This window comes from Hetaerina americana, unplaced genomic scaffold (genome assembly GCF_022747635.1).
Source record: "Hetaerina americana unplaced genomic scaffold, ioHetAmer1.1.p SCAF_98, whole genome shotgun sequence".
Taxonomy (NCBI): domain Eukaryota; kingdom Metazoa; phylum Arthropoda; class Insecta; order Odonata; family Calopterygidae; genus Hetaerina; species Hetaerina americana.
The window spans coordinates 594,247-882,604 of NW_027287627.1; the positions used below are offsets into that span (position 1 = coordinate 594,247).

Genomic DNA, 288,358 nt, shown 5'->3' on the forward strand with positions numbered 1-288,358 from the left:
TGACTGTACTAGATTTGCAATTGCCTAATGGTCTGCATCTCTTGGGATACGGCCTGAAATTGTGTCTGCAGGGCTAAAGCCCATGCAGGTGATCCTGCTCCTCCATGCTCAGCATTGGTGACATGTTCCTTGGTTCAGGAGATGGTGGAGACATGCTTGGCTGTGGATGGGATGTGTGTCCAACTTCTGGATGCTTTGCTTATTGTTGGGTGTGTCTCAGACTGAAGATGGGTGAGGTCAACTGGTTTGGCATGTACATGATGGGGTAACCACCACATACAATAGAGAGATCTGGAGGCACTCTCCCTCTCTGACCCTTTTCCACCAACTCAGGTCTTGTCTCACCTATATATCCACCTGGTTCCCAAATCTGATTCAGTAGCCCCCATCATAACCACTGAGCATTAGGGAGCAGGAGCCACCCACATGGGCTCTAGCCCTGCAGACACAATTTCAGGCCTTATCAGGGAATTATCAGGGTATGGGGGCCAGTTCCTTTCTCTGTTCCAGTTATGGTTTCCCTGGAAGACCTGTTACCCAAAAATGACTTAAGCTTTATCCGAGCTGCAGGTGCCCAGAGTGCCTTGCCTGGGATTGAAACCCAGGACCCTCCGTTCAGCAGTCCAATGCTTTATCCACTGGACTACAGCAACCCACTTATACATACACATATATATATATATATATATATATATATATATATACATACATATATATTAATGTGTATTTTCATATATATACATACTTATATAATTATCTTTGAAACACAATGCTCTTTGACCATGCATAAATGTATAAAAATATGGATCATGATATTTCAAGATCAAAGAAAAGACACTAGTGAGTAGATTTGATGGTCACTATCATAAAGTAGCTATTGGGAGAAGCATGAAGACAGTTTGGGTAGAGACATGGCGAGGGTAGACGATCTGTTTGTCAAATAGGAAATTGGCAAGGTGGTTGGAGGATATTTATGTGGTGACTAAAAATGGACATGATTCAATCTTGGAAGTTTAAATGACTGGACAACCCAAATATGTACCATCTCATGGGTGTAAGTTTTTGCATGTGTTTCTATGTCTGCATGAGTGTGCGTTATTGTATGTTTGTGCTAGTTAGACTGTTATTGTATGTTTTTCTGCGCTTAGGTCTATGTTTTGATAGTGTTCTGTTGTGCATATATATGTATATAATCGCATCTGTTACTGTATTTTTGATATTAATTGCATGTACGTGTTAGTATTTTCCATCTACCCTTAAATGTTTAAGCATGTGAACCTGTTGAAAATGTTTCTAACTCTTTGATAATTAAGAGAATTGAGAGAAAATGCTGATTTTCATTGAAAAATTTCCTTATATTGCAGCTATATTGTAACCATCAAATTTCTGAAATAAAATGTAGTCCATAATTTAATGACCGATTATGTTGAAACATTATAATAAGTAATACAATTCAAGTAATATCAGAATATAAAATTTCACTTGCCATTTTTGAAGACGGCAATTTTGCACAAAACTTGTCAATTTCTATTACTTCAATTTTAAATTTTATGTAGGCTTTCTTTAAGGATCCTATCCACACTTACCTCATTTAATCAAGACTTCACTGTTAATGAGAATAAGTATCCTAAATTCATGCCTGGCTGGTATTAAAGCTGATCTGAAACAATTACTTGCCAAAACAAACTTAAGTCCATATTTTAATGACTAATGGTGTTGACATAACATAAAAGGTAATACAATTCAAGTAAATTGAGCATATTAAATCACAATTGCCTTTTTTGAGAGTGAAATTGTGCACAAAATTCTTCATTTTCCTATTTATATAACATTAAAATTGTATGCATGCTCTCTTTAGGGCTCCTAAATCATGGTTGCCACGTTTGTTCAAGACTTTATCTTAGTGAGCATAATAATGGAAATGGGAGACCCCTATCATATAAATTTTATCAGTCGCATGGTTATCAAAAGAAATTTTGTTTAAAGCTGGTTTCAACTGTCAATTTGAATTATTCTATTAATCTATGAGGCAGCAATGCATTTAGAATGAGTTGGCCCTCAAGTAAATAATTTGAACAGTCCAAAAATAGTTATGACATATTTTAAGTACCCATTACTCCTGCAAAGATTTATTGTATCATAACTTGCCAACTGTAAATCTATTTAATGAGTCACATTTAAAAAAGTTTTTCTGCTCATCAGTTTCTCTAGGAAGCTATTTGATTCTGTTGAGATGTATGTGTAATTAGATAAAAAAGAGTAGGCTGATAACTAAGGCATATATACTTCTAGAACAAAAAAATTAATCTTCAAAAACACTCCAGGTGACATACCTCCTCATCATCCATTTGCAGGTTTGTGGACATTTAATTTATTCAGTATATTTTAAGAAATGGAAGTATGTGAGCCTGTTCAAATGCTTTAGCAACAGAAGTTAAAGAGGGTGCTGTTATGGAATTTAAGTGATGTATATGATTTCTTTATTAGGGATGAGTTGTTATTTCAATGAGGTTGTAGGAATACAGCTGCTTTAATGAGGAAAAACCTCATTATGAAAAAGAATTTCCTAAGAGTATTAAATGGAATGATATTAGTGGGTAAGGTGAAATGTTCTATACCTGTCCAATAGTTAATATTCCTAAACAAGAAAAATTTAGGATTTCTGCCTGGATATATGTCCTTAGACAAGTTTCAACTTGATGTCTCAAGTAGTTGGTTTACACATATTCTTGAAGTACATGGTTTATTTTTCTTGTTGAAATGAATAAACATTAATATATTGCAGCCCTAGAATTCCTCAATATGGATGCATTATTCTCTGAGGAAATTAATCCAAAGTTAACTAAATGCACAGGGACTCTAATTCTTCAATATCAACTATTAAACATTAAGAAGCATAATTAAAACATTATTTTATATCCCTTGGAAATGATCCACCTGAATGATGGCCATAAAGTGAAGTACACATTACACATCAAATGGCCATGAGTTTATTATATGAAAAGGTGCAAAATGACTTCTACAAGGAATTCAAGATGGGCAATCTCTGGACAAGGTGAGTGCTGCATTTGCTGAAGGCCATTTAACAGCAAATGTCCGAACAAATTTGCAGCAATGTTTCTACCAATTCAAAAGGAAACTGACCCATTTTTTGCTATGAATTATCACAATATATGAGACATGGCTCCTAACACTACAAGCAAGAAACGAAACATCCATCAAAGCATTGCATGGAAGCCAGTATTAGTGCCAAAGATACCCAAGTAGAAACATCTGGTTTGGCAGTGTCTTTATATCCGAACCCATCCAGAAACCAAGGTTTTAAATGTCTAGATAAGTGAACCTTCTAGGTAGTCCCCCCCATTGCCCCTTCTTCCATCAGGAGATGGTACTCCTGCATGAAATTCTTCAATGCCACTTTATCCTGAAGGCAGCTTCCACCAAAGGAAACAACGTTCCAATACCTATTTTGGTGCAGAGCCCGATCCTTTTAACTCTTTACATCCCAAACCCACTTTCTTTAAGATGAAGGCAGCAATACAATCCCCAGAGTTGTACAGAGAACCGAGCAATGCAATTGCAGTATTCTAAATGGTTCGTCCGGAAAATAAGTGTACTGAGCTCAGGAAAAAAAAATATATTACACTTTTACATATCTTAAGCTAATATTCCTCAAAATAGGACACTTGTGAGTTGATACACTTGTTCCAGCGGCGTTCCCATTCCTGGAACGCTCCCGCGAAGGCATCATCGGGAACCTCTCAAAGACAAGTCGTCATGGCTTCTTTGACGGCGTCCAAAGTCCCGTATCTCGTTCCTTTCAAACTCCTCTCAAAGATCCACGTCTCGTCACCCGAAACAACATTCTCTAAAAATTGTGGATCATTTTTGCAGTGATCCGCAAGTTGTGTTGCGATTTCCAAACGATTGAGTCTTTGATCATCACTGAGCAATTTCGGCACGAACTTTGCACAAATTTTTTGCATCTGTAATTGCTCCCTAATAATCTTGTGGACTATTGTTTTTGGCACATTACACTGCTCTGCTATCATCCGGACACTAAGACGATGATCAGAGTTCAGTACATTGCGAACTTTTTGCACATTTTCGTCGGTGAGTGTCGTTGATGGGCATCCAGGCCATGGTTCGTCGTCGACCTCTTCTCTGCCATCCACGAACATCTTGTGCCTCCAAAAGATCAGGTATCTGGACTTGGCTGACTCACCGTAAGCCTGGTTAATCATACTGACAGTTTTGGTAGACGATTTCCCAAGCTTTACCGCAAATTTGATGGAATAATGCTGCTCCTAAAACTTCGACATTGCGTTCCGTGACGTGGGTCGAGCGTGGACGTACGTGTTAACAGAGCTCCTCACTACACCACAGCCCAGAGCCGACTGCCTTTTTCAGCGTCGCTTGCCAACATACCCCCTATAATCGCAGCCCGCCAGAGTGGTGCTGGGCATGCCTGGAGCGGCAGTGAAAAATCGGTACACTTATTTTCCGGAAAAACCCTGTATTCTTGACATACAACATAACTTATGTGGATATACCTTAAGTTCTTCCAAACTAAATGCAGTGTGATTAAAGATGGATTCCAGCTAAGTGCAAAACATTTTTTTAGCAATATTTCAACTGATTCAAGAGGAAGCCAATCTATTTTGTGCTATAATTTAACATCATGAATGAGGTATTGGTCCACCACAAAATGCATTGAAACAGCAGATAAAGAGAAAACATATACAGGGTCATACCCAAAAGTGGTAGGGCTGATTTTTTTACAAGAATTTTAGAAGAATTTTTACAAGAATTGATGATATACTTACATTGACTGAATAATCTTCAAAATATGCTCCTTAAGCTGCTACACACTCAGTATATTGTTGCTCGCATTCCCTGTACACTTGCTGGAAATTTTCTTTCGGGATGCCATTGATGACCCTCGTCAAGGCCTCTTTAACGGCCTTTATTGAGTCAAAATGTTTTCACTTGAGCTGTCTTTCATCAGGAAGAAGTCCAGTGGTGCCAGATCAGGAGAATGGGGCGGGTGCAGCAACATGGCAATGCCGTATTTGGCCAGGAGCTGTCTGATGTGAAGCACACCATGGTATGGCGTGCTCAGAATATTTGGCACCATCTTGGCGCACACCTTGCACATGGCCAAATCCAGTGAAATAATGCATTGGATGTTGGATGCAGACAGACCCAACTGGTCTGCAATTTCTTCACTGGTTAAGCATTGGTCTGTGTTCAGCAATGTCCTCACTCTGTCCACATTCTTGATCATATCGAGGGCCTCAGTTGCCGTCCAACTGAGTTTTGCACAAAACTTCACAGAATTACGTTGCTCTAAATTCAGATTCATTTTGTTATTCGACGTGGACAAAAAACTTGCTTCACTAAAAATGGTGTCCTCACTCAACAACAGCCCACATGCAACTGATGTTGGTGTCAGTCTGTTGCTAAAGGAAATTGAAAGCAGGTAAATTTCCAGGCAAAAGGCATGAGACATGAATGTTTTGCCTTGTACAAACTGAACTTAGTAGATAGTACAGAAATGAACTTATTAATAACAATCCTAGCATGATTGATGGACATGGGTGATATTGTTTACTCATGGCCATGGAAGCCTTATAATTGATTAATTTCTAGGAGAACCAAAATTTCTAAAATTATAATAATAACAAAATATATAATAATATATTACAATATTATATAATAATATATATAATTATTATATATAAATAATAATCTTAAAAAAAGGTATCTTTGTTTAAGTTAATGCTGAAATAGAAGATTATGATGTAAAAAATTTTTAATTTTAATTCTTACAGGATGAAATTGTTTCTGTTTAGATTAATGTTATCATGATATACATAATTATGCAGAGATTTTACACTATCAATTATTTTTTATTTAAAGAAAATAAATAAAACAGGAAAATAATGTCACTTTGTTAAAAAGTTGTAATTAATGTTTTACAATGGTTTCTTAAGAGTGTAAGGGAATATTTGGGAAGAGTTAAGGAATAACAAATAATCTTCATCATTCTAATGCACTTCAATTCAATTTTTGTTGCCTTTGCACTCCTCTGTTAATAATGCTCCAGGTAATAAATGATATATCTTACATTTTTATCATCATGTTGCAGAGTGTCTTGTTATGTGCTTCTTTAATTGACCTCTCGTAGCAAATGCTTTCAAACAAAGGTCACACTTGTGTGGCTTTTCACCTGTGTGTGTCATTATGTGTGACTTTAGATTACTACTTTGATAGAATGCTTTTGAACAGATGTTGCACTTGTGCCGCTTTTCACCAGAGTGTGTCATCAAATGTGCCTTCAGATAACAACTCAGGCTGAATGCTTTTGAACAGATGTTGCACTTGTGAGGCCTTTCGTCAGTGTGTGTCACCAGGTGTGACATTAGATGACTGTGCCGTTTGAATGCTTTTGAACATACCCGGCACTTGTGTGGTGTTTCATCAGTGTGGGCAATCATGTGAGACTTTAGATTATTACTTTGAGAAAATGCTTTTGAACAGATGTTGCACTTGTATGGCTTTTCATCAGAGTGTGTCATCAAATGTGCCTTTAGATTACAACTAAGAGTGAATGCTTTAGAACAGATGTTGCACTTATGCGGCCTTTGATCAGTGTGTGTCATCAGATGTGCCTTTAGATTACACCTAAGAGTGAATGCTTTTGAACAGTTGTTGCACTTATGCGGCCTTTCACCAGTATGTGTCCTCAGGTGTGACCTTAGATGACTATGGCGTTTGAATGCTTTCGAACAAACCCGGCACTTGTGTGGTATTTCATCAGTGTGGGCAATCATGTGAGACTTTAGATTACTACTTTGAGTGAATGCTTTTGAACAGATGTCACACTTGTGCAACCTTTCACTAGTGTGTGTCAACAAATGATCCTTTAGAGCATTTTTATAAGCAAATGCCTTCAAACATAATGCACATTGAAATGGCCTTTCTGCAGTATGTGTTGACATATGAATTTTGAGTTTACTTAAATGTAGAAAGGTTTTGGAGCAGAATTCACATTTGTGCTTCATCTTAAGATCATGCACCAATTTGATATGGCTTGCAACGTCATTTTTTCTCTTAAACACCTCCAAACAAACATCACATCTGAATAGCATCACCTTGTTAAGGTGGACATGCATTACATGATCCTTGAGAAGGTCCCTTTGTTCAAATACCTTGTAGCATATTTCACACACATACTGTTGAGAGGCTGAAGCTTCTTCCTTTACACTATCTTGTGTTTGGTGATTATCTGAAAGATTTGAAGAATAAGGTAAAGTAGATATTTATGAAAAAGTTAATACCTCTAATGAAAGAATTATTTTCACCAGTTTGGATTAACTCATTGATGTAAATAAATAATTATTAGTATGCATGTTCACATTCAATAATGTGTGTACATGAATGTATACAATCACAAGGAACAAAGTATATGTCATCACCTAATGCTGACCTGAATTCAGCCTTCTTGCAGTTTTTGTTTAACCTTTATCAATGTATAAGTGCTTTTCTCTCAAGTCTTTTTGAGTCTTAGAAATCTAAAGAAGTTACAGGGGGCTAAATCCAGTGAGTGCAGGGGGGTGGACAATTGATGTCATGCTGTTATTTTTCAAAAAAACTGCATCACAAGGAGAAGGGTAGGAGCCTAATTTGGCTGCAATAAGGTATGCAAATCTTTCTTTTCATATGCAAATCCTCAGAAAAAATCCTCTGAAAAGAAATGCAAGGACACTCCAGACATCTCACAGAGTTACTTGTTTCTGTGATGATCTTCACCAATGAGTGCATTAATTTTGTCAACAGCTGTTGATGTTGAAGGGTGGCCTGAATGGGGTTGGTCTTTAATTGAATTGGTTTTCAAAAGTATAAACCACTCATAGACTCTGGTTTTCGTTAAAACAGATTTTGCATAACAGGTCTTGAGCATTACAAATTTTTCCGCTGCAAATTCAACTAAGAGGAAATAAAATTTTACTGCAGTGTGTTGCTCTGGAGAATCCACCATCATGTTTTGTTGCCAAAATGAAAAAAAAATGATCCATTGAAACAGCTTTTATTAACTACTGCAGCCCAATTTCTGTTACTTTCGTGTCCTCCTTTGTGTATCTGCAAAATTTTACCTCTTTTGTTATTATGTCAATTGGTTATTTCAACCAGCATGCTTAATCAATGAGCACCTTATCTTTTGTAAGTACATTAAGTATGTACCAAAAGTCACTCACAGCATCTTCAATATATGCCCAATAAACGAGGGATACAAACTATTTTATTTTGCTAGGTTTTATTCTATTGTTTGGATTAAAACTGCTTTTGTTGTGCAAACAAAAAGGAATATAACATAGACTTGCAGTAAAATGAACTCAGTTTTTTATTGCAAATAAACAAACGATAAAGGAAATTATCTAAAAAAAGGGTTTATAATTGTCTTACATGACTGTTCCACATGGGTTTATTTAGTGTTACCCTAGCAATACAAGTATTTTTAAATAATGACTTCAAGAAGGAACAAGAACATTTCTTAAGCATTTAAAATAAAATTAGCATTCAGGGAGGGATATATATCATTTAAGGAATGATATATTTTTTCCACGAAAAGATTGTTAATCATCAGGGAAATTTTATACTGCTGCTTTTAACATAATGCGTAGGATTGGGACTAGGAAAGTGAGAGTATACAGCAATAAACATTAAGTTGTGCAATTAATTTGTTATAATTTTTAGACATTTTTTTGGGTTTCCAGATGATTTTATTATTTCAATAATTGTGTTGATAACAAATTGTACATTTTTCTTGGCTAAATTATATGAATAACTGAATTATTTTATAGCAAATTATTTTTGCAGCTCATTTTAATGTATTATAATTTACTCTTTATGCATTTTTTAAAGAATTTTATAAATGAAAATTCTTTTTAGTTTCATTGAAGAAAATAATCAAATTTTAACACCAAATTTTTGCAGCATAAAAAGGTGCTGAATATGACTTAACTTATCTTGATAACTTATTGACAAGATCAATTGTGAGGCAGTGCTTTGAAATGACCTTGTTAAATTCAATTATTCCAAAAAATCCATTTTCTTTACTTTTGATTTGGTTACATTAAATGACTTTTTTACACTTTTAACGACTGAAAATAAAAAAAATATCAACTTTTTGCAAAATTTTATCAAGTTTACCAAGCCAATTAGGTATTTTGCCATACCAACATATCCCAGGAGAACCTTAGGGTAAATGTAAAATTAGAAGGCACTGACCTAACTCTCATCTTGGGACTAGGTTTTGGTGGCATTCAGATGGCAAACTTTCATTCTCAGGATGTCATCATGTATGTTATTTTTCTGACAACAGTTTAATCCGTGTCAACAAGGGTCTTCAGGTCGAAGTTAACCAGTTCAGGGCACTTACCATGTAGATGCTTGTTGAAACACAGGCAACCCTGTTCTCAGAAAACCACCTACATATGGCATCCCCAGAATGAAGGATGTAACTCTCATCTTAATGTTTCATTAAATCCATTGTGTAGATATCAAAATTAGTACATAATATTTGGCCTGTTAATTTGTCAAAAAGGTACATACATCTAACAAGTGCTTTGATAAGCAATTCGAGGTTTATTCCCACGGAAACTGAATGAATTAGTACAGCAGGAAACTAATATTAGGAACGAAAGTATGGGGAAATTAGAAAAAAACAAATAAATCCTTTCCTGTTGCTTCAAACAAAAGCAGTTAATACATAAATAAAAAATAATAAACATGGAAAATGAAAGAAAATAGTCTAACTGTAAATAATGGACATGTAAAAAAATAAATGAATGGCATTGATACTTTTCACATGATGTTTAGATCCTACTTTGGATAAAAAAAGATATTGAAAGGGAACATGGTTGTTTTTAGTAATTTCATTTATAGTTCGTCACTGATATAGCCTAAAATCAGCATAAAAAATCAGCATAATCGAGTAAAACAAAAGAAGAGACTTGAAAACACAGCATGATTAATATAAGATCTAGTCTGAGTAGCTAAATAAATAATATTAAATATATTAATAAATAATTGCAAAAAAGGATGATAATATTATCATATTTTTTGGCAATAAATCATACTATTTTAAATGGCCATTCAGTTATTTTTAAAACAATTTTAAAAAGTTAACTTAGTTTTTCAACAAAAAATTAGAAGTACTGCAAGGGTTAATCACCAATAGTTGTATTACACCAGAAAGTAGCAAAAGTGAAGTGTCAGCACAGCCATTAGCTGTCCTTACCTTGTTCCTGCAACACCTCCTCTTCCAGTCTTACTTGCATCTGAGGAATATCAGCATCACACTCTTCCTTAATGTCAACTTCTTCCTGACAGGGCATATTTATTTCTGCATCTTCCAAATTATCCTGCAAGATCAAAAAAAAAACAACAGATTTTTAGGATACCCATGAAAAATGTTTTTAAAACATGTTATTTTTAAATAAAGATAAAAAATTGTTAACTTGTACGCATTATATCAATATAATAAATAATATTTTAGCTGATAGCTCTTGAAAAAAAAAAATTTTTTTCTTCAAACAATTTACTTGCATTGGTTAGGATAAAAGGATTGATGTATGCAGAGAGTATGAAATACTTGTTGTGAAGTTGTCAGCCTGTTCAGTTGAGAAACACACTGCATATGACTACACAGTGAAAAACACTACAAACCTCTAGCTTTAAAAAAATAAAATGTGTTGAACAGAAATGCCTCTTGAGACTTGGCCTCAGCCATATTGAAGAGATATTAAGAACCCATCAACTAAGGCTGTACACTTTGCGAACTAGTGCTAACTTCATATGCATTATAATTATGTTTAGGTAATTACCAGTTAAGGTAGGTTATGGATGGACATAACTACCAAAAAAATCTTTTGTGACTGCTAAGAAAAAAAAAACCACCGGCACACTTCACATTAAGTCCCCGTTCATCTCTGAGTACTTCTTCTCATTTACCCAATCCAAAATTCTTTTCTTGTTCATGCCCTATCCTAATTTAACTAACATTCTCTCCTCTATTCGTTTAGCCTCCCACTGCCAGACAATATGACTTTCCTCCAATTTTTCCTGCCTTCATAGGATTTCTCGTACAAACCCATACCCTTGCCCAAAATGCCTAGCACTTCCTGATTTGTTTTCTTTCTGGTCAACTGCCTTTTCTCTATTCTTTTATATACCCTCATTTCAAAAGCCACCAATACTTTTCTGTTAATGTCCCATATCAATTTTAAACAAGTCTTTTCTCTATATCTTTACTCCATGTCCCTGTCATCAAATCCTACCTTTTTAATGCCTTATTTCTTAGTGCAGGTTTTCTTCTTACCTCACTGCTGCATTGACAGTATTGTTGCTGAACAACTTGATGTGAAAATGCTATAGTTTTTGCCCTCCTTTTCCAATGCCTTGCATTTACTTTTCTTGAAAATTGCACAATATATTTCATTATTATTGATTCTTATTCCATATTTATCACATAATGGACAACCCAGCCTTACATCTCATCTGAGCACTGCCCACCAGACCATCTGTCCTTAACTTACACCTTCCTAGTCTGAGATATGTACAGGTTAATGACTAGCCTCCTGTCCATCCTATCTATTCTTATATTTCACATTTAACTCACTAGTTCAACCCAATTCACTCTATCAAATGAGCTTTTGAAATCATCAAAACTGATAGGTACATAGTGATTGTAATCTAAATTCCTCTCGATTAATGTTCTGATTACTTCAGAAGCATTAGGCATGTCTCTCCCATTCCTGAACCCAGACTAAAAATACCCTAAGTAATTATTTGCTCGACACTATCTTTTTATCGACAATACAAAGAACCACTTCAGATGTGCAGTATTTCAAACTTATTGTTCTGTAGTTTTGACATAATGTGACCTTTACCTTATTTGGAAAGGAAATAAAACTTATCACATAACGTTTTCCTGCCAGATTCCTTCCGCAAAGCTTCTATGAATTAGTCCATATACTTTTCCTCCCATATTTTCCAAACCTTTTGGTAATACTGCGAACATATTCTTTACCCCTACTGCCTTATTTAACTTAATCTGCTTTAAAGCCCTTTCTATGTCATCATCGGATATACCTGGACCTAATCTTAATTCCTCACTCTAGTCTTACTTTTTTATGTTTAAACTTGTTTACCTAAGTTCTTAACTGTTCAGTTTTTTGATATTCTATCCATGTTTCTTGGATATTTTCTTTGTCTGATCTTTCTTTATCTGAGTCAAGTTCTAACACTGTGTTACCATGTTGGCCTAAGTGCTTTAACAGACAGTTTTTCACATTATTTCTTTCAATTGTCTTGGATCTGTCCTATGTCAGCTATAAACTTACTCAACATATCTATAATTGTTACAATAGATCTTTTCTACTTACTTTCTGATAATGATTTAACCTTGCTAAATCATACTCTAATTTTGCCCTTCTTCTACAGACTTACCATATCCTTAATCCTGAGAACCGTCATTTTATATGCTAACAAAAATTTAGAGAACCAATAACATCCAAATATAATGGAAAGAGTCAACCCCAGCCATACTCTTATTAATGGGCAAAGGATGGGTGAGGGAAATTGGGGAAGATATAAGCAAATATATCAATAAAAATTATAAAAATAAATAAATACCTGAAAATAAAACCAATCATAAAGATAATAAAAAAACTAAAATTAATTAAATACCACAAATGGTTAGAACGATGAAATGGAAGACTGCAAATAAATCATTTACTATCTAGCTTTGACAATAAAGCATTGACCTTTGCTAGTCTCAGGCACTCAAACATAAGTAATACAACTAAATTTAGTATAATAATAAATGAAAAAGGTTCACGCACTCTTTAACTTGGTTATACCATGCAGAATTGATCCTTGCTTCTCGCATGCAGTCAATTGCTATCAGGGCTTACAAGAGGTTTCCCTCTGTGCCAGGAGCTCACTAATCATACATAATGAATTAAAATTAAAAATTATAACAAATGAAAAATAATCATGCACCCTCTAGCTCAGAGGTACTATATAGGAGGATCCTTGTCAGTCTTAAGCACTCACATTCAATCAGGGCTTACAATCAGGGCTTACGGGCCTCTGCACCAGTGGCCCGTGAGGCACCCACAATATAAAAATAAAAACAAAATAATTATAAAATCTCCAGCTTCGATTACTTAAGCAGCTTTGATCCTTGCCTGTAACATGTAGGCACACTATAGCAGGGCTTACAAGAGGTTTCCCTCTGGGTCAGGGGCTCACTATTCACACAGAGTGAAATAAAATTGAAAATTATTACAAATGAAAAAATATCACCCATCCTCTAGATCGGATGTACTATATGGCATTGATTCTTGCTAGTCTCAACTTCCATACCATCCATCATCTCTCTTTTCACTATGACCTGCATATGTTTGTTAAAAACGTTCAATAATAATAAAAAATATGACTAGAAAAGAAAAACATAGCACTACATTCACCTATTTCAATACAAGACTCATATCATAAGCAAGAATGCAAAGCTTTTGCCTTTTTCATTGGAAAGGTATTACATATATGGATCATCGCAAAAAAACTATATAGCCAAAAATATAAGTCTTGCTCATAAAGACCTATGCCCTTAACTTGAGTAAATAGCATTATGTTTAAGGCATGAAACATAAAAATCTGTTCTTGTCATGGTAGTCATGATTTGAAAAATTAAGCATGTCATTATGCAACAATTGCTCTTATTTTTCCCTTACCTCTTCCTGAATTTGAATATTATGGTTCACTTCATCCTGGCTTGCTGGAATTTCAATATCCACCGGTTCTCCAACATCCATCTTCTCTCTTTTCACTCTGACCTGCATATGTTTGTTAAAAATGTTGAACAATAATAATAAATAAAGCATCAAAATCAACCAACATCAAAATAAAAGTTGAGTGCTAAATCAACAATTTCTATTGAATGAAAACGGTTGTGATAATTGCAATTCGAAATTAAACAGCAGGGCTTTTGTTCAAATATCTTATGCTTATGGAATAACATGTTTCCATTTAAATCTGTGGGAAGATCATTTATATCTACATATACTTGAGCTCCCTCCCCGGACTACAACCTTGATGTGGTGGAAGGGCTTGTGTGTTCCGATGACCCCTAGAGCTGTGCTGGCGGGAGTAATAATTATTGCTCCTGGTAGGGTCACCCATGCCAGATAGGTTGAAGGTTAGGAGCCAGATGACAGGTAGTCCACGCAGCGTCTGTTCCTCAGTGAGGCAGCTGCAATGGCATCTGACCCCAGTAGGGCGGCCAGTAAGTGATGGTGTCACGTTAAAAACACTATTGAGGAAGGCAACTGGAAACCACCTCAATTATCATTCCCAAGAAAAATATGATAGACAATAGAGATATTTTGTCCTGGCAACCACGGGGCTCGGCCCAATTGGCAATGTGTTATGCCCGGCAGAGGGAGGCAAGGCTTCCGCGGTCATCATCCCACGAAACCCTTGCAAGGGAAAACCACCAGCAGGAGGACAGAAGATGCAGGAGAAGAAGACCAAATTAGTTGAAATAGGAAGGTGGAATGTTAGGACAATGATGAGGACAGGGAAATTGGAGAATGATAAGCCAGAGATGGAAAGGGGAAATATAAATATTTTAGGTCTATGCGAGGTGAGATGAAAAGATAGCGGGGATTACTGGAGTGATAAGTATAGAATAATATACAGCAGTGGGGACGAGAGCCAACGAGGGGTTGCCATAGTATTAAATGAAGAGGTAGGAAGAAGCGTAGTCAACATAGAGCAGGTAACGGATAGAATACTACTAGTGGAGATAAAAGCAGAACCAATGAACTTAGTTATTATTCAGGTATACATGCCATTGAGCAACCATAAGGAAGGAGAGGTTGATAGGATATACAATCAGTTAGAGGACATGATCGCGTGTGTTCCTGCAGGGAAACATTTGAAAGTGATGGGGGATGGAATGTGACGGTAGGCAAAGGAAGAGATGGTGATGAGGTGGGGGCTATGGTTTAGGCACGAGGAATGACCTCGGGGAGAAAGCAGTTGAGTTCTGCAGGAGACAGGGGTTAGTCATCACCAACACTTTGTTTAGACACCACAAAAGATGCAGGTATACATGGAATATGCCAGGTGACTCAGAAATATATCAGCTAGATTATATCCTGGTTAGACACAGGTTTAGGAACAGTGTGGTAAATTCCCACAGCTTCCTGGGGGCGGATGCGGACTCAAACCACAATTTAGTTGTTATGAAATATAGCGTACGTTTCAAAAACATAAGGCAGGGGCGGCTAGTTAGAAAATGGAATGCATAAGCATTAAATGGGTTGAAAAGGAAGGAATACAAACAGGCGGTAGAGAAAATCATGGAGGATGGTAAAGAGCTAAGTACTATCGAAGAAAAATGGGAAAGTTTCAAGAAAGGGTTGTCTAAAGCCTCAAAAGACACTATTGGAACCGTTAACACTTAAAGGACTAGGAAACCATGGATCACGGATGAGATGATTACAAAGATGGATGAGCGGCGAAAATGGAAGAATATACATACAGAATTAGGCAAAATGAAGTACAAAGAATTGAACAATAAATTGAGGCGGGCAAAAAATAAAGCAAAAGAAGCATGGTGGAAGATGCATTGCAAGGATATGGAAAGTCTGAAGAGGAAGGGTGAAATCAATGCGCTATACAGCAAAGTTAAATTGTTATCGGGAAGTAAGACAGGAAGAGCTATGCTAACAGTTAGAGATAAGGCGGGTAAGGTAATAGTTGACTCAGGAAAGATCCAAGAGAACTGTATGGTAAAGACCTCAGACCAACAAAGTTAGACATTGAAAAAGAAAATGACATAGAGGCAGACAGCTTAGGTCCAAACATACTAGACAATGAGATAGAAAGGGCATTAAGGGAGATGAAACTAAATAAGGCCGTGGGGGTAGATAACATTCCCGTGGAACTTTTAAAATGCTTAGGAAAATGTGGGAGGAAGAGGCAAAAGGGGTGATTCGTAGTATTTATGAGCAGGGAATCTGGCCAGAAGACTTAGTGAGATCAGTTTTAGTTCCTATTCTAAAAAAGGTAAAATCTCACGCAGCTAAAGTTATTCTCAGGAACATAAACAAAAGAATAAAGAGTAGGGCAAATGATTACTTAGGGGATGATCAGTTTGGGTTTAGGAAGGGAAGAGGTACTCGTGATGCCATTGCGGTAATGAGATTATTAATCGAGAGGAATATAGAACAAAACCAGGAGATTATTGCCTGTTTTGTAGATTTTGAAATAGCATTTGATAGAGTGAATTGGGGAAAACTAATGAGTATATTGCAGAAAAAAGGAATAGATTGGAGGGAAAGGAGGCTAATCCGCAACCTCTACATGTCTCAGACTGCTCAGGTGCGGGTCGGAAACGGGGAGTTGGTGGGAAACGGGATAGGCAGTGTTAGGAAGGGGAGTAAGGCAGGGTTACCAACCTGTATGCAGAGGAAATAATCAAAGAGGCATGGGAAGAACTCGAGGTAGGAATGAAAGTGGGCTGTGAGTTTGTAAAGCAAAGGACTGGAATTACAATAATAAAATATAACTAAAATTTGTTTTCATTGGAGTAACTTTATGGAATTTGCATTATATAATGAAATTAAAAGTAATTATTCACCTTAATTTTTAACACTTTATTTAAAGACACAATCCAGATTTCTAAAGTGAATGTCATCATCAGATGGTCCTAATAGAATCAAACTCGGTATTTATTCATTCTGATCAATGGCAGGGGTTTGGTCAGAGATAAATGGTGGTGGGATGAAATGGTTTGAAGCTTTCATGCATTGATCTATTATTTAATACCTATCCCTATGCCAAAATTCAATGCAAAGAAGGAACTTAATGTAATTAAAACATTAGCAGTAAACAAAGGCTATTCAGAAGATTTAATTACTAAATTATAACAGAAGAAACTTACAGAAATTGCCAAGTCCCATTACATTAAGCCCTAATAATTTAAAATATCTCATTGCCAAATGGGACCAGGATTATATCTAGGGACCATGCCTCAAAATATAATTGAAATAGAACCAAAAAGGAAAAATCAAATGTCATTTTCCAGTGGTTAATGCCTTAAGATCCTGATCACTTATACTAAAGACAAAGTCCCCAAAAATGAGAGGAGAGAAATATGAGAGTTAAAGTGATCAACAAAGTGTATTGCGTGAACAGGATGGAAAATTTAAGGAAAGAATTAAAGAACATGAAACATGTGTTAAAAATAAGAGCTTAACATTCCTCTTTGCAAAGAAACTCATCAAAAGTGCCCACTGAAGTGATTTTTTCATCACAAAATAAGATAATTTGGGAAAATATAAGCTCTCCTCAATACACCAATACCACATTTGATGAATAAATTATGAGCAGAATCGTCATATATTGCCTGTTATGTAATATATAATATTATAAAAAAAATTACAAAAATATGTCTAGCCTATAAATTAGCATGGGTAGATAACATTCATATCTTTGGAAAATTATTATCCAATGTAATTAGAAGCTTATATTTTGTTGTAACAAAAACCGTTTAAAAAATTAAAAACAACTGCTTTCCGACTTTGCCAATAATTATTAGAGAAGATGGAAAATTACTAATCAATATGAATAAATAAAACAAAAAAAGGATTTATCATTTTTCCAACATCCACTTTACACCTATTTGGAACCTGCATTAATTTTTAATCCTTGCGCAACTATGACTAGATACTCTTAGGCTGCAAGATTGGTTAAAAGAACTATAGATGTAACCCAAATTCAAATTACAAATTCTGTTAATAGCACAGATTACAAACTACACACTTGCAAATTTTACTTAATAATTCTTGGAGTTTCTTCATGAGGAGGAAATTTCTTCAAGAAAATGGCTTTGAACAAGAAGTCATTACTACAATATAGTATTTTCCCACGAGATTATATTTCACATAGGTACATACGTAAATTCATAATCTTTCCCACTTTTTTACAATTTATGAAGCGTAATTACCTTTTTTTATGAACTAATTTCACTAATTTTTTAAAAGAAGGCAGTCTAAGTACTCTCATGCATGCTCTTCTCATAAGCATTCAAGTATTCAATTTTTTTCTCACGAACATTGTTAATGCAAACAATATTCACAAGGTTTAAGTAAATACCCGTATTTGCCATTTGGTTATTACCCATTTAGGCATTTTTACCCTTGGGAGGAAATCTATTTAATATAAACACGTTAATTAAACAATATGCCTAAATTCGTAACGAATATTGTAACCACGGACATTATGACATAAAAACATAACTTGAAGACAACTCACCTTTTCGGGGCTAATATTTCCCTCGTCCTGTTTGTATTCCGTTTGCCTCTCCAACATAAGATTGTTTTCGTAGCATTGCTGCTTGAACATATAGAAATCGGTCAGTATTTTAAAGCACTGATAGCAAATAAACCACGGGTTGATTCTATCCATCACTACCTACGAAAACAAGATTACCAAGGTATTAAATCCCACACATCTTCTCTCAGTAGGACTCTAATTATTGACATAGTAATGCAAGAGCTTTGTTTTGACATAAAACAGGGAACAAACAAAAACTTTGTGGCAAAATTACGATAACAGCGTCTTGATGGATAAGTAAACACGTAAATGATAGCTTACTTTCAATTCCAATAACTCTTCTATTGCTTCCCGGACCAACTGCTCGGCATCGTCGTTTTCACTAAAAATATATGTCAACCGACCACCACGGCCAAGACATAATCTACACTTTAAACTTTCTTGCCGAGACATCTTCGTAGCAATAACAACCGTCAACATTAAAAACACGTAACCAATGGATTCCAAAATGGCCGACTATGTATCGATGAGTCGTTCGTTCTGAATCGATCCCAAAGTGGGAGTTTGCTAATCGTTCTGCTTTTGTTTTGGCCCTAGGTGATCAACAAATTCAAATAATTTTCCACTTTTTTAAATTATTTAAACCCTCACTTAATTGAGTGTAATCATTCTTTTGAACAAATAAAACAGTCGGAATAGCAAGATTTTAAAATAGTACTTTCTTCTCTAAAAATGACACATTAAACATAATATTACATTGTTCGAGGCATAAGAGTATACTTTATTTATTATTTCTACGTTGACCAACAAGTTTAATCCTTTTAAAGTGATGTTGTAATAAGACAGCTGGGTTTCCAGGATGAAACATTTCCTTAAAAGTGGCATTATTCAGAGAGAGAAAATTATTCATGAATTCATTTATGGCAAATAGTACCTTTTAATGTGTTGATGCCTGAAGCACAAATTACTTAATACGGCATATTTAATTGCAGTCAATGAATTTTAATAAATAAAGTTGAAACAAATCCATGGCATGGATTCTTAAAAATACAACGACTGTTAGCCAAAGGTCAAATGATTTGAAATAATTATAAAAAGCGTAGTTTGAATTGCTGTGTTTTTTATGATTTTAATCAGACCATTTAATTTGATAGTTCTTTTCCTCAAAACAAAGTATTTGGTATTATCCTTTTGCCCAGTAGTATGCAAAATATATGGCGTTTGTAATGTGAATTAATTAAATCCGGGTTTTCGTTAACTATAAAGAGGCAAATCCAAAGTCATGTGTAAATTTATTGTCATTCCTTATTAGTAACAGCTAAAAATTAATATTTAGATTTTTCTTAACCTATTTACTTCAGTAAAAACTTGCTATAAATCCAAGTTTTAATGGCAGTTCTGTGTTAGTATAATAATGAATAATAAGTTTTTATGCATGTATTTTCATTGAATTAACGATTTCATGCATCATAAAAAGCGCATTAATTATGCATCCTGTGGATTTCTCCCAAACAATTCTTAAACCCCTCCCTTATTTGCGAATTTCTGTCCGTTTTCAATCCTGTCTGCTTAACCTGAATTTTTCTCCATACTCATATTAGATAAGGCTCCAATTAGCAGGACAGGTGACAATACAATGGACAGCATTTCATAGTCATACTTCTCAAACTGCTCATATTGACTCTTCTCTTGCACCTGATAGCAGCCTCAGACATGGACTATATGTTGAATAGCTTCGTTTACCATCTGTGATATAATCCTTAGATAATATTCTCACTCACATTCGTATAATTAAAGCTAGGTGTTCGTTGTTATGGCAGCTCAAACGATCAGATTTTTTCATAATCTCAAGATAATAATGGTATCATGGCTCTATGATATAATCTTAAGATACCCTACCGCCCAGATACTCCTATACCCATTACTAGTTTATAACTATGACAGCAGTTCATCAAGTGAGGCTGATTTCATAAATATGACAGTGTAATATTCACCTTAGAACGTACATACTTTACGTAAGTAAGTATGGTCATATCGGAATTAATTTAAATAAATTTACCAAGGGATAATGAAATAAATAATATTAGCATGAAGTCAATTATATATATTGAAATATAGTTCATAACATTTTTCGTATTTCAGAAAAGGGGACGTCAACTATCGAATAATTATTTTGGCGTGTATTTTTAAAGAAACCGAATGGAAAAACGGCACAGTAGGACTTATAATATACTTGCATTACTCTAGGATTACGTCGGCTGATAGATGCCTGTATTATTGGTTAATCTTGAATGTTTGCATCGTAAAAATCTTTGAAATGAAAGAACGGAACAGAATTGTTTTCATTCATTTATCATTTATTTCATGGATACTACAAAAGCTCATAAATATCTTAAGAAAGGCCAATTCCGATTTTCCATGACTCAGCCTTGAATTAAATCTGAGTAATCGCGAGAAAGGTTTTCATGTGTGATGTGGAATAAGATCCTCTCCTTCCAAACCAATCCATTCCTTTTCCATTCAAAACAACTTCGTACCAACTGAAGAACAAAATGCAAGTGGCCAGCTTAAGAGTCACGTATTTTGTGTGTTATTCCTATACTGAAAACTTTAAATTCTTCGTGAAGTAATGTGTGAAAAACGGCTTTGTACTTCTATAGTTAGTTTTTAGTTCAATTCTTCTGTATACTTGAAAACGATCAGAATTTCCGATTAAGCTGAATTTTAACTTAATTTTAATTTAATTGTTTAAACAACAATTGTTTAAACAATGTACAATTCATACTGGAAAAAAAATAAAGGATTTAATAAATTTTACAGTGAGTTCAGAAGTGTATTTCGCTCACTATTTTAATTATATGTTTAAGAAATTTCCCAGATCTGTCGATTGAATGTAATCTGTCGATTGATTGATCCTAACATTTACGAAGTAATTAATTTTTTTGTTTCCCACTTTAAATCAAAGAATGCCTGTCATTCTTCATCGCCTAATAAACATGTATAAAAGGGTTGATTATTTCCATTTACCTAATTAATAGATTACAATTAAATAGCCCCAAATGTTTGGGATTGGATTAAGATTATTTATTTCAATCCTTAATTTTCCTTCTCAAATGGGTGTAACAGATGAAATACGAAATGCAAATGCCCTGCTATAAAGTTGTATACTTAGTTTTTTCAGCGGTTTTAATAAATTTTAATTCAAGTTCAATAAATGTTGACATATTACATTATTTTTCTAACGTTAGATTGTCCAGTAAATCATTCTGCGTACTCTAAAACCTTCATAATGTGCGATAAACACGCATTTGAAGTCTGCAGATTATGTTTTAACACTCGCGGTCTGTTGATCAATGTTTTCGGCGAGAATAGTAAATTACAAATCATGCTGGAAAACACTATAGAGGATATAATAGATGCCTAAGTAAGTTCAGTTGTCGGCTTTAGGTGTTTAAAAAATTGTGTTTGTGAGATATCTTAAATGAATTGGTATTTGGTTAATATATTCTGTACATTGTTGTCTAAATGTATGTTGAAGTTTAGGCGAGAGGAGTTACGTGCATTCTATTGTTAATACATGGTTATGGCATATTCATTTAGGTTGTGGAGGATGAAAATTATCCCTGGTTGGTATGTTCTGCCTTCATGGAGAAGCTAAACGGAATTCTCTAATCACATCCAAGAGGGGAAGCTATCTTTCTAGGAGTTATGTAATAACCAATCGAGAAGAGGTCAGTTGTATCTAATAATATGAACAATATTAATAAGGAGGACAAATTTGGCTAAAAATTAATATTTCCTGTCATGTTCCTCGATTAAAATGTAAATATATCATTTTACCGTGTCTGCTATTTATAGCAGTCATTTGAATTTTATCGAAAATACCACTTTTTCAGGATAGAGTAATGTAAACATTGAAATTCGAATTTGATTTTATGTACAATTTATCTAGAAAGATGGTGTTGATTTTTTCAAAAGTGTTGAAAATTCAGTTTCATTGACTTTGGAACTTGAATGACAAAAAAACACTTGCACATTGAGCAAAAAATTGGCTTTTTGGGTGAAAAATAGTCAGCCCTTCTTAGTCTTTGAAGCAGTTTGCATCATTTATTTATTTAGTTCCATAATAGTATCAAGCCGATGACTTTGGACAAATAAAAAACATTGTGCCTTCCTGTATAGTGCACCAATGTCATCCCAACTCTTTAGACTTTTCATATCCTCACACCGTATCTTGTCAAAGGTTCCCTTTTCTAAAAGTGAATTCCTCTGTTTATTATTTAACTAATTACATATTCGGCTGTTGTATTTCTTTGGCAAGATTAATAAAATTGATATTTGAATAAATGAATAATGGCATTTTAATGCTTTGTAATGCATTCCTGGTGAAACTGAGAAGGAGTATTCTGACAGCTTGATTGGCAGTGATGCTATTGACAAGAGGGCTGTGGCATCCCAGATGACATGATCATTGTCAAAGAGGAGGTTGACATTGCCATTAGCTGATCTACTTCTCCAGTAGGGGATAATCATTCATCAATTTTTGCATCTATGCATGAGGATAGAAGTCATGGGTCAGACATGGTAACATTGCAACTGATCATACATATTCCAGTATTAAAATAATGTGCATTCTTGGGGAAAATAAATTTATAATTTAAATTACTTCATTCAATTCTTCGCCTACAAATTCATTCAATTCTTCACCTCCACTCCCTTCCTAGTTCTCTTCCCCTGAAAGTATGATAGGAGCAGCAAGCCATTGACATTGGACAAATGACAATCAGTCTGCATTACTGTATAGTGCACCAATTCCTTCCTTAATTTTTAGACTTTCCATAGCATCAGACAGCATTTTTACAATTCTTTTTACACTAGTTGTGTATACTTATTATTTAATGCTTAATTCTACTTAAATCTCAGTATTTATTATCTAACTTATACGTATCTGAGTCACCTGGCATTGTTCATGCATACCTGTCTTTTAGTGTCATAATAAAGAGAAACTAATGGCTAATCTTCATCTTTAACCTGCAGAACTAAATTCCTTTCTTCATGCAGTCAGTTCATTTCTTGTGAATAAACTCTCGTCTCCGAACTAAACACCATCTCTTCTTTGCCATTTATCTTATTACAATTTTAAATCACTATCATATGTTAGAAATGCTGCCCTATTTTCCCGAATGTACTCATGATTTATTGTCCTATAAAGGTGGAAAATCCTATCAATTTTTTTCTCATTATAATTGCATGGTAAGTAGACCAGAATGATGATCAAGGGTGTCGATTCCATATGCACTTATACCAATAATAATTTATCAGTTGATAGGTCTAAAATAACTTCACTTTTATCACCATTTTCATTTATTATTTTGTCCATCCTTAATATAATATCATGAATATAATATCATGAATATCAGAGTTACAGGGCGCGTTAATTTGTAATGCCAGGGTCCATCCAAGACAAAGCCACACAGGTTTTGAAATAAATGATTAGAAGTTTAATGACATGTTATTTAGATGGAATATTTATTCACCTTATGCATGTGATTCAAAGGAAGAAAAAGTAGCAAAAATTCACCAAGAAAAAAGGATTATTTACTGGGAAGCCTTGGTTTGAGGAAGGTAGAGGAAGGGGTGTGCGAAGATGATGGGATATACCTTGGGGAGGAAAATCATCCCCTCCATCTCTCTCTCCCCCTTGTCCTCTAAACACAATTTTGAAACTTCTTTGAATGGATGGTATGTCATTTTTTCTTCTCTTTGATATCACCCCTATTGTTTTAAGAATCCAACTTACCTGCAAAGGGTAGGACATACTTCTGCCTGTCTCTTTCACACCTCTGACTCTGAAGGCATTAGTTCAAGCTCCTCAGATCAGCTAAGCTCCATTATGGAGAAGTTCATATGGGCCAAGTGCCTTCCCATATGGAATGATTTTGAATACATGTTACATTATTATATGTTATCATTTTGAAGTGTGTTTTTTAACATAGTTAGACCTTAAATAACATATACGTGTGTATATATGTATGTGTGTGTATACATATATATGTGTATGCATATATGTATGTATATATATATATGTATATATATATATATATATATATATATATATATATATATATATATATATATATATATATATATATATATATATATATATATATATATATATATATATATATATATATATATATATATATAATGTAAGCATCTCATTTATGTGAATATTAATGTTGGTAAAGAAGGAACTAAATAAGTGTAGATTGAATAATTATCTCTTTTTTAAAAGAAATTTATATAACATAACAATTGTTGATTATGAAGCTTTAACATTATCATTCTTAAAAATATATTTCACATATATATATTGCCTGTCAACAGAATGTATAGAGGAATGATTTTGTATACATATTACATTATTATATGTTATATGTATGTTATTATTTTGAAGTGTGTCTTCATGTGTGACCTTAAATAACTACTCTTAATAAACCTTTTGGAACATATAATGCAATTGAATGGCTTTTCACTGGTGTATCAACTTGTGAGACTTAATCTGACTGTTGAAAGTGAATTCTGTATCACATATGTGACGCATATCTGGCTTTTCACCAGTATGTGTCAACATGTGAGTCTTTAAATTACACTTCTGGGTAAAAGTTTTTGGACATATCCTGCACTTGTGTGGCCTTTCACCAGTGTGTATTAACATGTGAGTCTTTAGACTACTACTCTGGGTAAAAGTTTTTTGACATATCCTGCACTTGTAAGGCTTTTCGCCAGTGTGTGTCAAGATGTGTGACTTTAGATTGCTCTTGACAGCAAATGCTTTTAGACACAACTGACACTTGTGTGGCTTGTCACCAGTGTGTGTCAACATGTGAGTCTTTAGAGTAGAATTCTTGGTAAAGGAATTGTGACATATCCTGCACTTGTAAGGCTTGTCACCAGTGTGTGTCAACATGTGAGTCTTTAAACTAGAATTTATGGTAAATGTTTTCTGACATATCCTACACTTGTATGGCCTATCACTAGTGTGTGTCAACATGTGCCTCTTTAAAGTACCAATACAAGTAAATACTTTAGAACAGATCTCACATGTGTGCCCTTCCTTCAGTATGTGTCAACACGTGCATCTGTAAATGTATCTTTCCAGCAAAACCTTTAAAACACAATGCACATTGGAAATGTTTTTTCCGAGTATGTGTCAACATGTGAATTTTGAGTTTACTTAAATATAGAAAGTTTTTGGAGCAGAATTCACATTGGTGCTTCTTCTTAAGAGCATGCACCAATTTGATATGACTTGCAAGGTCAATTTTTCTCTTAAATACCTCCAAACAAACATCACATCTGAATTGCATCATTTTCTTAAGGTGCTTATGCATTACATGATCTTTGAGAAGGCCCTTATGTTCAAATACCTTGTAGCAAATTTCACAAATATATCTTTGAGAGGCTGAGGCATCTTCCCCTACATTAACTTGTTTTCGGTGTTCATCTGAAAGATTTGAAGATAAGGTAAAGTATATACTCATTAAAAAATAAATACTTCTGATGAAAAAATTGTTTTCACCAGTTTGAATACACTAATTAATGCAAAATTATAATTATAGATATGCATGTTCACATTCAATCATATATGTGTACATGAATTTGCATACAATCGAATGTCTAGTCTTTTCCTGTAGAAATTCATCACTCTATGTATGCATTTTAGCAACATCAGCTGTGCTTAAATCCCAGGAACAAAGCATGTAATCAAATAATGCTGACCTGAATTGGGCTTTCTAGCAATTTTGGTTTTACCTTCCTCATTGTCAAGTGCTTTCCTTTCAAGGCTCTTTTGAGCCAGAGAAACCCAAAGAAGTTACAGGGAGCTAAACTCAGCCTTTCACGCTATGTTTAGATCTTACTTGGGGAAAAACATAACATATTGAAAGTGAAAATGGTTGTTTTGGGTTATTTCATTTATAATTCCTAACTGATTATATTTAAAATCAGAATAATCAAGCAAACAAAGAAATGGCTTGAAAACACAGCAAGATTATTAAAAGATCTAGTCTGAGTAGCTTAATAAATAATATTAAATATGTTCGTAAATAATTGCAAATAAGAGATGACAATATTATCATCTTTTTGCAATTTATCATACTGTTTTAAATGGCCTTTAAGTTATTTTAAATAAAATTCTATAAAGTTAACTCAGTCTTTCCAAAATGCATTAATGGTACTGCAAGGGTTAATCAACAATAGTTGTATTACACCAGAAAGTAGCAAAAGTGAAGTGACAGCAGAGTCCTTAGCTTTCCTTACCTTGTTCATGCAACACCTCCCCTTCCAGTCTTACTTCCATCTGAGGAATTTCAGTATCACAATCTTCCTTAATGTTTACTTCCTCCTCAGAGAGCATACTTATTTCTGCATCTTCCAAATTATCCTGCAAGATCAAAGAAAAAAAATTACAGATTTTCAGGATATCCATGAAAAATGTTTGAAAAACATGTTTTTTCTAAAATTAAGATGAAAAAAATGTTAACTCACATACATTAAATTGTTAAAACAAATAATATTTTAGCTGATAGATCTTGAAAAAATTTTTTCATCAAATAATTTACTTGCATTGGTTAGGATGATAGGATTAATGTATGCAGAGATAATCAGAGACTTGCTGTAAAGTTGTCACCCAGTTCTGTTGAGAAACACAAGACAAATAACTACATATGACTCTACAGGGTGAAAAACTCTTAATACCCCTTGTTTTAAAAAAATTGATAAACAGAAATGCCCCTTGAGACTTAATTATTCTAAGGCCTCTGTTTAATGGAACAGATAATAAGAATCCATCAAACAAGGCTGTACACTTTGTAAACATGTAATAACTTCATATGCATTGTAATATTGTTTAGGTAATTACCAGTTAAGATGGATTATGGATGGACATAAATACCAAATAAATATTTTGGGACTGCTAACAAAACAAAATCCAGTGACATACTTTACATTAAGCCCCCCTTCATCTCTGAGTACTTTTACCTCTACTTGGTAAATGATTAGCCTTCTGTTTATCCTATCCATTCCTATTTTCTGCATTTTACTCTAGTTCATCCCAATTTAACCTAACAAACGAGCTTTTGAAATCAAGTAGTAGTATTCAGGGAAAGCAACCAACAGCCAAGGTTATTTGCACCATAGGGGATGGATGGGAAAGGTTGAAGGGTGGAGAGAAACCCAGCATTGGCATTAGCCAACTCATTATGAAAGGTGCCAAGGGGTATGCAGCTTAACGTCCCATCTGACGGATGCATACTCACTCAATTGCCCTCCACAAATCTCCTCAAGCTGGGATTGAGATACCTCTAAAAATATTCTACACTGCCAGGATTTGAACGCGGGCCCTCTGGGTAGGAAGCCAGTACATTAGTCCCCAAACCATCTCGATCCTCTTTTGAAATCAACAAAACAGATAAGTACATACTGATTTTAATATAAATTCTTCTCAATTAATGTTCGCATTAGTGTTACTAAACTAGACTAAAAATCCTCTACATATTTTTTCCTTGACTATCCTTTTATCGACAAATCCAAAGAACCACTTTAGATGTGCAGTATTTCAAATTTATTGTTCCGTAGTCCTGATGACCTTTACCTTGTTTGGAAAGGAATTAAAACTTAAAACTCCAAAATTTCCCAAAACCTTTTAGTAATTCTGCAAACATATTGTCTACCCCTACTGCCTTATTTAACTTAATCTGCTTTATAACCCTTCTATGTCCTCATTGAGTATGGCTAGACCTAGGCTATCTTCTTCATAGTCATCTTACCTTTCTATGTATAAACTTTTTTTAAACAGTTTTACACAATATTCCTTTCAATTCTCTTAGATATTTTCTATGTCAGCTATAATCTTAGTCAACTCATCTCTAATTGCTAGCATACATCTTTCCTTCTTACTATCTGGTAGCGATTTAAACCTTGCTGAATAATACCCTAATTTTGTCCAGAATTATATATATCATATCCTTGTATAATCCTGAGAACCCTCATTCTATATGCTACCAAAAATTACCAGGAATTAATAGGCCACCACCTTCAACCCATAGCCAATTCAAACCCTTCTTTGATGCAAAATTTGTACAACTTTCTGGAACATTGACACTCAATCCGAATTCCTTAGAGCATGACAATTCTCAAAGCCACAGTATACATTGCATTCCCTAAAGAATGAAAGCTTAGAAGCCATGAACTTTAAGCCTACAAACCACAACAAACCTCATCCATTTATTTCCTCTTCCAACTGACCCAACCAGTCTTCATCCAAAATTCTTTCAAATTTAAGGACAAATTATGTCTGCAAAACAAGGGAGATTCGAAAAGTAGGGTCCCTTATTTTTTTCATGAAAAATGAAATTTATTCTCAATGTTGCAAACATCTTTGGAAAGGTTGAGCATTTAGCTATTTTTCTACATTGTCGTCTTGATAATCAATCACTTTTTGCATCCTTTTGGGCAGCTCTTAATACCAGAATCATACCTTTCTCCTGCTGCATCAGGAAGCCAACTGCTGACCGCTTCCCCAATATAAATTCATTGCCATTTAGTGAAAGAGTATGTTGAGAGTTGTAAAGACATCAAAAACATGCTAAAAAGTGCAGGTTGTTGTTAGATGCTAGGAAAATTTCCTAGATTAGAAGCCATCAGGGTGGCTGAAGTTGCCAGAATCAACGGTGGCCTTAACTGACAAGTTTGCCAACAATAGCCTGGAAATTATTCTTTATGCGATTGAAAAGGCCTTAATGAATACTTAATGAAAACTTTTCTGTGCAGAATATTGTGTCAAAGGTTCTTGGTTGCATCAACTTGTCTCATCAAAGGAGTGTGTTTACATCATGACAATACATGTGAACATGGCTTCACATCAAATGACCAGCCTACTTCAACTGGTCATTTGATGTGAAGATAGATGAATGAAGGTTTCATGAATGAATTTGGCAGGAATATCATCAAATAACCTCTTTAAAGCCTGGACATTGCCCCCAGTGATAACCTCTTGTTTTCTGTTTTCCAAACATGCCTTTGAGGACAGAAGTTCAAGGTAGACGAGGAAGTGCAAGAAGCAGATGTCAGTTAACTTAATGTTGCGGAATGAGAAAGGTATGACTCAAGTATTTAAAAGTGACTTACATAGATGAAAAATATGAGTGATTGTCAAGGTAACTCTAAATGCTTAGGCTTTCCTATGACATACAGAAATTTGAGAATAAATATGATATTCATTATAAAAAAATATAATATCTTACCTTCAAAATTTCCCTTGTAAAATGTGGTACAATAGACCCTTACAATAGAATTTTAAGCCTTCAGTCTGAATGAAACAGACCAACAATCACCAGTAAATTTATTTCAACTGGGGCCACCTATCACAAACAAAATTCTTCATCCCTTTCTCATTCAGTCTGTGGCTTCTGTTCCTACAAGAACACTACCCTCCAATAAAAATAATGGGACCAGCTACTTGATTGTCTCAGAAAAAATGGGTACCCTGAAAAACTGCTGAATAATTAAATTCTCAAACCTTAACCTAATAAACTCCTCTCCTTCATCCAAACTGCCTGAAAAGTCCCAACCTGATAAACAGTTCTTTATCCAAAAACCATAAAATTAAATAACCTATGAACTTTTCTCAATTACTCATAAGATTCAGTGCACTAAAGTTTTATTGCTACATTGTCCCTCTATTTTAAATGCCCATAAAACTGGTGGGACATTTGCATCTTCAAGTCCACCTGCAAGTAGCCCCATCACTTCTAAGCACAGTCAGCAAATGCAACTGCACGTACTGCATTTTTTCAGACCCTTTAACTTGCATCCTATCAAATTGCAACCCAACACCACCTGCAGCACAAAAAACATTATATTTGAATCTACAGTAACTTCTGTCTAGCCTATTACATCAGTCAATGAAACATAACCCTTTCCCTTTTCATCATATCCAATACTATTGGTTATGATTGGTTACAATGACCTTCCCAAATCCACCAACCAGGGCCCCTTTGAATAGTAGAATATCTACTTAGATGTTTTTCCATCCCATATTAATTGTATCAGAACATTGCATCCAGCCCTATTAGCTGCAGAATAACAGAACACCTAAACAGCATCTCTACAAATCTGATTCACCCTTATAGTCTTTACATGGCACAAACTGTATTTCCTACTTAAAAATTGACTAATCACTAGATTAATCTGTTTGAATACACCCCACCTTATTTGAATCACCTCCATGATCCTGACATCTCATTAAAGTCCTTACTTTGCAAAAGCTATGTATTTCCTGTTGTTGGAATTAAATCCTGCTTAAAAGGACACCATTAGAGGGATCTTTAAGTTTTATCAAAGAATTGTTCATTCAAATTCCTAATGACCTCCCCAAATCCACCTACCAGGGCACCTTCGAACCGTAGAACATCTGCTTAGAAGTTTTTTTCACCCCAAATAGAATTAAATCTATTTCAAGGCATTTTATCATGTATTACAAAAATTTAATTTTAAAAATTTAATTTTTAAAATTAATCCCAAGAATTTTTTCACAAACCTTGTACCTGACATGCTACACAATAGTCATTACCTATCCTAACAGTTTACTTTGCTTCATAATCCTGGGCTCATCTCATCTCATCCTAAGAAATAAATCTCTACATTCAGCTAATTGAATACATGATTCATATCATAAGTGGCATTTTCATGCTTTTGCCATTTTATTTTAAAGGAGTTACATATATGGACCATCGCAAAAATGCTATAAGGCTAAAAATATGTCTTGCTCATAAAGACCTATACCATTAACTTGGATAAATACCGTTACATTTATGGCATGATCAATAAACATCTGTTCTTCTCAAGGTAGTCATGATTTGAAAAATTAAGCTTTAGTCAATATGGCATAAATGCTTCAATTTACTCCACCTCAAGTAAAGTCCCTTCCTGAATATGAACATTGTGGTCCACTTCCTCCTTGCTCGCTGGAATTACAATAATCTCTGGTTCTTCAACATCCATCTTTTCCCTTTTCACTGTGATCTGTACATAATTGTTAAAAAGGTTGAAAAATATCAAAAAAATTAGACTAGCAGTGTAAAAATTGAAATTGAGTGCATGATCAACAATTTCTATTAAATGATAATGATTGCGATGCATGCAATTTTAAATTAAACAGCAAGGCTTTCATGCTAATACATTATGATTATGACATAACAGATTTCCAATTAAACATGTGGGCAGACACATACATACACATAGCTAGAAGAGCTAGATATCACAGCAAAAACAAATTAATAAGATAAATAATTGTAAAATCCAAAAACAGATTACCTGTTTGCCAATTTTAATATATAGGGAGTAGAATTATTTTAAGATGTGGATGAATAAAAATGAATTATATAATGTTATAATTGGACATACATGAAGAGAAACTTAAAATCTAAGACATTCCACAATGACTAAATGCAAATTCTTCTTTAATCAGGAATATTCAAAATTGTATGTTTTGACCATATGACCCTATAACTTATACGTTTTAAAAATTGAATGCTAGTCATTTTCTAGGCAAATTGTTTCCAAGGTTAAATAAAAAACTAACATTGAGTATATGTTTACATAAATGAAATATTTCTGTATACAAGTACATCTGTTAAAAACTAATACATTAATGAATCTGACAGAGTGGTAAACATACCAAAAACATAGGAATAACTTTGGCAATGCATTGTAAAAAACTGTATCGAAAATTAATTATTTTTAAAAAGTATACAAAATGAATGTTAAGATATGATGATGAAAACCACGAAAATTGTAATCAGAATTAAGCGCGTAATGGAAAATCAGACAAAGTAATCTTACCCATGCTCTTATAATAAAGTATAAGTGTAAGTATACAATTTTTTACCGTTCTGCATATCTAATGCATACAATATACGCAATTTTTTAGTCAATGCCCGTATTTGTCATTTTGTCATTAGACATTTAGGCATTTGTCTTTAGAGCGGAAATTCATTTAATAGAAACACGTTTATTAATGAATATACCTTACTTTCCCTAATGAATATTGTTATAACGAACATTGATCAGATTATTATACAATAAAAACATACGTTGAACAAAACTCACCTTGGAAGAACTAATATTTCTCTCTTCGTGTTTTTTTTCCGCTTGCCTCTCCAACATAAGACTGTTTTCATAGCATTGCTGCTTAAACATATAGAAATCGGTCAGTATTTTAAAGCACTGATAGCAAATAAACCACGGGTGGCTTCCATCCCTCACTACCTACGAAAACAAGATTATCAAGCTTTTAAACCCCACACATCTTCTCTCCAAAGGACTCTAATTATTAACATAGTAATGCAAAGGCATTTTTTGACATAAAACCGGGAACAACCAAAAACTTTGCGGTAAAATTGCGATAAAAGCGTCATGGTGAAAACGTAAACATGCCATTGATTGGCTTACTTTCAATTCCAATAACTCTTCTATTGCTTCCCGCACCAACTGCTCAGCATCGTCGTTTTCACTAAAAATATTTGTCAACCGACCACCACTGCCAAGACATAATCTACACTTTAAACTTTCTTGTCGAGCCATCTTCGTAGCACTTAAGACTATCAATAATAAAAACTCGTTAGCAATAGATTCCAAAATGGCCGACTATATATCGATGGGTCGTTCGTTCTGAATCGATAACTAAGCGCGAGGCGGAGAGTCGATCTGGTTATATTTTGGCTCCAAGTGATCACCAAATTCAAAATTAATTTCCGCATCTTAAAATTATTTAAACTCTTAGTTAATTCAGTACTTTACTTTCTTATATTCATCAACCGACCGCGAATTTTTAATTGTAATCTGCAGAGTTTAATTTCGGCTTTATCGCCCATCTTTATCGTTTGCAAGTTCTACCAATGATTTACGGAAGAACCTAATGCTAATTATACGACAACAACGTTCACAATTTACTTGAATTAGCCTAAAAAAATACTAAAACAACTCTAACAAACAACATAACAACATAACTTCCCAACATGGAACTTGCGTTTTGTTCTCAATCTGTCTATTTTATTTACGTTGCATCTTGTAAATCAATGGATTAATACGGGAAGAGTTGATTCGAATCTGGGTCAGAACATAGGAGCATATTTTGAGAATTATTAGACGTAACACGTAACAATGAGAGTGAAAATTGCATAAGCTTATTTTAAGATCTTAATTATCCGACTAACCATAACAAACAACGTTTTCTATTAACTTGACAACAATTCACATCGTTAGAATAAGATTAAGTTGGTCAAAGTCCCGTTCCAAAGGGGCGATGAATTATTTGGATGTTTATTCATGAAGCAACTGAATGAGAAATCGGGTACATGGAACTTGTAATATTTTGATTACACTCTATGTCTATTGCGCACAATAACTTTCGCTTGTATGGATGGTTATTCTTACATCAATAATCGCATGCAAAACCTATATGAATCTTTTGATCCGGATCTTCAAAATGATTCATCGGAACATATTAGAACTTTTTGGTTTTTTCGAATTGTATATGATATCAAAGAATGCCCGTCATCCCTCATTAACTAATGAAATTATATAAAACGGAATTATTTTTCCTCCCCTTAATGACTAGATTTCATGGAGATACCCCGACTTATTTGTAATCGGATTAAAATTCTTCACCTCCATATGAATTGAAACCATTGTAATTCAAGTGAACTTCTCAAATGAGTGTGACAGATGAAGAACGGAATGCAAGTGTCCAGCTGTTGAGTTGTTTACCTTGAGGTTTCGCCTGTTTTCATAAATTTTAGTTCTATTTCAAGTAAACTGTGACATATTGCCGAAATATTTTTGGTAAGATTGTCCAGTAAATCATTCAGAGTAGTCTAAAACTTTCATAATATTTGATAAAGCCGAATTTGAAGTGTGCAGATTGTGTTTAAACAGTCGTGGACTATAAATCAAAATTTTCGGCGAGAATAGTGAATTACAAATCATGCTGGAAAAGACTATAAAATATTTATAGATTTCAAAGTAAGTTAAGTTGTCTCGGTTCAGTGCTTAGATTATTATGTGTGTAAAAATCTTATGTGAAGTAGAAGGTCGTTTGTATGTCCCGTACACTGTTGTATAAAAGAATGGTGAAATTAAGGCCAGAGGATTTAGTGCGTTCTTTGGTGGATATCTGTTTATGAAATTTTATTGATTTCCAATCTGTGATATATTCCTTAGATACTATTCCCACCCACCTTCGTATAAACAAAGGTAGGTGTTCGTTATTATGGCAGTTCGATTAGATTTTTCCATTAGATCAAGATAATAATAGTATAATGGCTCTACGTAATAATCTTAAGATATTCTACCTCCCAGATTTTCCTATGCCCATTACTATTTTATAACTATTACAGCAGTTCATCAAGTGAGACTGATTTCATGAATATGACAAATATTCGCCTACGAACGCACGTATATTACATAAATATGTATGATCATAACCGAATATATTTAAATAAATTTACCTCAGGTTAATGAAATGAATAATATTAGCATGAAGTCATTAATCTATGTTGGAATATAGGTCAACATTTATCGAATTTCAGAAACGGGGACGTCAACTATCGAATAATTAATTTGACGTGCACTCAGAAAGAAACCGAATGAAAAAACGGCACAGTAGAATTTATAATATATTTGCATTACCCTAGGAATACGACGGCTAATAGATGCCTGTATTATTGGTTAATCCATGAATGTTTTCTTCGTAAACAATGCTTATTGTTAATCATTTGACACGGATCTTTGAAATGAAACAACGGAACAGCAATGATTTCTTTCATTTATTTTTATGTGTATTCAAATGATTTCATTTTACTACAAAAGCCCATAAATATCTAAAGAAAGGCGGATTCCGATTATACATGACTCAGCCTTGAATTAAATCTAAGTAATCGAGAGGAAGGTTTAAATATGTGTGATCTGGAATAAGATCCTCTCTTTCACACCAACCCATTCCTTTTCCATTCAAAATAAATAAGGAATTAAATGCAATTGACCAGCAGACGAGTTACGTATTTTGTGTGTTATTGCTATATTTAAAACTTTAAATGCTCTGTGAAGTAATGTGTGAAAAATTGCTGTTAACTTCTATAGTTGGTTTTTAGTTCAACTCTTCTGTAGACTTGAAAACGATCAGACTCTCCGATATAGCGGTACTTTAAGTCTGCAGGTTGTGTTGTAGTTGACGTTTTCATCGATGTTTTGGCGAGAAGACTAATTTACAATTCATGCTTGAAAAGAAAAAAGAGGATTTAGTAGATTATAAAGTAAGTTCAGAAGTCTATTTCGCTAGCTCTTTTAATTGTGTGTTTGCGAAATTTCCTAGATCTTTCGAATGAATGAACGGAACATTTACGAAGTAATTAATTTTTTTGTTTTACACTTCATATCAAAGAATGCCTGTCATACTTCATCGCCTAATAAACATGTATAAAAGGGTTGTTTTTTTCATTTACCTAATTACTAGATTACATTGAAATAGCCCCAAATATTTGGGATCGGACTAAGATCATTTATTTCAATCCATAACCATCTGCATTCTAATGTCTTCCATAAGTCTTCTCCCAAGGCATTGTTTGTCCCAGAAGGAATTGAATGTTTAATGTTGGCCATATGCTCATGAATAGATACTCACTTAATATCTATTTACAATTACATTTGCCTTCCAAAGTTGCATTAATTCGTTCCCCAGATAGAAGTTGAACAGAAGTTAAGATTGAGTTAATTAATAACTGATATTAACACCTGGGTATTTGAAAAATCAATTAGTCATTATATGTTTGAATTGATGGCATAAGGATGAGAGAGATATTAAAATGGAGATATTGTAGTATTTATGAAAGGAACTGGGGCTTTTTTAGGATCGGAAGTATCCCAATTGGAAGAATTTTAGAGTGAGTATTGAGGTAATAATTGATTCTAATATTAAGGGTTGTGGTAAGTTGTACAATTTAGAAGGCAAGGAATTATTGGCACTTCAGACAGTGTACCTCATCATATAACAAGCCTTTAATAATTTTAGTGACTGGATCATTCAGCTTTGATTTTATGTCGATCAGAAACATAATCTTTGGAATGTGGGTTTTGGGAAGGTAAAGTGGACAGAAAGGAAAACAAATGAGTAATTCGTACTGGTAGATTTAGATGAAACTGCTGCCAAACACCTTAAGGAGGAAGAAATGATGACGTCAGAGTTTTGGTCTATCTGATGGTTTCAGCCAAAAGCACCTATAAAATGGCATGGTTTGCAGACTAAACAAATACAAAGAAACTGCCTTTATACCAAAATTAACACTCAAAAAATTGAATAAAATATTAGACAAAGATATTGAAATGGCATTTATAAATTCCTAAATGAAACAATTTATTTGCATTTTGATTTTACATATACTTGGTACATCTCAACTGATGGTTCATATGAACTAAAAAGGAGACACTGAGGGCAGTGAAAAGGCTGTTCCTGATGAAAAAGTGTACCTACAACAGTGGTGAGACCATCTTATCTTGTTCCAGCAACTAATTCTTTTCCCAGGCACCCTTCCTCCCAAGGAATCTTAATTACACACTCATCCTTAATTTCCAATTCTTAATTTAAAGACAAACGGAATTCTCCATTATTTGAATGATCTTGCAAGATCAAAGAAAAGCATTACAGCTACATTGATGGTTTCATGATTCGATAATTATATTGACTGAGAGAATTGTTTATATTCTTCTAACCATTAATGCAAACAGGTATATAAACTGCCATCACAATAACTCAAGTGAGATGATTCAATAACAAAATAGAAAGTGCAAATACATTTTAAGAGGGAAGATAATAAAAATTCAAATTGCAAAGTTCAACTGTGAACAATACCAATTTCAAAGCACAGAGTGCGAAGTATGCAAACAACATGAATATGAACACTCACCAAATTCTCTGCTTTATCATCGCTGGACCTGTCACCTTGCATTGATTTGATTGGCAATTCTTCATCCTTTTCTGGAGCAACAGAGCAACCACTAGAAGTGTGAACCTTCTCTTTGACAAGGATCACATCATCATGGACATTCACAGCCTTACTCTCTTCAGCATCACTGGCATTGTCACCAATGTTTTTTCAATCTCACCAGAAAACTAAGTCAACATAATATTTGCAGACAGCATGCAATTTATGTAAAATTTCAATAAAGATATGACTTCATTGCAAATAATTTCTGGTGTTTTAGCATTGAGTAGTACTTCCTTTGCTAGGAGCACTGCTTCTTCTCTTGGGACACTTGTGAATAAGTTTACAACATCAAATGACACTAATATGGAATTCGTTGGTGGAGTTATATGTGTTAAGGAGTTTGTCAGTTCTATGGAGCTCTTTATGCTATATTTTCCATGAAATTGGGAATGTTCTACAAATTTGCACTTCAAAACCCTAGAATTATTTCTTGTTTAATGGAAACCTATATCAACCATTGGAAGGTCTAGCTATGGGCTCCCCCCTATCGCCTCTACTGGCTGAAATATTTCTGAATAACCTAGAAATGGAACTTTTCAAAAGTGAAAATCCTCTCCTCAAAAATGTGCACTACTGGTTCCGTTACGTAGATGATGTATTATGTTTGTGGACAGATACAAAGAGACAATTGGTAAATTTTTTAAAGCTCATCAATTCTTTAACCTCAAGGATTTAATTCACCAAGGACGTCCAAGAGGGTTTTAATTTGAATTTCCTGGATCTAGCTATTTCCATTAAAGAGGAAAAACACAAATTTTCTATTTTTCACAAGCCCACTTGTACAGACCAGGGCATCCATGCATCATCAAAACATGCATTTCACCCAAAAACTTGCAGCCTTTCAAAGCATGATACACAGGGCATTAGCTATCCCTTTAGATCCCTCAGCCTTCACATTGGAAATAACAAATTTCGCTTTGGAAAAAAAATGGCTTTGGCCAATAGGCACACAGAAAAATTGATTGACGACTTGAGATAACAAAAGGAAAAAACTTTTATTCAGAGAAATTTACTGTCCCCCACCTAGAGACCTTGAGTCATGGCGATGCATTAAATATGTAGGAAAACCCTCCTTTAAAATAGGCCCTGTACTCAGTGATGATGAACATAAAACCTGCCTTCTACAATAACAAAAACCTAAGGAGTTTGCTACCGGCAGTCAAACACCCCATGAAACCAACCCTCTAGAGTGGGGATTGAAATGTTGCGACTATGATGCTAAGTACATTGATCAGACAGGCAGGAGTTTAACGGTTTGAGCGGAAGAACACCGGACGGATTTTATAAAGCATACTGGGATGTCCCAATTTACACCTCATCTTACGAAGGAAGGCCTCCGAGCAGATTTCACCCCTGAACTACTGCACGGAGTGAGGAAAGGGATGCAGCTGGATATCTGGGAGCAGTTAGAATTTCTAAATATGGTTAAGAAGAAGGAAGAGATAACTAATGACCACCTCTTCCTTTTCTACTCATCCTTCCTGGACATTCCTATTCTACACCCCAAAAAATCCCCATGACACAAACCCATGCTCCCTTCCCAACCCTTACCCCTTCCCCTATTATACCTCTCCTTTCCTTAATTACACTCCCCCATCTCCCATCCCTTACCTCTACCTAACCAAGTATATAACTGAGATAAATCTATATTGTACCACTAGTCCTGAGGATGTTACAGTGTAACAAAACTAAACGACCAATAAAGTTTATTTTGTAGAAAGCAATGATAGTATTTTTCCTAAGTCAAAAGGCATCTTTTATATCCAATTTAATCAATTGGGTATTGATGGGATTTACCTCCGGCACCTGTGTGGCTGAGTGGAGGTTGAACTTTGGAGTTCAGATATACTTGATAGATGGTTACAAGTCTTAAATGATCCTCTTGCCACCTCCCACTTTCAAGATTGCTACAAAGGGAAAGGTGCACATCGTCTTTTTCATTGTCAGGATCCCACTGTTTACCAGCATCATCACATATGCATTGATCACCGGTGTCGACCACGTGGGCAGGAAGATATAGGGTGCTCCTTTCTGGTCTTAGTTTGTTGGCACCCCAACCAATGGTCTAACTGGGGGATGCAAATCTATATGGATATCTGCTTGTGCTAAGGAAGAAGAGCCTCCTTCTTCTTCTAGTCCTGGTGACAGTGGCTGCTCCCTTGGCTCCTGTTCCTTGTCTGGCTCTGAGAAACAAAGCCTTCGTCATTGTCATGCATTTCATGCATAGGGAGTCGCAGTGGCAATTGCTATACACTCATCTCTTGGTATGGGTCCATATCAAGTCCACTATCTCCCACTGTTTTGATTCACTTGTCACTAATTCCTGTTTCTCACTGTCATTTACCATTGATTCTCTTGAAGACAAGGAGTCTGTCCTCCACTCCTTGGTGTCTTGGGGCTCTGGAATTTGAGAAACTCAACAAGGACCCCAGGTTCATTAGCCATCTTGTTCAGATCGCTTGGTGCCACAGGGTGTGATGGCATGGGCATAGGCATTTGGCACAGGAATGCATGTCCCTACACCGTCCTCTGCCCTGAAAAGGCTGCCAGGATGGCTGAGTATAGGCATTCTTGGCTCCTGCTTGTCTGCTGGGCTATCTTGCTGGCTGGTATAGTTGTTGTGCTGGAGCTTGTACTATAACAGTGAGCTGCAGCTGGATTGTATTCCAAGGCAGCCCCTGCAGGGTGTTACCCATTGTTTCTTGCAATCGCGTGGCTGTTTCCCAGCCATGTGCCTGGAGGATAGCAAGTACCCAGATTCTTTTGTATACTACATGTTTTACCAGGCCCAGGAGCATCATTCAATTGGCCAAAGTGGCTACCATTACATGAAACTCGTGGAGGTCATGCCGGGCCAGCTTAGATGAATTCCTGCCATCCTTAACTTGATGGCACATGGTGAAGACCTCATTGTTGTCCTCTGGTGGGGTGATCCACGTCGCCGGGCTTGCGGAGCGTAGTGCCACAAACATCTTCTCCAGTGCCATCCTTGGTGCTGGTGGTAGCGGTGTTACTGGTCTTGCTGACTGACCAGGCTAGATTTGCGATTGCTTAATGGTCTGCATCTCTTAGGACAAGGAATCAAATTGTGTCTGCAGGGCTGGAGCCCATGCAGGTGGCTCCTTATATTGCTTCTGTTGAAATAAATTAACTTGAATTTCTTGCAGCCTCAGAATTCTTCATTATGGATGCATTATTCTCTGAGGAAATTAATCCAAAGTTAACTGAATATACAGTGACTCTAGTTCTTCAATATCAACCATTAAAAACTAGGAAGGTTAATTAAAACATGATCTTATATCCCTTGGAAATGATCCACCTGAAGAATGGCCATAAATTTAAGCAACACATTAAACATAGATTGGCCACAAGTTTATTATACGAATAAGGAGCAAAATTACTTTTACAAGGAATTAGGGATAGGAAATATCTGGGCAAGGTGAATCCTGCATTTGCTAAAAGCCATTTACCAGCAAGTGTTTAAACAAATTTTTAGCAATTTTTCAAATAATTAAAGAGGAAACTGATCCATTTTTTGCTATGAATTATCAGAATTAATGAGACATGGCTCCTAACACTACCAGCAAGAAACAAAATATCCATCAAAGCCTTCCTTGAAAGCCAGAATCTTAGTGCCAAAGATACCCAAGTAGAACCATCTAATTTGGCAAAGTGCCTTGATATGCAAACCCATCCGGAACCCGAAGTTGTAAATGTCTAGATAAGTGAACCTTCTGGGTAGTCTCCCCTATTTCCCTTTCTTCCATCAAGAGATGGTCCTCATGAATAAATTACTTCAATGCTAATTTATCCAGAAGGCTGCTTCCACAAGAGGTAACAGCAATCCAAACCTATTTTTCTGCAGAGCCTGATACTTCAAACTCCAAACATCCAAACCCACTTTCTTTAAGATGAAGTCAGCAATACAATCCCCAGAGTTGTACAGACTTTGTTGAGACGATAAAAATGAGAACACTGCTTTGTAATCATTTTTGTTTCTCTTGCCGTCCATCCTATCTAATCAATTGCACCCTGTGTAATGGATTACATTGTCAGCAGTTCTCTGTGAGTTAGAAATTGGATTTTTCTGCCTTTTATTGTAAGCACATTGCCACAGCCTCATGGAAGGGGAAAAGTCCCAATTTGAAACAGTGAGATCAGCCTTTTCATCAAAATCAAACTATGCAGAGGCTGACAAAAAAATTTGAAATTCAATGGTTTTTCTTTATTTATTTACAGTATTTTCTGCATGTTTTCTTGATTCTTTATTATTTTTAAATACTGTTGTTTAATTGAAAAATGTTTTTTAAAAAACATTAGTTTTGTGTCTAAAAATCGAAATATAATTACTAAAATAATATTTTTCAAATTTATGATACTTTAGTAATTACATTAATATTTCAGATGATGTAAATATATTACATCATTATTAACTATAATATTATATTTTAAATTAAAAAAACTGAACATGGATATCTAAACAAATAACTTCATATTTTTTTTCTAAGGTGATACATTTTCTTAAATTACCCTTCGCACTTTTTACTAGTACCCCTGAGATCCCCGCCGCACTAAGAGGATTAATTATTGTTATCATGATATACATAATAATGCTGAGATTTGTCATTTTATCAATTCTTTTTTATTTGAAGAAATTACATAAAACAGGATAATAATGTCACTTTGTTACAAAGTTTTAATGAAAGTTTTACAATCGTTTCTATAGAGTGAAATAAGCTCTAGGATCTTACATTTTTATGATCATTTTGCAGGGTGTGTCTTCATGTGTGTGATAAGGTGAGTACGCAGAATGAATTCTTTTGAACAGACATTGCACTTGTGAGGCCTTTCACCAGAGTGTGTCAGCATGTGTGAGATTAGATGACAACGCTGAATGAATGCTTTTGAACAGACATTGCACTTTTATGGCCTTTCACCAGTGTGTGTCTTCATGTGTCTCTTTAGAAGATTACCCACAGCAAAAGCTTTCAAACAAACGACACACTTGTGTGGCTTTTCACCAGTGTGTGTCAGCATATGTGCCTTTAGTTCACAGCTCTGGATAAAAGCTTTTGGGCAGATGTTGCACTTGTGTGGCCTTTCGCCAGTGTGTGTCATTATGTGTGTCTTTAAATGACTTCTCATAGCAAATGCTTTTGCACAAATGTCACACTTGTGCGGTTTTTCACCAGTGTGTGTCATAATGTGGCCTATTAAAGAAGCTTTTGTTGCAAATGGTTTAGAACAAATATGACACTTGTGTGGTGTTTCACCAGTGTGTGTAATCATGTGTGACTTCAGATGACTTCTCTGAGCGAATGCTTTTGAACAGATGTTGCACTTGTGTGGCCTTTGACCAGTATGTGTCAACATGTGATCCTTTAGAAAACATTTATAAGGAAATGCTTTTAAACACACATCACATTTGTACCTCTTTCCATCAGTATGTGTCAAGACGTGCCTCTTTAAGCTACTACTAAGAGCAAATCCTTTGCTACATATTTCACACCTGTGTGGCCTTTCTCCAGTGTGTGTTAACATATGCATCTGTAAATTTATATTTTTAGCGAAACCTTTTAAACATAATGCACATTGAAATGGCCTTTCCGCAGTATGTGTTGACATGTGCCTTTTGAGTTTACTTAAATTTAGAAAGTTTTTGGAGCAGAATTCACATTGGTGCTCCTTGTTAAGAGCATTCACCCATTTGATATGACTTTCAAGGTGTTTTTTTCTCTTAAATACCTCCAAACAAACATCACATTTGAATAGCATCACCTTGTTAAGATGCACATGAATTACATCATCTTTGAGAAGGTCCCTTTGTTCAAATACCTTGTTGCAAATTTTATTCACATTCAGTTGAGTGGCTGAAGCATTTTCTCCTGCATTATCTTGTTTTTGGTATTCATCTGAAACATTTGAAGGATAAGGTAAGGTTGATATTCATTTAAATATATATTCCTGCAATGAAAAAAATTGTTTAAACGAGTTTGGATAAACGTATTATTTTAAATAAATTATTATAGGTATGCATGTACACATCTTTTCCTGTAAAAAGTCATTTGTCAATGTATGTATGTATGTTAGCAAGTTCAGCTGTGCTGAAATCCCAGGAAGAAAGCATCTGTCATTAACTAAAGCTGACCTGAATTATGCCTGGGGATAAGGGCTTCTCTGGTTTCACACCAGGTCAGGTTGGGTAGCACCAACATTTCGACAGATAATTCCACCATTGTCTTCAGGGTGAAGTGACATTGCCGGGATTGTGCCCAGTATTTATATGTTTGGCTTGGAGTCCGCTGTTTTCTGATTGCCAGAGCCTACATCCTGTTTTTGTCCACCATATTGAAAAAGATTGGCAGGATTCTTAAGAAACATAAGGTGGAGACAACACATAAACCTCAGAGCAAGTTGAAATCCTTCTTATCCACCTTGAAGGACGACCAGAATCTAAAAAGAGCTGGGGTTTACGAAATACCCTGCGAGTGTGGGAGATCATACATTGGGGAAACGGGGAGAACAGTGGAAAAGCAACTCATTGAAAACAAGAGATGTATCCAACTCTGCTACACCAAGAAATTGGCGGTGGCAGAAAATTGCATCGAAAAGGAACATAGAATAGAATTCTCTAAGACAAAGGTCCTTTGTCCAGCCAATGGATACTGGGACCGGATTGTCAATGAAGGAGTCCACATAAGATTGAACAAGAACCAGGTAAATTGAGACAATGGATTCCAGATTAGTAATCACGAGTCGGCAGACTCAAGAGCAAACATAAATCCCGGGCACATTCCTGGCAATGCCAATTCACACTGAAGACGATGGCAAAGTTAGCTGTCGAAACGTTGGTGCTACTCTACATGACCTGGTGCAAAACCGGAGAAGCCTTCATCCACAGTATTTGCCAGGAAAGCCTCAGATCATTCTGAATTATGCTTTCTAGCACATTTTTTTTACCTTCGTCAGAGTCAATATGTTTTTCTCAGGGTAGGGGGAGTGGAGAAATGATGTCATGCTATTTTTTTTCAAAAATTGCATCACAAAGAGAAGGGTATGAGCCCAATTTGGCTGCAATAAGGTATGAAAATCTTTCTTTTCAAATGCAAATCTTCAGAAAAAATCAACCAAAAAGAAATGCAAGGAAATTCCAGAATCTTACAGAGTTGATTAATGGTTCTGTGATGATCTTCACCAATGAGTGCATTGATTTTGTCAATATTTTGATCAGTTGCTGATGTTGAAGGGTAGCCTGACTGTGATTGGTCTTTTGAATTGAATTGGTTCTCAAAAGTATAAATCACTCATAGACTCTGGGTTTCCTTAGAAGAGATTGGCATAACAAGTCTTGAGCATTACTAATGGTTGCACTGGTAATTCATCCAACAGGAAATAAAATTATACTGCAGTATTTTACTCTGAATAGTCCACCTTGTTTTCTTGCAAAATGAAAAAAAAATTGTTCCACTGAAACAGCTCTTATTGACTACTGCATCCAATTTTCTGATACCTTAGGGTCCTCGTTTGTGTATCTGCAAAATTTTACCTTTTCTGTTGTTATGTCAATTGCTTATTTCATCCATCATGCTTAATCAATAAGCACCTTATCCTTTGTAAGTATATAAAGTATGTACTAAAAGTCACTTACAATATCTTCAATATCTTCCCAATAAATGAGAGATACAAACTAGGTTATTTTGCTTGGTAATATTTTATTGATTAGATTTAAACTGATATTGCTGAGCAAAAAAAGGAATATAGCATGGCCTTGAAGTAAAATGTACGCAGGTTTTTTATTGCAAATAAACAACCAGTAAAGGAAAATAGCTAATAAAAAGGGGTCATAATTGTCTCACATCACTGTTCCACATGGGTTTACTTAGTGTTACCCTGATACCAAAACCATTATTTTTTATATGAGACCTTCAAAAAAGATCAAGAAGAATATTTCCGAAGTATTTAATAGCATACAGGAAAGGAAATATATCATTTAAAGTATGATATATTTTTCTCTGTGAAAAGAATTTTTAAAATCAGGGAAATTTCATATTGTTGCATTTAATATAATGAAGAAAATAAATCAATAACAATGGATATGAAATAATTATGAAAAAATTAAGATTAGGACTAGGAAAATGTGAGTATGCAGCAGGTAACATTAAATAGTGCAATTAATTAGTTTTAATTATCGTACATATCTTAGGGTTTCCAGATGATTTGAACTATTTAATGATTGCGTTGGGAACATAAATTGTATCTTTCTTGGCTAAAATATAATGAATTACTTAGTGGCAAATTATTTTTGCAACTTATTATGATGAATTATAATTAACTCTATATGCATTTTTCAGAAGATATTTCATTAAAATTATTTTTAGATTCATGAAAAAACTAATTAATCAAATTTTCACACTAAATTTTTGCAGCACTAAAGGTATCCTGTATATGTCTTAGCCTATCTTGATAACTTATTGACAAGATCAATGGCGAGGCAGTGCTGTGTACTGACCTTCTTAAATTTAATTAATTCAAAAAATTGATTTTCCTTACTTTTGATTTGATTTCATTGAATGAATTGTATATACTTTTAATGGCTAAAATAAAAAATATCAACTTTCGGCAAAATTTAATCAAGTTACCCAAGCAAATTGTCTATTTTGCCATACCAAAATATCCCATGAGGACCTTAGGGTAGAACTAGAAGGTACTAAACTAACTCACATCTTAGGATGATAGATTTTTGTGGCATTCAGATGAAAGACTTCCCATTCTCAGGATATCACCATGCAGGTTATTTCTCCGACAACAGTATAGCCTGTGTTTCAATGAGCAACTTCAGGTTTAAGTAAACCAGATCAGGTAACTTTGCCATGAAAATGCTCATTGAAACACAGGCAAAACTGTTGTCAAAAAAAACCTATAGGAGGAAATCCCAAGATGGAGTCTTAATCCCATCTTAATTTTTCATTAAAAGAATTGTGCAGACATTACAAATACATCAAAAAATTTTGCATGTCAATTTTTTAATAAGCTTAATATTTCTCACAAATGCTTTGGTGAAAGGTGAAAACCAGATATTGAAATGGGGAAATGGTTGTTTTGGGTTTCTTAAGATATCATTCTTTACTGATAAAATCTAAAATAATAATCTTTTATCAAAACAAAAGAAAAAAGCTTAAAAACAGAGCAAGATTAATAAAAGATCTTGTCTGAGTTGCTTAATAAATAATATAATATACATTTATAAATCATTCTAAAAGCAATGAATATCTTTTTTGCAAATTATCAAACTATTTTAAATGGCCTTTCTGTTATTTTAAAAACAATTTAAAAAAATTAACCCAGGTTTTCCAAAAAACCTTAGTAGTACTGCAAGAGTTAATCTCCAATGGTTATATTACACCAGACAGTAGAAAAAGTGAAGTGTCAGCACAGTCCTTAGCTCTCCTTACCTTGTTCCTGCAACACCTCCCCTCCCAGTCTTACTTCCATCTGAGGAATGTCAGCATCACAATCATCCTTAATATCAACTTCTTCTTCAGGAGGTATATTTATTTCTGCATTTTCCAAAGGATCCTGCAAGATCAAAGAAAAAACATCACAGATTTTCAGGAGATATCTAAATTAATTGGTATTAGGTTAATATACTCCGAACACTGTTGTCTAAATGTGAATTGAAGGTTAGGCGAGAGGAGTTACGCGCATTCTTTTGTTAATACATGGTTATGGCATATTCTATTAGGTTGTGGAGGATGCCAATTATCCCTGGTTGGTGTGTTCTCCTTGGGTGGAGAAGCTAACGGAATTCCGGCTGCTATAACGTCAATGTGCCAAGTGATTTGTTTGTTTTCTATAATAATATAGAAGGGAAGCTATCCTTCAAGGAAATACGTAATAACCAATCGAGAAGAGGTCAGTTGTATCGAATTGACAGTGACGCTATTGACAAGAGGGCTGTGGCATCCCAGATGACATCATCATTTTCAAAGAGGAGGCCGTTTAGATCCACTATTTCTCCAGCAGGTGATATTCATTCATCAATTGTTGCATCAACACAGGAAGGTAACAGTCATTGGTCAGACAATGAAGAGGCAGGTAATATGGTGACTAATCATACATATTCCAGCATAAAATAATGCAAATTTTTGTGGAAAATACATTTATTGTTTAATGCACTTGTAGAAATTGATTCAATTCTTCACCCCCTCTCCCTTCCGAGTACTCTCTCCCTGAAATATAATAGGAGCAGAAGGCCAATGACAATATAAAAATGACAATTAATCTGCATTACCCAATGGTATACCAATTTCACCCTTACTCTGTAGACTTACAATACCCTCTGACAGCTTTTCTACAATTCAATTTATACTAGTTTCATTTTTGTTAATTTATTATTTAATTCTTAATGCTTAGCTCTACTTAAATCTCAGTAATAATTATCTAACTAATGTCTATCTGAGTCACCTGGCATTTTGCTTGCATACATATGTCTTTTGGTGTCAACACAAGGAGAATGTATTGGCTGATCTATATCTTTAACCTGCAGAACACAATTCCTTTCTTCATGCAGTGATTTCTTGTGCATTAACTGTCCTCTCTGACCTAATCTCCATCTTTTCTTGCCTTTCATCTTTTTCTTACCTTAAATCACTATTGTATGTTACCGTTAACTGCTGCCCTTTCTTCCTGCAAGACCTCATGATATATTATGTCCTCTAAAGGTGGCAAATCCTATCAATTTCTTTCTGCTTGTATTTCCTTCATATGTAGACCAGAATGATGATCAAGGGTATTGATCCCATGAGCTTTCTACCCATAAGAATCTTTCAGTTGATAGATCTATGATAACTATTCTTTAATGGACATTTAATTCACTATTTTGTCTATCCTTAAATATAATATCATCAATATCAGAATTTCAGGGCACATTAATTTGTAATGCCAGGGTTCATCTAAGACAGCCACACAGGTTTTGAAATGAATGATTAGAAGTAAAATGACATGTCATTTATATGGAATATTTATTCACCTTAAGCATTTGATTCAAGGGAAGAAAAAGTAGCAAATATTGACCTAGAAAATAGGATTATTTACTGGAAAGCCTGGATTTGAAGAAGGTATAGGCAGAGGTGTGGGAAGATGCTGGGATATAATTTAAGGAGGAAAATCACCCCCTCGATCTCTCTCCCCCCCTTCTCCCCCACAAACTGTTTTGAGATACAACTTCTTTGAATGGATCATATTTCATTTCTTCTTTTCTTTGATTTCAGCCTTATCATTTAAAGAATCCATTCCACCAGCAAAGGGCAGGGAACAGTTCACCCTGTCTCCATCGCACCTCTGATGTTATGAGTTCAAGCTCCTCAGACCAGCTGAACTCCCTCATGGGGGAGTCCGTGTGGCTGGAGTCTGATGTAGACAAAGACAGGAACTGCTCCTGTCCCAACTTGAGCGAGTTGGTGCTGGTGGTCGGTTCGTCCAGGGGTGCCATCTCATTATTCCCTTGCACCTTGGCTCGTCAACACAAATGACCTCTGAGCTGACCGCCACCTCAGCAGATGATGCTGTTTGACTGCTGGGGATCCTGCCGGCATCTGGTATGGAATTGTCGAGATGATTCTCACCACCTCCATGCTGTCCTCGCTGTCCTCCAGCAACTTCCCAATTTCCGTTTCATACTTCTTCTCCGACTTGCTGTGCAGGTCGTCAGAGATCTCTTTGGAGATGATTGCCTCTCAAGCTGACTCCTTGATTGAGAGGTGCGTCTGGGCACATGGCAAGGAATGCATGTGCCTCCGCTGGTAGTGGTGCGGCCATTCCATCCCCTGGCCCACAAGTGCACAGGCCCTGGCTGGTTGGGGGTAGTGACCCTGGGGTCTTCTTTAGTATCTCTAGCAACATCTTCATGCTAGAGCTGCTGTCCTCCATCAGGTTGAGGTTCATTTGATTCACCTCGAACTGGCTCTGGAAGGGGGATTGGTCGAAGAAGTTCTCACTAAACTCACAGAAGGGAGAATGGCTCCTGTTCTTCAAAGGCTTGGACCACGGGGAAGGTGGATTTTCCCCAGAGAGACAAGAGCAGCCTCCATCCCCATCCTGACCTCTCCCACTTGACCCCTGTCAGCCACCTTCCTTGGCTGGGGCCCTCCCTCCTGGGCAGGTACCTTGGGGGAACCGGCACCCTGGTACCACTCCAGGCCTTCAGCTTGGCCAGATGGGCACTAGCTGCAGCAGATGCCTCTTCGGCATCAAGCGACTCAGTCTGTGGACGCAGAGTATGATGAGCAGAGTCTGTGGGCACGCTGGCTTGCAACCCCCCCATCATGGAAGTACCTAAGGGAGATCTATGCTATCATTTAGAGATAAGGTAGGAAAGGTATGTCCAGGCATACTTGACAATGAGATAGACAGGGCATTAAGGGCAATAAAACTAAATAAGGCCATGGGGGTGGATAACATTCTGTTGGAACTTCTAAAAGGCTTAGGAAAATGTGGGAGGAAGAGGCTATATTGGCTGATCCGTAGTATTTATGAGGAAAGAATCTGGCCAAAAAACTTTGTGAGATCAGTTTTAGTTCCTATTCCAACAAAGGTAAAGGCTACATCATGTGAGGACTACAAGACAATAAGTTTTATATCCCACGCACCTTAAGTTATTCTCAGGATGATAAATAAAAAATATATTAAAAGAAAGTTACAATCTAGTTGGGAAAAGTGAATGATGTATTACATGAAAGACTACACAGAATCGAGAAGAATTAAAAGAATGTCTTGTGAAGAAATAAGCCAGGGGATCCTGGAAGGTTGGCAGGGTGTCACTTGTGTAACAAATAGGTTTGAAAAACTGTTGGGCAATATTTCAATGCCAGTAATGAATAAGAAATACTTAGTTTTTCCACACAAACTTTATTTTTACGACCGGGTTTCGATGAGGATCGTCATCATCAACCTGATGATGATGATGACGATCCTCGTCGAAACCAGGTCGTAAAAATAAAGTTTGTGTGGAAAAACTAAGTATTTCTTATTCATAAAGAATCGTTTTCACAAAGTGATGGCGGATACTATACAGTATTCAATGCCAGTGTTAGAAAAAGAGGAAGAGTTAACTTCGGAGAGTGAACTTGTTAATGTGCCTGAAGAGGTAATAAATTCACTTTATTCATTTAATTGTGGAATAGGTGACAAATATTCTGGATTCAAACAAACTATCTGTCCTGCCATATATTTATGCATGTGTATATAATGTGATATACTTTATGTATATATGCAGTAAAAATAACAAGTACTACTTAATAGAATAATTGAGGTAAAGAAATTATTTTTTTTTCTTTTTTAATGTATTTTATGAGATGAAGTAACTGTAGAAGGAGCAGATCTGTAAAAAATATAATACAATTAGAAAAGCTTGCTTTCAGACTAGTTTTATTTTGCAAATCTTGTTTTTAAATTAAGATGTAAATAGATTAGTAAATGCTTGGAAATTGATATTTTCTTTCAATACAACTAATTTTTTTATCTTATGAACATTGATTAACATTAAATATCCTAGTTAATTGCTTTTTAATTGCAATGGTAAATGTTACAACAGTTTTCAAATATATAATTACAGAATTCCATTTAAACAAACAGTACCTCACTAAATTACTGAGAATGAAAATTATGTGAATTATATTGCCATGTATTTAGCATTTTTGTACAATATATTTTGAAATTAATTCCACATCAGTTGTTTAAGTCATACTTAAGTAAAGACTGGAAAAATGTTTTTTCTTGGGTGCATTTCAATCTTTAGGGATGCAAATTATTGGCCATCAAATATTACAATCACTTGAGGACTTACAGCAGGATTAACAAAAAATATGACCAAAGAATTATATCTTATATACACACACATGAAATATACCTCAAAATGAACCACAAACAAGATAGATGCACAAACCAAGCTCATACAAGTTCCAAATTTTTTGTGCTTTGCCATTTCTACCTTGTACCTAAAATGCTTCCTCTCCAAAGGCATCATCTTTTTGTGGAATGTCAAAGTCATACTCTTCCTAATTATCAACTTCATCATCATAACAACTGCAATTCTCCATTTTCCAAATGATTGTCTTAGATCAAAGATAAACAGCACCTTTTAGGTATATAAATATGGAAAATAGCTATAAAAGTACCTCAACATTTGACCATTCTGAATATCAAAATCTTACAATTCTGTATCATGCATTTAAAATATTAAAAATATATATATATATATATATATATATATCTTGCATTTACTGCTCAATTTAAATTGATTTTCTATTTTCCAATAATTCTCTTCTTATGAGTGAAACCATTCAACATCATCTGTTATAAATCTGTGGTGTTATGGTATCTTAATGATTATTCCAAAGGCATCAATGATATATTAAGATAAAATTTATGCTGCATATTAATTGAGCCATGCATATGAGCCATTATAAATGGCATTCCTTAACTTGGAGAAGACCAAGTTATGATTAAAGATGGATGCCAGCTAAATGAAAAACATTTTTACAATAATATTTCAACCCATTCCCAAGATGAAGGGACCTTAAATTTAACACCATGAATGAGATATTGGTCCATCACAAAATGCATCAAAAGAACAGATAAAGCAGGTTTTAGAAGCCTGTGGTTCAGCATCAAAAAAACCGAAGTCAAATGTTTCTTGTTTTCCAAAGGGACTTCATATCCAAACTCACTTATTAAAATGCTTATTATGAACAACTTCCATTATATTCTCCACTCAATTACTCTTCTTCACTAAGCAGCAGAAGTTGCAGGAGAAATATGAGGTAATTAAGCTCAAAACATCTAGAAAAGTTGATATTTTATCATAGACCCCCCTATTTTCAGCTGATCCATAACCAGAGGATGTTCCAGACTAAAATATCTCAATGCCTGATTATTCTGAATAAGAGTTCAGCAGAATGTAACAGCGTTCTCAATGCTATTTTTGTGCATAATGACATACTCTAAACTTTTTACATCCAGGTCCACTTTCCCAAAGATTATGTCAGCAATGCAATCCCTAAAATTATTCACCAAGAACTAGGGAACACTTTCACAGCATTCCAGTATTCACATATGGGCACCTATGTAAACATACTTTACTTCTTCCAAACCAAATGCTGTGTTCTTAAAGACTTTTTCATCTTGCTTTCCGAGGCATCATGCATTAATTCATTCTCCATCAATTAACATTCATCAAGGAACTGCCAAACTTTTGCATATATTTTCTTCAGTAATATTCTTGACATATAAACCCTGCCCAACTTAGGCTTTCCACAGGTACTGACAAGGGAAAACATATATATTCAAATCTCCTGTGAACAAAAGTTTTTCTCTTGTATAACAAACTTTGCATTTAATGGATCTCTTCATCTTATTCCTCAAGGAAATTGAAAGGAGGTAAATTTCCAGGCAAAAAGGCATGAGACACAAGTGTTTTTCCTTGTACACAGTAAACATAGTAGATAATATTGAGATGAACTTATTAATAACAATCCTAGCACGATTGATGGACAAATGGGTGATATAATTTACACATTGCCATGGAAGCCGTATAATTGATTCATGTATAGGAGATCCCAAAATTGAAAAGTATCATTGTTTGAATTAATGATGAATTATAAGATTATCATGTAAAAAAATTATGTAATTTTAATTCTTACAGGATTAAATTGTTTCTGTTTAGACTAGTTTTATCATAATATACATAACGATGCAGAGATTTTCAACTTTCTCTATTATTTTTATTCAAACAAATTACAGAAAATGGGAAAATAATGACATTTTGATACAAAGTTGTAATTAATGTTTTACAAAGGTTTTTCTCAGAGTGTAAGCAAATATTTGAGAAGGGTTTAAGAATAACATTTAATCCTCAGTAGTGTAATGCACTTTAATTTTATGTTGCCTTGGCCCTCTTCTGTTCATGATGCTCCAGGTAATAAATGATATATCTTACATTTTTAAGATTATTTTACAGGGTGGGTCCTCATGTGTTTGATAAGGTGAGTACGCTGAATGAATGCCTTTGAACAGACATAGCACTTGTGTGGCTTTTCACCAGTGTGTGTCTTCATGTGCCTCTTTAGAACATCCTTGTAGTTAAAAGTTTTCTGACATATCATGCACTCATATGGCTTTTTACCAGTGTGTGTCATTATGTGTACCTTTAGTTTATTGCTCTGACTGAAAGCTTTTGAACAGATGATGCACTTGTGTGGCCTTTCGCCAGTGTGTGTCTTCATGTGCCTCTTTAGAACATCCTTGTAGTTAAAAGTTTTCTGACATATCATGCACTCATATGGTTTTTTAACAGTGTGTGTCATTATGTGTACCTTTAGTTTACTGCTCTGACTGAAAGCTTTTGAACAGATGTTGCACTTGTGTGGCCTTTCGCCAGTGTGTGTCTTCATGTGCCTCTTTAGCAAAGTACTCTTAATGAATGATTTAGGACATATCATGCACTTGTACGGCTTTTCACCAGTGTGTGTCTTTATGTGTTCCCTAAGATAAGCACTTTGGGCGAATGCTTTTGAACAGATGTGGCACTTGTGGGTCTTTTCATCAGTGTGTGTCCGCATGTGCATCTTCAGCATAGTACTCTTAATGAATGCTTTTGGACATATCATGCACTTGTATGACTTTTCCCCAGTGTGTGTCAACATATGGGTCTTGATATAATCACGATCAGCAAATACTTTAAAACATATATCACACTTCTGTCTCCTTTCCCCAGAGTGTGTCAAGATGTGCCTCTTTAAATTCATCTTTCGAGAAAATCCTTTGGAACATAATCCTTTTTCTCCAAAGTATGTCAGCATGTGAATTTTTAGTTCATTTAAATGTAGAAAGTTTTTGGAGCAGAATTCACATTGGTGCTTCTTAAGAGCATGCACCAATTTAATATGACTTGCAAGGTCATTTTTTCTCTTAAAAACCTCCCAACAAACATCACATTTGAATTGAATCACCTTGTTAAGGTGCACATTCATTACATGCTCTTTGAGAAGGTCCCTTTGTTCAAATACCTTGTAGCAAATTTCACACAGATGCAGTTGAGTGGCTGAAGTTTCTTCCCCAGCATCACCTTGTTTTTTATGTTTATCTGAAAAATTTGAAGTATAAAGTAAAGTAGATATTCATTAATAAGTTAATACCTGTGATTAAAAAATTGTTTTCACTAGTTTGGATAAACTAATTAATGTAAATTAATACTTATAGGTATATATGTTCACTCATGTGTGTTCATTCAATCATATGTGTACATAAATGTATAGAATCATGGCTAGTCTTGCCTATACAAACTCATCTGTCTATGCATGTATGTATGCAACATCAGCTATGCTGAAATCCCAAGAACAAAGCATCTGTCATCACCTAATGCTGTTCTGAATTAAGCCTTCTAGCACTTTTTGTTTTACCTTCATCAGTGTCAAAATCCTTTCCTTTCAAGTCTCTCTTGAGATTGGGAAACCTAAAGCAGTTACAGGGGGCTTAAACCAGTGACATGAGCCAATTTTTATTATTTTGCTTGGAAGTATTTTATTATTTAGATTAAAACTGCTATTGTTGAGCAAAGAAAAAGAATATAATATAGACTTGAAGTAAAATGAACTGTTTTTTCTTACAAAGAAAAAAAGAAATTATCTAACAAAAGGATGTATAATTCTCTCACGTTACTCCTGCACATGGGTTTACTTAATGTTACCCAGAAAGAACAATTATTCTTTATACAATGACTTCTAGAAGGAACAAAAAGAACATTTCTTTAGCATTTACAATAAAATTAGCATTAAGAAAAGGAAATATATTTTTAAGGATTAATATATTTTTTCCAATGAAAAGATTTTTAAACATCGGGGAAATTTCCTACTGCTGCTTTTAACATAATGCAGAAAATAAATCAATAACAATGGATATGACATAAATAAGAAAAAAGTAAGATTGGGACTAGGAAAATCAGAGTATATAGCAGTTAACATTAAGTTGTGCAATTAATTAATTTTAATTATGGTATATTTTTTAGGGTTTCCAGATGATTTTATTAATCTAATATTTGTGTTGGTACCATAAATTGTATATCTTGATTGGCTAAATTATAAGAATTACTGAATTATTTTGTAGCAAATTAATTTTGCAACTTCTTTTAATGTAATATAAGTAACTCTATAAGCATTTTTCAGAATTTTTCTTACTTTTGATTCGGTTTTATTAAATGACTTTTTTACATCTCAATCAACTGAAAATAAAAAATATCAATTTTTGCAAAAATTTAAGAAAGTTGACCAAGCCAATAGTCTATCTTGCATATCAATATCTCATGGGGCCCTTAGGGTAAATGTAAAATTAGAAAGCACTGAACTAACTCTCATCTTGGATTTGTAGGTTTGTGTGGCATTCAGATGAAAGACTCCCCATTTTCAGGAATTCACCATGTATGTTATTTTTCTGTCACCAGTTTTGCCCATGTTTCAACGAGCAACTTCAGTTTGAACCAGATCAGGTAACTTTGACCTGAAGATGCTTGTTGACACATAGGCAAAACTGTTGTCAGAAAAACAATCTATATGAGGACAACCTGAGAATGGATAGCCTAACTTTGATCTTAATGGATCATGAAATCCATTGTGCAGACATCACAATTAGAGCATAATATTTGGCAGGCTAATTTTTCAAAAAGCTATATACTTTTAAAAAATGCTTTGGTAAGAAATTGGAGGTTTATTTCCATGGAAACTGAATGAATTAGTACAGCAGGAAACTACTATTAGGAATGAAATTATGAGACAATTAGAAAAAAACTAATAAATCCTATCTTGTTGCTTCAAACAAAAGCAGCACACACATTACTAAGAAATAATAGACATGAAAAATCAAAGAATATAGTCTAACTGTAAATCGAGGACATGTAAAAAGAAAAAATGAATGTCATTGACACCTTAAACATAATGTTTAGATCCTACTTAGGGTCAAACATAGGATATTGAAAGGGAAAAGGGTTGTTTTGGATTATTTCATTTATTTTTCTTGACTGATAAAGTCCAAATTTAGCATAACCAAGTAAAACAAAAGAAGAGACTTGAAAACATAGCAAGATGAATAGAAGATCTATTCTGAGCAGGTAAATAAATAATTGCAAATAAGATGATGAAATTATCATCTTTTTGCAATTTATCATAATATTTAAAATGGCCTCTCAGTTATTTTTTTAAAAATTCTATGAAGTTAACCCAGTTTTTCCAAAATACATTAAAAGTACTGCAAGGGTTAATCAACAATAGTTGTATTGCACCAGAAAGTAGCAAAAGTGAAGTGACAGCACAGTCCTTAGCTCTCCTTACCTTGTTCCTGCAAAACCTCCCCTTCCAGTCTTACTTCTATCTGAGGAATTTCAGTATCACATTCTTCCTTAATGTTTACTTCCTCCTCAGAGGGCATATTTATTTCTGCATCTTCCAAATGATCCTGCAAGATCAAAGAAAAAACATTACAGATTTTCAGGATATCCATGCGAAATATGTTTTAAAAACATATTATTTGAAAATGTCAGCCTGTTTTGTTGAGAAATACAAGAGAAGTAACTGCATATGACTCTACACAGTGAAAAACACTTTAAACCTTTCCTTTAACCGTCTTAGTATGGCGGGCCGATATATATCGGCTTTCGTATCCCTGGCAAAAAGTGCGGCGGGCCAATATATTGGCTCTTGCGTAGGCCATTGTTTAAATCATTGTAACTTATGGTTTTTTCTTTAATAATTAATGGTTTTTGTGCTATCGATAAGTTGAATTTAATAGAATTATGTTAATATTTTTTTAATTTTTTATTAGCAATTTTAAATGCTTTTCAAAAAGTATAATTCTTACTTTAATTTTTCGTTCAGTTTTGTACATGTCTGGAAGCTCTGCCTAATTGTTTGCTCGTTTTTTTTCTGAGTGGTCTTTCCACTATGAAAAGCCACTGAAAGGCTACTAATCTGTTTTCATCTGTAATCTCTTGAATGTGTTGTGGTGTGGTGGTGTTGATATATAGCTGCTTATTCAGACTTTGTTGAGACGATGGAAATGAGAGCACTGCTTTGTAATCATTTTGGTTTCTCTTGCCATCCATCCTATCTAATCAATTGCGCCCTGTGTAATAGATTACATTGTCAGCAGTTCTCTGTGAGTTAGAACTTCCTTTTTTCCTGCCTTTAGATTGTAAGCTCATTGCCACAGTCTGGAGGAAAGGGGAAAAGTCCCAATTTGACTCAGTGAGATCAGCCTTTTCAACAGAATCGAACTATGCAGAGGCTGACAAAAACATTTGCAATTCACTGGTTTTTCTTTATTTATTCATAATATTATCTACAAGTCTTCTTGATTCTTTATTATACTTAAATATCATAGTTTAATTGAAAAATGTTTTTAAAAAAATATTTGTTTTGTGTCTAAAAATCGAAATATTATTGCTCAAATAATATTCTTCAAATTTATGATACAGTAATAATTACATTTATTTTTCTGATGACGTAAATGTATTACATCATTATTAACTACAATATTATATTTTAAAATAAAAAAACTGCATATGGATTTCTAAACAAATAACTTCATAATGTTTTTTTTCCTAAGGTGACACATTTTCTTAAATTACCCTTCACACTTCTCACTAGTACCCCTGAAATCCTCACTGCACCAAGAGGGTTAAAAAAATATGAAGTGATGAACAGAAACGCCTCTTGAGATTTGGCCTTAGCCTTATTGAACAGATATTTTGAACCCATGAACTAAGGCTGTACACTTTGCCAACTAGTGTTAACTTCATATGCATTATAATTTGATTTAGGTAATTACCAGTTAAGGTAAATTATGGATGGACATAAGTACCAAATAAAACATTTTGGGACTGCTTACAACACAAAATCCAGGGACAAGCTTCACATTAAGTACTCCTTCATCTCTGAGTACTTCTTCCCTTCACCTAATCCAAAATTGTTATCTTGTTCCTGCCCTTTCCTTGTTTGACTAATATTCTTCCTTCTATTAGTTTTTAGCCTCTCACTGCTAGTCAATATAGCTTTCTTCCAATTTTTCCTGCCATCATAGGATTTCTTGGACAAGCCCATAATGCCAAGCAATTCCTGATTTGTTTTCTTTTAGGTCAATTGCCTTTTCTTCATCCTTACAGATGCAAACATTTCAAAAGCCTACAATATTCTTCTGTAAATGTCCCATATCAAATTTGAACAAATCTTTTCTTTACATCTACACTCCATGTCCCTGTCATCAATTTCCTCAATTTTAATGCCATATTTCCTAGTGCAGGTTATCTCCTTATCTCAATGCTGCATTGACAGCATTGTGACAGAACCCTTCCTAGATACGTAAGCCACATAGTTTTTGCCTTCCTTTTGCAATGCTTTTTAATCTAGCATTTTCTTCAAAATTCTACAATCTTTGTTTCAATATCTATTAAATAATGGACAACCCTGACTTATATCCCTTCTTAGCACTGCCCAACAAGACCATCTGTTCTTCAATCCCACCTTCACAGTCTAAGATATGTACAGATAAATGTTTGGCCTTCAGTTTATCCTATCTATTCTTATTTCCTGCATTTAACTCATTAGTTCATTGCAATTCACTTTATCAAATGCACTTTTGAAATCAAGTAGTAGTACTCAGGGGAGAGGAACGACAGCTGAGGTCATTTGCACCAATGAGGATGGATAGGAAAGGTTGAAGGGTGGAGAAAAAACCTGGCGTCAGCATGAGCATACTCTTTACAAAAGGCTCCAAGGGGTATGCAGCTTACTATCCCATCTGACGGATAGCGTACCCACTCAAAGTACCCTACACAAAGCACCTCAAGTATGGATTGAGATACATCTGAAAAATATTCACAATTACCAGGATTTGAAACCAGGCCCTCTGGGTGGGAGGCCAGTATGTTAGCCCCCACACCATCTTGATCCTTTTTTGAAATCAACAAAACAGATAAGTACATACTGATTGTAATCTAAATTCCTTTCAATTAATGTTCTCAATTATTGCTTCTAAACAAGACAAAAAATCCTCTATATATTTTTTGCTTCACTATCCTTTTATGGACAAATCCAAAGAACCACTTTAGATGAGTAGTATTTCAAATTTATAGTTCCGTAGTCCTGATATAACCTTTACCTTATTTGGAAAGGAATTAAAACTTATCATATAAAGTTTTCTGGCCAGATTCTTTTCCCTACGCTCCTACAAATCAGTCCATATACTTTTCTACCAAAATTTCACAAAACCTTTTGGTAATTCTGAAAACATTTAGTCTAGCCTTACCACCTTATAGACTTTATCTGCTTTACAGCCCTGTCTATGTCATCATCAAGTTTGCCTGGACCTAAGCTATCTTTTTCACAGTCAACTTACTTTTCTATGTATTAACTTTTTAATGGATAGAATACTACTAGTAGATATAAAAGCAGAAATAATAAACTTAGTTATTATTCTGGTATACATGCCACCAAGTAGCCATAAAGAAGAAGAGGATATATATGACCAGTAAGAGGACATAATCGCATGTGTTCTTGCAGGAAAACATTTGATAGTGATGGGAGATTGAAATGTGATGTTAGGCAAAAGAAGACATGATGACAAAGTCGGGGACTACGGTTTAGGCATGAGGAATGAGCGCGGAGAGAAAGCAGTTGAGTTCTGCAGGAGACAGGGGATAGTCATCACCAACACTTGGTTTAGACACCACAAAAGACATAGGTATACATGTAAAATGCCAGGTGACTCAGAAAGGTATCAGCTAGATTATATATCCTGGTTAAACGCAGGTTTAGGAAGAGTGTGATAAATTCCCACAGCTTCCCAGGAGTGGACGTGGACTCAGAACACAATTTAGTTGTTATGAAATGTAGCATACATTTCAAAAAGATAAGACAGGGATGGCGAGTTATAAAATGGAATGTAGAAGCATTAAATGGTTTGAAAAGGAATGAATACAATCATGCAGTGGGGGAAATCATGGAGGATGATAAGGAGCTAAGTTCTATCGAAGAAAAGTGGGAGAGTTTCAAGAAAGGGCTGTCGAAAGCCACAAAAGACACTATTGGAATGGTTAATGCCAAAAGGACTAGGATATCATGGATCACGGATGAGATGATTGCAGAGATGCATGAGCGGAAAATATGAAAGAATGTAAATACAGTATTGGGCAAAATGAAGCACAAAGAAATAAACAATATTTTGAGGCAGGCAACAAACAAAGCAAAGGAAGCATGATGGAAGATGTGCACGGATATTGAAAGTCTGCAGAAGAAGGGTGAAATCAGTGGGCTGTACAGCAAAGTTAAATCTTTATCCGGCAGATAGAAAGGGAGATAAACGACAGCAGTTAGATATGAGGCAGGCAAGGTAATAGTCGATGCAGGAAGGATCCAAGAGAGATGGAAGGAATATATATAGAAGAACTGTATAGTAAAGAGCTTAAACCAACAAAGTTAGACATAGGAAAGGAACACGATGTAGAGGAAGATAGCCTAGGTTCAAGCTCACTAGACAAGGAGATAGAAAGGGCATTAGGGGAGATTAAACTAAATAAAGCCACGTGGATGGATAACATTCCTGTGGAACTTTTAAAATGCTTAGGAAAATGTGAGAGGAAGAGGCTATATGAGCTGTAGTATTTAAGAGGAAGGAATCTGGCTGGAAGACTTTTGAGATCAGTTTTAGTTACATCAGTAACATACAGTTTTAGTTTTAGGCTACATCATGTGAGGACTACAGGGCAATAAGTTTGATATCCCACACAGCTAGAGTTATTCTTAGCATCATAAACAAAAGGATAGAGAGTAGGAACCATTAATACTAAGGGGATTATCAGTTTAGGGTTAGGAAGGGGAGAGGTACGCATGATATTATTGCAGTAATGAGATTATTAATCAAGATGATTATAGAACACAACCAGAAGATATTTGCCTGTTTTTTAGATTTCAAAAAGCATTTGATAGAGTGAATTGGGAAAAACTAATGAGTATATTGCAGAAAATAAGAATAGATTGTAGGGAAAGGAGGCTAATCCACAATGTATACATGTCTCAGACTGCTCAGGTGCAAGTAAGGAACAGGGAATCCAGTTGGGCGGTGTTAGGAAGAGGTGTAAGGCAGGTTTGCCCATTATCACCATTGCTGTTCAATCTGTATGCAGAGCAAATGATTAAAAAGGCATGGGAAGAACGAGGTAATAATGAAGGTGGGGGGGTAATTCGTGAAATCAGTTCGGTTTGCTGATGACCAAGCTTTGGTTTGTCTGTCAGCCAAGGGGTTGCAAGTATTGCTGAGTGAATTGGAAATTCAGTGCGTCAGGGATGGGATGAGAATCAATATTAATAAAATAAAGGTTATGTAAATTTCTAGAAAGAAAGAGGCTAAGCTTAACATTAAAATAGGAGAGCAAAAACTAGAGCAGGTAGAACAGTTTACAAATCTTGGTAGTGTATTTGACCAACAGGGTCAAAGTGGTAGGGACGTAATGAGAAAAACTGTGCTAGGAAAAGAGGCTTTTACAAGGAGATGGGAGTTGATGAAGAGGGCATTGAGTAAGGTTGTTAAGACTCCAAAAAACTTTGATATGGAGCATAGCTATATACGGCACACAAACTTGGTCATTGAAGCAGGAGGATAAACGTAGACTGGAGGCTTTTGAAATGTGGGTGTGGACAAGAATGGACAAGGTGAAATAGACAGAGAAGAAAACAAACAAGGAAGTACTTGGTATGGTGGGCGAAGAGAGGGGTTTGTTGGGAGTAATTCTATGGAGGCAGGAAAAGTGGACAAAGGGGGTATTGACCTTTATCGAAAGTGTAAGCTGAGAGGTGTAGAGACATCGGTGGCCTTTTTTGACCAGTTTGCCTACAATAACCAGGAAATTATTCTTTATGAGATAGAAAAGGCCTTAATGAATAGTGTGGCTACATCTCCATGTTATGTTAACATGGAGATGTAGCCACAACCATAAACAATTAACAATAAATTTATTTCAACTGGGGTGATCTATTACAAACAAAATCTTTCATCTCTTTCTCATTCAGTCTTCGGCTTCTGTTCCTACGAGAACACTACCCTCCAGTAAAAATAATGGCACCAGCTACTTGATTGTCTCAGAAAAAGTGGGTACCCTGAAAAACTGATGAATAATAAAATTCTCACACCTTAAACCCAAAAAATTCCTGTCCCTTAACCAAACCACCTGAAAAATTCTAATCTGATCTCACATCAAAAAGCAATTAAATGAAATAATCTGTGAACTTTTCTCAATTACTTATAAGTTTCAGTGCACAAAACTTTCATTGCTACATTGTCTCTATTTTAAATGCCCGTCAGTCCCGTTGCTTTTAAGGCACTGCCAGAGTATGCAACTGCACATGCTGAATATTTTTAGACTCTTTAACTTGCTTACTTCCAAATTGCAAACCAACACCACCTGCACTGCAAAATACATTAAATTTGACTCTGTACTGTTACTGTAACTTCCGTCTAGCCTAGTACGAGGGTCATCCGGAAAGTAGTACCCGATCGTGAAATAAAGACACAAAAGTAAATATTAACAAACATAAAAAATTTTATTTGAAAGAGGATACTTTAAACTACTTCTCAACATAATCTCTAAGCAAATTAAGGCATTTGTCATAACGTGTGACAAGTTTCTGTATTCCTGCTGCATAGTCCTTCGCCGCCAGCTCATTGAGATACAGGGTCAGTCCTTCTTTAAGTTCTTCATCGCTGTCAAATCTTTTTCCTGTACAATTGTTCGAGAAACATTGGGAAAATGTTCACAGATGTCATCAATTGTGACGCGCCGATCGTTCCTCACGAATTCGTCAACTGAGCTCACCAGTTGGTCTGTAATGACAGACGGTTTCCCCGAACGCTCATCGTCGTGTGTGTTCCCCCTCCCCATGTTGAAGTTGCGACACCACCGCCAAACAGACGACTCGTCCATTACATTGTCTCCATACACTTCCTTTAATTGGCGATGAATATCACATGGGCGAACGTTTCTTGCATTGAGGAATTTAATCACTGCCCTCACTTCACAACTGGCGGCGTTCTCAATTTTTTTAAACATTGTAAACAATCACAGAAACAACACAGGCAATGCTAGTGTCACGCAACTTGGCTCAGAGAAGGCAGACAAGCCACTGAAGCTATCTGACCTCGTCCAGCGGCTACTCGCGTTGTCAGCACTTCATGCGGCACGAACGGGTACTACTTTCCGGATGACCCTCGTACATAAGTCAATGAAACACCACCCTTTCCCCTTTCATCATAACCAATACTATTCTATTAAAACTCTTATCAACCTTATCTATCTTATGGTTAATCACCTAGAATCGCAAAACCAATCTTTTAATGACAACTTATCTCTAAAGGTGATTGGAAACCTCTCAAAACCTGGAAGTACAAGACAGGTAAGAACTGAGAAATGGCACATATGTGAGTGCTCTTGTTATGAAAGTCATTCAAGCATGACCAAGCCAACTGAATAGATATAGCAAATATAATATGCAAATAGCAGACTACAAATAAAAAATTTGTGTGTAAGAGAAGGAACAAATAATATGATTTCTACATAGAGGTGCCAAAAAAATAAGGAGAAGGATAAATTAAGTCATTCCAGCAAACACTTAAGAATTTGAAATTGTATCCGAACATTGCATCCAGGCCTATCAGCTGCAGAATAACAGAAAACCTAAACAGCATCTCTACAATTCTGATTCATCCCTAGAGTCTTAACATGGCACAAACCATGTATTTGCTATTTAAAAACTGACAAATCACTACATTAACCTTTTTGAATACACTCTTCCCTATTTGAATATGAGCCTATCTCCATGATCATTTAAGACCTTACTTTGCAAAAGCTATGTATTTCCTGTTCTTAAAATTGAATCCTGCTTAAAGGTACACCTTTATAGGGGTCTTTAAGTTTTATCAAAGAATTATTTATTCAAATTCCCAATGACCTCCCCAAATCCAAAAACCAGGGCACCTTCGAATAGTAGAACATCTGCTTAGAAGTTTTTTCCACCCCAAATAGAATTAAATCTATTTCAAGCCATTTTCTCATGCAATACAAAAATTTAATTTTACTTAATTAATCCAAAAAATTTTTTCACAAACCTTGTACTTTCCATGCTACACAATAGCCATTACCTATCCTAAAAGTTTACTTTGCTTCATAATCCTGGGCACACCTTATCTCATCCTAAGAAATGAATCACTTTATTCACTTATTTGAATAAATGACTCATATCATGAGCAGTACTTCCATGTTTTTGCCTTTTTCATTGGAAAGGAATTAAATATATGGACCATCGCAAAAATGCTATAAGGCTAAAAATATGTCTTGCTCCTAGAGACCTATACCATTAACTTGGATAAACACCGTTACATTTATGGCATAATCAATAAACATCTGTTCTTCTCCTGGTAGTCATGACTTGAAAAAATAAGCCTTAGTCAATATGGCACAATTGCTTCAATTTTTCCCCTACCTCAAGAGAAGTCCCTTCCTTAATTTGAATATTGTGGTCCACTTCCTCCTTGCTAGCTGGAATTTCAATAATCTCCGGCTCTTCAACATCCAACTTCTTCCTTTTCACTGTGATCTGTAAATTAACGTTTAAAAGGTTGAAAAATATTAAAAAAATAGACTAGCAATATCAAAATTAAAATTGAGTGCACGATAAACAATTTTTATTAGCAGGGTTTTCATGCTAATACATGATAATTATGGCATAACAGATTTAAACATGTGCACAGACACATACATACATAAAGCTAACAGAAGTAGATACTACCTTGATCAAAAAGTTCTCGGAATTTATTCAGAAAATTAAAAATACAAGTTTATTCATCTAAATCTATATTGTTCCCTTCAAAGTGATCCCCATCGACTGCAACACACTTATGCCAGCGCTTGATCCAATCCTCGAAACATTTTTTATATTCGGTTTTCGGTATGTCCATCAGTGCTTCCTGCGATTTTTCCATTACTTCCTCTCGGCTGCTAAAACGCATTCCCCGTAATGGTTTTTTAACTCGATTGAACAGAAAGAAGTCACAGGGAGCCAAATCAGGTGAATTTGGTGGCTGTTGGATGGTATTTGTTGCATTTTTCGTCAAAAAATTACGAATAATGATAGCACTGTGCGACAGTGTGTTATCATGGTGGAAAATCCACGAGTTTTCTGCCCACATTTCTGGTCTCTTTCGGCGAATTGCTTCACGCAAACTTCTCATAACGCCCAAATAATACTCTTTGTTTATTGTCTGGCCTTCTGGCAAAATTCATGATGCACTACAACGTTGTAATCCATGAAAACCGTCAGCATTGCCTTCTTTTTTGACTGAAAACGACATGGTTTTTTTGGTCTCGGCTCATTTGGTGAACGCCATTCACTTGCCTGATGTCTGGATTGCGTGTCGTACTCATAAACCCACGTCTCGTCTCCAGTAATGATCCTTTTGATGAATGTGGGATCGGATTCAGCCTCGCAAATCATGTCTTTTGCGACGTCAACACGGTCTCTTTTTTGCATGAAATTGAGGTCTTACTTTGCTGCTACACGACGGAAACCAAAATCATTAACCACAATGTCTTGGGCGGATCCATAGGCAATGTTCAAGTACTCCGCTATTTCTCTGATGGTTAATTTGCGGTTATTGACCAACATTTCTTTTACTTTATCAATTTTTTCACCGACTTTCGATGTCGATGGTCTGCCACTGCGTTCATCATCTTCGATTTACTCACGACCACTTCTGAACCGCTCGTGCCACTGGTAAACGACTGTTTTTTTAGAGAATCGTTGCCGAAACACTGTTCCAACATTTCCAACGTCCGTGCGCCACTAAATCCGTTTTTTACGCAAAATTTAATACAAGTTCGTTGTTGCAAATATAAATCCATTTCTGCAATTGTAAAAAATCGCCAACACACACAGAGATAGATGTACTCTTGGCTACGTAACTTTTGCAAATGTCAAGTTATGACACTAAGATTTAAAGGGAATATCAACAACAGATGTACCAATTTAACAAAAAAAAACAGAACTCAAATCGGAACGATGGGAGCGCCACACGGTGGTTATTCCGGGAACTTTTTGATCAAGGTAGTATCACAGCAAAACCAATTAATAAGATACATAATTGTTAAATCCAAAAAATACATCACCTGCTATCCAATTTTAATATTTATGAAGGAGAATTATTTAAAGATATTCAGTAATAAAAATTGATTATATTACGTTATCATTAGACGTACATAAAGTGAAAATATAAATCTAAGACATTCAACAATGGCTAAATGCAAATTCTTCTTTAATCAAGAATCATTCAAAATTACATGTTTTGAACATATGACCCTACAACTCTAACCTTAGAAGAAAATATGCTAGTCATTTACTTGGCATATTGTTTTCTAGGTTAAATGAAAAACCATTGAGTCAATGTTTACATAAATGAAATATTTCTGTTTACAAGTAAATCTATTAAAAACTAATACATCGGAAAAAGATGTATCTAGAACTAATAATATTTTAAAAAGCATACATAATGAATTCTATGATATAATGGTGAAAAACACCATTATCAATATAACTTACTTTCCCCAATGCATATTTTGTTATAACGAACATTGCTCAGATTATTATACAATAAAATCATACGTTCAACACAACTCACCTTTGAACGACTAATATTTCTCTCTTCGTATTTGTTTTCCGATTGCCTCTCCAATATAAGACTGTTTTCGTAGCATTGCTGCTTAAACATATAGAAATCGGTCAGTATTTTAAAGCACTGATAACATATAAACCACGGGTGGCTTCCATCCCTCACTACCTACGAAAACAAGATTATGAAGCTAATATACCCCTCACATCTTTTCTCAATAGGGTTCTAATTATTAACATAGTAATGCCAAGACTTTTTTTGACATAAAACCGGGAACAACCAAATACCTGGTGGTAAAATTATGATAAAAGCGTCATGTTGAAAACGTAAACATGCAATGGATAGCTTACTTTCAATTCCAATAACTCTTCTATTGCTTCCCGGACCAACTGCTCGGCGTCGTCGTTTTCAGAAAAAATATTTGTCAACCGACCACCACGGCCAAGACATAATCTACACTTTAAACTTTCTTGTCGAGCCATCTTCGGAGCACTTACAACTGTCAATATTAAAAACTCGTAAGCAATAGATTCCAATATGGCCGTCTACATATAGATTAGTCGTTCGTTGTGAATCGATTACTAGCTCGAGGTGGAGAGTCGATCTGGTTATATATTGGCTCCAAGTGATCACCAAATTCAAATAAATATCCGCTTCTTAAAATTATTTAAACTCGTAGTTAATTCAGTACTTCGATTTCTTACGTTAATCAACAGACCGCGACTTTTCAGTCATAATTCGTCTTTATTGCCCATATTTATGTTATCCAAGTTCTACCAATGAATTACAGAAGAACTTAACGCTAAATATATGACAAAAACGTTCACAATTTACTTAAATTAGCCTAAAAAATTACTAATAGAACTCAAGTAACTTAACTTCCCACCTTGGCACTTGCGTTTCGTTTCTCATCTGTTCATATTATTTACGATGTTTATCTTGTATTTCAATGAATTAATATGATAATAGTTGAATCTGAATCTGGAACATGGAGTCAGAACATGGAAACATATTATGGGAATTATTAGACGCATCACGTAATAAAATGAGAGTGAAAATTAAATAACCTTATTTTGAAATCTTAATTTTCTGACTAACCATAACCAACAACGTTTTTAATTAACTTGACATCAATTCACATCGCCAGAAAAAGATTCAGATCGTCAAAAGTCCGGTTCCTACGGGTGGAAGAATTAATTTGATGCTTATTCAGGAAGGAACTGAATGAAAAAACGGCTACATGGTACTTGTAATGTTTTAGTACACTCTATGTCTACAACGAAGAATAGCTATCGCTTGTGTAAATACTCGGTAACTCTTAAATTTAACAATCGTAAGCGAAATATATCTGAATCTTTTGATTCGGAACTTTAGAATGAACGAATGGAACATATTAGACCTATTTAGTTTTCCGATTTTTATTTCATATGAAATATTCCCATCATCCCTCATTAGCTAATAAAATTTAATAAAACGGAATTATTTTTCCTCCCCTTAATCACTAGATTACATTGAAATACCCCGACACATTTGTGATCGGATTAAGATGCTTTATTTCCATATGAATTGATACCAATGTAATTGAAGTGAAATTCTCAAATGAGAATAACAAATGAAGAACGGAAAGCAAGTGTCCAGCTGTTGAGTTGTTTACCTTTAGGTTTCGGCAGTTTTATTACATTTTAGGTCTTTTTCAAGTAAACTGTGACATATTGCATTACTATTTTAAGTGAGATTGTCAGTAAATCATTCGGAGTAGCCTAAAACTTTCATGATGTGTGGTCAAGCCGAAGTTGAAGTGTGCAGATTGTGTTTAAACAGTCGTGGACTGTCGATCAATGTTTTCGGCGAGAATAGTAAATTACAAATCATGCTGCAAAAGACTATAGAAGATTTAATAGATTTCAAAGTAAGTATAGTTGTCTGTGTTCGTCGCTTAGAATGTTATGTGTGTGAAAAATCTTATATGAGATAGAAGTTCGTTTGTATATCGCGTATACTCTTTTGTAAAATAATGGTGATAATAAGACCAGAGGATGTAGTGCGTTATTTGGTGAATATCTGTTTATTAAATATTTAATCAGGTTGTGCAGGATGAAATTCATCCCTGGTTGGTGTGTTCTTTCTGCATGGAGTTACTGACTGAATACCGGCTATTTAAGCGTCGATGTGGCGAGTGTTAGTCTGTTTTCTATGATTGAATGAAAAAGGGGTGCAATTTTACGACGAAGGACTTGATAACCAATCGAGGAGAGGTCAGTTGTATTTATTAAATACAACTATATCAACAACGAATACTATATTCCTCTGCGAAAACGAATCTGCGGGAAAAGAATTTTGTCATTACCAAGGTCATGATGAATGCCAGTTATTGTTAAGTGTTGCGAAAATACCCAATCCTAAAAAGGGGTAAAATGAAAGTTTCTAAATTTTATATTCTAGGAAAATTTGTAACAAGAGATAACTTTCCTCGTTTTAAAAAGTTAAAAAAAACGGACATGTATTCTATAATATTAATGCATTAAATTGAACAATGTCAAAAACGAATACAGCTTTGAGTTAGAAGGAATCTTTCATTGCATCTTCTCTGGAATGGATTTGGAAATATTCTCTTGAATATAATAAGTAACCTTACTGATAACCTCCTGAGTCACCTGGAATAACTTTTCCTTGTATTCGAATGCCTTTTTTGGTTTTGGTTAGTCATTGCCAAGTCTTTTGATGACTATCCGCTGTCTCTCTCCAGCAGGACTCAATTTATTTCCCCCTACAGGCATTAGTTGCGCATAAACCATAGTGTCCCTCCTCATCACAATCTCTTCCATTGCCCTTTATTGCATTTCCCTCTGCCATCACTATCAAGGGTTTCCCGGAGTGAAACATACCCTATTTCTTCTTCTATGTGATGGTATATTATGTCAATTTATTCCTCGTTAGGTATTAAGACCTGATCAATAATCAAGTCTGTCAGTTCTGTGTACTTCTACTAAAGGTATTCTCTCTGTCAATAGGTCTATGTTTATTAGGTTTATATTGACTTTTTCATTCAATATTGTTCCCTTGAAATTTAGTTTTCCTATTTGGTAGTGCCACTGTGCATCAAGGACATACCCTCATACCAAATGTTTTTCCAATGAATTCAAAAGGGTTTAATTAAATGTTATCAAGGCAGAATGTTTCTTCTCTTTTTGAATGGGATTAACAAGAAATATAAGTGGTAGATTGAGGTATGGTAGGCAGGTGATAGATATTAAATTACTGAATTGAGGCCGAAGTAAGTTCAATTATCTGTTTTAGGTGTTTCAAAAACTTTGTTTGCGAGATATCTAAAATAATTGGTATTAGGTTTATATACTCCAAACACTGTTCTCTAAATGTAAATTGAAGTTTAGGCGAGAGGAGTTACGTGCATTCTATTCTTAATACATGGTTATAGCATATTCTATTAGGTTATGGAGGATGCCAATTATCCCTGGTTGGTGTGTCCTCCCTGGGTGGAGAAGGTAACGGAATTTCGGCTGCTTTAACGTCAATGTGCCGAGTGATTTGTTCATTCTCTATAATAATATAGAAGGGAAGCTATCCTTCAAGGAAATATGTAATAACCAAACGAGAAGAGGTGAGTTGTATCTAATTGACAGTGATGCTATTGACAAGAGGTCTGTGGCATCCCAGATAACATGATCATTTTCAAAGAGGAGGTTGACATTGCCGTTAGATGATCTATTTCTCCAGAAGGTGATATTCATTCATCAATTGTTGCATCAACACAGGAAGGTAACAGTCATTGGTCAGACAATAAAGAGGCAGGTAATATGGTGACTAATAATACATATTCCAGCATAAAATAATGCAAATTTTTGTGGAAAATAAATTTATTGTTTAATGAACTTGTACAAATTGATTCAATTCTTCACCCCCTCTCCATTCCGAGTACTCTCTCCCTGAAATATAATAGGAGCAGCAAGCCAATGACAATATACAAATGACAATTAATCTGCATTACCAAATGGTATACCAATTTCACCCTTACTCTGTAGACTTACAATACCCTCTGACAGCTTTTCTACAATTCAATTTATACTAGTTTAATTTTTGTTAATTTATTATTTAATTCTTAATGCTTAGCTCTAGTTAAATCTCAGTATTAATTATCTAACTAATGTCTATCTGAGTCACCTGGCATTTTGCATGCATACATATGTCTTTTGATGTCAACACAAGGAGAATGTATTGGCTGATCTATATCTTTAACCTGCAGAACTCAATTCCTTTCTACATGCAGTGATTTCTTGTGCATTAACTGTCCTCTCTGACCTTATCTCCATCTTTTCTTGCCTTTCATCTTTTTCTTACCTTAAATCACTATTGTATGTTACCGTTAACTGCTGCCCTTTCTTCCTGCATGACCTCATGATATATTATGTCCTAAAAAGGTGGCAAATCCTATCAATTTCTTTCTGCTTGTATTTCCTTCATATGTAGACCAGAATGATGATCAAGGGTATTGATCCCATGAGCTTTCTACCCATAAGAATCTATCAGTTGATAGATCTATGATAACTATTCTTTAATGGACATTTCATTCACTATTTTGTCTATCCTTAAATATAATATCATCAATATCAGAGTTTCATGGCACATTAATTTGTAATGCCAGGGTTCATCTAAGACAGCCACACAGGTTTTGAAATGAATGATTAGAAGTTTAATGACATGTTATTTAGATGGAATATTTATTCACCTTATGAATTTGATTCAAAGGAAGAAAAAGTAGCAAATATTGACCTAGAAAATAAGATTAATTACTGGAAAGCCTGGGTTTGAAGAAGGTAGAGGCAGAGGTATGGGAAGATGCTGGGATATACTTTGGGGAGGTAAATCACCCCCTCAATCTCTCCTTCCCCCTTCTCTCCCACACACGCTTTTGAAAAACTTCTTGGAATGGACCATTTTTCATTTCTTCTTCTCTTTGATTTCAGCCCTATTGTTTTAAGAATCCATTCCACCAGCCATGGGCAGGGAACAGTTCAGCCTGTCTCCATCACACCTCTGATGGCATGAGTTCAAGCTCCTTGGACCAGCTGAGTTCCCTCATGGAGGAGTCGGTGTGGCTGGAGTCTGACGTAGACAAAGACAGGAGCTGCTGCTGACCCAACTTAAGCAAGTTGGTGCTGGTGGTCGGTTCATCCTGGGGTGCCATCTCATTATTCCCTTGCACCTCGGCTCCTCAACACAAATGACCTCCAACCCGACTGCCGCCTCAGCCAATGATGCCATGGCACTGCTTGGGATCGTGCCGGCATCAATCCAGAATCGAGTTTTCGAGATGATTCTCACCACCTCCATGCTGTCCTCCAGCAACTTCTCATTTCCTACTTCTCCTTCTCAGACTTGCCGTGCATGTCGTCAGAGATCTCTTTGGAGATGATTGCCACTCAAGCTGACTCCTTGATCAAGATGTGTGGCTTGGCACACAGCAAGGAATGCATGTGCCTTGGCTTGTAGTGGTGCATCTTAGTGGTGCCGGCCATTCCATCCCCTGGCTCACCAGTGCACAAGCCCTGGCTGGTCAGGGGTAGTGACCCTGGGGTCTTCTTAAGTATCTTCAGCAAGATCTCCATACCTGAGCTGCAGTCCTCCATCAGGTTGAGGTCCATTCCATTCACCTCGAACTGGCTGTGGAAGGGCAATTGGTCGAATAAGTTGTCACTAAACTTGCAGAAGGGTGAACGGCTCCCATTCTTTGAGGGTGTGGGTGACTGGGACCACAGGGATGGTGGATCCTCCCTGGAAAGGCAAGAGCAGCCTGCGTCCCCATCCCGACTGTCCTTCACCTCTCCCACTTGACCCCTATCAGCCACCTTCCTTGGCTGGGGCCCTCCCCCTTGGGCATGCACCTTGGGAGAACCAGCACCCTGGTACCTGTCCCGGCCTTTAGCTTGTCCAGACAGGCACCAGCTGCAGCAGACACCTCTTCCACATCAAGGAACTCAGTCTGTGGAAACGGAGCATATACCTGGTAGAGCAGATGGGTAAGTCATGGACCTCAGCTGGTGATTATGGAAGTGGGGATGCAACCTCCCTGAAAGTTAACCAGGTGGCAGTGTCCGGTGAAAGGGGTCAAGGTGTAGACTATCCCATGACTGGCCTGCTTATCCCTCTCAGGGCAAGTCTTCTTGGCAAGGGGGACCACACTGGAGGCCCATCCTAAAGTGGCTTCTGTCGGGGATAAAGGTAAGATCCCTCTGTAGAACATGCCACTACTGGGGTCAGAGGATGTAGACAAGGTAGAGTAAGAAGAGTTGGCTAGGGAAGTCGGATACGGGAGGAGATTGAGGGAGGAGGTGGAGTGTAGGGGATGGCAGTTGGCCCCAGCCCGCATTTGCAATGAGAGGCTGGAGGCAGGGATGGCCTCTTCCATCTCCATGAGCCACGAAATACACTCATTCTTCTCCACCAGGGTGCGGACCTTTGGAGTGATGGGTGTCAGTTTGATGCTCAGCTTGCTGTCGTCTTCATCATCTTTTTCTTCCTCACCTCCCCTCACCTCTGTCTCTTCCTCCTCCTCTTCACCATCATCCATATATTCCTCTTCTTCCTCGAGCTGAATTATCCCGCTTACATTAGAAAATGAGGATTTTGGTGATAGTTGAAGGGAAATCTTGGAAACGTGAACTTGGGTGGTTAATCAGGGCTTTCAAGCAAAATAGCCATGGTGGAAATACTGCTGGGACTGGAGGATGGCAACATAGAGTAGAGTCAGTCATAGGGGATGACATGTCCAACTGCCCAGAGTAGGATGCCATTAGCTTACTGTTCTCATTAACCTTCTACTTCAATACTTCATTCTCCAGGACAAGCTGCTCATTCTGAGGGCATTCCCTTTCCTAATTCTCATACAAAAACTTAACTCTCTCTGGTAGTTTCCTTTTTGTGGCCAGCGTCCTCTGAAGTTGAGCCTCCAGGTCCTCCACTCTGGCTTGAAAAGCTGCAATGTGTGCAAGGGCAGTGTTCAAAGCCTCCAATTTCTGTCAATGTTCTTACATTTTCTTCCAGTGTGTCATACAATTGCATCCTCCATTTGTAATAAATGATGGAGGATGCCATCTAAAAACAGGAAAAAGGAAAAGGGAGGACGATTCCCATTTCCAAGCCAAAATCATTTATCGAAGAAAAAAAAAGTTAATGAGATAAGAATATTTAAAATAATCCATAATGAAATCAAACTCAAATGACACATTTCTCTTACTGATCATTTAGGTTGTAAGAGTTTCTCTCTAAAAACAAGCTTAATGACCCATCAACTATGACTTTGGAAGCAAATTGGAAACACTTGCTATGGAAGCAAACAGTAATTTAATACACTTATCCTCACAAATTAATGTAACATGACTTCTCTTAGAATATATTACAAAAAATAGACTTATTCTCTTTCAAATATTTATTCAATGAATAACCATATATTAGTTTGCTGTTGTGTAAAATAATTACACAGTAAAGACATTATTTCCCAAAATCAAAGAGAGCTTTTCAATAAAAATGACAGGTCAATAAAAATAAATGAATACATTTTTGACATCAATTTAACGATTTCAACAGTAGATAAGCCAAAGTTATTCAAACAGATATTAGCCCAGGTATCAGTCAATTATCTGCATTCTTATGTCTTCCATTAGTCTTCTCCCAAGGCACTGTGTCTCAGAAGGAATTGAATGTTTAATGGTGGCCATATGCTCATGAATAGGTATTCACTTAATATCTTTTTACAATTACATGTGCCTTCCAAAGTTGCATTAATTCATTCTGCAGAGAGAAGTTGAACAGAAGTTAAGATTTGGAAATTTTAATTACTAACATTAACACCTGGGTATTTGAAGAATCGAGGAGTCAGCTGTGTTATTTTAAGTTTAAATTTAGGGTCAAAGGATGAGAAGGATATTTAAATGGAGATAATATAATACTTATTGTGGGTTGCGGTAGTCCAGTGGTTAGGGCATTGGACTGCTGATTGGAGGGTCCCGGGTTCGATTTCCGGGCAAGGCAGTCTGGGCACCTGCAGCTTCACCCAAGCTAAAATGATTGTTTGTGTACCAGGTCTTCCTGGGAAACCATAACTGGCAAATGGGAAGCAACTGGCCCCCCTACCCTGATGTGTGAATCTTCACATCCTGTATAGGGCTTAGTACTGTGTGATCTCTACCGTCACCTACTAAACCGACCTTCGGTACATTGTACAATATAGAAGGCCGGGCATTGTTGGCACTTCAGGCAGTGAACCTTTTGACATAACAAGCCTTTAATAATTTTAGGGACTGGATAATTTAGCTTTGATTTCATGTCGCTCAGAAACATGATCATTGAAATACTTTTGAAATGTGGGTTTTGAGAAGGTCAAGTGGACAGAAATGAAAACAAACGAGTAATTGCTATTGGTAGATTGAGAGGGAAATGCTGCAAAATACCTTCAGAAGGAAAAAATGATGACGTCAGAGTTCTTGTCAATCCAATAGTTCAGCCCAAACCACCAACAAAATGTCATGGTTTGCAGACTAAACTCTAACAAAGAAACTGCCTTTTTACCAAAATGAACGCTCAAAAAAGTGAATAAAATGTTAGCCAAGGTTATTGAAATGGCATTTATAAATTCCTAACAGAAACAAAACGTTTGCATTTTGATTTTACTTATACTTGTTACATATCAACTGATGGTTCATAATAATTAAAAAGGAAACCCTTAGGGCAGTGAAAAGGCTGTTCCTGATGAAAAAGTGTACCCATAACAGTAGTGAGACCATCTTATCTTGTTTAAGCAACTGATCCTTTCCCAGGCACCCTTCCTCCCAAGGAATCTTAATTACATACTCATCCTTAATTTCCAATTCTTAATTTAAAGACTAACAGAATTCTCCATTATTTAAATGATCTTGCAACATCAAAGAAAAGCATTACAGCTGCATAGATGGTTTCATAATTCCATAATTATATTGACTGACTGAATTGTTTACATTCTCCTAACCACTACTGCAAACAGTGGTATATAAACTCCTGTCCGCATCAAGGAACTCAGTCTGTGGACAAGTAAGTAAGGATGGGCAAGTCATGGACCTCAGCTGGTATTTATGGCAGTAGTGATGTGACCCCCCTGACAAGGTCACCAGGTGGCTGTGTCCAGTGAAAGCGGTCAAGGTATAGATCATCCCATGACCGGCCAGCTTACCCCTCTTAGGGTGAGTCTTCTTGGCAAGGAGGCCCATCTGGAGGTGGCTTCTGACAGGGATAAAGGCAGGATCCCTTTGTGGAACATGCTGCTGCTGAGGTCAGAGGATGTGGGCAAGGTAGAGGAGGGAGAGTTGGCTAGGGAAGTCAGTTCTGGGAGGAGATTAAGGGAGGAGGTGGAGTGTGAGAGGTGGCGGATGTCCCCAACTGCATTTGCAATGAGAGGCTGGAGGCAGGAATTACCTCTTCCATCTCCACAAGCCATGAAATAGACTCATTCTTCTCCACCAAGGTTCTTCTTCACCCATTCTTCACCACTTTTGGATTGATGGATATAAGTTTAATGCTCAGTTTGCTGTCATCTTAATCATCTTTGTCTTTCTTTCCTCTCCTCACCTTTGTCTCTTCCTCCTTTTTATCGTCCTCCTTATCTTACTCTGACTCAATTGTCCAACTTATGTCAGAAAATGAGGATTTTGGTGATAGTCAATGTTAAAACCTTGGAGACATGAAGTTGGATGGTTAATCAGGGCTTCCAAGCACAATTGCCATGGTGGGAATACCACGACGTCCGCTGCTGGGACTGGAGGATGCCATCATAGAGCAAGTCATAGATGACGACTTGCCCAACTGCCCAGAGTAGGATGCCATTAGCTTACTACTCTCATTAATTATCCAATTCAACCCTTCATTCTACAGAACAAGCTACTCATTCTGATGGCATTCCCTTTCCAATTCTCAGACAAATACTTCACTCTCTCTTGTAGTTTCCTTTATGTAGCCACCTTCCTCTGGACTTAAGCCTCCAGGTCCTCTATTTAGGCTGGCAAAGCTGCATTGTGTGCAAGGGCATTGTTCAAAGCCTCCAATTTCTGTCAATGTTCTTGTGTTTTCCTCCAGTGGTCATTGCACCCTCCATTTCTAATAAATAATGGATGATGCCATCTAAAAACAGGAAAAAGGAAAAGGAAGGACATTTCCCTTTTTCAAAGAAATAAATTTATTGAAGAAAAAAGAGATACTGAGATAAGAATATTTAAAATAATCCGTAATGAAATCAAACTCAAATGACAAATTTTTCTTACTGATCATTTAGGTTCCAACAGTTCCTCTCTAAAAACAAGCTTAATGACACATCAACTACAACTTGGAGAGCAAGTTGAAAACACTTGCTATGGAAGCAAAATGTACATTTTAATATACTTATCCTCACAAATCAATGTAACAGGACTGTTCCTGGAATATATAAATAAAAATAGACTTATTCTCCATCAAATATTTATACAAAGAATATCCATACATCAGAGTTTGCTATTATGTAAAATAAAAACACAGTAAAGACATTATTACCGGAATTTAAAGAGAACTTTTCAATAAAAATGACAGGTAAATAAAAATGATTGAAAAAATCTTTAACATCAATTTCATTTTCAACTGTAGATAAAGTAAAGTTATTCAAACATACATGAGCCCAGGTATCAGTCAATCATCTGCATTCTAATGTCTTCCATAAGTATTCTGCCAAGGCACTGTTTGTCCCAGAAGGAAGTGAATGTTCAATGGTGGCCATATACTCATAAATTGGTACTCATTTAATATCTATTTACAATTTTATATTGCCTTCCAAAGTCGCATTAATCTATTCTGCAGATAAAAGATGAACATGAGTTAAGATTGAGATAATTAATAACTAACATTAACACCTGGGTATTTGAAGAATCAATAAGTCATTATATGTTTATTTTAAGGGTCTAAGGATGAGATAAATACTAAAATGGAGATATTATAGTATTTATCAAAGGAGCTGGGGATTTTTTTAGGATTGGAAGTATCCAATTGGATGAATTCCAGAATGAGTCTTGAGGTAGTTATTGTATATAATATGAAGGGTTGTGGTATATTGTACAATATAGAAGGCAGGGCACTGTTGGCACTTCAGACAAAGAACCCCATCATATAACAAGCCAGTATTAATTTTAGTGACTGGATCATTCAGCTTTGATTTCATTTCGCTCAGAAACATAATCATTGAAATGCTTTTGAAATGTGGGTTTTGAGAAGGTAAAGTGGACAGAAAGGAAAACAAATGAGTAATTCGTACTGGTAGGCAGGTCAATCTGATGGTTTCAGCCCAAAGAACCTGTAAAATGGCATGGTTTGCAGACTAAACCCTAAGAAAGCCTTTATACCAAAATGAACACTCAAAAAAGTGAATAAAATGTTAGACAAAGATATTGAAATGGCATTTATAAATTCCTAACTGAAACAATTTACTTGCATTTTGATTTTACTTATACTTGATGCACCCCAAGTGATGGTTCATAATAATTAAAAAGGAGACACTGAGGGCAGTGAAAAGGCTTTTCATGATATATTGACTGATAGAATTGTGTACATTCTAATTATCACTACTGCAATCAGAGGTATATAAAATGCCGTCTTTAATGTTCACAATAACTCAAGTGAGATGATTCAATAACAAAATAGAAAGTGCAAATACATGTGAAGAGGAAAGATAATTAAAATTCAAATAGCAAAGTTCAACTGTGAACAATACTGATTTCAAAGCACAGATTGCTTACTATGAGGGCAACATGAATATAAACACTAACTTTATCATTGCTGGACCTGTCACCTTGCATTGATTTGATTTGCAATTCTATATCCTTTTCTGGAGCAGCAGAGCTACTGTTACAAGTGTCAACCTCCTCATTGACAAGGATCACATCATTCTGGACATTCACAGCCTTACTTTCTTCGGCATCACTGGCATCAGCAATCTTTTTTCAATCTCACCTGAAAACATCATCTCTTTTGACTATCATTCATTTCAATATTATTAAGTATAGCAACAATATCTTATTATGTTCGAATCATTTGGTGGCCTATTTGGTGAAGAAATATTACTCAATTAGGAATACATATAATAAGTTGTTTATACCTTGGGTTTTGAATGTATTAGTTTAGTTGTATTCTCACTTTGCCTGGCCATTTGTTGTCTTTGGGCAAGTAGGTCAGGATGTTAGGATTTGTGAATACTACCTTGATTAAAAAGTTCCCGGAATAACCACCGTGTGGCGCTCCCATCGTTCCGATTTGAGTTCTGTTTTTTTTGTTAAATTGGTACATCTGTTGTTGATATTCCCTTTAAATCTTAGTGTCATAACTTGATATTTGCAAAAGTTACGTAGCCAAGAGTACATCTATCTCTGTGTTTGTTGGCGATTTTTTACAATTGCAGAAATGGATTTAAATTTGCAACAACGAACTTGTAATAAATTTTGCCTTAAAAAACGGATTTAGTGGCGCACGGACGTTGGAAATGTTGGAAAAGTGTTTCGGCAACGATTCTCTAAAAAAACGGTATTTTACCAGTGGCACGAGCGGTTCAAAAGTGGTCGTGAGTCAATCGAAGATGATGAACGCAGTGGCAGACCATCGACATCGAAAGTCGGTGAAAAAATTGATAAAGTAAAAGAAATGTTGGTCAATAACCGCAAATTAACCATCAGAGAAATAGCGGAGGACTTGAACATTGCCTATGGATCCGCCCAAGACATTGTGGTTAATGATTTGGGTTTCCGTCGTGTAGCAGCAAAGTTGGTGCCAAAAGACCTCAATTTCATGCAAAATAGAGACCGTGTTGACGTCGCAAAAGACATGATTTGCGAGGCTGAATCCGATCGCACATTCATCAAAAGGATCATTACTGGAGACGAGACGTGGGTTTATGAGTACGACACGCAATCCAGACATCAGGCAAGTGAATGGCGTTCACCAAATGAGCTGAGACCAAAAAAACCACGTCGTTTTCAGTCAAAAAAGAAGGCAATGCTGACGGTTTTCATGGATTACAACGGTGTAGTGCATCATGAATTTTTGCCAGAAGGCCAGACAGTAAACAAAGAGTATTATTTGGGCGTTATGAGACGTTTGCGTGAAGCAATTCGCCGAAAGAGACCAGAAATGTGGGCAGAAAACTCGTGGATTTTGCACCATGATAACGCACCGTCGCACAGTGCTATCATTATTCGTAATTTTTTGACGAAAAATGCAACAAATACCATCCAACAGCCACCGAATTCACCTGATTTGGCTCCCTGTGACTTCTTTCTGTTCAATCGAGTTAAAAAGCCGAGAGGAAGTAATAGAAAAATCGCAGGAAGCACTGATGGACATACCGAAAACCGAATATAAAAAATGTTTCGAGGATTGGATCAAGCGCTGGCACAAGTGTGTTGCAGTCGATGGGGATTACTTTGAAGGGGACAATGTAGATTTAGATGAATAAACTTGTATTTTTAATTTTCTGAATAAATTCCGGGAACTTTTTGATGAAGGTAGTATATGTTTCTATATGAAAATAGATTAGAATGGAGGTACTTTCTGTGGAATTTGCTTTCTTGATAAGGAGGCTTTGATATATTTCAGTCCAAAGCACATGGTTTAAGGAATAGGATCAAAATAGGGGTTAATGAAGGAAGTTTTTTTCATCGAAACATTTAAAACTTTATTAACCCAAATACCCTGCTATTAAACCATGTGTTCACCATTGGTTTCTTTGGCACTAAGCCATCTGATAATATATCGGTAATGTCTTAAATCTGTGAAAACATTGTTTGGGAAATTGCTTTTAAAAAGCTTTTAACAAATGCAGCACTCACATTGCCTAGAGCTTACCCATCTATATTTCAAAGTGCGTCATTTTATAACTTTTCTTTTGCTATCCTCATGGTAAAAGGTATCTCATGCCCCTCTTATCGTTTAATGTCGTACCTGATATTTTGTATATTGTTTGACATTTTTCTGTACGGTAGCACTTGATGGCTCTCCATCTTGTGGGTCAGCTCAAAGGGATATTGGAACCCTGCTAAATTTCAGCATCTCAGTTTTTTTCAGCTGAAATTGAATTGGTCCCCTTACACTTTCATAAACTTCAAGTAACTTTCCTGAGGAATTAATTCATTTAAAAAGAAGAATTTCACTACTGCAAGAAATTCATGTTTCTCCATTTTAATCAGAAACACAAAAGACAGGTACTCGGACAATATGTTTAAAAAAACTATTTGAGAGAAAAATTTGGAACTTGCCTTTCAAACTAAACAGACATGCATCCAGAAAGGAATCATAAATATTTCTCTGATTGAAATTGCATTCCTGTGTCAAGTTGAGAACTTTTATACTTATCCCTTATAATCATGCCTTTTCATACTCTCAGGAGAATTCTCTTCTTAATGAGGATTTTCCTCATGAAAGCAACTGTATTCTGTCACCATCATTGAAAAAACTTCATCCTCAATTCAATATTTCTCTAGTTCTCTGAAACTTGATAACAGCATAAGGTTTAGATTTTTTTCCATAGTACTTGAATCAGTTTTTGAATAAGATACTCCTGATAATATACTGTATGAATGTAATTACCAAAATATTTTGCATGCATAATATGAAAGACTAATGTCTCTGTCTCCATAATTGGTCCCTAATGCTCTATGGCCCATATTTTGGTAGTTTAAAACATCGGGATCATCCATGTGACCTGGATGGGGTGATGTCACTAAACACATCTAAAATGTACTTATAATTGGAAAGCACTCTGGGTCCCTTCCATTAATTGCCATCAAATAGGCACTCCAGCCACGTGATGTCGCCCCTTGCCGTGTCCTGGACTAAGAATATGGGGAGTTTCAAAATGTAGGTATTCCAGGCAATATATGCCGCTGCCTTGGGTTTATCCTTTTGTTAGATTCTCTGGACCACATCAATGATGTATCTGATCTGCTTTAATGTGTACTTTGTCAAGCCGAGCTACATTAAAGCAGTGTCTACATGTATCCCCAGATTCTGTGCAACTGAGTGGAGGGTGAACTTTGGAGTTCCGATATACTCGATGGACAGCGACAGGTCGTGTACGATCCTCTTGCCACCTCCCGCTTTTAAGATTGCTACAAAGGGAAAGGTGCACGTCGTCTTTTCCATTGTCAGGATCCCACTGTTTACCAGCATTGTCATATATGCATTGATCACCGGTGTCAACCACGTGGGTAGGAAAGTAAAGGGTTCTCCTTTCTGATCTTAGTGCATTGGCATCCCAACCAATGGTCTAACTGGGAGATACAAATCTATATGGGTATATGCCCGTGGTAAGGAAGAAGTGCCTCCTTCTTCTTCTAGTACTGGTGACAGTGGCTTCTCCTTTGGCTCCCGTTCCTCGTCTGGCTCTGAGAAACAAAGCCTTTGTCATTGTCATGCATTTCATGCCTAAGGAGTTGCAGTGGCAATTGCTATACACTCATCTCTTGGTATGGGTCCATATCAAGTCCACTATCTCCCACTGTGTTTTATGTACTTGTCACTATTTCCAGTTTCTCACTTTCATTTACCATTGATTCTCTTGAGGACAAGGAGTCTGCCTCCCACTCCTTGGGATCTGGGGGCTTTGGAATTTGAGGAACTCAACAAGGACCCCAGGTTCATTAGCCATCTTGTGCAGAATGCTTGGTGCCACAGGGTGTGATGGCATGGGCATAGGCATTTGGCACAGGAATGCATTTGCTGAAAGCCATTTACCAACAAATGTCCAAAAAAATTTTTAGGAATGTTTGAAACAATTCAAGAGGAAACTGATCCATTTTTTGCTATGAATTATCAGAATTAATGAGACATGGCTCCTAACACTACCAGCAAGAAACAAAATATCCATCAAAGCCTTCCTTGAAAGCCAGAATCTTAGGGCCAAAGATACCCAAGTAGAACCATCTCATTTCGCAAAGTGCCTTGATATGCAAACCCATCCGAAACCCGAAGTTGTAAATGTCTAGATAAGTGAACCTTCTAGGTAGTCTCCCCTATTTCCCTTTCTTCCATCAAGAGATGGTCCTCATGAATGATTTACTTCAATGCTTATTTATCCTGAAGGTTGCTTCCACAAGAGGTAACAGGAGTCCAATACCTTTTTTTGTACAGAGCCTGATACTTCAAACTGCAAACATCCAAACCCACTTTCTTTATGATGAAGTCAGCAATACAATCCCCAGAGTTGTACAGACTTTGTTGAGACGATGAAAATGAGAACACTGCTTTGTAATCGATTTTGTTTCTCTTGCCGTCCATCCTATCTAATCAATTGCGCCCTGTGTAATGGAATACATTGTAAGCAGTTCTCTGTCAGTTAGAACTTAATTTTTTTCTGCCTTTTGATTGTTAGCACATTGCCGCAGTCTCAAGGAAAGGGGAAAAGTCCCAATTTGACTCAGTGAGATCAGCCATTTCAACAAAATCGAACTATGCAGAGTCTGACAAAAAAATTTGCAATTCACTGGTTTTTATTTATTTATAATATTTTCTACATGTCTTTTTGATTTTTTATTATGTTTAAATATCGTAGTTTAATTGAAAAATGTGTTTAAAAAACATTAGTTTTGTGTCTTAAAATCGAAATAAAATTGCTAAAAAAATATTCTTCAAATTTATGATACTGTAGTAATTACATTAATTTTTCAGATGATGGATTTAAAATAAATAACTGCATATGGATATCTAAACAAATAATTTCATAATGTTTTTTTTCTAAGGTAATACATTTTCTTAAATTACCCTTCGCACTTCTCACTAGTACCCCTGAGATCCCCGCCGCACTAAAAGGGTTAATTATTGTTATCATGATATACATAATTATGCTGAGATTAGTCACTTTATCAATAATTTTTTATTTGAAGAAATTACATAAAACAGGATAATAATGTCACTTTGTTACAAAGTTGTTATTAAAGTTTTACAATCCTTTCTTTCGAGTGAAATAAGCTCTAGGATCATATATTTTTACGATCATTTTACAGAGTGTGTCTTCATGTGTGAGATTAGATGACAACGCTGAATGAATGCCTTTGAACAGACATTGCACTTGTGAGGCCTTTCTCCGGTGTGTGTCTTCATGTGTGTCTTGAGATGATTAGTCCGAGCGAAAGCTTTCAAACAAATGACACACTTGTGTGGCTTTTCTCCAGAGTGTGTCAGCATGTGTGACTTTAGTTTATTGCTCTGGGTAAAAGCTTTTGAACAAATGGCACATTTGTGTGGCCTTTCACCAGTGTGTGCCATTATGTGTGTCTTTAAATTACTTCTCATAGCAAATGCTTTTGAACAAATGTCACACTTGTGCGGATTTTCACCAGTGTGTGTCAGCAAGAGGCCCCTTAGAGAACCTTTTGTTGCAAATGGTTTAGAACAAATATGACACTTGTGAGGTGTTTCACCGGTGTGTGTAATCATGTGTGACTTCAGATGAATTCTCTGAGTGAACGCTTTTGAACAGATATGGCACTTGTGTGGCCTTTGACCAGTATGTGTCAATATGTGATCCTTAAGAAAACATTTATAAGCAAATGCTTTTAAACATACATCACATTTGTACCTATTTCCATCAGTATGTGTCAACATGTGCCTCTTTAAGTTACTATTAAGAGCAAATTCTTTGCTACATATTTCACACCTGTGTGGTCTTTCTCCAGTGTGTGTGAACATGTGCGCCTGTAAATTTATATTTTTAGCAAAACCTTTTAAACATAATGCACATTGAAATGGCCTTTCCAGAGTATGTGTTGACATGTGCCTTTTGAGTTTACTTAAATTTAGAAAGTTTTTGGAGCAGAATTCACATTGGTGCTTCTTTTTACGAGCATGCACCCATTTTATATGACTTATAAGGTGTTCTTTTCTCTTAAATGCCTCCAAACAAACATCACATTTGAATTGCATCACCTTGTCAAGGTGCACATGCATTACATGATCTTTGAGAAGGTCCCTTTGTTCAAATACCTTGTTGCAAATTTTACACACATTCGGTTGAGTGGCTGAAGCATTTTCTTCTGCATTACCTTGTTTTTGGTAATCATCTGAAACAATTGAAGGATAAGGTAAGGTTGATATTCATTTAATAATATATTCCTGCAATGAAAAACATTGTTTAAACCAGTTTTGACGAATGTATTATTGTAAATAAATTATTATAGGTATGCATTATTACATCTATTCCTGTAAAAAGCCATTTGTCCCTGTTTGTATGTTAGCAACTTCAGCTGTGCTGAAATCCCAGGAACAAGGCATCTGTCATTAACTAAAGCTGACCTGAATTATGCCTGTGCATAAGGGCTTCTCTAGTTTTGCACCAGGTCAGGTTGGGTAGCACCAACATTTTGACAGCTAATTCCGCCATTGTCCTCATGATGAAGTGACATTGCCGGGATGGTGCCCAGTATTTATATGTTTGGCGTGGAGTCTGTTGTCTTGTGATTGCCAGAGCCTACATCCTGTTTTTGTCTACCATATTGAAAAGATTGGCAGGATCCTTAAGAAACGTATTTATTTATTTATAGACTGAAACCGGCGAGGTTGAGACTAATAGTCCTTTCTTCCTTATAGGGTTAAAAATTGTCTCACATAAATGTTCCGCATGGGTTTACTTAGTGTTACCCTGATACCAAACCATTATTTTTTATACAAGGACTTCTAAAAAGATCAAGAAGAATATTTCTGAAGCATTTAATAGCACACAGGAAAGGAAATATATCATTTAAAGAATGATATATTTTTTTCTGTAAAAAGCATTTTTATCATCAGGGAAATTTCATATTGCTGCATTTAATGTAATGAAGAAAATAAATCAATAGCAATGCATATGACATAATTAAGAAAAAATAAGATTTAGACTAAGAAAATGTGAGTATGCAGCAGTTAACATTAAGTTGTGCACTTAATTAGTTTGAATTATCGTACATATGTTAGGGTTTCCAGATGATTTGAACTATTCAATAATTGTGTTGGCAGCATAAATTGAACATCTTTCTTGGCTAAAATATTATGAATTACTTAGTGGCAAATTATTTTTGCAACTTATTATGATGAATTATAATTAACTCTATAGGCATTTTTCATAAGATATATAATTAAAATTATTTTTAGTGTCATGAAAAAACTAATTAATCAAATTTTCACACCAAATTTTTGCAGCAATAATGGTATCCTGTATATGTCTCAGCTTATCTTGATAACTTATTGACAAGATCAATGGTAAGGCAGTGCAATGTAATGACCTTCTTAAATTCAATTATTTCAAAAAATTAATTTTCCTTACTTTTGATTTGATTTCATTGAATGAATTGTATATAGTTTTATTGGCTGAAATAAAAAATATCAACTTTCGGCAAAATTTAATCAAGTTACCCAAGCAAATTGTCTATTTTGCCATACCAAAATATCCCATGAGGACCTTAGGGTAAAATTAAAAGTCACTAAACTAACTCTCATCTTGGGATCATAGATTTATGTGGCATTCAGATGAAAGACTTCTCATTCTCAGGAAATCATTATGCAGGTTATTTTTCTGACAACAGTTTTGCCTGTGTTTCAACGAGCAAATTCAGATTTAAGTAAACCAGAACAGGTTACATAGTCATTAAGGTGTTTAGTAGTAGTGCAAGAGTTAATCTCCAATGGTTATATAACACCAGAAAGTAGAAAAAGTGAAGTGTCAACTAAGTCCTTAGCTTTCCTTACCTTGTTCCTGCAACATCTTTCCTCCCAGTCTTACTTCCACCTGAGGAATATCAGCATCACAATCTTCCTTAATATCAATTTCCTCTTCAAGGGGTATATTTATTTCTGCATTTTCTGAAGGATCCTGCAAGATCAATGAAAAAATATTACAGATCTTCAGGAAATCATGAAAAATATTGTTAAACATGGTTTTTTGAAGAAAAAAAAATTGTTAACTTGTATGCAACTTAATAAATATTTTAGTTGATAGCTCATGAAAAAAATCCCCTGAGTAATTATTTGCTCGATTCTATCCTTTTGTTGATAATCCAAAGAACACCACTGGAGAGGTACGGTATTTCATACTAATTGTTCTGTAGTCTTCACATGATGTGCCCTTAAACCTTATTTGGAAAGGAACTAAAACTTATCACAAAAATTTTTCATGCAAGATTCCATCCTTACACCTACTATTAATAAGTCCATGTACTTTTTCTCTCATATTTTCCAAAACCTTTTGGTAATTCTGCAAACATCGTCTACCCATACCATCTTATTTAATTTAATCTGCTTTAAAGACCTTTTTATGCCATCATTGGATATGTCTGGACCTAAGCTAACTTCCTCACTGTATACTTACTTTTTCATGTATAAAATTGGTTACCTTACGTCTTAACCATCACTTCTGTTTATATTCTTTCCCAATTTCTTTATCTAAGTCAAGTTTTCTTACTGTGCTACCATGTTGACCTAAGTTCTGTAACAAACGGTTTTTCACATAATTCCTTTCAATTCTCTTGGATCTTTTCTATGTCAGCCTTAATCAACATTAATTTATGTCTGATTGTTTGAATAGATCTTTCCTTCTTACTTTCTGATAATGATTTTACCCACTGAATAGTACTTAAATGTTTCCCATCTTCTGTAAACTTACCATATACTTGAATAATCCTGATAAACCTAATTTTTTAAGCTACCAAAAATTCCGAAAACCAATAACCTCCGAAAATAATGTGAAGAGTCAATACCAGCCGTACTCTTATAAATGGGCAAAGGATGGATGAGGGAAATTAGAGAGGATATAAGCAGTAAATCTTTAAAAATATACAAATAACTGAATATAACCAATAAGACAAAATATAAAAAACTAAAAATAATTGAAATAAATCGATACCATAAATGGGTAGAACAATTAAATGGCAGACTGCATATTAATCACGTTCTTTCTAGCAATCACATTCAATCGGGGCTTACAAGAAATTCCCTCTACACCAGTGACCTATAAGTCATTTAGAATCAAATAATAAAAACAAAAAAATACAAACTGTCTAGCTTGGATGTACTTAGCAGTATTGATTCTTGCTTGCCACATATACTTATACTGTCAGGGCTTACAAGAGGTTTACCTATGCTTCCAGGGCATAATCACTCATATTGAAATAAAATTAAAAAACATAATAAATGAAAAATAATCATGCACTCTGTACCCTGGATGTGCTTAATCACATTGATCCTTGCTAGTCTTAAGCACTTACATTCAATCAGGGCTTAAAAGAGGTTCCCTCTGAACCAGCGGCTCATCAGTCACACATAATATAATTATTTAGGAAAAATAATTACAAACTCTATAGCATGAATGTATTAATCACCATTGATCGTTGCTCCTCACATGTACTCACTAATCACATAAAATGAAATGAAATTAAAAATAATTATCTCCCCTCTAGCTTGGCTATACTATATTGCAGTGATCCTTGCTTGTCTCAAGCACTCACATTAGATCAGGGCTTACGAGAGGTTTTCTCTGCACCAGTGGCCCATAAGTCACAAGTTTTATAATAATAAAAACAAAATAATTACAGATTCTCTGGCTTGGATATATTAAGCACCATTGATCCTTGCTAGTCTCAAGCAATCATGCTCTATTAAGGCTTACGAGAGGTTTCCCTCTGCGCCAGTGGCCCACCAATCACTCACTTGCTTGAGTATGTGAAGATGCCTTAACCCTTGCAAAACTTATTCAATCACCCACAGGTCTATAGTGGAATCTTTTCTGATGTTTCATACTGTGAGTTAACCTTTGTGAAAGGTTAGGAGGAGTGCTGGGAAGCTCATGCAGAGTAACACCATTACCTTTAAGCATAGAAAAAGATTGCAGGGCCTCAATTTTTGAAGGGTCATTATAAAATGCAGTGAATGCGTATGCTATTCTATTTATGGGTAATTTTTAAATCAGTTTTCTTATCAAAGAAACACTCAAACTGTCATGTCTTTTTCTTCTTCTTTTCCAGTATCTTTCAATTCATCTATATCTGACTCTAATATAACTTTCCAAGCTATCAACATTCACCCCTAGAAAAATAATTTTAACTCAGTCTGAATGAAACTTACCAACTATCAACAATAACTTTATCTCAACTGTGGCCTCGGTTCACATGCAAAGTCCTTCATCTTCTTCTCACTCTGTCTGTGGCTTCTGTTTCTCCAAGAACACTTCTGCCCAAATAAAAATACATGGACCAGCTACTTTACTGTCTCAGAAAAAGTGATTACCCTGAAAAACTGCTGAATACTAAAATTCTCAAACCTTCAAACCAATACACTTCTCTCTTTGGACCAAACTGCCTGAAAAGCCCTTACCTTATCATCACTTCTTTGTCCAAATACCATAAAATAAAATAATCTGTGAACTTAGCCTTTATTGTAACTTTGGCCCTGCCTAGTGCATAAGTCAATTAAACACCACCCTTTCCCTCTTCATCATAACCAATACTATTTTATCAAAACCATCATGATCCTTATCTATCCCATCCTTAATCAACCTGCTTCTCACTACCAATTTTGATGACCACTTCTCTGTTAAGGTGAGTAAAAACCTTACAAAACCATCAAGCAACAGACAGATAGATCTGAAATATCGGACATATCTGATAGATCCTGTCATTAAAAGCCTTCCAGCCCAACAAAGCCCACTGAATGCATCGAATGTCTAGCTACAAATAATAAATTCATGTTTCATGGAAAAAACAAATAATATGATTTCTATGTAATGATGCTAAAAAGAATAAAGAAGAGAAACAACTAAGTCATCCCAGCTAACACCCAGCATATCCACAACTCTGACTTACCTGAACAGTCATTACGTTGCACAGGCTGTCTATTTCCTACTCTGAAAATTAAATCCTGCCCTAATTTTCACATGAACCTAATACATGTAATGCTACATAATAGCCATTATCTATCCTAACACTTCTATTTGCTATAGAATCCTGGGCATATCTTATCTCCTCTTAAAAAACTGACAAATCACTACATTTACCTATTTTAATACACCTCCTCTATCATGAGCAGTAATTCAATACTTTTGCCATTTTCATTTGAATAGAATTGCATATGCAGACAATTGCAATAATGCTATTCAGAAAAAACAGTAGTCTTGTTTATAAACACTAATACCATTAAGTAAATTGCATGATATTTACGGCAAATTTACAGTAAATACAGATTGCTGGTTGGCGCACAATAACTGATGTCCTGCTGCACAGATAGGTATTTTTGAAAACTACTAATTTTTTGGCTTGAATGATTATCATGACCACACAGCTGTGTATTTACTTGCTAATCAAAAAGACAATGTTATATTATTGCTTATTATATAGAGGATGTTGTGTATTGCATGTGATTTGCAAGTATCTTGCAAGGCAAGAAGGTATATCTAGGAATAATATAGTAGTGAAATAATAGAAGAAAGTATTACTATGGTATGACATGGTATTAAGAAGGTTTTGTATAAAAGTTATCAGACCATATTGTTGGAAGTTTAAGGTAAAGAGAGTTGAAATTTACTTAAATGATAGTAAATTGGGACATTGCCAATCTTCAAGTCATCATAAGAAATGCAGGCAAATTGAAAAAGGCATTCATAGTATAGGTAATATAATTACTCATTTAAATTCTAAAATAAAAACATTGATCTTCAGGAATCATCTGTTGGAATTTTGATGATAATTCTGATGAAATCCAAAATATAAAATAATTCTTATTCAGTGATTGTATGGAATCCGCGATTTATCTGAATCTTTCATGCATGTAAATTAAAGGCCTGAAATAATTTATCTAATCTCATTTGTAATTCTCATTTATAATGTTTCAATTATCTAATTAGAGTTTATTTTTCATTTGAAATGTTTCCATCATTTATTGGTTTTGTTTTGATACCTAGTCATCTTATACATAAAAAATAATTGCTCAAGGTAAATATTGAAAATTTAACACCAAATGCACTTTTGATCAATTTTGAATTCCATTTATACTAAGAAAATTCATAAAACTTTTAAATTATACCTAAAATCGTATATTTTTACTGTTATCTCACTATTTTTACTAACTTTGCAGACCATTGTAGGAATGGATAAAATGGAAGTTGAACAGCAGGAGAATGTTGGAACTCCAGCTAGGCATAGGGATATGGACAACAATGTGAAGAATCAAGAAGGGACTTCTGAGGTATTTAAGAAATATTATAACCATAATGGCACCAATATAACCAAATTTTTTTGGCAATATTTGTGCTGTGATTGTAAATGCTTCTTTTTCAACTCGTGAATATCCCAAAAAAGAAAAGATTTACAGATATTACATAGACATATTATTTATAGAAATTTAATTTTACAGATATATGTTTGGCATTGAAGAACCCTATTAAAATGTCTTTTTAAGAGTTTTCATTTTGAAGGAACAGTAATAGGTGTCATGGTAAGGCTAATTGGAGGTGTCATAAAGTGTCATAAATCTTTTTTTATATAATTTCATGTATTTTATGTTGGTTGTAATAACCTTGTTGACACTTTTTCTTAGCCCATTCAGGACTTTTAGATAAAAAAATATAAAATGCAGTTCCTTCCTCCGGTACAAAGTTTTAATTGACCACATCGTAAGCATAAACTAAAATTACAGATACTTCTTTCACTCTTAAATTGACTGATGAAGATCTTTTAAACTTGTAAGAATATTCAATTATTTTACTTAATTTTCATATTTTTCAATTGCATTCTTAACTGTTATCTTCTTTCAAATGTTGCAGAAGGCCATAGCTGCAGACCTTACTCTGTCTATGTTAACCTATAAAATATTCCAGATAAAACTATTACAGTCTTTGATGTGAGCAAATTTTTAAAATAAATGTGTGCACTGTCATATTAGCCAACCAACATAAACCACGGTCAAATTGACCAGTTTCTGTTGGTTCAGAATTCAGCAGATCACTAATATTTTGCACATGGAAATGAGTTCCATGCCTTGACAAATTAAGATGAAAGGAAAACAGTGACCTTACCCTAGATGTGAATATCTCAACCTGAAAGTTATATTATTGATAAATCATGTAGGAAAAAATTCGTATATGTCTATAATCATTTTGAATATCCAATTTTAGCTTATATTCCCTTCTAATTAATGTTATAGATTAATATAAAACCTTTAAGATAATTTGACAAATGGCCATACAATTTCTAAGTACCACTCAAAATTTGCTTTTTCTCTGAAAACATTAATGATGCCCAAAATTTCTCATTCAGAAACAATATGTAACCTAGGGAAAGCATATTATCTTTTCTCTCTATGACATGTCTATGAATATTATAATTTTAAGTAATGCCTGTATAGGGCTTATTTTTATGTGAACTTTAAATTTACTTATCAAACATCCTGGTGTTGATTATGATTATTTATGTTTATTAAGAACCTGTGTGTCCTCCCAAGACTTCAGAAGGATTCAGAGAGCCATGGTGTTGATTTGGTGAAAGATAAAAGAAGAAATTTGATGGTGTTGAGAAGTTCAATGAAAGCTATTAACCAGTCAATGGAAAAGTCATCAATTGAGGAAGAGGACAATTGTTCAGCCAACACTAATGTGAATTTGATGGATGATGATAACTGTGACGAAGTTGAGATTCAGGTAAGGAAAGAAAGCTTTTATGTATTGCTTTCATTAGCAATGCTCTTTCATAACAATATGCATTATGTTATATTCTGAGTGCATTGCTTTTTAAACTTAGGTAATGTTATGAGATGAAATTGCCTTCCATGTGGTTTTGCATGGCTAAATCCTTCTTTAAATGAGGACTGGTATAAAAAAATCTTTAAAAACTATATTGAATAACACTTTCATGCAATTTAACTATTAACATTGTCAAATGTTCTGTGTTTAAGAAAACGAAGGACTACAAAATTATTCAAGTTATAGAGTAATTTGAAGAAATTAGCTCCCAAGATGTATGTTCTTGATTAAATTATTTTGAAATTTTGACCATCTGTCATAATAGATAAGAATGGATATCCTTGGCATTAGTATCGTCATAGATGAGGAGAGCTTTAGATAGTGTTCTTTGGTGATAAATTGGGGCTGGCAATGTTCAAAATGACCAGGTTGTATTCTTCAAGAAGATCATGATTCCAATTAGACAATGTGATGACTTCTTATAATTTGTTAAAGAAGCTTATTGTTATGAGAAAAATAAGCCACCAGACCTATTCTCTGTATTTAGTATGTTATTTAATTTAATTGGTGGGCCAAAACTATTATTCATAATGTTGAGGCATTTTCTTGTTAACAGTATTTAAATATTTTCATTTTATATTTTCAATCCATGGATATCAAAGGTTTACTTATATTTTAACAGTAAGCTCTCCTATAATTTACCTTCTCTAAACTTTAATTTAAACACTGGCAATATCATTTAATGTTAGAAGGTTCAATGAATGATGTTAATACTTTTGAAGAAATTGAGACAAATGTATTGTATAAATGCATGCTAAAATTATTAATTTAAATTGAAATGTAAAATTTTATACCTTGTGTAATTTTATAGATTAGGTTTGAAAGTTTTTTGGGCATTTTATTAGTGTTTTACATTGATGCAATCTGCATTTATTATGTTAATATTTTTCAGGATGATTTAGAAGATTTAGAATTGCATTTATCCTCTGATGAAGAAGTAGACAATAAGGAAGAATGTGATGACAATACTTTGCAGGAGATGGGAGGATTTACATCGGAACAGTTGAAGGAACAAGGTGAGGGGAGCTGGAGACTCTGTTGTCTTAATTTTGCATTTTGCATATTTTAGAAATACTGAAAATGTCAGATACAATATTATGACTAATTACAAAAATTGATGGGAAAATATTTAAATCCGAATAAACCTGTAACAAAATTATTATTATCAGGTAATCTACTGGTCAATGTAGGTAAATGGATAGACATAAAAACTAACTAATAATTTCGACCCCTTCCTCTTTCCTCCCATCATCGTCTAACATCCCTATTCTGTTCCTTCTCTTTCCTCATTTGCCTAACATTCCACCCTCCATTAGTCTTCAACATCCAGCTGCAAGTCAATACCCTCCTCAGAAACATTTCCTGCCTTTATAAGATATCTCCAAGCAAACCTCTTTCTTTGCCCATTATACCAAGTACTTTCTCATTTGTTTTCTTTTCTGTCCAATATACCTCCTCCATTCTTCTCCACATCCACATTTAAAAATTCTTCTGTCAATGTCTATCCTCCTGCTTCAATGACCAAATTTCTGCGCTGTATATCACTATCCTCCATATCAAAGTTTCCTAAAGAGTTTTCATAATGTCCTTGCTTAACATCCCTTTGCTTAAAGAAATTCCTATCCTTATGTCCCTATTACTTCTCCTGTGTTGGTTCAGTCAATACTGAGATACATAAACTGTTTTTCCAGCTAGTTTTTGCCTTCATATTTTAATTTGAAGCTTAGCTTTTTTCTCTCTAGAAAATTGCATCCCCTTTGTTTTATCAACATTGATTCTCATCCCATACCTGTTGTACTTAATTGCCAATTTACTAAGCAATGCTTGCAGCCCCTTGGCTGACTGACAAACTAAAGCTTGGTCATCATGAATCCTAACTGATTTTATCAATTCCCCATCCACTATCATACCTACCTCCAGTTCTTCCCATGCCTCTTTATTCCTTTCCTCTGCATACATGTTGAACAGCAACGGTGATAATAATCAACCCTATCTTACACCTCTTCCTAACACTGCCCATCTGGACTCCTCATTCCTTACTTGCAGCTGAGCAGTCTTGGACATGAGCAGGTAGCAGATTAGCCTCATTTCCTTCCAATCAATTCCTATTTTAGGCATTATACCTTCTGGTCATGTTCTATATTCCTTTTGATTAATAATCTCATTACTGCAATGGCATCACATGTACCTCCCCCCTTCCTATACCCAAACTGATCATCCTCTAAGTAATTGATTGCCTTACTTTCTTTCCTTTTGTTTATAATCCCAAGAGCAACTGCAACAGAAGATGTTGCAAAATAAAATGCTCTCAGGCATTGACAGGGTAAAAATCCTAAAAATAAACAAAATAAAATGCATATAATACATTTCTTTTCACTGCTGCAGGTTGTGTTTTCCAAGTCCCCTAAACTTTAGTAATTTGAGTACCAATCTGATACAAATGTTGAACCACAAACATTCTATGGTTGCCTTTTTTAAATTTTATACTAACAGTTAAGGATCTTTACCCCTTTTGGCTAAGCTTGTAATTGAAATTGTTGAATATTCTCTCTCAGTTCGGAAGTTTCCTTTGTCAAGGTTGTAGTGCACTGATCAATTTAACTCCAGGTTTATTTACTATGGTCTCAACTTGTAGAAAAGTTTTTTTAAAAAGTATTCCAACTTTTTTGTTTTGAATATTTAACCTATAATTATTCACTTTAGGGATTTTTGGTATAAAATTAAGTAGGATCCATACAGTAAGTATCATCATTGGCTCTAATAATCAAAAGCCAATGATTTAATCCTCACAGCTATTTAATTTAATTGAAAAAATGTTCATCCTGCATCAATATACCTAGTTGGTTTATCAGCCACTCATCAAAAGTTTACTGAAAATCATTACCTAGAATATTGTTTCAGCATTAACCATCAGAACCTGAACTTTTAGATTGGAGTACAATTGATATATTTTTATCTGCCTTTTTATTTCAAATACAAGAAAAGGGACAGTACAGCCAGGTAAGGGCTTTTAAGAGCATTGCAATGGCAAATTATGTCAGAAGCTTCTCTCTATTTTTGTTCATTAGTCAAGACTTTTGCCACAAACTTTCAACATACCTCCCTTAACACAAGATCCTGATTAATTTGCTAATTTTGGTTCCACCCAAATGTCTGGATTCTTTACTAATTAGGGAGGTTATTAAATGCATAGCAAAGTGTTTCATTTTTGACACCTCAGAATGGCCCTTATCTCTAACAAGTTGTAACACTTTCTTCAAAATTTTTTGCCACTTAAAAACTTCTCAGGCTTAAGACATCATCTGCATAAGCCTTTTTAATTAATTCTAGGTCTCCAAATATGAAGTCCATGAGTTAAATGCTAAACTGAACATCAGAGCATTGCTCCCTTATACACTCATTGCTTGCATGACAACACAAAAAAGTCAGTCATAACTAATATCCACCATCTTTCTCAATACATGCACAGAGCCAAATAAACTAATATTTATAATTTTTGGAAATATCCTCTACTAAGCCTACAAGTCAGACACCTATCCACTGCTCTATTTGGGCTACAGCAATCAAGTCCTGATACCTATTTTACTGACCCTGTAAGTGCATTCACACGAAAAATTCCCCATTTTCCATAAAAGAAGTCTGAAGCCTTTTTTTCAAGAAGAGCCTTATTATAATGCCATAGTTTTCAATGCCATTTATTTATTAATTATATAGATCCAAAATTTGAAGTTTCAGTATTTCCTTAGTTTTGTTCATAATTCAATAATAATGCAATTTCTTCTTGTGTATAAAACCATAGCTTAAGATACTGTCCTTTCACGAAATGGCTTACATTCTTAATTTTATATATCCTCTTATTTAGTTTATCTAGTTTTTTTTTGAAGAATTCACATCTTAGTCCTTATCAAAGTCCTTGTGAGAAAGAATTACCTTTTAAAAAGTTAGTACCTTAATATATTATATTTCATTTCTTGAATTCAAGAGATATTTCAGCCCGGAATTAGTCCAAATCTTTCCATAATTCCCAATTTCATAATTGAACCAGAAAGCCAAATAATAATGTAACATGAAGTCACAAAAAATCAAAAATATTATCCCTACTATGATAATATATATGATAGATATTATTGCAGCTAAAAGTAGATTTAGTTGCTACTGACATATTATTATTTCCAAGGTCATAATGATTTATTTTGTCATTGTCTTAACTTTTGCTTTAACAAGCTCAGTTGTACACTTAGCTTTGTCAGTTTGAGGTTGTAATTTGAGAATTGATCCTATATTTATTTTATTGCTAGGTGGTGAAATATTAAAAATATCAAGAAAAAGAATATTATAGGTAATGTAATTTTTCCTTTAGAATTTTTTTAGAACATGTAATGGACTCAGACTTATCTGTCCATGATTTAAGCAAGATCATACTATTTAAATCTTTTTTTTATTAAAGCACAGTTGATTCTGGCATTTAGAATAGTCATGACACAGAAGTGCCTCACAATTGATCTTGCCAAAAGCTAGCAAGCAGCTAGCAATAGCTGTTCAGCATAACTCTTTGTGATACTTAAATTTGGTAATAAAAACTTGTTTCATTATAGTTTTCTCTGAAACCCAAAAGAATTGTCACATATTATACACTGATATTTTCTTTTGTTTAAAAGAAGCAACATAAAATTTGTTTTCTGACCATATACCTGGAAAAAAAATTCTTTTTTAAGTGATAAATATTTTTAAATTGTTTTATTGACGGAAAAGTTAAAGTAGGGGTTTTATTTTCTTTCTTCAATTTCCCATTTAAAATATATTTGCCGTTAAAGGTCCTAGCAATCTAATGGACCGCTATAGGAAAAGTTATGCCAGAAAATGTGAAAGGTTTTTTTAGATAAATTGTATCAAAATTATAAGTTAAAGTAATTTGAAGGGCACTGTATATGTCAGTTGGAAAGCAGGCATTGCCATACTAATAGTAGTTTCACATAATTAAATAGAAGCCATAAATAAACTTAGTATTTAACATAAATTATTTGAGGTGAATGACTTTATCACTCACTAAATTGACCATTTGACCTGAATAGTGAATTGTCCATGAATTTATTTGTTGATTTTATTAATCAATAAATATTGTGATTCTCGTAGTCCCCATCTTACATTTTTTAATTTTGTTATTTTAACTTATATTGTTGGACTGTATGCTTTTGGTAAAAAACAACCAAACAGTCTTAATTTCATTTAATTTTCTTTTCCCCAGGAAATGAATTTATTTTCTTTAGTAGTCTTTTCTCATATTCTATTCTTTTAAAACAGGAAATATTCCTATTCCTTCTCAGAATTTAGCTTAATTGAAGATGGCACAATGAAAACCATCTGAAATGAGCATACATGCTAAAGTACAATTATACTGTGAGAACATAAATGTTTAAATATCATCTGGAGATAACAAACTTATTCATTGCAGGTATATAATTTTTCATTGATACAATTCCTTTTCTTCAAATCTTTCAGATAATTACAAGAAACAAGATGGTGCAGGGAAGGATGCAGGAGGCATTTTATTGCATTCTTGTCAAATTTGCTACAAGGAATTTGCACAAAGGAACCTTCTCAAAGATCATGTCTTGGAGGTGCATGTTAGGAAGGCAACACAATTCAATTGTGACTCTTGCTCAAAGGCATTTGAGAGAAAAAATGACCTTGCAAATCACATCAACTTGGTGCACGTGGAGAAAAGGAAGTACCAACGTGAATTCTGCACCAAAAACTTCCTATTTTTGAGTAAACGCAAAATCCACAAGTCATCACATACTGCAGAAAGACCATTTAAATGTGCAATATGTTTGAAAGGTTTTGTTCAAAAGAAGCATCTAATGAGGCACATTTTGACACACACTGAAGAAAGACCGCATAGATGTGAAATATGCTCAAGAGCATTTACTCAGAATAGTAATCTAAAAAGGCACTTATTGACGCACACTGGAGAAATGAGCCACAAGTGCAAGATATGCTCAAGAGCATTTGCTTGGAATAGTAATCTAAAGATGCACCTGTTGAAACATACTGGTGAGAAGTCATACCAGTGCGCGATCTGTTCTAAAGGATTTACTTGGAGCAGTAGTATAAAAATTCACTTGTTGACACACACTGGGGAAAAGAGCCACAAGTGCAACATATGCTCAAGAGCATTCGCTAAGAAAGGTAATCTGAAAAGGCACATGATCACACACACTGGAAAAAAACCACACAGGTGAAACATCTATTCTAAAGCATTCATTCAGAACAAAAAACTCAAGTCACACACCGCAAAATGATCAGGGAGCAGTGTAAATCATATTCAATGAAATTCACTCATCCTCATAACTTATATCTTATTCACAGCCACATACTTTTGAAACCCCACATAAATGGGTTACATGTTTTTCAGAATTTTAACAAAAAAGCATCATCATTGAATAATGGCAGGCTTAGAACCAAGTAAAAAAGTAAAGTGCTCTAATTAAACAAATCCTTCTCCCAAGAAGTAGAGGCAATGTATGAATGACATGCATAATTTAGTTGATATGGATTATTTGCGCTCATAAACTTCCAAATATTCATCATTACCAAAGATCAATATAGTACATTAATTTCAAGCTGGTAAAAATGTGACATCATTCTCCGGTTTTGTGTAGTTTTTTTGATTAAAAATTTCCAGTTATGAAAAATTTCTTTTGACTGTCATTCATTTGAATATTATTAAGTATAGCAATTATAAAAGGTTTATTGCAAATCTCCACATTTAAAACTTTTTCAACCATGGTTTTGAAACACTATCATTAGGTGAGGAAAAGTACAGAAGGAAGGAATATATATATCAAGCTACAAAAAGGGTAGGCAGGGGAGGAAAGAGCCGGGGGAAGGGGGGGTTTGTCATGTAGAGAAAGGCAGGGAAAACCAATGGAATGCCAAATGTGCAGGCAGCTCACTCTTTGTGGGGAGGAGGAGGGGGAAAGGTGTTGACATAAAGGGCACTAAGAGAAGTTAATGGACAAAAGTTGGGAGGGGCAAGAGAGGAACTGAATGTCATTAAGGAGTTAACTCTTCCAAATACTTATATTACTACCAAGGGCCATCAATGCAATAATTTTAACTTTGTAAAAAGTGACATCATTCTCCTGTTCTGTGTAACTTCTTTGAATAAAAATTAACTGTTATGAAAATTTTTATTTGACTATCATTCATTTGAATATTTTTTAGTATAGCAACAATGGCTTATTATGTTCCAATAATTTGATGACCTATATATGAATCAAATTTAAGGCTGCTATAACTGTGCATAAATATTAAGATATGTTTTTTATATGGAAGAGGAATAGTGTAGGACATTATAAGAATATATTTTTTACTTTGGCTTATCAGTGAAAGTGGATTTTTCATTCAGAGTGCTCTCAAGTTTGCCAGTTCATCAACAACCCTGATGTGATGCAAAACAAAGTGTTACATGACTTCATTGAAAGAAAGAAGATACTAAAGAGATCCATCTTCAATTGCACAGCATTTAATTAGGGTTGAGATATCTATATATCTGCCTTTATATGTCAATGCTGAAATGCTGCAAGGGTATTCCCCAACTCTTGGTGAACATTATGAGGATTATATCCTTAACATTTTCTTGGGAAGAGTAAATTAGGATTTAAGGAGTTAGGAGTATGTTTCTATACAAAAATAGAGATAAGAAGTTTGCTACTTTCTGTGAAATGATCCTTCTGGATAATGAGGTATTGAGGTATTTCAGTCCAAAGTACCTTATATTTATGTATTAAGGTGAATTGAGGGGTCAATAGTGAAAGCTTTTCTCATCTAAACATTTCCAACTTGATTATCCTTAACACTTCCACTGCTATTGAAGAAATGTGACTCAATTGGGATTATAAATGAAGTTGTTTATACTTTGGGTATTAAATGTATTGGTTTAGTTGTATTTCTACTTTGCCTAATCATATTATGTCTTTGGGCAAGTGGGACAGGATGTTAGGATTTGTGAATATATGTTTCTATAAGAAAATAGATTAGAATGCAGGTACTTTCTGTGGAACTTTACTTCTGGATAAGGAGGCGTTGAGATATTTCAGTCCAAAGCAAATGGTTTAAGGAGAGAAATTTTTCTTTTCAAAACATTTAAAACTTGTTTAACCCAAACACCCTGTTATTAAACCATTTGTGTTCCACTCTGGTTACTTTGGCACTAAGCCACCTGATAATGTATCGGTAACATCTGGAATCTGTCAAAACATTGTTTGGGAAATTTCTTTCAAAGGGCTTTTAACAAATGCAGCACTCACCTTGCCTAGAGCTTACCCATCCATATTTCTTAGTGCAAGTTATTTTGCAACTTTTCTTTTGCTATCTTCATGGTCTTAGGTATCTCATGCCCCTTTAATCGTCTAATGTCGTACCTGATATTTTGTTTATTTTTTGATATTGTTCTGTATTGTAGCACTTGATGGCTCTCCTTCTTGTGGGTCATCTTGAAGGGATATTAGAACCCTGTTAAATTTCAGCATCTCAGTTTTTATCAGATGAAATTGAATGAGTCTCCCTAAACATTTATAAACTTCAAGTGAATTTCCTAAGGAATTAATTCATTTAAAAAGAAGAATTTCACTACTGCAAGAAATTCAAGTTTCCCCATTTTAATCAGAAACACAAAGAACATGTACTCGGACAATATGTTTAAAAAAACTATTTGAGAGAAAAATTTGGAACTTGCCTTTCAAACTAAACACACATGCATCCAGGAAGGAATCATAATTTGTAATCTTCCAAAGGGTCCTGTAAGAAAAAAGACAAACATTTCACATGCAGTTTTTTCTAAACATTTCCTTATGACTAAAAATATTAATGGAACAGTTTAAATTCTACTAACCACTACAGTAACGAGAACAATAGCAACTGCAGTCCTTATGGGTAACATTTAATGAAAATAAATTATAGATTTAAGAAAAAGTCAGGTTTAGGGAGATATTTCAAATTGAAATAGCAAATTGAATCCTTAAATATCACTGGTTTCAAAGCACAGATGGCAAATAATGCAAACTTAAAAATTCACACTCCCCAAATTGAAAATTTCTCCATTGCCAGTCAAAGTGCAGTCAACTTTTGGAATTTATTTGACCTTTGACAAATCTACATATTTTAATAAAGCATCAAAGCATTTGCTAGAAGGGTCGATTTGGTCATTGACAATGATAAAGCAATCTCCATCATACACAGCACTGCTGTTAATATTTTTAGAGATAATTCATTCCTTATCAGTCTCTCTTGTACTCCCTTGGAAACTAATGCAAAACATACACACTTTAGAATTCAATAAAGGCATGATGATAAACTCATTTGAGCGGTTGCAGTAGAGCTGTTTTCCTTCTCAACTGTTGCTGGTCAATCTATATGATTAACAGATTCCAAAGAAGTACTGAATGCCTAATCTTGCATGAGGTGTCATCAACCATATGCCTTCCTTGCCTTTTTCCACCCTTGTTTCTTCGCTCAACACACTACTTCTTCCGTATAATGCAGTGAGCAACAGGGAGGTTGGTTAAGTAATTAATGTTAGAGTTAAACCATTACCAAGCCTTACACAGTGTGTGAGTGCTGGAAATGATTTTGGTACAGGTGGTGCTAGGAAATACTAATAATGCACATTTAAAGAGTTTGAGTGAACAGCAGATTTAATTTCAGTTCTTTGGGTAAAAGACCAAGGTCAACACAGTAATACTACCTTGAACGAAAAGTTCCCGGAATAACCACCGTGTGGCGCTCCCATCGTTCCGATTTGAGTTCTGTTTTTTTTGTTAAATTGGTACATCTGTTGTTGATATTCTCTTTAAATCTTAGTGTCATAACTTGACATTTGCAAAAGTTACGGTCGGTTTTCGGTATGTCCATCAGTGCTTCCTGCGACTTTTCCATTACTTCCTCTCGGCTGCTAAAACGCGTTCCCCGTAATGGTTTTTTAACTCGATTGAACAGAAAGAAGTCACAGGGAGCCAAATCAGGTGAATTCGGTGGCTGTTGGATGGTATTTGTTGCATTTTTCGTCAAAAAATTACGAATAATGATAGCACTGTGCGACGGTGCGTTATCATGGTGCAAAATCCACGAGTTTTCTGCCCACATTTCTGGTCTCTTTCGGCGAATTGCTTCACGCAAACGTCTCATAACGCCCAAATAATACTCTTTGTTTACACTCTGGCCTTCTGGCAAAAATTCATGATGCACTACACCGTTGTAATCCATGAAAACCGTCAGCATTGCCTTCTTTTTTGACTGAAAACGACGTGGTTTTTTTGGTCTCGGCTCAATTGGTGAACGCCATTCACTTGCCTGATGTCTGGATTGCATGTCGTTTGCATAAACCCACGTCTCGTCTCCAGTAATGATCCTTTTGATGAATGTGGGATCGGATTCAGCCTCGCAAATCATGGCTTTTGCGACGTCAACTCGGTCTCTTTTTTGCATGAAATTGAGGTCTTTTGGCACCAACTTTGCTGCTACACGACGGAAACCCAAATCATTAACCACAATGTCTTGGGCGGATCCATAGGCAATGTTCAAGTCCTCCGCTATTTCTCTGATGGTTAATTTGCGGTTATTGACCAACATTTCTTTTACTTTATCAATTTTTTCACCGACTTTCGATGTCGATGGTCTGCCACTGCGTTCATCATCTTCGATTGACTCACGACCACTTCTGAACCGCTCGTGCCACTGGTAAACGACCGTTTTTTTAGAGAATCGTTGCCGAAACACTTTTCCAACATTTCCAACGTCCGTGCGCCACTAAATCCGTTTTTTACGCAAAATTTAATACAAGTTCGTTGTTGCAAATTTAAATCCATTTCTGCAATTGTAAAAAATCGCCAACACACGCAGAGATAGATGTACTCTTGGCTACGTAACTTTTGCAAATGTCAAGTTATGACACTAAGATTTAAAGGGAATATCAACAACAGATGTACCAATTTAACAAAAAAACAGAACTCAAATCGGTACGATGGGAGCGCCACACGGTGGTTATTCCGGGAACTTTTTGATCCAGGTAGTATATATGCCAAGGGTGTAATGGGCACAAGAGAGATAAATGCTTAGCTGGGGTTGAGATGTGACTGGGTCAGTGTGGGTCAAAGTTCCTCCCTGTGGATTGTGCCTAGGGTGACACCTCATGGCACACTGCTGAACTGCACAAACAAATGGACCACCACATGACCTCCCTTGGCAAATGCAAAGGATACTCTTGCAAAGAGAGGGAAATTGTAATTGGCACTTCACAAAGTGATTGTAAAACACACAAAAAAAATATTTAACAAATGCCAGGTACGTAATAGCACATAAAAAAACAAATACTGTTATGCAATAACACAGCAGAAACTACAAAGTAACATCAGATAACTTACAGGAGAGGGAATGAAATTTAAATGACCCTAAGTCGCATAATAAGTTAAATGTTTGGGAAAATGCACTCTTCTCTGTGATTGTCTAGGTTGTGGTAATACGGGAGACTGCTGAGGAATGGTAGGATTGGTTGCCCTAAGTGTGGTAACAGCAGGGCAATATGGCAGTAATCATGGAGTTTCATCTAACTGGGCACAAGAAACGTCATCATTAATGACATATTCTGGTTTGACATGGTCAATTGCCACAGATACCTCTCTGCCCTGGATTTTCAGATTGAATGGCTTGGAATCATGCTGGATTACTCAAAATGGCCCATCATAAGGAGGAACCAACAATGGATGGAGCCTATCATTTCTCTAAAATACATGGGAAAGAGTTTCCAGGTCTTTAAACATGAAAATGTTGCAAGCTCCATGTCAGGAGACTGGCAGTGGCTAGAGTTGGCAAAGGCCCTACCACAGGGTGGTGACATAATCTTCAGTAGCAGCAATAGCACTTGTGGAAGGGGAAAAGAATTCTCCAGGAAGCCGAAGTGTTTGGTAATTAATTACCTCTGCAGGCATTGCCAAAATATCTTCTTTAAATGTTGACCTTAGACCCATGAGAACCATGGGCAGGGCATTGGTCCATTGGTTACCACCATAGCGATGGATAGCTGCCTTCAACTGGTAGGGAAGGTGTTCCACCATCTTATTGGATGCAGGGTGATAGATCTGCAGGTGCTTTGCTTGCATCAGCTGCCGGAAAAAGTTGCTTTGACATTGCCGCCCCTGGTCAGTGGTGATGCAAATAAGAGTTCCAAAACATAAAATCCACTCCTGAAAAAGGACCTTATGGCAGTTTCTGCAGTGATGTCTTGAATTGGGAAAGTTTCAGGCCACTGGCTGAAGTGGTCAATACATGTCATTATGTAGCAAAAACCATGGCTGCCTGGAAGAGGTCAACAAAATCTATGTGGATAGGCATCTGTTTGTCACTGGCAATGGGAAAAGCACCAATTGGGGACAAAACATGTCTGGTGATTTTACTCCTCCTTTGTAAACATGAGCGTGTTTGGCAGTCTCTCCACAAGGAAGGTCAAACAAAGTGCCCAGCTGCTACTAGGTTGGTTGTCTGTCAAATGCCAGGGTGTAATAATCCATGCATGCTGAGGAATACCTGTTTATGGAAAGGCTCGGTGAACACTGGCCTGGCTAAGGAAGTGGACATATCACATATAGGAGGATTTAATGAACCAGGAAAAGAAACTTTTTTCAGAATTAATGAGGAATTCTGAAGAGGATTGACAAGGTCATGATCAGACTCCTTAGAGGCAGCTAGTGCAGAGTAATCTATAAGGGCAGAAATGCTTTGAATGCCAGACATGGTGTCTGCTACAATATTATCTTTACCTGCTATTTACATGATGTCTGTGGTAAATAGGCTTGTTAACTCTAAATGCCTAAACTACCAAGAAGAACACTTCTACTGCCTCTGGGAAAATGCAAAAGAAAGGGGTTTATGGTTGATGAAGATTTGTCATTCCACCATATGCCGGAACTGGATCACTGCCTTATATACTGCTAAAAGTTCCATGTAATAAGCACTATAATGCCTTTCGGCATCACTCAGTTTCTTGGTCCAGTAACCAAGAGGCTGATATCCAATGAAAGTGAGTTGTTGAAGGACAACACCAACCAAAAACTCCAAAGAGTCTGTGAAAAGGGTCAGAGGAAAGACATGTTTGGATGAGCTAAAACGGCAGTATTGAATAAATCCTCTTTGCAGTCTAGGAATGAAGTTTCAGATGCTGGTGTCTAGCTGATTGAGTCCTTGCTGTTAACCTTACCTGCCAGAAGGTTGCTAAGGGGATCCTGGCTATTTACGGCATAAGGGATATAATGGTTGTAATAATTTATTAGCCCTAAAAATTGCCACAGCTGGTGTATGGTAGCTGGTAGGGGAAAATGATGCATAGAAATTAATCTTCTCAGTGAGTGGTTAAGTTCCTTCCTCCATTACCATGCATCCTAGAAACTGTATCTCATTCACACCAAACACAGACTTTGAGGGATTAATAACAGAATAATTAAATATTGTCGCCAGATGCTGCTCATGCTCTACAGAATTACGTGATGCAAGAAGGATATCATCTATGTATGCATATGCATAAGGGAATCCCTTTAACATGTCAACTATGAACCTCTGAAAGGTCTGCACAGTGTCTCGAAGGCCAAGTGTCATAAATGGAAACTTAAAAAGGCCAACAGGCATTATTGTTGCAGTTTTGGGAATACCTGCAGGGTTGACAGCTATTGGTGGAATGAACAAACTAAATCCATTTTCAAAAATGGTACAGCCAAATAACCCCTGTGCAAGACACATGATAAGCGGTACTGGGTAATGATCAGGCATGGTTCTGGAATTCAGCAAGTGGTAGTTTCCACACGGGCTCAACTTGGTGCTCTTCTTTGGCACCAGGTGTAAGGCAGACGACCAAGAGCTAGATGACCTCCAAGCAGAACCCATATGAAGCATCAGCTCAAATTCTTTATTGGCATAGGCAAGCTCATCTGTTGCGAGATGGTGGGGCCAAGATGAAACCAGAGGGCCAGGGATGGTGTCTATAAAATCAACCATGAAGTGCTTGACTTGCCCAGATGCTTGTGATTGATTTTTAATGTCAGGGAATTTGTCCAAAAGGAGAGAATAACTGGAGGCACCAGAGATAACTTACACTTGACCGTTGCTGGGAGAGGCAATGGCGCTCTTAAACGATTGGGTCATCGCATTGCCCACTAATTGTTTATGAGCAATACCCACAAGGAGACCAAAATGGCAGAGAAAATCTGCCCTTATTATTGGCTGCGGCACATTGGCGATGACAAACTTCAACAAAAATTCTCGCCAGAGGCCAAGGGAAAGGGAGAGAGTGGCAGTTCTGTATGTGGTGATGACAGTGTCATTGGCAAGTAAAGCTGAAGATCTGACTTCCCTCTATGCTCACGGAGCATGTGACTGGGTAGACACAGATATCAGCACCAATATCCATTAAGAATTGACACCGGACGAGGTGCCACTGACAAAAACATGGTTGGATAGCCAGGTAGGAGGTTCGGCCTTGGCTGAGGGAATGGGACAGTGAGTGCATACCATGCTCTTTGGTGTGCGCTGCCACTTGTTTAGAGAGGTTTTCTATCTTCTCTATCAGTGTACTAATAACTGGGTTGGGGGCAACTGCTACATATAATTGGGCAGCCACACACAGCATTATGTGATATAAGCACGGTTCTTTTTTCTGGATCTTTTCCTAGGCCCACCTTTGGTTCCCCAAGACAACATCTGGTATCCTGTTAAGGATCAGGCAGCTCAGGTCACCAGTAAAGGGGGACCAGAGAGGTGTGTGAAAAAAATCAATACCCAGGCTTCTCTGTATGTAATCCTAATATCTACTACTTGAGTCCTTGATCCTCATTCATTAATTATTATTCCTTTACATAACATACTTAAAGTAAATAAAATCCACATTCATAATTTTTCATTAAATTTCTATTCATCCATTTGAAAAACCTTTTCTAGAAGGCCAAGTCCTAGATAAGCACTGGCACTATATAATACAGAGACAAAAACTCTGAAAGTTTTAGACGCAAGATCATTGCACACTAATGTAGGCAGAAGTATTAATTGAAGACGTCAACTGAGCCATAGTTAATTAGACCAATTAATTGATTAAAAAAATGATATTGAAAGGACACATAAAAAACTTGCAACTTTATCATTGTACAGAATAATCGTTTCATGTGGAAAGATTATCAGAAAAAGCTAAATATGATATCGTTAATGTGCTGATAATTTATTTCGAAGATTCAGGTCAAAAGATTTATTGCTGTATTATTTACGATGTCAATAAATATTGGGATGCATTAACTGTCGTAGGTATACGGTAGTCAGAATATATTATAATTCTAGTATAATGTGCTTCTATTGACATCCTTTTTAAATACCAGTCAAAATTATACCTTCAAGGTTTGGACACAACTGCTGCTAGAAAAATTTAGAAATGTGATTATAATTATATATATACTTTATCACTTTAATATTCATTTGTAAATTTGTCAACCATTTTGCCAAACATGCAAATGTAAATTTTCCCCCTGAGTCCCAGTTATTTTGTCATAGTTGGAAAGAAAAACAGTAATTTGGAATTAATGCACTTTAAATGCCCGTATCAAAATGTGGAAGGTCCGATTTTTGGAGTTCCTCTCATAATTTGCAAAGTATTTAGTATACCAACACATAGAGTTCATTTTCAGAATTTTATGCCAAAAAATTTAATTACACAATTGTCACTTCCAGTCATTATTCTTCCAAGAAATATTTATCCCGAGAACATATTTATGTTATTATAAAATCAATTTAAGAAGATTAAATTTTTTGTTTAGGTACAAAATAAAATATACACAGATAAGGTAATGTTGAAAATAATGTCTCTCATTTCAAAACAGAAGTAATTTTTTAAAAACTTCTTGGTAGTGCAAAAGTGTTATAAATTCAAAGGAATGGCCACTATCTATTAAAGTGAGAGTTTAAATAATTTTAAAATATTGAAAAATATTTAAATATGGCGATCACTTAGCGCCGAAATTAAACGAAATCCATTCTTAAACTCGCACTCAGTAATCGATTCATAACGAACGACCCATCGAAATGTAGTCGGCCATTTTGAAAGGTAATTTTTTGGCGAAGTTAATGTTGACAGTGTGAAGTGCTCCAAAGATGCCTCGACACGAAAGTTTAAAGTGTAGATTATGTCTTGGTCGTGGTGGACGGTACACAAATATTTTTTATGAAAACAACGATGCTGAGAAATTGGTTCGGGAAGCGATAGAAGAGTTGTTGGAATTGAAAGTAAGATATCCGTGTTATGTTTACGTATTATTGATAATGATGCTTTTATAGTAAATTTACCCCGAAATGTGCGACAATGCCCATTTTTAGCTTAAAAAAACCTTTACGTTATTCAGATGATGATTCGAGTCCCATTGAGAGCAAATGTTTAAGGTTTAATACTTTGATAATCATGTTATTATAGGTAGTGAGGGAAAGGAACAACCCGTGGTTGCTTTGCTATAAATGCTTTAAACTGCTGACGGATTTCTACATGTTTAAGCAGCAGTGCCATGAAAACCACCATCTATTGAACAGGCAAAGGACAAAGAAACATGACGAGAGAAAACTCCGTCGCAAAACGGTGAGTCGAGTTCAATTTTGGTTGGTATTTTGTAATGTTATGAGCAATTTCCTGGAAAATTATGCATAATATTTGAAACTCTTTGAAGTAACGGTCTTTAGAACGGTGAGTCGAGGCCAACCAATTATGGTTGGTATTTTGTAATGTTATGAGGAATGTTATGGATAACGTTAAGCGTAAACGGAAATAACTTAAATTAAATAATGAACATATTTATTTTTAATAAGTGTCCTCGCTATTTTACGTAAATCTTACGGTCTTATTACCACGTGACTAATACTGGAGTTTATATAAAAATTGGGAATTGACTACGCTCCTGGTAACACATAAAGCAATTTCATTCTATATTTAATGCGAAATCTCAAGTAACAGTGTACTAGGGTTGAATTTTACTAAAGGTGTAAAAATATTAAATGCATTTTTGCAATCAGTTTTCATAAATTGTGAGTAAACCGAAAAGGATGATAATATACAAATGTCCGTGTAAACGATGATATCTGGTATTAAAATAAGATCTTGGAGTACTAACCTACAATATTATTTTTATTCGTAATTTTATTAACTCGTTCAATTTTAAGGAAATTGCCTGTAATATTTGTAACTCTATGAAGTAAAAGCACAATAAACTCGTTGATAGCACTTATTTAGTGATGTTAAAGGTAATTCGTAGGAATTATTTTGTGAAGCCTAACCATCTAGTCATCATAATTTTAAAAAGATAAAAAATACAAGTGTTGAGTGGAATGTTGGACATAGATTGATCCTTTTGATATATTTTATTAGTTAATATATTTTTTCAATTAATATCTTCTATTTTAATAAATAACATAATTAAGAATTTTTTTGTGAACTGTTCATTAATATTTTTAAAACTCAAAAACTAAGGCTTCTATTAACCCTAGTTGCAATAACCCTATTTAAATAGTTATTAATATCTACTAAAGGCTGTATAATTGTAGGCTGCTCAATTTCATTTTACAGCATTTCGCTTATCATTTTTTCCAGGATGTTACTACTGGTATATCTACTGAAGAAAATATATTTCCAAATAATCGTGTCACATTAATTTTAATAAATTTCATTGTTGGTTTATTGTAGAAGAATCTAAAGGTAGAGACAGAGTCAAATGATGCCTCTGATGATAGTGATGTGGGAGTAGCCAATTTGCGGGTTGTCACTAGAGCATCAAGCATTTTAGGAGAAAGATGCATTCCCAGTGTAAACAATGTAAGTACTCATTGAAATTCTAAAATTGATACCTTTATCCTCTGGATTCTATGGAAATGAATTTTGGTAACAATTTTGAATAAATCCATTAAATTGAAGAATTTTTATTCAGTGAATAAAGAGAAACTGAGATTTTTCTGATTCCTTAATGCATGTCAATAATGGTCTGATATTATGTATCTTATCTCTTATAATTCTCATTTTTAATGCTGTAATCTGTTAAAAGGTGTTGTGGTTTTTCATTTTCAAATTACATCCTTAATTGATTGCTTTTGCTGTTATATCTTACTATGCTTCAGATATAAATTATCTCCCCACAGGTAAAACATTGATACTCTCATATCATATCCATAAGATATTAAGAAAAAAGCACTGCTGTGTATTTTTGAATTGCATTCATGCATAGGAAATATATATGCATAGAAAAGAAATGGAAAATGTTTATCAAGAATTTAAATTTAAATTTCAATGTTCATCCTCTTTTTTAAATCTTTTTCAATATTTATATTTTGAACAATTAGGTTCAGATCACAGTAAAAAGAGAAACTTCAGATAATGAAGATCAGGAAAATGTTGAAATGACAGCTAGGCTTAAAATAGGAGACCACATTATGAATAATCATGAAGAAAATTCTCTTCAGGTAAGGAAGACATTGGAACAGTTTGACATTTTCAAAGCTCATCCAAAGCTTTTGTTATTTTCCAAATACTTATTCATTTGCATCTGAAAAGACTTCAGTGACACTGATTTTTACTTAATATTAGAAATTTGTTTACTATATTTTTCTATCAATAACTGAAGTTCCATATTTTTACTGTTTAATAATTATTCAATGAACTCAGGGCATTATAGTGAAGACAGAGGAAGTGGATATTGAAGACCAAGAGACCAATGAAATTGTAGCTAGCCAGGGAGATGCGGACCAAAATGTTAAGAATCTGGTAGGAACTTCTCTTGAGGTAATTAATAAACTAAATCTGTGATAATAGTGCTGTAATGGCTCATGTTCCTTTTTTCAACTCACGGATACTTACAGTAGAAACGTTTTCCGTAGGTCATCTTATAAAATACAATACTTTATACTAAATCTTTGATGCACAGATAGGTATTTATGAAAACCACTAATTTTTTTGGCTTGAAAGATTATACACATCTATGTAATAACTTGCTAATCAAAAAGACAATAATGTTATATTATTGCTTATTATACAGAGGATGTGTTTTTATTGCATGTGATTTGTAAGTATTTTTCAATGCAAGAAGGTATATCTATGAATAAATATAGTAGTAAAATAATAAATGAAACAATTACTGTAGTATGACATTGCAGAAGGTTTTGTATAAAAGTTATCAGACCCTAGTGGTGGAAGTTTAAGGTAAAGAGAGTTGAAATTTGCTTAAATGATAGTGATTAGGACATTGCCAATCTTCAAGTCATCATAAGAAATTCAGGCAAATTGCAAGAAGAAGGCATTTATAATCTAAGTGATGTAAATACTCATTTAAATTCTTAAATAAATAACTTGATCTTCGGGAACCATTTGATGGAATAGTGATTGTAATTTGGATTAAATTCATAATATAGAATAATTCTTGTTCAATGATTCTGTACAGTCCGACATTTATCTGATTTTTTCATGCATGTCAACTAAAGTCCTGATATAATTTATCTAATCTCATCTGTAGTTCTCATTTATAAAGTTTCAATTATCTAATGAGAGTTTATTTTTCATTTTAAATATGTTTCCATCATTTATTGGTTTTCTTTTGATACCTAGTGATATTATTCATAAAAAATAATTAATGCTCAAGGTAAATATGAAAATTTAATAACAAATGCAATTTTAATCAAATTTGAATTCCATTTATGTTAAGAAAACTCATATACCTTATAATTATACCTAAAATCATATATTTTTACTGTTTTTTCACCATTTAACTAACTTTGCAGACGATTGTAGACATGGATAAAATAGCAATTGAACAGCAGGAAACTGTTCCAGCTAGACATAGGGATATTGACAACAACGTGGAGATTCAAGAAGGGACTTCTGAGGTATTTAAGAAATATTATAACCATAATGGCACCAAAATAACCAAATTATTTTGGTGATATATGTGCTGTTATTGTAAATGCTTCTTTTTACAACTCGTGAATATCCCAAAATAGAACAGATATTTGTTTGGCATTAAAGAACCCTATTAAAATGTCTTTTTAAGAGTTTTCAGTTTGAAGGAACAGTAATAGGTGACATGGTCAGGCTAATTGGAGATGTCATAAAGTATCATAAATGTTTTTTATGTGATTCATTTCATTTTCTTTTGGTTGTAATAGCCTTATTGACACTTTTTCTTAGCCCATTCATAACTTAGGTCAAAAAATATAAAATGCGGTCCCTTCCTCAGGAATAAAGTTTTGAATGACCACGTCCTAAGCATAAAATAAAATGACAGGCACTTCTTTCACTCTAAAATTGCCTGATGGAAATCTTTTTAATTAGGAGGAATATTTAATTATTTTAATTAATTTTCATGTATTTCAATTGCATTCTTAACTGTTCTGCTCTTTTAAATGTTGCAGAAGGCCATAGCTGCAGACCATACTCTGTTTATGTTAACCTATAAAATATTCCAGATAAAACTATTTCAGTCTTTGGTGTGAGTAAATTTTTTTAATAAATGTGTGCACTGTCATATTGCCGACCAACATAAACCGCCGTCAATTGACCAGTTTCTGTTGGTTCAGAATTCAGCTGCTCACTAATATTTTGCACATGGAAATGACTTCCATGCCTTGACAAATTAGGATGACAGGAAAACAGTGACCTTACCCTAGATGTGAATATCTCAACCTGAAAGTTATATTATTGATAAATCATGTTGGAAAAAATTCGTATATGTCTATAATCATTTTGAATATCCAATTTTTGCTTATATTCCCTACTAATTAATGTTATAGATTAATATAAAACCTTTAAGATAATTTGACAAATGGCCATACAATTTCTAAGTACCATTCAAAATTTGCTTTTTCTCTGCAACATTAATGATGCACAAAATTTCTCATTCAGAAATAAAATGTAACCTAGGGAAAGTATATTATCTTTTCTCTCTATGATATGCCTATGAATATTATAATTTTAAGTAATGCCTATGTAAGGCTTATTTTTAGGTGAACTTTATATTTACCTATCAAACATCTTGGTGTTGATTATGATTATTTATGTTTATTAAGGAGCTGTGTGTGCTCCCAAGCCTTCAGAAGGATTCGGAGATCCATGGTGTTGATTTGGTGAATGATAAAAGAAGAAATTTGATGGTGTTGAGAAGTTTAATGAAAGATATTAACCAGTCAATGGAAAAGTCATCAATTGAGGAAGAGGACAATTGTTCAGCCAACACTAATGTGAATTTGATGGATGATGATAACTGTGAAGAAGTTGAAGTTCAGGTAAGGAAAGAAAGCTATTATGCATTTCTTTTATAACCAATGCTCTTTGATAACAATATGCATTATGTTTTATTCTGAGTTCATTGCTTTTTAAACTTAGGTAATGTTATGAGATGAAATTGCCTTCCATGTGGTTTTGCATGGCTAAATCCTTCTTTAAATGAGGACTGGTATAAAAAAATCTTTAATAACTTTATTGAATAATACGTTCATGCAATTCAACTATTAACACTATCAAATGTTCTGTGTTTAAGAAAATGAAGGACTACCAAATGATTGAGGTACCAGAGTAATTTGAAGAAATTAGCTGCCAAGATTTATGTTCTTGATTAAATTATTTTGAAATTTTGACCATCTGTCATAATAGATAAGAATGGGTATCCTTGGCATTAGTATCATGATATATGAGGAGAGCTTTAGATAGTGTTTTTCGGTGATCAATTGGGGCTGTCATTGCTCAAAATGACCAGGTTGTATTCTTGAAGAAGATCATGATTCCAATTAGACAATGTGATGACATTTTATAGTTTGTTAAAGAATCTTATTGCTATGAGAACAATAAGCTGCCAGACCTACTCTCTGCATTTCATATGTTATTTCATTTAATTGGAGGGCCAAAACTATTATTCACAATATTAGGCATTTTCTTGTTAACAGTATTTAAATATTTTCATTTTATATTTTTAATCCATGGATATCAAAGGTTTACTTATTTTTAAACAGTAAGCTCTTTTATAATTTAACTTCTCTAAACATGGATTGAAACACTGGCAATTTCATTTGATGTTAGAAGGTTCAACGAATAATGTTAATGTTTTTGAAGCAATTAAGACAAATGTTCTGTATAAATGCGTGCTAAAATTATTAATTTAAATTGAAATGTAAAATTTTAAACCCTGTATAAACTTATAGATTAGGTTTGAAAGTTTCTTGGGCATTTTATTAGTGTTTTACATGGATGCAATCTAAATTGGTTATGTTGGTATTTTTCAGGATGATTTAGAAGATTTTGAATTGCATTTATCCTCTGATGAAGAAGTAGATAATAAGGAAGAATGTAATAAGGATACTTTGCAGGAGATGGGTGGAGTTACATTGGAACAGTTGAAGACACAAGGTGAGGGGAGCTGGAGACTGTTGTCTTCCTTTTGCATTTTGCATATTTTAGAAATACCTTAAATGTCAAATACAATGTTATGACTAATTACAAAAACTGATGGGAAAATATTTAAATCAGAATAAATTTGTAACAAAATTATTATTATCAGTTAATCTACCAGACAAGGTAGGTTTATGGATAGACATAAATACTAATTAAGTTACTTGTTACCCCTAGCAAAACACAGCATACTATTCTATTTCAGGTCCTTCTTCAGCTCTGAGTACTTTCTTTCTCTCATAATCCAGTCTAACATCCCTATTCTGTTACTTCCCTTTCCTCATTTGCCTCACATTATACCCTCCATTAGTCTTCAATATCCAGCTGCAAGTTAATAACCCCTTCAGCAACTTTTCCTCCCTCAATAAGATATCTCCCAGCAAACATCTTTCTTTGCCCACTATACCAAGTACTTCCTCATTTGTTTTCTTCTCTTTCCATTTTACCTTCTCCATTCTTCTCCAGATCCACATGTAAAAATCCTTCAGTCACTGTCTATCCCCCTGCTTCAATGACCACGTTTCTGCACTGTATATCACTATCCCCAATATCAAAGTTTCCAAAAGAGTCCACTCATTATGTCCCTGCTCAACATCCCTTCGCTTAACGCATTTCTTATCCCTATGTCCCTATTACTTCTCCTGTGTTGGTCCAATCAATACTGATATACATAAACTGTTTTTCCAGCTCTAGTTTTTTCCATCCTATTTTAATGTTAAGCTTAGCCTTTTTCATTCTAGAAAATTGCATATCCTTGATTTTATCAATATTGATTCTCATCCCATACTTGTTGTACTTAATTGCCAATTCGCTAAGCAATGCTTGCAGCCTATTGGCTTACTGACAAACTAAAGCTTATTCATCAGCAAACCTAACTGATTTTATGAATTTCCCGCCCACTATCATTCCTACCTCCAGTTCATCCCATGCCTCTTTATTCATTTCCTCTGCATACATGTTGAACAACAACGGTGATAATAGAGAACCATGCCTTTCACCTCTTTCTAACACTGCCCATCTGGACTCCTCATTCCTTACTTGCAACTGAGCAGTCTTGGACATGAACAGGTTGCAGATTAGCCTCATTTCCCTCTAATCTATTCCTATTTTTGGCATTATACCTCGTGGTCATATTCTTTATTCCTTTTGATTAAAAATCTTATTACTGCAATGGCATCAAATGTACCTTTCCCCTTCCTATACCTGAACTGATCATCCTCTAAGTAATTGATTGCCTTACTCTCTTTCCTTTTGTTTATGATCCCAAGAACAACTGCAACAGATGTTGCAAAATAAAATGCTCTCAGGCATTGGCAGGGCAAAAATCCTAAAAATAAACAAAATAAAATGAATATAATAGATTTCATTTCACTGCCTCAGGTTGTTATTTTCTAAGTAATCTCTTGTTTTCAAACTTTAATAATTTAAGTACCAATCTGATACATATGTTGAACCGTAAATATTCCATGGTGTTTTTTTTTACATTTCATACTAACAGTTAAGGATCTTTTCCCCTTTTGGCCAAGATTGTAATTGAAATTGTTGAGTATTCTTGCTCTGTTTGGAAGTTACCCTCATCAAGCTTTTAGTGTATTGATCAATTTAACTCTAGGTTTATTTACTATGGTGTTAACTTGTAGAAAAGTTTGTTTAAACGGTATTGCAACTTTTTTGTGTTGAATATTTAACTCTAAATTATTCTCTTTCGAGATTGTGGGTATAAAATTAAGCAGGATCCTTACAATAAGTATCATTGTTGGCTCTAAAAATCAAAAGCCAATGATGTTATCCTCATAGCTACCTAAATAAATTGAAAATATGTTCATCCTGCATCAATATATGTAGTTGGTTTATCTGCTATTCATCAAAAGTCCACTGAAAATCATTATCTAGAATATTGTTTCAGCATTTGTCATCGGTACATGAACTGTTAGAATGGAGTATATTTGATATCTTTTGATCAGCCTTTTTATTTCAAATACAAGAAAAGGGACACTAGAGCCAGGTCAGGGCTTATAAGAGCATTGAAATGGCAAATTATGTCTGAAGATTCTTTCTTTTTTTGTTCCCTGCTCAAGACTTTTGCCACCAACTTTGAACATACCTCCTTTAACACTAGATCCTCAATAATTTGTTAATGTTGGTTTCACCCAAAGGGCTCGATTCTTTCCTAATAAGGGAGGTTATTAAATGCATAGCAGAGTGAAAAACAGTTTTATTTTTGATACCTCATTTTCATATTGAGTGTTCATCAGGTGTCTTACATGGCCCTTATCTTTAACAAGTTGTCACGCTTTCTTAAACATTTTTTGCCACTTAAAAACTTCTCAGGGGTATGACATCATCTGCATGAGCCTTTTTAATTAATTATAGGTCTCCAAATATGAATATCTTGAGTTAAATGCTAAACTGAACATCAGAGCATTGCTCCTTTATACACTCATTGCTTGCATGAAAACAAAAAAAATCAGTCATAACTAATATCCACCATCTTTCTCAATACATGCACAGAGCCAACTAAACTAACGTTTATTATTTTTGGGGATACCCTCTACTAAGCCAACAAGTCAGTTACCTATCCAATGCTCTATTTAGGCTACAGCAGGCCAGTCCTGATACCTATTATACTGACCCTATAACTGCATTCACACAAAAACCACCATTTTCCATTAAAAAAAGTCTGAAGCCTTTTGTTTAAGAAGAGCCTTATTATCATGCCATAGTTATCAATGCCATTTATTTATTAATTGTACAGATCCAAAATTTGCAGTTTCAGTATTCTCCTAGTTTTGTTTGTAATTCCTTAATAATATAATTTTTTCTTGTGAATAAAACAATAGTTTCATATATTGCCCTTTTATAGAAATGGCTTACGTTCTTATTTTTATATATATTCTCTTTGCTTATTTAGTTTCTAGTTTTGTTTTGCGAAAAACCCCCTAGTCATTATCAAAGTCCTTGTGGGTAGTAATTACCTTTTAAAAAGTTAGCACCTTAATATTTTTTATTTCATTTCCTGTATTCAAGAGATATTTCAGCCCGGAATTACTCAAAATCTTTCCATGGTTCATTATATCATAATTTACCAGAAAGCAAAATAATGTAACATGAAGTCTCAAAAAATCAAAAATATTATCCCTACTGTTGTAATGTTTGTGTGATAGATATTATTGCAGCTAAAAGTAGGTTTAGTAGCTACTAACATATTGTTAATTCTAAGGTCCTAATGAGTTATTTTGGCATGGTTAAATATAAACTTAGCTTGGTCACTTTGAGGTTGTAATTTTTCTTATTGGTCTTATATTTATTTCATTGCTAGGTGATGTAATTTAAAAAATATCAAGAAAAAGAATATTTCAGTAAATATAATTTATTCTTTAGAATTCTTTTAGTAGCCCATGTAATTGAGTCAGAATTATCTGCCCATTAAAACAAGATTATACTTTTTCATTCTTGTTTTTTATTAAAGCACAATTAATGCTAGCATTTGAAATAGTCATGACACAGAAGTGCCTCACAATAGATCTTGTGAAAAGCTTGCCAGCAGCTAGCAATAGCTGTTCAGCATAACTTTTTGTGACATTTAAATTTGGTAATAATAACTTGTTTCATTATAATTTTATCTTAAACCTAAAAGAATTGTCAGATATTATTCACTGATACTTTTCTTTTGTTTAAAAGAAGCACCATAAAATTTGTTTTCTGACCATAAACCTAAAAAAATTTGTTTTTAAGTGATAAATATGTTCTTAAAACGTTTTATTAACAGAAAAGTTAAAGTAAGGGTTGTATTTTCTTTCTTAAATTTCCTGTGTAAAATATATTTGTTGTTAAAAGTTCTAGCAATCTAAAGGACCACTATAAGAAAAGTTATGCCAGAAAATTTGAAAGGTCTTTTTTAGATAAATTGTATCAAAGTCTTAAATAAAAGTAACTTTAAGGGTACCGTATGTGTCAGTTGAAATTCAGGGATTGCCATATTAATAGTAGCTTCACATAATTAAATAGAAGTAATAAATAAATTTAGTATTGAATATAAATTATTTTAGGTGAATGACTTTCTCACTCACTAAATTGACCATTTTACTTGATTAGTAATTTGTCCATGAATGAATTGATGATTTTATTAATCAATAAAGATAGTCATTCTCTTAGTTCCCATCTTACATGTTGTAATTTTGGTATTTTAACTTCTATTGTTGGACTTTGTGCTTTTGGTGAAAAACAGATATACAGAGTTAATTTCATTTAAATATCTACTTCCTTGAAAAAGAATTTCCTTTCTTTATACATTTGTCTTTTCTCATATTCCAGTCTTTTAAAAAAGGAAATATTCTTATTCCTTCTCAAAATCCTTTTACAAATTTAATTTTGCATGCTAAGGCATTTGTACATGCTAAGTAAACATTTGTGGAAATGTAATGAATGATGGCATTGAACCCTTTTCTTGATAATTTTTTATGTATGTAAGTCTATTTACCACCAATTGGAGATAACAAACTTGTTAATTGCAGGTATATAATTTTTCATTGATTCCTTTTCTTCAAATCTTTCAGGTAATTGCAAGAAAAAAGATGGTGCAGGGAAGGATGCAGGAGGCATTTTATTGCATTCTTGTCAAATTTGCTACAAGGAATTTGCACAAAGGGACCTTCTCAAAGATCATGTCTTGAATGTGCATGTTAGGAAGGCAACACAATTCTATTGTGACTCTTGCTCAAAGGCATTTGAGAGAAAAAATGACCTTGCAAGTAACATCACCTTGGTGCATGTGATGAAAGGGAAGTACCAATGTGAATTCTGCACCAAAAACTTTCTATTTTTGAGTAAACTCAAAATCCACAAGTCATCACATACTGCAGAAAGACAATTTAAATGTGCAATATGTTTGAAAGGTTTTGTTCAAAAGAAGTATCTAAAGAGGCACATTTTGACCCATACTGAAGAAAGACCGCATAGATGTGAAATATGCTCAAGAACATTTACACGGAATAGTTATCTGAAAAGGCACTTGTTGACACACACAGGTGAAAAGATCCACAAGTGTGATCTATGCTCAAAAGCATTTGCCATGAATAGTAGTCTAAAGAGGCACTTGTTGACACATACTGGTGAGAAGCCATACCAGTGCATGGTCTGTTCTAAAGGATTTACTCAGAATGTTGATCTAAAAAGGCACTTGTTGTCACACACAGGTGAAAAGAGCCACAAGTGCGAGATATGCTCAAGAGCATTTGCTCAGAATATTGATCTAAAACGGCACTTGTTGACGCACACTGGAGAAAAGAGCCACAAGTGTGAGACATGCTCAAGAACTTTTGCACTGAATTGTAGTCTAAAGGCACATTTGTTGACACACACTGGTGAAAGGAGACACAAGTGCAAGATATGTTCAGGAACTTTTGCACTGAATAGTAGTCTAAAGGCACACTTGTTGACGCACACTGGAGAAAAGAGGCACTTGTTGTCACACACAGGTGAAAAGAGCCACAAGTGCGAGATATGCTCAAGAGCATTTGCTCAGAATATTGATCTAAAACGGCACTTGTTGACGCACACTGGAGAAAAGAGCCACAAGTGTGAGATATGCTCGAGAGCATTTGCACTGAGTTTTAATCTGAAGAGACACTTGTTGACGCACACTGGTGAGAAGCCATACCAGTGCGAGGTCTGTTCTAAAGGATTTGCTTGGAATAGTAATCTAATAATTCATTTGTTGACCCACACTGGTGAAAAGAGGCACAAGTGTGAGATGTGCTCAAGAGAATTTGCTCAGAAGAGTCATCTAAAGATTCACTTGTTGACACATACTGGTGTGAAGCCATACCAGTGCATGATCTGTTCTAAAGGATTTTCTCAGAATGTTGATCTGAAAAGGCACTTGTTGACACACACAGGTGAAAAGAGCCACAAGTGTGAGATGTGCTCAAGAGAATTTGCTCAGAAGAGTCATCTAAAGATTCACTTGTTGACACATACTGGTGTGAAGCCATACCAGTGCATGATCTGTTCTAAAGGATTTTCTCAGAATGTTGATCTGAAAAGGCACTTGTTGACACACACAGGTGAAAAGAGCCACAAGTGCGAGATATGCTCAAGAGCATTTGCTCAGAATGTTAATCTAAAGAGACACTTGTTGACTCACACTGGTGAGAAGCCATACCAGTGCGGGATCTGTTCTAAAGCATTCATTCGGAACAATAATCTCAAGTCACACATGAAGTTACACACTGCAAAATGATCAGTGAGCAATGTAAATAATATTCAATATCATTGACTCATGTTCACAACTGGAGCCTTATTCACAGCCATATACTTTTGAAAGCCCACATAAATGAGTTACATGTTCGTCAGAATTTTAACAACGAAGCATCATCATTGAATACAGGAAGGCTTAGACAAAAGTAAGAAACTAAAGTGCTTGAATTATACAAATCCTTCCCCCAAGAATTACAGAGGCAATGTATGAATGAATGATCATACACTCTTCCAAATAATTATATCACTACCAAGGACCATCATTATACATTTATTTCAAGTTTTTCAAAAAGTGTCAACATTCTCCTGTTTTGTGTAACTTATTTGAATAAAAGTTAACAGCTATGAAATATTTTATTTTGCTATCTATCATTTGAATATTGTTAAATCTATTAGGAATCCATTTTCAATTGCACAATATTTAGTTCAAATGAATTTGAGGTATATCTACATAGGGTTCATTGCTGAAAAGCTGCTAGGGAATTCCCTAGTTCTAAGTTATCATTAATGGAATTGCAATGCTGACATTGTCTTTGAGACAGTGCTTTGGGAATTTAAGAGTTTAAAGTATCTGTTTCTAAATAAAAATAAAGATTGGAATGCTATTGCTATTTGTGGTATTTTCCTTCCAGAGAAGGAGTCTTTAAGGTATTTCAGTCCAAATCACACTGTTTAAGGAGCAAAATAAGGGGTCTTTGAAGAAAGTTTTACTCATCCAAACATTTCAAATTTAATCATCTCAAATACTCTTGCTTCTTTTGGAGAAATGCCACTTAGTTGGAAATATAAATGAAATTGTTGGTATTCTGGCATTGAAATGCATGGGTTTGGATATTTTTGCAATTTGCTGAAACATATGCTTTTCACTTTGGTTTCTTTGGCACTGAGCGGCAAGGTTAAATGTGTTGGTAACTTCTGGAATCTACGAAACTTTGCTGGGAAAATTGCTTTTAAAGGGCTTTTAAGAAATGCAGCACTCACCTTGCCCAGAGTTTACCCATCCATATTCCTTACTGCAAGTTATTTTGCAACTTTTCTGTTGCTATCCTAATGGTCTAAGGTATCTCATGCCCTTTTGGTGGCTTAATGTCATACATGATGTTTTGTATCTTTTTCGATATTTTTCTGTATTGTAGCACTTGATGGCTATCCTTCTGGGAGGTCATCTGCAAGGGATTTTGGTCCCTGTTGAAAATTCAGCAACTAAGTTTTGGTTGGCTGAAATTAAATGAGTCCCTCTCTACTTTTATAAACTTCATATGGATTTCCTATTAATCCCTCTATAATAAGGAATTTTATTACAGAAATAAATTCAAGTTCTTCATTTTAATCAGAAATCATGTTCTGCCACAATTTGATTACAGACTCTATTTGACAGAACCATTTGGAACTCTGCTTGCAAACTAAACACACTTGCACCCAGGCTAGAATAATAAATATTTCTCTGATTGGAATACCATTCGTGTTTAGCTGAGAACCTTTATACTTATCCCTTATTATCATGCCTTTTCATTCACTCAGGAGAATTCTCAGCTTAATGAGGATTTTCCTCATTAAAGTAACTGAATTCTATCACCATCATTGAAACAACTTCATCCTCTTTCATCAACTCTAAATCACTGAAATTTGATAGCAGCATAAGGTTTAACTTTTCTTGCTGTAGCCCAAGAAAATGTTTTTGTCAAAGATACTCCTCAAATATACTGGATGAATGCAATGACTTAAAAATTATGCATGCATATTAAGAAAAAAGGTGACTTCCAAATATCACAAGGAATTGTCGTGAAGTTCATTTTGAAAGTGGTTTACAAACATGTATGCATTAATTTAAAACCTCTTCTCATGTATCTAATTGTAAATGCAACCAAAGAGATTGAAAAAGCCACACGGAGTCAACTCATAATTAGAACACTTCGTTAGAAAGCTTTACCAATTGAAAAAGTTTAATTTTTAGACGTGTATGATTTAAAAAATGTTGCTGCAGGACTATTTGTTTCTCCAAACCTCATTTTTTAAAAAATGGTTCTGGAACAAACCCTTGACCATTTCTTAAGGATAAAAGCATTCTTACTTTTTTAGAATAATAATTTTACACATTCACCAGTGTAAACAGCTATAAAAACCTTTTCCATCTTAGTCAGAACAGTTGAGGAAATTCCAAAGCTAGGGGTTGGAAATGAGTATCCTCATTCTCATTCTTAAAAATTGGTTTTTGAACAGAGTAACCATGAAAAAGGAGTCTAAGAGACACAATAAACAAATTAAAACCACAGGTATTGCAATTTTCCACTAATATCTAGTGGAAAATTGCCATACTTGTTTAATATGTTACGCTTCCACCATATCACGCCTGAGACCTCATCATTTGACAATAAACAAAGTTTTAAACTAGGTTAAATAAAAATTTAAATATGTGGTGTAAAAAACCCCACTGCAAAAATGGCAGATGGAATTTTTATATTCTGATATTAATTGAATTTTATTACCTTTTTTGATTTTTGTTCAACATCAGTCACTGAGTCACTTGGACTAAAGTTTAGCAAGTTTAACGATATTTCCTTGTATGCAAGCCTGTTTTCCAAATGGCCCTTGATAAATTCTCTCAAATCTCTAGAAGCATTTATTAAAGCTTAAAAGCAGCTTAATTGTAATTTTATACACTCTTATCGTGCATATTTATTCATATAAAAATGGTTAGCTCTCTCTCTTTTGGTCATATTTTAAACCTAATTAAATTTTTAGGTTTGCAAATTATTGGCTTATTTAAGTATTAATTGTATCTATCTGGAGTGGCAAAATCTTCAATAGCATAGACAAGGTTGCACCCAAAAGTGGAAGGACTGATTTTGTACAAGAATTTTATTGAAGATATACTTACATCAGCTTAATAATCTTCTAAGTATGCTCCTTGAGCTGCTACACACTTAGTATAACATTCCTCCCATTCCCCTTACGCCCGCTGGAAATTTTCTTTGGGGATGGCATTGATGACCCTTGTAGAAGCCTCTTGAAGGGCCTCTATTGAGTCTTAATGTCATCTCTTGAGCTGTCTTTTAATCAGGGGGAAGAAGAAGAAGTCTGGTGGTGCCAGATGGGGGATATAGGGCCGGTGCAACAATGTGGCAATGCGGTGTTGCCCCAGAGCTTTCTGATGACAAGCATGCCATGGCAAAATTTTCAGCACCATCTTGGCGCACACCTTGCACATGGCCAAATCCTGTGAAATAATGCATTGGAGGTTGGATGCAGACAGACCCAACTGGTCTGCAATTTGTTTACTGGTTCTGATTAAGCATTGATCTGTGTTTAGCAGTGTCCTCACTCTGTCCACATTCATCTCAGTTCTTGCATTTGACAGCCGTCCGTAGTGATGGTGGTCTTCAATGTGTTCCCCACCCTCTTTAAACATCTTGTGCCACTCAAATACAGTGGAATGGCTTAAGGCAGTGTCCCCATAAGTCTGCTTGATCATATTGCAGGTCATAGTTACCCATATTCCCAAGTTTTGCACAAAACTTCACAGAATAATGTTGCTTTAAATTCAGATTCAATTTTTTTTGATGTGGACAAAAATTAGCTTCACTAAAAATGGTGTCCTCACTCAATGATGGCTCGCAGGCAAATGAATGAGGTTTATGCTGGTCTGTTACTTTGAGCCCCCTCCATCTTACCCTGCCAGGCAGACCCCCCTCCACCCCTCCATTCCTGCCAGAGAAAATCAGTCCAACCACTTTTGAATGCAACACTGTATATATTGCAGTTTGCTGCTGCATGTAGTATTAAAACAGAGATGCAATTATTACCTTAATTTATACACATGTATTCTTTTAAAACAAAGGATAAAAGAACTAAGTATTTTAAGTTTTCATTCCTAATCCATGTTTATTTATATAAATAAATCCTCTTCTTTTTACCTCCCTTCACTGGCATTCAGCCTCAGGTTAACATTCAAGTACACTTTCAAGGTGGCATCTAAGAGGGAGGTTCAATAAGTACCCAGGTTGGAAATAAGGAAACTATTTTTTCAAAAAAACATTTATTTTATTTTTCAACATAGTCCCCTTTAAGAAATATACAGTTCTCTCATCAATTTTGCCATTTGTATGACCCCTCCAAAAAATTAGATTTGCCTAACTCTCCAAAACACACCTGTCTCAGCAATAACTTCCTTGTTTGAATAACATTTTTTCCAGGTAAATACAGGGGATGTTGCAACATTTCCTAATGTAGTTAATGCAGTTTGGCAGTACCAACTCCGGATGAATATGCTGGTGCATTATTGCGGTGAAAAAGCACCTTCTTCTTTGCCAAATGAAGCCATGTCTCCAATTTTTTATTGAAACGTTCCAATAACTCTATGTAGTATTTGATAGTGATCATTCTTCATATTTCTAAATAATTCATGAGATAGATGCCTCTTGAATCCCAAGAAACAATCTGGATGAATCCAGCCTTTATCAACATTGATAACTGAACACAAGAACACCTTTAGATCTTGATTAAATTGCTGAATACAATATTTCAAAGTTGTCAGCCAAATCAGCTTGTGGTCCGCCATGAGCAATCGCAGCATCCATTGGGGAGAACATTTTATCATCGCCAACTTATTTAAAATATTAATTACTATTCTGGTCGACACATTCAATGCATGGCCTCTGCTACTTGAAGCACTTTTGATTATTGATCAGCAAGAATCAAGGATTGGACTTTTGTAATGATTTCTTTGGTAATCGCATGTGACAGGTGTCCTGGTAGCTACTCATCAAAAACAGATGTTTTCTCACATTTAAGTTTGCTAAACCTATATGTTATTGTAGTCATAGATGGATCCTCCAATCCAGAAATACGCAAATTACTGAAAAATGCTACTCTTTTTCAATCTTAGGAAAAATTAAGAAACATGCCATACTCAAATGGCTGTGAAGTTCAAACTACTATTTATATCGGTCTGAAATCTGTTTAATCGCCTTTTGATATAAGGTAGCAAATGACGATAACATAAATATCCCTCTAAAATACCCTTAGTCATCAGTCATTGAACCAACTTTGAAAATATATGTTCGTTCTAAAAAAAATTCATTGATGGGATTTGCCTCGGTGGTTGGACATATGCTCTTTTAGGTACTCCAAACACCTGAATACCTCACAATTGTGCAGACTTCCCCCCAGCATGGATATGCATATGACCTTACAATTATTGCTTCAGAATGATCATGTTTGGAAATTCATTGTATTTATATGGTTTTCCCCATTAATGGTCAACATATGAAATATAAGGATTCATTTCTCATGAACTTCTTTCAATTTTTTTTTAAAACGAGGTGTAATCTAGTATTTACAAAGCTTCATGAGTCCTTACCTCTATATTGGTGGCTCAATTGGGTCAGCTACTTCAGTACCACAGACATAATTTAATATTAAAAGGACATCAGAAAAGGCATATATCATATCGTTAATGTGCTGTTCATTTGTTTAGAAGATTCGGGTCAAAAGTTTGACTGCTGTATTATTTACAATGTCAAAATTAAAAAATAACCATAAATATGTGGATGCATTAGCTGTCGTAGCTATAGGATAATCAAAATATATTATAATTCTAGTATGACGTGCTTGTATTGACATCCTTAATAAATACACATCAAAATTATTCCTTCCACGTTAGAAATGCCTGCTGCTATAAAAATTTTAAAATGTGATATAATACATATCTTTGAATGGTTTGAAGTTAACATTGACCATTTTATTATTCATTTGTAAATTTAACCACCATTATTTTCCTATGAACAAACATGCCAATGTAAATTCATTCTCTGCCTCCCAGTCATATTTTTTCAGCTGTAATGAGAATCTGAAATTTGGAATTAATGTACCTTTAAAGCCCGTATAAAAATGTGGAAGGTCTGATATTCGGAATTCCTCTGAAAATATGCAATGCATTTAGCTCATGGACCTTATTAAGATAGAGAATCTCCTAAGAGTATGAAATGATATAAGTGGGTAAGGTGAAATGTTCTGTGCCTGGCCCATAATTGGTATATTCGAAGAAAAATTTAAGATTTCTGTCTGGATACATGTCCTAAGAACAGTTTCAACTTACTCTCTCAAGGAGTTTGTTCACCCATATTGTTGCAGTACATGAATGATATGTTTCTTATTGAAATAAATAAACTTAAATTTCTTGCAGCCCTAAAATTCCTCAATATGGATGCATTGATCCCTGAAGAAATTAATGGAAAGTTAACTAAATGTACAGGGATTATACTCCTTCAATATCAACCATTTAAGGTGAAGCAACACATTGAACATTGAATGGGCATGAGTTTATTATAAGAAAAGGTGCAAAATGTATTCTGCAAAGAATTAGGGATGGGAAATCTTTGCGGAAGGTGTGTCCTGCAATTGCGGAAAGCCATTTACAAGAAAAGCAGCAATGGTTCAACCAATTCAAGAGAAAACTCACCTGCATGGCCAAATCCTGTGAAATAATGTGTTGGATGCAGACAGACCCAACTAGTCTGATATTTCTTCACTGGTTAAGTGTTGGTCAGTGTTCAGCAGTGTCCTCACTCTGTCCACATTTGTGTCGGTTCTTGCCATCGATGGCTGTCCGGAGCGATGGTCGTCTTCAACGAGCTCCCTACCCTCTTTAAACAACTTGTGCCACTCAAATACTGAGGAACGGCTTAAGGCAGTGTCCCCATAAGCCTGCTTGATCATATCAAAGGTCTCAGTTGCCGACTTCCCGAGTTTCGCACAAAACTTCATGAATAACATTGCTCTAAATTCTGATTCATTTTGTTTTACGACATGGACAAAAAACTGGCTTCACTGAAAATGGTGTCCTAACCCAACGACAGCCCGCAGGCAACTGAGGTTAGTGTTGGTCTGTTGCTTAGAGGCCTCCTCACCTTACCCTGCCAGGCAAACCCCCCTTCACCACTCCCTTTGCACCAGAGAAAATCTGTCCTACCAGTTTTGGGTGTGTACCTGTAGGTCTGCCACAGCATGCATCCAAACAGCAGATAAAGCAAGTTTCGGAAGCCTGTGGTCCAGCATTAAAGAAACCAAAGTCAAATGCTTCTAGTTTGGCAAAGGTACTTCATATCCAAACCCATGCATTCAAACTATTATAATGTTCAACTTCTATAATATTCTCAGCCAGTCATTTTTCTCCACTAAGCAGCCAAATTTTGATTGAGAAATATAAGGTAATCTAGCTCAAAATGTCTAGATTAGTGAAATTTTACCAGTCAAAAATAGAGGATTATCCAGACTGAAATACCTCAACATCTTAAATAAAACTTCAGCTGAATGTAACTGGGTTCTAATCGTTATTTTTGTGCAGAACCAGATAGGAGCATCCCAATCCTTTTTTAAAGATGACATCATCAATATAATCCCCAGAATCATTCACCAAGAACCAGGGAATACCTTCACAGCATTCCAGTATTGGCATATAAGCACCTATGTAAATATACCTTTACTTCTTCCAAACAAAATGCTGTGTGATTCAAGACAAATGACTTGTTTCATCCTACTCTCTTAGGCATTATGAAACAATTCATTTTTCATCAACAAACTGCCAAACAGACTCCAAATTTCCTGTGAACAAAACAGTTTAACTTTTTTCTTGAACAGCCAACTGCAATATATTCATCTCATCCTCAAAGAAATTGAAAGCAAGTAAATTTTGAGACAAAGAGGCATGAGACACAAGTGTTTTCCCTTTTAGAAACGGATCTTAGTAGATAGCACAGAAATGAACTTATTAAAAACAATCTCAGCATAATGAACAAATAGATGGTATAGATTAAAAATGGCCATGGAAGCCTTATATTTGAATCATGTTTCATGAGACCCAAAAATTGAAAGGTATCATTGTTTGAGATAATGAATTGGAAGATGAACATGTGAAAAATTATGAAATTTAAATTCTTACTTGATGAAATTGTTTAGATTATGTTATAACTATACACAAATTTATGCAGATTTCACCTTAACAGTAATTTTTCTATTTTAAAAAATTACTAAAAACAGGACAAAAATATCACTTTGTTACAAAGTTGTTATTAATGTTTTACATTGGTTTCTTCAGGGTGTATGGGATATTATGGATGAAATAGGTAATAGCAAATAATACCCAACATTTTAATGCACTTTAATTTTATGTTTCCTCAGCACTTTTCTGTTCATAAAGCCCCAGTTAGGATTTTAGTGACTGATTTTAATTATATATTATTCATTTATATTATCATTTCACAGAGTGTCCCATCATGTGTGGAATTAGATAACATTGCTGTTTGAATGCTTTTGAACAGATGTTGCACGTGTCAGCATGTGGCCCTTTAGATAACTTCTTGTAGCAAGTGGTTTAGTACACATATTTATACTGATGTGTCAACATATTATTCTTTAGAACATCATTATATGCAAATGCTTTATAAATTATATTCTACTTTTATTTCTTTTTATCAGTGTGTGTCAATATTTGCCTCTTTAAGTGACTATAAAGAGCAAATCTAATGTGTGGCCTTTCTCCAGTATGTGTCAACGTGTGGATTCTAAGTTCACCGGGATCCTCACTTTTTCACTCAAATGCATAAAAGAAACATATACATCACATCTGAATTGTCTCCCTTTCCCAAGGTACTCTCACATGACATGAAATCTTAAAAGATCATACTACTGTTAATATCTTGTTAAAAATTGGACCCGTGTGCCAAAGATTTCCTGCACCATCATTTACTTGGCTACCTGCCTTCCCTACATCATCAAGGCCACATGCCTTTCCCACACCATCTATGCCACCTCCTTTCTTGTGTATGTGTGTGTGTGTATATATATATATATATATATGTCTATGAGTATATATCTATGTATATGTACATATTCATACATATGTGCATAAATATATAGATAATGTGGATGGATGTCAATATTAATTTATTGTAATAAAGGAACTTATTTTGTATAGCTTAAAAAATTATCTTCTGTTGTAAATGAAATTTATATAAAATGACAATAATTGATAAGGCTGGTTTTACATTATAATTCTTACAAATATATTAAACATATATATTGTCTATCATCAGTATGAATATTGGAATTATTTTTGAATGTGTGTATATGGATTGATGATTTTGAATATATTAATAATTTGAAAGATTTTGAATTAATAAATAATAGGAAAAAATATCATATAGCAGTGCGTTTCATCATATGTGACTTAAGATAACTACTCTTACCGTATCCTTTAGAACATAATGTGCACTTGTATCGCTTTTCACCAGTGTGCGTCCTCATGTAATTCCTTAATTGACCATTTTGAGCAATTTTTTATGGCATAAATCTATGAATGTGGCTTTTCACCAGTGTGTCAACATGTGAGTCTTTAGACTACAAGTCTGGGTAAATGTTTTCTGACATATCTGGCATGTGTGTGGCCTTTCACCAGTGTGAGTCAACATGTGAGTCTTTAGATTACAATTATGGGTAAAAGTTTTCTCGCATATTGCGCACTTGTATGGCCTTTCTGCAGTGTGTGTCCACATGTGCCCTTGTAATTCTCTCTTTCCAGCTAAACATTTTAAACAAAATGCACATTGAAATGGCCTCTTCCCAGTATGGGTTGACATGTGACTTTTAAGTTTACTTAAATGTAGAAAGTTTTTGAAGCAGAATTCACATTGATGCTTCTTCTTAGGATCATGCACCAATTTGACATGACTTGCAAGATCATTTTTTCTCTTAAATACCTCCAAACAAACATCACATCTGAATTGAATCGCCTTGTTAAGGTGGACATTCATTACATGCTCTTTGAGAAGATCCCTTTGTTCAAATACCTTGTTGCAAATTTCACACACATGCTGTTGAGTGGCTGAAGTTTCTTCCCTTACATCATCTTGTTTTTGGTGTTTATCTGAAAGATTTGAAGGATAAGGTAAAGTAGATATTTATTAAAAAGGTAATATCTCTAATGAAAAAATTGTTTTCACCAGTTTGGATAAACTCATTAATGTAAATAAATAATTATAGATATGCATGCTCACATTCAATCACATACAGGGTTCGTCCGGAAAATAAATGTACTGATTTTTTCCCGCCGCTCCAGGCGTGTCCAGCATCACTCTGACGGGCTGCGAAGGAGGGGGGTATGTTGGCAAGCGATGCTGAAAAAGGCAGTAACCTCTGAGCTGTGGTGTAGTGAGGAGCCCTGTTAACGCGAACCTCCACGCTCGACCCACGTCACGGAACGCGATGCCGAAGTTTTTGGAGCAGCGTTATTTCATCAAATTTGCGGTAAAGCTTGGGAAATCATCTACCGAAACTGTCGGTATGATTAACCAGGCTTACGGGGAGTCAGCCATGTCCAGAAACATGATCTTTCGGTGGCACAAGATGTTCGTGGAGGGCAGAGAAGAGGTTGACGACGAACCACGGCCTGGATGCCTATCAACAACACTCACCGACGAAAATGTGCGAAAAGTTCGCGATGTACTGAACTCTGATCGTTGTCTTAGTGTTCGGATGATAGCAGAGCAGTGTAATGTGCCATAATGAGTAGTGCACGAGATTATTAGGCACCAATTACAGATGCGAAAAATTTGATTTGGCGAAAGTTGGTGCCGAAAGTGCTCAGTGATGATCAAAGACTCAATCGTTTGGAAATCGCGACACAACTTGCGGATCAATGCAAAAATGATCCACATTTTTTAGAGAACGTTGTTTCAGGTGACGAGACATGGATCTTTGAGTACGACCCGGAGTCGAAGAGACAAAGTGCGGAGTGGCACACCCCATCATCACCCCGTCAAAAGAAAGCTCGCATGAGCAAATCTCAGATCAAGGCAATGCTCATTGTCTTTTTTGACAAAAGGGGAGTCGTCCACTACGAATTTGTACCTGAACAACAAACTATAAATGCTGCATTTTACGTCCAAGTGCTCGACAGCCTTCGAAAACGAGTCGCCCGCGTCCGGCCAGCGAGCAAAAACATCTGGCGGCTGCATCACGACAATGCGCCGTCTCACACCGCGCTTGTCGTGTCGGACTTCTTGGCCAAGCATGGCGTGGCAACGCTGCCGCACCCGCCCTACAGCCCGGACTTGGCACCACCGGACTACTTTCTGTTCCTGAAGATAAAGAGGAGTTTGAAAGGAACGCGATACGGGACTTTGGACGCCGTCAAAGAGGCCGTAACGACGTGTCTTCGAGAGGTTCCCGATGATGCCTTCGCGGGAGCGTTCCAGGAATAGGAACGCTGCTGGAACAAGTGTATCGACTCACAAGGGTCCTATTTTGAGGAATATTAGCTTAAGATATGTAAAAGTGTGATAAATTTTTTTTCCTGAGCTCAGCACACATATTTTCTGGACGAACCCTGTATGTGTGCATGAATTTATACAATCATATGTCTAGTCTCTTCCTGTACAAACTCATCAGTCTAGGTATGTATGTTAGAAATCTAAGCTGTGCTGAAATCCCAGGAATATAGAATCTTTCATCACCTAATGCTGACCTGAATAAGGCCTTCAGGCAACTTTGGTTTTACCTTCTTCCATGTCAAGTGCTTTCCTTACTATGCTCTTTTGAGCCTAGGAAACCTAAAGACATTACAGGAAGCCAAATCTAGTGAATGCAGGGGGAATGGACAATTGATGCCATGTTATTTTTTTTCAAAAACTGCACAAAAGAGAGGGTAGTATGAGCCAAATTTGGAAGCAAATCTCTATATGCAAATCTTCAGATAAAATCCTCCGAATAGAAACTCTAGGACACATGACATCTCATAGGGTTGATCAATGGTTTTAATGGTCTACATGAATTAAGGCATTAATTTTGTCAAAGTTTTTGCCTACTGATGATGTTGTAGACTGGTTTTGCTCAAAACAGCTTTCCCAAAACAAGTCTGGAACATTTCAAATGTTTCTCCTGCCAATTTACCCAACAGGAAATAAAATTTCACTGCAGTGTATGGCTCTTGATAATCCAACATCATTTTTTTTGCCAAAATGAAAGAAAAATTTTTTCACTGAAACAGCTATCACTAACTACTGCAGCCATATTTCAGTTACTTTTGGGTCCTCCTTTATGTTTCAGCAAAATTTTTCCTTCTTGTTATTATCATGATTGTTTATTTCACCAAGCATACTTAAACAATGAGCACCTTATCCTTTATAAGTACAGTAAGTAAGTAGGTAATAAAAGACACTCACAGCTTCTTTAATATCTGCCCAATAAACAAGAGATATAAAGTCTGTTATTTTGCTTGGTAATATTCTATTGTTTAGACTTAAACTGCTATTGTTGTGCAAAGAAAAAGGAATATAGCATAGACTTGAAGTGAAATGAATTCAGTTTATTCCTTGCAAATAAAGAACAATAAAGGAAATTATCAATTAAAAGGGTGTATAATTCTCTCATATAACTATTATACATGGGTTTACTTAGATTAAAACCCTTAAGAAACAATTATTTTATACACAATCACAGGAACTAGAAGAACATTTCTTTAGCATTTACAATAAAATTAGCACACAGAAAATGAAATATATCATTTCAGGGACAATACACATTTTTCTCGGTGAAAAGATTTCTAAACATCAGGGAAATTTTATACTTCTGTTTTGAATGTAATGAGGAAAATATATCAATAACAATGGATATGACATAACTAAGAAAAATGCTGGATTAGGACTAGGAAAATGAGAGTATACAGCAGTAAACATTAATTTGTGCAAGTAATTACTTTTAATTATGGTACTTTTGTTACGGTTTATTACGATAAATAATTTATTATGTTGGTAACATAAATTGTACATTTTTCTTGGCTAAATTATACAAATTCCTGAATTAATTTGTAGCAAATTATTTTGGCAACTTATTTTAATGCAATGTAATTTACTCTACATGTATTTTTCAGAAGATATTCAATGAAAATTCTTTTTAATTTCATGAAAAAGTATTTAATCAAATTTTAACATGAATTTTTGCAGCATAAAAATGTGTCCTGCATGTCTTAGCTTATCTTGATAACTTAAAGACAAGATCAATTGTGAGGCAGCGCTGTTTTATGACCTTCAAAACTTCAATTATTCTAAAAAATCATTTTTCCTTTCTTTTGATTTGGTTTCATCTAATGACTTTTTTAAACTTTAACCAACTACCAATGAAAAATATCATCTTTTGGCAAAATTTTATCGTCAAGTTGACCAAGACCATTTTTTATTTTTTCCATACCAACATATCTCATGAGGACCTTAGGGTAAAGGTAAAATTAGAAGGCACTGAACTAACTCTCATTTTGGGATGGTAGATTTTTGCAGGGTTCAGTTAAAAGACTTTCACGGAATATTACCACGTAGATTGTTTTTCTGACAAGTTTCACCTGTTTCAATGAGCATCTTCAGGTTGAAATGAACCAGGTCAGGTCACTTTAATCTGAAGATGCTCATTGAAACATGGGCAAAACTATTGTCTGAAAAACAACCTATATGGGGACATCCCGAGAATGAAATCTGTTGCTTATCTTAATGTTTCATTAAATCTATTGCACAGACATCACATTTGGAACAAAATATTTCCCATGTTAATTTTTCAAAAAGGTACATATTTCTAACAAGTGCTTAGATAAGAAATTTGACATTTATTCCAATGAAAATTAAATGAATTAGTACAGCAGGAAACTAATATTTCAAATGATAATATGAGGCAATTAGAAATAAATAAATAATTCCTTTCCTGTTGCTTCAAACAAAAGAAGTAAATGCATTACGAAGAAATAATAGACATGGAAAATCAAAGAAAATAATCTAACTGTAATTAATGGACATATAAAAACAACAAATGAATGGCATTGACATCTTTCACATGATGTTTATATCTTACTTGGGTGAAAACATAAGATATTGAAAGGGAAAATGGTTGTTCTGGGTCATTTCATTTACAGTTCTTAACTGATAAAGTCCAAAATCAGCATAGTGAGGTAAAACAAAAGAAGAGACTTGAAAACAGCAAGAAAAATAAAAGATCTAGAGTCTGAGTGACTAATTTATTGACTATGGTAACAGAAGCAGAAATTTAATTTACCAGTGCACTGAAATTTTGACTAAGGGAAGTAGCAGGTAGAATGAGAGAAAATGCATTGTTTGCAGTGTTTTACTTTTATTTTGGACCAAAATAATTTCCAAATTTATGTTTTTGTTATAATATTATCATCTTTCTTGCAATTAATCATAATATTTTAAATGGCATTTCAGTTATTTTTAAAACAATTTTAAAGTTAACCCAGTTTTTCCACACTACATTATAAGTCCTGCTGGGGTTAACCACCAATAATTGTATTACACCAGAAAGAAGTAAAAGTGAAGTGACAGCACAGTCCTAAGCTCTCCTTACCTTGTTCCAGCAATACCTCTCCTCCCAGTCTTATTTTCATCTGAGGAATTAGAGTATCACAAACTTTCTTAATGTCCACTTCCTCCTCAGAGGGCATATTTATTTCTGCATCTTCCAAATGATCATGCAAGATCAAAGAAAAACATTACAGATTTTTAGGATATCCATGAAAAATGTTTAAAGAAAAAATTAAATTTTTTTCTTCAAACAATTTACTTGCATTGGTTAGGATGAAAGGATTTATGCATGCAGAGATTAAGAAATACTTGCTGTGAAGTTGTGTCAGCCTGTTCTGTAGAGAAATACAAGAGAAATAACTGATTATGACTCTACACAGTAAAAAACATTTTAAACCTCTTGCTTTAAAAAATAAAACAAAAATGCCTCTTGAGACTTAATATTTCTATGGCCTCAGTCCTATTGAACAGATAATAAGAAGCCATCAACCAAGGCTGTATAATTTACGAACTAGTGCTTACTTCAAATGCACTATAATTTTGTTTAGGTAATTACCGGTTAAGGTAGATTATGGATGGACATAACTACCAAATAAATATTTTGGGACTGCTTACAACACAAAATCCAGAGGCATGCTTCACATTAAGTACTCCTTCATCTCTGAGTACTTCTTCCCTTCACCCAATCCAAAATTATTATCTTGTTCCTGCCCTTTCCGTGTTTGACTAATATTCTCCCTTCTATTAGTTTTTAGCCTCTCACTGCCAGTCAATATGGCTTTCCTTTAATTTTTCCTGCCATCATAGAATTTCTTGGACAAACATATACCCTTGCCCACAATGCCTAGCACTTCCTGATATGTTTTCTTTTTGCTCAATTGCATTTTCTCTATTCTTTTATATACCTCATTTCAAAAGCCTGCAATTCTCTTCTACTAATGTCCCATATAAAATTTTAACAAGTCTTTTCTTTTCATCTTTACCCCATGTCCCTGTCGTCAACTCCCTCCTTTCTTATGCCTCATTTTCTAGTGCAGGTTTTCTTCTCTTACAATCTTTGTTTCATTAATTTTGATTCTCAGTCAATATCTATCAAATAATGGACAACCCTGACTTACATCCCTTCTTAACACTGCCCAACCAGACTGTCCGATCTTCACTCAACCCTTCCCAGTCTGAGGTATGTACACGTTAATGATTAGCCTCCTGTCCATTCTATCTATTCCTATTTTCTGCATTTTACTTACTAGTTAATCCTAATTCACTCTATCAAATGAGCTATTGAAATCAAAAAACAGATAGGTACATACTGATTGTAATTTAAATTCCTCTCAATAATAAAGTTTCCGGCCAGATTTACTCCTCACATCTACTATCAATCAGTCCATATACCCTTCCTCCCATATTTTCCAAAATCTTTTTGTAATTCTGTGAACATATTGTCTACATCTACTGCCTTATTTAACTTAATCTGCTTTAAAGCCCTTCCCATGTCTTCATTGGATATGCCTGGACATTATCTATATTCCTCACTGTCTTTTTTTCTATGTATAAACTTGGTGACCTTATTTCTTAACCATTCAGTTCTCTTTATATTCTTTCCAAGTTTCTTTGATATTTTCTTTGTCTTAGCTTTCTTAATCTGAGTCAAGTTCCTTTACTGTGTTACCATGTTGGCCTAAGTTCTTTAACTGACGGTTTTACACATTTTTCCTTTCAATTATCTTGGATCTTTTTTATGTCAGCTATAATCTTACTCAACATGTGTCTAATGGTTAGAATAGATCTTTCCTTCTTACTTTGATAATAACTTAACCTTGCTAAGTAGTACTCTAATTTTGCCTATCTTCTGCAGACTTACCATATCCTAGCATAATCCTTAAAACCCTCATTTTATATGCTACCATAAATTCAGAGAACCAATAACCTCCAAATATAATGGGAAGAGTTAACCCTCGTTAACCTATACTCTTATAAATGGGCAAACAGGGAAATTAGAGAGGATATAAGCCGTAAATCAATAAAAATGGGTGAGGGAAATTGGAGAAGGTACAAGCAATTAAACCAATACAAATTAAAAAATATATAAATATCTAAAAGTAAAACCAATAATAAATATAATAAAAAAATTAAAATAATTGAAATAATTAGATACCACACATGCTTAGAACAAAGAAATTGAAGACTGCAAATAAATCACCTAGTATCTAGCTTGGATTATATAGCATTGATACTTGCTAGTCTTTGGCACTCAAACACAAGTAATAAAATAAACATTAGTATAATAATAAATGAAAATTATTCATGCACTATATAGCTTGGATGTACTATCCAGAATTAAACAATGCTAGTCCCTTGCACTTCCACTCTCCCAGGGCTTATGAGAGGTTTTCCTCTGCGCTTATCATAAGAAATGAAAAATAATCATATACCCTCTAGCTCAGATGTACTATACCTTGCTATTATAAAGCAATCACATTCAATCAGGGCTTATGAGAGATTCCCTCTGCATCAATAGCCCATGAGGCATACATAGTATAATAATGAAAACAAAATAATAACAAACCCTCTAGCTTGAATTTATAAAGCAGCATTGATCCTTGCTTCTAAAATGTACTTACACTATCAGGGCTTATGAGAGGTTTCCATCTGCATCAGGGCTCACTAATCACATGTAGTGAAATAAAATAAAAATGATGATAATAGAAAAATAATCATGCACCCTATAGATCGGATGTTCTACAGAGCATTGATTCTTGCTACTCTCAAATAATCACATTCAATCAGGGCTTATAAGAGACTCCCTCTGGACCAATTTCCTATCAGTTACACATCAGGTAACAATAAAAGCAAAATAATCATAAACTCAATCTTGGATGTACTAAGCAGCATTGATCCTTGCTTGTTGCCTGCACTCATACTCTATCAGGGCTTACGAGAGGTTTCCCTCTGTGCCAGTGGCCCACCAATCAATCACTTGCTTGGGTATGGGAAGATGCCTTAACCCTTGCAAAACTCACTCACTCGTGTATTGTGGAATCTTTTCTGACATTAGTACTGTGACTCACACTTTGTGGCAGAGTAGGGAGAGCGCCCGGAAGCTCTTGCATTATAACACCTTGGAGGACAGATATTCAAGTCAGACGAGGAAGTGCAAGAAGCAATATTCAGTCAGCTTTAAGACATGGTAAAAGAAAGGTATGACTGTAGTATTATAAAGCTGCTTACAAGGATAAGAAACATGATAGATTGTCAAGTTGAGAAAAAAATTGTTCTTCCATGGAAAACAATGCTATACCTTACTTTTTGAAGGGTCTTTGTAAAATGCAGTGAATGCATATGCCTATAGCTCCTGCATATGCCAATCTATGTATGGGTAAACTTGAACATAGGTTAGTCATCAAAGACATACTCAAACCATACTGTCATGTCCTTTTTTTCCATAGTATCTTTCAAGTAACGTGCATCTGAATCGAATATATCTTTCAAAGCTATCAACATTCACGCCTGGAAAAATCATTTTAACACAGTATGAATGAAACTTACCAACTCACAACAATAAATTTATTTCAACTGCAGCCACCTATCACATACAAAATCCTTCATCTCCTTCTCACTCTGTCTGTGGCATCTGTTTCTACAAGAACACTCCCCCCCAATAAAAATATACCAACCAGCTACTTGATTGTCACAGAAAAAATGGGTAACCTGAAAAACTGCTGAATAGTAAAATTCTGAAACCTTCAACCTTAAACACTCCTCTTCCTAAACCAAACCGCCTGAAAAGCCCCTACCTTATCATCATTTCTTTATCCAAAAACCATAAAATGAAACAATCTGCGAACTTGACTGAACTAAACTTTGTGAACTTAAAAATGAATTAAACTTTTAATACAACATTCTCCTTCTATTTTAAATGCCCATAATATTTCCTGGACATTTGAATCTTCAAGTCCACCCACAAGCAGTCTCTTCTAAGCCTCTGTTGGCAAACCTAACAGCACATGCTGCCATTTTCTCAAACCCTTTGACTTGCTTACTACCAAATTTCAACTCTATACCACCTGCACCACAAAAACATTAAATTTGACTCTACTGTAACTTCTGTCTAGTCTAGTATATCAGTCAATGAAACACCACCCTTTCCCTCTCCATCATAACCAATACTGTTCTACCAAAACCATCATTATCTTTAACTATCCCATCCTTAATCACCCTGATTCTCACAACCAATCTATTGATGACCACTTCTCTGTTAAGGTGATTGAAAACCTTTCAAAACCTTTTAAAAAGCAAGTAGCAGACAGGTAAGTACTGAGAGATGGTGCATATCTGAGTGCCCCAACTACTTGATTATCTCAGAAAAAGTGATCTAAGTGCTCCTGTAATTAAATGCATTCCAGCCTAACCACACCCACTGAATGCATCAAATACCTGGCTACAAATAATAAATTCGTGTGTCAGGGAAAGAACAAATAATATGATTTGTAGGTAGAGGTGATAAAAAGAATAAAGAAAGGAACAACTCAGGAACTATTCATACATATATATAACATATATAAACATGTAGCCAAGTGGTCAAGAGGTCAATCTGTAAACTGTAATCAACATGAAAGTTTGTTTGTTTGCTAGGTAGCAGTAGATTTCACCCAGTACTAAGTCTGATTGTGAAATTCACACATCAGGGTAAGGGAGCCGGTCCCTTTCCCTGTTCCAGAGAAAAGACTTGGCAAGCCAGGCCAAAATTACAGTTATTTAATAGAAAAACAATCTGTATGCACCATAAAATGTGCCATAGCCAAAACTAGTGAATAACATAACCCTAAGTTCACTGACATATGTTCATTGCCATATCAATGGTTATTGATTTATTTTTTTCTTTTGATTAATAGCAACTGCATGAAAGTTGTATTTTGACCTTTTGAACAATTTCTTCCCTAATTATTATTTTTTCATTTTTTTAAAGTGCAGGCATGGCTCTTTTTTCCTTCCTAAAGTTCCTGTCAAAAATATATTTTCTTGAAAAAAAAATATCCTATAAAATTATAGGTTTTGGAAAATTTATGCAAGACAACATGGAAACCCCTTTTTTTTAAATAATTCCCTTTCATCTTTTTTTGCTAAACAAAAAGTAATCAATATAATAAGTGTCCCATATGTTTAATTGGGAAATCATGTGGCACAGGATAAGGATATGACCCCTTAATAATACTGCGCTTATAATTGGTTTCACATAATTATACATAAGGCTTGGTTGTTAGGAGAATTAAACCATCAATAACTAAATTGACCATTATTTTCATTAATTAATTGGTCATGATTGAACTCATGATATTATTCATCGCTAAGTATTGTCATTTTCATAGATCCCATTTTACTTTTTTTAGTTTAGCCTTTTCAGTGATTGTTGTTTTACTTTGTTCCATTTGTTGAAAGCAGTATAATGTTAAGTTTTTAATTTAATTTTCTGTTCTTTATGTTAAAGAATTTCCTTCTCTATGTGCTATTTTCTTTTCCTGCTTGCTTTTCTTTTAAAGCATAGGAAATATTATTATCCCTTCTCAACTTTAATCAACCCTATCCCGTCATGACTTTTAATACCTACTTGTTTTAAGTGAACAAAAAGGTGTATGTGTAGTCAACAATAGGGTGAAATTTTGCACAAGGGTCATAGTTTTCATTCAATGGCAGTTAAAGTTTAAATTATCAACGAGAGGAAATAATTTCTAAAGTATTTAAAAATTACTCTTTGATATGATTTTACAAAACCATAGAATTGAGCAAAAAGTATCTGTTCACATAAATTGTCACAAATGTCATTCCATTTCCTGACAATATACTTCTTAAAAAAATGTATACATAGAGGCTAACAAGTATTGAGTCTATCTTTTCGTTGTGAGTACAAGTATTTTCAGTGGACATTCTGGGAAAATCTCATTGAAGTAACTATTAAGGTTATCATTATGTGATGACAGCTGCCTTTTTCCTAAGATTTTAGCATTATTGCAGTTGATAAGATACACAGACAGGCTGATAAATTTGTATGATGGCAGACTTAAGCATTTGATTGTAAACCTACATGCATTAATACAATAAGAATGTATACAAATATGTTTAAATATTATTATTTATGTACAGAAACGTGAATATCCCCACTCGTGATGAAAAACTCGTTTATAACTAGTCATTGATTATCATCTTTTTCTTAAAATATTTAGAGAGAGGCCAGAAGCAGGATGGTACTGGGAAAAATGCTGAAAGTAACCTACTGCACTCTTGTCAATTTGCTGTGCAGCTTAAGAAAAGGATAAAATTCATATGTGATATTTGCTTGGAAGTATTTAAGTGTAAAAATGACATTGCAAGACATATCAAAGTAATGCTCTCTGGAGAAATATCATCAATGCCAACAGTGCACCAGAAACTTCTTAAGATTAAGTCAACTCAAAAGCCACATATTAACACATCCTGAAGAAAGGCTATTTAAATGTGGAACATGTTTGAAAAGTTTTTCTAAAAGGTGGATCTTAAAGAGATACCTGTTCACACATTCTAAGGAGAGATCACACAAATGAAAGGTCTGTGCAAAATCTTTTAAGGAGAAACGTCTCCTTGGGAATCATGTGCTGACACATTCAGATGAAAGGCAGCATAAGTGTGATATATGTTCAAGAGTATTCTCAATGAAAAGAAGTCTAAGACAACACATCCTGACACACGCTGCTGAAATGAGGCACAAATGTAATATATGTTCTAAAGAATTTTCTCTCAAGGGTAATCTGAAGGCGCATATGAAGATGCATGTCAGTGTAAGACCATACAAGTGTGATATATGCTCAAAGGAATTTACTTACCTTAGAAATCTAGAGTCACATGTTGAGACACACTAATGAAAGGCTCCACAGATGCAAAATTTGCTCAAAGGCATTTCCTGAAAATAGAGATCTAAGGAGACACATATTGACAGACACTGGCGAGAGGAAATACAAGTGTAATATGTGCTCGAAATCATTTGCTCTAAACAGTAATCTGAAGAAGCACTTGTTGACACACGCTAATTAGAGATCTTAAAAGTGTAAGTTTTGTCTGAAATCATTCAATCGCAAAGTTTACCTGGATTGTCATCTTCTGACACATGCTGCTGAAAAGCCTTTTAAGTGTGTAATGTTTGAAATTATTTAATAATAAAAGTAACCTTAGGAAGCATATGAAGTTCCATGGAAATGGAAACACTGACTAAAGTGCCCTAATATCACACTCACATCTATCACTTGAAGAGAACCAAAATGAGAACTAATATTTGAAGTGCAGAACAACACTGAGTACTATAGAAAATTTAAAAAGTTGCTTGCATCAATTCCCTCACATTAACTAGATGCCATTATAATCACTAATATCACAATAAAAATGTTATTCTCTACATACGAGGGTCATCCGGAAAGTAGTACCCGTTCGTGCCGCATGAAGTGCTGACGACGCGAGTAGCCGCTGGACGAGGTCAGATAGCTTCAGTGGCTTGTCTGCCTTCTCTGAGCCAAGTTGCGTGACGCTAGCATTGCCTGTGTTGTTTCTGTGATTGTTTACAATGTTTAAAAAAATTGAGAACGCCGCCAGTTGTGAAGTGAGGGCAGTGATTAAATTCCTCAATGCAAGAAACGTTCGCCCATGTGATATTCATCGCCAATTAAAGGAGGTGTATGGAGACAATGTAATGGACGAGTCGTCTGTTCGGCGGTGGTGTCGCAACTTCAACATGGGGAGGGGGAACACACACGACGATGAGCGTTCGGGGAGACCGTCTGTCATTACAGACCAACTGGTGAGCTCAGTTGACGAATTCGTGAGGAACGATCGGCGCGTCACAATTGATGACATCTGTGAGCATTTTCCCAATGTTTCTCGAACAATTGTTCATGAAATTGTTAAACACCATCTGCATTATGCAAAAATTTGTGCAAGATGGGTCCCTCGCGTATCTCAATGAGCTGGCGGCGAAGGACTATGCAGCAGGAATACAGAAACTTGTCACACGTTATGACAAATGCCTTAATTTGCTTGGAGATTATGTTGAGAAGTAGTTTAAAGTATCCTCTTTCAAATAAAATTTTTTATGTTTGTTAATATTTACTTTTGTGTCTTTATTTCACGAACGGGTACTACTTTCCGGATGACCCTCGTATTATCATGTTGTGTTGTGATTTTCTCAATAAAATATGATATAATATATCACTTTATACTTTTCCTTTACGATTACATCAATTTATTACAGAACTCTTCCATACATTTACATTAAAATTTCATAATCATCAAATTAGCATTCTTTCAATTTAATATCATTGTCTCAAGAAGTAAATTTTCATGTTTTTGGTGTACTTAACAATGAATTAACCACGAGGCTTCCATGGCCATGTTTTTACTCTGTAGCCCTTTAATTAACCGTTTTGGGAAGCTGTGGGAATGAAACTTTCACCTATGCAGGGATGCTTGGAAGGGCAAGTGTTATATTTATATATCTCACAAATCTTTGAGAAGAAAATTTCAGAGAAATAGCAGAGAAAAGTCTACCATTGATGAAGGCTGGCAATGATATGTGGCGTTGGAAGGAATTCAATCATGGTAATGCTTGCTTTGAATGGATATTAATTTATTTTAGAGGTTTGCTTTAGCCAGATCTTTACAATCCAGAAGGAGGTAACTGAAGCATTTAAAAATATTTTTTTTGAGCATTAATCATTGAATATTCAAAGGAATAGGGGTGGTGGATTTTTAAATAGCAAATGTAGGAAATTTCTTTATGATAGAGGATTAAAATCAACACTTGAATTCGTCAAAACACTACAATGAGAAAACATTCGCGATTCCATCAGAAAACACTCCAAATGAAGCAAAACTGGTGTTTTTTAGCGGGCAAACCAATTCAAAAACGCGAATTTAATGCGACGGCATATTTTTCGATGAAAAACTCAACGAATGGGGAATGTAAGTGGCCAAACTACTTCCATGAGAAATATTAAGTAAAAATACGTGATGTCATTGGGCACAAAAAATGGACAAATAAGATGTATTTTTCAAAACCAAACCTTAACACGTGAAGGCGTTAATTATCGCGTCGTATTGTAAGACGAATCGTTAAACGAATGGTGAAACAAGCATTTTAATATTTTCAAAGAAAAGAATTAGGAAAAAATACGAGTTTTCAATGAACTCCAGAAAAATGAAGGAAAACGGTCGTTTTTTAGAAAACCCACCAATTCACAACCGCGATTTGAATTGGAACCCAATATTTTTCGCTGAAAAACTCAACGAATGAAGAACATAGGTGAATAACCAAATTAAATGGAAATTAACGAGTAAAAATACGTGATTTATTGGAAACACGAAAAATGAATTAAAAGATATATTTTTCAAATCTAATTGTTAAAAACATAGAAGAATTTTATTAATTATAAAGAAGTTTTGGACGAATAATTCAAGGAAAGGTGAAACGAGTAGGTTTAAATTTTAAAAGGAAAGAAATTGAGGAGAAATACGTGAAAACACTAAAAATCAAGTTACTCGGTCGTTTTTAGGGAATAAACCAATTGATATACGCGAATTGTATTGCTACGTCTGTATTTGCGAAGGAAACTTCAAGGAATGGAGAACAAACGGTGACAACCTACAAAACTGGAAATATCGTCGGAAAACGCTCACAATGAAGGAAAAGGTTTTTTATAGCTGGCGTACCAATTCAACACCGCGATTTGAATTGCAACCCAAAATTTTTCAATGAAAAACTCAACGGATGGGGAACGTAAGCGGCCAAATTACTTTCATGAAAAATAAAATTTAAAAAAACGTGATTTCATTGGTAACACGATAAATGGATAAAGAAGATCTATCACTCAAGACCAAACCTTAACACGGAACGGGCGTTAATCATCGCGTCGTATTTTAAGACGAATAGCTCAACTGGAACAAGCTGATTAATATTTTAAAAGGAAAGAACTACGAAAAAATACGACATTCCAAACTAAACCAGAAAAATGAAGGAAAACGATCGTTTTTTAGAGAACAAACTAATCCACAACCGCCATTTGAATTGCAACGCAATATTTTTCTATGAAAATGTCAGTGAATGGGGAACTTAGGTAGACAAACTATTTGCATAGAAAATATCGAGCAGAAATCGGTATTTTTTTGGAAGCACGAAAAATGAATTAAAAATATATATTTTTCAAGTCCAAATGTTAAAAAACGAGAAGGATTTAAGTAATACGATGTAGTTTTGGACGAATAACTCCACAAATGGTGAAACAAGCTGGTTAAAATTTTAAAAGGAAAGAACCTGAGAATAAATACGAATGACTCGACGAATGGTGACACAAGCGGGTTTTTTTTTTAAAAGTAAAGAAATTGTGAAGGATACGCGATTTCATTGACAACATGAGAAATAAAATAACACGGTCGTTTTGAAGAGAGCAACCAATGCACATCAACATTTCAATGTCAACGCCATATTTTCGGATAAAAACTCAGAGAATGGGGAAGAAAGATTGCTTACCAATTTAAATGGAAAAAATAAAGTGAAAAAACATGATTTTTTTGTAAATACAAAAAATGGACAAATAAGATCTACTTTTCAAGACCAAACCTGACAAACGTAGAAGGGAGGAATTCCGTCGTATATAAACACGAAAACATCAACGAATGGTGGAAAGAGGGATTCAAATAACTTGAAAGGAAAAAAAATTCTTAAAAAATACGCGATTTCATCGAAAACACTAAAAATGAAGGAAAACGGTATTATTTAACTGACGCGAATTGAAAAGCAACGCCATAATTTGCCATGAAAAACCAAACGAATGGGGAAAAAATGAAGACAAATTACTTACATTGAAATTATTAAGTAAAAATACACGATTTTATTGGAAACGCGAAACATAAATTAAAATCATCAATTTTGGAAATCCTAATGTTAAAAACGTATCAGATTGGTAATAAGACGTATTTTTAGGCAAATAACTCAACGAACGGTGAAACAAGCTGGCTAAAATTTTAATAGGAAAGAACTTGAGACGAAATACGAGATTTCAATGAAAACCAAAAAATGAAGAAAAACGGTCGTTTTTTAGAAAACAAACCAATTCACAGACGCAATTTGAATTTAAACGCCATATTTTTTTTAAATCAAAAACTCAATTGGTTTGGGGAACTTTGTTGGACAAACTATATACATAGAAAATAACGAGTAAAAATTCGTGATTTTTTGAAAAAACGAAAAAAGAATTAAAAAGATATATTTTTCAAGACCAAACCTTAAAAACGTAGAAGATTGGAATTACTGCGTCATAATTTTGGACGAATATTTCAAGGAATGGTGAAAAAAGGTAGGTTAAAATTTGAAAAGGAAAGAAAATGAGGAGAAATACGCGAATTCATTGAAAACACTAAAAATAAAGTTACTCGGTCGTTTTTAGTAAAGAAACCAATTTTTAGACGCGATTTGTGTGGCAACGCTATATTTTTCGAAGGAAACCTCAACAAATGGAGAACAAAGGGTAACAACCTACTTACCCAGAAATCATTATGTAGAAATTCGTGATTTCATTGGAAACACAAAAAATATATTACAAAGATCTATTTTTAAGAACAAATCTGAACACTAAGAAGTTTGGAATTACGGCGTCGTATTTAAACACGAAAAAATCAATGAATGGTGAAAAGAATGGTAAAATAAATATGATGGAAAAAAATTCGCGATTCCATCGGAAAACACTCAAAATGAAAACAAAGTGTTTTTTAGCGGGCAAATTTATTGCAAAATATCCAAAAAAATAATAGAATTCATTGAAAACACGAGAAATAAAGCGAGACGGTTGTTTGATAGAGTGCAACCAGTTCGCATACGCGATTTGAGTGACAACGCCATATTTTTTGGGATGAAAAACTTAGGGAATGTGGAACAAAGATGCCTAACAAATTTAAATGGAATAAACTAAGTGAAAATACTTGATTTTTTTCGAAACACTTAAAACTGATAAATAGGATATATTTCTTAAGACCAAACCATTAAACGTAGAAGGTTGGGATTATTGCATCGTATATTAACACGAAAAAATCTACGAATTGTGAATAGAGGGGTTCAAATAACTTTAAAGGAAAATAATTCAGAAAAAATACGCGATTTCATCGAAAGCACTCAAAATGAAGAAAAATTGTGTTTTTTAGCGGGCTAACCAATTCACAGATGAGAACTTAATGCAACGCCATATCTTTTGATGAAAAACTGAAAAAATAGGGAACATAAGTGACCAAACTACTTCTATGAAAAATATTAAGTAAAAATAGGTGATGTCATTAGAAACACGAAAAATGGATTAAGAAGATCTATTGTTTAAGACCAAACCTTAACACGTAAAGGCGTTAGATATCGCGTCGTATTTTAAGACTTTAAAATTAAATTTAATTAAAAATTAATATTTCAATAAAAACCAGATAAATGATGGAAAACGATCGTTTTTTAGAGAACAAACTAATTCACAACAGCCATTTGAATTGCAACGCAATATTTTTCTATGAAAAACTCAGCGAATGGGGAACTTTGGTTGACAAACTATTTGCACGGAAAATATCGATTAAAACCCATTATCTTTTTGGAAGTACGAAAAATGAATTAAAAATATACATTTTTCAAGTCCAAATGTTAAAAAACGAGAAGGATTTAAGTAATACGATGTACTTTTGGACGAATAACTACAAATGGTGAAACAAGCTGGTTAAAATTTTAAAAGGAAAGAACCTGAGAATAAATACGCGAATTCATTGAAAACACTAAATATAAAGAAACACGGTCGTTTTTTAAGAACAAACCAATTTATAGACGCGAATAGTATTGCTACGTCTTAATTTGCGAAGGAAACCTCAACGAATGGAGAACAAAGGGTGAAAACCTACCCACCTGGAAATCATAACGTAGAAATACGTGATTTCATTGGAAACACGAAAAACAAATTACAAAGATGTACTTTTCAAGAACAAATCTTAACACGTAGAAGTATGGAATTTTCGCGTCGTATTTAAACACGAAAAGTCAACGAATGGTGTCAAGTAAATATAATGGCAAAAAATTAAGAAAAATGATATTTTTTAGTGCGAAGCAATACCACTGACGGGATTTTCATAGCAACGCCATAATTTTCCATGAAAAACCAAACGAATGGGGAACAAATGAATACATATTACTTACATGGAAAACATTAAGGAAAAATATCCGATTTTATTGGAAATACGAATAATAAATTAAAATGATCAATTTTTTAAGAACAAATCTTAAAAAAGTACCAGATTGGAATTAATACGTTCTTTTTTTGGGCTAATAACTCAACGAATGGTGAAAAGAGCTAACTAAAATGTTAAAAGGAAAGAACATGAGAAAAAATACGCGATTTCGTTGAAAACACAAAAAAATAAAATAACACGGTCGTTTTTTAGAGTGCATCCAATTCGCAGACGCGATTTGAATGACAAAGCCATATTTTGGGATTGAAATTTCAGGGAATGGATAACAAAAGGAGGATAACCTATTTAAAGGGAAAAATTAAGTAAAACATCGTAATCTAGTTGGAAAAACGAAAAATTAATTAAAAAGATCTATTTTTTAAGAACAAATCTTAACACGTAGAATTTTGGAATTATCACGTCGTATTTAAACACGAAAAAGTCAACTAATGGTGAAAGGAGGGGTTCAAATAACTTGAAAGGAAAATAATTCAGAAATAATACGCGATTTCATCGAAAACACTATAAATGAAGTAAAACGGTTTTTTTAAAAGTGCGAACCAATACCACAGACGCGAATGGAATAGCAACGCCATAATTTCCCACGATAAAGCAAACATATGGGGAACAAATAAAGACAAATTACTTGCATGGAAAATGTTAAGAAAAATACACGATTTTATTGGAAATAAGAAAAATAAATTAAAATGATCAATTTTTTAAGAACAAATCTTAAAAACGTACCAGATTGGAAAACTTACGTCGTACTTTTGTGCTAATAACTCAACGCTTGGTGAATCAAGCTGGCTAAAATTTTAAAAGTAAAGAACTTGAGAAAAAATATGCAAATTCATTGAAAACAGTAAAAATAAAGAAACACGGTCGTTTTTTAGATAACAAACCCATTTTTAGACGCGATTTGTGTTGCAACATCATAATTTGTCAAGGAAACTTCAACGAAAGGAGAACAAAGGGTAACAATCTACTTACCTGGATAACATCATGTAGAAATACGTGATTTCATTGGAAACACGAAAAATAAAATACAAAGATCTATTTCTCAAGACCAAGCCATAAAACGTAGAAGGTTGGAATAAACACGAAAACATCAACGCATTGTGAAGAGGTGTTCAAATAACCTTAAAGGAAAATAATTCAGAAAAAATACGCTATTTCATCGGAAACACGGAACATCGGAAATGAAGAAAAACTGTTGTTTTATAGCGGGCGAACCAATTCACAGACGAGAATTTCATGGAACGCGATATTTTTTTATGATAAACTCAATAAATTGGAAAGATAAGTGGCCAAATTACATTCGTGAAAAATATCAAGTAAAAATACGTGATGTCATTGGAAACACGAAAATGGGATAAATAAGATCAATTTTTCAAAACCAAACCTTGAAATGTAATGGAAGACAAATAGCTCAACGAATGGTTAAACAAGCTGGTTAAAATTTTCCAAGGAAAGAACTAGAAAAAAATGTGAGATTTCAACTAAAACCAGGAAAATGAAGGAAAACGGTCGTTTTTTAGAGAACAAACTAATTCACAACCGTGATTTGAATTGCAACGCAATATTTGTGATGAAAAACTCAGCGGGATTGGGGAAAATAGTTGGACAAACTTTTTACATGGAAAATAACGAGCAAAAATACGTGATTTATTGGAAACACGTTAAATGAGTTAATAAGTTATACTTTTCAAGACCAAACCTTAACACTTAAAAGGTGTGAATTATCGCGTCGTATTGTAGGACGAATAGTTTAAGGAATAGTGAAACAAGCTGATTAAATTTTTAAAAGAAAAAAATAGAGAGAAAATACGAGATTTCATTGAAAACCCGAAACATGAAGGAAAACCGTCGTTTTTTAGATAGAGAAACAAATTACGGAAGCTATTTGAATTGCAACGCTTTTTTTACGATGAAAAACACAGGGAACGGGGAAAAAAGATCTACAAACTACTTTTTGGAAAATATTAAGTGAAAATGGGTGATATCATTGGAAACACGAAAAATGAATATGAATTATTTTTTAATGGCAATTAAATGAATAAAACAAAAAAGGGAACTTTATAAGTGATGTTAATAATAAATACATTACCATGATTAGGAAAACTATTCAAAGGCAAAAACATATACTTAACAAATAAAATGGTAGCCCTAAAACAATAAGAAGTTGTCATTTTGAAAGTACTTCCTTTGGGATCTCACAGTTATACTGACAACTGTCATATATTTCAGCAAAATAATTAGCCAAGTTCTTTCTTTTGAATGATAGTCACCCTCTTCGTATTTATTATTTCAGTATGCACTTGATGGCTAGCTATGAGCTGCAGCTGTAATATATTATGTACAAGAGTAATTTATTGAAAACCTATATGCAAACACATAAAATTCTTCCTCCTTAAAAGTACCCTCCTTGGTCCTTTACCTATTATTTCTAAATACTCGGCAATGACTGGTATGCTCCCTGGAAGACATCTTTGCGGACCCCTGAAAAGATATTTGTCAGAGCTGATTGAATAAATTCAATGATTAAAAAATGGGTTTCATTCAGGACTGCTTTAATCAGACTTTAAAAGGATATACCTTGAGTTTGGCTAATAGAGCATTGTGGCAAGGCCCATGGTCATGATGGAGTTCCCAGGTAGCATAGATGTGTTTTTCATTCTGATTACACTTTTTTGAAGTCGTTTCAGCATATTGACATATAAGGTAGCCTCAACTGCCTGTCTTTGTAGAACAAGCTCATTATGGACCCTTTCTTAGCCATCAAAAAACACGATGAGCATTATTTCACTTTTGATTTGCTTTTTATTGCATTTTTTGGCTTACGGGACTAGTTAGGTGTACCACTTGGAGAGCTTTGGTATTTATGTTTTGGGTCTTACTAAAAAAACCGGTTTTATGATCTTTGATAAAATAGTCCAAATTATCAGGGTCATATTTGATATGTTGCGAAGGTTTACTTTAAATATCTGCTCAGTTGGTCATTCATGATTTGGTCAGCAAGTAGGGGTTTATAATAACTTCTTGCTGCTTCAATTATTTAAAGAGCATTAAGTCTGGTTTTGAGGGAAAGCTCAGCCCCCTCCCTCTTTCAAGAAGTTTGATTCAATTTCAATTAATAGGAGCAGGGCAGGAGATATCATTCAATCACCATTGGCATGTAACTTGTAACTTCCTAATGTGGTTTTTGAAAGAAAAAAGCCTCTTTGGAGTTAAATCTGCTACTTAAGAGGATACTAGCTTCTTAAGAATCCATAATTATCACATGGTATCAAGAAAATGGCCCCTTTTATAAAAATCCTACCAATGTTTTGATTTACGCTTGACAATAAGCTTAATACTGGGTCTTAATATTCTCTCAAACATAGCCTTAAACATATCATCCTTTCTAAAGACATGCCCTTAACAATTTATTCTCCAAAACTTCCTTATCCATTTGAATAATCTCTAATCTTAAATTATTCATTCTCTACTTTATCTTACTATCTTCTTCAACTCTTGTTAGAATCCACAACTGACTTGTTTCTTCAAATGAAGATAGGAAGGAAGCATTAAAAAAAATTAATGGATTAATCACTCAAAAGCATGTCACATCATTCCTGAGAGAGGAATTCCCATTAAGGTTTTTAGAAAGCCATCAAGAATATGGTAGACACTTGCCTACAAGAATATTGCTAATACAGGGCGGAAAGAGGTATTTATGGAAGAATTTTTAACATTTGTACAAGTATGTTTATCAATACATGTGTTTTTTTCCCAGAGAAAGGGCATTACTTTTATAGTTGACCTTGTATATGCTATACTTTTCATATTATGTACAGTTGCAATTGTAATTGTTGAATTATGTTTACTTTAATCGATATGGATAAAATATTCTTTAATTTCATATTTTCTATGGTAATGAATGCCTGATTGATAGTTAAAGGGCCAAGATAATAGATATATTTTAACTAGGGTTGTTGTATACTTTGATAAATAAAGCTATACAATAATTGTTTTAAATAATGGCGGAAATTTTATTTTTTGTACTTTTAAACAAAATTAAGACAGGGATATTGTATAATTACAATAAAAGAAAATCAAAATATCTATTTAATGCCAGAACATGTTCAACATGGTTACCTAAACCAATTGTTTATCCTGACAAAACATAGCTTTGGCCAATGTTGAACTTTACAAAGGAATCGCTAAAGATGTTTGATATTCAAATGAAATCTTGATGTGTCATATGAAATTATTAAAATGTATTTGCATATGGCTTTCTGTTGCACAATAAGCACCTAATGTTGTCTTTGAGCAAGAATATGACTCTATCACTGTCAATATATACCGAATGGATAATAAAAAAATGTTAGAATGAAAATATCAAATACCTATTTTAATAAAATATATTATTTCTTTGAATTGAAAACTAAAATAAGGCCACAAATTTCTAATCTATGTTTTTCCTAGGCATCGATTTATTTATCACTGAATGTTTGAACTGGATATTTCTCTTAAACAAAAAAATTATTATACTAATTCATTGGCCAACTTTAGCTTCTAATCTTCATTCTTTTTTAGAGTGTGCCAGGTATATCAAAATGTTCAAAGATTAAATTCAAAAATTATATGGTTAATGACTTTCTCTGTAGCTGTCAAATCCTAACTACTAAGAAAAATTGAAATATCTTTGTGGTTTCAGATAATATCATTGGTTATGTATTGCCTTATAATTCAAAGGGCCCAGGTTTCAATCTATGAGATAGCAAGTAGTTTTATTTACTTTTTGATAGGCACAAGAAGTTCTTTGTAGAAGGTAATCTGAGTGATTACACTGTCCATCAGATGGGAAGTTAACCTACGTTACCCATTGATTCCTTTCATCATTAACAGTTAGGTAGTTAGTACTAGGTTTACCTCCATCATTGCTACACCTCCCTATTTTGCTAATGACCTCAGCTATTTGACATCTGAAAAATTATTTCCATCCTGGATATAGATGCACAAATTATAAGTAAAATGAATAATTTCTGAACAGACTATGTTATGCGACCAACATTGTTTAAAAAGGGTTAGATAGTTTGGATGATATCATAGCTGTAACAGAAGAGGAATCCTCAAGCAGTAAGGTAAGTGATTAAACAAAGAGGGTATTAACTAATAATTGTTAGTAAATATATTACCAATATCTATTTTCTGGCTGAGTTCTAAACTGATATTATGCTAAACTGAGGTCTTATGAAATGTGAAAGTGTCAATAACTGGTTTACCAAAGTAGTAAAACTTATTTCTGCTACTGCCTTCATAAGGTCTGTCCGAAAATTACCTGGATACTGAAATTTAATAATTGACTGTAATTCCACACACTTTATTTAATGAAACAAGATCCCAGTTTTGACATTGAAGATCATCATCAGAATGACAATGACGTTCAAAGCCTGATAATGACTTTCAACCCTCAAATCTGTGTTATGTTTTTTAAAATAAAGTGTGTGGAACTACAATGTCAATTATTTCATTTCATTTCAATATATTATGCAATTTCCATTAAGACAACAAATTTTACTTGAATATGTTCCATATACAACATCTATCGTGAAAGTTATAAACATTTTATTATTGTGAGATGATTATCAATGAAAATGAGGCAGAACTCCTTGGGAAATGTGAAGGAGATATCAGCCCATCCAACTCAAATTCCTTTCAGTTTGCTCTAAGCAGTCTGAGTGATTAGGCGTGCCTCTACCTGAAGCATGTGTTTCCATTTATAACAGCCTGAGTCTAAAGATATGCCTCCAAGTGAAGTGTTTTTCTACTTTGTAAATAATGCCAAGATGCAGTCAAGCTCCATGACAATGCTCCCAGCCTTGCTTTCTTCATCATTACCAACATCTGGGTCAAGAAATGTGACTTAATTGGGAATATCAATGAAGTTGTTTGTACTTGGGGTTTGAAATGCATAGGTTTGGATATAAAGGCACTTTGCAAAACCAGATATATTCCAGTTTTGTTTCTTTGGTACTTAGTCCCCAGCTTCTATGCACTGCTTTGACTGCCTTTTAGTTGCTGGCCTATAGTTTGCTACCCATGTCTCATCCTTGGTCATAAATCATAGCACAAATTGCGTTGGTTTCCTTTGGAATTGGTCAAAATATTGCTGAGAAAATTGCTTGAAAAAGGCTTTTAACCATTATAGTATTCACCTTGCCCAGAGTTTTCCCATCCCTAATTCTCTGTACAAGTCATTTTGCACCTTTTCCTTGAATATCATCACTGTCTTAGCTATCTGATACATCTCCAATTGCCTAGCATCAAACTCGATATTTTGCACCTCTTTGATGCTTTATGTTGTGGTATCATTTTGCAGCCATCTTTGTCATCGGTTATTTCCAAGTGAATTGGACCGTGTTTAAAATCAGCAGTCCCCTATTTAGCAGCTGAAATAAAAGGAGCATAGTCCTTATTCACTTTTGAAAACTTTGAGTGAATTTACTTAAGAATAGATACATTCAAGTCAAAGAAATTTACTGGTAGAAGAAATTGAAGATTTTCTATTTTTACCAGAAACATGAATAACATGTACTCAAACAATATTTGTAAACAAGCTATTAGAGAAAACAATTTGAAACTTGGCTTATAAGTAAAGACAAGTATACCCAGGCAGGAATCATTAATGTTTCTCTGATTTGAATACCATCTGTATGTCAGGCTGAGAACTATTTTACTTACCTCCTTATATCATGCCACTTCATACACTTAAGAGATTTTTTGTTTTATTGTCGATTTTGTTAATGAAAGTGACTGTATTCCTCTTTCATCATTGAAAATAACTCTTCCCTTATCAATAAACTATTGAAATCAAATTTGACAACAGGAAACTGTTTATATTTTGTTGCAATAGCACAAGAACAGATCTTTATAAAATATAAATCTTAAAATATGCTGGACAAAGGTAAAAATCTCGTAGCAGTGCATGCATACTGAGGGGAAAGGTTACTTTCACATATAAAAGGGAATGCTTCCTAAGGTCATTTTGTTTGTGATCTACAGGCATGTGTACATTAGTTATCTGCATACACTTGCTTGCCTACAATAGCTGCCAAGAGTAAACTCATGAGTTAGTCAGCTTATTAGAAAGGTTCACCCATTTTAACCTAATTTTAAAAATATAATGAAAACAAAAAACCATTTTGCATGACTATTAAGCTCTAAAAAATCCCTTTTATTTTTAAATGTTACCATTACAAATCCTTGAGCAATTTCTCACTTAAACCAGCATTTCTATCTTTATAGATTAAAGACAAACAAATATTCCCAGGTGTTAAACCAGCTTTATTAAAGGTTTTCCTCACAAATCAGAACAATTGAGGAAATTCCAATGCTAGGAATCTGCCATTAGAATACTCATTCTTATATTAAAAATATTAAATAATTATGGATGAAGTGTGGAGACCTAGGTATGGTGTGAATCTAGCCCTTGTGTAATGGTAAAGTAGTACTTAGTAATCTTATATTGCTATTGTTTATAAGAGCATTTTGTCTCTAATAGTCTTTTTCTATATGTATAAGCAATGTAAGTGACCAGAATTTATCATTACCATCAAGAAATTCTCCTTATTTCAGCGATAAGTATTTTAATATTTATATAGTATTACTATAGAATTGATAAAGTAGAGGTTGACCTAACTTTGCCCAAAGCCAAGTTCAAATAAATTCACTTTTAAGTAATTATATTACTTTCATGTTACTCATTAACAATAAGATTTAGAAGCAGAAAATTATTTCCACTAACCTTAATTGGACTTATGCCATCTAGTTAAAATTCACTTTAAGATGTTGCACTAATTATATGTTGAAAATGGATACTTGTACAGACAAATTACAGCTATATGATATTAAAAACGATTTTGTATTAAACCTTGGCTTAATTTACACAAAAACCAAATTTAATTGTTTTGTGATGTGTTCAGCAAAGCTGGCAAAATGATGCTAATTCCACTGTTTTTAAATTCACTGAACTGGTTTATGAATTACCAAACAATTATATGCATGATGAAAAGGATTATACTTAATGCTTTTATGACAATTAGGAATTCCAATACAATTCCAGGTATTTATCCAAATTTCTTTTACACACCATCACCTCCTCAAAATGTATAAAAATTCAATTTCTCCTACAAAAATTACAGAAACTAGGAGAAATAAAAATATCATGAAAAGTTTAAATTTGTCATTTGGTCTGAAGCAAAATGAATTTTTTTACTATTGCCACTAAACTTGAGAGCTTTAAAGAAGCAATGTAACTTAATGTTACAAAATTGTCCCATTATTTATCCATTTCACAAAATTAACAAGAATTTTTTTCATATCATTTTCAGCAATTTCTTCTGTTTAAATTGCTGTTGACTGTAATATTAATGCAGATATACAATAAATACATGAATTAAAACCCAAGTTTTCTTTTAAAACTAAGGATAAAAGAACTAAGTAGTTAAGGTTTCAATTCCTAATCCATGTTTATTTATGTAAATGAATCCTCTTCTTTTTAGCTCCCTTTACTGATTTTCAGCCTAGGTAGTGTCTGTCCCAGATGGAAGTGAATGTTTAATGGTTATCTTATAATTATTTGTTGGTATCAGGTTAATATTCAAGTACACTTTAAAGGCTTGATCTAAGAGGTCGGTTCAATCCATGTCATTATGTAGCAAAAACCATGGCTGCCTGGAAGAGGCCCTACAAAATCTATGTGAATATGCATAAATTATGCACTGGCAATGAGAAAAGCACCAATGGTGGACAAAACATGTCTGGTGATTTTACTCCTTTGTAAACATGAGCGTGCATGGCAGTCTCTCCTCAAGGAAGGCCAAACAAAGTGCTCAGCTGCTATTAGGTGGGTTGTCTGTCAAATTCCAGGGTGTGATAATCAATGCATGCTGAGGTGTGCCTGTTTATGGAAAGGCTCAGTGACTACTGGCATGGCTGAGGAAGTGGACATATAACATATAGGAGGATTTGATGAACTAGGAAAAGAAACTTTTTTTAGAATTAATGAGGAATTCTGAAGGGAATTGACAAGGTCATGATCAGACTCTGGAGTGGCAGCTAGAGCAGAGTAATCTATGGGGGCAGAAATGCTATGAATGCCAGACATGGTGTCTGCTATAATATTATCTTTACCTGCTACATAAATTATGTCTGTGATAAACAGGCTTGTTAAGTCTAAATGCCTAAACTACCAGGAAGAAAACTTCTACTGCCTCTGGGAAAATGCAAAAGAAAAGGGTTTATGGTTGATGAAGATTCGTCCTTCCACCATATGCCGGAACTGTGTCACTGCCTTATATACTGCTAAAAGTTCCATGTAATAAGCACTATAATGCCTTTCGGCATCACTCAGTTTCTTGGTCCAGAAACCAAGAGGCTGATATCCTTTGGAAGTGAGTTGTTGAAGGACATCACCAACCAAAAACTCCAAAGTGTCTCTGAAAAGGGTCAGAAGAAAGACACTTTTTGATAAACTAAAATGGCAGTATTGCACAGAGCCTCTTTGCAGTCTAGGAATGAAGTCTCTGTTGCTGGTATCCAGCTGATTGAGACCTTGCTTTTAACCTTACCTGCCAGAAGGTTGCTAAGGGCATCCTGGCTATTTACGGCATAAGGGATATAATGTTTGTAATAATTTACCATCCCTAAAAATTGCCACAGCTGGTGTATGGTAGCAGGTAGGGGAAAATAATGCATAGAAATTAATCTTTTCAGTGAGTGGTAAAGTTCCTTCCTCCATTACCATACATCCTAGAAACTGTATCTCATTCACACCAAACACAGACTTTGAGGGATTAATAACACAATAATTAAATATTGTCGCCAGATGCTGCTCATGCTCAACGGAATTACGTGATGCAACAAGGATATCATCTATGTATGCATATGCATAAGGGAATCCCTTTAACATGTCATCTATAAACCACTGAAAGGTCTGCACAGTGTTTCGAAGGCCAAGTGTCATAAATGGAAACTTAAAAAGGCCAACAGGCATTATTGTTGCAGTTTTGGGAATACCTGCAGGGTTGACAGCTATTGGTGGAATGAACAAACTAAATCCATTTTCAAAAATGGTCAAGTCAAGCCAAATAACCCCTGCACAAAATACATGATATGCGGTACTGGGTAATGATCAGGCATAGTTCTGGAGATGACCTCCATGCAGAACCCATATGAAGCATCAGCTCAAATTCTTTATTGGCATAGGCAAGCTCATCTGTTGCGAGATGGTGGGGCCTAGATGAAACCAGAGGGCCAGGGATGGTCTCTTTAAAATCAACCATGAAGTGCTTGACTTGCCCAGATGCTCGTGATTGATTTTTAATGTCAGGGAATTTGTCCAAAAGGTGAGAATAACTGGAGGCACCAGAGATAACTTACACTTGACCGTTGCTGGGAGAGGCAATGATGCTCTTAAACGTTTGGGTCATCGCATTGCCCACTAATTGTTAATGAGCAATACCCACAAGGAGACCAAAATGGCAGAGAAAATCTGCCCTTATTATTGGCTGCGGCACATTGGCGATGACAAACTTCAACAAAAATTCTCGCCAGAGGCCAAGGGAAAGGGAAAGAGTGGCAGTTCCGTATGTGGTGATTACAGTGTCATTGGCAGAGTAAAGCTAAAAATCTGACTTCCCTCTATGCTCATGGAGCCATGTGACTGGGTAGAGACAGAGATGGCACCAATATCTATAAGGAATTGAAACCAGACAAGGTGCCACTGACAAAAACATGGTTGGATAGCCAGAAAGGAGGTTCGGCCTTGGCTGAGGGAATGGGACAGTGAGTGCATACCATGCTCTTTGGCGTGCGCTGCCACTTGTTTAGAGAGGTTTTCTATCTTCTCTATCAGTGTACTAATAACTGGATTGGGGGTCACTGCCAAAAATAAATGACCAGCCACACACAGCATTATGTGATATAAGCACGGTTCTTTTTTCTGGATCTTTTCCTATGCCCACCTTTGGTTCCCCAAGACAACATTTAGTATCCTGTTAAGGATCAGGCAGCTCAGGTCACCAATCAAGGGGGACCAGAGAGGTGTGTGAAAAAAATCAATACCCAGGTTTCTCTGTATGTAATCCCAATTTCTACTACTTGAGTCCTTGATCCTCATTCATTTATTTATATACCTTTATACCATATACATAAAGTAAATAAAATCCACTTTCATAATGTTTCATTAAATTTCTTCTTTCATTCATTTGAAAAACCTTTTCTAAAAGGCCAAGTCCTAGATAAGCACTGGCACTATATAATACAGAGACCAAAACTCTGAAAGTTTTAGATGCAAGATCATTGCACACTCATGTAGGCAGAAGTATTAATTGAAGATGTCAACTGAGCCATAGTTAATATAGACCAATTAATTGATTAAAAAATGATATTGAAAGGACACATAAAAAACTTGCAACTTTATCATTGTACAGAATAATCGTTTCCTGTTGAAAGATCATCAGAAAAAGCTAAATATGATATCATTAATGTGCTGATAATTCGTTTCAAAGATTCAGGTCTAAAGATTCATTGCTGTATTATTTACGATGTCAATATTAAAAAATAACCATAAATATTGGGATGGATTAACTGTCGTAGGTATACGGTAGTCAGGATATATTATAATTCTAGTATAATGTGCTTCTATTGACATCCTTTTTAAATACCAGTCAAAATTATACCTTCAAGGTTTGGACACAACTGCTGCTATAAAAATTTAGAAATGTGATTATAATTATATATATATATATATATATATATATGTATATATATCATTGAATGGTTTGAAGATAACATTGATCACTTTAATATTCATTTGTAAATTTGTCCACCATTTTGCCAAACATGCAAATGTAAATTCTCTCCCTGAGTCCCAGTTATTTTGTCATAGTTGGAAAGAAAAACTGTAATTTGGAATTTAATGCACTTTTAATGCCCATTTCAAAATGTGGAAGGTCCGATTTTTGGAGTTCCTCTCATAATTTGCAAAGTATTTACTATACCAACACATAGGGTTCATTTTCAGAATTTTACGCCAAAAAATTTAATTACACAATTGTCACTTCCAGTCATTATTCTTCCAAGAAATATTTATCCCGAGAACATATTTATGTTATTATAAAATCAATTTAAGAGGATTAAATTTTTAGTTTAGGTTCAAAATAAAATATACACAGATAAGGTAATGTTGAAAATAATGTCTCTCTTTTCAAAACAGAAGTAATTTTTTAAAAACTTCTTGGTAGTGCAAAAGTTTTATAAATTCAAAGGAATGGCCACTATCTATTAAAGTGAGAGTTTAAATAATTTTAAAATATGGAAAAATATTTAAATATGGCGATCACTTAGCGCTGAAATTAAACGAAATCGATTCTTAAACTCGCACTCAGTAATCGATTCAGAACGAACGACCCATCGAAATGTAGTCGGCCATTTTGAAAGTTAATGTTTTGGCAAAGTTAATGTTGACAGTGTGAAGTGCTCCAAAGATGCCTCGACACGAAAGTTTAAAGTGTAGATTATGTCTTAGCCGTGGTGGACGGTACACAAATATTTTTTATGAAAACAACGATGCTGAGAAATTGGTGCGGGAAGCGATAGAAGAGTTGTTGGAATTGAAAGTAAGATATCCGTGTTATGTCTACGTATTATTGATAATGATGCTTTTATAATAAATTTACCCCGAAATGTGCGACAATGCCCATTTTTAGCTTAAAAAAACCTTTACGTTATTCAGATAATGATTCGAGTCCCATTGAGAGCAAATGTTTAGGGTTTAATACTTTGATAATCTTGTTATTATAGGTAGTCAGGGAAAGGAGCAACCCGTGGTTGCTGTGCTACCAATGCTTTAAATTGCTGACGGATTTCTACATGTTTAAGCAGCAGTGCCATGAAAACCACCATCTATTGAACAGTCAAAGGACAAAGAAACGCGCGGAGAGAAATAACCGCCGCGCAACGGTGAGTCGAGGCCAACTATGGTTGGTATTTTGTAATGCTATGAGGAATGTTTTGGATAACGTTATGCGTAAACGGAAGTAACTTAAATTGAATAATGAACATATTTATTTTTAATAAGTGTCCTCGCTATTGTACGCAAGTGTTAAGGTCTTATAACCAAATGACTAATACTGGCGTTTATATAAAAATTTGGAATTAACTATGCTCCTGGTAACACTTTAAGCAATTTTTTTTATTCAATTGGAAATCTTAGGTAACAGTGAGCTGAGATTGAATTTTACTGAACGTATGAAAATATTGAATGTATTTATGCAATCAGTTTTCATAAATTGTGAGTAAACCGAAAAGGATGATAATATACGAATGTCCATGTTAACAATGATATCTGGTATTAAAATAAGATCTTGGAGTTCTTCCTAGAATATTATTTTTATTTGTAATTTTATTAATTCGTTCAATTTTAAGGAAATTGCCTCTAATATTTGTAAATATGAAGTAATAAGCACAATATACACGTTCTTAGCAATTATTTAGTGATGTTAAAGGTAATTATTTTGTGAAGCCTAACCATCTAGTCATCATAATTTTAAAAAGATTAAAAAATAATGCACTTGGTAAACAAGTGTTGAGTGGAATGTTGGACATAGATTGATTTATTTTATAAGTTAATATATTTTTTCAATTAATATCTTCTATTTTAATAAAAAACATATAATTAAGAATTTTTTTGTTTTTTTTTTGTGAACAGTTCATTAATATTTTTAAAACTCAAAAACTAGGGCTTCTATTAACTTAAGTTGCAATAACCCTATTTAAAAAGTTTTTAATATCTACTAAAGGCTGTATAATTGTAGGCAGCTCAATTTCATTCTACAGCATTTTGCTTATAATTTTTTCCAGGATATTACTGCTGGTATATCTACTGGAGAATAAAAATTTCCAAATAGTCACATTTTGTCAATTTTAATAAATTTCTCCATTGATTGTTTGCAGAGGAATCTAAAGGTAGTGATGGAGTCAAATGATGCCTCGAGTGATAGTGATGGGGGCATTGCCAATTTGTCGATGGTCACTAGAGCATCAAGCATTTTAGGAGAAAGATGCATTCCCAGTGTAAACAATGTAAGTACTCATTGAAATTCAAAAAATTGACACCTTCATCCTCTGGATTCTATGGAAATGAATGTTGATAACAATTTTGAGTAAATCCATTGAATTGAAGAATTTTTATTCAGTGAATTAAGAGAAACTGAGATTTATCTAAATCCTTCATACTTGTCAATAATGGTCTGATATTATGTATCTAATCTCTTAAAATTCTCATTTTTAATGCAGAAATAAGCTATCAGGTGGTTTGGTTTTGCATGTTCAAATTACATCCTTTAATAATTGCTTTTGCTGTTAAATCTTACTGTGCTTCAGATATAAGTTATCTCCCCACAAGTAAATATTGATACTCTCATTACATATCCATAAAATATTAAGAAAAAAGTACTGGTGTGTAATTTTGATTCTCATTCATGCATAGGAATGATATATGCATAGAAATGACATGGAAAATGTTTATCAAGAATTCAAAATTCAATTTCAATGTTCATCCACTTTTTAAAATCTTTTTCAATATTTATATTTTGAATAATTAGGTTCAGATCACAGTTAAAAAAGGAATTTCAGATAATGAAGATCAGGAAACTGTTGAAATGACAGCTAGGCTGAAAAAAGTAGACCACATTATGGATAATCATGAAGAAAATTCTATTCAGGTAAGGAAGACATTGGAACAGTTTGACATTTTCAAAGCTCATCCAAAGCTTTTGTTATTTTGCAAATACTTATTCATTTGCATTTGAAAAGACTTTAGTGACACTGATTTTTACTTAATACTAGAAATTTGGTTACATATAATTTTCTATCAATAACTGAAGTTCAATATTTTTACTGTTTAATAATTATTCAATTAACTCAGGGCACTATAGTGAAGACAGAGGAAGTGGATGTTGAAGACCAAGAGACCAATGAAATTGTAGCTAGCCAGGGAGAAGAGGACCAAAATGTTAAGAATCTGGAAGGAACTTCTCTAAAGGTATTTAATAAACTAAATCTGTGATATTAGTGCTATTATGGCTCATGTTTCTTTTTTCAACTCATGAATACCTACAGTACAAAAGATTTCTCTATGTCATCTTGTACAATACAATACTTTATACTAAATCTTTGATGCACGGATAGGTATTAATGAAAACCACTAATTTTTTTTGGCTTGAAAGATTATCATAACCACATAGCTATGTAATAACTTGCTAATCAAAAAGACAATAATATTATATTATTGCTTATTATATAGAGAATGTGTTTTTATTGAATGTGATTTGTGATCTTGCAATGCGAGAAGGTATATCTAGGAATAAATATGGAAGTAAAATAATAAATGATTCGATTACTGTGGTATGACATGGTATTAAGAAGGTTTTGTATAAAAGTTATCAGACCATAGTGGTGGAAGTTTAAGGTAAAGAGAGTTGAAATTTGCTTAAATGATAGTGATTAGGAATGCCAAATTCAAGTCTTCATAAGAAATGCAGGCAAATTGCAAGATAAAGGCATTCATAATATAAGTGATGTATTTACTCATTTAAATTCTTAAATAAATAACTTGATCTTTGGGAATCATTTGATGGAATATTGAATGTAATTCCGATTAAATTCATAATATAGAATAATTCTTGTTCAATGATTCTGTAGAGTCCGACATTTATCTGAATCTTTCATGCATGTCAACTTAAGGCCTGATATAATTTATCTAATCTCATTTGTAATTCTCATTTATAATGTTTCAATTATCTAATTAGAGTTTATTTTTCATATTAAATGTTTCCATCATTTATTGGTTTTCTTTTGTTATCTAGTGATATTTTACATAAAAAATATTATCTCAAGGTAAATATTGAAAATTTAATACCAAATGCACTTTTGATCAATTTTGAATTCCATTTATGCTAAGAAAATTCATAAATCTTTTAAATTATACCTAAAATCATATATTTTTACTGTTTTCCCCCTATTTTACTAAATTTGCAGATAAATGTAGACATGGATAAAATAGCAATTGAACAGCAGGAGACTGTTCCAGCTAGGCATAGAGATATGGACAGCAACGTGGAGAATCAAGAAGGGACTTTTGAGGTATTTAAGAAACATTCTTACCATAATGGCACCAATATAACCAAATTATTTTGGTGATATATGTGCTGTTATTGTAAATGCTTCTTTTTACAACTCGTGAATATCCCAAAATAGAACAGATATATGTTTCGCATTGAAGAACCCTATTAAAATGTCTTTTTAAGAGTTTTAATTTTGAAGGAACAGTAATAGGTGACATGTTAAGGCTAATTGGAGGTGTAATAAAGTGTCATAAATATTTTTTATATAATTTCATGAATTTTCTGTTGGTTAAAATAATCTTGCTGACCCTTTTTCTTAGCCCATTCAGTACTTTTAGGTAAAAACATGTAAAATGCAGTTGATTCCTCAGGTACAAAGTTCTGAATGACCACATCCTAAGCATAAAATAAAATTACAGATACTTCTTTCACTCTTAAATTGCCTGATGGAAATCTTTTAAATTTGTAAGAATATTCAATAATTTTACTTAATTTTAATGTTTTTCAATACCATTCTTAACTGTTATCTTCTTTTAAATGTTGCAGAAGGTGATAGCTTCAGACCTTACTCTGTTTATGTTAACCTGTAAAATATTCCAGATAAAACTATTATAGTCTTTGATGTGAGCATATTTTTTAAATAAATGTGTGCACTGTTATATTAGTCAACCAACATAAACCACGGTCAAATTGACCAGTTTCTGTTGGTTCAGAATTTAGCAGCTCACTAATATTTTGCTCATGGAAATGTGTTCCATGCCTTGACAAATTAGGATAAAAGGAAAACAGTGACCTTACCCTAGATGTGAATATCTCAACCTGAAAGTTATATTATTGATAAATCATGTTGGAAAAAATTCGTACATGTCTATAATCATTTTGAATATCCAATTTTTGCTTATATTCCCTTCTAATTAATGTTATAGATTAATATAAAACCTTTAAGATAATTTGACAAATGGCCATACAATTTCTAAGTACCATTCAAAATTTGCTATTTCTGTGCAAACATAAATGATGCACAAAATTTCTCATTCACAAACAATATGTAACCTAGGGAAAGTATATTATCTTTTCTCTCTATGATATGCCTATGAATATTATAATTTTAAGTAATGCCTATGTAAGGCTTTTTTTTAGGTGAACTTTATATTTACCTATCAAACATCTTGGTGTTGATTATGATCATTTATGTTTTTTAAGGAGTTGTGTGTGCTCCCAAGCCTTCTGATGGATTCAGAATGCCATGGTGTTGATTTGGTAAATGGTAAAACAAGAAATTTGATGGCATTGAGAAGTTCAATGAAAGCTATTAACCATTCAGTACAAAAGTCATCAATTGCAGAAGAGGACAATTGTTCAGCCAACACTAATGTGAATTTGATGGATGATGATAACTGTGATGAAGTTGAGATTCAGGTAAGGAAAGAAAGCTATTATGAATTTCTTTTATAACCAACGCTCTTTCATAACAATATGCATTATGTTATATTCTGAGTGCATTGCTTTTTAAACTTAGGTAATGTTATGAGATGAAATTGCCTTCCATGTGGTTTTGCATGGCTAAATCCTTCTTTAAATGAGGACTGGTATAAAAAAATCTTTAATAACTTTTTATTGAATAAAACTTTCATGCAATTTAACTATTAACATTGTCAAATGTTCTGTGTTTAAGAAAATGAAGGACTACAAAATTATTCAAGTACCGGAGTAATTTGAAGAAATTAGCTCCGAAGATGTATGCTCTGGATTAAATTATTTTGAAATTTTGACCATGTGTCATAATAGATAAGAATGGATATCCTTGGCATTAGTATCGTGATAGATGAGGAGAGCTTTAGATAGTGTTCTTTGGTGATAAATTGGGGCTGTCAATGTTCAAAATTACCAGGTTGTATTCTTGTAGAAGATCATGATTCCAATTAGACAATGTGATGACTTGTTATAGTTTGTTAAAGAAGCTTATTGTTATGAGAAAAATAAGCCACCAGACCTATTCTCTGTATTTAGTATGTTATTTAATTTAATTGGTGGGCCAAAACTATAATTCATAATGTTGAGGCATTTTCTTGTTAACAGTATTTAAATATTTTCATTTTATATTTTCAATCCATGGATATCAAAGGTTTACTTATATTTTAACAGTAAGCTCTCCTATAATTTACCTTCTCTAAACTTGAATTGAAACACTGGCAATATCATTTGATGTTAGAAGGTTCAATGAATAATGTTAATGCTTTTGAAGAATTTAAGACAAAGGTTCTGTATAAATGCATGGTAAAATTATTAATTTAAATCGAAATGTATAATTTTAAACCTTGTGTAATTTTATAGAATGGGTTTGGAAGTTTTTTGGGCATTTAATTAATGTTTTACATGGATGCAATGTACATTGGTTATGTTAATATTTTTCAGGATGATTTAGAAGATTTAGAATTGCATTTATCCTTTGATGAAGAAGACAATAAGGAAGAATGTGACAACAATACTTTGCAGGAGATGGGCGGAGTTACATCAGAACAGTTGAAGACACAAGGTAAGTGGAGCTGGAGACTCTGTTGTCTTACTTTTGCATTTTGAATATTTTAGAAATACTGAAAATGTCAGATACAATATTATGACTAATTACAAAAATTGATGGGAAAATATTTAAATCAGAATAAACCTGTAACAAAATTATTATTATCAGGTAATCTACCGGTCAATGTAGGTTATTGGATAGACATAAACACTAATAAAATAATTTCGACCCCTAGCAAAACACAACATTCTACGCTATATCAGGTCTCTCTTCAGCTCTGAGTTCTTTCTTTCTCTCATCATCCAGTCTAACATCCCTATTCTGTTCCTTCTCTTTCCTCATTTGCCTAACATTCTACCCTCCATTAGTCTTCAACATCCAGCTGCAAGTCAATACCCCCTTCAGAAACATTTCCTGCCTCCATAAGATATCTCCCAGGAAACCTCTTTCTTTGCCCACTATACCAAGCACTTCCTCATTTATTTTCTTCTCTGTCCATTTTACCTTCTCCATTCTTCTCCACATCCACATTTAAAAATCCTTCAGTCAATGTGTATCCTCCTGTTTCAATGACCGCTCTATACATAGCTATCCTTTATTTCAAAGTTTCCTAAAGTCTTTTAATAATGTCCTTGCTCAACATCCCTTTGCCTAAAGCAATTCCTGTCCTTATGTCCCTATTACTTTTACTGTGTTGGTCCAATCAATACTGAGATACATAAACTGTTTTTCCAGCTGTAGTTTTTGCCTTCCTATTTTAATGTTAACCTAAGCTTTTTCATCCTAGAAAATTGCATATTCTTTGTTTTATCAATATTGATTCTCATCCCATACTTGTTGTACTGAATTGCCAATTTACTAAGCAATGCTTGCAACCCCTTGGCTGACTGACAAACTGAAGCTTGGTCATCAGCAATCCTAACTGATTTTATCAATTCCTCACCCACTTTCATTCCTACCTCCAGTTCTTCCCATGCCTCTTTATTCATTTCCTCTGCATACATGTTGAACAGCATCAGTGATAATGGGCAACCCTGCCTTACACCTCTTCCTAACACTGCCCATCCTGACTCCCCGTTTCCCACTCGCACCTGAGCAGTCTTGGACATGAACAGGTAGCAGATTAGCCTCATTTCCCTCCAATCTTTTCCTATTTTTGGCATTATACCTCATGGTCATGTTCTTTATTCATTTTGATTAAAAATCTCAATGCTGCAATGACATTACATGTACCTCCCCCCTTCCTGCAGGTAGCAGATTAGCCTCATTTCCCTCCAATCTATTCCTATTTTTGGCATTATACCTCATGGTCATGTTCTTTATTCATTTTGATTAAAAATCTCAATGCTGCAATGACATTACATGTACCTCCCCCCTTCCTATACCCAAACTGATCATCCTGTAAGTTATTGATTGCCTTACTCTCTTTCCTTTTGTTTATGATCCCAAGAACAACTGCAACAGAAGATTTTGCAAAATAAAATGCTCTCTTTCAGGAATTGTCAGGGCAAAAATCCTAAAAATAAACAAAATAAAATGCATATAATAGACTTCATTTCACTGCCGCAGGTTGTTATTTACTAAGTCCCTCTGGTTTTCCAACTTTAATAATTTAAGTACCAATCTGATACATATGTTGAACCACAAATATTCCATGGTTGCCTTTTTTACATTTTATACTAACAGTTAAGGATCTTTATCCCTTTTGGCCAAGATTATAAATGAAATTGTTGAATATTCTTCCTCAGTGTTGAAGTTTCCCTGGTCAAGGTTTTAGTACACTGATCAATTTAACTCCAGGTTTATTTACTATGGTCTTAATTTGTAGAAAAGTTATTCTAACTTTTTTGTTTTGAATATTTAACCTTTAATTATTCTCTTTAGGGATTTTGCGTATAAAATTAAGTAAGATCCATACATAATAAGTATCATCGTTGCAGCTAAATATCAGAAGCCAATGATGTTATCCTTACAGGTACCTAAAAAAATTGAAAATTTGTTCATCATGCATCAATATACGTAGTTGGTTTATCTTCCACTCGTCAAAAGTCTACTGAAAATCATTTTCTAAAATATTGTCTAAGCAGTTATCATCAGTACTTGAACTGTTAGATTCGAGTATAATTGATATATTTTTATCTGCCTTTTTGTTTCAAATAAAGGAAAAGGGACAGTAGAGCCAGGGCTTATAAGAGCATTGCAATGGCAAATTATGTCAGAAGCTTCTTTCTATGTTTGTTCCTTGCTCAAGACTCTTGCAACCACCTTTGCTCATACCTCCCTTAACACAAGATCCTCATTAATTTGTTAATGTTGGTTCCTCCCAAAAGGCTGGATTCTTTACTAACAAGGGAGGTTATTAAATGCATAGCAGAGTGAAAAATAGTTTCATTTTTGACGGCTCAGAATCAGTTGCAGTGGTCATGAGGTAACTTACCTGGCCTTTATCTTTATTAAGTTGTCACGCTTTCTTATACATTTTTTGCTACTTAAAAACTTCTCAGGCTTAAGACATCATTTGCATAAGCCTCTTTAATTAGTTCCAGGACTCCAAATTTAAGACCTGGAACTAGAGCATTGCTCCCATATACACTAATTTCTTTCATGAAAACAAAAAAAAATCAGTCATAACTAATATCCACCATCTTTCTCAATACATTTTGCCATGCTCATCTTAGTGCAGTGGGCTGATATATCAGCTTTTGTATCCCTGGTGAAAATTGCGGCAGGCCGATATATTGGCTCTTGTGTAGGCTTTTGTTTAAATAATTGTAACTTATGGTTTTTTCTTTAATAATTTATGGTTTTTGTGCTATCAATAGGTTGAATTTGCTAGAACTACATAACCAATTTTTTATTTTTTTATTAGCAATTTTAAATGCTTTTAAAATACTATAATTCTTATTATAATTTTTCGTTCAGTTTTGTACATGTTGGGAAGCTCTGCCTAATTGTTTGCTCGTTTTTTTTTTCCTGAGTGGTCTTTCCACTATGAAAAGCCACTGAAAGGCTACTAATCTGTTTTCATCTGTAATCTCTTGAATGTGTTGTTGGGTCGTCGTATTGATATATACCTGCTTATTAAGACTTTATTGAGATGGTGGAAATGAGACCACTGCTTTGTATTCATTTTGGTTTCTCTTGGCGTCCGTCGTATCTAATCAATTGTGCCCTGTTCAATGGATTACATTGTCAGCAGTTCTCTGTGAGTTAGAACTTGGTTTTTTCCTGCCTTTAGATTGTAAGCACATTGCTGCAGTCTCAAGGAAAGGGTAAAAGTCCCAATTTGACAACAGTAAGGTCAGCCTTTTCAATAAAATCAAACTATGCAGAGGCTGACAAAAAAATTTGCAATTCACTGGTTTCTCTTTAATTATATATAATATTTTCTACACGTCTTTTCGATTCTTTATTATATATAAATATCATAGTTTAATTGAAAAATGTCTTTAAAAAATATTAGTTTTGTGTCTAAAAATCGAAATATTATTACTCAAAAAATATTCTTCAAATTTATGATACTATAATAATTACATTCATTATTCAGATGATGTAAATGCATTACATCATTATTAACTTTATTATTATATTTTAAATTAAAAAAACTGCATATGGATATCTAAACAAATAACTTCATAATGTTTTTTTTTCTAAGGCGACACATTTTCTTAAGTTAAACTTCGCACTTCTCACTAATACCCCTGAAATCCCAGCCACATTAAGAGCGTTAATATACACTTATCTTGGTCACTTTGAGGTTATAATTTCGCCAATTGGTCCTATATTTATTTCATTGCTAGGTAGTGAAATTTTAAATATATCAAGAAAAAGAATATTATAGTTAATGTATTTTATTCTTTAGAATTAAATTAATAGCCCATGTAATTGAGTCAGAATTATCTGCCCATGATTGAAACAAGGTCATACTCTTTAATTCTTTTTTTATTAAAGCACAATGAATGCTGGCATTTGAAATAGTCATGACACAGAAGTGCCTCAATTGCTGTTCAGCAGAACTTTTTGTGACACTTAAATTTGGTAATAATAACTTGTTTCGTTATAATTTTCTTTTAAACCCAACAGAATTGTTATCAGACCATAAACCTAAAAGTAAATTTCCTTTTTAAGCGATAAATATGTTTTTAAATCGTTTTATTTACAGAACTTTAAAGTGGGAGTTTTATTTTCTTTCTTAAATTTCTTGTGAAAAATTTATTTGCTGTGGAAAGTTTTAGCAATCTAAAGGACAAATATATGAAAAGTTATGCCAGGAAATGTGAAACGTCTTTTTTGGATAAATTGTATCAAAATTATGTATAAAAGTAATTTTAAGGGCACCATTCTACCTTGATCAAAAAGTTCCCGGAATAACCACCGTGTGGCGCTCCCATCGTTCCGATTTGAGTTCTGTTTTTTTGTTAAATTGATACATCTGTTGTTGATATTCCCTTTAAATCTTAGTGTCATAACTTGACATTTGCAAAAGTTACGTAGCCAAGAGTACATCTATCTCTGTGTGTGTTGGCGATTTTTTACAATTGCAGAAATGGATTTAAATTTGCAACAACGAACTTGTATTAAATTTTGCGTAAAAAACGGATTTAGTGGCGCACGGACGTTGGAAATGTTGGAAAAGTGTTTCGGCAACGATTCTCTAAAAAAAACGGTCGTTTACCAGTGGCACGAGCGGTTCAGAAGTGGTCGTGAGTCAATCGAAGATGATGAACGCAGTGGCAGACCATCGACATCGAAAGTCGGTGAAAAAATTGATAAAGTAAAAGAAATGTTGGTCAATAACCGCAAATTAACCATCAGAGAAATAGCGGAGGACTTGAACATTGCCTATGGATCCGCCCAAGACATTGTGTTTAATGATTTGGGTTTCCGTCGTGTAGCAGCAAAGTTGGTGCCAAAAGACCTCAATTTCATGCAAAAAAGAGACCGTGTTGACGTCGCAAAAGACATGATTTGCGAGGCTGAATCCGATCCCACATTCATCAAAAGGATCATTACTGGAGACGAGACGTGGGTTTATGAGTACGACACGCCATCCAGACATCAGGCAAGTGAATGGCGTTCACCAAATGAGCCGAGACCAAAAAAACCACGTCGTTTTCAGTCAAAAAAGAAGGCAATGCTGACGGTTTTCATGGATTACAACGGTGTAGTGCATCATGAATTTTTGCCAGAAGGCCAGACAGTAAACAAAGAGTATTATTTGGGCGTTATGAGACGTTTGCGTGAAGCAATTCGCCGAAAGAGACCAGAAATGTGGGCAGAAAACTCGTGGATTTTGCACCATGATAACGCACCGTCGCACAGTGCTATCATTATTCGTAATTTTTTGACGAAAAATGCAACAAATACCATCCAAAAGCCACCGAATTCACCTGATTTGGCTCCCTGTGACTTCTTCCTGTTCAATCGAGTTAAAAAACCATTACGGGGAACGCGTTTTAGCAGCCGAGAGGAAGTAATGGAAAAATCGCAAGAAGCACCGATGGTCATACCGAAAACCGAATATAAAAAATGTTTCGAGGATTGGATCAAGCGCTGGCATAAGTGTGTTGCAGTCGATGGGGATTACTTTGAAGGGGACAATATAGATTTAGATGAATTAACTTGTATTTTTAATTTTCTGAATAAATTCCGGGAACTTTTTGATCAATGTAGTATGTCTCAGTTGGAAATCAGGGATTGCCATACTAAAAGTAGTTTCACATAATAAATAGATGTTATAAATAAATTTAGCATGAAACAAATTATTTGAGGAAAATGACTTTATCACTTACTAAAATGACCATTTTACTGGATTAGTAATTTGTCCATGAATGAATTGAGGATTTTATTAATCAATAAAGATTTTCATTCTCCTAGTCCCCATCTTAAATATTGTCATTTTGGTATTTTAACTTCTATATTTGGACTTTGTGCTTTGGGTAAAAAACAGCCACACAGTTAATTTCAATGAAATATCTATTCCCTAGGAAATGAATTTCCCTTTTTTATACAGCAGTCTTTTCTCTGATTCCATTCATTTAAAACAGGAAATATTCCTATTCCTTCTCAAAATCCTTTTACAAATTTAATTTTCTAGGCATTTGTTCATGCCAAGTAAACAATTGTGGAAATGTAATGTGTGATGGCATTGAACCCTTTTCATGATAATTTTTTATGCATATAAGTCAATTTACCACCAGAAAACTATATTCATTTTACTGCGTATCTCTTTGTACTTGTATGTTTAAAGTCAACGATTAGGTGCTCATGGAATCTGCAAGCTGGTTGAAACAAGCCATCAGTTAAGTAAATTGGTGAACTCTTGTGCAAGGGTCATAATTTAATTTCTTGACATTAAAAATTTTCAATCATCATTTACATTAAATAATTTTAATGGAACATGAAAATAATTCTTAAACATGATTTTATAAAATCAGGGAATGGAGCAACAAGTATATGTGTTTTAATTTGTTTGTTTCAAATAGAACTTCAATGGATGATTTGATTGTAACAACTCAGGGAAACAATTTCCTGGCCCATATCTTCTGAAAAAGGTATTATAGAAGCTAAATGGTATTCTGCTAACCTTTTTGTGTTGAGTACAAATATTTTCAGCAGACTTTCTGAGAAGAAAACTGAATACATTATTGGGTCAGCATCAGATAATGACGTGCTTTGTCCCTGGCCTTTTAGCTTTATTGAAGATGGCATAATGAAAATCATCTGAAATGAGCCCACATGCCATAGTACAATCATATTATAGGAGTAATTTATGTACATAAATGTTTAAATGTCATCTGGAGATAAAAAACTTGTTCATTGCAGCTAAAATTTTTCATTGATAAGATTACTTTTCTTTAAATCTTTCAGATAATTGTAAGAAACAAGATGTTGCAGGGAAAGATGCAGGAGGCATTTTATTGCATGCTTGTCAAATCTGCTACAAGGAATTTGCACAAAGGGACCTTCTCAAAGATCATGTCTTGTATGTGCATGTTTGGAATGCAACAAAATTCTATTGTGACTCTTGCTCAAAGGCATTTGACAGAAAAAATGACCTTGCAAGGCACATCAACTTGGTGCATGCTGGGAAAAGGAAGTTCCAACGTGAATTCTGCACCCAAAACTTCATCAAAACTTTACCTGCGCTCAAAGAGTCATCACATAATGCAGAAAGACCATTTAAATGTGCTATATGTTTGAAAGGTTATGTTCAAAAGCAGTATTTAATGAGGCACATTTTGACACATACTGAAGAAAACCCACATAGTTGTGAAATATGCTCAAGAGCATTTACTCATTATTATTATCTAAAAAGGCACATGTTGACACACACGAATGAAAAGAGGCACAAGTGTGAGATATGCTCAAGAGCATTTGCACTGAATAGTACTCTAAAGTCGCACTTGTTGATTCATACTGGTGAAAAGCCATACCAGTGCACAATCTGTTCTAAAGGATTTACTCAGAACGGTGGTCTTAAAAGGCACGTGTTGACACATACTGGTGAAAAGAGACACAAGTGTGAGATATGCTCAAGATTATTTGCTCGGAATAGTCATCTAAAGATACACTTGTTGAGACATACTGGTGTCAAGCCATACCAGTGCAAGATCTGTTCTAAAGGATTTACTCAGAATAATGATGTTAAAAGGCATTTGTTGGTGCACACCGGAGAAAAAAGTCTCAAGTGTGAGATATGCTCAAGAGCATTTGCTTGGAAAAGGGATCTTAAAAGGCATATGATGACACACACTGGAGAAAGACCACATAGGTGCCACGTCTGTTCTAAAGCATTCATTCGGAAAAGAAATCTCAAGTCACACATGAAGTCACACACTGCAAAATGATCAGGGAGCAATGTAAATTATATTCAATTTCATTCACTCATGCTCATAACCGGAGCCTTATTGAAGGCCACATACATTTGAAAGCAGAAATGAGGTTGATATGTTCGTGAGAATTTTAAAAACAACCTTTATCATTGAATAAAGGCAGGCTTAGAAACAAGGAAAAAGCTAAAGTGCTCGAATTAAAAAAATCCTTCTCCCAAGAAGTACAGAGGCAATGTATGAATGACATGCATAATTTAGATAATGACGTTTATATTATGATAAAAAACTATAATATAATACATAAATTTCAAGTTTGTAAAACTGTGACATCATTCTTCTGTTTTGTGAAACTTCTTTGAATAAAAATTAACAGTTACGAAAAATTTCATTTGACTATCATTCATTTGAATATAATTAAGTGTAGCTACAATGACTTAATGTTCCAATCATTTGATGACCTATGCATGAATCAACTGCGTGTAAATATTTAGATAGGTTGTTGATATGAAAGAGGAATAGTGTAGGACATTATGAGAATACATTTTTTACTTACGCTTTTCAGTGAAGGTGGATTTTTCATTAAGAGTGCTGTTAAGTTTGGCAGTTCATCAACAACCCTGATGTGATGCAAAACGTATTGTTGCATGACCTCATTTAAAGTAAGAAGATACTAAAGAGATCCATCTTCAAATGCACAGCATTTAATTAGTATTAAGTAGACATCTATAGACGTGCCTTTATATATCAATGCTGAAATGCTGCAAGGGTATTCCCCAGCTCTTGCTGAACATTATGAGGATTGTATTGCTGACATTGTCTGGTGGGGAGAGTAAATTAGGAGTTAGGAGTATCTCTTTCTAAACAAAAATAGAGATAAGAAGTTTACTACTTTCAGTGAAATGATCCTTCTGGATAAGGAGGTGTTGAGGTAAATCAGTCCAAAGTACCTTATGTTTATGTATTTAGGTCAATTAAGGGGTCAATATTGAAAGCTTTTCTCATCCAAACATTTCCAACTTGATTATCCTTAATACTCCTGCTGCTATTGAAGAAGTATGACTCAATTGGGATTATAAATGAAGTTTTTTATACCTAGGGTTTCAAATGTATTTTTTAGTTCTATTTCCACTTTGCCTACTCAAATGTTGTCTTTGGGCAAGTGGGTCAGGATGTTAGGATTTGTGAATATATGTTTCTATATGAAAATAGATTATAATGCAGGTATTTCTGTGGAATTTGCTTTCTTGATAAAGAGGCTTTGATATATTTCAGTCCAAACCACATGGGGTTAATGAAGGAAGTTTTTATCATCGAAACATTTAAAAATTTATTTACCCAAATACTCCTGCTATTAAACCATATGTGTTCACCATTGGTTTCTTTGGCACTAAGCCACCTGATAATATATTGGTAATGTCTGGAATCTGCCAAAACATTGTTTGGGAAATTGCTTTTAAAGGGCTTTTAACAAATGCAGCACTCACCTTGCCTTGAGCTTACCCATCCAAATTTCTTAGGCAAGTTATTTTACAACTTTTCCTTTGCTATCCTTAAGGTCTTACGTATCTCATGCCCCTTTAATCGTCTAATGTCGTACTATTTTGTATATTGTACTGTAGCACTTGATGGCTCTCCATCTTGTGGGTCATCTCAAAGGGATATTAGAATCCTGTTAAATTTCAGCATCTCAGTTTTTATCAGCTGAAATTGAATTAGTCCCCCTATACTTTCATAAACTTCAAGTGAATTTCCTAAGGAATTAATTCATTTAAAAAGAAGAATTTCACTTCTGCAAGAAATTCAAGTTTTTCAATTTAAATCAGAAACACAAAAGACTAGTACTCTTACAATATGTTTAAAAAACTATTTGAGAGAAAAATTTGGAACTTGCCTTTCAAACTAAACAGACATGCATTCAGGAAGGAATCATAAATATATCTCTGATTGAAATTGCATTCGTGTCAAGTTGAGAACTTTTATACTTATCCCTTATTATCATGCCTTTTCATACTCTCAGGAGAATTCTCTACTTAATGAGGATTTTCCTTAGAAAAGCAACTGGATTATGTTACCATCATTGAAAAAACTTAATCCCCAATTCATTAACTCTCTAGTTCACTGAAACTTGATAATAAAAGTTTTAGATTATCTTGCTATAATAATTGAATGTTTTTGTAAAAGATACTTCTGGAAATATACTGTATGAATATAATGACTAAAAAATTTTGCATACATAATAAGAGAATAGGTTACCTCCAGATATGGCCCAAGGAATGGTCCTCAAGGTCATTTTGAATATGGTCTACAAACATGTATGCATTAGTTTATAAACTATTCGATTGTATCTAATTAATAATGCACCTTAATTTGAGGTTATGAGAGAATTTATGTGTTTATATGTTGAGTGCCATTTGAAAAACCGAGATGCGTAATGGGCAAATTTCCTAATTACTAGCTGAACTTTAATCAGTTATTCAGTTACTGGGGTTGAGCAAATAACATGAAAGGTTTTAAAATTCAATCAGAGCAATTAAGGAAATTCTAATGCTAGCGGTAAGATATTACAATACTCATTCTCATTTTTAAAAATTCCTTTTTTTATTGGGTATCCATGCAATAGGAGCCTTACAAAGAGCATATACACAATTTTGAACTTATATATATAGATGTTAAAATGTTTGGTCCAAAGTTGCTTTCTCCAAAAATGGCAGAACTTTTCTACTCTGATATTAATTGAATTTTATTACCTTTTATGTTATTTTCTCAACACCAGTCACTGAGTTACAGACTAAAGTTCAGTAAGTAATTGGGAAATTTGCCCATTATGCATCCTTATTTTTCAAATGGCCCTCCAAAAATTCTCTCAATTCTCTAGAAGTATTTATTAAGGCTTGAAAGGAGCAAAATTTCTATTTTTACACTATTATCATGCATATTTGTTCATACAATATGGTTATATATCCCTCTTTTGGTCATATATTAAACCTAATTGTGTTTTCAGGTTTGGGAATTATTTGCTTATTAAAGTATTAATGGTATCTATCTGGAGATGCAAATACATCAATTGCATAAAAATCTAAATTTTACTAATTTTCTTTAAAAAAGCATTGCAATTTTCCCAGGAAAGCTTGTCCTATACACTATAATATTGTCACTTTTATATGTATTGTATTTAAACAAATTAGCTGAATGCTGGCTTTATACCATTAGGAAAAATTGTCTGAAAAGAAAATCAAGGACTCTCCAGACATCTCATAGAGATGATCAATGTTTCTCTGATGATCTTCACATTTATTTTGTCAACATTTTTTCAGCTGTTGATATTGAATTGGTTATGCCATACTCTTTTAAATATGCAAAGAGAGATATTAGATAAGATATAAGCAGTAAATCTATTAAAATTATAAAAATAAATAAATAACAGAAAATAAAGCCAATAATAATAAATAAAATTACAAATAAATGAAATAATTAGATACCACAAATGGTTAGAAAAATGAAATGGAAGATAGAAAATAAATAATTTACTATCTAGCTTCAATAATATAGCATAGATCCTTGCTAGTCTCAGGCACTCAAACACAATTAATAAAATTAAAAGTGGTATAATAATAAATGAAAATTATTCACACTCCTTAGCTTTGATGTAAAATACAGAATTGACTATTTTTAGTTGCATGCTCTCCCACTCTTTCAGGGCTTACAAGAGGTTTCACTCTGCACCAGGGGCTCACTAATTATACATAGTTATTTAAAATTAAAATAAATGAAAAATTATCACCTACTCTCTAGCTTGGATGTACTATATTGCAATGATCCTTGATAATCACAAGCACTCATATTCAATTAGGGCTTAAAAGAGGTTCCCTTTGCACTAGTTATACATCAGTCACATGTCATATAAGTATAAAAGCAAAATAATAACAAACTCTCTAGCTTGGATGTACAAAGCAGCATTGATCCTTGCTAGTCACATACGCTCATACTCTCTCAAGGGTTACTAGTTTCTCTCTGTGCCAGTGGCCTACAAATCACTCACATGCCTCGATATGCAAAGATGCCATAGCCCTTACAATATTCTTCCACAGATTTGTTGTGGAATATCTTCTGACATTAGTACTGTGACTTTCACTTTGTGGAAGGGTAAGGGGAGGGTTCAGAAGCTCTTGCATAATAATACCTTGGAGGACAGATATTCCAGTCAGAAGAGGAAGTGCAAGGAGCAGTAGCCAGTTGGCTTTATGACACGGCATGAGAAAGGTATGACTCAAGTATTATGAAGCTGCTTACAAGGATAGAAACATGATACAATAATAGTCAAGGCAACTTTAAATTCTCAGGCTTTCTTAAGGTTTATACAAAGTTGAGAATAAATTAGTTTTTCCATGAAGAACAATGCAATACCTTAGTTTTTGAAGGGTCTTTGTAAAATGCAATAAACGTGCATTCCTATAGCTCCTGCATATGCCAAACTATTGATGGATAAACTTAAATATAAGTTCTTTCATGAAAGAGACACTCAAACTGTACTGTCATATATTTTTCTTCTTCCTTTCCACAGTATCTTACAATTCATCTACATCTGACTTAAATATAACTTTCCTAGCTATCAACATTCACACCTAGAAAAATAACTTGACCAAAGTCTGAATGAAACTTGTCAACTATCAACAGTAAATTAATTTCAACTGTAGTCACCCATCACAATCAAAATCGGTAATCTCCTTCTCACTCTGTTTTTGGCTCCTGCTTTTCTTCTCTTCATACGGGTCTGTATCAAGTCCTGTATCTCCTCCTGTTTTTTATGCACTTGTCACTATTACCTGTGTCCCACTTTCACTTACCATTGATTCTCTTGAAGACCACGAGTCTGTTTCCTACTCCTTGGGGTCTAGGGGATCTGAAATTTGAGAAACTCAACAAGGACCCCAGGTTCATTAGCCAACTTGTTCAGATGGTTTAGCACCACACTGAGTAATGGTGCAGGCACAGGCATTTGCTCAGTTGTCAACCCTGAAAGGGCTATACCAGAATCTGCAGTATTCTGGGTATAAGCATTCTATGCTCTTGCTTGTCTGCTGGGCTGTCCTACTGGCTTATATAGCTATTGCGGTGGTGCTTGTACTATAATGGTGGGCTGCAGCTGGATAGTATTTGAAGGCAGCCGCAGCAGGATGTTACCCAATATTTCTTGAAATTGCATGGCTACTTCACAGCCATGTGCTTGGATGAAAGCAAGTACCCAGATTCTATTGTATACTACATGCTTTACTGGGCCTGGGGGTATCATTCAATTGGCCATAATGGCTACCATTAAGTCAAACTCGTGCAATTCATTCCGGGCCAGCTTAGATGAATTCCTGCCATACTTATCTTGATGGCCCAGGGTGAAGACCTCATCATTGTCCTCTGGTGGGATGATCCACGCGGCCAGGCTTGCAGAGCATAGTGCCACGAACATCTTCCCCAGTGTCGGCCTTGGTGCTGGTGGTAGAAGTGTTACTGGTCTTGCTGACTAACCGGGATAGATTTGCAATGTCCTAATGGTCTGCATCTCTTGGGATAAGGACTCAATATATGTCTCCAGGGCTGCAGCCCATGCGGGTGGCTCCTGCTCCCTCATGCTCAGCATTATCTACATGCTCCTTGGTCCAGGAGATGGCAGAGAGAGACTTGGCTGTGGTCGAGATGGGTGTCCAAATTTTGGATGCTTTGTTTGTTGTTGGGTGTGTCTCAGACTGAAGATGGGTGAGGTCAACTGGTTTGACATGTACATGATGGGGTAACCATCATGAACAATGGAGAGATTCCTAGGCACTCTCCCTCTCTGAACCTTTTCGACCAACTGACCAACTAAGGCCTTGTCCCACCTATCTATCCACCCAACTCCTGAATCTGAAGCTGAGCGGACCGGATTTGGGAGCCGTCATCATTACTGCTGAGCATTCAGGAGCAGGAGCCACCCGTAAGGGCCCTAGCCCTGGAGATTCAATATCAGGCCTCATCAGGGTATTGGGGGCCAGTTCCTTTCTGTTCCGGTTAAGCTTTATCAGGAAAACCTGGTACCTAAAAATCACTTTAGATTTAGTGGAGCTGCAGGTGCCCAGAGTGCTTTGCCTGGGAATTGGGCCAGGGACCCTCCGGTCAGCAGTCCAATGCTCTACCTACTGGATTACAGCAACCCACATATACATACATATATATATACATTTATATATATATGTATATATTTATGTGTATTTTCATGTATATGTGTATATATATATATATATATATATATATATATATATATATATATATATATATATATATATATATATATATATATATATATATATATATATATATATATATATATATATATATATATATATATATATATATATATATATATATATATATATATATATATATATATATATATATATATATATATATATATATATATATATATATATATATATATATATATATATATATATATATATATATATATATATATATATTAATATATATGTGTTTATATTTATAAATACACAGATACTTATGATTATTATTGAAACAATGCTTTTTGACCATGCATAAATATACAAAAATACGGATAAAGATATTTCAAGAACAAAGAAAGGATACTTTCATGAGTAATTTTGATGGTAGTCATCAGAAAGTAGTCATTGGGGGAAGAATAAAGACAGTTTTGATAGGGAAATTGTGAGGGGAGATGTTTGTCGAATGGGAAATGGTCAGACAATGATGAGGCAAGTAATATGGTAACTGATCATACACATTCCAGCATTAAGACAAGATGAATTCTTTGTATTGCATTATTGCTTACTTGCATTATTTATTATTTAATGCACTTTTACAAATTCATCCAATTCTTCACAATCTCTCCCTTCCTAGCACTCTCTCCCTGAAATTATAATACAAGCAGCAAGCCAATGGCATTGAACAAATGACAATTAGTCTGCATTACTGTATAGTGCACCAATTCCACCCTTACTCTGTACACTTTCCACAGCCTCAGACAGCATTTATACAATTCTTTTTATACTAGTATAATTTAGGTTAATTTATTATCTATCCTTATGCTTATTTGTACCTAAATCTTAGTATTAATTATCTAACTAATGCCTATCTGAGTTACCTGGTGTTTTTCATGCATACCTATGTCTTTTAGTGACCAAACAAGGAATAAATAATGGCTAATCCTCATTTTAACCTGCAGAACTCAATGTCTTTCTCTATGTGGTGAATTCTTGTGCACAAACTGTAGTCTCGGACCTAATTCACATCTCTAATTTGCCTTACATCTTATTTCAATCTTATATCACTATCGTATGCTACAAATGCTGCCTTATTTACCTGCATGAACTCATTATTTATTATGTCCTGTAAATTTGATAAATCCTATCAATTAATTTCTGCTTATGATTGCTTGGTATATAGATGATGATCAAGGGCGTAGATTCCATGTGCACTTCTACCAATAATAAATTATCATTTGATAGGTTTAAGAATACTTTGCTTTTATCAACATTTTCATTCACTATTTTGTCCATCCTTAAATATAATATCATGAATATCAGGGTTTCATGGCTCATTATTATATAATGCCATGGTTCACCTAAGACATAGCCATAAAGGTTTTGAAATAAATGATTGCAAGTTTAATGACATGTTATTTATATAGAATATTTATTGATTCAAAGGAAAAAAATAAGATTATTTAAGAAATATTGACCTAGAAAATAAGATTATTTACTGGAAAGCCCAGGTTTGAAGAAGGTAGAGGCAAGGGGGTGGGAAGATGTGGGAAAATACTTTTGGGAGGAAATCCAGCTCCTTCCCCCTTCTTCTACACACACAATTTGGAAATACAACTTCTTTAAATGGATTGTATTTCATTTCTTCTTTTCTTTGATTTTAGCCCTATTGTTTCAAGAATCCACTCCAACCGCAAAGGGCAGGGCACACTTCTACCCTTGTCCATCACACCTCTGACTCTGAAGGCATGAGTTCATGCTCCTCAGACTAGCTGACTTCCATCACGGAAGAGTACCTGTTAGCCAAGTGGCTTAAGTCACTAAGTAAGCGGCGTGGATTAAGACAGGATCAGCTGCTGACCCAACTTGAGCGAATTGGTGCCGGGGGTCAATTCATCCCAGGATGCCATCTCATTATTTCCATTGCACCTTGGCTCCTTAACATCAATGACGTCCTACCTGACTGCTGCCTAGTCAGATGGTGCTGCAGCACTGCTGGGGATCCAGCCGGCATTGATCCGGTATGGAGTCACTGAGATGATTCCCACCACCACCATACTGTTCTCCAGCAACTTCCCATTTCTCCTCTCCTCCTCTTCCTCCAACTCGCCCTGCAGGTCTTCAGAGATCTCCTCCGAGATGAATGTCTCTCCAGCTGACTCCTTGATGGAAAGGGCGGGAAAATAGTTTTCAAGGGTGATATCTGTTACCTTTTAAGGATAAGTCAGGTCGGGTGAATGGCAGAGGATGATCAGAGGTATACAGGACTGGATGTGATCTGAAGGCACTCCCTCTCTGACCCTTTTTTACCAACTGACCAACTCAGGCCTCAACTCACCTATATATCCTGACTCCCAAATCTGAGGCTAAGTAGGCATAGGGAGGCAGGACAGTCCAAGAAGGATGGTCAGCCAGATTCTATTCTGAGGGAATGTACCCCCAGGTCACATTCTGTGACCATTCTTTAATTAAGCTCATAAATAGATACAAGATATCATGACACATAAATATAACACATGTTCCCCTAGTCAGGGATGAAATTACAGCTTGATCATCAGGATAAATTATTACATTCGTATCGGGGTCTGCAATGCTGAATGCATGATGGGTCTCCATTTAGGCCACCAAAGCCTCCATAATTGGTCTCTAATGCTCTATGGCCCATATTTCAGTAGTTGAAAGCATCGGGATCACCCAAGCTACCTGGAATAGGGTGTTGTAACTGAACACATCTAAAATGTACTTATAATTGGAATACACTCTTGGCCCCTGCCATTTATTGTCATCCCATAGGCACTCCAGCCACGTGATGTTGCAACTTGCCGTGTCCTGGACTATGAATAGGTGGAGTTTCAAAATGTAGGTTATCCAGGCAATATATGCCACTGCCTTGGGTTTATCCTTTTGTTAGGTTCTCTGGACCACATCAATGATGTATCTGATCTGCTTTAATGTGTACTTTGTCAAGCCAAGCTACATTAAAGCAGTGTCTATATGTAAACCCAGATATTTTATTCTCACTGATGGAATTAACAAGCTTTTTTCAAGATTGACCATTATTCCTAGCTCAACTTGTATGAACTGAACTATTTGTTGCACCAACGTTGTTTGGTCATTATTCAACAGGATTAGCCAATGGTCCAGATATGCTATCATGACTATCTGGAATTTCTTGCATCGTTCACTAATATCTGCCTGCACCCACTGTTGCATAATGGCGGGTGCCAATTGAACACCCATTGGTAGTCTCGTCCAAATTCCTTCTGGTCTTGGTGCATTGACGCCCCTGAAGGATGCGCATCTATATGGGTATCTGCCTAAGGTAAGGAGCGCTTTTTCCTTCTTCTTCTTGCGGTTCTGGTAACAGTGGCTGCTCCCTTGGCTCCTGTTCCTTGTCTGGATCCAAGTTATAATTCTGGCCTTTGTCATTGTCATGCGTTTCATGTGTAAGAAGTTGCGGTGGCAATTGCTAGATGCTTGTCCCTTTCTATGGGTCCATATCAAGTCTACTATCTCTCACTGTGTTTGACACACTTGTCACTACTTCCTGTTTCTCACTTTCAATTACCACTGATTCTCCTGAAGATGAGGAGTCTGCCTCCCACTCCTTGGGGTCTAGGGTCTGTGGAACCTTTGAGGAAATCAACAAGGACCCCAGGTTCATTAGCCATCTTGTTTAGATGGCTTGGCACCACAGAGAGTGATGGCATGGGCACAGGCATTTGCTCAGTTGTCAAACCTGGCAAAGTAGGAACACATGTCCCAGCAGCATCTATTGCCCCGAAAGGGCTGCCCAGATTACTGAGTATAGGCATTCTTGGCTCCTGCCTGTCTGCTGGGCGGTCCTGCTGGCTGGTATTGTTGTCGTGGTGGTGCTTGTACTATAATGGTGAGCTGCGGCTGGATAGTATTCAAGGGCAGCTGCAGCAGGCCATTTTCTGATGGTGTCTGTTTCCCAGAAATGTGCCAGGATGACCACAAGTACCCGGATTCTATTGTATATTACATGTTTAACCAGGTGCAGGAGTATCATTCAATCGGCCAAAGTGGCTACGATTACATCAAACTTGTGGAGGTCATGCCGGGTCAGCTTAGATGAATTCCTGCCATCCTTAACTTGATGGCACAGGGTGGGGACCTAATCATTGTCCTCTAGTAGGGTGGTCCATTTGGCCAGGCATGCAGAGCGTAGTGCCACAAACATCCTCTCCAGTGCAATAATTGGTGCTGGTGATAGCAGTATTATCAGTCTTTCTGACTTACTGGGCTGGATTTGCAATTGCCTAGTGGTCTGCATCTCTTGAGATACGGCCTGAAATTGTGTCTGCAGGGCTGGAGCCCATGCGGGTGATCCTTCTCCCCCATTCTCAGCATTGGTGACATGTTCCTTGGTTCAGGAGATGGCAGAGACATGCTTGGCTGTGGATGAGATGTGTGTCCAACTTCTGGATGCTTTGCTTGTCGCCAGATATGTCTCGGACTGAAGACCAGTGAGGTCAATTGGTTTGACATGTGCACCATGGGTGGGGTACCCACCACTAACAATGGAGAGATCTGGAGGCACTCTGTCTCTCTGAACCTTTTTGACCAAATGACCAACTCAGGCAACCCCTATCATTGTCAGCCCTTGCGGGCGCACATTAAACCGTACCGGTGGGCGATACCCACCTTTACCGGTCATTTTACATAAATAAAACCCTTGGCATTGCAAAAACCTGACAATAGTATGCGTGTATGTTTGTGGGAAACGAGAAACTTAATACAAAGTGTAACAGGACTGTTACACCCTAACAAAATACAATCTAAGGTGAACGAGCCGACAGGAAACGGCTCGTGAATAAGACTAAACTAAAAACTAGGCAGGGGAGAATACATGTCGGGGAAACATCGATGGAATTAACACAGGGAAGCATTACATAACCAGAAGGGAAACAAAACAATAGAAAAAAAAGAAAAAAGTGGCGAAGGGAGTGCCGTACATTCTAAGAGCAGACATAGGAAAGACTCATAGGCGAGTAATATCTTTAGGCAGTGTATATGTATGCTTTCGGTTGACATTGTAATCCCAAATTGACGTTAGGAGCGGATTGCCCGTTGCTTTCAGGCGCGAATGAAATTTGGATACTTGCGTACGAATGAAATCCGCGACGGATGGGATTCCGTGGGCGGCAAGGACATCGGACATGCGCGTCCTGCGGCTAATGTGCAATAATCCGCGGATTGATTTATTTTGAATGATTTCCAGGTGGCGCCATGTTGTTTTACGATTGGCGAAGATGGAGCTTGCGTATAGGAATTTGGGGCGAATTATCGCCTTGTAAAGGCGCATTCGGTCCTTGTGATTGAGCGACGACGTCGTCAAGGTGAGGCAGGACAGCTTGTTCCTTGCGACAATCGCCGACGTACGGCAATGGGCCAGATGAGGTCGGAATGTCAGTTTTTCGTCGAGAACGACGCCAAGGAAGCGGTGCGTGGAAGCTCTAGGAATCACATGTTTTTGGAGCGTAATAGGAATGTGAGGAGTGCGTTTACGTCATCGGGCGAAATGGACGTGTGTGCTTTTGTCGGCGTTTATTGTAATTTTCCATGTGGACGTCAACTTGTGCAGTTTCCGTAGGTGAGTGTTGATGCGCCGAATGTTTGCCGATCGAAAACGAGACGAAGCAGCTATAGCCGTGTCGTCTGCGTACATGTAGAGTGACGTGTGGGGCGTGGACGGTATATCATTGACGAATAAATTGAATAAGAAAGGGCTTATAAGGGAGCCCTATGGAACGCCGGCGGCGGCGATTGTCTCACCTATACATATCCACTTGGTCCCCAAATCTGAGGCTAAGCAGACTGGATTTGGGAGCCCCATCATAACCACTGAGCATTAGGGAGCAGGAGCCAACCACATAGGCTCTAGCCATGTGGCACGTCTTCTCCAATGCCATTATTTGCACTGGCGGTAGCAGTGTTATCAGTGTTGCTGACTTACTGGGCTGGATTAGCAATTGCATAATGCTATGCATCTCTTGAGATAAGGCCTGAAATTGTGTCTATATATATGTATATATTTATGTGTATTTTCATATATATATATACATACTTATATAATTATCTTTGGAACACAATGCTCCATGACCATGGATAAATGTATAAAAAGTATGGAACAAGATATTACAAGAACAAAGAAAGGATACTTACGTGAGTAATTTTGATGATAGCCATCAGAAAGTAGTCATTGGGGGAAAAATGAAGACAGTTTTGGTATGGGAATTGTGAGGGGAGAAGATCTGTTTGTCCAACAGGAAATTGACAAAGTGGTCAGAGGGGATTGCTAAGTGGTGACTGAAATTAGACATGATTCAATCTTGGAGGTTTAAATGACTGGAGCACCCAGATATGTGCCATCTCATGCGTGTAAGTTTATGCATGTGTTAGTATGTCTTCATGAGTGTGCGTTATTATATGTATTGAGTGTGTGTGCTAGTATTACTGTTACTATGTGCTTTTAGCCACATAGAGGTATGTTTTCGGTAGTTTTGTTGTGCATATATATGCATATAATCTCATCTGTTACTGTATTTTTGATACTTATTTTTGTATATTTTAGTATTTCCCATCTACCCTAAAATTTTTAAGCATTTTAATCTTTTAACAATGTTTTTAACTCTTTGATAGTTAAGAGATTTGAGAGAAAATGCTGATTACATTGCCTTGTGAAAACATTGCCTTATATTACAGCTATATTGTAACCATGAAATTGCTGAAATAAACTGTAGTCCATAATTTAATGCCTGGTTATGTTTAAATTTTATAATAAGTAATACAATTCAAGTAATATTAGGATATAAAATTTTTGAAGCCACCAGCCATTTTTGAATAGGAAAATTTTGCACAGAACTTTTCAATTGCTATTTATTCAACTTAAAATTCTATGTAGACTTTTTTTTTACCGATCCTCTTTTACACTTACCTCATTTAATCAAGGCTTTACTCTTAATGAGAATAAGTACCCTAAATACATGCCTGGCTGGTATTACAGCTGTTCTGAAACAACTGCTTGGCGAAACAAACTTAAGTCCACATTTTAATGACTGTTGGTGTTGACATAACATAAAAGTAATACAAGTCAAGTCAAATGAGCATATAAAATCAGTATTGCCATTTTTGAGGGAGAAATTTTGCACTAAACTCTTCAATTCTTATTTATATAACATCTAAGTTATATGCATACTCTGTATAGGGCTCCTAAATCCCAGTTGCCATATTTGATCAATACCTCTTTCTAAATAAGCATTATAATGGTAATTGGAGACCCCTATCATATAAATTTTATCAGTCGTATTGTTTTCAAAAGAAATTTTATTTAAAGCTGGTTTCAACTGTCAACTTGAATTATTCTATTAATTTATGAAGGCAGCAATGTATTTTGAATGAGTTGGCCCTTAAGTATATAATTTGAACATTCTTAAAATATTTAAGATAGATTTCCAGTACCTACAATTCCTATAAAGATTTATTGTATCTTAAGTTTGCCAAATTTAAAACTATTTAATGGGTCACATTTTTAAAAGAGCTTTTCTGCTCATCAGTTTTCTCTAGGAAGCTAATTGGATCTGTTGAAATGTATGTGTAATTGGATATAAAAAGGGTAGGCTGATAACTTCCTTGTAGAAAAGAGAGAATAAACTTCAGAAACATTCCTGGTGACATACCTCCTCATCTCTCATTTGTAGGTTTGAGGTCATGTCATTTGTTCAGTATATTTTAAGAAATGCAAATATTTGGACCTGTATTAGTGCTTTAGAAATAGAAGTTAAACAGGGTGCTGCTATGGAATTTAAGTGATGCATATAATTTCTTAATTAGGGTTGAGCTGTTACTTCACTGAGGTTGTACGAATACAGCTGCTTTAATGAGGAAAAACCTCATTAAGATAAAGAAACTTCTAACAGTATGAAATGGAATGATACAAGTGGGTAAGGTTAAATGCTCTGTACCAGGCCCATAGTTCATATTCCTAAATGAGAAAAATTTAGGATTTCTGTCTGGATATGTCCTTAGACCAGTTTCAACTTAATCTTTAAAAGTAGTTTGTTTAGACCTTTTGTTGCAGTATATTGCTTATATGTTTCCTGTTGAAATAAATAAACTAAAATTTCTTGCAGCCCTAGAATTCCTCAATATGGATTCATTTTTTACTGAGGAAATTAATTCAAAGTTAACTAAATGTACAAGGACTCTACTCCTTCAAAATAAACCATTAAAAAGTAGGAAGCACAATTAAAACATGATCTTATATCCCTTGGAAATGATCCACCTGAAGGATGGCCATAAAGTGAAGCAACTCATTGCACATTGAATGGCCATGAGTGTATTGTAAGAAAAGGTGGAAAAAATATTCTGCTAAGAATGAGGGATGGAAAATCTCTGGGCCAGGTGAGTGCTGCATTTGTGGAAAGCCATAAACAAGAAAATGTTCAAACATATTTAGCAGCAATGCTTCAATCAATTCAAGAGAAAACTGACCCATTTTTCCCTATGAATTATCACAATATATGAGAAATGGCTAGCAACATTACAAACAAGAAACAAAACATCCATCAAAGCATTGGATGAAAGCCAGAGTTTTACTGCCAAAGATACCCAAGTAGAAAAATCAGGTTTGGCAAAGCGCCTTTATATCCAAACCCACCCGGAACCCAAAATTCTGAATGTCTAGATAAGTGAACCTTCTAGGTAGTCCCTCCTATTTCCCCTTCCTCCATCAAGAGATGGTACTCATGACAGAAATACTACAATGTCACTTTATCCTGAAGGCAACTTCCACAGAAGGTAACAGTGTTCCAATGCCTATTTTGGCGCAGAGCCAGATCCTTTAGTCCTAACATCCCACCCACTTTCTTTATGATGAAGTCAGTTATACATTCCCCAGAGTTGCACAGAAAACTGGGGAATGCAATTGCAGTGTTCTATTCTTGACATACAATAGAACTTACGTAGCCTTAATACACCTTAATTTCTTCCCAACTAAATGCTGTGTGACTAAAGATGGATATCAGCTAAGTGCAAAACATTTTTGTTGCAAAATTTCAACTGATTCAAGAGGAAGCAAATCTTTTTTGTGCTACAATTTAATGCCATTAATGAGGTATTGGTCCAGCACAAAATGCATCAAAACAGCAGATAAAGCAGGTTTTGGAAGTCTGTGGTTTAGCAGTAAAGAAACCAAAGTGAAATGCTTCTAGTTTGGCAAAGGGAATTTATATCCAAACCCAGTTATTCAAACACTTATAATGAATAATTTCTATAATATTCTCCATGGACCACTTTTCTCCATTAAGCAGCAGCAGTTTCAGGAGAAATATGAGGTAATCTAGCTCAAAATGTCTAGATAGGTAAAACTTCCCATAGACCTCCCCTATTTCCAGCTCTTCCATAAATACAGGGTGTTCCGGACTGTCATACCTCAACTTCTAATCACTTTTTTGTGCATAACCAGGTACTCCAAACTCTTAAAATCCTAAAGATGAAGTCTGCAATGCAATCCCCAAGATCTTCCACCAAGAACCAGGGAATACCTTCACAGCATTCCAGTATTAACATAGTGGCATCTATGTAAATATACCTTTACTTCTTCCTAACCAAATGCTGTGTGATAAAGACATGCCTTGTTTCATCTTACTTTCACAGGCATCATGGAACAATTCATTCTTCACCAATAAACATTCGTCAACAAACCATGCCCAACTTTACATATTTTTTCTTCAGCAACAGTCTAAACATGTAAACCCTGCTCACCTTAGGCTTTCCACACTTACTCTAAAGAGAAAACATACACTCCAATGTCCTATGAACAATATAATTTCTTTTTTCTCTTGCACAACCAACTTTGCATTATCTTTATCCTCAAGGAAATTAAAAGCAGGTATATTTCCAAGCAAAAAGGCAAGACGCAAGTATTTTGCCTTGTACAAACTGAACTTAGTAGATAGTACAGAAATGAACTTATTGATAACAATCCTAGCATGATTGATGGACAAAAGCCTTAAAATTGATTTAACGTTTAGAAGATCCAAAAATTGAAAAAATGATAGGTATGTTTGAGTTAATGATGAATTAGAAGATTAACACGTAAAAAATTATGAAATTTTTATTCTTACAGGTTGAAAATGTTTCTGTTTAGATTAATGTTATCAAGATGTCTATAATTATGCAGAGATTTTCAGCTTTAAGTTATAATTTATGTTTTACAATTGGTTTTTTCAGAGTGCAAGGGAATATTTGGGAAGAGTTAAGGAATAACAAATAATCCTCAAGAGTGTAATGCACTTCAATTTTATGTAGCCTAAGCACTCTTCTGTTCACAATGCTCCAGGTAATGAATGATTATTGACATATCTTACATTTTTATGATCATTTTGCAGTGTGTCATCATGTGTGACATTAGATGACTACGCTGAACGAATGCCTTTGAACACATGTTGCACTTGTGAGGCTTTTCTCCAGTGTGTGTGAACATGTGCCTCTTTAGATGATTACTAAGAATGAATGCTTTTGAACACAGGCTGCACGTGTGTGGCTTTTCTCCAGTGTGTGTCATTATGTGTGCCTTCAGTTCGCCACTCCGGGTGAATGCCTTTGAACAGATGTTGCACTTGTGTGGCTTTTCCCCAGTGTGTGTTAACATGTGCCTCTTTAGATGATTACTCAGAATGAATGCTTTTGAACACAGGCCGCATGTGTGTGGCTTTTCACCAGTGTGTGTTTTTATGTGTGACTTTAGATTACCTCTGTAAGTGAATGCTTTTGAACAGACTTTGCACTTGTGTGGCTTTTCACCAGTGTGTATTATCATGTGTGAAATTAGATGACTATGCCTTTTGAATGATTTTAAACACACCCGGCACTTGTGCGGCTCTTCGCCAGTGTGTGTCATCATGTGGCCCTTTAGAGAACTTCTTGCTGCAAATGCTTTAGAACAAATATGACACTTGTGTGGTTTTTCGGCAGTGTGTGTCATCTTGTGTGACTTTAGATTACTTCTCAGAGCGAATGATTTTAGACAGATATCGCAAGTGTGTGGCTTTTCACCAGTATGTGTCAACATATGATGCTTTAGACAACTACTCGTAGCAAATGGTTTAGAACATATATTACACTTGTGTGGTTTTTCACCAGTGTGTGTTCGCATGTGCCTTTTTAAGTGACTATTGGCAATAAATGTTTTGGAACAGATCTCACATCTGTGTGGCCTTTCTACAGCATGTGTCAACATGTGCCTCTGTAAAAGTATCTTTCCAGCTAACACTTTTAAACACAATGAACATTGGAATGGCCTTTCCCCAGTGTGCGTTGACATGTGAATTTTGAGTTTAGTGAAACTTAGAAAGTTTTTGGAGCAGAAATCACATTGGTGCTTCTTAAGAGCATGCACTAATTTGATATGACTTGCAAGGTCATCTTTTCTCTTAAATACCTCCAAACAAACATCACACTTGAATTGCATCACCTTGTTAAGGTGCACATGCATTACATGATCTCTGAGAAGGTCCCTTTGTTCAAATACCTTGGAGCATTTTTCACACACATGCAGTTGAGTAGATGAAGCATTTTCTCCCGATTCATCCTGTTTTTGGTGTTTATCTGAAAGATTTGAAGTATAAATAGATATTCACTAAAAAGGTGCTTACGTTTAAACAATCATACATCTACTCTTGCCTGTACATACTCATCAGTCTAACTATGTATGTTAGCAATGTCAGTTGCAATAAAATCTCAGGAACAAAGCATCTGTCATCACCTACTACTGACCTGAATAAGGCCTTTTAGCACTTTTTGTTTTACCTTCATCAGTGTCAAAGTGCTTCTTTTTTGAGCCTGGGAAACGTAAATAAGTTACAGGAAGCTAGATCCAGTGAGTGAAGATGGAGTGAACATATGATGTCATGCTCTTATTTTTCAAAAACTGCATCACAAAGAGGGCAGTATGACAATTTGGCAGTGACCAGGTATGCAAATCTTTTTTTTTCATATGCAAATCTTCAGAAGAAATCCATAACTTTGCATATCATGTCTTGAGCAAGATAAATGTTTTGGCTGCCAATTTACCCAACAGGAAATAAAATTTATTGTAGTGTTTTGCTCTGGAAATTTGCCAAAATCAAAAAAAAATTGTTCCATTGACACGGCTGGTTTTGACTACTGAAGCCATTTTTTTCTAATACTTTCCTCCTCCTTTGGGTATCTGCAAAATTTTACCCTTTTTGTTAATATGTCAATTGCTTAATTCACCTAGTATGCTTATCCAATGAGCACCTAATCCTTTATAAGTACATAATGTATGTATTAAAAGTCACTCACAGCATCTTCTAATTCTGACCAATAAATGAGAGATAAAAATTATGTCATTTTGCTTAATTATGTTTTTTTGCTTATTTTGTAACATAAAGTCTACTTTTTTCTTGGCTAAATTATATGAATCACTGAATTATTTAGTAGCAAATTATTTTGGCAACTTATTTTAACATCATATAATTAACTCTTTATTCATTTATCAGAAGAAATTTAATGAAACTTTATTTTAATTTCTGTAAAAAAGTAATAGGTCAAACTTTAAAACCAAATTTTTGCTGAATAAAAAGGTGTCCTGCATATGTCTTAGCTTATCTTGATAACATATTGACAAGATCAATTGAGGCAGTGCTGTGTAATGACCTTCTTAAATTCAATTATTCCAAAAAATCAATTTTCTCTACTTCTGATATGATTTCATTTAATGACTTTTTTTTACTAACTTTTGCCGACTGAAAATAAAAAAAATACCAAATTTCGGCAAAGTTGTATCAAGTTGACCAAGACGATTGTCTATTTGCCATATCAACATATCTCATGAGGACCTTGGGGTAAATTTAAAAAATTAGAAGGCACAAAACTAACTCTTATCTGGGGTTTGTAGATTTTCATGGCATTCAGATGAAAGATTCCCCATTCTCAGGATGACACCATGTAGGTTGTTTTTCTGACAATAGTTTTGCCTGTTTCAATGAGCATCTCCAGGTTGAAGTAAACCAGGTAAGATCACTTTGACCTGAAGATGCTCATTGAAACAGGCAAAACTGTTGTCAGAAAAATAACCTATATGGTGACATCCCTAGTATGGAATTTAACTCTCATCTTAATGTTTCATTAAAACCATTGTGCAGACATCACAATTACGGTATAATTCTTGGCATGTTCATTTTCAAAAAGGTACATACTTCTATCAAGTGCTTTCATAAGAAATTGAAGGTTTCTCCAATTCCGATGGAAACTGAATGAATTAGAACAGCAGGAAACTAATATTAAGAATGAAATTATGGGGCAACTAGAAAAAATTAAATTATTCCTATCCTGTTGTTTCAAACAAAAGCAACAAATACTTTACTAAGAAATAATAGGCATGGTAAATCAAAGAAAATAGTTTAACTGTAAATAATGGAAATGTAAAAACAACAAATGAATGGCATTGTCACCTTTCACATGATATTTAGATCTTACTTAGGATAAAACATAAGATAATGAAAGGAAAAAGGGTTGTGTTTGGTTATATCATTTATAATTCTAAACTGATAATATCTAAAATCAGAATAATCAAGCAAAATTAAGAAATGGCTTGAAAACATAGCAAGATTAATTAAAGATCTAGTCTGCTTAGCTATTTAAATAATACTAAATACATTAATAAATAATTGCAAAAATGATGATAACATTATCATCTTTTTTGCAGTTTAATATAATATTTTAAATGGCCTTTCAGTTATTTTTAAAACAATTTTTAAAAGGTAATGCAGTTTTTCACAATCCATTATAAGAACTGCAAGGGTTAATCACCAATCACCAACACCAGAAATAAGCTAAGATGAAGTGATAGCACAGTCCTTAGCTTCCCTTACCTTGTTCCTGCAACACCTCCCCTCCCAGTCTTACTTTTATCTGAGGTATATCAGCATCACATTCATCCTTGATCTCCACTTCCTCCTCAGAGGGCATATTTACTTCTGCATTTGCCAAATGATCCTGCAAGATCAAGGAAAAAATATTACAGATTTTCAGGATATGCATGAACAATGTTTTAAAAACATGTTATTTTAAAAATTAGGATTAAAAAATTGTTAACTTGTACACATTATATTTATATAATAAAAATAGTATTTTAGCTGATACCTCTCCAAAAAAAATATTTTTCTTCTAACAATTGACTTGCATAGGTTAAGATGAGACGATTGATATATGCAGAGATTATGAAAGACTTGCTGGGAAGTTGTGTCAGCCTGTTCTGTTAAGAAATACAAAAGAAGTAACCGCTTACAACTCTACACAGTAAAAAACTTCAAACCTCTTCCTTTAAAAAAATAAAATGTGAGGAAAATGCCTCTTGAGACTTGGCCTTAGCCCTATTGAACAGATATTAAGAACCCATCAACTGAGGTTGTGCACTTTGCCAACTAGTGCTAACTTCATAGGCATTAGAATTTTGTTTAGGTAGTCAGCAGTTAAGTTAGATTATGGATGGACATAACTACCAAATAGGTATTTTTGCAACTGCTAACAAAACAAAATCAAGTAACAAACTTTACATTATCTCAGTCTTCATCTCTGAGTACTTTTTCCCTTTATCCAATCCAAAATTCCTATCTTGTTCCTGCCCTTTCCTTATTTGACTAACATTCTCCCTTCTATTACAGTTTTTAGCCTCCTATTGCCAGTCAATATGGCTTTCCTCCAATTTTTCCTGCCTTCATAGGATTTTTGGACAAACCTATACCTTTGCCCACAATGTCTAGCACTTCCTGATTTGTTTTCTTTTTGGTCAATTACATTTTCTCTATCTTTTTACATACCCTCATTTCAAAAGCCTTCAATCTACTTCTCTAAATGTCCTATACCAAATTTGAACAAGTCTTTTCTTTACATCCTTACTCCACATCCCTGTCATTAACTCCTTCCTTGTTATTTCCTCATTTCCTAGTGCAGGTTTTCTCCTTACCTCACTGCTGCATTGACAGTATTGGTACTGAACACAATCTAGATCTGTAAAATCTAGTTTTTGCCGTACTTTTTTTTCTTTTCTTAAAAATTCTAAAATCTTTTTTCATTAATGTTGATTCTTATTCCATAGCTATGATATAATTGACAACCCTGCCTTACATCTCTTCCTAGCCCTGGCCAACATGACCATCCGTTCTTCACTTACACCTTCCAAGTCTGAGATATATGCAGGTTAATGATTAGCCTCCTGTTCATTCTATCTTTTCTTATTTTCCACATTTACTCACTACTTCATCCCAATTCACTCTATCATATGAGCTATTGAAATCAAAAACAGATACCATGTTGGCCTAAGTTCTTTAACAGACAGTTTTTCACATTATTCCTTTCAATTCTCTTGGATCTTTTCTATATCAGCTATAATCTCACACAACTTATCTTTAATTGCTAGAATAGATCTTTCCTTCTTACTTTCTGATAATGATTTAACCTTCTTAAATAGTACTCTAACTTGGCCTTCCTTCTGCGGACTTATTATATTCTTGCATAATCCTGAGAACCCTCATTTTATATGCTACCAATAATTCAGAGCACCAATTACCTACAAATATAATTAGAAGAGTCAACCCCAGCCATACTATTATAAATGGGCAAAGGATGGATGAGGGAAATTAGAAGTAGCAGTAAATCAATAAAAATTATAAAAATAAATAAATATCCGAAAATAAAACCAATAATTAATATGATAAAAAAACAATAATAATTGAAATAATTAGATACCCCAAACGGTTAGAACAATAACATGGAAGACTGCAAAAAAATAATGTACCATCTAGCTTGGACTATATAGCATTGATCCTTGCTGGTCTGAAGCACTCAAACACAAGTAATAAAATAAAAATTATTATAACAATAAATGAAAATTAATAATGCACTCTCTAGCTTGGACGTACTATGCAGAATTAATCCATGCTTGTCGCTTGCACTCCCACTCTCCCAGGGCTTATGAGAGGTTTCCTACTGCGTCAGGGGCCAACTAATCACACATAGTGAAATAAAATTTAAAATTATAAAGAAATGAAAAATAATCATGCCTCGGATGTACTAAATCGAAAGTATCCTTGCCATTCTCAACCACTCACATTATATCAGGGCTTACAAAAGATTCCCTCTGTGCCAGTGACTCATCAGTCATACATAATAAAAAAATAAAAACAAAATAAGTATAAACTCTCTAGCTTGGATATAGTAAGCAGCATCGATCCTTGCTAGTCACATGGACTCCCATGCTATCAATGCTTACAAGAGGTTTCCTTCTACGTCAGGGGCCAACCAATCTTACATAATGAAATAAAATTATTATAAATGAAATATAATCATGCACCCTTTAGTTTGGATATCTAACCTTGATCCTTGCTAGTCTCAAGCACTAAGATTCAATCATGGCTTACAAGAGATTCCCTCTACGCCAGTGGCCTATCAGTCACACATAACATAATAATAAAAGCAAAGTAATCACACACTCTCTAGCTGGGATGTACTAAGCAGCATTGATCCCTGCTAGAGGCATACACTCATACTCTATCAGGGCACACATGAGGTTTTTACCCACGCCAGTGGCCTGCTGAACACTCACTTGATTGGGCATGCAAAGCTGCCTTAATCCTTGCAAAACTCACTCACAGGTGTACCATTGAATCTCTTCTGATGTTAGACCTTTGACTTGCAATTTGTGGAAGGGTAAGGGGAGTGCCCAGAAGTTCTTGCATAGTAAGACCTTGGGAGACAGATATTCAAGTCAGATAAGGAAGTGCAAGATGCAGTAGCCAGTTGGCTTTATGATGCGGCATGAGAAAGGCATGACTCCGGTATTATAAAGGTGCTTACAAGGATAAAAAACATGATTGATTGTCAAGGAAACTTTAAAACTTCAGGCTTTCTTAAGGTTTATACAAAGTTGAGAATAAATTTGTTTTTCCATTAAAAATAATGCAAGACCTTACTTTTTGAAGTGACTTTGTAAAATGCAGTTAATGCGCATGACTATAGCTTCTGCATATGCCAATCTATTAATGGATAAACTTGAAAATAAGTTCTATCATCAAAGAAACACTCAAACGGTACTGAAATGTCTTCTTCTTTATCCTCTCCACAGTATTTTTCATTTAATCTACATCTGACTCAAATATAACTTTCCAAGCTATCAACATTCATCCCTAGAAAAATAATTTTAATAGTCTGAATGAAACTTACCAACTATCAACAAGAAATTTATTTCTACTGCGCCTACCCATTACAAAGAAAATCCTTCATCTCCTTTTCACTGCCTTTGGCTTCTATTTCTACAAGAAAAATCCCTCCCAATAAAAATACACTGGCCAGCTACTTGATTGTCTCAGCAAAAGTGGGCAACCTGAAAAACTGCTGAGTGGTAAAATTCTCAAACCTTCAACCTTACACATTCCTTTTCCTAAACCAAACTGCCTGAAAAGCCGTAACCTTATCATAATTTCTTTATCCAAAAACCATAAAATGAAGCAATGGACGAACTTTTCTCTATAAATAATATTCAGTGCACATATGTTTTATTACCACATTTTCCTTCTATTTTCAATGCCCATGATATTTGCTGGACATTTGCATCTTCAAGTCCACCCACAAGCAGTTTCTTCTAAGCCCCTTTTGGCAGATCTAACAGCACATGCTGCAAATGCTGCCATTTTTTCAAACCCTTTGACTTGATTACTACCAAATTGCAACCTGACATCACTCAATGAAACACCCTTTCCCTTTCATCATAACGAATACTATTCTACCAAAACCATTACAATCCTTAACTATCCCATCCTTAATCACCCTGCACACACAACCAATCTTTTGATGACCACTTCTCCATAAAAGTGATTGAAAACCTATCAAAACCAGCAGGTACAAGACAGGTAAGAACTGAGAGATGGGGCATATCTGAGTGTTCCTCTCATTAAAGGCATCCAAGCCTCACAAAGCCCACTGAATGTATATAGCAAATATAATATGTAAATAGGTGACTACAAATAAGACATTTATGTGTTATAAAAAGAACAAATAAAATGATTTGTACCTAGGGGTGCTAAAATGAATAAAGAGAAGGATAAACTAAGTAATTCCAGCAAAAACCCAGAATTGCAAATTGTATCAGAACATTGCATCCAGGCTTATCAGCTGCAGAGTAACAGAACATCTTATCAAAAACAGCATCTCCACAATTCTGATTCACCCTTTTATTCTTTGCATGGCACAAACTGTCCATTTCCTGTTCTTAAAATGAAATCCTGCCTTTTGCTCAATTCTAATACATGTCATGCCACACAATAGCCATTATCTACCCTAACACTTGAATTTGCTATAGAATCCTGGTCACACCTTATCTTGTCTTAAAAAATTGACTAATCACTACATTAATCTATATGAATACACCCCACCTTATTTGAATAATCTCCATGATTCTGACATCTCATTTAAGTCCTTCCTTGGCAAAAGCTATGCATTTCCTGTCCTTGAAATAAAATCCGGCTTAAATGGACACCATTATATGGCTCTTTAAGTTTCATAAAAGTATTTTTCATTCAAATTCCTAATTACCTTCTTAAATCAATCTACCAGGGCACCTTCGAACCGTAGAACATCTGCTTAAAAGTTTTTTCATCCAAAATGGATATCAATCTATTTCAAGGCATTTTATCATGCATTACAAAAATTTAATTTTACAAAATTAATCCCAACAATTTTTTCGCAAAACTTCTACCTGCCATGCTATACAATAGCCATTACCTATTCTAACAGTTTACTTTGCTTTATAATCCTGGGCATGCCTTATCTCATCCTAAGAAATAAATCTCTATTTTCACTCATTTGAATACATGACTCATATCATGAGCAATGATTCAAAGCTTTTGCCTTTTTCATCAGAAAGGAATTACATATATGGACTATCACAAAAATGCTATAACTTGACACCACCTGCACCACAAAAACATTAACTGAGCCCTTACTGTAATTTATGGCCTGCCTATTACATCAGTCAATGAAACATCACCCTTTCCTTCTTCATCATAACCAATACTATTCTACCAAAACCATTACAATCCTTAACTATCGCATCCTTAATCACCCTGCCAACCAATACCAATCTTTTGATGAGACCACTTCTCTGTTAAAGTGACTGAAAATCTTTCAAAACCTTTTAAAAAGCACATAGCAGACAGGTAATGAATGAGAGGGCATCCAAGCCTCACAAAGCCTACTGAATGAATATAGCAAATAAAATATGCAAATAGGTGACTACAAATAATAAATTCCTGTGTCAGGGAAAGAACAAATAAAATGATATGCACGTAGGGGTGCTAAAATGAATAAAGAGAAGGATAAACTAAGTAATTCCAGCAAATACAAAGAATTTGAAGTTGTATCAGAACATTTCATCCAAGCCTATCAGCTGCAGAGTAACAGAACATCTAAAAAGCATCTTCATAATTCTGATTAATCTCTACAGTCTTCACCTGGCACAAACTTTCTATTTCCTGTTCTTAAAATTAAATACCGCCACAATTTTCACACAAACCTAATACATGTCATGCTTCATAATGGCCATTATCTATTCTAACACTTTAATTTGATATTAGAATCCTGGACATACCTTATATCCTCTTTAAAACTGACAAATCACTACATTCACTTGTTTAAATGCACCACCTATATCATGGGCAGTAATTCAATGCTATTGTCTTTTTCATTGGTGAGGAATTACAATAAAGCTATATAACCAAAAACATAAGTCTTGTTCAGAGACACTAATATGGTTTAATTAAATATATAGCATTACATTTACAGCATTAAAAATAAACATTTGTTCCTCTCATGGTTATCATGATTTGAAAAATTAAGCATAAGTCATTATAGCAGAAAAGCTCTAATTTTTCTCTCACCTCAAGAGAAGTCCCTTCCTGAATTTCAATAATATGGTCCACTTCCTCCTTGCTAGCTGGAATTTCAATGACCTCTGACTCTTCAACATCAATCTCCTCCTTTTTCACTGTGATCTACAAATATTTGTTAAAAAAGTTGAACAGTAATAAAAAAATATGACTAGACTGTTGCCAGTTTCAACATTTAGGTACGAGAATTTTGGAAAGACATTGTGTAACAATGATAATTTATATTAGGTTATCATTGGTCATATATGAAGTGAAAATGTAAATCTCAGACATTCCACAATGACTAAATGCACGTTGTTCTGCTATCAGGAATCATTCAAAATAATATGTTTTGAACAAATGACCCTATAACTTTTAGATGCTAGTAATTTTCTTAGTAATTTGTATGTTTACCGAAGATTAAATGAAAAAACTACCATTGGGACAATGTTTACGTAAATGAAATATTTTCGTATAAAAATTCACCTTTTAAAAACTAATACATTAATGAATATGAGAGAGGGGTAAACATACCCAAATACAGAGGAATTACTTTGGCAATGCATTGGAAATGATTGAATTTATATCTAATTATGTATACAAAGCATAAAAAATGAATGCTTAGATATAATGATGAAATATACCATAATTGTAATCAGAATAAAACGCATCAAAGAAAGCCACTACTCTTACGCATGCTCTTTAATAAACAATTCAGTATTCAATTTTTTCCTATGTATACAATATTCGCAATTTTTAAGTCATTTCCGTATTTGCCATTTGGTCATTAAACCTTTAGGCATTTCTACATTAGGGAGGAAATACATTTAATATGAACACTTTTCAATCAATCAATTTACTTTACTTTCCCTATCCCATACTGTTATCAAGGACATTGCTCACTATGAACATTATGAAATAAAAACACAAAACTCACCTTTTCGGAGCTAATATTTCCCTCTTCCTGTTTGCATTCCGTTTGCCTCTCCAATATAAGACTGTTATCGTTGCATTGCTGCTTGAACATATAGAAATCGGTCAGTATTTTAAAGCACTGATAGCAAATATACCACGGGTTGATTCTATCAATCACTACCTACGAAAACAAGATTATAAAGGTAATAAACCCCACACATCATCCCTCAACGGAACTCTATTTATGTACTACTACTCTACTCTGACCCAAAACCGGGAAACTTTCGTGGCAAAATTACGATAAAAGCGTCTTGATGAAAAAGTAAACACGTAAATGATGGCCTACTTTCAATTCCAATAACTCTTCTATTGCTTCCCGCACCAACTGCTCAGCATCGTCGTTTTCACTAAAAATATTTGTCAACCGACCACCACGGCCAAGACATAATCTACACTTTAAACTTTCTTGTCGTGGCATCTTCGTAGCACTTAAAACCGTCAACATTAAAAACACGTAATCAATAGATTCCAAAATGGCCGACTACGTATCGATGAGTCGTTCGTTCTGAATCGATTCCGAAGTGGGAGTTTGAGAATCGTTCTAGTTTTGTATTGCCCAAAGTGATCACCAAATTCAAATACATTTCCACTTCTTAAAATTATTTCACCTCTCACATAATTGAGTGTAATCATTTTTATCAAAAAAAATTGTCGAAATAGTAAGAGTTTAAAATAGTATTTGGTTACCTAAAAGTTACATTTAAAAAATAATATTATATTGTCCGAATCATAAGAGTATACTTTATTTATTATTTATACGTTGACCAAATAAGTTTAATCCTTTTAAAGTGAAGTTTTAATAAGACAGCTGAGTTTTCGGATAAAACATTTTCCTAAAAGCGTCACTATTCAGAGTGAAAAAATTATTCATGAACTCATTTATGGCATAAATTACTTTTAATGTGTTGATGAACCAAGCACGAATTACTTAATATGGTATATTTAGTTGGAAACCATGGCATGGATTCTTAAACATACAACGACTGTTATCCAAAAGTCAAAGGATTTGATATAATTAAAAAAGGGAAGTCTCAATTTCACTGTTTTTAATGATTTTAATCAGACCATTTAAATTGATAGTTCTCTTCCTGAAAACTAAGAATTTGGTATTTTCCTTGTGCCCAGTAGTATGCAAAATATATTGCGTTAGTAATGTGAATAATTAATTCCGGGTTTTCGTTAACTATAAAGAGGCAAATCCAAAGTCATGTGTGAATTTATAATTATACCTTTTTAGTAAAGGGTAAAAATTAATATTAAGATGTTTCCTAACCTGTTTACATCAGTAAACATGTGCTAAAAATCCAGGTTTTAATGGCAGTTCTGTGTTAATATAATAATGAATAATAAATTCGTATATATGTATTTTCATTGGAATATTAGTGAATTAACGATTCCATCCATCATAAAAAATTTTTTCTGATGCATCCTTTGGATTTCTCTCAAACAATTCTTAAACTCCTCCCATTCCTGTCCGTTTTCAATCCTGTCTGCCTAACCTCCTGCATTTTCCTACTCCATACTCATCTTACAATAGGCTCCAATGAACGCCTATTATACATTTAGCAGGACAGGTGACAATAGAAGAGACGGCTGACTCCTAAAGCCCTCCTTACTCCTAAAGCTGCTCATACTGACTCTTCTATCCCCATGCGCCCTTGATAGTAGTCTCAGACATGGACAGTATGTGGAATAGCTTTCTTTCTAATCTGTGATATAATGCTTAGATACTATTCCCACCCACTTTCCTATAATCAAAGGTAGGTGTTCGTTATTATGCATTTCATACGATCAGATTTTTCCATAATCTCAAGATAATAGTATAATGGCTCTATGATATAATATTAAGATACTCTACCTCCCAGATTTTCCTATGCCCATTACTAGTTTATAACTATTACAGCAGTTCATCAAGTGAGACTGATTTCATGAGTATGACAATATGATATTCACCTAAAAACGTACATATTTTAGACAAGTATGTATGATCATATCCGAATGAATTAAAAAAAAATTTACCTCAGGTTAATGAATGCATTAATAATATAAGCACGAAGTCATTCATCTATATTGGAATATAGGTCGTAATATTTTTCGAATATCAGAAACGGGGACGCCAACTATCGAATAATATATTTTGACGAGTATTCTTAAAGAAACCTAATGAAAAATACGGGACAGTAGAACTTATAATATAATTTCTTTACTCTAGGCTTACGACGGCTGTTAGATGCCTGTTGTATTGGTTAATCTTGAATGTTTGCATCGTAAACAATGCTTATTGTAAATCATTTGACACGGATCTTTGAAATTAAAAGAACGGAACAGAAATGTTTTCCTTCATTTATCTCTATGTCTACTCAAATGGATATTACATGGATACTACAAAAGCTCATAAATATCCTAAGAAAGGCGGATTCCGATTTTCCATGACTCAATCTTGAATTAAATCTGTGAATTCGCGAGAATGGTTTTCACATGAGTGATCTGGAATAAGATCCTCTCTTCTAACACCAACCAATTCCCTTTCCATTCAAAACAACTTCGTAACAAATGAAGTACGAAATGCCAGTGGCCAGCAGACGAGATACGTATTTTGTGTGTTATTGCTATGTTGAAGACTTAAAATGCTGTGTGAAGTAATGTTTGAAAAACGGCTTTGTACTTCTATAGTTTGTTTTTAGGTCAATTTTTCTGCATACATGAAAACGATCAGCATTTCCGATAAAGCCGAATTTTAACTATGCAGAGAGTGTTTGAACAGTCGTGAAGTGCTCATTAATGTTTCGGCGAGAAGACTAATTTACAATTCATGCTGGAAAAGAAAATAGAGGATTTAATAGATGTTAAAGTAAGTTCATAAGTCTATTTCGCTAGCTTTCGCTTTTAATCATGTGTTTAAGAAATTTCCCAGATCTGTCGAATGAATGAACGGAACATTTACGACGTAATTACTTTTTTGTTTTCAACTTTATATCAAAGAATACCTGTCATGCTTCATCGCCTAATAAACATGTATAAAAGGGTTGATTTTTTTCATTTACCCAGTGACTAGATTACATTGAAATAGCCCAAAATATTTGGGATCGGATTAAGATAATTTATTTCCATATCAATGCATAACCTCAGTTCTAAAATTAGAGTAACAGTTGACATACGAAATGCAAATTCCCTGCTATAACCTTGTTTACTTCTTTTCATCGGCTGTTTTAATAAATTTTAATGCTAGTTCAATAAATGTTGACATATTGCATTATTTTTCTAACGTTAGATTGTCCAGTAAATCATTCGGCTTACTCTAAAACCTTCTTAATGCGCGATAAACACGAATATGAAGTCTGCAGATTATGTTTTAACAGTCACGGTCTGTTGATCAATGTTTTCGGCGACAATAGTAAATTCCAAAAAATGTTGGAACATGCGATAGAGGATTTAATACATGCCAAAGTAAGTTCAGTTGTCTGCTTTTTGTGTTTCAAAAATTTTGTTTGTGAGATATCTTAAATGAATTGGTATTAGGTTTATATACTCCGAACACTGTTGTCTAAATGTAAATTGAAGTTTAGGCGAGAGGAGTTACGTGCAGTCTGGTGTTAATACATGGTTATAGCATAGTCTATTAGGTTGTGGATGATGCATATTATCCCTGGTTGGTGTGTTCTCCCTGCATGGAGAAGCTTACGGAATTCCGGCTGCTTTAGCGTCAATGTGCCGAGTGATGTGTTTGTTTTGTATAATCGCCTCCAAGAGGGGAAGCTATCCTTCAAGGAAATACCTAATAACCAATCGAGAAGAGGTCAGTTGTATCTAATAATATGATCGATATCAATAACGAAGACAAATTTGGCTAAAAATTAATATTTCCTGACATGTTCCTTGATTAATAAGTGGGGAAAGCATTTTCTCGTCTCTGCGATGAAGCGCAATCATTTGAATGTTATCGAAAATACCACTTTTTCAGGATGGAATAATTTTAACATTGAAATTAGAGTTTAATTTTATGGACAATTAATCAAGATAGATGGTTTTGATTTTTTCAAAAGTCAAGAAGAAAATTCAATGTTTCATTGACTTTCCAAGGCGAATGACAAATAAACACTTGCACAGTGAGCTAAAAATTGGCTTTTTTGGGAATAATGTAGTCAGCCCTTCTTAATCTTCGTTTGTTTCCTTGATACTCCTATTTTGAAATTGTGAAGTAAGGATGTTAATGAATTATGGCATTTTAATGCTTTGCGATGCATTCCTGGTGAAACTGAGAAAGAGTATTCTGACGACTTGATTGACAGTGATGTTATTGACAAGAGACGTTGGCATCCTAGATGACATGATCAGTTTTAAAGAGGAGGTTGACATTGCCATTAGATGCTCTATTTCTCCAGTAGAGGATTTTCATTCATGCATTGTTGCATCAATACTGGAAGGTAGCAGTCATTGGTCAGTCAATGAAGAGGCAGGTAATATAGTGACTGATCATACATATTCCAGCATAAAATAATACACATTCACGTGGAAAATAAATTTATTATTTAATGCACTTGTACAAATTGATTCAATTCTTCTCCCATTCTCCCTTCCAATAATCTCTCCCCGAAAGTATAATAGGAGCAGGAAGCCAATGACATTGGACAAATGACAATCAGTCTGCATTACTGTATAGTGTATAAATTCCACCCTTACTCTGTAGACTTTCCATAGCCTCAGTCAGCATTTATACAATAGTTTTTATACTAGTTTCATTTGTGTTAATTTATTATTTAATTTTTAATGCCTAATTCTTCTTAAACCTCAGTAATAATTATCTCACTAAGTCCTATCTGAGTCACCTGGCAATTTTCATGCATACCTATGTTTTTTAGTGTCATAATAAGGACTAAGTAATAGCTAATCCTCATCTTTAACCTGCAGAACTCAATGACTTTCTTCATGTGGTGATTTCTTGTCCACAAACTGTGGTCTTGGACCTAATCACCCTGTCTACTCTGCCTTATATCTTATTCCAATCTTATATCACTATCATATGTTACAAATTTTACTCTCCTATTTTCCTGCATGAACTCATTATTTATTATGTCCTTTAAAGGTGGTAAATCCTCTCAATTTCTTTCTGCTTATGATTGCTCGGTATGTAGACCAGAATGATGACCAAGGGTGTCGATCATATGTGCACTTCTACCGATAATAATTTATCAGTTCATAGGTCTATGAAAACTATGCTTTTATAAACATTTTCATTCACCATTTTGTCCATCCTTAAATATAATATCACGAATATCAGGGTTTCAGGGCTCATTATTTTGTAATGCCAGGGTCCATCTAAGACATAGCCACACAGGTTTTTAAATAAATGATTACAACTTTAATGACATGTTATTTAGATGAAATATTAATCACCTTATGCATGTGAATCAAAGGAAAAAAAGTAGCATATACTGACCTAGAAAAAAAGATTATTTACTGGGAAGCCTTGGTTTGAGGATGGTAGAGGAAGGGGTGTGAGAAGATGCTGGGATATACCTTGGGGAGGAAAATCACCCCTCCATCTCTCTCTCCCTCTTGTACTCTAAACACAATTTTGAAACTTCTTTGAATGGATGGTATGTAATTTTTTCTTCTCTTTGATATCAGCCCTATTGTTTTAAGAAACCAATTTACCTGCAAACGGTAGGACATACTTCTGCCCGTCTCTTTCACACTTATGATTATGAAGGCATTAGTTCAAGCTCCTCAGACCAGCTGAGGAGCTTGAAGTTTGGAGGAGTTCATATGGGCCAAGTGGCTAGAGTCTAGTATAGAAGAAGGCAGGAGCTGCTCCTGTCCCAACTTGAGCAAGTTGGTGCCAGGGGTGGGTTCATCCTGGTGTACCTCTATATCTCATTATTCCCTTTATACCTTTGCTCCTCAACATGAATGACCTCTGACCTGACTGCCGCCTCAGCAGATGATGACCTGGCACTGCTGGGGATCCTGCTGGTACTACTGGTATGGAGTTGATGAGAAGATTCTCATCACTTTCACACAGTCCTCTAGCAACTTCCCATTTCCCCTCTTTTCCTCCTCCTCTCCTCCAACTTGCCCTGTGTCTCATCAGAGATCATCATCTCTCCGGCTGACTCCTTGATGGAGAGGTGCGGGTGGGTGCACAGGAAGGACAGCACATGCCTCAGGTGGTAGTGGTGAATCTTAACATTGCGGGCCATTTCATCCCCTGGCCCACCCTTGGACGGGCCCTGGCTGTTCGGGAGTGGTTGCCCTAGGAGTCTTTTTCAGTATCTCCAGCAAGATCTCCATGCTAGAGCAGTTGAGGCTCATTCTGTTCATCTGGAACTTGGAAGGCAATTGGTCAGAAAAGTGGTCACTGAACTCACAGAAAGGTAAATGGCTCCTGTTCTTCAAAGGGCGTGGGTGGCTTGGACAGCAGTGCCGGTGGATCCTCCTCAGAGAGGTGAGAGCAGCCCATGTCCCTATCCTGACCTTCCTACACCCTCTCCCTTTTGACCCCCATCAGCCACCTTCCTGGCTGGGGCACTTCCTCCTTGGAAGGCACCTTGGGGGGAACAGGCACCCTGGTACCCCTCCAGATCTTAAGCTTGCCAGACAGGCACCAGCTGCAGGAGATGCCTCTTCTGCATCAAGAAACTGAGTCTGTGGACACAGTGTACCTGGTGAAGGAGATAAGTAAGTTGGATGGGCAAGTCACGGACCTCAGCTGGTAATTGTAACAGCAGTGATGTTACCCCCCTGACAATGTCACCACGGGGCAGTGTCCGGTGAAAGGGGACGAGGTTTAGACCATCCCATGACCGGCCAGCTTACCCCTCTTGGGACGAGTCTACTTGGCAAGGAGGACGGAAGTAGAGGCCCATCTGGGGGTGGCTTCTGATGGGGATAAAGGCAGGATTCCTTTGTGGAACACCCAGCTGCTAGGATTGGAGGATGTGGGCAAGGTAAGAGAGGGAGAGTTGGCCAGGGAAGTCAGCTCCCAGGAGGTTGAGGGGGGAGGTATGGTGCTGGAGATGGCAGATGGCCTTACCTCTTCCCACCTTTGTCTCCTCCTCTTCATCGTCCTTCATATCTTCCCCTTCCTCCTCTAGCTTAAATGTCCTGCTTATATCAGAAAATGAGGATTTTGGTGATAGTCGAGTTGAAAACCTTAGAAACATGAAGTTGGGTGGTCAATCAGGGCTTCCAAGCACAATTGCCATTGGGGAAATACCACGAGGATCGCTGCTAGGACTAGAGGATGCCATCATAGAGCAAGTCATAGGTGATGACATGTACAATTGCCCAGAGTAGGATGCCATTAGCTTACTGTTCTCATTAATTTTCCACTTCAACACTTCGTTCTCCAGGGCAAGCTACTCATTCTGATGGCATTCCCTTTCCTAATTCTCAGACAAATACTTCACTCTCACTTGTAGTTTTCTTTTTGTGGCCACCTTCCACTGGAGTTGAGCCTCCAGGTCCTTTACTCGGGTTTGCAAAGCTGCAATGTGTGCAAAGGCACTGTTCAAAACCTCCAATTTCTGTCAATATTCTACCGTTGTCTTCCAGTAGTCATGCAATTTCATCCTCCATCTCTAATAAATGATGGAGGATGCCATCTAAAAACAGGAAAAAGGAAAATGAAGGACATTTCCCACTTTCAAACGAAAAACATTTATCGAAGAAAAAAAGGGAACTGAGATGAGAATATTTAAAATAATCCGTAATGAAATCAAACTCAAATGACACATTTCTCTTACTTATTATTTAGGTTCCAACAGTTCCACTCTAAAAACAAGCTTAATGACACATCAACTACAACTTGGAAGCAAGTTGAAAACACTTGCTATGGATGCAAACAGTACAGTTTAATATTCTTATCCTCACAAATTAATGTAACAGTACATCTCCTAGAATATGTTAATAAAAATTGACTTATTTTCTATTAAATATTTATTCAATGGATATCCATAATTAGAGTTTGTGCTTGTGTAAAATAATGAAGTCAATAATGTAATGTAATGTTTCGTGTAATAATGTCTTCACACAGTGAAGACATTATTACACGAAATTTAAGAGAAGTCTTCATTGAAAATGACAGGTAAATAATAACAAATGAATAAATTTTTAACATTAATTTAATGATTTCACCTGTAGATATGGTAGAGTTATTCAAACAGATATTAGCCCAGGCATCAATCAATCATCTGCATTCTAATATCTTCCATAAATATTCTGCCAATGCACTATTTGTCCCAGAAGGAAGTGAATGTTCAATGGTAGCCATATACGCATTAATTGGTATTTAGTTAATATCTATTTACAATTACATGAGCCTTCCAAAGTAGCATTATTTCATTCTGCAGATGGAAGATGAACATAATTTAAGATTGAGATTAGAGAGAAACTAACATTAACACCTTTGTATTTGAAGAATCAATGAGACAGCTGTTATTTTATGTTTTAGTTGAGGGTCTAAGGATAAGAGGGATATTAAAATGGTGATATTATAGTATTTATCTAAGGAATTATAGTGTTCTGGGGCTTTTTTGGGCAATTGGAGGTATCCCAATTGGAAGAATTCTAGAGTGAGCCTTGAGGTTGTTATTGATTATAATATGAAGGGTTGTGGTATAATGTCCAATATAGAAGGTATGGCTAGGTTGGCACTTCAGACAGTGAACCTCATCATATAACAAGCTTTTAATAATTTTAGTGTCTGGATCTTTCAGCTTTAATTTCACATAACTCAGAAACATGATTATTGAAACACTTTTGAAATGTGGCTTTTGAGAAGGTAGGGTAGACAGAAAGGAAAACAAATGAGTAATTGCTATTGGTAGATTGAGAGGGAACTACTGGGAAACACCTTAAGGAAAAGATATGATGAAGTCAGAGTTTTGGGCTATCTGATGGTTTCAGCCCAAAGCACCTATAAAATGGCATGGTTTGCAGACTAAACTCTAACAAATAAACTGCCTTAATATCAAAATGAACCCTCAAAAAAGGGAGTAAATGTTAGCCAAAGATATTGAAATGGCATTTACAAATTGCCAACTGAAAAAAGTTATTTGCATTTTGATTTTACATATACTAGATACATATCAACTGATGGTACATAATAACTAAAAACAAAACACTGAGGGCAGTGAAAAGGCTTTTCCTGATGAAAAAGTATACCCACAACAGTGGTGAGACCTTCTTATCTTGTTCCAGCAACTGATCCTTTCCCAGGCATCCTTCCTCCCAAGGAATCCTAATTACGCACTCATCCTTAATTTCCAATTCTTAATTTAAAGATGAGCAGAATCATTCATTATTTGAAGGATCTTGCAAGATCAAAGAAAAGCATTAGAGATGCAAAGATGTTTTCATACTTCCATAGTTTTAATGACTCATAGAATTGTTTACATACTCCTAACCACTACTGCAAAAAGAGGTACATAAACTACAGTCATTGATGGTCACAATAACTTAAGTGAGGTGATATGATAACAAAATGGAAAGTGCAAATTCATGTAAAGAGGGAAGATAATTAAAACTCACATAGCAAAGAACAAAACTGATTTCAAAGCAAAGATTGCTTACTATGCAAGCAACATGAATATGAACACTCACCAAATTTTCTGCTTCATCATTGCTGGACCAGTCACCTTGCATTGATTTGAGCATTGGCAATTCTACATCTTTTACAGGAGCAACAGAGCAACCACTAGAAGTGTCAACCTCCTCTTTGACAGGGATCACATCATTCCGGACATTCACAGCCTTACTCTCTTCAGCATAAAATTTGCAGACAACATGCAATTTATGCAAAATGTCAGTAAAGATATGACTTCATTGCAAATAATTTCTGGTGTTTTAGCCTTGAGTAGCACTTCCTTTGCTAGGAGCACTGCTTCTTCTCTTGGGATACTTGTGAATAAGTTTACAACATCAAATGACACTAATATGGAATTCGCTGGTGGAGTTATATGTGTTAAGGAGTTTGTCAGTTCTTTGGAGCTCTTTATGCTATATTTTCCATGAAACTGGGAATGTTCTACAAATTTGCACTTCACAACCCTAGAATTATTTCTTGTTTAATGGAAACCTATATCAACCATTGGAAGGTCTAGCTATTGGCTCCCTCCTATCGCCTCTACTGGCTGAAATATTTCTGAATAACCTAGAAATGGAATTTTTCAAAAGTGAAAATCCTCTTCTCAAAAATGTGCACTACTGGTTCCGTTACGTAGATGATGTATTATGTTTGTAGACAGATACAAAGAGACAATTGGTAAATTTTTTAAAGCTCATCAATTCTTTAACCTCAAGAATTTAATTCACCAAGGAGGCCCAAGAGGGTTTTAATTTGAATTTCCTGGATCTAGCTATTTCCATTAAAGAGGAAAAACACAAATTTTCTATTTTCCACAAGCTCACTTGTACAGACCAGGTCATCCATGCATCATCAAAACATGCATTTCACCAAAAACTTGCAGCCTTTCAAAGCATGATACACAGGGCATTAGTTATCCCTTAAGACCCCTCAGCCTTCAAGTTGGAAATAACCAATATTAAAGGAATGGCTTTGGCCAATGGGCACACAGAAAAATTGATTGATGACTTGTTAGATAACAAAAGGAAAAAAAAATTATTCAGAGAAATTTACTGACCCCCACCCAGAGACCTAGCTTTGTGACGACACATTAAATATGTAGGAAAACCCTCCTTTAAAAAAGACCGTGTACTCAGTGATGATGAACATAAAAACTACCTTCTAAAATAATAAAAACCTAAGGAGTTTGCTACTGGCAGTCAAAGACCCCATGAAACCAACTCTCCAGAGCAGGGTTTACCAATTGCAATGTGGCGACTGTGATGCGAAATACATTGGTCAGACGGGGAGGAGCATAATGGTTTGAGCGGAAGAACACCGGAGGGTTTTTATAAAGAACACTTGGATGTCCCAATTCGCAACTCATCTCTCGAAGGAAGGCCAACAAGCAGATTTCACCCATGAATTACTGCATGGAGTGAAGAAAGGGATAAAGCTGGATATCCAAGAGCAGTTAGAAATTCTAAAAAATGGTTAAGAAGGAAAAGATAACTAATGACCACCTCTTCTCTTTCCACTCACCCCTCCTGGACATTTCTATTCTACACCCCAAAAAATCCCCATAATGCAAACCCACGCTCCCTTCTCAACCCTTCCCCCCTCCCTCTTACACCTCTCCTTTCCTTAATTACACTCCCCCATCTCCCATCTGTTACCTCTACCTAACCGAGTATGTAACTCAGATAAATCTATATTGTACCACTAGTCCTGAGGATGTTACAGTGTAACGAAACTAGTCGACCAATAATTTATTTTGTAGAAAGCAAAGATTTTTCAAGCAAGTAATTTTCCTAAGTTAAAAGGCATATTTCATATCCAATTTAATCAATTGGGTATTGATGGGAATTACCTCCAGCACATGTGTGACTGAGTGGAGGGTGAACTTTGGAGTTCAGATATACTTCAGATAGATGGTCATATGTCTTGAATGATCCTCTTGCCACCTCCCACTTTCAAGATTGCTACAAAGGGAAAGGTGCACGTCGTCTTTTCCATTGTCTGGATCCCACTGTTTACCAGCATCGTCACATATGCATTGATCATCAGTGTCAACCACGTGGGCAGGAAGATATAGGTTGGTCCTTTCTGGTCTTAGTTTGTTGGCACTCCAACCAATGGTCCAACTGGGGGATGCAAATCTATATGGGTATATGCCTGTGGTAAGGAAGAAGAGCCTCCCTCTTCTTTTGGTCCTGGTGACAGTGGCTTCTCCGTTGGCTCCTGTTCCGCATCTGGCTCCGAGTTTCAAATCTGGCCTTCGTCATTGTCATGCATTTCATGCATAGGGAGTTGCAGTGGCAATGGCTACACATTCATCTCTTGGTATGGGTCCATATCAAGTCCACTATCTCTCACTATGTTTGATGTACTTGTCACCATTTCCTGTTTATCACTTTCATTTACCATTGATTCTCTTGAAGACAAGGAGTCTGTCCTCCACTCCTTGGCGTCTTGGGGCTCTGGAATTTGAGAAACTCGACAAGGACCCCAGGTTCATTAGCCATCTTGTTCAGATCGCTTGGTGCCACAGGGTGTGATGGCATGGGCATAGGCATTTGGCACAGGAATGCATGTCCCTAAACCGTCCTCTGCCCTGGAAGGGCTGCCGGGATGGCTGAGTATAGGCATTCTTGGCTCCTGCTTCTCTGCTGGGCTATCTTGCTGGCTGGTATAGTTGTTGTGGTAGAGCTTGTACTATAACAGTGAGCTGCAGCTGGATAGTATTCCAAGGCAGCCCCTGCAGAGTGTTACCCATTGTTTCTTGCAATCGCGTGGCTGTTTCCCAGCCATGTGCCTGGAGGATAGCAAGTACCCGGATTCTTTTTTATACTACATGTTTTACCAGGCCCAGGAGCATCATTCAATTGGCCACAATTTGGCTACCATTACAATGAATTGGCCAATTGGCTACCATTACATGAAACTCGTGGAGGTCATGCCAGGCCAGCTTAGATGAATTACTGCCATCCTTAACTTGATGGCACATGGTGAAGACCTCATTGTTGTCCTCTGGTGGGGTGATCCATGTGGCTGGGCTTGCGGAGCATAGTGCCACAAACATCTTCTCCAGTGCCATCCTTGGTGCTGGTGGTAGCAGTATTATAGGTCTTGCTGACTGACCAGGTTAGATTTGCGATTGCTTAATGGTCTGCATCTCTTGGGACAAGGACTCAAATTGTGTCTGCAGGGCTGGAGCCCATGCAGGTGGCTCCTTATATTGCTTCTGTTGAAATAAATTCACTTGAATTTCTTGCTGCCTCAGAATTATTCATTATGGATGCATAATTCTCTGAGGAAATTAATCCAAAGTTATCTTACAGTGCAGGGACTCTAGTTCTTCAATATCAACCATTAAAAACTAAGGCAATTAATGAAAACATGATCCTACATCCCTTGGAAATGATCCACCTGAAGAATGGCCATAAATTGAAGCAACACATTAAACATCGAATGGCCACAAGATTATTACAAGAATAAGGAGCAAAATTACTTTTACAAGGGATTAGGGATAGGAAATATCTGGGCAAGGTGAATCCCGCATTTGCTGAAAGCCATTTACCAACAAATCTTCCAACAAATTTTTAGCAATGTTTCAAACAATTCAAGAGGAAACTGATCCATTTTTTGCTATGAATTATCAGAATTAATGAGACATGGCACCTAACACTACCAACAAGAAACAAAATATCCATCAAAGCCTTGATTGAAAGCCAGAATCTTAGTGCCAAAAATACACAAGTAGAAACATCTATTTTGGCAAAGTGCCTTGATATGCAAACCCATCCGGAACCCAAAGTTCTAAATGTCTAGATAAGTGAATCTTCTAGGTAGTCTCCCCTATTTCCCTTTCTTCCATCAAGAGATGGTCCTCATGAATGAATTACTTCAATGCTAATTTATCCTGAAGGCTGCCTCCACAAGAGGTAACAGCAATCCAAACCTATTTTTGTGCAGAGCCTGATACTTCAAACTCCAAACATCCAACCCACTTTCTTTAAGATGAAGTCAGGAAAATAATCCCCAGAGTTGTACAGACTTTGTTGAGACGATGAAAATGAGAACACCGCTTTGTAATCATTTTTGTTTCTCTTGCCGTCCATCCTATCTAATTAATTACGCCCTGTGTAATGGATTATATTGTCAGCAGTTCTCTGTGAGTCAGAACTTGGTTTTTTTCTGCCGGTTGATTGTAAGCACATTGCCACAGCCCCAAGGAAAGGGGAAAGTCCCTATTTGACTCAGTGAGATCAGCCTTTTCAACAAAATCGAACTATGCAGAGGCTGGCAAAAAAATTTGCAATTCACTGGTTTTTCTTTATTTATTTATAATATTTTCTGCATGTCTTTTTGATTTTTTATTATGTTTAAAAATCGTAGTTTAATTGAAAAATATTTTTAAAAAACATAAGTTTTGTGTCTAACAATCGAAATATAATTGCTAAAAAATATTCTTCAAATTTATGATACTGAAGTAATTACATTAATTTTTCAGATGATGTAAATATATTACATCATTATTAACTACAATATTATATTTTAAAATAAAAAAACTGCATATGGATATCCAAACAAATAACTTCATAATATTTTTTTTTCTAAGGTGAAACATTTTCTTAAATTACCCTTCGCACTTCTCACTAGTACCCCTGAGATCCCTGCCGCACTAAGAGGGTTAAATATTGTTATCATGATATACATAATTATGCTGAGATTTTTCACTTTATCAATCATTTTTTATTTCAAGAATTTATTACATAAAACAGGATAATAATGTCACTCTGTTACAAAGTTGTAATTTTTAGTTTTACAATCGTTTCCTTAGAGTGAAATAAGCTCTAGGATCTTACATTTTTATGTTCATTTTGCAGAGTGGGTCATCATGTGTGAGATTAGATGACAACGCTGAATGAATGCTTTTGAACAGATGTTGCACTTGTGAGGCCTTTCACCAGTGTGTGTCTTCATGTGTCTCTTGAGATGATTACTCATAGCGAAAGCTTTAAAACAAATGTCACACCTGTGAGACCTTTCACCAGAGTGAGTCATCATGTGTGACTTTAGTTTATTGCTCTGGGTAAAAGCTTTTGAACAGATGTTGCATTTGTGAGGCCTTTCACCAGTGTGTGTCAGCATGTGGCCCCTTAGAGAACCTTTTGTTGCAAATGGTTTAGAACAAATATGACACTTGTGTGGTGTTTCACCAGTGTGTGTAATCATGTGTGACTTCAGATGACTTCTCTGAGTGAATGCTTTTGAACAGATGTTGCACTTGTGTGGCCTTTCACCAGTATGTGTCAATATATGATCCTTAAGAAAACATTTATAAGGAAATGCTTTTAAACACACATCACATTTATACCTCTTTCCATCAGTATGTGTCAAGACATGCCTCTTTAAGCTACTATTAAGAGCAAATCCTTTGCTACATATTTCACACCTGTGTGGCCTTTCTCCAGTGTGTGTCAACATGTGCATCTGTAAATTTATATTTTTAGCAAAACCTTTTAAACATAATGCACATTGAAATGGCCTTTCCCAAGTATGTGTTGACATGTGCCTTTTGAGTTTACTTAAATTTAGAAAGTTTTTGGAGCAGAATTCACATTGGTGCTTCTTCTTAAGAGCATGCACCAATTTCATATGACTTTCAAGGTGTTTCATTCTCTTAAATACCTCCAAACAAACATCACATTTGAATTGCATCACCTTGTTATGGTGCACATGCATTACATGATCTTTGAGAAGGTCCCTTTGTTCAAATACCTTGTTGCAAATTTTATTCACATTCAGTTGAGTGGCTGAAGCATTTTCTCCTGCATTATCTTGTTTTTGGTAATCATCTGAAACATTTGAAGGATAAGGTAAGGTTGATATTCATTTAATAATATATTCCTGCAATGAAAAAAATTGTTTAAACCAGTTTGGATAAACGTATTATTTTAAATAAATTATTAAAGGTATGCATGTACACATCTTTTCCTGTAAAAAGTCATTTGTCTCTGTATGTATGTATGTTAGCAAGTTCAGCTGTGCTGAAATCCCAGGAACAAAGCATCTGTCATTAACTAAAGCTGACCTGAATTATGCCTGGGGATAAGGGCTTCTCTGGTTTTGCACCAGGTCAGGTTAGGTAGCACCAACATTTCGACAGATAATTCCACCATTGTCTTCAGGGTGAAGTGACATTGCCGGGATTGAGCCCAGTATTAATATGTTTGGCTTGGAGTCCGCTGTTTTCTAATTGCCAGAGCCTACATCCTGTTTTTGTCCACCATATTGAAAAAGATTGGCAGGATTCTTAAGAAACATAAGGTGGAGACAATACATAAAACTCAGAGCAAGTTGAAATCCTTCTTATCCACCTTGAAGGACGACCAGAATCTAAAAAGAGCTGGGGTTTATAAAATACCCTGCGAGTGTAGGAGATCATACATTGGGGAAACGGGGAGAACAGTGGAAAAGCAACTCATTGAAAACAAGAGATGTATCCAACTCTGCTACACCAAGAAATTGGCGGTGGCAGAAAATTGCATCGAAAAGGAACATAGAATAGAATTCTCTAAGACAAAGGTCCTTTGTCCAGCCAATGGATACTGGGACCGGATTGTCAATGAAGGAGTCCACATAAGATTGAACAAGAACCAGGTAAATTGAGACAACGGATTCCAGATTAGTAATGCATTGAAATCTGTACTCAAAAAGATCACGGAATCGATAGAACAAGCATCTTAAGCAATCACGAGTCGGCAGACTCAAGAGCAAACATAAATCCCGGGCACATTCCTGGCAATGCCAATTCACCCTGAAGACGGTGGCAAAGTTAGCTGTCGAAACGTTGGTGCTACCCTACCTAACCTGGTGCAAAACCGGAGAAGCCTTCATCCACAGTATTTGCCAGGAAAGCCTCAGATCATGTTGAATTATGCCATCTAGCACATTATGTTTTAACTTCGTCAGAGTCAATATGTTTTTCTCAGGGTACGGGGAGTGGAGAAATGATGTCATGCTATTTTTTTTCAAAAATTGCATCACAAAGAGAAGGGTATGAGCCTAATTTGGCTGCAATAAGGTATGAAAATCTTTCTTTTCATATGCAAATCTTCAGAAAAAATCAACCAAAAAGAAATGCAAGAAATTCCAGACATCTTACAGAGTTGATCAATGGTTCTGTGATGATCTTCACCAATGAGTGCATTGATTTTGTCAATATTTTGATCAGTTGCTGATGTTGAAGGGTAACCTGAATGGGGTTGGTCTTTTGAATTGAATTGGTTCTCAAAAGTATAAATCATTCAAAGACTCTGGGTTTCCTTAGAAGAGATTGGCATAACAAGTGTTGAGCATTACTAATGGTTGCACTGGTAATTCATCCAACAGGAAATAAAATTATACTGCAGTATTTTACTCTGAATAGTCCACCATGTTTTCTGCCAAAATGAAAAAAAATTGTTCCACTGAAACAGCTCTTATTGACTACTTCATCCTAATTTCTGATACCTTAGGGTCCTCGTTTGTGTATCTGCAAATTTTTACCTTTTCTGTTGTTATGTCAATTACTTATTTCATCCATCATGCTTAATCAATAAGCACCTTATCCTTTGTAAGTACATAAAGTATGTACTAAAAGTCACTCACAATATCTTCAATATCTACCCAATAAATGAGAGATACAAACTAGGTTATTTTGCTTGGTAATATTTTATTGATTAGATTTAAAAATCACTGAGCAAAAAAGGAATATAGCATGGCCTTGAAGTAAAATGAACTCAGGTTTTTTTTTGCAAACACACAACCAATAAAGGAAAATAGCTAATAAAAGGGGTCATAATTGTCTCACATAACTGTTCTGCATGGGTTTACTTAGTGTTACCCTGATACCAAAACCATTTTTTTTAAACAGGGACTTCAAGAAAGAAAATAAATCAATAACAATGGATATGACATAATTAAGAAAAAAGTAAGATTAGGACTAGGAAAATGTGAGTATGCAGCAGTTAACATTAAGTTGTGCAATTAATTAGTTTTAATTATCGTACATATCTTAGGGTTTCCAGATGATTTGAACTATTTAATGATTGCATTGGGAACATAAATTGTACCTTTCTTGGCTAAAATATAATGAATTACTTAGTGGCAAATTATTTTTGCAACTTATTATGATGAATTATAATTAACTCTATATGCATTTTCAGAAGATATTTCATTAAAATTATTTTTAGTTTCATGAAAAAACTAATTAATCAAATTTTCACACTAAATTTTTGCAGCACTAAAGGTATCCTGTATATAGCTTATCTTGATAACTTATTGACAAGATGGTGAGGCAGTGCTATGTAATGACCTTCTTAAATTCAATTATTTTAAAAAATTAATTTTCCCTTCTTTTGATTTGGTTTCATTGAATGAATTGTATATACTTTTATTGGCTAAAATAAAAAATATCAACTTTCGGCAAAATTTAATCAAGCTAACCAAGCCAATTGTCTATTTTGCCATACCAAAATATCCCATGAGGACCTTAGGGTAGAGCTAGAAGACACTAAACTAACTCAAATCTTAGGATCATAGATTTTTGTGGCATTCAGATGAAAGACTTTTAATTCTCAGGATATCACCATGCAGGTTATTTCTCTGACAACAGTTCTGCCTGTGTTTCAACAAGCAAATGCAGATTTAAGTAAACCAGAACAGGTTACTTACCCATTAAGATGCTCATTGAACCACAGGCAAAACAATTGTCAGAAAAAAAACTTATATGTGGACATCCCATGATGGAGAGTCTTACTCCCATCTTAATGTTTCATTAAATCCATTGTGTAGACTTTACAAATACATAATGAAATTATGCATGTTAATTTTTTAAAAAGCTTAATATTTCTCACAAATGCTTTGGTGAAAGGTGAAAACCAGATATTGAAATGGGGAATGGTTGTTTTGGGTTATTTCAGTTATCATTACTAACTGATAAAATCTAAAATAAGAAGATTCAATCAAAACAAAAGAAAAGGCTTAAAAAAACAGCAAGATTAATAAAAGATCTAGTATGAGTAGCTAGATAAATAATATTAAATATATTAATAAATAATTCTAAAAACAATGATAATATTACCATTTTTTTTGCAATTTATCATACTATTTTAAATGGCCTTTCTGTTATTTTAAAAACAATTTAAAAAATAAACCCAGTTTTTCCCAGTGTAGTACTACAAGGATTAATCTCAAACAGCTTTATAACACCAGAAAGTAGAAATGGTGAAGGGTCAGCAAAGTCCTTAGCTTTCCTTACCTTGTTCCTGCAACATCTTCCCTCCCAGTCTTACTTCCATCTGAGGAATGTCAGCATCACAATCTTCCTTATTATGAACTTCTTCTTCAGGGGGTATATTTATTTCTGCATTTTCCAAAGGATCCTGCAATATCAAAGAAAAAATATCACAGATTTTCAGGATATCATGAAAAATATTTTTGCTAAACATGGTTTTTTTTGAAATGAAGAAAAAAATTGTTCACTTGTTTGCAAAATAATAAATATTTTAGCTGATAGCTCATTAAAAAAATCCCCTAAGTAATTATTTGCTCGATTCTATCCTTTTGTTGATAATCCAAAGAAGACCACTGTAGATGTACAGTATTTCACACTTATAGTTCTGTAGCATTCACATGTGAATGTGAACTTTACCTTATTTGGAAAGGAACTAAAACTTATCAAAAAAAATTTTCTGGCCAGATTCCATCCTTACATTTATTAACCAGTCTATACACTCTTTCTCTCATATTTTCCAAAACCTTTTGGTAATTCTGCAAACACTGTCTACCCCTACCACCTTATTCAACTTAATCAGCTTTAAAGCCCCTTCTATGCTAATATCGGATATGCCTGGAGCTAAGCTATCTTCCTCCCTGTATACTTACTTTTTCATGCATAAACTTGGTTACCTTAGGTCTTAACCATTCAGTTTTTTTTATATTCTTTCCAAGTTTCTTGGATATTTTCTGTCTTAGCATTCTTTATCTGACCCAAGTTCTCTTACTGTGTAACGATGTTGGCCTAAGTTCTTTAACAGACACTTTTTCACATTATTCCTTTCAATTCTCTTGGATCTTTTCTATTTCAGCTATTTTCATACTCAATATATCTCTGATTGTTAGAATAGATCTGTCCTTCTTACTTTTCGATAATGATTTAACCATGCTGAATAGTACTCAAATTTGGCCCATCTTCTGTAAACTTCCATCACCATCTTCTGAAGAATTATCATATACTTGCATAATCCTAAGAACCTTCATTTTATATGCTACCAAAAATTCAGAAAACCAATAACCTCCAAATATAATGTGAAGAGTCAACACCAGCCGTACTCTTATAAATGGGCAAAGGTTGGATGAGGGAAATTAAAGAAGATATAAGCAGTAAATCTTTAAAAATATACAAATAACTAAATATATAACCAATAAGAAAAAAAAATAAAAAACTAAAAATAATTGAAATAAATCGATACCATAATTTTTTAGTACAATTAAATGGCATACTGCAAATTAATCATGTACCATCTAGCTTAGACTATATAGCATTGATCCTTGCTACTCCCAAGCAATCACATTCAATTAGGGCTTTCAAGAAGTTCCCTCTACACCAGTGACCTATAAGTCTTTTACAATCAAATAATAAAAACAAAAAAATACAAACTGTCTAGCTTGGATGTACTTAGCAGCATTGATCCTTGCTTGCCACATATACTTATACTATCAGGGCTTACAAGAGGTTTTCCTATGCATCCGGGGTATACTAATCACTCATCTTGAAATAAAATTAAAAAACATAATAAATGAAAAATAATCATGCACTCTGTACCTTAGATGTACTATATCACATTGATCCTTGCTAGTCTTAAGCACTCACATTCAATCAGGGCTTCAAAGAGGTTCCCTCTGCACCAGTGGCTCATCAGTCACACATAATATAATTATAAAGGCAAAATAATTACAAACTCTATAGCATGAATGTATTAATCAGCATTGATCGTTGCTTGTCACATGTACTCACTAATGACATATAATGAAATGAAATTAAAAATTATAAAAAATGAAAAATAATTACCTCCCCTCTAGCTTGGATGTACTATATTGCAGTGATCCTTGCTTGTCTCAAGCACTCACATTAGATCAGGGCTTACAAGAGGTTTCTCTCTGCACCAGTGGCTCACCAATCACTCACTTGCTTGGGTATGCGAAGATGCCTTAACCCTAGCAAAACTTACTCAATCACCCACAGGTCTATAGTGGAATCTCTTCTGATGTAACGTAATGTGACTTGACCTTTGTGAAAGGGTAAGAAAAGTGCCGGGAAGCTCTTGCAGAGTAATACCATAACCATTAAGCATAGAAAAATGTTGCAAGACCTCAATTTTTGAAGGGACTTTGTAAAATGCAGTGAATGCATATGCCAATCTATTTATGGGTTAACATTAACATAAGTTTTCTCATCAAAGAAACACTCAAACTGTACTGTCGTAGTAGTAGTAGTTTTGAGGGGAGGCGACCGACAACTAAGGTCATTTGCGCCATAGGGGATAGGCAGGAAAGGATGAAGGGTGGACAGAAACCCGGCGTCAGCATTAGCCAACTCTTTACAAAAGGCGCCAAGGGGTCCGCAGTTTAACGTCCCATCCGACGGACAGCGTACTCACTCAAAGTGCCCTCCACGAAGCACCTCAAGTAGGGATCGAGATACCTCTGAAAAATATTCAACACCGCCGGGATTTGAACCCCCGCCCTCAGGGTGGGAAGCCAGTACATTAGCCCCCGCACCATCTTGATCTCCACTGTACTGTCATATCTTTTTCTTCTTCTTCTTTTCCAGAATCTTTCAATTCATCTATATCTGACTCTAATATAACTTTCCAAGCTATCAACATTCACACGTAAAGAAATAAATAATAAATAATTTTCACTCAGTCTGAATGAAACTTACCAACTATCAACCATAACTTTATCTCAACTGTGGCCTCTGTTCACATGCAAAGTCCTTCATCTCCTTCTGACTCTGTCTGTGGCTTCTGTTTTTACAGGAACACTCCCCTCCAATAAAAATACACCAACCAGCTACTTTACTGTCTCAGAAAAAGTGATTACCCTGAAAAACTGCTGAACACTAAAATTCTCAAACCTTCAACCCAACACACTTCTCTTTTTGAACTAAACTGCCTGAAAAGCCCTCACCTTATCATCACTTCTTTGTCCAAATACCATAAAATTAAACAATCTTTGAACTTAGCCATTACTGTAACTTCTGCCCTGCTCAGTATGTCCGTCAATTAAACATCACCCTTTCCCTCTTCTACATAAATAATACAATTTTACCAGAACCATCATGATCTTTATCAATCCCATCCTTAATCAACCTGCTTCCCACTACCAATTTTTGATGACCACTTCTATGTTAGGGTGATTAAAAACCTTAAAAAACTGTCAAGCAACAGACAGAGAGATCTGAGAGATTGCACATATCTGAGTGCTCCTGTCTTTAAAGGCCTTCCAGCCTAACCAAGTCCACTGAATACATTGAATATCTGGCTATAAATAATAAATTATTGTTTCATAGAAAGAACAAATAATATGATTTCTACGTAGAGATGCTAAAGAGAATAAAGAAGGGAATAACTAAGTCATCCCAGCAAACACCTAGCATCACCACAACTCTGACTTACCTGAACAGTCCTTACTTGGCACAAGCTTTCTATTTCCTGTTCTGAAAATTAAATCCTGCCCTAATTTTCACATAAACCTAATACATGTCATGCTACATAATAGCCATTATCTATCCTGACACTTTAATTTGCAATAGAATCCTGGGCATATCTTATCATCTCTTAAAAAACTGACAAATCACTACATTTACCTATTTGAATACATCACCTCTATCATGAGCAGTAATTCAATGCTTTTGCCATTTTCATTTAAATGGAATTGCATATGCAGACCATTGCAATCATCTTATACAACAAAAAGCAGTAGTCTTGTTTATATACACTAATACCATTAAGTAAATAGCATGATATTTACAGCAAATTTACAGTAGATACAGATTGCTGGTTGCCGCACAAAACCGATGTCCTGCTTTTTCCACAACTTAGAGAGCACTGAAACTGGTTCGAAGCATAGCTTAGAGTCCTTCCTACTTACCAACAGTGACTCAATTCTACTCCTTTCAATAGGAGTGGCATGGGAAATGTGATTGCATCACTTTTGGAATACACCCTGTATATATATGGAAGAACGTTTAAAGCAGACTCATCCTACGTCTTATCGACCGAGGGTATTATGGCTATAAATTTGACCCCATATACAAGATCTGGGAGACAAGGTTTATATTAAGTGATCTTTGCCCAATCAGTCTGAGAAAATTAAAGTGTTCATTACATCTGTCGATGATAACACTACTTTGAGCCGGAAGAGACAATTTGATCAAAAGTGAAGATTGATAATTATGCTCCTGAAATGAATAGATGCACTCACCAAATGACTTGAATCTTCATTTTCCAACCAATGATTATCACCTTCCTGTAATGATGAGCCAGTGTCAATTTTCAGAGGAACAGGGCATCCACTGGTAATGTCAATTTCTTCTTTGACAATGATCATGTCATCTTGGACATCCACCTCACTGCTGTCGACAGCATCACTGGCGATGGTCTCGTCTTCATGCTCTATCTTGATCTCACCAGGGAGCTAATTCAAAGCATATAAACAATATGATTTAACAATGGTATTTGATAAACATTTCAAAATAAGTGATTCAGGGCAAAAAATCTTTTTGGCGAAACTTTGTCATGTAATTCCTGCTCAAAAACAATTTTGGAATCCATTATTTTGTTAACCAATTAACGATTATGCCATCAGGTCCTTAAATTGAATGCATATACAATTCATTCAATGGAATAAACATTATCAAATGATGGTTCACCATTTCAGTATAGGTTTTTGGTAGGCCAGAGCCATTGAAACCTATTGCACTTCTTCCCCATGCTTAAGGAAAAAAAAACTTAAACTTTCAATATTACACTACAATATTAATTGTGAATTAGAATTGGTTATGATTGCAGTGGATAACAGCTCAATTCACTCACCTGAATATTCACTTCATTGCAATCATTCATGGCCATAAAATTCATTCCATGGACTGGTGAATATGGGTTCTTCATCTCAACTGATGCTGTTCCCACGGAATGTACAGCAGATTCCACGGTACTACTTAAAGCCCACACTTTGTCTGATGTACCATCAACCATATGCTCTTCAGGATTCTTATTGTCTTGGGTCAGGACGTCACTCACCTCCTTAAAAATAATTAAAACAGTAATCAAACTTAGTCGGTTTGGTAGGGGATGGTAGCATTCACCCAATACTAAGTCCTTCATGGCATTATGTTAAATTCACCTATTACCGTGGACCCCATTAAGAAGTATAAGGGAATCGAACCCAACCCCACTGTTCGGTAGTGTGAAAATGTCAAATAAGAATGGTTCTTGAATGATTTGAATTATTTTATACATAGATATGACAGGGCGTAATGAAAGGATGTTCAAAAAAATGATCGCATTTACTTTGACATGGAGCGCAGTTATGAACAGTGCGGGAACATGGTCATTGAAGATGCAAGATGATTGAAATAAAAGATAGGATGCCTTTGCATATGTCGGTTTGGGAGTGGTGAAATGAACAGTAATTTAAACAAAATTACTTTACCAAGCTTACGTGCTCAAATAGTGCACATTTTTGCCACAAATCATAACGCCTGTGATTGATAACAAAGTTATCAATCACAGGCATTATGAGATACGGGAATGAATTGTGCAGCATATAAATTAACACAGATGCAACGAAATATATTCTTTTGGGGCAAGATATGATTTTGTTGCATACATCGTTCAAATTAATGGATGCAACTAACCTCTTGTCGATTAGTTAACCAGTCTTCCGTCACAGGATTGAACCCCTTTTGGATACGATTGTAGAAAACAAACAGACACTCTGCACATCGATTCTTAAATAGCCGGAATTCCGTAAGCTTCTTCATGCAGGTCGAACAAACCAACCAGGGATAATTTGCATCCTCCACAACCTGATAAAATACATCCAAACAATATATTGACATTATAATGCTGAAATCTACTCTTGTCTACTAATCACTATAGTTTTCCCCAATACCTTACGCATTCCATGAACTAATTGCTTTTAAGTACCACGAAGATCTTCAAAAAATATTTTAGAAAGGACATCACACATACAATTCACTTACTTTTACATTTATCAAATCCTCTATAGTGTTTTCCAACATAAATTCCGATTTATTATTCCTGTCGAAAATGTTTATCAGAACCCCACCACTGTTTAAACACAATCTGCATACTACAAAATCAATTTTATCACACATTATGAACGTTTAAGATTACGTCGGATGATTGACCGGACAATATAACGTTAAATATATAAACATCTGTCAAAAATGACGAGAAATAGTTCGATTATTCACACAATACAACATCAGAAATGCTTCGACAACTTGCGATTGGCATTTCATTCTTCTTATTTTTTCTTAAACACAGCAGTTCATGTGCGAGAGCAAAAGGGTCGATAAAAATGACCGACTCTTTGGAGGAAGAGGATCACAATTCCTCACATTACACAAGTTGACGAATCCCAACCGGTGAATCACGTCTAATCCAGTAAGAGAGTGAATAAAAGGCGGAATAGGTTTTTTTCTAAATAGATTTGAGCAGGATGGAGTGTCACAGGTATCGGACAGGGATTTACTGAAGAACCTTACGGTAAATATATGATAATATCGTTCCCAATTTACTTGAATTACTGTTCAAAATTGATAAAAAAACCTTAGTAAACAAAAAAAACTTCCCAGCTGGGTACTTGCGTTTGGTTCTTCATCTGTTCATTTTATTTCTGCGGTATTTCTTGTAAATCAAAGGAATGATAGGAGTACAGTCGATCTGAATCTGGGTCAGAACATATGAACATATTTGGGAATTATTAGACGTATCATGAAACATTGACAGTTAAAATTACCTTAAGATTCTTTTGAGATCTTAATTATCTGATTAACCATGACAAACAACGTTCAACGTTAACTTGACATCGATTCAGATCGTCAGAAAAAGATTCAGTTCGTCAAAGTCCCGTTCCTACGGGTCGAAGATTTATTTTGATGTTTATTCAGGAAGGAACAGAATGAAGAGACGGTTACATGGAACTTGTAATATTCTTAATACACTATATGTCTACAACGCACAATAACTTTCGCATGTATAAATGCTGGGTAATTCTTACATTTAGCTATCATCAGCAAAACGTACCTGAATCTTTTGATCCAGGTCTTTCAAATGAATGATCGGAACATATTAGACCTTTTTAGTTTTTTCGATTTGTATATAATACCAAAGAATGCCGGTCATTCTTCCCTAACTAATAAAATTATATAAAACGGAATTATTTTTCCTCCCCTTAATTACTAGATTACATTGAAATACCCAGACATATATCTGATCGGATTAAGATCCGTTTTTCCATATCACTCAATTCCATTGAAGAGTGTGACAGATGAAGAACGGAATGCAAGTGTCCAGCTGTTGAGTTGTTTACTTTGAGTTTTCGGCTGTTTTAATAAACTTTAGTTCTATTTCAACTAAACTGTGACATATTGCAGAATTATTTTGGGTAAGATTGCAAAGAAAATCATTCGTAGTAGTCTAAAACTTTCATAATGTGCGATAAAGCCAAATTTGAAGTGTGCAGATTGTGTTGAAACAGTCGTGGACTGTTGATCAATGTTTTCGGCGAGAATATTAAATTACAAATCATGCTGCAAAAGACTATAGAAGATTTAATAGATTTCAAAGTAAGTTTAGTTGTCTGTGTTCAGTGCTTAGAATGTTATGTGCGTAAAAAATCTTATACGAGATAGAAGTTCGTTTGTATGTCGCGCACACTCTTTCGTAAAATAATGGTGATATTAAGACCAGAAGATTTAGTGCGTTATTTGGTAAATATCTGTTTATGAAATATTTAATCAGGTTGTGCAGGATGAAATTCATCCCTGGTTGGTGTGTTCTTTCTGCATGGAGTTACTGACTGAATACCGGCTATTTAAGCGTCGATGTGGGGAGTGTTTGTCTGTTTTCTATGATCGCATGAAAAAGGGGTGCAATTTTAAGACGAAGGAGGGGATAACCAATCGAGAGGAGGTCAGTTGTATTTATTAAATTGAACTGTATCAACAACGAATAATATATTCCTCTGCGAAAACGAATCTGCGGGAAAGGAATTTTGTCATCACCAAGGTCATGATCAATGCCAGTTATTGTTAAGTGTTGCGAAGATACCAATCCTAAAAAGGGGTAAATTAAAGTTTCTAAATTTTATATTCTAGGAAAATTTGTAACAAGAGATAACTTTCCTCGTTTTAAAAAGTTAAAAAAAACGGACATGTATTCTATAATATTAATGCATTAAATTGAACAATATCAAAAACGAATACAGCTTTGAGCTAGAGAGAATCTTTTATTGCATATTCTCTGGAATGGATTTGGAAATGTTTTCTTGAATATAATAAGTAATCTTACTGATAATCTTCTGAGTCACCTGGAATAACTTTTCCTTGTATTCAAATACATTTTTTGGTTTTGGTTAGTCATAGCCAAGTTTGTTGATGACTATCCGCTTTCTCTCTCCTGCAGAACTCAATTTCTTTCTCCCTACAGGCATTAGTTGCGCATAAACCATAGTCTCCCTCGTCATCACCATCTCTTCCATTGCACAGTATTGCATATCTCTCTGCAGTCACTATCAAGGGTTTCCCTGAGTGAAACATACCCTATTATGTCTTCTATGTGATGGTATATTATGTCAATTTATTCCTCATGATTGCTCAGAGGCATTAAGACCTGATCAATAATCAAGTCTGTCAGTTCTGTGTACTTCTACCAATGGTATTCTATCTTTTGCTAGGTCTATGTTGATTAGGCTTATATTTACTTTTTCATTTCATAATTTGGCCACCCTGATATTTAATTTTGCATATTTGGTGGTGTCAATGTCCATCAATGACATTCCCTCATACTATAGGTTTTTCCAATGAATTGAGAAGGGTTTTATTAAATGTTATCAAGGCAGGATGTTTCTTTGCTTTTTAAATGGGATTAAGAAGAAATATAAGTGGTAGATTGAGGTGTGATCCTCAGGTGATAGATATTGAATCGCCAACTGGGAGACTTCAATTGGATTTGTACACACACCGCTATGGTCACTCTATATCACGGACTTCAGCATTTTCAATCTTATTTTGTTACCAGATGTAACCCTGAAAAATCATTGGTGGCACAGGGAATGAATTTATCTACTCCTAATTATTAATACACTTGTAATGGCTGAATTTCACATAATGACATGTAGGGGTTAAAGTTGGGTGAACTATAACATTAACTGCCGAATGAAGGTTCCCATTGATTGCAGTGTTAATGGTTTATAATGAAGAGGGTGATGTCCTGAGCAATGACAACAAAGCTGCAAAGAGGCTAGGAGAGGATATGGTTTGTGGTACGTCATGCAAATTGTTGACATTCAGTAGTGCTGTAGCATCTCATATCATTCGCCTTGAACAGAAATAATTGATAGAGATGTCAATTATTTCGTGAGCACTTGCAAAAATTGGATTACCACTAATAATTACAACAAAGTATTGATCAAGGTTAAAGAATTGAGCTATTATGCAATGCAGTGAAAATAAATTTTGTTTCACAAAGTTTATTACCAAATTATCTTAAAGTGATTAAGTGTTTTACTGCTGTTTCTAGTATTTGCTTAACTGGAAAGATGTATTGTCCTGATGCTTTTATTTGTAAATGTGTATCATCTGCCATTATGATATTATAACCTGTTTATGCTTTCCATTAGTTGCCCACTGAGAATCAGAAAGACTTCGAGAAGGATGCATTCGCCTTTGACACTGTTGGCAGTAGTGCCACGAATGTCCGAGATGACTTTCTTATTGTGAAAGAAGAGGCTGAGACTTTTAGTGGATGCTCTTTTGCTCCAGAAAAGGATGTAGAACTGCCAATGGTTGCATCAATTCAAGAAAGTGAAAATCATTGGTGCAGTAATGTGGAAGCAAAGAATTTGGTGAGTGTCTATATATAATGTTGTGTGTATGTATAATAATGTGTACACAATTAACAATCTGCATATTAAATCTAGCCTATTTAAGGTAAAACTTTCCTTGCAACAATTTCAGAATGTAAAAATCATTTGCATTGATTGGGATTCAAACCCAGATCCCTCAATATCTGGTAGAGTTCTTTAGCCACTTAAGCTACTGAGGCATCCTCTTAAACTCTGAAATTTTTAGGCTTTTAAAGGAACAAGATGTTGTTTTGAATTATGGTGCATACAATGTCACAGGCATTGATATTTGTGCACAATGTGCCACATCCCACAAGGTTAAAGCCAACTTTAAACACTTATGGTGTTAATACATTGACAAATTTCAACGACACTGGGTGAGATGCCGCTGAAATTGTTGCATTGAAATGCAAATTAACAGATGACTCTGTTAAAAGTTACTTTTGCGGCATCTCCTTCAGTTTCTTTGGAATAAAACTATCCTGTTTATTTTCTTGAAAACCCTCTTTTATCTTGATGGTTGCACTTGGTTGTTTGTTATCCTTTCATTCCTCTGTATGTTTTTTGACCATTAGGCAATTCAATTCCCATTCTTCTTTTTGCAGAAGTTATTAGGAGAATATTAATACTTCCATTAGTCATTTTTGTTCTCTGAAAACACATCTCTCTCTGTAATGAGATCTCACTTTATCTGTAATGTTCGTCTTTCAGGACCCATTGAAAGATAGAGATGTTTCATTATCCTTTAATAAGGAAGTAGATATTAAAGAAGACTGTCATTTTGACATTCCTCAGGACCCATTGGAAGATGGAGGTGTTTCATTATCCTTTAATAAGGAAGTGGATGTTAAGGAAGACTTTCATTTCGACATTCCTCAGGACCCATTGGAAGATGGAGATGTTTCATTATTCATAAATGAGGAAGTGGATTTTAAGGAAGACTGTCATTTTGACATTCCTCAGGAGGATAAATTCCTGGGAACGAATCTGTTGCAGGAACAAGGTAAGGTCTCATGCCTATTAGTTTTTCACTTTGCTTTAGGCAAGACCCTTTCATTGCCCTCAGTGTTTCCTATTCAATGAGATAGAACTGTTATTGTGTATACCAACAGTATATGTTAAAACCAAACTTCAAGGAACTTGTTAATCTTCCTTATTTGTAAAAGCCAATGCCTTTGATAACTGTTTATTCTCTTTTTTAACATTTTTTGCAATCATAGTGAAGTTTATTTTTCAAGATGTAGTCTGCATGCATGCCAATTTGCAAGTGTTGTGGACTAATGCCATTGGATGAGCAGCACTGTGAATCCCCTAATCCTGCTTCCCTTGGGTTTATCCTAACAGTCCACCTTCTCTCTAAAAATAACACTTTCTATTATGTTTTTCTTTCTTTCCAATGACTATGATACAAAGCCACACAGAGCCAGAGCTTAATGATCCATTCAACAAAATATTAATGGTTTCAATTCCCTAATACATCCATTCCTCAGCACATACCCTAGGTTGGTACCAGGGGATTTCATGAATCAGGGAGATGGATCTATCCTTAAAGATCTCTAGCTTATCCTCAAACTTGATAGTTCCCTCTTCAATCTTTTTCCTAATTGCTCCTTGTTAACTTTCAAATGCCCTACCAACTTATCACACCTCAAATCCAACAATCCCATCGTTAACATCTCAACTTTTCCATTAATAACTCGCATTCCTTGCAGTAAAATTATATGTAAAATATTTGTTTTAAAAACCAGAATCTCACCCATATCCCATACAGTTTTTAACTCTCTCACCAATTACCTTCTCATCATGACCTCCAATAATGTAGTTTATCTTCTGAATCACCAACTTTGCCATTCCCTCTAATTTTGGACAGTGTGTCACATCCCTCAATATTAGACTTAATAATCATGTCCGGCCTCATGCAAGGTATTTACAATGATTGGGATGTTCCCGAACCCAGATTTAATTCTTCTCTACATATACAGCTGAATAACAAAGAACCATACTTACATTGTAACAGTTGCTATCCATATCAAACTAAATGGTCCTTTCTTATTACCTATCCATAAAAAGATAGAATCTGTAATTACCCAGACCATTGAGATAGTTTCCTTTCAAATCTACGCTATGCCCCTTTCAAAAGGACCTCTCTTCAACCAAATCCTCAGATTTATACAGAATAATAAATAAGGCATATATAATCATTACTTCTGGAGACAAATGTTTAATGGTGATTTTTTTCAATTTCGCAGATCCTTCACACATGATAATCCCCTCCACTCCCAACACCTTACATGTTATTCTCACCGTTCTTGAAATCCATCATCCAATTTTTACTTTAGCATATCTCACCATACCTATCCCTTCCATCCAGCATCCTCAGACCCTTCTTAAAAAATGATTTCCTTAGTTCCTTCTGTCCCTTCCTTAAAAAAGTTTCTTGCAACTTCTCTTCACGTATAAGGGCAGTTCAATAAGTATCCATGTTAGAAATGAAGCCACCACATTTCAAAAATATTTTTTTATTTTTCAACATAGTCCTTTAGAAATATACACATCTCCCAACATTGTGGCAATTTTTTAACCCCTCCAAAAATAGGATTTGTCAACATCTCCAAAATATGCCTATGTCTCAGCGATAACTTTATCATTTGAGCTGAATTTTTCATATCTTCATGTTAGGAAATATAAGAAAGGCACAGGTAGCTCAGGTGAATAAGAGGGATGGGCCAGGAGTTCGTAATGTAGCTCATGCAGTTTGGTCGACATCTTTAGATCAGCTAGTTGTCCACAATAGGCAATTGTGGCAACCATTGTGCTGACAATTTTTTCATCCCATACTTATCATGTGAAATATTGCCATTCTGGTCGACACTCCCATGGCCGCTGCTATTTTGTGCACTATGAAGAGCCATGGTGAGGACTTTTTGAATAATTTTCTGGGTAGCCATGTCTGCTGGGTGTCCTAGTCACTCTTCATCAAAACTGATGTTTGTCCACATTAAAATTCATTCAACCAATATTTAACTGTGATCATGGTTGGCTAAATTTCCCCATAAACAGCAACCAACTTTGCTTTTATCTCCTTGCATTTCTATCCATTCAAATACACAAAGTGAATTACTGAATAATACTGCTCCTTTCCCATCTCAGCAAAAATCACAAAACAAGTCTTTTTCAAATAGCTGCCAAATTCAAACTAACCTTTAAATCAGTCTGAAATTCATTTTCCCATCATTTGAAAGATGGCAGCACATAATGAAGACATATACTTCCTTCAGAAAGGCCCTTTGTTATTAAACACCGGTACTTATTGAACTGCCCTCATTCAGGATAGATATAGATGTGTACCTATATGTATGTGGTTAATCATGAAATACATACATATGTTACCTGCATGTTTATATATGTTATATATATGTATGCATACTGTATATATATATATATATATATATATATATATATATATATATATATATATATATATATATATATATATATATATATATATATATATATATATATATATATATATATATATATATATATATATATATATATATATATATATACAGTATACATACATATATATAACATATATAAACATGCAGGTAAGTGGTTAAGAGGTTAATTTGTTAACTGTAATGAACATGAAAGTTGGTTCGCTAGGTAGCAGTAGGGCTCACCCAGTACTAAGCCTGACTGAAATTCACACATCAGGGAATGGGAGCCAGTCCCTTTCCCTGTTCCAGAGAAAAGACTTGGCAAGCCAAGACAAAATTACAGTTATTTAACAGAAAAAACAATCTGTATGCTCCATATAATATGCCATAGCCAAAACTAGTGAATAACATAACCCTAAGTTCACTGACATGTTCATTGCCATATCAATGGTTATTGATTTATTTTTTACTTTTGATCAATAGCAGAAGCATGAAAGTTGTATTTTGACCTTTTAAAGAATTTCTTTCCTTAATGATTCAGGTTCAGGGAAGGTTCTTTTTTTCTTCTCAAAGTTCCTGTCAAAAATATATTTTCTTAAAAAATAAATATCCTAAATTAACACTTCTGAAAAAGTTTTGCAAGACAACATGGAAACCCCTTTTTTTAAATAATTCCTTTTTATCATTTTTTGCTAAACAAAAAGTAATCAATATATGTGTCCCATATGTTTAATTGGGAAATCATGTAGCACAGGATAAGGATATGACCTCTTAATAATACTGCGCTTATAATTGGTTTCACATAATTATATATAAGGCTTGGTTGTTAGGAGAATTAAACCATCACTAACTAAATTGACCATTTTTTTCATTAATTAATTGGTCATGATTGAACTCATGATATTATTCATCGCTAAGTATTGTCATTTTCATAGATCCCATTTTACTTTTTTTAGTTTAGCCTTTTCAGTGACTGTTGTTTTACTTTGTTCCATTTGTTGAAAGAAGTAGAATGTTATGTTTTTAATTTAATTTTCTGTTCTTTATGTTAAAGAATTTCCTTCTCTATGTGCTATTTTCTTTTCCTGCTTGCTTTTCTTTTAAAGCATAGTAAATATAATTATCCCTTCTGAACATTAATCAACCCTATCCCTTCTTGACTTTTAATACCTACTTGTTTTAAGTGAACAAAAAGGTGTATGTAGGGTTAAAAAGTCTATTGACATAGTCAACAATAGGGTGAAATTTTGCACAAGGGTCATAGTTTTCATTCAATGGCAGTTAAAGTTTAAATTATCAACGAGAGGAAATAATTTCTAAAGTATTTAAAAATTACTCTTTGATATGATTTTATAAAACCATAGAATTGAGCAAAAAGTATCTGTTCACATAAATTGTCATAAATGTCATTCCATTTCCTGACAATATACTTCTTAAAAAAATGTATATATAGAGGCTAACAAGTAATGAGTCTATCTTTTCGTTGTGAGTACAAGTAATTTCAGTGGACATTCTGGGAAAATCTCATTGAAGTAACTATTAAGGTCATCATTATGTGATGACAGCTGCCTTTTTCCTGAGACTTTAGCATTATTGCAGTTGATAAGATACACAGACAGGCTGATGAATTTGTATGATGGCAGACTTAGGCATTTGATTGTAAACCTACATGCATTAATACAAAAAGAATGTAAACAAATATGTTTAAATATTATTATTTATGTATAGAAACGTGAATATCCCCACTTGTGATGAAAAACTAGTTTATAACTAGTCATTGATTATAATCTTTTTCTTAAAATATTTAGAGAGGCCAGAAGCAGGATGGTACTGGGAAAAATGCTGAAAGTAACCTACTGCACTCTTGTCAATTTGTCGTGCAGCTTAAGAAAAGGATAAAATTCATATGTGATATTTGCTTGGAAGTATTTAAGTGTAAAAATGACATTGCAAGACATATCAAACTGATGCACTCTCTGGAGAAATATCATCAATGCCAACAGTGCACCAGAAACTTCTTAAGATTGAGTCAACTCAAAAGCCACATGTTAACACATCCTGAAGAAAGGCTATTTAAATGTGGAACATGTTTGAAAAGTTTTTCTCAAAGGTGGATCTTAAAGAGACACCTGTTCACACATTCTAAGGAGAGACCACAGAAATGTAAGGTCTGTGCGAAATCTTTTAAGGAGAAACGTCTCCTTGGGAATCATGTGCTGACACATTCAGATGAAAGGTAGCATAAGTGTGATATATGTTCAAGAGTATTCTCAATCAAAGGATCCCTAAGACAACACATCCTGACACACGCTGCTGAAATGAGGCACAAATGTAATATATGTTCAAAAGAATTTTCTCTCAAGGGTAATCTGAAGGTGCATATGAAGACGCATGTCAGTGTAAGACCATACAAGTGTGATATATGCTCAAAGGAATTTACTCACCTTAGAAATCTAAAGAGTCACATGTTGAGACACACTAATGAAAGACTCCACGGATGCAAAATTTGCTCAAAGGCATTTCCTGAAAATAGAGATCTAAGGAGACACATATTGACAGACACTGGCGAGAGGAAATACAAGTGTAATATGTGCTCGAAATCATTTGCTCTAAACAGTAATCTGAAGAAGCACTTGTTGTCACATGCTGACGAGAGATCTCACAAGTGTGAGTTTTGTCCGAAATCATTCAATCGCAAAGATTACCTGGATAATCATCTTCTGACTCATGCTGCTGAAAAGCCTTATAAGTGTGCAATATGTTTGAAAATATTTATTAATAAAAGTAACCTTAGGAAGCATATGAAGTTGCATGAAGAAGTAAACACTGACTAAAGTGCCCTAATATCACACTCACATCTATCACTCAAAGAGAAACAAATGACTAATATTTGAAGTGCAAAAGAAGACACTTCTGTATGAAATTTGTAAAGCTGCTCGCTTCAATTCCCTCACATTGAGTATATTTTTTATTATAAAACACCAAAATTATAATTAAAAAATTATTGTTCTTAGATATTATCATGTTGTGTTGTGATTTTCTTAATAAAATATGATAGAATACATCACTTTATACTTTTCTTTTATGATTACATCGATTTATTAAAGAACTCTTTCATCCATTTAAATTAAAATACCATAATCATCAATTTAGCATATTTTCAATTTAATTACATTGTTTTTGAAAAATGAATTTTCATGTTTTTGGTGTACTTAACAATATATCAACCATGAGGCTTCCATGGCCATGTTTTTATTATGTAGCCCTTTAATAAACCGTTTTGGGAAGCTGTGGGAATGGAACTTTCACCTATGCAGGGATAGTTTGAAGGTCAAGAGGCATATATACCTGGTAAAACTTTGAGAAGAAAATTTCAGAGAAATAGCTGTGAGAAGTCTAACATTCATGAAGGCAGGCAATGCAACTTGATTCATATGTGGTGTTTGAAAGAATTCAATCATGGTAATGCTTGCATATGAATGGCTATTAATTTATTTTGGGGTGTTCTTTAGCCGGAACTTTACGATACAGAAGTGGCCAGAGGAGGTAACTAAAGCATTTAAAAATATTTTTGTCAGCAGCAACCATTGAAAATTCAAAGTGGTATGGGTGATGAATTTTTAATTGGCAAATTTAGTAAATTTCTTACTGATAGAGGAATAACATCAGCACTTGTATTTAAAACAACATTGCAATGACTATCCTCAAATGCTAAAATTAAATAAAATACTGAACCAAGAACTATGTTGATTATCTCTGCAAATTAATGCAAACTTATAATAATAGGGTTAATTCCAAATTATTTAATGAACTTAGTGACATGAATTAAAAAGGCATTTACACTTGATAGCAGGAGAAAAACCAAATTTGTTGAATGTTTCAAATATTCAAATCAGCCATCTATTGAGGATTAGTGAAAAACAGTTTCCATTTGCAAAAGTTAGCATACCAATTTCTACCAGGGAAGTGTTTTGTCACTAGAGTAGATCCAGACCTACACCAACACATGTTGCAAATGGCATTTACAAATTGCCAACTGAAAAAAGTTATTTGCATTTTGATTTTACATATTCTTGATGCATATCAACTGATAGTTCATAATTACTCAAAAGGAAACACTGAGGGCAGTGAAAAGGCTTTTGCTGATGAGAAAGTGTATCTACAACAGTGATGAGACCATCTTATCTTGTTCCAGCAACTGATCCTTTCCCGGGCATCCTTCATCCCATCCGAATCTTAGTTATACACTTATCCTTAATTTCCAATTCTTAATTTAAAGACAAGCAGAATTCTCCATTATTCGAAGGGTCCTGCAAGATCAAAGAAAAGCATTACATCTGCAAAGATGGTTTCATAACTCCATAGTTATAACGACTGATAGAATTGTTTACTTTCTCCTAATCACTACTGCAAACTGAGGTATATAAACTGCAGTCATTAATGGTCACAATAACTCAAGTGAGGTGATAGGATAACAAAATAGAAAGTGCAAATACATTTTAAGAGGGAAGATAATAAAAATTCAAATGGCTAAGTTCAACTGAGAACAATACTGATTTCAAAGCACAGATTGCTCATTATGCAAGCAACTTGAATATGAAAACTCACCAAATTCTCTGCTTCATCATTGCTGGACCAGTCACCTTGCATTGATTTGAGCATTGGCAATTCTTCATCCTTTACAGGAGCAACAGAGCAACCACTTTGAGTGTCAACCTCCTCTTTGACAAGGATCACATCATAACAGACATTCAGTCTTATTCTTTTCAGCATCACTGGCAATTTCATCATCAGATATCTATTTTCAACCAGAAAACTGGGACAGCATAAAAATGGCAGACATTTAGCACTTTAATAATGGCAGATGATAAAAATTTCAAAAAAAAAGATTATCACACCGACATATCTTTTGAGCTTTTTGAAAACTGAGCAGCTGTAGAAAATCTAATTAATATCAGAGACTTCAATAATTAACTTTAGGAAACAATATTTTTTAAAAACTGCAATGCATTGTTGCTGAATTCTTTGAACTAAATCTTGACTTTGTTATCACCAATAGCGACCATGAAATTTCTTCATGTGGCCACTTTATAACTGTCATTTATCCCAAATGCTGTAATTTGATGCATATGATTAACAGATGCCACAGGGTGTGGACCTCATTGTTGTCCTCTGGTAGGGTGATCCATGTGGCCGGGCTTGCTGAACAGTGCCGCAAACTTCTTCTCCGTGCCATCATTGGTGCTGGTGGTAGTGGCTTTACAGGTTTTGCTGACTTACCGGGCTGGATTTGCAATTGCCTAATGGTCTGCATCTCTTGAGATAAGGCCTGAAATTGTGTCTGCAGGGCTGGAGCCAATGGGGGTGGATCCTGCTCCCCCATGCTCAGCTTTGGTGACTTGTTCCTAGGTTCAGGAGATGGTGAAGACATGCTTGGCTGTGGATGGGATGTCTGTCTAACTTCTGGATGCTTTGCTTGTCCCCGGGTTTGTCTTGGACTGAAGATGGGTGAGGTCAATTGGTTTGACATGTGCATGGTGGGGTAACCACCACTAACAATAGAGAGATCTGAAGGCACTCTTTTTTTGTGAACCTTTTTGACTGACAAACCAACTCAGGCCTTGTCTCACCTATATATCCACCTGGCTCCCAAATCTGAGGCTAAGTATACCAGATTTAGTATCCCCCATCATAATCACTGAGCGTCAGGGAGCAGGAGCCACCCGCATGGACTTTAGCCCTGCAAACTTAATTTCAGGCCTTATCTTGGTATTTGGAGGCTATTGGGGGCTAGTTCCTTTCTCTGCTCCAGTTACGGTTTTCAAGGAAGACCTGGTACCCAAAAATCACTTAACCTTTAATGGAAATGCACGCGCCTTGGCTGGGACTTGAACCCGGGACCCTCCCGTCAGTAGTCCAATGCTCTACCAACTGGACTACAGCAACATACACATGTATATATATATATATATATATATATATATATATATATATATATATATATATATATATATATATATGAGAAAGTAGTTATTGGGGAAAGAATGAAGAGTTTGGGTAGGGGTGTAATGAGAGGAGAAGATCTACTTATGTGTGGAATTGGAAATTGACAAGCGGCTTAAATATCCTGCTGCTACCACAGCAGGATATTTAAGTGATGACTTAAAATGGACATGATACAATCTTGGAGGTTTAAATGACTGGAGCATCTAATTATGTGGCATCTCATGCTTGTAGGTTTATGCATGTGTTAGTATGTCTGCTTGAGTGTGCATTATTGTATATGTGTGCTAGTATTACAGTAAGTGTGTTTTTCTCTGCATAGGTGAATGTTTTTGATAGTGTTTTGTTGTGCATATATATGTATATAATCGCATTTGTCACTGTATTTTTGATAATAATTATATGTTAGTATTTTCCATCTACCCTGAAATTTTTAAGTATATCATTCTGTTGACAATGTTGCTAACTCTTTGATAGTTAAGAGATTTGAGAGAAAATGCTGATTTTCATTGGAAAAATTGGCTTATATTACAGCTATATTGTAACGATGAATTACTGAAATAAACCTTAGTCCATAATTTAATGCCTGGTTATGTTGAAACATTATAATAATACGATATCTATAAGGAGATAGTAGATTCTAATAGATAGTACGATATGTATAAGGATTCTCTTTTACACTTAGTTCATTTAATCAAGACTTCGGTATTAATGAGAATGAGTATACTATATGCCTTCCAGGCTGCCATTGCAACTGATCTGAAACAATTTATAATGAATAATTTCTAAAATATTCTCCATGGAAAACTTTCCTCCATTAAGCAGCAGAAGTTTCAGGAGAAATATGAGGTAATTTAGCTCAAAATGTCTGGATAGGTAAAATTTCCCATAGACCCATAGACATATTTCCATAGACATATTTTCCCATTTCCCATAGACATATTTCCAGCTCTTCCATACATACAGGGTGTTCCGGACTGAAATACGTCAACTTCTCATTACTCTGAATGAAACTTCAGCAGAATGTAACTGGGTTTTAATCACTATTTTTGTGCATAACCAGGTATTCCTAACTCTTAAAATCCTAAAGATGAAGTCTGCAATGCAATCCCCAAAATCATCAAAAACCACCAAGAACCAGGGAATACTTTCCCAGCATTCCAGTATTAACATAGGGGCATCTATGTAAATATACCTTTACTTCTTCCTAACCAAACGCTGTGTGATATAGACAGATGCCTTGTTTCATCTTACTTTCATAGGCATCACGGAACAATTCATTCTCTACCAATAAACATTCGTCAACAAACCATGCCCAACTTTGCATATTTTTTCTTCAGCAACAGTCTTAACATCTAAACCCTGTCCATCTTAGACTTTCCACACTTACAGACAAGCCAAAGAGAGAACATATACACTCCAATGTCCTGTGAACAATACAATTTCTTTTTTCTCTTGCAGAACCAATTTGCATTATCTTTATCTCATCATTTTATTCCTCAAGGATATTAAAAGCAGGTATATTTCCAGGCAAAAAGACATGAGGCAAGTGTTTTGCCTTGTATAAACTGAACTTAGTAGATAGTAGAGAAATGAACTTATTAATAACAATCCTAGCATGATTGATGGACAAATGGGAGAAATAGTTTTAATATATATATATATATATATATATATATATATATATATATATATATGTATATATATATATATATATATATATATATATATATATATATATATATATATATATATATATATATATATATATATATATATATATATATATATATATATATATATATATATATATATATATATATATATATATATATATATATATATATATATATATATATATATATATATATATATATATATATATATATATATATATATATATATATATATATATATATATATATATATATATATATATATATATATATATATATATATATATATATATATATATATATATATATATATATATATATATATATATATATAAAAGCCTTAAAGTTGATTTAACGTTTAGAAGATCCAAAAATTGAAAAAATGATAGGTATGTTTGAGTTAATGATGAATTTGAAGATTAACATGTAATGTGAAATTTTTATTCTTACAGGTTGAGATCGTTTCTTCTTAGATTAATGTTATCAAGATGTACATAATCATCCAGAGATTTTCAGCTTTATCAATTATATTTTATTTGAAAAATTATATAAAACAGGACAATGTCACTGTTAAAGAGTTATAATTTATGTTTTACAATTGGTTTTTTCAGAGTGTATGGGAATATTTGGGAAGAGTTAAGGAATAACAAATAATCCTAAGCAGTCTAATGCACTTCAATTTTATGTAGCCTAAGCACTCTTCTGTTCACAATGCTCCAGGTAATGAATGATTATTGACATATCTTACATTTTTATGATCATTTTGCAGAGTGTGTCATCATGTGCGATATTAGATGACTACGCTGAACGTATGCCTTTGAGCACACGTTGCATGTGTGTGGCTTTTCACCTGTATGTGTCAACATGTGCCTCTTTAGATAATTACTCAGAATGAATGCTTTTGAACACAGGCTGCACATGTGTGGCTTTTCACCAGTATGTGTCTTTATGTGTGTCTTAAGGTCACTTCTCCGGATGAATGCTTTTGAACAGATGTTGCACTTGTGTGGCCTTTCACCAGTGTGTGTCAGTATGTGCCTCTTTTGACTACTTCTACAAGCAAAGGCTTTTGAACAAAAGTCACAATTGTATGGCTTTTCACCTGTGTGTGTAATCATGTGTAACTTTAGATTACCTCTGTAAGTGAATGCTTTTGAACAGACTTGGCACTTGTGTGGCTTTTCGCCAGTGTGTATCATCATGTGTGACTTAAGATGACTATGCCTTTTGAATGATTTTGAACACACCCGGCACTTGTGTGGCTCTTCGCCAGTATGTATCATCATGTGTGACTTTAGATGACTTTTCTGAGTGAATGATTTTGAACAGATGTTGCATGTGTGTGGCTTTTCACCAGTATGTGTCAACATATGATGCTTTAGACAACTACTCGTAGCAAATGGTTTAGAACATATATTACACTTGTGTTGTTTTTCAGCAGTATGTGTCAACATGTGCCTCTGTAAAAGTATATTTTTAGCAAAACCTTTTAAACACAATGCACATTGGAATGGTTTTTCCCCAGTGTGCGTTGACATGTGAATTTTGAGTTTACTGAAATTCAGAAAGTTTTTAGAGCAGAAATCACATTGATGCTTCTTCTTAACAGCATGCACTAATTGGATATGACTTGCAAGGTCATCTTTTCTCTTAAATACTTCCACACAAACATCACATATGAATAGCATCACCTTGCTAAGGTGCACATGCATTACATGATCTTTGAGAAGGTCCCTTTGTTCAAATACCTTGGAGCAAATTTCACACACATGGAGTTGAGTGGATGAAGCATCTTTTCCTGAATCATCTTGTTTTTGGTGTTTATCTGTAAGATTTGAAGCATAAGTAGATATTCAATAAAAAGGTGCATACATTTATACAATCATACATCTACTCTTGCCTGTAAATACTCATCAGTCTAAATATGTATGTTAGCAATGTCAGTTGCAATAAAATCTCAGGAACGAAGCATCTGTCATCACCTACTGCTGACCTGAATTAGGCCTTGTAGCACTTTTTGTTTTACCTTCGACAGTGTCAAAGTGCTTCTCTTTTGAGCCTTGGAAACGTAATGAAGTTACATGAAGCTAGATCCAGTGAGTGAAGATGGAGTGAACATATGATGTCATGCTCTTATTTTTCAAAAACTGCATCACAAAGAGGGCAGTATGACAATTTGGCAGTGATCAGGTATGCAAATCTTTTTTTTCATATGCAAATCTTCAGAAGAAATCCATAAATTTGCATATCATGTCTTGAGCAATACAAATGTTTCGGCTGCTAATTTATCTAACAGGAAATAAAAATTTATTGTAGTGTTTTGCTCTGGAAATTTTACCATCATGTTTCATTGCCAAAATCAAAAAAAAATTGTTCCAATGACACGGCTGGTTTTGACTACTGCAGCCATTTTTTTCCTGTTACTTTCGTGTCCTCCTTTGGGTATCTGCAAAATTTTACCCTTTTTGTTATTATGTCAATTGCTTATTTCACCAAGTATGCTTAACCAATGAGCACCTAATCCTTTATAAGTACATCAAGTATGTATTAAAAGTCACTCACAGCATCTTCAAATTCTGACCAATAAATAAGAGATAAAAATTATGTCATTTTGCTATATTATGTTTTTTTGCTTATTTTGTAACATAAAGTCTACATTTTTCTTGGCTAAATTATATGAATCACTGAATTATTTAGTAGCAAATTATTTTTGCAACTAATTTTAACATAATATAATTAACTCTTCATGCATTTTTCAGAAGAAATTTAATGAAAATTTATTTTAATTTCTTTTAAAAATTCATAGGTCAAACTTCAAAACCAAATTTTTGCTGCATAAAAAGGTGTTCTGCATATGTCTTAGCTTATCTTGATAATATATTGACAAGATCAATTGAGGCAGTGCTGTGTAATGACCTTGTTAAATTCAATTATTCCAAAAAATCAATTTTCTTTACTTTTGATTTGGTTTCATTTAATGCCTTTTTTTACTAACTTTTAACGACTGAAAATAAAAAAATACCACATTTCGGCAAAGTTGTATCAAGTTGACCAAGCCAATTGTCTATTTTGCCATACCAACATATCTCATTAGGACCTTAGGGTAAATGTAAAATTAGAAGGCACAAAACTTACTCTTATCTGGGGTTTGTAGATATTTTCCTGGCATTCAGATGAAAGATTCCCCATTTTCAGGATGACACCATGTAGGTTGTTTTTCTGACAATAGTTTTGCCCATGTTTCAATGAGCATCTTCAGGTTGAAGTAAACCAGGTAAGATCACTTTGACCTGAAGGAGCTCATTGAAACAGACAAAACTGTTGTCAGGAAAACAACCTATATGGTGACATCCTGAGTATGGAATTTAACTCTCATCTTAATGTTTCATTTATTTCCATTGCGCAGACATCACAATTACAGTATAATTCTTGGCATGTTAATTTTCAAAAAGGTACATACTTCTAACAAGTGCTTTCATAAGAAATTGAAGGTTTCTCCAATTCTGATGGAAACTGAATGAATTAGAACAGCAGGAAACTAATATTAAGAATGAAACTATGGGGCAACTAGAAAAAATTAAATTATTCCTATCCTGTTGTTTCAAACAAAAGCAACAAATACTTTACTAAGAAATAATAGACATGGTAAACCAAAGAAAATAGTTTAACTGTAAATAATGGAAATGTAAAAACAACAAATGAATGGCATTGACACCTTTTACATGATATTTAGATCTTACTTAGAATGAAACATAAGATATTGAAAGGGAAAACGGTTGTGTTTGGTTATATCATTTATAATTCTTAACTGATAACATCTAAATTCAGAATAATCAAGCAAAATTTAGAAATGGCTTGAAAACATAACAAGATTAATTAAAGATCTAGTCTGAGTAGCTATATAAATAATATTAAATACATTATTAAATAATTGCAAAAATGATGATAACATTATCATCTTTTTTGCAGTTTGTTATAATATTTTAAATGGCCTTTCAGTTATTTTTAAAACAATTTTTAAAAGGTAATGCAGTTTTTCACAATACATTATAAGTACTGCAAGGGTTAATCACCAATAGTTGTATTACACCAGAAATAAGCTAAGATGAAGTGATAGCACAGTCCTTAGCTTTCCTTACCTTGTTCCTGCAACACCTTCCCTCCCAGTCTTACTTTCATCTGAGGTATATCAGCATCACAATCATCCTTAATCTTCACTTCCTCCTCAGAGGGCATATTTACTTCTGCATCTGCCAAATGATCCTGCAAGATCAAGGAAAAAATATTACAGATTTTCAGGATATGCATGAACAATATGTTATAAAACATGTTATTTTAAAAATTAAAATTAAAAAATTGTTAACTTGTATACATTATATTTGTATAATAAAATAGTATTTTTGCTGAAACCTCTTCAAAAAAAATATTTTTCTTCTAACAATTGACTTGCATAGGTTAGGAAGATACGATTGATATATGCAGAGATTATGAAAGACTTGCTGGGAAGTTGTGTCAGCCTGTTCTGTTAAGAAATACAAAAGAAGTAACCGCTTACAACTCTACACAGTAAAAAACTTCAACCCTCTTCCTTTAAAAAAATAAAATGGGAGGAACAGAAATGCCTCCTGAGACTTGGCCTCAGCCCTATTGAACAGATATGAAGAACCCATCAACTGAGGCTGTGCAGTTTGCCAACTAGTGCTAACTTCATATGCATTATAATTTTGTTTAGGTAATGAGCGGTTAAGTTAGATTATGGATGGACATAGCTACCATATAGATATTTTTTCAACTGCTAACAAAACAAAATCCAGTGACAAACTACATTATCTCAGTCTTTATCTCTGAGTACTTCTTCCCTTCACCCAATCCAAAATTCTTATATTGTTCCTGCCCTTTCCTCATTTAACTAGCATTCTCCCTTCTATTACAGTTTTTAGCCTCCTATTGCCAGTCAACATGGCTTTCCTCAACTCCTCCTGCCTCTATATGATTTCTTGGACAAACTTATACCCTTGTACACAATGTCTAGCACTTCCTGATTTGTTTTCTTTTTGGACAATTACATTTTCTCTATCTTTTTACATACCCTCATTTCAAAAGCCTTCAATCTACTTCTCTAAATGTCCCATACCAAATTTGAACAAGTCTTTTCTTTACATCCTTACTCCACATCCCTGTCATTAACTCCTTCCTTGTTATTTCCTCATTTCCTAGTGCAGGTTTTCTCCTTACCTCACTGCTGCATTGACAGTATTGGTACTGAACATAATTGAGATCTTTAAACACTAGTTTTCGCCCTCCTTTTTTTCTTTTCTTCAAAATTGTACAATATTTTTTCATTAATTTTGATTCTTATTCCATAGCTATCATATAATTGACAAACCTGCCTTACATCTCTTCCTAGCACTGGCCAACAAGACCATCCGTTCTTCACTTACACCTTCCAAGTCTGAGATATATGCAGGTTAATGATTAGCCTCCTGTTCATTCTATCTTTTCTTATTTTCCACATTTACTCATTAGTTCATCCCAATTCACTCTATCATATGAGCTATTGAAATCAAAAACAGATACCATGTTGGCCTAAGTTCTTTAACAGACAGTTTTTCACATTATTCCTTTCAATTCTCTTGGATCTTTTCTATGTCAGCTATAATCTCACACAACTTATCTTTAATTGCTACAATAGATCTTTCCTTCTTACTTTCTGATAATGATTTAACCTTCTTAAATAGTACTCTAACTTGGCCTTCCTTCTGTGGACTTATTATATTCTTGCATAATCCTGAGAACCCTCATTTCATATGCTACCAATAATTCAGAGCACCAATTACCTACAAATATAATAAGAGTCAACCCCAGCCATACTCTTATAAATGGGCAAAGGATGGATGAGGGAAATTAGAAGTAGCAGTAAATCAATAAAAATTATAAAAATAAATAAATACCTGACAATAAAACCAATAATTAATATGATAAAAAAACAATAATAATTGAAATAATGAAGACTGCAAATAAATCATGTCCCATCTAGCTTGGACTATATAACATTGATCCTTGCTGGTCTCAAGCACTCAAACACAAGTAATAAAATAAAAATTATTATAACAATAAATGAAAATCAATCATGCACTCTCTAGCTTGGATGTACTATCCAGAATTAATCCATCCTTGTCGCTTGCACTCCCACTCTCCCAGGGCTTATGAGAGGTTTCCTACTGCATCAGGGGCCAACTAATCACACATAGTGAATTAAAATTTAAAATTATAAAAAAATGAAAAATAATCATGCCTCGGATGTACTATATAGAAAGCATCCTTGCTATTCTCAACCAATCACATTATATCAGGGCTTACAAAAGATTCCCTCTGTGCCAGTGACTCGTCAGTCATACATAATAAAAAAATAAAAACAAAATAAGTATAGCTTATATATATATATATATATATATATAAATATATAAGCTTGGATATACTAAGCAGCATCGATCCTTGCTAGTCACATGCACTCCCATGCTACCAGGGCTTACAAGAGGATTCCTTCCTGCTCAGGGGCCAACCAATCTCACATAATGAAATAAAATTATTATAAATGAAAAATATTCATGTACCCTCTAGTTTGGATGTACTATCTAACCTTGATCCTTGCTAGTCTCAAGCACTAATATTCAATCATGGCTTACGAGAGGTTCCCTCTATGCCAGTGGCCTATTGGTCACACATAATATAATAAAAGCAAAATAATCACACACGCTCTAGCTTGGATGTACTAAGCAGCAATGATCCCTGCTAGAGGCATACACTCATACTTTATCAGGGCATACAAGAGGTTTCTACCCACGCCAGTAGCCCGCCAAATACTCACTTGCTTGGGCATGCAAAGCTGCCTTAATCCTTGCAAAACTCACTCACAGGTGTACCATTGAATCTCTTCTGATGTTAGACCTTTGACTTGCAATTTGTGGAAGGGTAAGGGGAGTGCCCAGAAGTTCTTGCATAGTAAGACCTTGGAGGACAGATATTCAAGTCAGATAAGGAAGTGCAAGATGCAGTAGCCAGTTGGCTTTGATGCAGCATGAGAAAGGTATGACTCCAGTATTATAAAGGTGCTTACAAGGATAAAAAAACATGATTTATCATCAAGGCAACTTGAAATCCTCAGGCTTTCCTAAGGTTTTTACAAAGTTGAGAATAAATTTGCTTTTCCATTAAAAATAATGCAAGACCTTACTTTTTGAAGGGACTATGTAAAATGCAGTTAATGCGCATGACTATAGCTTCTGCATATGCCAATCTATTAATGGATAAACTTGAAAATAAGTTCTCTCATCAAAGAAACACTCAAACGGTACTGACATGTCTTTTTCTTCATCCTTTCCACAGTATCTTTCAATTAATCTACATCTGACTCGAATATAACTTTCCAAGCTATCCACATATACACCTAGAAAAATAATTTTAACAGTCTCAATGAAACTTACTATAAAAAATAAATTTACTTCAACTGCAGCCACGCATGCCATACAAAATCCTTCTTCCCCTTCTCACTCTGTGGCTTCTGTTTCTACAAGAACACTCCCCCGTAATAAAAATACACCGACCAGTTACGTGATTGTCTCAGAAAAAGTGGGCAACCTGAAAAACTGCTGAGTAGTAAAATTCTCAAACCTTCAACCTTACACATTCCTCTTCCTAAACCAAACTGCCTGAAAAGCCCTAACCTTATCATAATTTCTTTATCCAAAAACCATAAAATGAAACAATCTACGAACTTTTCTCCATTATAAATAATATTCAGTGCACATATGTTTTATTACCACATTTTCCTTCTATTCTAAATGCCCATGATATTTGCTGGACATTAGCATCTTCAAGTCCACCCACAAGCAGTTTCTCCCAAGCCCCTGTTGGCAAATCTAACAACAGATGCTGCAAATGCTGCCACTTTTTCAAACCCTTTGACTTCATTACTACCAAATTGCAACCTGATATCACCTGCAGCACAAAAACATTAAATTTGACTCTTCTGTAACTTCTGTCTACCCTAGTACATCACTCAATGAAACACCACCCTTTCCCTTTCATTATAACCAATACTATTCTACCAAAACCATTACAATCCTTAAATATCTCATCCTTAATCAACCTGCATCACACAACCAATCTTTTGATGACCATTTCTCCATAAAAGTGATTGAAAACCTTTTAAAACCAGCAGGTACAAGACAGGTAAGAACTGAGAGATGGTGCATATCTTAGTGCTCCAGTCATTAAAAGCATCCAAGCCTCACAAAGCCCCCTGAATGTATGTAGCAAATATAATATGCAAATAGGTGACTATATATAATACATTTGTGTGTAAGAAAAAGAATAAATAATATGATTTGTACACAGAGATGCTAAACAGAATAAAGAGAAGAGAATCTTAGTCATCCCAGAAAAAACCCAGAATTGGAAATTGTATCAGAACATTTCATCCAGGCCTATCAGCTGCAGAGTAACAGAACATCATATTAAAAACAGCATCTCCACAATTCTGATTCACCCTTTCAGTCTTTACATGGCACAAACTGTGCATTTCTTGTTCTTAAAATGAAATCCTGCCTTTTGCTCAATTCTAATACATGTCATGCCACATAATAGCCATTATCTACCCAGCACCTTAATTTGCTATAGAATCCTGGTCATACCTTATCTCATCTTAAAAAACTGAATAATCACTACATTAATCTATTTGAATACACCCCAACTTATTTGAATAATTTCAATGATTCTGACATCTCATTTAAGTCCTTACTTGGCAAAAGCTATGCATTTCCTGTTCTTGAAATTAAAACCTGCTTAAAAGGACACCATTATAGTGATCTTTAAGTTACATCAAAATAGTTTTCATTCAAACTCCCAACGACCTCCCTAAATCCATCTACCAGGGCACCTTCAAACCGTAGAACACCTGCTTAGAAGTTTTTTTTATCTGAAATGGAATTTTTTTCTATTTCAAGGCATTTTATCATGCATTACAAAAATTTAATTTTATAAAATTAATCCGAACAATTTTTTTCACAAACCTTGTACCTGCCATGCTATACAATAGCCATTACCTATTCTAACAGTTTACTTTGCTTTATAATCCTGGGCATGCCTTATCTCATCCTAAGAAATAAATCTCTATTTTCACTCATTTGAACACATGACTCATATCATGAGCAACGATTCAAAGCTTTTGCCTTTTTCATCGGAAAGGAATTACTTATATGGACCATCGCAAAAATGCTATAACTTGACACCACCTGCACCACAAAAACATTAACTGAGCCCTTACTGTAATTTATGGCCTGCCTAGTACATCAGTCAATGAAACACCACCCTTTCCCTTTTCATCATAACCAATACTACTCCACCAAAACAACCATGATCCTTAACTATCCCATCCTTAATCACCCTGCTTTGCAATACCAATCTTTTGATGAGACCACTTCTCTGTTAAAGTGATTGAAAACCTTTCAAAACCTTTTAAAAAGAAGATAGCAGACAGGTAAGAAATGAGAAGGCATCCAAGCCTCACAAAGCCCACTGAATGAATATAACAAATAAAATATGCAAATAGGTGACTACAAATAATAAATTCGTGTGTCAGGGAAAGAACAAATAAAATGATTTGGTCGTAGGGGTGCTAAAAAGAATAAAGAGAAGGATACTAACTCATCCCAGTAAACACCAGGAATTTGAAATTGTATCAGAACATTGCATCCAAGTCTATCAGCTGCAGATTAACAGAACACCTAAACAGCATCTTCACAATTCTGATTCACCCTTACAGTCTTCACCGGGCACAAACTGTCTATTTACTGTTCTTAAAATTAAATACCGCCACAATTTTCACACAAACCTAATACATGTCATGCTTCATAATGGCCATTATCTATCCTAACACTTTAATTTGATATTAGAATCCTGGACATACCTTATATCCTCTTCAAAACTGACAAATCACTACATTCACCTGTTTGAATGCACCACCTATATCATGAGCAGTAATTCAATGCTATTGTCTTTTTCATTGGTGAGGAATTACAATGAAGCTATACAACCAAAAACATAAGTCTGGTTCAGAGACACTAATATAGTTTAATTAAATATATAGCATTACATTTACAGCATTAAAAATAAACATTTGTTCCTCTCATGGTTATCATGATTTGAAAAATTAAGCATAAGTCATTATAGCAGAAAAGCTCTAATTTTTCTCTTACCTCAAGAGAAGTCCTTTCCTGAATTTCAATATGGTGGTCCACTTCCTCCTTGCTAGCTGGAATTTCAATGACCTCCGACTCTTCGACATCAATCTCCTCCTTTTTCACTGTGATCTACAAATATTTGTTAAAAAAGTTGAACAGTAATAAAAAAATATGACTAGACTGTTGCTAGTTTCAACAATTAGGTACGAGAATTTTGAAAAGATATTAAGTAACAAAGATAATTTATATTAGGTTATCATTGGTCATATATGAAGTGAAAATGTAAATCTCAGAGATTCCACAATGACTAAATGCGAATTCTTCTTTTATCAGGAATCATTCAAAATAATATGTTTTGAACAAATGACCCTATAACTTTATAAGGATTCTATGCTAGTAATTTTCTTGGCATTTTGTATGTTTACCCAAGATTAAATAAAAAAACTACCCTTGGGACAATGTTTACGTAAATGAAATATTTCCGTACAAAAATTCACCTTTTAAAAACTAATACATTAATGAATCTGAGAGAGGAATAAACATACCCAAATACAGAGGAATTACTTTGGCAATGCATTGGAAATGCATCTATATCTAATTATCTATACAAACCATAAAAAATGAATGCTAAGATATAATGATGAAAAACACCATAATTGTAATCAGAATAAAACGCATCAAAGAAAGCCAGTAATCTTACGCATGCTCTTTAATAAACAATTCAGTATTCAATTTTTTCCTACATACATATCTTATGTATACAATATTCGCAATTTTTAAGTCATTTCCGTATTTGCCATTTGGTCATTAGACCTTTAGGCATTTCTACATTAGGGAGGAAATACATTTAATATGAACACTTATCAATCAATCAATTTTCCTTACTTTCCCTATCCCATACTGTTATCAAGGACATTGCTCACTATGAACATTATGAAATAAAAACACAAAACTCACCTTTGCGCGACTGATATTTCTATCTTCCAGCTTCTTTTCCGTTTGTCTCTCCAATAAAAGATTGTTTTCGTAGCATTGCTGCTTGAACATATAGAAATCGGTCAGTATTTTAAAGCACTGATAGCAAATAAACCACGGGTTGATTCTATCCATCACTACCTAAAAAAACAAGATTATCAAGGTAATATACCCCACACATCATCCCTCAACGGAACTCTATTCATGTACTACTACTCTACTCTGACCCAAAACCGGGAAACTTTCGTGGCAAAATTACGATAAACGCGTCTTGATGAAAATGTAAACACGTAAATGATGGCCTACTTTCAATTCCAATAACTCTTCTATTGCTTCCCGCACCAACTGCTCAGCATCGTCGTTTTCACTAAAAATATTTGTCAACCGACCACCACGGCCAAGACATAATCTACACTTTAAACTTTCTTGTCGTGGCATCTTCGTAACACTTGAAACTGTCAACATTAAAAACACGTAAGCAATAGATTCCTAAATGGCCGACTACGTATCGATGAGTCGTTCGTTCTGAATCGATTCCGAAGTGGGAGTTTGAGAATCGATCTGGTTTTGTTTTGCCCTATGTGATCACCAAATTCAAATACATTTCCACTTCTTCAAATTATTTCATCTCTCACTTAATTGATTTGAATCATTCTTATCAGCAAATAAAACTATCGAAATAGCAAGAGAATAAAATAGTATTTGGTTACCTATAAATTACAATTTAAAAGCAATATTTCATTGTCCGAAGCATAAGAGTATACTTTATTCATTATTTATACGTTGACCAACAAGTTTAATCCTATTAAAGTGATGCTTTAATAACACTGCTGAGTTTTCCGATAAAACATTTTCCTTAAAGCGTCCCTATTCATAGTGAAAAAATTATTCATGAACTCATTGATGGCATAAATTACTTTTAATGTGTTGATGAACCAAGCACGAATTACTTAATATGGTATATTTAGTTGGAGTTAATAAATTACCATGGCATGGATTCTTAAACATACAACGACTGTTAGCCAAAAGTCAAAGGATTTGATATAATTAAAAAAGGGAAGTTTCAATTGATCTGTTTTTAATGATTTTAATCAGACCATTTAAATTGATAGTTCTTCTCCTGAAAACAAAGATTTTTGTATTTTCCTTGTGCCCAGTAGTATGCAAAATATATTACGTTAGTAATGTGAATTAATTAATTCCGGGTTTTCGTTAACTACAAAGAGGCTAATCCAATGTCATGTGTGAATTTATAATTATACCTTTTTAGTAAAGGGTAAAAATTAATATTAAGATGTTTCCTAACCTGTTTACATCAGTAAACATATGCTAAAAATCCAAGTTTTTATTGCAGTTCTGTGTTAATATAATAATGAATAATAAGTTCGTATATATGTATTTTCATTGGAATAATAGTGAATTAACGATTTCATCCATCATAAAAAAGTATTTCTGATGCATCCTTTGGATTTATCCCAAACAATTCTTAAACTCCTCCCATTTCTGTCCGTTTTCAATCCTGTCTGCCTAACCTCCTGCATTTTCCTCCTCCATACTCATATTACAAAAGGCTCCAATGAACACCTATTATACATTTAGCGCGACAGGTGACAATAGAAGAGACGGCATGTCATAGTCATACTCCTAAAGCTACTCATACCGACTCTTCTATCCCCATGCGCACCTGATAGTAGTCGCAGACATGGAGAGTATGTGGAATAGCTTTCTTTCTCATCTGTGATATAATGCTAAGATACTATTCCCACCCACTTTCCTATAATCAAAGGTAGGTGTTCGTTATTATGCATTTCATACGATCAGATTTTTCCATAATCTCAAGATAATAGTATAATGGCTCTATGACATAATATTAAGATACTCTACCTCCCAGATTTTCCTATGCCCATTACTAGTTTATAACTATTACAGCAGTTCATCAAGTGAGACTGATTTCATGACTATGACAATATGATATTCACCTAAAAACGTACATATTTTAGACAAGCATGTATGATCATATCCGAAGGAATTTAAAAAAAATTTACCTCAGGTTAATGAATGCATAAATAATATTAGCATGAAGTCATTCTCTATTAGCATGAAGTCAATCTATATTGGAATATAGGTCGCAATATTTTTCGAATATCAGAAACGGGGACGCCAACTATCGAAATATTATATTTTGACGAGTATTCTTAAAGAAACCTAATGAAAAATACGGGACAGTAGAACTTATAATATAATTTCTTTACTCTAGGCTTACGACGGCTGTTAGATGCCTGTTTTATTGGTTAATCTTGAATGTTTGCATCGTAAACAATGCTTATTGTAAATCATTTGACACGGATCTTTGAAATGAAAGAACGGAACAGAAATGTTTTCCTTCATTTATCTCTATGTCTACTCAAATGGATATTTCATGGATACTACAAAAGCTCATAAATATCTTAAGAAAGGCGGATTCCGATTTTCCATTACTCAATCTTGAATTAAATCTGTGAATTCGCGAGAAAGGTTTTCACATGAGTGATCTGGAATAAGATCCTCTCTTCTAACACCAACCAATTCCCTTTCCATTCAAAACAACTTCGTAACAAATGAAGTACGAAATGCCAGTGGCCAGCAGACGAGTTACGTATTTTGTGTGTTATTGCTATGTTGAAGACTTAAAATGCTGTGTGAAGTAATGTTTGAAAAATGGCTTTGTACTTCTATAGTTTGTTTTTAGGTCAATTTTTCTGCATACATGAAAACGATCAGCATTTCCGATAAAGCCGAATTTAATCTATGCAGAGAGTGTTTGAACAGTCGTGAAGTGCTCATTAATGTTTCGGCGAGAAGACTAATTTACAATTCATGCTGGAAAAGAAAATAGAGGATTTAATAGATGTTAAAGTAAGTTCATAAGTCTATTTCGCTAGCTTTCGCTTTAAATCATGTGTTTAAGAAATTTCCCAGATCTGTCGAATGAATGAACGGAACATTTACGACGTAATTACTTTTTTGTTTTCAACTTTATATCAAAGAATGCCTGTCATGCTTCATCGCCTAATAAACATGTATAAAAGGTTTGATTTTTTTCATTTACCCAGTGACTAGATTACATTGAAATAGCCCAAAATATTTGGGATCGGATTAAGATAATTTATTTCCATATCAATGCATAACCTCAGTTCTAAAATTAGTGTAACAGTTGACCAACGAAATGCAAATTCCCTGCTATAACCTTGTTTACTTCTTTTCATCGACTGTTTTAATAAATTTTAATACTAGTTCAATAAATGTTGACATATTGCATTATTTTTCTAGCGTTAGATTGTCCAGTAAATCATTCGGCGCACTCTAAAACCTTCATAATGTGCGATAAACACGAATATGAAGTCTGCAGATTTTGCTTAAACAGTCGCAGTCTGTTGATCAATGTTTTCGGCGACAATAGTAAATTCCAAAAAATGTTGGAACATACGATAGAGGATTTAATACATGCCAAAGTAAGTTCAGTTGTTTGCTTTTTGGGTTTCAAAAATTTTGTTTGTGAGATATCTTAAATGAATTGGTATTAGGTTTATATACTCCGAACACTGTTCTCTAAATGTAAATTGAAGTTTAGGCGAGAGGAGTTACGTGCAGTCTGGTGTTAATACATGGTTATAGCGTAGTCTATTAGGTTGTGGATGATGCATATTATCCCTGGTTGGTGTGTTCTCCCTGCATGGAGAAGGTTACGGAACTCCGGCTGCTTTAGCGTCAATGTGCCGAGTGATTTGTTTGTTTTTTAAAATCGCATCCAGGAGGGGAAGTTATCCTTCAAGGAAATACGTAATGACCAATCGAGAAGAGGTCAGTTGTATCTAATAATATGATCGATATTGATAACAAAGACAAATTTGGCGAACATTTAATATTTCCTGACATGTTCCTCGATTAATAAGTGGGGAAAGCATTTTCTCGTCTGCGATCAAGCGCAGTCATTTGAATGTTATCGAAAATACCACTTTTTCAGGATGGAATAATTTTAACATTGAAATTAGAGTTTAATTTTATGGACAATTAATCAAGATAGATGGTTTTGATTTTTTCAAAAGTCAAGAAGAAAATTCAATGTTTCATTGACGAATGACATATAAACACTTGCACAGTGAGCTAAAAATTGGCTTTTTTGGTGAATAATGTAGTCAGCCCTTCTTAATCTTTGTTTGTTTCCTTGATACTCCTATTTAGAAATTGTGAAGTAAGGATGTTAATGAATTATGGCATTTTAATGCTTTGCGATACATTCCTGGTGAAACTGAGAAAGAGTATTCTGACGACTTGATTGACAGTGATGTTATTGACAAGAGGGCTGTGGCATCCTAGATGACATGATCAGTTTTAAAGAGGAGGTTGACATTGCCATTAGATGCTCTATTTCTCCAGTAGAGGATTTTCATTCATCAATTGTTGCATCAATACAGGAAGGTAGCAGTCATTGGTCAGACAATGAAGAGGCAGGTAATATGGTGACTGATCATACATATTCCAGCATAAAATAATACACATTCTTGTGGAAAATAAATTTATTATTTAATGCACTTGTACAAATTGATTCAATTCTTCACCCCCTCTCCCTTCCAATAATCTCTCCCCGAAAGTATAATAGGAGCAGGAAGCCAATGACATTGGACAAATGACAATCAGTCTGCATTACTATATAGTGTATCAATTCCACCCTTACTCTGTCGACTTTCCATAGCCTCAGTCAGCATTTATACAATAGTTTTTATACTAGTTTCATTTGTGTTAATTTATTATTTAATTTTTAATGCCTAATTCTTCTTAAACCTCAGTAATAATTATCTCACTCAGTCCTATCTGAGTCACCTGGCAATTTTCATGCATACCTATGTTTTTTTGTGTCATAATTAGGAATAAGTAATAGCTAATCCTCAACTTTAACCTGCAGAACTCAATGCCTTTCTTCATGTGGTGATTTTTTGTCCATAAACTGTGGTCTTGGACCTAATCACCCTGTCTACTCTGCCTTATATCTTATTCCAATCTTATGTCACTATCATATGTTACAAATGTTACTCTCTTATTTTCCTGCATGAACTCATTATTTATTATGTCCTGTAAAGGTGGTAAATCCTATCAATTTGTTTCTGCTTATGATTGCTCGGTATTTAGCCAGAATGATGATCAAGGGTGTCGATCATATATGCACTTCTACCGATAATAATTTATCAGTTCATAGGTCTATGAAAACTATGCTTTTATAAACATTTTCATTCACCATTTTGTTCATCCTTAAATATAATATCACGAATATCAGGGTTTCAGGGCTCATTATTTTGTAATGCCAGGGTCCATCTAAGACATAGCCACACAGGTTTTTAAATAAATGATTAAAGCTTCAATGACATGTTATTTAGATGGAATATTTATTCACCTTATGCATGTGAATCAAATGAAAAAAAGTAGCATATACTGACCTAGAAAAAAAAGATTATTTACTGTGAAGCCTTGGATTGAGGAAGGTAGAGGAAGGGGTGTGAGAAGATGCTGGGATATACCTTGGGAAAGAAAATCACCCCCTCCATCTCTCTCTCCCTCTTGTACTCTAAACACAATTTTGAAACTTCTTTGAATGGATGGTATGTAATTTTTTCTTCTCTTTAAAATCAGCCCTATTGTTTTAAGAAACCAATTTACCTGCAAACGGTAGGACATACTTCTGCCCGTCTCTTTCACACCTATGATTATGAAGGCATTAGTTCAAGCTCCTCAGACCAGCTGAGGAGCTTGAAGTTTGGAGGAGTCCATATGGGCCAAGTGGCTAGAGTCCAGTGTAGAAGAAGGCAGGAGCTGCTCCTGACCCAACTTGAGCAAGTTGGTGCCAGGGGTGGGTTCATCCTGGTGTACCTCTATATCTCATTATTCCCTTTATACCTTTGCTCCTCAACATGAATGACCTCTGACCTGACTGCCGCCTCAGCAGATGATGACCTGGCACTGCTGGGGATCCTGCTGGTACTACTGGTATGGAGTTGATGAGAAGATTCTCATCACTTTCACACAGTCCTCTAGCAACTTCTCATTTCCCCTCTTTTCCTCCTCCTCTCCTCCAACTTGCCCTGTGTCTCATCAGAGATCATCATCTCTCTGGCTGACTCCTTGATGGAGAGGTGCGGGTGGGTGCACAGGAAGGACAGCACATGCCTCAGGTGGTAGTGGTGAATCTTAACATTGCGGGCCATTTCATCCCCTGGTCCACCCTTGGACGGGCCCTGGCTGTTCGGGAGTGGTTGCCCTAGGGGTCTTTTTCAGTATCTCCAGCAAGATCTCCATGCTAGAGCAGTTGAGACTCATTCTGTTCATCTGGAACTTGGAAGGCAATTGGTCAGAAAAGTGGTCACTGAACTCACAGAAAGGTAAATGGCTCCTGTTCTTTGAGGGCGTGGGTGGCTTGGACAGCAGTGCCGGTGGATCCTCCTCAGAGAGGTGAGAGCAGCCCATGTCCCTATCCTGACCTACCTCCACCCTCTCCCTTTTCAGCCCCATCAGCCACCTTCCTGGCTGGGGCACTTCCTCCTGGGAAGGCACCTTGGGGGGAACAGGCACCCTGGTACCCCTCCAGATCTTAAGCTTGCCAGACAGGCACCAGCTGCAGCAGATGCCTCTTCTGCATCAAGAAACTGAGTCTGTGGACACAGTGTACCTGGTGAAGGAGATAAGTAAGTTGGATGGGCAAGTCACGGACCTCAGCTGGTAATTATAACAGTAGTGATGTCACCCCCTGACAAGGTCACCACGGGGCAGTGTCCGGTGAAAGGGGATGAGGTTTAGACCATCCCATGACCGGCCAGCTTACCCCTCTTGGGACGAGTCTACTTGGCAAGGAGGACCGAAGTAGAGGCCCATCTGGGGGTGGCTTCTGATGGGGATAAAGGCAGGATCCCTTTGTGGAACACCCAGCTGCTACGGTTGGAGGATGTGGGCAAGGTAAGAGAGGGAGAGTTGGCCAGGGAAGTCAGCTCCCAGGAGGTTGAGGGGGGAGGTAAGGTGCTGGAGATGGCAGATGGCCTTACCTCTTCCCACCTTTGTCTCTTCTTCCTCTTCATCGTCCTTCATATCTTCCTCTTCCTCCTCTAGCTTAATTGTCCTGCTTATATCAGAAAATGAGGATTTTGGTGATAGTCGAGTTGAAAACCTTAGAAACATGAAGTTGGGTGGTCAATCAGGGCTTCCAAGTACAATTGCCATTGGGGAAATACCACGAGGATCGCTGCTAGGACTGGAGGATGCCATCATAGAGCAAGTCATAGGTGATGACATGTCCAATTGCCCAGAGTAGGATGCCATTGGCTAACTGTTCTCATTAATCTTCCACTCCAACACTTTGTTCTCCAGGACAAGCTACTCATTCTGATGGCATTCCCTTTCTAAATTCTCAGAAAAATACTTCACTCTCTCTTGTAGTTTCCTTTCTGTGGCCACCTTCCACTGGAGTTGAGCCTCCAGGTCCTCCACTCGGGGTTGCAAAGCTGCAATGTGTGCAAAGGCACTGTTCAAAGCCTCCAATTTCTGTCAATATTCTACCGTTGTCTTCCAGTCGTCATGCAATTTCATCCTCCTTCTCTAATAAATGATGGAGGATGCCATCTAAGAACAGGAAAGAGGAAAAGGAAGGACATTTCCCACTTTCAAACAAAAAACATTTATCGAAGAAAAAAAGGTGAACTGAGATGGGAATATTTAAAATAATCCATAATGAAATCAAACTCAAATGACACATTTCTCTTACTTATCATTTAGGTTCCAACAGTTCCACTCTAAAAACAAGCTTAATGACACATCAACTACAACTTGGAAGCAAGTTGAAAACACTTGCTATGGAAGCAAACAGTACAGTTTAATATTTTTACCCTCACAAATTAATGTAACAGGACTTCTCTTAGAATATGTTAATAAAAATTGACTTATTTTCTATTAAATATTTATTCAATGGATATCCATAATTAGAGTTTGGGCTTGTGTAAAATAATAATACACTGAAGACATTATTACACGAAATTTAAGAAAAGTCTTCATTGAAAATGACAGGTAAATCATAACAAATAAATAAATTTTTAACATTAATATAATGATTTCACCTGTAGATATGGTAGAGTTATTCAAACAGATATGAGCCCAGGCATCAATCAATCATCTGCATTCTAATATCTTCCATAAATATTCTGCCAAGGCACTATTTGTCCCAGAAGGAAGTGAATGTTCAATGGTAGCCATATATGCATTAATTGGTATTAAGTTAATATCCATATACAATTACATGAGCCTTCCAAAGTTGCATTATTTCATTCTGCAGATGGAAGATGAACATAACTTAAAATTGAGATTAGAGGGAAACAAACATTTACACCTTGGTATTTAAAGAATCAATGAGTCAGCTGTTATTTTATGTTTAAGTTGAGGGTCTAGGGATGAGAAGGATATTAAAATCGAGATATTATAGTATTTATCAAAGGAACTATAGTTTTCTGGGGCTTTTTTGGGCATTGGAAGTATCCCAATTGGAATAATTCTAGAGTGAGCCTTGAGGTTGTTATTGATTCTAATATGAAGGGTTGTGGTATAATATCCAATATAGAAGGTATGGCTAGGTTGGCACTTCAGACAGTGAACCTCATCATATAACAAGCCTTTAATAATTTTAGTGTCTGGATCTTTCAGCTTTAATTTCACATAACTGAGAAACATGATTATTGAAACACTTTTGAAATGTGGTTTTTGAAAAGGTAGGGTGGACAGAAAGGAAAACAAATGAGTAATCGCTATTGGTAGATTGAGAGGGAACTACTGGGAAATACCTTAAGGAGGAAGAAATGATGAAGTCAGAGTTCTGGGCTATCTGATGGTTTCAGCCCAAAGCACCTATAAAATGGCATGGTTTGCAGACTAAACTCTAACAAAGAAACTGCCTTTATACCAAAATGAACCCTCAAAAAAGTGAATAAAATGTTAGCCTATGATGTTGAAATGGCATTTACAAATTGCCAACTGAAAACAGTTATTTGTGTTTTGATTTTACATATACTTGATACATCTCAACTCATGGTTCAAAATAACTAAAAGGGAAACACTGATGGCAGTGAAAAGGCGTTTGCTGATAAAAAAATATACCCACAACAGTGGTGAGACCATCTTATCTTGTTCCATCAACTGATATTTTCCCGGGCACCCTTCCTCCCAAGGAATCTTAATTACACACTCATCCTGAATTTCCAATTCTTAATTTAAAGACAAGCAGAATCATTCATTATTTGAAGGATCTTGCAAGATCAAAGAAAAGCATTAGAGTTGCAAAGATGTTTTCATACTTCCATAGTTTTAATGACTGATAGAATTGTTTACATACTCCTAACCACTACTGCAAACAGAGGAACATAAACTGCAGTCATTGATGGTCACAATAACTTAAGTGAGGTGATATGATAACAAAATGGAAAGTGCAAATTCATGTAAAGAGGGAAGATAATTAAAATTCACATAGCAAAGAACAAAACTGATTTCAAAGCAAAGATTGCTAACTATGCAAGCAACATGAATATGAACACTCACCAAATTTTCTGCTTCATCATTGCTGGACCAGTTAGCTTGCATTGATTTGAGCATTGGCAATTCTACATCCTTTAAAGGAGCAACAGAGCAACCACTAGAAGTGTCAACCTCCTCTTTGACAGGGATCACATCATTCCGGACATTCACAGCCTTACTCTCTTCAGCATAAAATTTGCAGACAACATGCAATTTATGCAAAATGTCAATAAAGATATGACTTCATTGCAAATAATTTCTGGTGTTTTAGCATTGAGTAGCACTTCTTTTGCTAGGAGCACTGCTTCTTCTCTTGGGACACTTGTGAATAAGTTTACAACATCAAATGACACTAATATGGAATTGGTTGGTGGAGTTATATGTGTTAAGGAATTTGTCAGTTCTATGGAGCTCTTTATGCTATATTTTCCATGAAATTGGGAATGTTCTACATATTTGCACTTCACAACCCTAGAATTATTTCTTGTTTAATGGAAACCTATATCAACCATTGGAAGGTCTAGCTATGGACTCCCCCCTATCGCCTCTACTGGCTGAAATATTTCTGAATAACCTAAAAATGGAACTTTTCAAAAGTGAAAATCCTCTCCTCAAAAATATGCACTATTGGTTCCGTTACGTAGATGATGTATTATGTTTGTGGACAGATACAAAGAGACAATTGGTAAATTTTTTAAAGCTCATCAATTCTTTAACCTCAAGGATTTAATTCACCAAGGAGGTCCAAGAGAGTTATAATTTGAATTTCCTGGATCTAGCTATTTCCATTAAAGAGGAAAAACACAAATTTTCTATTTTTCACAAGCTCACTTGTGCAGACCAGGTCATCCATGCATCATCAAAACATGCATTTCACCAAAAACTTGCAGCCTTTCAAAGCATGATACACAGGGCATTAGCTATCCCTTTAGATCCCTCAGCCTTCACATAGGAAATATACAAATTTTTAAAAAATGGCTTTGGCCAATGGGCACACAGAAAAATTGATTGATGACTTATTCGATAACAAAAGGAAAAAACTTTTATTCAGAGAAATTTACTGACACCCACCCAGAGACCTAGCTTTGTGGCGACACATTAAATATGTAGTAAAACCCTCCTTTAAAATAGGCCGTGTACTCAGTGATATGAACATAAAACCTGCCTTCTACAATAATAAAAACCTAAGGAGTTTGCTACCAGCAGTCAAAGACCCCATGAAACCAACTCTCCAGAGCGGGGTTCACCAATTGCAATGTGCTGACAGGGACGCAGCTGGATATCCAAGAGCATTCCTATTCAACATCCCAAAAAATCCCCATGACGCAAACCCACGCTCCATTCCTTCCTTCCTCCAAACCCTCCACCAACCCTTCTCCCCCTCCCTCTTACACCTCTCCTTTCCTTAATTACACTCCCCCATCTTCCATCTGTTACCTCTACTCAACCGAGTATGTAACTCAGATAAATCTATATTGTACCACTAGTCCTGAGGATGTTACAGTGTAACGAAACTAGTCGACCAATAAAGTTTATTTTGTAGAAAGCAAAGATAGTAATTTTCCTAAGTTAAGGCATCTTTTATATCCAATTTAATCAATTGGGAATTGATGGGAATTACCTCCAGTGCCTGCATAGCTGAGTGGAGGGTGAACTTTAGAGTTCAGATATACTTGATAGATGGCGACAGGTCTTAAATGATCCTCTTGCCACCTCCCGCTTTCAAGATTGCTACCAAGGGAAAGGTGCACGTCATCTTTTCCATTGTCAGGATCCCACTGTTTACCAGCATTGTCATATATGCATTGATCACCGGTGTCGACCACGTGGGCAGGAAGGTAAAGGGTTCTCCTTTCTGGTCTTAGTACATTGGCACCCCAACCAATGGTCTAACTGGGATGCAAATCTATATGGGTATATGCCTGTGGTAAGGAAGAAGAGCCTCCCTCTTCTTCTGGTCCTGGTGACAGTGGCTGTTCCTTTGGCTCCCGTTCCTCGTCTGGCTCTGAGAAACAAAGCCTTTTTCATTGTCATGCAATACATGTATAGGGAGTTGCAGTGGCAATTGCTTTACACTCATCTCTTGGTATGGGTCCATATCAAGTCCACTATCTCCCACTGTGTTTTATGTACTTGTCACTAATTCCTGTTTATCACTTTCATTTATCATTGATTCTCTTGAAGGCAAGGAGTGGCAAGTGGCTTCTTATATTGGTTCTGTTGAAATAAATTAACTTGAATTTCTTGCAGCCTCAGAATTCTTCATTATGGATGCATTATTCTCTGAGGAAATTAATCCAAAGTTAACTAAATGTACAGGGACTCTAGTTCTTCAATATCAACCATTAAAAACTAGGAAGCTTAATTAAAACATGATCTTTGGAAATGATCCACCCGAAGAATGGCCATAAATTGAAGCAACACATTAAACATCAAATGGCCATGAATTTATTATAACAAAGGGGGGCAAAATTACTTCTACAAGGAATTAGGGATAGGAAATATTTGGGCAAGGTGAATCCTGCATTTGCTGAAAGCCATTTACCAACAAATCTTCCAACAAATTTTTAGCAATGTTTCAAACAATTAAAGAGGAAACTGATCCATTTTTTGCTATGAATTATCAGAATTAATGAGACATGGCTCCTAACACTACCAGCAAGAAACAAAATATCCATCAAAGCCTTCCTTGAAAGCCAGAATCTTAGTGCTAAAAATACCCAAGTAGAACCATCTAATTTGGCAAAGTGCCTTGATATGCAAACCCATCGGGAACCCAAAGTTGTAAATGTCTAGATAAGTGTACCTTCTAGGTAGTCTCCCCTATTTCCCTTTATTCCATCAAGAGATGGTCCTCATGAATGAATTACTTCAATGCTAATTTATCCTGAAGGCTGCTTCCACAAGAGGTAACAGCAATCCAAACCTATTTTTCTGCAGAGCCTGATACTTCAAACTCCAAACATCCCAACCCACATTCTTTAAGATGAAGTCAGCAATACAATCCCCAGAGTTGTACAGACTTTGTTGAGACGATGAAAATGAGAACACTGCTTTGTAATCATTTTTGTTTCTCTTGCCATCCATCCTATCTAATCAATTGCGCCCTGTGTAATGGAATACATTGTCAGCAGTTCTCTGTGAGTTAGAAATGGGTTTTTTTCTGCCTCTTATTGTAGGCACATTGCCGCAGCCTCAAGGAAGGGGAAAAGTCCCAATTTGAAACAGTGAAATCAGCCTTTTCATCAAAATCAAACTATGCAGAGGCTGACAAAAAAATTTGAAATTCAATGGTTTTTCTTTATTTATTTATAGTATTTTCTGCATGTTTTCTTGATTCTTTATTATTTTTAAATACTGTTGTTTAATTGAAAAATGTTTTTTAAAAAACATTAGTTTTGTGTCTAAAAATCGAAATATAATTACTAAAAAATATTCTTCAAATTTATGATACTCTAGTAATTACATTAATATTTCAGATGATGTAAATATATTACATCATTATTAACTATAATATTATATTTTAAAATAAAAAAACTGAACATGGATATCTAAACAAATAACTTCATATTTTTTTTTTCTAAGGTGATACATTTTCTTATATTAACCTTCGCACTTTTCACTAGTACCCCTGAGATCCCCGCCGCACTAAGAGGATTAATTATTGTTATCATGATATACATAATAATGCTGAGATTTGTCATTTTATCAATTCTTTTTTATTTGAAGAAATTACATAAAACAGGATAATAATGTCACTTTGTTACAAAGTTGTAATGAAAGTTTTACAATCGTTTCTATAGAGTGAAATAAGCTCTAGGATCTTATATTTTTATGATCATTTTGCAGGGTGTCTTCATGTGTGTGATAAGGTGAGTACGCAGCATGAATTCTTTTGAACAGGCATTGCACTTGTGAGGCCTTTCACCAGAGTGTGTCAGCATGTGTGAGATTAGATGACAATGCTGTATGAATGCTTTTGAACAGACATTGCACTTTATGGCCTTTCACCAGTGTGTGTCTTCATGTGTCTCTTTAGAAGATTACCCGCAGCAAAAGCTTTCAAACAAATGACACACTTGTGTGGCTTTTCACCAGTGTGTGTCAGCATATGTGCCTTTAGTTCACAGCTCTGGATATAAGCTTTTGGACAGATGTTGCACTTGTGTGGCCTTTCGCCAGTGTGGGTCATTATGTGTGTCTTTAAATGACTTCTCATAGCAAATGCCTTTGCACAAATGTCACACTTGTGCGGTTTTTCACCAGTGTGTGTCATAATGTGGCCTATTAAAGAAGCTTTTGTTGCAAATGGTTTAGAACAAATATGACACTTGTGTGGTGTTTTACCAGTGTGTGTAATCATGTGTGACTTAAGATGACTTCTCTGAGCGAATGCCTTTGAACAGATGTTGCACTTGTGTGGCCTTTGACCAGTATGTGTCAACATGTGATCCTTTAGAAAACATTTATAAGGAAATGCTTTTAAACACACATCACATTTGTACCTCTTTCCATCAGTATGTGTCAAGACGTGCCTCTTTAAGCTACTACTAAGAGCAAATCCTTTGCTACATATTTCACACCTGTGTGGCCTTTCTCCAGTGTGTGTTAACATATGCATCTGTAAATTTATATTTTTAGCGAAACCTTTTAAACATAATGCACATTGAAATGGCCTTTCCGCAGTATGTGTTGACATGTGCCTTTTGAGTTTACTTAAATTTAGAAAGTTTTTGGAGCAGAATTCACATTGGTGCTCCTTGTTAAGAGCATGCACCCATTTGATATGACTTTCAAGGTGTTTTTTTCTCTTAAATACCTCCAAACAAACATCACATTTGAATTGCATCACCTTGTTAAGATGCACATGCATTACATCATCTTTGAGAAGGTCCCTTTGTTCAAATACCTTGTTGCAAATTTTATTCACATTCAGTTGAGTGGCTGAAGCATTTTCTCCTGCATTATCTTGTTTTTGGTAATCATCTGAAACATTTGAAGGATAAGGTAAGGTTGATATTCATTTAATAATATATTCCTGCAATGAAAAAAATTGTTAAAACCAGTTTGGATAAACGTATTATTATAAATAATTTATTAAAGGTATAGATATACACATCTTTTCCTGTAAAAAGTCATTTGTCAATGTATGTATGTATGTTAGCAAGTTCAGCTGTGCTGAAATCACAGGAAGAAAGCATCTGTCATTAACTAAAGCTGACCTGAATTATGCCTGGACTTCTCTGGTTTCGCACCAGGTCAGGTTGGGTAGCACCAACATTTTGACAGATAATTCCACCATTGTCTTCAGGGTGAAGTGACATTGCCGGGATTGTGCCCAGTATTAATATGTTTGGCTTGGAGTCCGCTGTTTTCTGATTGCCAGAGCCTACAGCCTGTTTTTGTCCACCATATTGAAAAAGATTGGCAGGATTCTTAAGAAACATAAGGTGGAGACAATACATAAACCTCAGAGCAAGTTGAAATCCTTCTTATCCACCTTGAAGGACGACCAGAATCTAAAAAGAGCTGGGGTTTATGAAATACCCTGCAAGTGTGAGAGATCATACATTGGGGAAACGGGGAGAACAGTGGAAAAGCAACTCATTGAAAACAAGAGATGCATCCAACTCTGCTATCCTAAGAAATTGGCGGTGGAAGAACATTGCATCGAATTGGAACATAGAATAGAATTCTCTAAGACAAAGGTCCTTTGTCCGGCCAATGGATACTGGGACCGGATTGTCAATGAAGGAGTCCACATAAGATTGAACAAGAACCAGGTAAATTGAGACAACAGATTCCAGATTAGTAATCACGAGTCGGCAGACTCAAGAGCAAACATAAATCCCGGGCACATTCCTGGCAATGCCAATTCACCCTGAAGACGATGGCAAAGTTAGGTGTCGAAACGTTGGTGCTACTCTACATGACCTGGTGCAAAACCGGAGAAGCCTTCATCCACAGTATTTGCCAGGAAAGTCTCAGGTCATTCTGAATTATGCTTTCTAGCACATTTTTTTTACCTTCGTCAGAGTCAATATGTTTTTCTCAGGGTAGGGGGAGTGGAGAAATGATGTCATGCTTTTTTTTCAAAAATTGCATCACAAAGAGAAGGGTATGAGGCCAATATGGCCGCAATAAGGTATGAAAATCTTTCTTTTCAAATGCAAATCTTCAGAAAACATCAACCAAAAAGAAATGCAAGGAAATTCCAGAATCTTACAGAGTTGATTAATGGTTCTGTGATGATCTTCACCAATGAGTGCATTGATTTTGTCAATATTTTCATCAGTTGCTGATGTTGAAGGGTAGCCTGACTGTGATTGGTCTTTTGAATTGCATTGGTTCTCAAAAGTATAAATCATTCATAGACTCTGGGTTTCCTTAGAAGAGATTGGCATAACAAGTCTTGAGCATTACTAATGGTTGCACTGGTAATTCATCCAACAGGAAATAAAATTATACTGCAGTATTTTACTCTGAATACTCCACCATGTTTTCTGCCAAAATGAAAAAAAAATTGTTCCACTGAAAGAGCTCCTATTGACTACTGCATCCAATTTTCTGATACCTTAGGGTCCTCGTTTGTGTATCTGCAAAATTTTACTTTTCTGTTGCTATGTCAATTGCTTATTTCATCCATCATGCTTAATCAATAAGCACCTTATCCTTTGTAAGTATATAAAGTATGTACTAAAAGTCACTTACAATATCTTCAATATCTGCCCAATAAATGAGAGATACAAACTAGGTTATTTTGCTTGGTAATATTTTATTGATTAGATTTAAACTAATATTGCTGAGCAAAAAAAGGAATATAGCATGGCCTTGAAGTAAAATGAACTCAGGTTTTTTATTGCAAATAAACAACCAGTAAGGTAACCAGTAAGGAAAATAGCTAATAAAAGGGGTCATAATTGTCTCACATCACTGTTCTACATTGATTTACTTAGTGTTACCCTGATACCAAAACCATTTTTTTTATACAAGGACTTCAAGAAAGATCAAGAAAAATATTTCTGAAGTATTTCATAGCACACAGGAAAGGAAATATATCATTTAAAGAATGATATATTTTTCTCTGTGAAAAGAATTTTTAAAATCAGGGAAATTTCATAATGCTGCATTTAATATAATGAAGAAAATAAATCAATAACAATGGATATGACATAATTATGAAAAAATTAAGATTAGGACTAGGAAAATGTGAGTATGCAGCAGGTAACATTAAATAGTGCAATTAATTAGTTTTAATTATCATACATATCTCAGGGTTTCCAGATGATTTGAACTATTCAATAATTGTGTTGGGAACATAAATTGAACATCTTTCTTATCTAAAATATAATGAATTACTTAGTGGCAAATTATTTTTGCAACTTATTATGATGAATTATAATTAACTCTATATGCATTTTTCAGAAGATATTTCATTAAAATTATTTTTAGATTCATGAAAAAACTAATTAATCAAATTTTCACACTAAATTTTTGCAGCACTAAAGGTATCCAGCATATGTCTTAACCTATCTTGATAACTTATTGACAAGATCAATGGTGAGGCAGTGCTATGTAATGACCATTTAAATTAAATTAATTCAAAAAATTGATTTTCCTTACTTTTGATTTGATTTCATTGAATGAATTGTGTATACTTTTATTGGCTAAATAAAAAATATCAGCTTTCGGCAAAATTTAATCAAGTTCCCCAAGCAAATTGTCTATTTTGCCATACCAAAATATCCCATGAGGACCTTAGGGTAGAACTAGAAGGCACTAAACTAACTCACATCTTAGGATCATAGATTTTTGTGGCATTCAGATGAAAGACTTCCCATTCTCATGATATCACCATGCAGGTTATTTCTCTGACAACAGTTTAGCCTGTGTTTCAATGAGCAACTTCAGGTTTAAGTAAACCAGATCAGGTAACTTTGCCATGAAGATGCTCATTGAAATACAGGCAAAACTGTTGTCAGAAAAAAACCTATAGCAGGACATCCCAAGATGGAGTCTTAATCTCATCTTAATTTTTCATTAAAAGAATTGTGCAGACATTACAAATACATCAAAAAATTTTGCATGTCAATTTTTCAATAAGCTTAATATTTCTCACAAATGCTTTGGTGAAAGGTGAAAACCAGATATTGAAATGGGGAAATGGTTGTTTTGGGTTTTTTAAGATATCATTCTTTACTGATAAAATCTAAAATAATAATCTTATATCAACACAAAAGAAAAAAGCTTAAAAACAGAGCAAGATTAATAAAAGATCTTGTCTGAGTTGCTAAATAAATAATATAATATACATTTATAAATCATTCTAAAAGCAATGATAATATAAACATCTTTTTTGCAAATTATCAAACTATTTTAAATGGCCTTTCTGTTATTTTAAAAACAATTTTAAAAAATTAACCCAGGTTTTCCAAAAAACCTTAGTAGTACTGCAAGAGTTAATCTCCAATGGTTATATTACACCAGACAGTAGAAAAAGTGAAGTGTCAGCACAGTCCTTAGCTCTCCTTACCTTGTTCCTGCAACACCTCCCCTCCCAGTCTTACTTCCATCTGAGGAATGTCAGCATCACAATCATCCTTAATATCAACTTCTTCTTCAGGGGATATATTTATTTCTGCATTTTCCAAAGGATCCTGCAAGATCAAAGAAAAAATATCACAGATTTTTAGGATATCATGAAAAATATTTTTGTTACACATGGTTTTTTTTGAAATGAAGAAAAAAATTGTTAACTTGTTTGCAACATAATACATATTTTAGCTGATAGCTCATAAAAAAATCCCCTAAGTAATTATAAGCTTGATTGTATCCTTTTGTTGACAAACCAAAGAAGAACACTGTAGATGTACAGTGTTTCACACTAATTGTTCTGTAGTCTTCACATGATGTGACCTTTACCTTATTTGGAAAGGAACTAAAACTTATCACATAAATTTTTCTGGCCAGATTCCATCCTCACACCCACTATTAATCAGTCTATATACTCTTTCTCTCATATTTTCCAAAACCTTTTGGTAATTCTGCAAACATTGTCTACCCCTACCACCTTATCAACTTAATTGGCTTTAATGCCCCTTCTATGCCAACATCGGATATGCCTGGACCTTAGCTATCTTCCTCACTGTAAGCTTACTTTTTCATGCATAAACTTGGTTACCTAAGTTCTTATCCAGTTAGTTCTTTTTATATTCTTTCCAAGTTTCTCAGATATTTTCTGTCTTAGCATTCTTTATCTGACCCAAGTTCTCTTACTGTGCAACGATGTTGGCCTAAGTTCTTTAACAGACAGTTTTTCACATTATTCATTTCAATTCTCTTGGATCTTTTCTATTTCAGCTATTTTCATACTCAATTTATCTCTGATTGTTAGAATAGATCTGTCCTTCTTACTTTTCAATAATGATTTAACCTTGCTGAATAGTACTCAAATTTTGCCCATCTTCTGAAGAATTATCATATACTTGCATAATCCTGAGAACCCTCATTTTATATGCTACCAATAATTCAGAGCACCAATAACCTCTGGATATAATGTGAAGAGTCAACACCAGCCATACTCTTATAAATGGGCAAAGGATGGATGAGGGAAAATAGAGAAGATATAAGCAGTAAATCTTTAAAAATTATAAAAATTTATAAATAAATGAATACAACCAATAAGAAATAACATTAAAAAATTAAAAATAATTGAAATAATTAGATACCATAAATGATAAGAACAATTAAATGGCAACTGCAAATAAATCATGTAGTATCTAGCTTGGACAATACAGCATTGATCCTTGCTACTCCAAAGCAATCACATTCAATCGGGGCTTACAAGAAGTTCTCTCTGCACCAGTGGCCCATAAGTAACAAATAATCAAATAATAAAAACAAAAAAAAATACAAACTGTCTAGCTTGGATGTACTCAGCAGCATTGATCCTTGCTTGTCACATACACTTGCACTATCAGGGCTTATTATAGGTTTCTCTCTGCCTCATGGGCTCACTTATTATACATAGGGACATAAAATTAAAAATACAACAAATGAAAAATAATTATGAACCCTCTAACTTAGATAAACTATATAGCATTGATTCTTGCTAGACTCCAGCAATCATATTCAATCAGGGCTAATGAGAGATTCCCTCTGCACTAGTGGCCCATCAGTCACACGTAATATAAAAATAAAAACAAAATAATTACAAACTCTATAGCATGAATGCATTAAGCAGCATTGATCCTTGCTTGTTGCATGTACTCACACTCTATCATGGCTTACGAGAGATTCCCCTCTTCATCAGTGGCTCACTATTCACATATAATGAAATAAAATTAAAAATTATAATAAATGAAAAATAATCACCTCCCCTGTAGCTAAGATGTACTATATTGCACTGATCCTTGCTTGTCTCAAGCACTCACACTCAATCAGGGCTTACGAAAGGTTCTCCCTGTACCAGTGGCCCATAAGTCACAAGTAATATAATAATAATAACAAAATAATTACAAATTCTCTTGCTTGGATATATTAAGCACCATTGATCCTTGCTAATCTCAAGCAATCATACTCTATTGAGGCTTACAAGAGGTTTCCCTCTGCGCCAGTGGCCCACCAATCACTCACTTGCTTGGCTATGCAAAGATGCCTTGACCCTAGCAAAACTTACTCAATCACCCACAAGTTTACAGTGGAATCTCTTCTGATGTTACGTACTGTGACTTGACCTTTGTGAAAGGGTAAGAAAAGTGCCGGAAAGCTCTTGCAGAGTAATACCATTAGCATTAAGCATAGAAAAATATTGCAAAACCTCAATTTTTGAAGGGTCATTATAAAATGCAGTGAATGCATATGCCAATCTATTTAAGGGTAAATTTTAACATAATTTTTCTCATCAAAGAAACACTCAAACCGTACTGTCATGTCTTTTTCTTCTTCTTTTCCAGTATCTTTCAATTCATCTATATCTGACTCTAATATAACTTTCAAAGCTATCAACATTCACCAGTAGAAAAATAATTTCAACTCAGTCTGAATGAACCTTACCAACTATCAACAATAACTTTATCTCAACTGTGGCCTCTGTTCACATGCAAAGTCCTTCATCTCCTTCTGACTCATTCTGTAGCTTCTGTTTCAACAAGAACACTCCTCTTTAATAAAAATACACCAACCAGCTACTTTACTGTCTCAGAAAAAGTGATTACCCTGAAATACTGCTGAATACTAAAATTCTCAAACCTTTAACGTAATACACTTCTCTCTTTGAACCAAACTGCCTGAAAAGCCCTCACCTTATCATCACTTCTTTGTCCAAATACCATAAAATTAAACAATATTTAACTTAGCCTTTACTGTAACTTCTGCCCTGCTCAGTATGTCAGTCAATTAAACATCACCCTTTCCCTCTTCTACATAAATAATACAATTTTACCAAAACCATCATGATCCTTAACTATCCCATCCTTAATCAACCTGCTTCCCACTACCAAGTTTTGATAACCACTTCTCTGTTAAGGTGATTAAAAACCTTAAAAAACTGTCAAGCAACAGACAGATAGATCTGAGGGATCGCACATATATGAGTGCTCCTGTCATTAAAGGCCTTTCAGCCTAACCAATGCATCTAATACCCGGCTACATATAATAAATTCATGTTTCAGGGAAAGAACAAATAATATGATTTTTACGTAGAGATGCTAAAAAGAATAAAGAAGGGAAAAACGAGGTCATCCCAGCAAATACCCAGAATCACCACAATTCTGACTTACCTGAACAAACCTTACTTGGCCCAAGCTGTCTATTTCCTGTTCTGAAAATTAAATCCTGCCCTAATTTTCACATAAACCTAATACATGTCATGCTACATAAAAGCCATTATCTATCCTGACACTTTAATTTGCAATAGAATCCTGGGCATATCTTATCTCCTCTTAAAAAACTGACAAATCACTACATTTACCTATTTGAATACACCACCTCTATCATGAGCAGTAATTCAATGCTTTTGCCATTTTCATTTGAATGGAATTGCATATGCAGACCATTGCAATCATCTTATACAACAAAAAGCAGTAGTCTTGTTTATATACACTAATACCATTAAGTAAATAGCATGATATTTACAGCAAATTTACAGTAGATGCAGATTGCTGGTTGGCGCACAAAACGGATGTCCTGCTTTTTCCACAACTTAGAGAGCACTGAAACTGGTTTGAAGCATACCTTAGTCACTCCTACTTACCAACAGTGACTCGATTTCACTCCATTCAATAGGAGTGGCATGGGAAATGTGATTATTACATTACTTTTGGAATACACCCTGTATATATATGGGAGAACATTTAAAGCAGACTCATCCTGCGACTTATCGACCGAGGGCATTATTGTCATTAATTTGACCCCATATACAAAATCTAGGAGACAAGGTTTATATTAAGTGATCTTTGCCCAATCAGTAGGAGAAAATTGAAGTGTTCATTACGTCTGTCGATGATAACACCACTTTGACCCGGAAGAGAAAATTGGATGGAAAGTATAGATTGATAATTATGCTCCTGAAATGAAAACATGCACTCACCAAATGACTTGAATCTTCATTTTCAGACCAATCATTATCACCTTCCTGTATTGATGAGCCAGCGTCAATTTTCAGAGGAACAGGGCATCCACTGGTAGTGTCAAATTCTTCTTTGATAATGATCATGTCATCTTGCATATCCACCTCACTGCCGTCGACAGCATCACTGGCGATGGTCTCGTCTTCAATCTCTTTCTTGATCTCACCAGGAAACTAATTCAAAGCGAATAACCAATATGATTTTATGAATGCATATGATAACCATTTCAAAATAAGTGATTCAGGGCAAAAAATCTTTTTGGCCAAACTTGGTCATTAATTATCGCTTGAAAACAATTTTGGTATCTATTATTTTGCAAAACAATCAAAGATTATGACTTCAGGTGCTTAAATTGCATGCATCTACCATTAATTCAATGGAATAAACATCATCAAATGATGGTTCACCATTTCAGTGTAGGTTTTTGAAAGGCCAGAGCCATTGAAACCTATTGCACTTCTTCCACATGCTTAAGAAAAAAAAATTAAACTTTCAAGACACTATAATATTAATTGTAAAATAGAATTGGTTATGATTGCAATGGGTAACAGCTCAATTCACTCACCTGAATATTCACTTCATTGCAATCATTAATGGCGATAAAATTCATTCCATGGACTGGTGAATATGGGTTCTTCATCTCAACTGATGCTGTTCCCACCGAATGTACAACAGATTCACTGGTAATACTCGATGCCCACACTTTGTCAGATGTACCATCAACCATATGCTCTCCAGGACTCTTATTGTCTTGGGTCAGGACATCACTCACCTCCTTATAAACAATAAAAACAGCAATCAAACTCAGGCAGTTTGGTAGGTGATGGTAGCATTCACCCAATACTAAGTCCTTTATGGCATTATGTTAAATTCGCCCATTACGGTGGACCCCATAAAGAAGCACAAGAGAATCCGACCCTACTGTTCAGTAGGGTGAAAATATCAAATAAGAATAGATCTTGAATGATTTGAAATAATTTATCAATAGATATGACACGGACGTAAAGAAAGGATGTCTAGAAACTGCTCGCATTTTCTTTGATGTGGAGCGCAGTTATGTATGGCACGGAAACATTGTCATTGAAAGCGCAAGATGATTGAAAGCATTTTGGGAAAGAAGAAATGAACAGTAATGTAAATAAAATTACTTTACCCAGCTAACATACTCAAACAGTTCACATTTTTGTCACAAATCATGATACCTATGTACAGCTGTACAGCATATAAATCAACACAGATGCAACGTAATATATTCTTTTTGGGCAAGATATGATTTTGTTACACATCGTTCAAATTAATGGATACAACTGACCTCTTGTCGATTTGTTAACCAGTCTTCCGTCACAGGATTGAACCCATTTTGGATACGATTGTAGAAAACAAACAGACACTCTACACATCGATGCTTAAATAGCCGGAATTCCGTAAGCTTCTCCATGCAGGTCGAACAAACCAACCAGGGATAATTTGCATCCTCCACAACCTAATTAAATATATCAAAAACAGATATTAACATCAGAATGTGCTAATCTCCTCGTCTAGTTATCACTATACTTTCCCCAATACCTTACGCAATTTATGAATTGCTTATAAATTACACCGAACATCTTGAAAACATATTTTAGAAAGGAAATCACACATACAACTCACTTACTTTTACATTTATCAAATCCTCTATAGTCTTTTCCAACATGAATTCCGATTTATTATTCATATCGAAAATGTTTATCAGAAGCCCACTACTGTTTAAACACAATCTGCATACTACAAAATCAATTTTATCACACATTTTGAACGTTTAAGATTACGCCGGATGATTGACCGGACAATAAAACGTTAAATATACAGATGTCTGTCAAACATTACGTAAAATAGTTCGATTATTCACACAATATAACATCACAAGTGCTACGACAACTTGCGATTGGCATTTCATTCTTCTTATTTTTTCTTCAACACAGCAGTTCATGTGCAAGAGCAAAAGGGTCGATAAAAATGACCGACTCTTTGGAGGGAGATGATCGCAATTCCGCACATTACACAAGTAGACGAATCCCACCCGGTGAATCACGTCTAATCCAGTAAGAGAGTGAATAAAAGGCGGAATAAGTGTTTTTCTAAATATATTAGAGCAGGAAGGAGTGTCACAGGTATTTTCTGAAGAACCTAACGCTAAATGTACGTTAGCATCGTTCACAATTTACTTGAATTAATGTTCAAAATTGATATAAACAACCTTAGTAAACAACATATCTTCCCAGTTGGGCACTTGCGTTACGTTCTTCATCTACTCCTGTTATTTCCGAAGTATTTCTTGTAAACAATGGATTGATACGGGAAGAGTCGATCTTAAATAGAACATATGAACAAATTTTAGGAATTATTACACGTATCACGTAACATTGATAGTTAAAATTAACTGAAGCTTATTTTTTGGTCTTAATTATCTGATTAACCATAACAAACTATGTTTAATGTTAACTTGACATCGATTCATATCGTCAGAAAAAGATTCAGTTCGTCAAAGTCCCGTTCACACGGGTCGAAGAATTATTTTGATGTTTATTCAGATAGGAACAGAAAGAAAAGCCGGTAACATTGAACTTGTAATATTTTTCATACACTATGTATCTACAACGCACAATAACTTTCGCTTGTATAAATACTGCGTTATTCTTACATTTAGCAATCATTAGCAAAACGTAACTGAATCTTTTGATCCAGGTCTTTCATTTAAATGATCGGAACATATTAGACCTTTTTAGTTTTTTCGATTTGTATATAATACCAAAGAATGCCCGTGATTCTTCACTAGCTAATAAAATTATATAAAACGGAATCATTTTTCCTTCCCTTTATTACTAGATTACATTGAAATACGCCGACATATATGTGATTGGATGAAGATCTGTTTTTCCATATCACTCAATTCCATTGAATTTCAAGAGAAATTCTAAAAACAGTTTGACAGATGAAGAACGGAATGCAAGTGTCCAACTGTTTAGTTGTTTACATTGGGTTTCGGCTGTTTTAATAAATTTTAGTTCCATTTCAAGTAAACTGTGACATATTGCATTATTATTTAAAGTGAGATTGTCCAGTAAATTATTCAAAGTAGTGTAAATCTTTCATAATGTGCGATAAAGCCGAATTTGAAGTGTGCAGATTATGTTTAAACAGTCGTGGACTGTTGATCAATGTTTTCAGCGAGAATAGTAAATTACAAATCATGCTGCAAAAGACTATAAAAGATTTAATAGTTTTCAAAGTAAGTTTAGTTGTCTGTGTTCAGTGCTTAGATTATTATGTGTGTAAAAAATCTTATGTGAGCAAGAAGGTCGTTTGTATGTCCCGTACACTGTTATGTAAAAGAATGGTGACATTAAGGCCAGAGAATTTATTACGTTATTTGTTGAATATCTGTTTACGAAATTTTATTGATTTGCCATCTGTGATATATTCCTTAGAAACGATTCCCACCCACCTTCGTATAAACAAAGCTAGGTGTTCGTTATTATGGCAGTTCGATTAGATATTTCCATAAGATGAAGATAATATAATGGCCCTACGTAATAATCTATAGATATTCCACCTCCCAGATTTTCCTATGCCAATTACTAGTTTATAACTATTACAGCAGTTAATCAAGTGAGACTGATTTCATGAATATGCCAAAATGATATTCGCCTACGAACGCACGTATATTAGATAAATATGCATGATCATAACCGAATATATTTTAATAAATTTACCTCAGGTTAATGAAATGAATAATTTTAGCATGAAGTCATTCATCTCTATTGGAATACAGTTCATAACATTTTTCGAATTTCAAAAACGTGGACGTCACCTATCAAATAATTATTTTGATGTGTATTCCTAAAGAAACCTAATGAAAAAACGGGACACTAAAACTTATTTGCATTGCACCAGGAACACAACCGGCGATAGATACCTATATTATTGATTAATCTAGAATATTTGCAACGTAAAGAATGCTTATTGTTAACCTTTTGACAAGGATCTTTGAAATTAAAGGACGGTACAGCAATATTTTCATTCGTTTATTTCTTTGCCAATTCTATGATTTCATTGATACCACATAAGGTCAAAAATATTTTAGAAAAGGCGGATTCCGATTTTCCATGACTCACCCTTGAATTAAATCTGAGTAATCGCAAGAAAGGTTTTCATATGTGTGATCTGGAATAAGATAATCTCTTCCCACATCAGCCCATTTCTTTTGCATTCATAACAACTTCTTAACAAATGAAGAACGAAATGCAAGTGGCCATGAGGCCAGTTACGTTTGGTGTGTTATTGCTAAATTGAAAATTTTAAATGATTCGTGACGTAATTTGTGAAAAACGACTTTTTACTTCTATAGTTGGTTTTTAATTTCATTCTTTTGTATACTTGAAAAAGATCAGACTTTCCGAGAAAGCGGTATTTTAAGTCTGCAGTTTGTGTTGTAACAGTCGTGACGTAGTCATCGATGTTTTGGCGAGAAGACTAATTTACACTTCAGGCTGGAAAAGAAAATAGAGGATTTAGTAGATGTTAAGGTAAGTTCAGAAGTCTATTTCGCTAGATATTTTAATTATATGTTTAATAAATTTCCCAGATCTGTCGAATGAATGAACGGAACATTTACAATGTAATTATTTTTTTTTGTTTTCCACTTTATATCAAAGAATGCCTGTCATACTTCATCGCCGAATAAACATGTATAAAAGGGTCGATTTTTTTTCATTTACCTAATAACCACATTACATTGAAATATCCCAAAATATTTGGGATCGGATTAAGATAATTTATTTCCATATCAATGCATAGCATTACTTCCCAAATGAGTGTAACAGATGACAAACGAGATGCGAATGCCCTGGTATAACGTTGTTTACTTAGTTTTTTCGGCTGTGTTAATAACTATTAATACTAGTTCAATAAATGTTGACATATTGCATTATTTCTCTAACGTTAGATTGTCCAGTAAATCATTCTAATTACTCTAAAACCTTCTTAATGTGCGATAAACACGCATATGTAGTCTGCAGATTATGTTTTAACAGTCGCGGTCTGTTGATCAATGTTTTAGGCTACAATATGAAATTATAGAAAATGTTAGAACACACGATAAAGGATCTAATAGAGGCCGAAGTAAGTTCAATTGTCTGCTTTAGGTTTTTCAAAAATTTAATTTGCGAGATATCTAAATTAATTGGTATTAGTTTAAAATACTCCGAACACTGTTGTCTAAATGTGAATTGAAGGTTAGGCGAGAGGAGTTACGTGCATTCTTTTGTTAATACATGGTTATGGCATATTCTATTAGGTTCTGGAGGATGCGAATCATCCCTGGTTGGTGTGTTCTCCTTGGGTGGAGAAGCTAACAGAATTCCGGCTGCTATAACGTCAATGTGCCGAGTGATTTGTTTGTTTTCCATAATAATATAGAAGGGAAGCTATCCTTCAAGGAAATACGTAATAACCAATCGAGAGGAGGTCAGTTGTATTGAATTGACAGTGACGCTATTGACAAGAGGGCTGTGGCATCCCAGATGACATGATCATTTTCAAAGAGGAGGCCGTATAGATGCTCTATTTCTCCAGCAGGTGATATTCATTCATCAATTGTTGCATCAACACAGGAAGGTAACAGTCATTGGTCAGACAATGAAGAGGAAGGTAATATGGTGACTAATCATACATTTTCCAGCATAAAATAATGCACATTTTTGTGGAAAATAAATTTATTGTTTAATGCACTTGTACAAATTGATTCAATTCTTCACCCCCTCTCCCTTCCGAGTACTCTCTCCCTGAAATATAATAGGAGCAGAACGCCAATGACAATTAATCTGCATTACCAAATGGTATACCAATTTCACCCTTACTCTGTAGACTTACAATACCCTCAGACAGCTTTTCTACAATTCATTTTATACTAGTTTCATTTTTGTTAATTTATTATTTAATTCTTTATTCCACTTAAATATCAGTATTAATTATCTAACTAATGTCTCTCTGAGTCGCCTGGCATTTTGCATGCATACATGTCTTTTTGTGTCAACACAAGGAGAATGTATTGCCTGATCTCTATCTTTAACCTGCAGAACACAATTCCTTTCTTCATGCAGTGATTACTTGTGCAGTAACTGCCCTCTCTGACCTAATTTCCATCTTTTCTTGCCTTTCATCTTTTTCTTACCTTAAATCACTATTGTATGTTACCGTGAACTGCTGCCCTTTCTTCCTGCAAGACCTCATGATGTATTATGTCCTCTAAAGGTGGCAAATCCTATCAATTTCTTTCTGCTTGTATTTCCTTCATATGTAGACCAGAATGATGATCAAGGGTTTTGATCCCATGAGCTTTCTACCAATAAGAATTTATCAGTGGATAGATCTATGATAACTATGCTTTAATGGACATTTCATTCACTATTTTCTCCATCCTTAAATATAATATCATGAATATCAGAGTTACAGGGCTCATTTCTTTGTAATGCCAGGGTCCATCTAAGGCATAGCCACACAGGTTTTGTAATAAATGATTAGAAGTATAATGACATGTCATTTATATGGAATATTTATTCACCTTATGCATTTGATTTAAAGGAAGAAAAAGTAGCCTACCTAGAAAATAGGATTATTAACTAGAAAGCCTGGGTTTGAAGAAGGTCAAGGCAGAGGTATAAGAAGATGCTGGGATATACTTTGGGGAGGAAAATCAACCCCTCCATTTCTCTCCCCCTCTTCTCCTCCACACATACTTTTGAAATATAATTTCTTCAAATGGATCATATTTCATTTCTTCTTCTCTTTGATTTCAGCCTTATCATTTTAATACTCCATTCTACCAGCAAAGGGCAGGGAACACTTCTGCCTGTCTTCATCACACCTCTGATGTTATGAGTGGAAGCTCCTTGGACCAGCTGAGTTCCCTCATGGAGGAGTCGGTGTGGCTGGAGTCTCATGTAGACGAAGGCTGCTGCTGAACCAACTTGAGTGAGTTGGTGCTGGTGGTCGGTTCGTCCTGGGGTGTCATCTCATTATTCCTTTGCACCTTGGCTCCTAAACACGAATGACCTCCGACCCGACTGCCGCCTCAGCCAATGATGCCATGGCCTTGCTTGGGATCCTGCCGGCATCAATCCATAATGGAGTTTTTGATATGATTCTCACCACCTCCATGCTGTCCTCGCTGTCCTCCAGCAACTTCCCATTTCCTAGTCCTCCTTCTCCGACTCACCGTGCATGTCATCAGAGATCTCTTTGGAGATGATTGCCTCTCAAGCTGACTCCTTGATCAAGAGGTGTGGCTTGGCACACAGCAAGGAATGCATGTGCCTTGGCTGGTAGTGGTGCATCTCAGTTGTGCCGGCCATTCCATCCCCCTGGCCCACCAGTGCACAGGCCCTGGCTGGTCGGGGGTATTGACCCTGGGGTCTTCTTCAGTATCTCCAGCAAGATCTCCATGCTAGAGACGCTGTCCTCCATTAGGTTGAGGTTCATTTGATTCACCTCGAACTGGCTCTGGAAGGGGGATTGGTTGAAGAAATTATCAGTAAACTCACAGAAGGGAGAATGGCTCCTGTTCTTCGAAGGCTTGGACCTCAGGGAAGGTGAATCTTCTCCAGAGAGACAAGAGCAGCCTCCATCCCCATCCTGACCTTACTCCACCTCTCCCACTTGACCCCTGTCAGCCACCTTCCTTGGCTTGGGAACTCCTTCCTGGGCAGGTACCTTGGGAGAACCGGCACCCTGGTACCACTCCAGGCCTTCAGCTTGGCCAGATGGGCACTAGCTGCAGCAGATGCCTCTTCCACATCAAGCGACTCAGTCTGTGGACATGGAGTATGATGAGCAGAGTCTATGAGCACACTGGCATACAATCCCCTCATCATGGAAGTAACTAAGGGAGATCTATGCTATCAGTAAGAGATAAGGTAGGAAAGGTATGTCCAGGCATACTTGACAATGAGATAGACAAGACATTAAGGGAGATAAAACTAAATATGGACATGGGGGTAGATAACATTTCGGCGGAACTTTTAAAATGTTAAGGCAAATGTTGGAGAAAGAGGCTATATGGGCTTATTCATAGTATCTATGAGGAAAGAATCTGGCCAGAAAACTTTGTGAGATCAGTTTAAGTTCTTATACCAAAAAAGGTAAAGGCTACATCATGTGAGGACTACAGGACAATAAGTTTTATATCCCACACAGCTTAAGTTATTCTCTGGATGATAAATAAAAAATCTATTAAAAGAAAGTTACTATCTAGTTGGGAGAAGTGAATGATGTATTATATGGAAGACTACGCTGAATCGAGAAGAATTAAAAGAATGTCTTGTGAAGAAATAAGCCAGGGGATCCTGGAAGGTTGGCAGGGTGTCACTTGTATAACAAATAAGTTTGAAAAACTGTCGGGCAATATTTCAATGTCAGTGTTAGAAAAAGTGGAAGAGTTAACTTCGGAGAGTGAACTTGTTAATGTGCCTGAAGAGGTAATAAATTCACTTTATTCATTTAATTGTGGAATAGGTGACAAATACTCTGGATTCAAACAAACTATCTGTCCTGCCATATATTTTTGCATGTGTATATAATGTGATATACTTTACGTATATATGAAGTAATATGAAGTAAAAATAACAAGTACTACTTAGTAGAATAATTGAGTTAAAGACATGTTTTTTTCTTTTTTAATGTATTTTATGAGATGAAGTAACTTTAGAAGGAGCAGATCTGTACAAAATATAATGAAATTAGAAAAGTATGCTTTCAGACTAATTTTATTTTGCAAAACTTGTTTTTAAATTAAGTTGTAAAAAGATTGGTAAATGGTTGGAAATTTATATTTTCTTATAATAAAACTAATTTTTTTATTTAATGAACATTGACTAACATTAAATATGATAGTTAATTGCTTTTTAATTACCATGGTAAATGTTACAACAGTTATCAAGTATATAATTACAGAATTCCATTTAAACAAAGTGTACCTCACTAAATTACTGGAAATGAAAATTATGTGAATTATATTGCCATGTATTTAACATTTTTCTACATTATATTATGAAATTAGTTCCACTTCAGTTGTTTAAGTCATACTTAAATAAAGACTGGAAATATGTTTCTCTTGGGTGCATCTCACTCACATAGGGATGCAAATTATTTGCCATCAAATATAACATTCACTTGAGGACTTGCAGAAGAATTAACAAAAAATATGACCAAAGAAATATAGCTTATAAAGACACACATGAAATATACATGAAGATTGACCACAGACAAGATGGATGCACAAACCAAGCTCATACCAGTTCTAAATTTTTTGTGCTCTGCCATTTTTACCTTGTTCCTAAAATGCTTTCTCTCCAAAGGCATTATCTTTTTGTGGAATGTCAAAGTCATACATTTCCTAATTATCAACTTCATCATCATAACACAACTTTAATCCTCCATTTTCTAAATGATTCTCTTAGATCAAAGATAAACATAACCTTTCAGGTGCATAAATATGGAAAATAGCTATCAGACGTACCCCTACCTTTGAGCTCTGAATTTCAGAATGGTACAATGCTGTATCATGCATTTTAAATGCTAAAAAAATATATATCTTACATTTACTACTAATTTAAATTGATTTTCTCTTTTCCAATAATTCTCTTTTTATGAGTGAAACCATTCAACATCATCTGTTATAAATATGTGGTTTTATAATATCTTAGCAATTATTACAAAGGAATTACTGAGATATTAAAATAAAATTTATGCTGCATATTAATTGAGCCATGCATATGAGCCATTATATATGGCATTACTTAACTTGGAGAATCACTGAGATTTTAAGATAAAATTTATGCAGCATATTAATTGAGCCATGCATATGAGCCATTATACTACCTTGATCAAAAAGTTCCCGGAATTTATTCAGAAAATTAAAAATACAAGTTTATTCATCTAAATCTATATTGTCCCCTTCAAAGTAATCCCCATCGACTGCAACACACTTATGCCAGCGCTTGATCCAATCCTCAAAACATTTTTTATATTCGGTTTTCTGTATGTCCATCAGTGCTTCCTGCGATTTTTCCATTACTTCCTCTCGGCTGCCGAAACGTGTTCCCCGTAATGGTTTTTTAACTCAATTAAACAGAAAGAAGTCACAGGGAGCCAAATCAGGTGAATTCGGTGGCTGTTGGATGGTATTTGTTGCATTTTTCGTCAAAAAATTACGAATAATGATAGCTCTGTGCGACGGTGCGTTATCATTGTGCAAAATCCACAAGTTTCTGCCCACATTTCTGGTCTCTTTCGACGAATTACTTCACGCAAACGTCTCAGAACGCCCAAATAATACTCTTTTGGTTACTGTCTGGCCTTCTGGCAAAAATTCATGATGCACTACACCGTTGTAATCCATGAAAACCGTCAGCATTGCCTTCTTCTTTGACTGAAAACGACGTGGTTTTTTGGTCTCGGCTCATTTGGTGAACGCCATTCACTTGCCTGATGTCTGGATTGCGAGTCGTACTCATAAACCCACGTCTCGTCTCCAGTAATGATCCTTTTTATGAATGTGGGATCGGATTCAGCCTCGCAAATTATGTCTTTTGCGACGTCAACACGGTCTCTTTTCTGCATGAAATTGAGGTCTTTTGGCACCAACTTTGCTGCTACACGACAAAAACCCAAATCATTAACCACAATGTCTTGGGCGGATCCATAGGCAATGTTTAAGTCCTCCACTACTTCTCTGATGGTTAATTTGCGGTTATTGACCAACATTTCTTTTACTTTATCAATTTTTTCACCGACTTTCGATGTCGATGGTCTGCCACTGCGTTCATAATCTTCGATTGACTCACGACCACTTCTGAACCGCTCGTGCCACCGGTAAACAACCGTTTTTTTTAGAGAATCGTTGCCGAAACACTTTTCCAACATTTCCAACGTCCGTGCGCCACTAAATCCGTTTTTTACGCAAAATTTAATACAAGTTCGTTGTTGCAAATTTAAATCCATTTCTGCAATTGTAAAAAATCGCCAACACACGCAGAGATAGATGTACTCTTGGCTACGTAACTTTGGCAAATGTCAAGTTATGTCACTAAGATTTAAAGGGAATATCAACAACAGATGTATCAATTTAACAAAAAAAAAACAGAACTCAAATCGGAACGATGGGAGCGCCACACGGCGGTTATTCCGGGAACTTTTTGATCAGGGTAGTATATGCAATTACTTAACTTGGAGAAGACCAAGTTATAATTAAAGATCGATGCAACCTGGGTGAAAAACATTTTTGAAGTAATATTTCAACCGATTCCCAAGACGGGGGTCCTAAAATTTAACACCATGAATGAGATGGTGGTCCATCACAAAATGCATCAAAAGAGCAGATAAAGCAGGTTTTATAAGCCTGTGGTTCAGCATCAAAAAAACCAAAGTCGAATGTTTATTGTTTTCCAAAGGGACTTCATATCCAAACTCACTTATTAATGCTTATTATGAACAACTTCCATTATATTCTCCACTTAATTACTTTTCTTTACTAAGCAGTGGAAGTTTCAGGAGAAATATGAGGTAATTAAGCTCAAAACGTCTAGATAGTTGATATTTTATCATCAAACCCCTGTTTTCAGCTGATCCATAAACAGAGGATGTTCTAGACTAAAATATCTCAACACCTAATTATTCTGAATTAAAGTTCAGCAGAATGTAGCAGCGTTCTAAATGTTATTTTTGTGCATAATGACATAATCAAAACTCTTAACATCCCAGTCCACTTTCTCGAAGATTACGTCAGCAATGCAATCCCATAAATTATTCACCAAGAACCAGG

The 288,358-nt window shown here is 35.0% G+C and overlaps 8 protein-coding genes across 9 annotated transcripts; 2 read left to right on the forward strand and 6 right to left on the reverse strand.

Moving 5' to 3' along the window:
* Positions 1–6,060: 6,060 nt before the first annotated feature.
* Positions 6,061–10,403, reverse strand: LOC139699915 (zinc finger protein 665-like). The gene is made up of 3 exons (XM_071598328.1): positions 10,307–10,403; positions 7,240–7,291; positions 6,061–7,143 (listed from the first exon to the last, which is right to left on the reverse strand). Exons 1-3 carry the CDS (start codon positions 10,401–10,403, stop codon positions 6,141–6,143), a joined length of 1,152 nt encoding a protein of 383 aa, XP_071454429.1. The 3' UTR covers positions 6,061–6,140.
* A 42,982-nt stretch (positions 10,404–53,385) lies between these two features.
* On the reverse strand, positions 53,386–54,322 carry LOC139699916 (zinc finger protein 596-like). Its single transcript, XM_071598329.1, has 2 exons — positions 53,816–54,322; positions 53,386–53,767 (listed from the first exon to the last, which is right to left on the reverse strand). Exons 1-2 carry the CDS (start codon positions 54,320–54,322, stop codon positions 53,525–53,527), a joined length of 750 nt encoding a protein of 249 aa, XP_071454430.1. The 3' UTR covers positions 53,386–53,524.
* A 22,534-nt stretch (positions 54,323–76,856) lies between these two features.
* Positions 76,857–227,061, reverse strand: LOC139699917 (uncharacterized). Its single transcript, XM_071598331.1, has 6 exons — positions 226,900–227,061; positions 226,289–226,501; positions 87,045–87,168; positions 85,131–85,279; positions 82,840–82,852; positions 76,857–76,924 (listed from the first exon to the last, which is right to left on the reverse strand). Exons 1-6 carry the CDS (start codon positions 227,059–227,061, stop codon positions 76,857–76,859), a joined length of 729 nt encoding a protein of 242 aa, XP_071454432.1.
* LOC139699902 (zinc finger protein 596-like) lies at positions 91,431–123,023 on the forward strand. Its single transcript, XM_071598314.1, has 6 exons — positions 91,431–91,529; positions 99,015–99,135; positions 107,799–107,883; positions 120,653–120,758; positions 121,101–121,218; positions 122,968–123,023. The coding sequence occupies exons 1-6, from the start codon at positions 91,431–91,433 to the stop codon at positions 123,021–123,023; spliced, it is 585 nt and encodes a 194-aa protein (XP_071454415.1).
* LOC139699905 (zinc finger protein 431-like) lies at positions 183,682–198,977 on the reverse strand. Of its 2 annotated transcripts, XM_071598318.1 has the most exons (4): positions 198,897–198,977; positions 196,165–196,288; positions 193,800–193,876; positions 183,682–184,404 (listed from the first exon to the last, which is right to left on the reverse strand). In XM_071598318.1, the coding sequence occupies exons 1-4, from the start codon at positions 198,906–198,908 to the stop codon at positions 184,213–184,215; spliced, it is 405 nt and encodes a 134-aa protein (XP_071454419.1). In that variant the 5' UTR covers positions 198,909–198,977; the 3' UTR covers positions 183,682–184,212. The 2 variants fall into 2 exon arrangements, with proteins under 2 accessions (XP_071454419.1, XP_071454418.1); XM_071598317.1 differs by lacking the exon at positions 183,682–184,404 and having other exon boundaries at positions 192,612–193,876.
* On the reverse strand, positions 198,936–203,604 carry LOC139699906 (uncharacterized). Its single transcript, XM_071598319.1, has 3 exons — positions 203,150–203,604; positions 202,225–202,338; positions 198,936–199,037 (listed from the first exon to the last, which is right to left on the reverse strand). Exons 1-3 carry the CDS (start codon positions 203,237–203,239, stop codon positions 198,936–198,938), a joined length of 306 nt encoding a protein of 101 aa, XP_071454420.1. The 5' UTR covers positions 203,240–203,604.
* A 4,729-nt stretch (positions 227,062–231,790) lies between the features above and the next one.
* On the forward strand, positions 231,791–237,543 carry LOC139699909 (uncharacterized). Its single transcript, XM_071598321.1, has 3 exons — positions 231,791–231,961; positions 232,757–232,964; positions 237,210–237,543. Exons 1-3 carry the CDS (start codon positions 231,899–231,901, stop codon positions 237,245–237,247), a joined length of 309 nt encoding a protein of 102 aa, XP_071454422.1. The 5' UTR covers positions 231,791–231,898; the 3' UTR covers positions 237,248–237,543.
* A 999-nt stretch (positions 237,544–238,542) lies between these two features.
* LOC139699908 (uncharacterized) lies at positions 238,543–254,372 on the reverse strand. The gene is made up of 6 exons (XM_071598320.1): positions 254,279–254,372; positions 253,337–253,450; positions 247,220–247,343; positions 244,829–244,905; positions 240,010–240,078; positions 238,543–239,711 (listed from the first exon to the last, which is right to left on the reverse strand). Exons 1-6 carry the CDS (start codon positions 254,366–254,368, stop codon positions 239,670–239,672), a joined length of 516 nt encoding a protein of 171 aa, XP_071454421.1. The 5' UTR covers positions 254,369–254,372; the 3' UTR covers positions 238,543–239,669.
* Between the last annotated feature and the right edge of the window lie 33,986 nt (positions 254,373–288,358).

Coding starts and splice junctions, on each gene's coding strand:
- LOC139699915 (XM_071598328.1), bottom strand. CDS start 10,403: ATGCCCTGTCAGGAAGAAGTTGACATTAAGGAAGAGTGTGATGCTGAT. Junction 7,292..10,306: donor GGAGGTGTTGCAGGAACAAG/GTAAGGACAGCT, acceptor CAAATCTTTCAG/ATAATCACCAAACACAAGAT. Junction 7,144..7,239: donor GAAGCTTCAGCCTCTCAACA/GTATGTGTGTGA, acceptor GATGCTATTCAG/ATGTGATGTTTGTTTGGAGG.
- LOC139699916 (XM_071598329.1), bottom strand. CDS start 54,322: ATGAATTTAAAGAGGCACATCTTGACACACTCTGGGGAAAGGAGACAG. Junction 53,768..53,815: donor AAACTTTTAACTACAAGGAT/GTTCTAAAGAGG, acceptor AGGCCACACAAG/TGCATCATCTGTTCAAAAGC.
- LOC139699902 (XM_071598314.1), top strand. CDS start 91,431: ATGGATAAAATGGAAGTTGAACAGCAGGAGAATGTTGGAACTCCAGCT. Junction 91,530..99,014: donor ATCAAGAAGGGACTTCTGAG/GTATTTAAGAAA, acceptor GCATTTACTCAG/AATAGTAATCTAAAAAGGCA. Junction 107,884..120,652: donor AGTAAAGGGGGACCAGAGAG/GTGTGTGAAAAA, acceptor TGCCATGAATAG/TAGTCTAAAGAGGCACTTGT.
- LOC139699905 (XM_071598317.1), bottom strand. Junction 193,877..196,164: donor GGAGGTGTTGCAGGAACAAG/GTAAGGGAAGCT, acceptor CAAATCTTTCAG/ATAAACACCAAAAACAGGAT.
- LOC139699906 (XM_071598319.1), bottom strand. CDS start 203,239: ATGTTCAAGCAGCAATGCAACGATAACAGTCTTATATTGGAGAGGCAA. Junction 202,339..203,149: donor GAAATATTAGCTCCGAAAAG/GTGAGTTTTGTG, acceptor AAATATTTGTAG/ATCACAGTGAAAAAGGAGGA. Junction 199,038..202,224: donor AGGAAGGGACTTCTCTTGAG/GTGAGAGAAAAA, acceptor CTGTCTCCCAAG/GTCTTACTATGCAAGAACTT.
- LOC139699917 (XM_071598331.1), bottom strand. CDS start 227,061: ATGGTTGATGGTACATCAGACAAAGTGTGGGCTTTAAGTAGTACCGTG. Junction 226,502..226,899: donor GCAATGAAGTGAATATTCAG/GTGAGTGAATTG, acceptor GCTTTGAATTAG/CTCCCTGGTGAGATCAAGAT. Junction 87,169..226,288: donor ATGAAGATTCAAGTCATTTG/GTGAGTGCATCT, acceptor TTGATCTTGCAG/GATCCTTCAGAAAATGCAGA.
- LOC139699909 (XM_071598321.1), top strand. CDS start 231,899: ATGGTTGCATCAATTCAAGAAAGTGAAAATCATTGGTGCAGTAATGTG. Junction 231,962..232,756: donor ATGTGGAAGCAAAGAATTTG/GTGAGTGTCTAT, acceptor GACATTCCTCAG/GACCCATTGGAAGATGGAGG. Junction 232,965..237,209: donor GAATCTGTTGCAGGAACAAG/GTAAGGTCTCAT, acceptor TAAAATATTTAG/AGAGGCCAGAAGCAGGATGG.
- LOC139699908 (XM_071598320.1), bottom strand. CDS start 254,368: ATGTTCAAGCAGCAATGCTACGAAAACAATCTTTTATTGGAGAGACAA. Junction 244,906..247,219: donor GAAGGTGTTGCAGGAACAAG/GTAAGGAAAGCT, acceptor CAAATCTTACAG/ATAAACACCAAAAACAAGAT. Junction 239,712..240,009: donor ATGATGAAGCAGAGAATTTG/GTGAGTTTTCAT, acceptor TTGATCTTGCAG/GACCCTTCGAATAATGGAGA.